This window comes from Myotis daubentonii, chromosome 8, assembly GCF_963259705.1.
Source record: "Myotis daubentonii chromosome 8, mMyoDau2.1, whole genome shotgun sequence".
Taxonomy (NCBI): domain Eukaryota; kingdom Metazoa; phylum Chordata; class Mammalia; order Chiroptera; family Vespertilionidae; genus Myotis; species Myotis daubentonii.
In genome coordinates, this window is record NC_081847.1 from 37,781,511 (window position 1) to 38,025,303 (window position 243,793).

The window sequence follows — 243,793 nt, forward strand, 5'->3', positions numbered from 1 at the left end:
GACACCCTTCTGGGGCAAGACTTGCTTCAGGGGGGCTTTGGTGCTCACTGAGTCTGCCCCCTGAGTGTGTCCCTTATGGATCTGAGGGGTTGTAATCTGGATGATCCCACTCTGACCACTGGGTACACTGGCTCTTGGATCTCTAAGGAGGTGCTAATTTAGCCTCTGCCTGAGGCTATCCAGCAGGAGCTATGGAGAGATCTGCAGATTCCTCTTCTTTGTTTGGGGTTTGGAGGTGCCCAGATGAGGCCCAGCTGTGAAGCAATGCAAGCTGCTGTGGGGCCTTGGGCCTTCTTTTGGATGTTCTGGGTCTCTCTGACTCAGCTGCAGTTTGTTAGGTAATTATCAGATTGCAAAAGGCCAGGTCTTTCATATGCAAAAGCCTCTGCGCACATCTTGGGTGGGGTGGGGTCTCAGGGGATCAACAGGGTGGAGCAAGCAGCTATGGCTGCCCCTCAGTCCTACCCTAAGAGGCCCCCTGTATCAGTGTCCTGGTAATCACTGCAAGCACCTCTGAGAGAAAGCCACTCTTGAGTTCCAACCGCTGCCAGACAGTCCAGTTTCTCCCCATATGAGTCTGGGTCCCCAGAGACTCGCCTGGAATTGGAGTTCAGAGCAGTCAGGAGCTTGAGACTCCCTCCGGATTGAAAAGACAACCGTGTCCTCAGTTGCCAGCCCTTTCCAGTTGCGTCTCCGTACCTCTGCACTTTACTTCCGCACCTCCTCTGAGTCTCAGTGTGCTTTTCTCTTTCCTTCTAGTTGTAGAATTTCCACTCAGCCAGCCTTCCTGTAGTTCTGGATGATGTCCGTTTTGTGTTTTAGTTGTATTTTTGAAGTGGTTGTTCGAGGCAGCAATTTCCGGTGTTTACCTATGCCGCCATCTTGGTTTTTTTCTAAAATGTGAATCTTCATCTCTACTTCATAGACTTGTTATGAAGTTAAGCAGATGACTATATAAAGCTCTCAGAACACTACTTGGATGCATTAGTATATAGTAGAGGTTTGTTGTCATTATCACACAGGTTACTAAGGAAGGCTGACTGAGCTCATACATGCATCTCTCTTTTCCACTACCAATCCACCAGACAAAAATTTGTATCCCATAAAATTTCCCTCCAGTTTTTTTATTGTGGTAAAATAACACATAAAAAAATTTACTATGTTAACCATTTTTAAGCATATAGTTCGGTGGTATTAAATACATTCATAATGGTGTACAACCATCACCACCATCTATACCAGTTAAACAGTAACTCTCAATTCCCCCTCTCCCTGGCAACCACCGTTCTATTTTCCATCTCTATGATTTTGACTACTCTAAGTACCTCATGTAAGTGGAATCATACAATACTTGTCTTTTTGTGACTGGCTTATTCTACTTTGTATAATATCTTTGTGTTTCATCTATGTTGTAGCACATGTCAGAATTTCCTTCCTTTTTAATGCTGAATAATATTCCATTGTATAAATATACCATATTTTGTTTATCAATTCATCTGTTGATGGACACTTGAGCTGCTTCCACATTTTAGCTTTAGTGAATAATGCTTTTGTGAACACAGGTGTACAAATATATATTTGAAACCCTTTTTTTCTTTTGAATATATACCAAGAAGTGAAATTGTTGGATCACATGGTAATTCTATTTTCTTTCTTTCTTTCTTTTTTTTTTTGAGGAATTGCTATTTGTGTTTCACAGCTGCTATACTATTTTACATTACCACTAAGAGTGCATAAGGGTTCCAATTTCTCCACATCCTCATCTTTTTTTTCTTTTTCAGTTTCAACCACACCCAGGAGTGGAATTTTATTTTATTTTAAATTTTTTATTGATTAAGGTATTACAAATGTGTCTTTATCCCCCCATTGTCCCCTCATCCCCTCAGTCTTGCCCTCACCCTCACCCCCTGTTGTCTGCGTCCATCGCTTATGCTTATATGCATGCATACAAGTCCTTTGGTTGATGTCTCCCCCTTACCCCCACACTCCCCTACCTTCCCTGTGAGGTTTGAGCATCTGATCAATGCTTCTCTGTCTCTAGATCTGTTTTTGTTCACCGGTTTATGTTGTTCGTTATAGTCCACAAATGAGTGAGATCATGTGATATTTATCTTTCTCTAACTGACTTATTTCACTTAGCATAATACTCTCCAGCTCCATCCATGCTGTTGCAAATGGAAGGAGTTCCTTCCTTTTTACTGTGACATAGTATTCCATTGTGTAGATGTGCCAAAGTTTTTTAATCCACTCATCTGATGATGGGCACTTAGGCTGATTCCAAGTCTTAGCTATTGTAAATTGTGCTGCTATGAACATAGGGGTGCATATATCCTTTCTGATTGGTGTTTCTGTTTTCTTGGGATATATTCCTAGAAGTGGGATCACAAGGTCAAATGGGAGTTCCATTTTTAGTTTTTTGAGGAAATTTCATACTGTTCTCCACAGTGGCTGCACCAGTCTGCATTCCCACCAGCAGTGCACAAGTGTTCCTTTTTCTCCACATCCTCGCCAGCATTTGTCATGTGTTGATATGTTGATGATAGCCAGTCTGACAGGTGTGAGATGCTACCTCATTGTCGTTTTGATTTGCATCTCTCAGATGATTAGTGACTTTGAGCATGTTTTCATATGTCTCTTGGCCTTCCTTATGTCTTCTTTCGAAAAGTATCTATTTAGATCCGTTGCCCATTTTTTGATTGGGTTGTTTGTCTTTCTTTTGTTAAGCTGCATGAGTTCCCTATAAATGTTGGAGATTAAACCCTTTTTGGAGATATCGTTGGCAAATATGTTCTCCCATGCAATGGGTTTTCTTGTTGTTTTGTTGCTGTCTTATGCCCGTGGTTGAAGTCATGCGTGCCCAGCGGAGACTCACAGTGGCACTGGAAGAGTGTGCAATTGTAGTGTCCAGAGTTCTGCAGCTGTGGGGTGGGCAGACTCAGTTTTTGCTGCTGCACTTGTGGTGGATAGGTGCGCACTCCCAGTGGCGGCTCACAGGGGCACCAGCAGTGCGTTTGCCAGCGTGGCTTATTGAAGCACTCTGAAGGGCCCTGGCACTGAAGCCACATAATTGAGGCGTCTGTGGGCAGGTTTCCAGGGTGAGTGAATTCAGAATTTCTACTGCTGGGGGAATGCGTCCCTGTTTGTCCAAGATCGCACCTAGCAGGGGCTTGCAGTAACTGCCACAAGTGCCCTGTGGATAGATGGGCTCTGGGTGCCTGCTCCTTGGAAATGCATGACTGTGACGGTGAGCTTGCTGGTGGGCACAGAGTTCTGACACACTCTGAGGGACCCTGGCGCTAAGGATATGTAGCTGAGTTGTCTGTGGGCAGTTATTCAGGAAGAGGGAATTCAGAATTTCTACTGCGGGGCAGCACACCCTTGTCTGTTCAAAATCACACCCAGCAGGGGTTCACAGTGGCATCCAAGAGCTGCCTATGGAGTGGTGTGCCCTGGAAGTCAGCGTGCTGGAAATGCGCAAACGTTGGAAACGCGTGAATGTTGGAAACATGTGAATGTTGGAAACGCGCGAATGTGTCATCCTTGAGTTCTGCCGCTGGGGTGGGGGGAAGTTGCACTTACTGCTGTGGGAGCAGTGCACCTTTGGAGGTGGAAGTCCCAGGGTCCGTGGGCCTTTGAGTGGGGCAGCAGGATTTTGGCTGGAGTGGCTGCTGGGTCGCGGGCAATGTCCAAGGCCTGTCTGGGTGGTGGTGCTGATGAGTTCTTAGAAGAGGCTGCTCTCCCCTTCAAAATGGTGTGGGCTTCATGCCCAAGTCCTGAGTCCAGGGAGTGCCCACAGCAGTGGTAATCTCTCCCTGTCCAAGAGAGCCTGGTCTGCCAGCCTCTGCTGCTCCTGCCAAATTTAACTGTCCCTCACTCACTCACACACACACCACACACATTCACACACTCTCCTTTCATCCCCTCACTCACCACTTCCTATCCCTCACCCCCCGTCCTGCCAGCCGCCATCTTTTTTCATCAAGAGTCCATCTTTATTTTTGTTGAAGTTTTAGAAATTCTCTATATATTCTGGACCTTAATCCCTTATCAGACATAAGATTTGCAAATATATTATACCACTTTTCAATTTGCCTTTTTACTCTATTGATTTTGTCTTTTGATGCACAAAATTAAAATTTTTTCATGAAGTCTATTTTGTCTATTTTTGTTGTTGTCACTTGTGCCTTTGGTTTATATATAAGAAATCATTGTCAAATCCAGTGTTATGAAGCTTTTGTCTTATTTTTTCTTCTAACAGTTTTATAGTTTTTTAAAATATATTTTATTGATTTTTTTACAGAGAGGAAGGGAGAGAGACAGACAGAAACATCAATGAGAGAGAAACATCGATCAGCTGCCTCCTGCACACCACCCTCTGGGGATATGCCCGCAACCAAGGTACATGCCCTTGACCCGAATCGAACCCAGGACCTTCAGTCCACAGGTCAACACTCTATCCACTGAGCCAAACCAGTCAGGGCAGTTTTATAGTTTTAGATCTTACATTTAGGTCTTTGATCCATTTTGAGTTGATTTTTGTATATGTTCGATAAGTGTCCAACTTCGTTCTTTTACATATGGATATACAGTTTTTCCCACACCATTTGTTGAAAAGATTGTCCTTTCCCTATTGAATGGTATTGGCACCCTTGTCAAAAATTATTTGACCACATTTATTTCTGGGCCTGCACCCTCTTGTAATCTGGGACCCTTTGGGGGATGTCCAACTGCCAGTTTAGGCCCAATCCTGCAGGGATCCCTGCAGAATTGGGCCTAAACTGGCAGTCAGACATCCCAGATTGCAAGAGGGATGTCCAACTGCTGGCTCCTAACCACTCACCTGCCTGCCTGCCTGATTGCCCCTAACCGCCTCTGCCTCGGCCCCCACTGCCACGGCTTTGTCAGGAAGGTCATCCAGGAGGATGTCTGGAATGCTGTCTGGAAGGTCGTTTGGCTATCTGGTCTAATTAGCATATTATGCCTTTAAAAAAATATATATATATATATATGTTGTTGTTGTTGTTAATCCTCACCCGAGGATACTTTTTCATTGATTTCTACGGAGAGTGGGAGAGGGAAAGACAAGAGAACATTGATGTGAGAGAAACATATTGATTGATTGCCTCCTGCATGAGCCCTGACCAGGGCCTGAGTCAGGAAGGAGCCTGCAACCAAGGTACTTGACCTTGACTGGAATTGAATCTGGGACCCTTTGGTCCGCAGGCTGAAACTCTATCCACTGAACCAAACTGGCTAGGGCTATGGTATATGTCTATTTTTATGCCAGTATCACACTGTTTTGATTAGTAGTTTTATAGTAAGTTTTGAAATCAGGAAGTGTGAATTCTCTAGTTTTGTTCTTTTTTAAGATTGTTTTGGCTATTTGGGGTCCCTTGAGATTTCTTCTGAATTTTAGGATAGGTTTTTCTATTTTTGCAAAAAGTCAGATAATGACTTTTGATAATAATTACATTGAATTTATAGATGGCTTTGGGTAGTATTGACATCTTAACAATATTGGCTTCTAATTCATGAACATGGGATATGTTTCCTTTTATTATGTGTTCTCTAATTTCTTTCAGCAGTGTTTTGTGGTTTGTTTAGTGTATAGAAATGCAACTGATTTTTGTGTAGACTTTGTATCCTGCTGTTTTGCTGAAATCATTTATTAGCTCTTACAGTTTTTGAGGTAGTTGCTTTACTCCTGATTAGTTTTCTCTTGGAGAGCTTGTTAAAAACTCTCATGGAGGGCCTATTATGTGCTGGGCACTGTGCTAGGTACATAGCACATACTCTTAGCTGTAATTTTTACAATTATCCTATGAGAGTTTCAAGAGATTATGTGACTTATTCAAGGTTCCATGGCTGGTCCTCCATTTATCTTTTGTTGCTGCCCCTATCCCCAATCCCAGTTTGAAAGCTCAGATAAATGTGCTTTGCCAAAAGACATGAGCTTTGAATTAGACCTGACTGAGTTCAAACAGCTTCAGCCTTTTCTTGGGTGACTTAACCTCTCTGCTGCTCGTTTTCTTCTTTAAATGAGGCCAGTGACACTTGTCTGGATGCAGTGGTATAAAGGCTCTAGTAGTCCAGGGCCTAACGTGGAGGGACAATACATGGACACCACGGTGTGTTTTAACCCCTCTCTATTTGTTTTTTTTTAATTTATTGATTAAGTTATTACATATGTATCCTTATCCCCACATTACCCTCCATCCCTCCCACTCATGCCCTCACCCCTGTTGTCTGTGTCCATCGGTTGGGCCTATATGCTTGTATATAAGTCCTTTGGTTGATCTCTCCCCCTTATCCCCACCCTCCCCTACCTTCCCTCTGAGGTTTGATGGTCTGATCAATGCTTCTCTGTCTCTGGATCTGTTTTTGTTCATCAGTTTATGTTGTTCATTATATTCCATAAATGAGTGAGATCATGTGATATTTATCTTTCTCTGACCTCTCTATTTTTTTTTTAATTTTCCCCATACACCAGACTAGCCAGGCAGTCTGTGATATATATCCAACTGCCTGCAACAACCCTCATATGTGCAAAGGCCCACTAATATGTTTCCCTGTGCTTTCTCTAACAGAAGCTTCTCCTGTGAAGAGATTTAAGGATTTCCAGATTAAATCATATCCTGTACAGGATTTTAGTGCTCTGAAACTTCTGCATTTCCAGAAAGCCTTGGAGCAACAGGGGACCACCTCCAGTAAGAAGATTAATACCCTAGAAGATAGTCTCCCAAAGACCTTTGGCCCAAAGATCAAGTAAGCTTAGCTCTTGGCAGATAGGAGGGTCCAGATTCTGGTTGAAAGGATGATATAACTTACAGGGCAGAATATCAGGGATGCTGGGGAGGGGGCGGAGGTAGCAGTCATAGCTCTACCCCAAAGGTTGGGGGTATGGAGAAGGCAGCCTGAGAGATGCTGGGTTTGATGTCCAGGAGCTGCATTCTCTGCCTTTAACTCTCAAGGGGCCACTTTAGGTGGTCGGTTTCTTCCTTTTTCAGGGAACCATTTGAAGAAGAAGGGGCAGGACAGATCTTATAGCTGTCACTCACTCTGTGTGTCACTGGGTCTTGAGCCTCTTTAAAAAATCGTAACCATCCAAGGAAGACAGTATAAGAACCTGGGCTTAGTAGTCAGTTCAACCCAGGTTCACTTCCTGGCTTGGCCACTTATTTTAGCTCTGCATCCCCAGGCAAGGAACTGGACCTCTGTAAGCCTTAGTTTCCTTGTCTATATATAATAGTGTCTAAGTCCTGGGGTTGTTGCAAACCAACAATTAAATGAGATAATGATAACTATATCTAACACTAATGGAATACTCTGTCAGGTACTGGCTTATCTAATTTAATTCTCACAAAAATCCTGTCAGGTAAGTGTAAGTACTGCTATTATCACTCCCATCTTTCAGGTGAGAACACACAAGGTACAGAGAGACTCAGTTACTTGTTCGAGGTCACACATGTAGGAAGTGGCAGAACCAGGATTCAAGCCCAAGTAGCTTGTTAGCACTCGGTCTTGTTGTCTGGTACAGTTGTCACCATGGGAACAAGGTGGGTGTACAATAAGGGCTGCACTTTTGCCTTAGCCCAGAGGGGCTGAGGAGTGGGAAAGGACACTTGGTGGGCACTGGCCTACAGGCAGCTCAACGCCAGGCCCTAGAAACACAGCAGCTTCCTCCCACCCCCATTGAAGATGGAACAAAAATGTTGCAGTGAGAGTGTGCTCTCCCCCCAGGGCATGCCAGCACCCTCCGCTCCCCTCCCTTCCCCTTCTCTTCCCTTCAGAGAATAAAAAAATAAAGAAAAAAACTGTCGCAGCGGTACTGATAATGACATCAGTATCACAGTCTCCATATTGCCATAGTGCCACTTTGCTCAAGCCTTTTGCCTGCTCACCTCCATATGAGCATCTCATGGCTTCTGAGTTTTTTCCTCCGATGGATACTCTTTCTAAGGGATCCTGTGCTTGAAATACCAATCCCAGTTCTTCTGAAGGTAGAGATAGAACAAGCCCAGTTTCTCTGCTATAAATCAATAAGGGAAAAGGGACAGGCTGGACATGTGGCACTCATCTACCAATCCTGGGGTTTGTGTGAAAATAGAAGCCTGCCTTATTTATGTGTAGGTGAGTTCAGGCATATTTTCAGCTGATAAATACTCTTTTTCCTGCCTCTAATCCAAAAAGCATAGCCTGTCTCTTCCTTCTACCTAGCCTGAGACCAAAGAAGGCACAACAGGATTGCCTGGGTAAAATTAACCCCAACATGAACAAAGTACAGAGTCTCCAGGCTACCCAGGAAAACCTGTCTTTGTAAACAAGCAAACACACACACACACACACACACACACACACACACAGCGCCACCTCTTCTCTGCCTTCCTGTCGTGTCCCTAAAGGCACAGAGCTTACTCTTCATCAAACAGTCTGGGCCATTTTCAGGCAGCTCTGACTTAGAAATTCCTTCCTCATGTTGAGCATACCTCAGCCAGTGTGGACCTCTCACCCAGCAGGCCTGGCCCACTGCATGAGGTCATCAGCCCCTTCTTGCACATAACAAACAGCTTTCAGGTGGTTAAAGGGGTCCTGTCTCCTTCTCTTCCAAGTCTCCCTCCCTATTAAACTTCTCCAATTCCTGACTCAGTCTCTCCCAGGGTTTGATTTGGAGTTTTCTTACTTCTGGGAGAGGGGAGGGAAGATTCCATGTGCAATAGAGGTGGAGCTGATTATCCATGGCCTCATGAACTAGCTGTGTTACAGAGGAGTTCTTTTTAACAAGTTGTCTAATTTCAGATCCCAGGAACCTCATCTGCTTAATTCTCCCATGATCAAAACCAAGTATGGTGATATCCCGAAGGAGGCTTTAGTGGGGGCCTACGTCAAGCTCCACACAGTGGAGGAAGGAGAAATCATTGTAAGTGTACAGAAAGCCTTGTTTATGACACTGTGTGTAACATGATGGGTTGTGAGTGTTAAGTAATGAGAGTAAAGGTTTAAAAATATCCTACTCTATATGTGGTGATATTAAGGAACATACTGATTTTTTAGATATGATAATTTTAATATTACCATACTATGCTTATGGTTCTTAAGAGTTCTTATATTTATGCAATAAATGTCAAAACATTTACAGATTAAAATATGACATCTGGGACTTGTTTTAAAATAATTTAGGAATAAGGCGAGGATGTCCCCTCTCACCACTCCTTCAGCATTGTCCTAAAAGTCCTAGCGAGGGCATTAAGACAAGAAGAGGAAGTAAAACATATACAGATTGGGGGGAGAATTAAAGCTGTGTTTGTTTGCAGATCATATGCTTGTTAATTTCAAAGAATAAAATAAAAAAAGAACCCCCCAAAATTCCTGAAGCTAATAAATGATTATAGCAAAGTTGCAGTGATAAGGCAATGAACAATTGGAATTTGAAATTAAAAATACAATGCCATGTACAATAGCACCAAAAAGTGAAATACTTAGATATAACTCTAACAAAATATGTTCAGGATCCATATGCAGAAAACTAACTATAATGAAATAATTCAAAGAAGATTTACATAAATGGAAAATATTCTATGTTTATGGATTGTATGATTCCAATTCTATGATGTTCTGGAAAAGATAAAATTACAGAGATAATAAAATGATCAGTGGTAGCCAGAGGTTTGGAGATCAGGGGAAGGGCTGAATAGGTAGAGCACACAGGATTTTTAGGACAGTAAAATTATCTGTATGATGGTGGATTCAAAACATTAAGCATTTGTCAAAACTCATAGAACTTTCCAGCACAAAGAGTGAAGCTTAATGTATGCAATTTGTCAAAACAAAAAAATTTATCTAGGTTGTTGGGAGATCCCAGGAAGGAATACAGACTATGACAAGAGAATCTAACAATTTTACAAATGCATGAAACCACCTCAATGAAGGGGGTGGGAGAAAAAAGTGCTGATGACCTAAGTATTTGGAGATGACCGGAGGCTGTAAGACTAAATGCAGAAGGAACCACATACAAGCATTAAACTCTAGTTGATAAAGTTGGTGTATGGATTAACAATTGATTCTGCTGTCATGTATACTGAAATGGATCAATTAAGTAAATGAATGGTGCATAGTAGGAGCCAGGTATCTCAGTATTGGAGTGGAAATTTACAGATAAGGGCTAGAGGCTACACATTGATATGGATGGTTATATATAGAAATATTTATAAATATCTGTATAAACATATGTATTTTGCCCTATCAGCTGATAGGGCCTAAAAGAAATGACACTCCTATAATGATGAACACACCCAGTACCCAGATCTTGGTGTCTAATACCATCTACACTAATAAAAGACAAACATGCAAATTGACTGTACCTTCACTATGCCGTAAGCCATGCCCCCTAGCCAATCAGAGCAACTATATGCAAATTAACCCAACCAAGATGGCAGCCGGCAGCCATGGAGCTGGAGCAAGCAGGAGGCTTGGTTGCCCCAGTGATGGAGGAAGCCAAGCTTCCTGCCTTCTGTGGCCGGCTCTGAGCTCCACTCAAGGCAACAAAGTTTCAATTATAGAAGATAAATAAACCCCAATACCTGCTTTCAGCTGGCCGTGGCCACGGAGCTGGAGCGAGCAGGAGGCTTGGGTTTCCCCTGGCGATGGAGGAAGCCAAGCTTCCCGTCTGCCCTGGCTGGCTCTGAGCTCCACTCAAGGCTACAAAGTTTCAATTATAGAAGGTAAATAAATCCTAGAATAAAAAAAGAAAAAGAAAAAAAGGAGAGGCTGGGAGCTTCCATCGCTGGGTGGCTTGGCCAACCTGAAAATGGCCCTCAGCCCCTCACCCAGACTTGCCAGGTACCCCAGTGGGGACCCCCCATCCTAAAGGGGGTGTGGCCAGCCTGAAAACAGCCATCAGCCCCTCACCTAGGCTGGCCAAACCTCTATGGGGTGAGGGTCCCCACTGGGGGGGGGGCTTGACCAGCCTGCAAACAGCCATCAGCCCCTCACCCAGGCTGGCCAAGCACCCCAGTGGGGACCCCCACCCTGAAGGGGGTGTGACCAGCTGCAAACAGCCATCAGTCCCTCACCCAGGCTGGCCAAGCACCCCAGCAGGACCCCCACCCTGATCTGGGACACCCTTCAGGGCAGACCAGCCGGCCCCCACCTGTGCACCAGGCCTATATCCTATATAATAAAAGGGTAATATGCAAATTGACCCTAACAGCAGAACGACTGGGAATGACTGGTCACTATGACACACACTGACCACCAGGGGACAGATGCTCAATGGAGGAGCTGTCCCCTGGTAGTCAGTGGGCTCCCACAGGGGGAGCTCTGCTCAGCCACAAGCCAGGCTGATGACTGCCAGCACAGCCGTGGTGGCAGGAGCCTCTCCCGCCTCCTCAGTAGCGCTAAGGATGTCCGACTGCAGCTTAGGTCTGCTCCCTGCTGGTAAGTGGACATCCCTCAAGGGCTGCTGGGATGCCAGAGGGATGTCTGACTGCCAGCTTGCGCCCGATCCCCCAGGGAGCGGGCCTAAGCCAGCAGGTGGACATCCTCCGAGGGGTCCCAGACTGCAAGAGGGCATAGGCTGGGCTGAGGGACCCCCCCCCCCAGTGCACAAATTTTTGTGCACCGGGCCTCTAGTTCTAAAATAAAAAGAAAGGGGCTCTTTGGGAAATGATTGATTCTAGGACTAAGGCAGAAGATATTTAAGATGAACCTGGAGTATTTTGTAGTGTCAGGAATTAAGGAAGTGTTGTGGGGAGAGGCAAATTTATGGGGTGTATCAAAGTGACATAGTGGCCAATTGAAAGAGCTCCCAATGACCAAAGCTGGAATAATTTGAACAATTTAAGCAGCAAAGTAAAGTAGTACTGAGTATAACTCAAAATGTAAAATAAACATCCATGAGTACTTACTGATGCAATGCATAATGAGTAAATTAATAAAAAGAGAAGAAAAGACAAACCTCCATGCTGAAGAATTCCAAATAATCTGTGTAGTTGCTCTGCCCTAAAGGAGAGGATGAATATAACTCGCTGCTCTTTAGATATGGGCTACACATAGCAATTTCCTTCCAAAGAATATAGTGTGGAAAGGGGGAGAAAATAAAAGAATAACTTTACCATGGTGAAACCCAAGAAACAGTACCTCAGCCAGCTGATGAAGGCCAACATCAACAGTAATAGTTCATGTGATCAGTGTGTCCCTTTGATATAATATGATAAAAATGGGATATGCGATGAGAATGGCACTTGATCTCTGTGATCCTCCTTTGGTGCCCTGTGTGTGGTCAGCCTAGTTGGGGGAGCTGCTCCCTTGCCATGCTCTTTCCACTGTTTCTTAATCACGGTGTCTCCAGGGTCCTCTTCACACTCTTCTCACACATATTCTGGTGGGCTCTTAATGCTTCTGCCCTGCTGGACTGTGTGTCTTCAGAGGTAGGAAAGAAAGTCAGCCTAGTACTGTCTGGGAACCCCATGCCCTACCGTGGCCCGTGGTCAGAAGTCTTAAGAATCTCTTCCTTTTAGTCAATAAAACTCTGCCTCCTGCAACTTTAGCTCCTTGCCCCATCACCCCACCCCCCTACCTATCCCACAAAAACAAAACAGAAGAAATCAGCTTCTTTGCCATGTGATGGCCCCTAGGTATTTAAAGAATGCTGTTTTGTTTTACATTCAATATGTATGAGCCAGGCACTGTGCCAAATGCCCTGTTACTTATTATCTTATTCAGGCAAAACACCCTCCATTCCTTCAGTTAGTCTCCATGTGTTGTTAGGTACAGAATAGAAAGCTGGGTTGGTGAGGAGAGACTTCTTAAATAGGGTAGTGGTCAAGGAAGGTTGCTCTGAGGAGGTGATATATTTTTAAAATATTTGTTATTGTTTTTTTAGAGAGAGAAGAAGGGAGAGGGATAGAGAGATAGAAACAATGATGAGAGAGAAACACTGGTCGGCTGCCTTCTACATGCCTTTCCCTCTCCCCCCCTCCCCCCTCCCGCCGACACTGGGACCTGAGCCTGAAACCCAGGCATGTGCCCTGACCAGGAATCGGACTGGTGACCTCTTGGTTCATGGTTTGATGTTCAACCACTGAGCACACTGGCTGGGCTGAGGAGGTAATATTTAAGATGATACCTGAATGATGAAAGGAATAAGCTATGGATGACCTGAGGGAAGACTGTTCCAGATAAAGGAATACCATGTCCAAAGCCTGAGGTGGGGAAGAGCTTGGCATGTTGAGGGGATTGGAAGGGAGCACAACACGGCTAGAACAGAGTAATCAAAGCAGGGGCAAGGTGAAGGTAGGCCAGAGAGCCCAGCAAGCCCAGGCCGTGATGGCCACACTGAATTCTATTCTATTCCGGGTGCCTTGGGGAAGCTATTTGAAGGTTCTAGGCAGAGAATGGACCTGAGCCACAGAGGGAGTGTTGGGGTGGATTGGAGGTGCATAGGAATGCCAGAAGACAATGCTGCCCTTGGTGAGGCCCTGAGCAGGTCATTGGGTTCAAATACTGGCTTCACCACTTTGGGTTCTTAGGCAGGTGACTTAACCCCCTTGTGGCTGTTTCTTCACAGCGCAGTGGTTAAAAGCATGGACTCTGAAGACAGACCACCTGGGTTCAAATCCTAGCTTTATTGCTTCTATGCCATTTTGTTGGACAAGTTTCTGAACCTCAGCAGAATCGTCTATAAAAGGAGGATAACAATAGAGCTCACCTCGTGGGGCTGCTGTGAGAGCTACATGAGTTAATTTATATGAAAATCACAGGAGGCACTGGGATTTAGTGAATGCTTAATAAACTTAGCTGGTGGCATCATCACCACCATCATCATTATTATGATGATTGTTTATTATGTAACCTTTGGCAAGTAAGTTTCCTTTTCTGAGTCTCATTTTCCACATTTGAAGATGATAATCCCTATCTCCTAGGATGGAGATACATAATCTCCATGCATATATATTTACCATATAGTAGGAGCTAGCTAAAGGGCAGCCATTCTGGTTTCTGTGTAAGGCCACTATAGAAGGGCCTTCATGTCCACTGTACTGAGCATAATTAATATGGAGGTGCTTGGTGTCTCCCAGAATGTCCTTATACACACCTTCTTGTTTGGATCTTCATAAGAAAAATAACTTATCTCCATTCCAGTCTTACCAAGGAGAGACAAGGCCAGGGATTAGAGCACCAAAGAGTATGTAGATGCTCATATTTCAAGGTCTAGAACCCAAATGGTGGTGGTGGTGGTGGGGAGGGGCTGTTCCAAATCCAACTTCACACTTTTCAAATTCAGAATCCTTTGGAGACACTGGGCAGGTATTCTCACCTCTGCTTCACAGATGAGCAAACAGGGGCCCAGGGAGGTGTAACTTGCCCAAAGTCACATAACAAGTAAACAACTGGATCTTCCTTCTGAAGCCAGGATTATTCCCAATCCCAGGTTGCCTTCTTAGAGCAGACCTCTTGGTTTATGGCCCTCTTTCTTCTTAAGTCCAAGAGAGCAGGACATTGTAGGATCTGGGGCCACTGACCTCCCTACCCTCCTTGCCTGAGTCTTTAAAACACAATTTTTTTTAAAAAAAATTGATTTCAGAGAGGAAGGGAGAGGGAAAGAGAGATAGAAACATCAATGATTAGACTCATCGATCAGCTGGCTCCTGCATGCCCCCTACTGGGGATCGAGCTCACAACCCAAGAATGTACCCTGAAGGGGAATCGAATTGTGACTTCCTGGTTCATAAGTCGATACTCAAGCACTGAGCCACTTTGACCAGGCTTGCTTGAGTCTTAATTGCTGAGAGGCTGAGGAGTGAGTAATGGATTGACAGCTCAGCAACAAGGGCGTTGCCCTGTCTCAGGGAATCTCCTGAGGGGGTTATACTCTCTGTAAAACAAGCAGGTATGCCTGTTGACCTCCATTTCCCTTCCAGATATAACCAAATAGGAATCCGTGCCAGGGAGCCAAAGGAGCATGATAAGCTGCAGAGAAGGAGGCCAGGGGCCTCCGCAGTCTATGTGGGAGGGAGAAAGAACTGAGGCTCAGTGGGGACATGCATTTATGAGCAAAGACCTGCAGAAAAAGATGGGGAAGAGGCTTGTAACTACAAAAGGGAAGATCTAGAAGAGGAGGACTAGCTGTTTGATATTTGTCATAGTCCTAAGCAGGGGAACTTGGCACAAAAAGTTACTTGGCACAAGGAAGAGTTGAGATTGGCTATTGGGGGAAACTTGTAAAATGCCATCCCCTGGAGAGTACCTGTGAGTACAGTTCTGGGAGAGAGCCTGCTCCTGCAGGCAGGATGTGGACAAAGTGCCTTACGGGCTCTTGTCACTTGAAGAGTCGGAAGACCCGATGTCATGTAGCAAATGGAGCTCTGGGCTTCTCCCCATCATTTGCCAAATGACCCCAGATGGAGTCACTTCCTATTTGAGCCTCGTTTTTCTATTATATACTAGAATATCTGCCAGCAGAAGTGGATGGTCCCTGAGGTCCAACTTTCTGGGACTTTTTCCCCTAGGGCCTTCACCAGATCCTCCTTCCAGACGACCAACAAGACCTGCGGCCCTTGATCCTCGTGAGCCTGGGAGTTGAGTTGATAACAGTGCAGAAAGAAAAATTTTGTGAACTGATTGACTGCAAGGTAACAGAAAAGTTGTCCAGGTTCAAGATCGGGTACCCCAGGTCAGTGCTGGCTATGGGTGTATATCCCACCAGATCAAATGAACAAATTTTCACCTATTTTAGTAAAAGAAAGAAAGAAAAAGATAATACCTAATGCTGACAAGGGTGGGATGAAACTGGTAGTTGTTGCTACACTCTAAATTGTCTCAGTTCTTTGGCTAATAATTTTAGCATTATGTTTTAAGTGCCATAAAACTGTTCCTACTTTTGGAAGCAATGGTCTACCTGTGAATTTACCTTTATATAACTAAGTTATGGGAAAGCTACATGCATTAGGATGTTCATAGCAGTCATATTCATAATAGAAAAACCATCACTACCCACATGTGTTACTAAAGGGATAGTTTAGAAAATTGTGATCCATGCTCTAGCCGGTTTGGCTCAGTGGATAGAGCATCAGCATGCGGACTAGAGGGTCCCGGTTTCGATTCTGGTCAAGGGCACATGCCCGGGTTGTAGGCTGATCCCCACTAGGGGGCGTGCAGGAGGCAGCCCATCAATGATTTTTCTCTCATCATTGATGTTTCTATCTTTCTCTCTCCATTCCTCTCTGAAATCAATAAACATATATTTGAAAAAAAAACCACACACAAAACTTTGCAGGGTTATTTCACTGCCTATAGGATACAGTGTGACTTAATGCCACATAAGTGGCTCTTCATGGTCTGACCCCTTAACTTCCTTGCAGCGCCTCCTGCCACCTCCAACCTCTCCAACAACCCAGGCAGATGGCCTCCTGGACCCTCCATATAATCGCCTTTGCCACTGTAGGCCTTTCTACCTGAAATGCCACTGCCCCCCGCCCCCAATCCTATCTCTCTTTTTCTAGTAAATTCCTGCTCATTCTTTAAGATTCATCTTCTCAAGACAACCTTTCCTGACTGGCCCTCAATTGGGGTCATAACCCCATTCTGCACACTCATCGTGCTCCCTTTGTGGCTCTATCACTTACCACACACATTGTATTATAGCTGTTGACAGCCACGTAGTTTGTATATATCTTTCCTCTACCACTTGATTCATTGCTTCACGAAGGCAGGGATTGGACTTTATCTGTCTTTCATCTCTAGCACCTGTATAGTACCTGGTAGGTAAATGTTGACTGAATGGGGCATATTCATTGTAGAAAATGCTGAACATTTTAAAAGGTGAAAAACAAAATTATGTGCATTCCTCCACCAATCCCAATTAGTGTTTTGTGTATTTCTTTTTAGTATTTATTTACAGCATGGATATATGCCAAATGTGCATTTACTATTCATACACACAAAGTTTTATAAAGGGAATCATGCTGATTATACAATTTTGCGTCTTCCCCCCTTTTTTTCTTGTGGTGATACTGTGATCAGACTTGGTTTTGCTGGCATGTGTGGGAAGCAAGTGATTCCAATGGTAGAGAAAGAGGTGTGAAGGCAGGAGATCTGTAGCTATATCCCATAAACACATGAAAGAATTTTATATGGGATCTGTATGACCTTGGATAAGTCATTTCCCCTCCTCTAGGCTTCAGACTCCAATCTGCAAAACAAGAAAATTAGATTAGAACAGTGTTTCCTAAAGTATGGAACACATTCACGGAAGGTTTACAGGATGATTTCAGGCAGCACATGGATTGACATTTTTAGTTTTAACAGCAATGTCTATTCTAGTGTGAACTAGAGAAAAAGCATGATTCATGCACTGCGCCCATGACCTGACAGATTTTGTTGCTTAGAACAAAGCCAAAGTAAGTATTTAAGTGAAAGAAACTAAGTAGATTTAAGGAAAAATCATTAGTAAATTAAAGAACAGATAACATGCAGATATGGCCCAAATTGGGGCAGTTCTGTGAGAAAAACAAGTTGGAAAACAGTGGTGATTCCTTGCAGTTCAAAGATGCCATCGTTCTCTGGTTCGCGTGCACTACCAATATAGAAAATGGCTAGTTAGAGGTAACTACCCAAGAAACGATTTAAGGAGCTTTAGCTCCTGCATAATGCCTGGCACATGATGAATATCAGTTAATGCCTGTTGAATTGAAATTCAGAAAGGCGTACATAAACTCAAGGGTGGCAGATGTTTGGGCTGCCCAGTCAGCATTTTGTTGCAATCATCTATAATGCTGACAGATTGAATTCTGGCTTATTCATTAATTGTTGAACTCATGGTTTTGCTAAAGCAGGCAGAAATAGTAGCCAGTATCTAGCTCAAACCCTCCATGTTCTCACTGAGGACCGTGAGGCCCAGGAAAGGGCCTGTGACATCCTATAGGCCACATAGTCACCGACTGAGACACCTGTCCTGTGAATGCTACAGGCTCGATATCCTGAAACCTCTCCCTACAAAACACGTGAGTGCCATGTAGACTATAATCATAGGAAAGGAGGGAAGTTTCCAAGGGCAGATGAAGAGGAGCCTAAAAGCCAAAGCACAGGGGGATCCAGTGTTGGAATTACCCAACAAGGATGGGGTTTAAGGGAATCATGGGTTGAAGTTGTACAGCCTGCAAGGACAGATGAAACTTTCAGTTCAAGTGAGGCAGGGAATGGAACTAAAGTGCCTGCATGGAGCTGAGGTCTCTAGAAGAGCTACCCTGTTTAGTGAAAAACCGATTAAAAATCAGTATGACCATCAGCATCAGGAGGTAACATGGAATCGGGTCTGTCTTAACTTGGAAAAAGAAGATCCCCTAAGAATTTGTAATTGCCTGCTTTCCCCCTCAGGGTTTGGTGAGTTTCTTAGCCTCTTTGGCCCCAGTTTCCATGTTTGTGAATTGGGATGGTTATGAGGATCAAATTCATTAACAAATGTAAAGTGCTTGGCACATGGTAAGCGCTAAGTCAGAGTTAAATAGTGTTGTCATTGTCTATTATATAAAAAATTGGAAGTTAATGGAAATTAAGTGAAGACTTTCTAGTGGTGTGCTGGTGCAGGTTTAACAGCAACCTCTCTGGGAGGTGGGAGGTAACCCTGATTTGAAGTATTTGCCCATTCCTCTGGTGGACATACTCCCACCCTGCCCAATTTCGAGCTACCAACCTGATGGAGTTGAGAAGAGATGCACACAATCATCTCCCGTGAGCTGGTGGGAGCTGACTTTGATACACCACTGAGACCAATAGGACTAGCTTGTAGCCCACTCCAACCACTGGATTTTTTATTAAGTTGCTCTCTATGGATCCTAGTGGAATCTGTTCTGGTGAAATAATGGAGCCCGGAGAATGTTCTAATCTGTTCGTGATTTATTAGGTTTGCCTCCTTAGGTGAGAGTACAGGCGAGTCAATGGAAATTGAACTTACCCTTCACTTGCTGTGGTCTCAGAAAGAAATTAGTCAATGAGTGCTGAGCCCATGCCAGCCTCCCACTTTCCCCACCCTCACATGCTATGAGGGCAGGGGGCAAAATAGAGCCAGGACACCAAGGCCAGTCCAAGGTAGCTTCAATCTGCTTTCCCTCTTTTCTTTATGTTTTTATTGATTTCAGAGAGGAGGGGAGAGGGAGAGATAGAAACATCGATGAGAGAGAATCATTAATCGGCTACCTTATGCATGCCTCCTACTGCGGATCGAGCCCACAATCCCGGTATGTGCCCTTGACCAGAATAGAAACCGGAAACCTTCAGTCCACAGGCTGATGGTCTATCCACCCGGGCCAAACCGGCTAGCGCTGCTTTCCATCTTCATAGATATGCCTGCTCTGGATATTTCTTACAAGTGGCATTCTACAATATGTGGTCTTTTGTGACTTGCTTTTTAGCATAATATTTTCAAGTTTCATCCATGTAGCAGTAGTACCAATACTTCATTCCTTGTTATTGTCAAATAATATTCCATGTGTATACCATACTTTATGTATTCATCAGATAATGGACATTTGAGTTGTTTCTACGTTTTGGCTTTTATGAATAATGCTGCTATGAACATTCTTTTTCTTTTTTTTTCTGTTTAGCCATTTCATACAGAAGTGGGACACAAATCCTCCCCCTTCAGACCATGGCGATGTTACTCTATCCCATAAGCATAGCCACTAGAATCTATTGGGAGAAAATGTGGCAGTCAAAAGGGGAAGTGCTATGAACATTCTTGTTCAAGTTTTTATGTTGGCATATGTTTCCATTTCTCTTGGGTGTATACCTAGGAGTAGACTTGCTGGGTCATAAATAACGATGTTTAACCTTTGAGGAGCTGCCAGACTGTTTTCCAAAGGGGCTGCACCAATTTACATTCGCATCAGTAATATATTGGAAACCTTGTTCCAATATTTTCATATCCTCATCAACATTTATGATCTATCTTTTGAATTGTAGCCCTTTTAGTAGACATAATTGGTATCTCATTGTGGCCTTGATTTACATTTCCCTAGTGGCTAATGGTCACATACGTAATTCAGTGGCCACATTAAAGAACTAAAAAGAAATGGGTGCAATTAACTTTAATGATATATTTTATTGAATTCAGTATATCTAAAATATCATTTCAACATATAATCAATATAAAAATTATTAATTAGATACTCTACATTCTTCTTTTGTTGTAAGTCTCTGAAAGTGGGTGTATGTTTTAGACTCACGGTATAGCTCCAATTCACATTGGCCACACTTCAGGGACTCAGCAACCACGTGCAGCTCGTGGGCATTGTGTGGAGCAGCACAGGTCTAGGGGAAGAAAGCGTGGAAAGGTAAAGGAGGCAGAGAGAAGAGTCTGGGAAGAGGCGCAGAGGTGGGAAGGAGCACACTGTGTTTAGGGATTGAGAAGAGTGATGGGAGGCAAGGCTGGAGGGGCAGGGCACAGGGAGGAGGTGGCGTGGGAACCTCAGCATCTATGCCTTACCTTCAGCGATAACGATATGTGCCAGAAGTTCCTCATGGAGAACAGCTGGAATATCTTCCGGAAGGATCTGATACATCTGCTGGAGGAGCCTCGCCGACGTCCACCACTCCCCCCAATTCAGTACAAGAAGAAAGAGATCTACAACCCCAAGTCTCTGATGCTGGATTTGTGTAACTTCAACAAGAAGACTAAACCTAATTATCCCATTTTTATGGCACCCCGGAAAAACCTCCCCCCACTGAGGATTGTCCAGGCCATCAAGGCACCCCGGTACAAAATCCAAGAACTTCTGCCTCGGTACAAGAATGCAGGAGTCCTTGTTTAGACCAAATAAAGGATGGAGGCTTGGCCACTGTGTTTCTTGAATAGACACCATGGGAGTTGTGGAGCTTGGAGTGGGGGCTACCGGGGGCTGAGCTGTGGGTCTGGACAAATGTTTAGGGGCAGCAACTGGGGCACTGTTTCCCTTGACACTTGTGGGGCTGGGTGAGTGGATGGTCAGGAGGCAGGAGGCTGGGCATGGATGGGTTAATCAATGAAGATACTCTCAGGGTGGGAGGGTTGTATCTGAAAAGATGGATAGGAGGCACAGGGGTTCAGACCAAAGTGAGCAAGACTGGGGTTGCGAACTCAAATGCCTTCCAAGGCCAGACAAGTCATCTAAAGGAGCGCAGCAGAAGGACTGGGGAAACAACAGAGGATGGTGGGGCCTGGTGCACACGTTCCCATCTCGATGGAGCAGCTGCTCCTTAGACCCAGACAATTGATGCCAGAAAATAAGTGTAGGCCTGGTACTACTGGTCTATTTTTCAAGAGAACCAAGAAACCAAATATTTAAGAAGATTCCTACTGGTTTTTAAATGTGAACAACTAATTCAAATTGTTTTTGAAATACTGTGTTAGGCAAACAAACATATGTGGGCTGTGTTGGGCCTACAAACTGCTATTTTGCCAATGCTCTTCAAGCACCTCTGTCAGACTGACAGGGTGTTGCCAGAGACTGGAGTGATCATGACTGTGGAGGGAGGGAGGAATAAAAAGCCAGAGGTGGGCAGCATGACAGGTGCGGCATCCTGGGTCAAGGATGAGGATCAAGCAGCCTGAGAGATAGGAGGCAGGCCAGAGACAAGGAGGTGGTTGACTGGACTTACAGATGGATCCTGAATCTGTAGCCACCTGTCACTGACCTAGGTTGGCACCACAGACCCAGCGCCCACTTACCTCTCTCCCTTGGGAAATCCCATAGTTTAGCTATGACAGTGCCAGGGGGCCTGGTGGAGTCCATGACAGCACAAGGGCCTGGCCTGGGGCCATCAGGAGAGATATGAACCCTCCTGCATCCTACACACTTGAACACTCACCTAGCCTACCCTGGCAAGGAGTGGAGTCTGAGGGACAGCTGAGCACTGAACTGGACATCGGAAGCCCTGGAGAAACTGGCTCTGTTTCCGTCTCACTCAACCCCCTTGAGCACCTTGAGTTCTTTATCTTCACCCCAGTTTCTCCAGTGGCAAAATGAGCAAGTTGGACAAGATCAATGGTTTTTATGAGTGAGGGGGGTGAGTACAGTTTGAAAAACATATTCAACATTATACTTTTATATGCTGAATTTAAAAGAAAAGTTGTTATGTTGCACAGCAAAGGAGAAGGAATATGGAATTTTTCTATCAGAAGGGAGTATGGGTGGGAAAGGGTAGAGAAGCAATGAATTTAATCATCTCAACTCCCCTAATAGATCCAGAAGTCAAGGAGTCTGAGACATCTGTGGTAGTCCTGGAAGGGCTGTCTGTGACCTACAAGGATGGGGTGGCACTGTTTTGGACCTAGGTAAGTGGGAATGTCTGACTTTATGTGGGATCTCTTTGCATGTAGGGCTGTGGCTCAAAGATGATGGTGTGGACATCTTGTTCATTCAGTTAAGATTCATTTTTTAAGTACTTGCTCCATAGCAGATTCAAAGGAGGATAAGAGACAGTCTCTGCTCCCTCTTATTCTCTAGGCCTGGGATCAGCAAACCCTTTCTGTAAAGAGCCAAATAATAAATATTTTGGGTTTTGCCAGCCATGCAGTCTCTATGGTAACTACTCAGCTTTGTATGGTGAAATCAACTTTAGTGTTCCGATAAAGCTTTATTTACAAAAACAAGTAGCAGGTCAGATTTGGCCTGTGGGCCGTAATTTGCTTACTCCTGCTCCAGGCAATAGGGAGCCCTTGAAGGTTCTTGAACAGATAGGATATGGGGACAGAAACTTATTACTGAGCACTTATTCCATGACAGCCATCTTGCTAAGCATCTGACTGAAATCTGATAACCTTTGGGCTAAGATCCCAGCTCTGCCACTTAATGGCTGTTGAGGACTAAAAGAGTTGGTACATGTACAGCACGGTGGAGGATTGTATTCACCAAGATTCCTGGATCCTCCTTCCTGGAAAGTGAGAGAAAAAACTTGCAGAACAGGAGGTAGATCATGTTTCCCAGGAGAGTAGTGGGTGACTAAACAGACTAGAAGGGCAACCTGGGAGGAAAGACACTGTGGGGGGTGGAGGGGGGAAGAGACTGTGGGGGCTGGTCTTCAGGAAGTGTTGAGGGGAGCAGAGAAAGAGCACAGCTTTTTTTGAAGCCGCTGTGTAATAGAAGAACCCAGAATGAGAATGTCTAAAGAGGACTTCGAGGAGTTTTTCTCTGTATTGAGAATGTGTTTCTCCTTTGGGATTTCCTTGAGAAATCAAGTAAACATTTGAATAGCTCTTAACTAGGTTTTATGCCGTACTGCTGTTTCTTTGATTTCAGTAACCAAGCTGAGAGAGGGCAACATGAGGCCCAGCTATATCTGGGTTACACAGATACAGTGCTCAATACACATTAGATGTTATTAGCACCTTTTTGACTGAGGTCAATTTGGCCATCCGGAGACTCGCTTCCCCTTTCAGTGGGATAGGAAACCGGCTTTGGAAGGCTAAGCCTTAATCATCAGTGATAAAGGCCATCCCCAAGAGATCTGGGGTGAGGCGGTCCTGGCTGGCATCTTGCCCAACCTCCTGACTCTTCACTAAAGTGAGTCGTTACTGTCAACATTAAGGGGCAGCCTTGGAGGGAAGAGCACAGAGGCAGGTCTCCAAAGCATGAATTAGCATGCACTGTGGGTGAGGGCGCTGTTGCAAGAAGGATGGGTGAAACAGTGTGGGAGGGCTTGTGGTTGCTTGTAAGTATGCGAGAGCCTCCTAGCTTCCAGGCTGTGAGCTTCAGAATGAGCAAGCAGTTGTTTTCCAGGCTCCCCCCTCCACACACACTCAGCAATATGGAGCAGGGATCAGAATCAGGCAGGGCAGGACAAGTTAGGATTTATTTGCTCATTCAGAAGGAGCAAATATGATACCACTTGGCACAATGGTTAGCAACCAACTATGTTTTTAGTGCTACAGAAGTCCTCACTGCCCATCTGGGCACAGATCCTGGGGTCAGGAAGTGCACAGTGATCTGCCATGAGGCAGAAGGGCCTGGGCTCAGGTATTGAGTGCCCAGCGTATGCCAGGCATTATGTGACATACTCAATAGAGGCCATCACTTACCCTGAAAATATTTCTTGGCAACTAAGTGGGTGGCATTATCTCCATCTGACAGATGAAGAGCCTGAAGCTCAGAGAGGCAAAGCCTATCTAAGCTCAGTGGGCAATCAGGTGGTGCACTGTTCCAGGAACTCCGTGTGCTTTCTCTGCACCCCAGAGCCCTCCTAGGCAGTCAGCATTACAGTGTACGTACTGTTACACCATGTTATTCATCTATCCCACATGCGCCACCTGTTTTCAAAAAAGAAATTCTGCACACACAACTGGGGAATGGTGCTGGAGAGAATATAATCACCCTCTGGAATTTTCCATATGTAAATAAGCCCAGTCATACTTGGAGAGGCACACCCAGGCCACGTGAGCTAAAAATATGGCTCTCAGCACTAACAGCTTCCACTGTTTGGGGAAGATGAAAAAAAAAAGAAAGAAAAAACATTTGAAAAATAAACATGGGAGATGTTGCCAGTATTTGTTATAGGAAGTGTTTAAGATCCCATTTGGGGGTTGGAAGCAAACCCATTCTTTTTAATCCTTTACTCTTTTTATATAACTCGCGGAAAAATCTTACCTTCCAGTTATGGGAAGTCTAAAGGGTGAAATGAGTAACTTTGCAACTCCCAGAGTACCACCAGAGGCCATTTTGCTGTGATGCTTTTCTGTTATTTGGGGACTTAAGGGGTTTACCACAAGGGTTCTGAGTTGCAGAATCTGTAGTCACTGGTTCAGGGACAACAATGAAGTCCAGTAGTTTCAAAGTGCTGAGAAACAGCAGAAAGCTGAAACAACAATTTTCATGGCTGCTGACGGCTGTAGGCTATAGCCCTGAGGGGAGAGCTGGTGCAGTGGGAAGGTGGCATATCGGAATATGTGCTGAACGACTTTCAGCTGGGCTCCTTCCCTTCCTGGAGCTTCACTATCATTTTGTAAAATTTGAGAGGTCCATTAGGTGTTCATCTGACCTCACTCCAAACCCAGGGCTGTGCAGAGCCCCTGACCCTCTCTCTTCTTCTTTAAAAAAAATAAATAAATGTATTTTTATTGATTTCAGAGAGGAAGGGAGAGGGGGAGAGAGAGAGAAAAATCAATGAGAGAGAATCATGGATTCTCCTGCACGACCCCTACTGGGAATCGAGCCCACAACCTGGGCATGTGCCTTCACCACGGAACCATGACCTCCTGCTTCATAGGTTGACACTAAACCACTGAGCCACGCTGGCTGGGCTCATTGTGTTTTTGATTTACATTTCCCTAATTAACAGTGAAGTAGAACATTATTTCATATGGTTGCTGGCCATTAGTATGTCATCTTTGAAAAAAATGTCTATTCAAGTCCTTTGTCCATTTTTATGTTGGGTTGGTTTTGTTGTTGTTAAGTTCTTTATGTATTCTGGATATTAACCCCTATCACATATGATTTGAAAATATTTTCTCCCAATTCATAGGTTATCTTTTCATTCTGTTTATTGTGCCTTATTGCCTTTTAATAATTATTTTGTGAGGGAGGTACTTTGAATATCCCTTCTATTTTTTTTTTAATACTCACTCAAGGATATTTTTTCCATTGATTTTTAGAGAGAGTGGAAGAGAGGGAGATAGAGAAAAACATTGATGTGAGAGAGACATCGATTGGTTGCCTCCTGCACTCCCCAGATTGGGGCTGGGGATCGAACTTGCAACCCAGGTAGTTATCCTTGACCAGGAATCAAACCTGTGACCCTTTGGTACGTGGGCTGATGCTGTAACCATTGAGTACACCAGCCATGGCTGAATATTCCCTTTCTTATAATGCTTTTCATTTATTCATTTAGTTATATCAGCATTGGACTTGTGGTCTCCTATTTTATTTAATGTTGTTATCATTCTACTAGAGACCCAGTGCACGAATTCATGCACTAGTGGGGCCCCTCAGCCTGGCCTGTGGAATTGGGCCGAAACCGGCTCTCCGACATCCCCCGAGGGGTCCTGGATTGCAAGAGGGTGCAGGCCAGGCCGAGGGACCCCACCGATGCACGATCGGGGCCGGGAAGGGACGAGGGAGGTTGGCCAGCTGGGGAGGGACCGTGGGAGGGCTCCAGGGCGTGTCTGGCCCATCTCGCTCAGTCCTGATTGGCTGGACCCCACCAGCAAGCTAACCTACCGGTTGGAGCATCTGCCCTCTGGTGGTCAGTGCACGTCATAGTGACTGGTCAACCGGTTGACTGCCCCCTGGGGGTCACTGCATGTCATAGGGAGTGGTTGAGTGGCCTTAGCATATCATTAGCATATTACACTTTGATTGGTTAAATGGACAACCAGACGACTGGACACTTAGCATATTAGGTTTTTATTACATAGGATATTTTGATGCACAAATTGTTAGATGTGGCCAATGGAAAATTGGCTTATTCCAAGCTGGCTTCTGTTGTCCTTTTCACATGTTTCTATCATTTTCTGAGCACTTTGTTTTCTGTCACATGATATTCTAGGATCATCTTTTACTTTCCCTGCTGCAGCCTTGGAATTATCCATTTCTCCAAGTGCCGGGGTCCAAACCCCAGCGGGTCCAGGGGTCCCCAAAGGTGTGGACGGAGTCGGCGAAGAAGGAATGTCACGGAGACAGCGTTCAGTTGATCAGCAGCCTAGCCAGGATCTCCAGCCCGGATCTCCAGAGAGGTTCTGCTTCGGATCTCCAGAGAGGTTCTGTAGCCATGTTCCCTCGCTAGGTTCTCCAGCCAGGTTCTGTCCAGGCTCTCCAGTCAGGTTCAGTGTCCAGGTTCCAGTCAGGTTCTCCTGCCAATCTCTGTAGTCAGGTTCAGTCCAGGATCCCTTGCCATGTTCTCCCGCTAGGCTCTGTCTCTAGGCTCCGAGGCCAGTCCCGGTCCAGGATCCTCTGGCATGCTCTCGCCAGCGAAGTTCTTCTGTCTCTAGGCTCCGTGTAGGTTCTGTCTTCTGAATTCTGTCTCCTGAGTTCTGAGTCTTTCTGTCTTGTTACAACTGTATTTATACTAGTTGATTCAATCCTATCAATCTCTATTACAAAGGTTAGGGCGTTTCTTATCTCCATTCCAGGGAGAAAAGATTATGTAGTTTAAGCATGATTGTTCGTAGTTAAAGGGATTAATTACCCGCCTGGCACTTAGTTGAGGGGTTTTATTCCCTCCCTAACTTCAGGGGAAAATCCCTACCTGGGGATTCAACCTTTCTCGGAGAGGTGACTTTGGTTAAAACACAGCGCCAAGAAGGAGAGCAAATATATTAAGAACCGTATGCCATATATGCCAGGTCCCTTGAAACAGCAAGGATGGACCGGCTCCCGGCAAATTCCCCCTTTTTTATTTTTTAAAAGCAAGCATTAAAAAGAAAAACCTGAAATGCTCTCTTGTATCCATTTTAAGAGTAGGATTGGCGCTTTCTGCTATTACCTGAGTCCTGATCTATCACCCCAGGGAGAGCTTGCCAATCCTGCACTTTCCCGGGGTGGAAAGGCTGCAGTGGGGTTAAGGATAAGGCTCCTTGGGCCTACCTTCTCCCATGCCTCTACATTTACCTTTCCGGCACCTTTCCTTCCTCAGAAAAGCATGGACGTATTTCTTGTATAAAATGTTCTGTCTGACTGGGAATAACCTTAATTCCTCTGCTAATAAGCATATATGTTAAAAGATCAATACGGAGTCTTTTTTCTTTAGACTCAGTATGGCACATCTTCTTAATCTAAAGATCAATACAGAGTCTTCTTTCTTTGGACTCAGTATGGCACATCTTCTCAATCTAAGAATCAATACAGAGTCTTCTTTCTTTGGACTCAGTATGGCACATCTTCTCAATCTAAGTTCTGTACTATCCACCTTCTTACCCTACTTATCCTCTATAGGGGGGTTTGTAGCACCCTGGTAGAGTCCTATCCGTCCCGAGTGTGGGGTTCTCAATGGGGGGGGGGCTTACCTAAGGGAATCCTGTTCCAGGGGTTCCCAAAGGTGTGGACGGAGTCGGCGAAGACTATCCACCCTCTTCCTATGGTGGAGTCCTATCCGTCCCGAGTGTGGAGGTTCTCAATGGGGCGGCTTACCTAAGGGAATCCTGTTCCAGGGGTTCCCAAAGGTGTGGACGGAGTCGGCGAAGACTATCCACCCTCTTCCTACGGTGGAGTCCGATCCGTCCCGAATGTGGGGCGCTTACCTAGGGGTCCCTGTTCGGGCGCCATATGCCGGGGTCCAACCCCAGCAGGTCCAGGGGTCCCCAAAGGTGTGGACGGAGTCGGTGAAGAAGGAATGGTCTCAATCTCCAGAGAGGTTCTGCTTAGGCTCTCCAGCGAGGTTCTGTAGCCATGTTCCCTCGCTAGGTTCTCCAGCCAGGTTCTGTCCAGGCTCTCCAGTCAGGTTCAGTGTCCAGGTTCCAGTCAGGTTCTCCTGCCAATCTCTGTAGTCAGGTTCAGTCCAGGATCCCTTGCCATGTTCTCCCGCTAGGCTCTGTCTCTAGGCTCCGAGGCCAGTCCCGGTCCAGGATCCTCTGGCATGCTCTCGCCAGCGAAGTTCTTCTGTCTCTAGGCTCCGTGTAGGTTCTGTCTTCTGAATTCTGTCTCCTGAGTTCTGAGTCTTTCTGTCTTGTTACAACTGTATTTATACTAGTTGATTCAATCCTATCAATCTCTATTACAAAGGTTAGGGCGTTTCTTATCTCCATTCCAGGGAGAAAAGATTATGTAGTTTAAGCATGATTGTTCGTAGTTAAAGGGATTAATTACCCGCCTGGCACTTAGTTGAGGGGTTTTATTCCCTCCCTAACTTCAGGGGAAAATCCCTACCTGGGGATTCAACCTTTCTCGGAGAGGTGACTTTGGTTAAAACACAGCGCCAAGAAGGAGAGCAAACATATTAAGAACCGTATGCCATATATGCCAGGTCCCTTGAAACAGCAAGGATGGACCGGCTCCCGGCATCCAAGGACCCTGTTCCTTCAATAGAGAATGGTATTTAGAAGCTTCTGGCCCTGTCTCTGACGCTGTTGAAATGTGTGGCTTTAAGAGGCCCAGCATCTGATCTGGAGAGGCAAACCCAAGTTTTATGGCCAGAACGAACTCCTCATTTATGGATGAGGAGACTGAGGCCCAAATGGGATCATTTGGCCATTTCCCAGTTAGTCAGAGAGCTTAGATGAGAGCGGCGGCCTCTGACTACCTACTTGTCCAGTGTGCTTTCCCTGTGATCCCAATGGGGCTGCACCTTCTCTGAACCTCTTTCCTCTTCTGTCCAGAGGACTAGCTTTGCCCTCGTGGTACAGGACAGCTTTTCTAAGAGCTAACCTCATCTCTTAGTTTTTATGAGCCTTATCTCCCCCTGGTGACCTTTATGGGTAAATCCACCTTAAATTGCAGAAGAGTTTCAGCTTTTATCTCCAGCTCTAGTAGATTTGGGGCTTGCAGACTGGTCCCAGCCTGGGATGAGTTGTCCGAGTTCACCTGGTTCTCCCGCTTCAGACCAGAGATTCAAGGCATGTGTGCCTTCCTGAAGCCCATTTCAGTCAGCTGACACCTGTCTCATAAGGGCATCAACAGGAGAGATGGGGCGGAGGCCTGATTCTGGGTTGAGGTGGTGGGACGGGCCTGCTCTGACTGGTTCCCAGCCCACCCAGGTTATACCAATAGCACCCAGGGAAACACTAGAAACATTATCTCCCCACATGTGGAGGTGTATCTTGAGCCTCACTTCCAAGTTGGAAGTAAGAACCCTTCTGGTATATCATTAGAGGTTTTCTGTGCCTGACTTGGGGGTGGGCGGTACTGCATCTGACCTGCACCCTCTGGTTATGTCAGCTATGGAATCAACTTCCAGCCTGGGAAGCCAACCATTCAAACAGTGCCTGTAACAGAAATGCAGAACCAGTCCATCGAAAAAACTGAGCATTTGTCTCCTTTGCATTCAAGACATTTCCTCAGCTCCTAACTCTGGCTCTGTGTCAGCATTGTGTGGCATCTTGTGGTGCAGGGAGAGGATTTAGGCCTGAGCTCAATCCAGTAGACTTTCAAGTAACGATGATACAAGTGGGTTCCATATATAAAAGGCACAAATAGCCCTGACTGGTGTGCTAAATAGTTAGCATTGACCTGTGCACCGAAAGGTCAAGGGTAAGATTCTGGTCAAGGGCACATATCTGGGTTGTAGGTTCTTTCCCCACCCCCCCATTGGGGAATAGATGTCTCTCTTATCGCTCCCTCTCTAAAAAATAAACCAGTGGAAATATCCTCAGGTGGGGATTAACAAAACAAACAAAAAAAGGCACAAATAGGGGCTGCAAGGGAAAGAGCATAACTTCTGACATTTGGTTCTGGCACTTTCTCAGGTGTCAGGTTCTCACAGATAAGACTGTATATAAATTTTGAGTTGCTAAGTGAAAAATGTAAAAAGGGCACTATAGGCAGAAGGAATAGCTTGAGCAAAGTTGGAATCACCAACCAAAGTGCAAGGTTAACTTAAAGAACAGCAGAGCTCCCAGGAGTGCTAATATCTAAGCGATGGATGAAGGTATCACAAGACGTGAAACTTCAGATACCTCAGGGTCCAAGCATGAAGGGTGTGAACACCGTGCTTCTATGGAGTATGCTAACTTTACAAGCAATGAAGACTTCATATAGGCTTTTAAAGTAACATTTATTTTTTTAAAGTTAACATGTGCATATATAGGAAACTGAAAAACACAAGCAAAGAACTTAGTCATCCATAATCACAAGCAGTTTACAATCTGACGTGTCCTTCTAAGTCCTGTGTATCTACACAACTAAGCTTTCATTTTTATGTAATTAAGATGGTACAGTTATGTATCATGCTTTCTCACACATCATGAATATTTACCATTTCAAAGTCCCAAAGCTATGAGTATTTTGATAAGAATACCCAACATCAACTCAATCTGGAAGAAAATGTAATCCTGCCTTACTTGGTGACAAAAATTTCATAAAGGACAAAAATAGCAACAAACCTCAAGATAAAAGATATTCACAAAGTTATAATTAAAATAATGTGTTCCCCTTCATGTTCCATTAAAAATGAGACCCAAAGCAAGAGTACACAAAGTATAATGCTTCTAAGAGAATTATGATTTATACTTTAAAATATTAGCAAGGTGGCAAGTTTTGACGGAAGTACTTAACAACATATTCCTATAGCAGTCTAAAGAGATGCACGCACATCAGTGGTTATCACCACAATGTGAATATGAACACATCCACACACACCCCTTGGTATGAACAAGTCCTGATGTCCATTTCTGAGATGGTTCAACAACTCCATGTCCAAGACGCCTCTTTTCAAACAATTATAACAAAAAGATATTTACAAATTGGTTAATTCACTAGCTCTACTTTTTATCAGACATTGTCACCTAAGGACATCTAAAAGGCTCCAATGTTGCAAAATAAAGAACCTTGTCCACAATAAACACAGAAACTTTACAAAAATGCACATAGACCTATAGTTATAACCTAAAACTTTCTTCTAGGTATGGAGATATTAGCAAAGAGCCCTTCCCTTCACCCTTCCTCTTCTCCCTCCTCCACCAAGTCAGTGACTAAATACAGAACACCTGGCTCCAAGAGGTGGATTAACAGACACTCCCAGACGACAGTCCTTCCTAAAAACTAACAAGAGGGCTTTTATAAAGGGATTATTTTACTGCCTCTACTTTTTATATACTTCAGGCTTTATCCTTGAATACACAGCAATATTAATATGCATATATGTAATAATGGTTAGATAATTTTAATTTCTCTAAAGACTCATGGGCACAGAACCCTTTTTTCTGTACTTCCTTCCCTCCCCCTTCCCTTGTGAACAGTCAGCATACTCTCCAAGACATCAAATTTAACAATTCCATTCCTCAAATACCACCATTCCTATAAATTAACAGAAAAAATACTTAAAGGGTGTTACTTTAACTCTTTTAACATATGTTGTGCACTTTCAAACATCTAGAAAGACTAGCCATCTCAAATAAAGATTTGATTAAACTGCACATAGAGGCTATAATCTAAAAGTGTCTTCTGAATAGGAAGGAACTTTCTGGCCTAAAACCCTTCCCCTTTTCATCTCTATCAACACAGTGGACAGTACAATAAGCATCTGTAATGCTTAGAGAGGATTTTAACAATTTTACGTCTCATGTTTTCAAAACAGTTCTTCTTAGGAATCTAACACAAACTGTACAGCATGTATTTGTTTACTAACTACTTCTGTCATACACTGGCAACCTCTGTAACATCTAGAAATGCTAGATGTTGTAAATTAGAACAGTCTGTCCTTCACATACAATATATACACAGCTAAGTAAAACACAATGCACAGGCACAGGGAAGACGGTTAATCTTGCCTGCCTATAAACATACTGGTATAAAGCCCTTTGCACTTTCTTCTCCTTCCTCCCTGAACCAGTACAAATATAATAATGTGTACTGCTCAGAGAGGTGGTTTGATCATCCCATTTCCAAAACATAGTATTTGAAATGAATTTTAACAAAAGGATATATACAGAATGTGTCATTTTACTACCTCTACTTTTAACATACTTTGTGCACTTCTAAACATCTAGAAAGACTAGATGTTTCAAATAAGGACTTAAGTTTGTCCACTATATACACAGTAGTGTTGAATAAACTACACACATGTAACAATGGTTATATCTGAAAGTGTCTTCCTTATAGGAACATTCTAGTTTGGAACCCTTCATTTCCTCCTGACCACCATCAACTCCACGGGTTGAGTAGGCACATGTGTCACTTACAGGTAGATTTCACAATTTGATTTCCAAAGTCCTTTTCAGAAGACAGCCTTTCTATGAATTTTAACACAAAGTGTACAAAATGTGTTCGTTTACAAACTCTACTTTTGTCATACATTGGCAACCTCTTTAATATCTAGAGACTAGATATTATAAAATTAGGACCTATTTGTCCAGTATATTCACAATATATACAGTAAAGGTAAATGAAATGCATGTAACATATAGAGCGGCAAAGGATAAGCTAAAGTTTTCTATTACACACCAGCAAAACATCTTTTTGCAATTTCTTCCCTCCCACCTCCTTCAACCTAGTAGTGAACAACTACATAGAGTACACTGTTCAGAGAGGTGATTTAACAATTCCATTTCTAAAGACAGTATTTTCTATCAGGTTTTAAAAGCTATTTACAAGAAGCATTCTATTATTTCTACTTTTAAGTACATCAAGCACTTCTAAGTGTCTAGAGAGACTAGATATTTCATATAAATCTTACTTGCCCACAATGTGCACAGCACTGTTAAAATTGCACATACTAACAATGGTTATAATCTGAGGTATCTACTAAATATAACCATGTTGGCCTGAACCATTCCCTCTCACTCCCTTCTCCTCACCACCAATCCAGTGGACAAGTACAGGTGTGTGTAATATTTAGAGGTGGTTGAACAAATTCATATCCAAAAGTCATTTACACAAGACAAGCTTTCCTATGAATTTCAACACAAAGTGTACAAAGTATGATAATTTTACTACTTTGTCATACACTGGCAACTTCTTTAACATCTAAAGACTAGCTATTGCAATTTTAGGACTTATTTGTCCATTATATATACAGCAAAACAAAATGCACATAACATATAAAAATGGTTTTATCTGAAAATATCCAAATATGAACACACTAGCATATTACCTTTTGCAATTCTTTTCCTCCCACCTCCTCCAAACTACTGAACAAATATCGACTATATTATATTGCTCAGAGAGGTGGTTTAACAATTCCATTCCCAAAAGACAGTATTTCCTATGAATTTTAGTAAAAAGATATTTACAAAAGTGATATTTTACTACCTCTACATTTAACATACGTTGGGCACTTCTAAACATCTAGATGGACTAGATGTTTCAAAAAAGGACTTAATTTGTCCACTATATACACAGCAGTTTTGAATAAACTGCACACATTTAACAGTTATAATCTGAAAGTGTCTTTGAAAGATGAACATTGTAGCCTAAGCCCATCTTGCCCTCCTCCACCAACCATGTAGGCTATAATGCTCAACTATTCAGAAGACAATCTTTCCTAGAAATTTTAGCACAAATGTACAAAATGCACTAGTTTACTAACTCTACTTTTGTCATACACTGGCAACCTCTTTAACATCTAGAAAGACTAGATGTTGTAAATTAGGACTCATTTGTCCATTATATACACTATATACACAGCTAAGGAAAACTAAATGCATGAACATAAAGGACAATGGGGTTAATCTGCCTTCTTTTGAAACACACTGGCATCCAGCTCTTTGCCCTTCCTTCTCCCTTGAACCAGTGCACAAATGTGTACTGTCAAAGAGGTGGTTTGGCCATTTCCCAAAATAAAAGTATTTGATATGAATTTTAACAAGGTATTTACTAAAATGTCTTTTTTTTTTACTACCTCTACTTTGATCAGGCACTTCAGAACATATAGAAAGATAGGTATATCAAAAAAGTACTTGGCATTTCAACTATTATACAGTAGTGAGGAATAAAATGCACACATAAAACAATGGTTATAATATGAAAATGTCTTCTAAATATGACCAGTCTGGCATAGAACCTTCTTTTCTTCCTCCCCAAGGTCTTCTCTCCGGGTCCTCTAACCCACGGGGCACGTGGCTGTGTCGCTCCGGGTGTCGCCTGCCGTTTCTAGAGGTAGTCTGACAATTCCATCTCAGAGTCATTTCCAGAAGACATTTCTTTTGATATATTTCTTTAAAATGGGCGTTTGCAAGACGTGTGATTTTCTAACTCTACTTTATCATACGTTGGCAACCTCTTTACATCTAGAAGGCCTAGATGTAGCAAAGTTCTCTTTTGAAAGGTTAGGGGAAAGGTTGAGAGCAGCTTTTTCATATTATATACACAGGCGCCTATAAAGGGCCAGTAAATCTTCGCAAAGGGCGGCGGGCCCTTCCTAGTAGCCAGATGTGGCATGTTCTCCTGCCATTTCTCTTCCGAAATCAAGGTTTACAGTAGAACGAAGACCAACCGCCCGAAGGCCCGCTCACCGCTCCACCCGCCACGGATGGGGCTCCGCTCACCTTCGGCCCGTGAAGGCCTTTGTCCATCGTGGTCCAGACGAGGTGAGGTCTCCTCCCACTGGGACGGAGGAGTCACCCCAGGCGCCCATCCGCGCCGCTTCCAGCCCTGAGGGTGGGCGAGCTGTGTCCACGCAGACCGCCTCTGGGCCTCCCAGGCCCTAACGGCCTCCCTCTGCGCATTCCAGCGGCCGCCATTCTTCTCGCCCCGCCACGCCCGTCGCTCAAGGCAGCGCGGCCTCGGGGGCTGGTCTCGTCCAGGGGCTGGTCGCGGTGGCTTGGCGGGGGCTCCGCTTAGGCCGCGGAGGGTCAGGCTGGAGATCCTGCGGTGCACAGGATGCGTCTGGGGGAGGCCACCGCCATCAGGTCGCGGAGATGGAGGTGGGGGTGGAGAGCGAGGTTCGCTGCCGCTTCCGAGCTTGGACCTGGGCAGTGGGCACCCGCACGGAGGGCTCCGGGTCTGCAGGACAGAGCCTGCTGCCCGTCCCCGGGCCCCCCCAGTTCACCCGCCGGCCAGGGCCGGGGGGCCCGGAGGGGCCCGGAGGAGGCCGCGCTCCGCTTCTCACTGCGCTCTCTGCCGGAACTGACTTGGCAGTTCTCTACGCAGGCTAGAGAGAAGCGGAACCGGAAGTACCCTGCACCGGGACCCGCAAGCCAAGGTTCCGAGACAGAAATGTTCCGCAGGGGGGGAGGGCGAGGGAAGAGCATCATGTGCGGTTGAGAGGCCCTACTGGCGAGTCCTTTGCAAACGTAGTTGTTAAGGCCTCATAATACCTGAACATCAGTATGTCTTCACTCAAGCTGTTGGACAAGGAGGCTCTTTGCAGGCTTTCATTCACTACCTGTTTATTGAGCACTATTCCGTGCCACATAAGCATTGGGGAATGCAACAGTGAGAGAAAAATACCCCGCCTGAAAATGTCTTTCTCCTGAAATTTGTATTCTACTAGGGAAAACAGACAATTATTAAAAAGCATAAAAGGGTAGATAGCGGAAGTGCTATAAAAATAAAAAGTAGAGGAGAATATGAAGTGAGTGTAGAATGTTTTAGATGGTGGTCAGGTGACTTTTGAGCACATATCTGAGGGAGGTGATGTTGAGTGTTAGAACTTTCTTGGCAGAGGGGAACCGCCAGTGCACAGGCTCTAAAGCTGATTGCATGGGCCTGGTCTGTCCCACGAACAGCAAAGAGGCTGGAGCAGAGTGAGCAAGCAAGAGTGTAGAGGTAAGCCCTAACCGGTTTGGTGCAGTGGATAGAGCATCAGCCTGTGGACTGAAAGGTCCCAGGTTCTATTCCAGTCAAGGGCATGTATCTTGGTTGCTGGCACATCCCCAGTAGGAGGTGTGCAGGAGGCAGCTGATTGATGTTTCTAACTCTTTATCCCTTTTCCTTCCTCTCTGTAAAAAAATCAATAAAATATATTTTTTAAAAAAATAGTGTAGAGGTAAGAACAGGCCATGGAGTGTGAAGTCAACTACGTGAAATAGGATAGTGCAGTGGTCGGCAAACTCATTAGTCAACAGAGCCAAATATCAACAGTACAATGATTGAAATTTCTTTTGAGAGCCAAATTTTTTAAACTTAAACTATATAGGTAGGTGCATTGTTATTAACTTAATTAGGGTACTCCTAAGGCTTAGGAAGAGCTACACTCAAGGGGTCAAAGAGCCGCATGTGGCTCGCGAGCTGCAGTTTGCGGACCACTGGGATAGTGGCTTGTACCAGGATGGCAGCAAAGGTGGCAAAAGTGGTTAAATTCAAGGTAAATATAAGATCTAGTCTGCAGGGTTTGCTGATAGACCAGATGTCAAGTATGAAAGAGAGGAATTGAAGATAACGTCAAGGCTTTTGGCCTGAGAAAATTAAGGAGGGAATTGGCATTAACTGAGACGGGAAAGACCATGGGATGAACAAGTTTTGGGAAGAATATCAGGAGTTCAGTTCTGGACATGGTAAATTTGAGATGCCTGTTTGATATTCAAGTGGAGATATCAAGTGGACAGTTGGATTTATGAGTGGCATTCAGGGGAGAGTCTGAGCTAGACATAGACATTTAGGAGCCATCAGCATATAGATGCCTTTCAAGCTATGAGGCTACATGAGAGAACCAAGAAAGTACATAGAGAGAGAATGATCTTAGGCCTGAGTCATGTAAAAAGGTCAGGGTGATGAGATGGAACCAGCAAAGAAGACTGAGGAATGATCAGAGTGGTAGGAGAACAACCATAAGTGTGTGGTGTCTTAGAGGTAAATGAAGAAAGTGTTTCGGAAAATTATCGATAGTGTCAAACATTACTGATAGGTCACCTAAGATACAGTTGAGAATTAGTGTACTTCAAGCTTTAAAAATTCATGCTGTGATGAACCTTCTTATGAATTTTCAAACTTTGTGGAGGCTTCTGGTTTCCTTTGGATACAAGTTGAGAAATGAAAAGAAAGATCAAAGGGTTGGTCCAGGCTCAAGACTCTTGATGCAAACTCAGACAGGATTCCCAGGAGGAAAATTCTACAATTTGAAAGACCCCTCTGCTGGAAGGCAGAAAGGAGGAGTGATGAGAAGGCCAAGAGCTCTGGGCACTGGGGTTTTAGTCCACAATGAGATGACAAAGTACTAAGCTACGGGTGGTGGCTACAGAAGTAGAAAACGGGTGAGGTTAGGGTTTCTAGTTTTGCAGAGAAAGAAGCCATGTGAGTTACCAGTATGTATATATATTGCTTTCTACTTGATATATCTCTACTTGAATGTTCCAACAGTGTCTTAAACTACTCTTGTGTAAAACAAAACTCTTTATATCTCCTCAGAGCCTGTTCTTCCCCAAATTAGTAAATAGTAGTATCATTCACCCAGTTCCCAAATAAAAAATGAGGCATGTTCCTTGATTCCGTTCTTCCTCTCCTTCCCCATCCCCCTATCATCGTAAGCCCATTTTCCTCCTCAATGTATTTAAAATACAGCCATTTTCCTGTGCTTTCCAATATAGTAGCCTTTAGCTACAAGAAGCTATTTATATTTCAATTAAAATGACATGAAATTAAAATTTTCAATCCCTCATCTACACTAAACACGTTCCAAGAAGTGCTCAAGAGCCACAGGTGGTTAGTGGCTGCCATATAAGCACAGCTATAGAATATTTCCACATTCCTATTAAATCATAGGGCAGTGCTGATCTATAACCTAGTTCAAACCAGCAACATCTCTAGTCTGAATGACTGTAATAGCCTCTTCATTGATGTTTTTACTGTTTCTACTACTCTTCCCTGCTAATCCATTCTCCTACTTTTAACCAGGAATCAGATCTTGTTGTGGCTTTTCATCACACTTTGAACAAAATCCAAACTTCTTACCATAGCCTACTGCCCTCTGTCATTACATCCCAGCCACACGGGCTTCCTTGCTGTTCCTCACACTCTAAGTTTTTCTTGACCTCAAGGCTTTACACGTGCTGTTTCCTCTATTTGGATGATTCTTTCCCTGGCTATTAGCAAGGCTAAGTTTCTTCTCATCTTAGGTCTCTGTAGAGGGCCTTTCCTGACTTCCTCTTGTAAATGAGGTTTCTTTCAGTTAATATCACATCACCCTACTTATTTCCTTCTTTCATTAATCACAATATTTCATTATTTTATTAATAATAATAATTTCTATGTACTTCTTAAGTATAAGGCACTGTGCAAAGAACTTGCTTTATATACTTTATCTTATTTATTAATTTACTAATTTCTTTTCTTTTCCCTATGTCCCTGACACCCAGTACAGTGCTTGACATACAGTAGACATTAATAATTGTTAAACAAATGAACAAATTTTTTGAGCACTTACTATGGGCCAGGCACTGTGCTAAGCACTTTACATATATTGTCTCATTTAATTTGCACAGTAATGCTATGATGTAGGTACTGTTACTCCCTTCCTTTTATAGATGAGAGGCTATGTAACTAGTCTAGTTCACAAGAAGAACTAGGATTCTAACCCAGGTCATCTGACTCTGGAACTCCCTGGGAAGGTACAATAGAGGGTGTAGAAGCCTGGGAACAGACCAGCCTGCAGCCCCCACAGCTCAGATGAAAAGCCCCAAAACAAACTTTTCTTTTTTGAAAGGCTTTCCATTTTAGATCAGGCCAGAGATTCTGGGTGTCACTGCTCAACTGGGAGGCAGACCTGGGTCAGGGATCAGGATTCTGTTGTGAGTCGAGCTAAATGCTCCAGTTCAATTCTGAGCATCCTCAGTGGGGATGGGGGGCCGGCCTAGAGATATCAGACAAGACCCTGAGTCAGAGGTGTACCCAGTCTGACCACTGACGCCACTGTGTCTTTCTGCCTATCTCAGATGAAGGATGAGACAAGGAAAAAAGTAAAAATAATGAGCCTTCTCAGGAAACATCACATGTCAGGCCTGTGACACGGAAGGCTGTTTGTTAGGTCTAAGGCTCCAAGCTCATTAGCGGGAATGGTGCTGAACTGCAAGCCACCCACACAGCTTTCTGGGGAAGCAAACAGTGCAGCATCCACCCTCCCAGGCCTGGGCCTGCATGGTTCCACCATTATCAACATCAACACACATCTGCACCCAGGTAGGTCTGGTTGGCAGCAGGGTCCTGGAAATGGATTGTATGGGTGTGAGTGGGGGTGTCCCAGAGAGGCTGTTCATAATCTTCCTCCTCCTCCTCATTGCTTGAATTTGGGACTGGTTCTGCCCTAGTCTGAGTTTCTCAAACATGAATTATTCCCAAATCAACTTAACAACCTCTTCCATATCTATGTACCACCAATACCAGGTTTTGCTTAATATCTGTGAATTGAGAGAGGTATTTAAGTAAAATTATCACTACATTAGTATTGTCCTCAGCAGTTCTGATGAAGTCACCAATTGGATGTGCTGGTTATATGTTTTCTGAATGTCTATTAAAGTAAATAATGCAATTCTTAAATAATGTTCATCTGAGTACCACTTGAAATTACCTTGGTGCAACCAAGATGTAAAACAATTGGTGTCAAAGGGACACAAGAGTTCCCTTTGACCAGAGCTGGAACAATTTGAGCAACAAAATTAATTAACATAGTATTAGATTATAGCCTCAAGTATACACTAAATATTTGTGAGCCCAAACTGATATAGATAAATAAATGGGGGAGAAGAGACTAATTTTCCTTATGGAAGAACTAGAGGCCCGGTGCACAAAAATTTGTGCACTGGGGGGGGGGAGGGGGTCCCTCAGCCCGGCCTGTGCCCTCTCGCAGTCTGGGACCCCTTGGGAGATAACGACCTGCTGGCTTAGGCCTGCTCCCGGGTGGCAGAGGGCAGGCACAATCCCTAGGTGCAGCCCCTGGTTGGGCTCAGAGCAGGGCCGATTGGGGAGTTGGGGCACCGCCCCCTGTCATGCACAGAGCAGGGCGGGTTGGGAGGTTGCGATGCCACCCTTAGTCACGCTCAGGGTAGGGCCGATTGGGGGGTTGGAGCACCGCCCCCTGTCACACTCAAGGCAGAGTCGATGGGGAGGTTGTGGTGCCACCCCCTATCACGCACAGAGCAGGGCCAATCAGGGGGTTGGGGCGCTGCCCCCTGTCATGCACAGAGCAGGGCCGATCAGGGGATTGGGGCACCTTCACCTGTCACGAACAGAGTAGGGCCGATAGGGAGGTTGTGGCCCTGCCCCCTGTCACACACAGAGCCGCAGGGCAATCAGGGGGTTTGGGCGCTGCCCCGTCACACTGATCCCAGTGCCGGGAGGCCTCTCAGTTCCGCTGATCCCAGTGCTGGGAGGCATATTACCCTTTTACTATATAGAATAGAGGCCTGGCGCATGGGTGGGGGCCGGCTGGTTTGCCCTGAAGGGTGTCCTGGATCAGGGTGGGGGTCCCCACTGGGGTGCCTGGCCAATCTGGGTGAGGGGCTGGCTGAGGGCTGTTTTCAGGGTGGGACTGAAGCTCCCAACTGCTCCTTTTTTTTCTTTTTTTTATTCTGGGCCAGCTTTAGCTCTGAGGCTCCAGCTCTTAGGCCTCCACTCCTGAAAGCAGGTATCTGGTTTGTTTCGGTTCTCAAAACTCTGTATCAACTCCAGCTCTGAGATCCCAGCCGGCTAAAAGCTGGTTTCTGGGCGTCTATATTTGTTACAATGTTTGAAACTGCAGGCTCAGAGGCCTGCAGCGGCAGGCGGGGAAGGTTGGAGTCCTCGTCACTGAAGCAAGCAAGCCTCGTTAGTTTCAAGCTGCCTGGCTGCCAGCCGCCATCTTGGCTGACAGTTAATTTGCATATTGCCCTGATTAACCAATGGGAAGGGTAGCGGTCGTACGCCAATTACCATGTTTCTCTTTTATTAGTGTAGATTCCGAATAATTTATCCCTCCAGGGTATAGAACTTAATTCCTCCCTTGAGTGTGGGCTGCACTCAGTGACTTGCTTCCGAATAGTGGAAAGGGAGGAAAAACACCTAACTTCACAGGGAGAAAACCTGGCAAACACTGTCTTGGGCAGGTCTGTTGAGAGCATGTACCCCTGGTCTGATGACATGAGAAGGGCATTACCTCTGTGGTTTCCTTCACCAAACTCCAGTCAAGAATGAAAAAAACATCAGAGAAACCCAAATTGAGAGACATTCTATAAAATACCTGACCAGTACTCCTGAAAACTGTCAAGGTCATGAAAAGCAAGGAAAGTCTGAGAAAAATGTTCCAGGCCAGAGGAAATGAAAAAGACATAATGACTAAATGTAATGTAATATCTTGGATGGGATGCTGGAACAGAAAGTAGATGTTAGTGAAATAAAAATAAAGTGTAGAGTTTAGTTAATAGGAATGTACTGAGGTTAGTTTCTTAGTCATGACAAATGCACCTTGATGTTAATAATACGGGAAACTGGGGGTGGGGTATATAGGAACTCTGTGCTCTGGGAAATCTCTGTGGTCTTTATATCAAAGATTTATATTTATTTTTTGTAAATACAAAATTCCTTTTATTTTGTTTTTAAAAATGTTTTATTGATATCAGAGAGAGGAAGGGAGAGGGAGATAGAAACATCAATGATGAGAGAGAATCATCAATCGGCTGCCTCCTGCACGCCCCACACTGGGGATCGAGCCTGCAACCTGGGCATGTGCCCTGACAGGAATCAAACCCTGACCTCCTGGTTCATGGGTCAACACTCAACCACTGAGCCACGCCAGCCAGGCCAGAATTTTCTTTCTTTCTTTATTTAATTTTTATTTTTGGTGGTGCTCACTTTATTTCCGCGGTGGCGCCCAGGTCAGGTCACCCTGCTGGCCGGTCCCACAAGCACACCCCGCCCGCCTGCAGCCACGCCCCCACCCACACAAGAGCAGCGCTCTGTGGCCACCATATCAGGACCACAGGCCACACCAGACGGCAGCACAGGCCAGCCCAAGTCCCTGGCTCCGTGCTGTGGGTTTGAGTTGCTGGCATTTTTGCGTCACATCCACACTTCGCACAAATCCCTTGTTTCCACGAGGGCGAGGAAAAGGCGGGTGGGCAGCAGGCTCTGGTGTTAGCGGAGGTATCGTTGCCACAGGAGGCAGCTGGACGCCCCCCACCGCAGCTGGGGAGCAGAGCGTTAGGCAGCGGGTGGTGCAGAGAAAGCACAGAGGCGAGGCTGGCCACACAGGAGGGCAGTGTCCACAGACGAAACTCGAGCTCGTGCCTGCTGGCGCCCGTGTGCCAGGCAGCCGTCTGCTTCCTCGAACCCTCAACTCGGAGCCCGGGCTATCGCGTGCACACACCACACAGCGCGACGCCGCGGAGGCCGGCGCTCTAGTGCTGCCCCTTGGTCTTCTTCTCCTTGGACTCGTCTCTGTGCTTCTGCTTCTTCCTCTTGCCACCTTCTTTGAGTCCTGCTGAGAAGGCGGAGGGGTCCCAGCGGCTGGCGGCCTGATGGCGGCCTGGGTCGTCCTCATGCTCCTGCTCGGGTGGTAGGGTGGGCCTGTGCAGCCTCCGAGGGCGGGCGCTGGTGCTGGCGGGCTGCTCGGGCAGCGTGTGCTGGCCTCGGAGCCGGCAGGCCTCCTCATCTGCCACACCATTTATCATCAAAGACTTTAACTGGCCGTCTTCTTCAACTTCTACTCTTTCTAGACCGTTCTCGACAATTCTCTTTGTAGTGATTTTTCTTCCGTTAACAATTTTGGTAGAAGTCGACACGGACTTGAAGTTGCCCATCCCACTACCACCCAATGACGTCGAAGAGAATGAAGGGAGACCTCCATGACCTACTGACCCGAAGGAAGTAAATCCTGCATCAAAAGACGGAAACGCTCCACCGAAAGCCGGGAGCCCTGTGAAGGCGGAGAAGAACCAGGTGGTTCCCCCGTGCCTGCTCCCACGCGGACCCCGCCGAGTCCCAAAGAAGTCGAATGAAAACGGGTCCCTTCCACCAAAAAATTCCCTGAACACAGCATCTGGGTTCCGGAATGTGAAGCCGAACTCGAACGGGTTGTGGAAGTGACTTCCACCTCCACCTCCACCTCCACCATTTAATCCTTCTTTGCCATACCTGTCATAGATGTCCCGTTTTTTAGCATCGGAGAGCACCTCGTACGCCTCGGCTACTTGTTTGAATTTCCTCTCCGCTTCTTCTTTAGTCTCAGGATTTTTATCTGGGTGCCACTTCAACGCCAGTTTCCGATACGCCTTTTTAATGTCCTCGGCGGAGGCACGTCTCTGCACGCCTAGAACTTCATAGTAACCCACCATGTTTTACAGGCGTTGGAACGAGTCCGGCAGCACGCGGAGCCGGCGGCGGGAAGGCGGCGGGGCGGGGGCCGGTCTCTTCGGCTACTGAGCGGCGCTGGTTCCGGCGGCGGCTCCTCGCGCTTTCCTTTCTCCAACAACAAACAGGAAGTGCGTCACGCGGCGGCGGCTCCTCGCCCTTTCCTTTCTCCAACAACAAACAGGAAGTGCGTCACGCGGCGGCGGCTCCTCGCGCTTTCCTTTCTCCAACAACAAACAGTAAGTGCGTCACGTGGCGGCGGCTCCTCGCCCTTTCCTTTCTCCAACAACAAACAGGAAGTGCGTCACGGGAAGGCGGCGTACCGCGTCCACCTCCGCCTGTCCCGAAGCCTCGCATCCGAAATTCTTTTTAAATGATACGTTTATTTTCTTAAAAAGAGGGGGTTGTATGCTAATGGTTCAAAGTGTGACTTTGGAAGTGATGTAGCTCTGCATATTTGTTTCCTGTGAAACAAATTACCACAAACCTGGTAGCTTAAAACAACAGAGATTTATTTTCTCATTGTTCCGAAGGCCAGAAGTTCAGCATTATTCTTAGTGGGCTGAAATCAAGAGGCTCCCTCCAGAGGCTATAAGGAAGAATCTGTCCCTGTCTCTTCCTACTTGCGGTGGCTGCCATCCTTCCCTGAATTGTGGCCACATCACTCCAGTCTTTGCCTCTGCGGTCGCATTTTCTCCTCCTCTTTTCTGTGTACCTGTCTAACCTCCCTCAAGGATATTTTTTCTGGCATTTTGTGCCCACTCAGATAATCCTAGATGATCCTATCTCAATACCCTGAACTTAAATCACATTAGCAAAAATCCTTCTCCTGAATAAGGTAACATCTATAGGTTCCAGGGATTAGGCTTCTGTATCTTTGGGTGGCCATTAAATGCAGCCTACCACAGCCTGGCTGTAAGGAACTTAGGACTGGTAGTATCAATCAGCCTCCTCTAAAATGGAAAGTAACAACAACTATATAGCTATTTTTAAAATGTTCATCAAGCCACACTTCAAAAAACAATTGCTACAAGAGACTGGTCTTAGAAGAAGTCAGACAATCCTAAATTCCAAAGCAGGCACCAGCGCACAGAAGCTTGTGGCCGTGGGTAAGTCAACAAACTCCTTGAGTGGCATTCTCTTCTGTACAGGAGGAGCCCTGCCACAGAGGGACACTGTCAGAACTCAGACCATGTAGCAGATGTTCTCCCCCCACCCCTTACAGAGTATGTTATAGCTCATGAAATATTTTCTACGCACAACATGTTTGAGCTCCATAAAATTTCACTCTGTGAGATAAAGATGAATTTCCCTTCCCATTATACAGATGGAGAAACTGAGGCTCGACGTTAATTGACTTAGTGTTACCCAACTAGAAGACTGGAGACGGGTGGGTGGTGTCTGAGAACACAATGGGCAGGAGCTGAGGGGCAAATGCCTTCCTTTCTGCAAACCCTGGGAGACTGACCCATGGTTGGCAGTTTGCCAGGTTCCTGGTTTTGAAAGCTTATTCAGAGTCATTGAAGCGGAGACGCTAACAGGACCCTCGCACTGCAGAGCCCATCTTAGACGGGGTATCCTGAAATGGACCAGGGAAGGCTGCTGAATGGGATTCATGCTCTGCCTTCAGGAGCCAGGAGGAGAGGGGGAGAGCGGATGTTAAGGGCCCACGTGCCAAAGCCAGGAGTTCAACCGCCTGAGTTCCGACCCTGGCTCTTCCACCTCACAGACCCCTGGCCCTGGGCAAGTCACCAAACCCTTTTGTGCTTCCAGATGTTTCCTTATATGTAAAAGAGAGAGAATGATAGAACCTTAAAGGAAAACTGTGAGGCGCAAGTGAATTCCTGTACATTAAGCTTTTATTACAGTGCTTGGCACAAAGGCCGTGCTCACCCTAGGCCAGTGATGGCGAACCTTTTGAGCTCGGTGTGTCAGCATTTTGAAAAACCCTAACTCTGGTGCCGTGTCACATATAGAATTTTTTTTATATTTGAACCATAGTAAAACAAAGACTTATATTTTGGATATTTATTTTATATATTTTTGATATTTATTTTATATATTTAAATGCCATTTAACAAAAATCAACCAAAAAAATGAGTTCGTGTGTCATAGGTTCGCCATCCCTGACTGCCTAGTCATTACTAAGCCGGAGAACCCTCAACACCTCACTGCAGGGGCGGTTCTTGCTTCTCCATTCGCCCCCTCGCCTAGAGAAATGCGGTTCCTCCCGCCGGGCGGGGAGCACGGTGCGGAGGTTCTGAGTCCCGGTCACTGTCCTGCGGACGTGTCATTCCTGGTCTCCCAGCCATCCCCGTTGGTACCAGGCGATGAGAGAGGTGCGACCCTGCACCGGGACGGAGCCCCGCAGGCCCCACCCACCCCCGCTCCCTCCCTCCCAGTCCAGGGATACGGGCGGGCGGGGAGCGGCGGGGCTGCCACAGCAACGCCCGGAGGCTGCCGGGACAGAGAGGCGGGGCCGCCCCGTGAGGCCCCGCCCCCAGCCCAGACTCCGCCCAGAACGGGGCCCGGGCCTCAGTCGGCCAAGCCAAGCCAGCCTGTGGCTCTGACTAACTTCCTGGGCGCTTGACGGAACCGCGGTCTCACTGGCCGCGCACGCCATGCCCGCCTGGTAACCGGGGCTCCGGCTGTGTCTGACTGAACACAGTCTTCCTGGGCGCCTGACGGACCCAGACCGGTCTGCCTGCCTGGCTACAGCTGGCTGCCCATCCCCGGCTGATGGCAGCTGGGCCTGACAGGGTGTGTCCGTCTGAGTGACTGACTGCTCTGACTGACCAGACTCCATCAGTGCTCAACAACCTGTGTCTGACTGACCATTCTGTTGACGGATTCCGCTGTGCCAGCGGCTGGACCACATCTCTGCCGCAGGCGGGAGCCGGCCGAGGCTGGCTGGCCAGCTGCTGATGGCCGCGCCCGGGCCTGAGCGCCCCGGCCTGAGTCCCCTGACCAGCTAACCTGCCCGCCTTCCTGACACTCCCCGACCACCCTGGCGGAGGTGGCCTCACCACGGCCTTCCTGCCGGCTGGGGTCCTCGTGCCTGGGCCTGGGGAAGGAGGAGCAGCCCACCTCATGTGTGCAGGGACCATATTTGCCAGATGGCGTGGCTGGATCCACGCGGCTGGCTGACTCTGGGCGACCCTTCCTCAGGGGCTGAATGGCTGAGTCGGCCTGACCGCCCCTCCATGACCGCCTCTGTCTGACTCGGCTTGACGGAGTCTGTGTCTGACTGCGCGCCTGGCTGCGGGGGTGGCCGGCCACGTCTGCATCCAGGAGCTGCTGGTTGAATCAGATGGCCGGCCTGAACTGCAGCTGACCCGCTAGACCGGACTGGCTTGTCCCTCAGATCCTCTCCCTGACTAATGGCCCCTTTCATTCCAGCTGCCCAACAAGTGGTTCTGAGGGATCGCTTGTCTAGAGGTCTGGGGCCTGGGCATTTTTAGTTACAAGTCTGAGCCTTGGCGGGCACCAACAGGGAAAGGAGCCCAGGACGGAGTCTGAGTGAAGCAGGCAGCAGGAGCAGGACTGGAGGCCAGGTGGGGAGCAGCTGGAAGAAGCTACAGGGATCCTCCAGGCTCCTGAGCTCAGGGAGCTGTCGGTAGCAGAGTCAGCACCTGGAGGAGTTAGGCTGGGATGTACCGTATTTTTCCGTGTATAAGATCCCCCTCTCCCCCACTTTTCCAACCCCAAATTAAGAAATCAATGTTTTAAGCATTTTGCTGGTTTTCCTCTTAAGGACTTCTTCTTTTTTGGCATCTTACGGAGTTGTTCTTTCTGTTTTCTCCACTGTCTGGGTACACACTCAGTGGGAGGAGGTTCAAATTGTCTCTCTGCAGCTCTATTTCCATGCTCTTTTGCATAGCTGATTACATTCAGTTTGAATTTTGCAGAGTAAGACAATTGCTTACCAGTATTTATCTTTTTATTTTTTGACATCTTTATGGGCTCAGAATGCTCCAGTCCCTGTTACATCTGTGCACTCTCCACCTCCACCTCCAATTACGGCATCAGCTGACATCAGTAACAATAAGGCTCATGATTGGAGGAAGCCTGTTTGACAAGGTATGGGCAGCTAGGCACCCACGGCTCCCTCCTCAGCTGACTTCTGTGTATAAGATGAATAAGATACCCCTTGATTTTCAGTCTAACAATTTTAGGAAAAAAAATGGTGTCTTATACACGGAAAAATACGGTAGGTGCCTCAGGGCAAGAATGCATGACCCTGAAAACTTTGTTCCTCCATGTTTGTGGGAAAGCTCTGTCTGTGCCTTGCTGCTCTGCAGAAGGGGCATTCCACAGACCTTAGATCTCCTCCTCAATTTAAATCTTTCCCATAGCTCATGTGTGTGCATATGTTCACTGGCCACATCAACCATATTGAATAATTTACCCTCTGGAAAGAGAAGCTGTGTACCAGAATAAGGGGAAGGAAATACTAGAGGGAATTAAAAAAAAAAAAAAAAAAAAGTAAGCATGTCAATTGAATGGGTGTACAATGAATTATAACTATTGTTATTAATAACTAGAGGCCTGATGCACAAAAATCGTGCAAGAGTAGGCCTTCCTTCCCTGGGCTGCCGGCACCGACTTCCCTCCAGCACCCAGGACCTGGGCTTCCCTCCGGCTTTGTCTGAAAGGATGTCCGGTTTAATTAACATATTACCCTTTTATTATTATAGATAATAAATGAGAGCATCGGAGTAACTTATCCTGATCGAGCTCGAGCATTCTGAGATGCTGTCTCTCCATTAATAACAGAGCCTGGCTGCCTCATTGATTTCATTATAAGCCAAGGGAAGGATGGGAGCAAGACACAGCTGCACTCCCAAGGGCTCTGTCTTAGTCAGTGTGGGCTGCTATAACATCCGATTGGAGGACTTAAACAACAGATTTATTTCTCAAAGTTTTGGAGGCTGGAAAGTCCAAGATCAAAGTGCAGGCCAATTCAGTTTCTGGTGAGGCCCTATTCCTGGCCTGCAAACAGTCGCACTCTCACTATGTCCTCACATGGTGGAGAGAGAAAGCTCTGGTCTCTTCTTATAAGGACACTAATCTCATCATGGGGGGCCACAACCTCACAACATCTTCTAAACTTAATTATCTCCCAAAGGCGACCACCTCCGAATACTATCACATTGGGGTTAGGGTTCAACATATAAATTTGGGGAGAGAACAAATGTTCAGTCTATAACAGGATCTTACAACATGAACTTGAGTTTCAGCCATGGTAGCTTCTTCCCCAGGGGGCTGGGAAAAGAGGCAGCACCAAGTTGCATGGGGCACTTATACCTCATTCATTCACTCATTCATTCATTCACTCAATAAGTATTTATTGTGCACACTCTCACCCTGCCCTCTTGGAGCTTAGACTTATGGGTTTCAGGAAACCTTTCCTATGCTCCTCAACTCTGGCCCTGTCAAAGCCTGCTGCTGAGTACCAACTGCTTTCTTTTCGGACAACCTGCAAAACTGAAGGTTTAAGAACCACTAGTTGAATGATTGAGTGTGTTGGCTCTGATTTTGGATTATCCATATTAGAATTTCAACTCTACTATGTAAGAGCTGTGTGACTTTGACCAAGTCAATGACTCTTTCTGTGCTTCAACTTTCTCATTTACAGAATTAGTATAATTATCATTGCTTTAAACTATTATATTAGGCTATATTAACAGCTTAGCACATACTTTCATTCTGCAATATATCCTGTAGATCTATTCCAGCATATACTGAATGGTGTATGTTGAGGATATTCATTGATGCATTGTTTACAATAGAAAAGAAACACCTTAAATATCTATCTATAGGGGACAAGTTTATTTTTTATTTTTTTTATTTAATTAAATCTTTATTGTTCAGATTATTACATTTGTTCCTCTTTTTCCCCCCCCATAACTCCCCTCCTCCCAGTTCCCGCCCCACCCTCCGCCCTCACTCCCCACCCACTGTCCTCATCCATAGGTGCACGATTTTTGTCCAGTCTCTTCCCGAATCTCCCACACCCCTTTCCCCCCCAAGAATAGTCAGTCCATTCCCTTTCTATGCCCCTGATTCTATTATAATCACCAGTTCATTCTGTTCATCAGATTATTTATTCACTTGATTCTTAGATTCACTTGTTGATAGATGCATATTTGTTGTTCATAATTTGTATCTTTACCTTTTTCTTCCTCTTCCTCTTCTTAAAGGATACCTTTCAGCATTTCATATAATCCTGGTTTGGTGGTGATGAACTCCTTTAGCTTTTCCTTATCTGTGAAGCTCTTTATCTGACCTTCAATTCTGAATGATAGCTTTGCTGGATAAAGTAATCTTGGTTGTAGGTTCTTAGTATTCATCACTTTGAATATTTCTTGCCATTCCCTTCTGGCCTGCAAAGTTTCTGTTGAGAAATCAGCTGACAGTCGTATGGGTATTCCCTTGTAGGTAACTCGGTTTCTTTCTCTTGCTGCTTTTAAGATTCTCTCTTTGTCTTTTGCTCTTGGCATTTTAATTATGATGTGTCTTGGTGTGGTCCTCTTTGGATTCCTTTTGTTTGGGGTTCTCCGCGCTTCTTGGACCTGTAAGTCCATTTCTTTCACCAGGTGGGGGAAGTTTTCTGTCATTATTTCTTCAAATAGGTTTTCGATATCTTGGTCTCTCTCATCTTCTGGCACCCCTATAATTCTGATGTTGGTACGCTTGAAGCTGTCCCAGAGGCTCCTTACACTATCCTCGCATTTTTGGATTCTTTTTTCATTTTGCTTTTCCGGTTGGGTGTTTTTTTCTTCCTCGCATTTCAAATCATTGACTTGATTCTTGCGCTCCTCTGGTCTGCTGTCGGGAGTCTGTATAATATTCGTTATTTCAGTCCGTGTATGCTTAATTTCTAGTTGGTTCCCCAATATAGCATCGAGGGTCTCATTAGTTTTCGTGTAGATCTCATTAAGTTTATCGGCGGCTTCTAAACAGTTCTTGAGAGACCTTAAAAGTGTGGTTCTGAACTCTATATCTTCCTTTGACAATTTGTCCTGTTTCTTTGTCTCCACATTTTGTTATGCTTCCTTGGTGCACCCCCTAGTGGTCTTTGTTCGCAGTCTTATAGTTAAACCTTGATTGTTGTAGCTAATACCAGGGAGGGTTTGACCTCCAGGCCAAGTGGCTATGAGAATCAGCTGTGTCAGCAGTGAGAGAACTTCTGTCCTCTAGGGAGGTGCTAATTTAGCCTTTGCCTGAGGCTATCCAGTAAATGCCTTTGTGCAGGGCTTGGGCAGGGCGGGTCGCACAGGATCAACAGGGTGGGCCGGAGAGAGCAGTTATGGCGGCTCTCAGTCCTGTCCCCAGGGGCTCTGCCTCTCTGAGTCCCAGCACCCGCTGCAAAGCTCGGAGAGAAAGCTGCACTCGCTCTGACCGAAGCCAGACAGTCCCGCTTCTCCCGTTTGAGTCTGGGTCCCTAAAGACTCGCCTGTATCTGGAGCTCAGAGTCTGCGACTCCCTCCCGATTGAAAACAACAACCGCGCCCTCCGCCGCCAGCCCGCTCCGCGCACTCCGCACCTCAGAATTTGACTTCAGCACTGCGCCTCCTCTGAGTGTCCGTATGCGTTTCTCTTTCCTCCTAGTTGTAGGACTTCCACTCAGCCAGCGTTCCTGTGGTTCTGGGTGATGTCCCTTCCGTCTTTTAGTTTTACTTTTGAAGTAGTTGTTCAAAGCAGCAAACTCCGGCGTTAACCTATGCCGCCATCTTGGTTCTCCTACACTCCCTGCCGGCCTGGTTGCCCCACGCAGCCTGCTGTTTGGTCGTTACTGTTACTATGATGGCTTCCTGGGCAATTTGCATATTCTTTTGGGGTCCAGCCCCAGCAGGTCCAGGGGTTTCCAAAGATGTGGATGGAGTCTGCGAAGAAGGAAGGACACAGAGGCAGCTTTCAGTTGATCAGCATAGCGAGGTTCTCTATAGGGGACAAGTTTAATAAGTCATGGTTTTGCAATACAAAAAAAAATAAGGCAACTCTTTATATACTCACTAGAGGCCTGGTGCACAAAAATTTGTGCACTTGGGGGGGGCGGGTCCCTCAGCCCGGCCTGTGCCCTCTTGCAGTCTGGGACCCCTTGGGGGATAATCACCTGCTGGCTTAGGCCCGCTCCCCGGGGGATTGGGCCTAAGCTGGCAGTCAGACATCCCTCTGGCAGCCCGGGAGCCCTCGGGGGATGCCCACTTGCCAGTGGGGAGCAGGCCTAAGCTGCAGTCGGACATCCTTAGCGCTGCTGAGGAAGCAGGAGAGGCTCCCGCCACCACCGCTGTACTGGCAGCCATCAGCCAGCTTGTGACTGAGCAGAGCTCCCCCTGTGGGAGCTCTCTGACCACCAGAGGGCAGCTCCTGCATTGAGTGTCTGCCCCCTGGTGGTCAGTGTGTGTCATAGTGACCAGTCATTCCAAGTCGTTCTGCTGTTAGGGTCAATTTGCATATTACCCTTTTATTATATAGAATAGAGGCCTGATGCATGGGTGGGGGCTGGCTGGTTTGCCCTAAAGGGTGTCCTGGATCAGGGTGGGGGTCCCGCTGGGGTGCCTGGCCAGCCTGGGTGAGTGGCTGATAGCTGTTTGCAGGCTGGCCACAGCCCCTTCAGGGTGGGGGTCCCTGTTGGGGTGCCTGGCCAGCCTGGGTGAGGGACTGATGGGTGTTTGCAGGCTGGCCACAGACCCTTTAGGGTTGGGGTCTCTGCTGGGGTGCCTGGCCAGTCTGGGTGAGGGGCTGATGGCTGTTTGCAGGCTGGCCACAGCTCCTTCAGGGTGGTGGTCCCCCCTGGGGTGCCTGGCCAGCCTGGGTGAGGGGCTGATGGCTGTTTGCAGGTTGGCCACGGCTCCCAGCCACCCAAGCTCCCAGTGGAGGCTGTCTGGAAGCAGGTATCTGGGATTTATTTATCTTCTATAATTGAAACTTTGTTGCCTTCAGCAGAGGCCAGAGCCGGCCAGGGCAGGCGGGAAGCTTGGCTTCCTCCATCCCCAGGGCAACCAAACCTCCTGCTTGCTCCAGCTCCTTGGTTGCCAGCTGCCATCTTGGTTGGGTTAATTTGCATATAGTCACTCTGATTGGCTGGTGGGGATGGCTTGAGCGTAGTGAAGGTATGGTCAATTTACATGTTTCTCTTTTATTAGATTAGATACGAAAAGGGCTCCAGAATTTCCAAGTTAAAAAAACAAGGTGTGGAACAGCGTGTCTAGTATACTGTCTTTTGTGTAAAGAAAAAGAATCTTTATAGAATCCTATATAATAAAATAAAAGACTAATATGCCAAGTGTCCAATTGTCCAGTCGGTTGTTCAGCCAATCAAAGCATAATATGTTAATGATATGCTAAGGCCGCTCAACCACTCGGTATGATATGCACTCACCACCAGGGGGCAGACAGTCAACTGGTCGACCAGTCGTTATGATGTGCACTGACCACCAAGGGGCAGATGCTCTGACTGGTAGGTTAGCTTGCTGCTGTGGTCTGGCTGATTGGGACTGAGTGAGATGGGCCTGACATGCCCTGGAGCCCTCCTGTGGTCCCTCCCTGGCTGGCCAACCTCCCCTGTCTGTCCCCAGCCCTGTTTGTGCACGGGTGGGGTCCCTCGGCCTGGCCTGCACCCTTTTGCAATCTGGGACCCCTTGGGGGATGTCAGCTGGTTTCAGCCTGATGGTGGAACAACCGTTTGCTATGACGCGCACTGACCACCAGGGGAAGATGCTCAATGCAGAAGCTGCCCCCTGGTGGTCAGTGCGCTCCCACAGGGGGAGCACCGCTCAGCCAGAAGCCGGGTTCATGGTTAGCGAGTGCAGCAGCAGTTGTGGGAGACTCTCCCGCCTCTGTGGCAGCACTAAGGATGTCCAACTGCCAGCTTAGGCCCACACCTTGGGGGCAGTTGGACATCCCCCAAAGGCTCCTGGACTGTGAGAAGGAGTAGGCTGGGCTGAGGGACCCCCCCCCCGCCCTGAGGGCACAAATTTTGTGCACCCGGCCTCTAGTCTTTATATGTGCATAGGTTATCTGAAAGAATACTTAGGAAACTGGTAATAGTGGGAAAAGAAATAGGGGGATGGAAATAGGGGAAGGAGGAAAGCTTACTTTTACTATACATATATATTTTAAATATATTTATATATATATATCAATTTCAGAGAGAGAGAGCGAGAGAGCGAGATAGAAACATCAATGATGAAAGAGAATCATTGATCGGCTGCCTCCTGCATGCCCCACACTGGGGATTGAGCCTGAAACCCAGGCATGTGCCCTGACCGGGGATCAACTTGGTTCATAGGTTGACACTCAACCGCTGAGCCACACTGACTGGGCCATACATATATTTTTTTATGAGTTAAATTTTGTAGTATGTACTAGTATATGTATTTCCTGTTCACAAAAATGAAGTCTTAAAAAAGGAGGGGAGTACTTAGTATAGTGCTTGGTGACAGTGGTAGTGGTGATGGCCCTTCCACAGCTCTAAGCAGATGATTCATTGCAGAAATGCAGCCCAGAGATATTTGGGGTGTGGCCACAGCCTCTTCATTCTATAGGGTCCATGTTGTCCCATCAGAGAATGCTTGCATTTTAGAGGTGCAAAGGGGCTTTCAGGATTCTCTGGTGTGCGGGCCCTACCCTGCTGAAGCTCTGAGTGCAAATGAAAGGGGACCAAGGACTTGAAGCTAAGATAACTCCCCCCCCCCCCCCGCCCATTCCTGGAGATGCAAATGTGAATTCTGAATGCATTATCCCATAGAAACATTGCTATGCTCTGTACTTAGTTTCCACAGAGCTTTTAGGACATTACTGTAGTTCAGCTACATTATGACTTAAAAAGGCCTTTGTGAGTGCTTGGGAAGGAAAATACTGTACCTAAAACACGTTTCTACAGGGGGAAAAAAATGCCTCCCACCTTCAAAAATGAACTTGTAAATCAGACTTCTTTTCTTTCTTTCTTTTTTTGTGTGCCCTTGACTGAAATCGAACCTGGGACTCTTCAGTCCGCAGGCCGACGCTCTAGCCACTGAGCAAACCGGTTAGGGCTCAAACTTCTTTTCAATATATGGGAAGGAAACTATTGTTAAAAAAAAATTCTCTGGTATAACCCCTTTATTTTAAAGATAAAGAAACCAAGTCCCAGAGATAGGCCATAACCAACCCAAGGTTATCCAGAAGTTTGGGGCTCAATCTAAGACTTCTTTCATAACATCCTAAGGCTAAGCTTTCACTCCATCACTGCTCTGCTCAGAAACTGTAATGATTCCTCAGTCTGGTGTTAAGACTAGTCATGATGCCCGGCCTGTGTAGCACAGTGGTTGAGCATCCACCTATGAACCAGGAGGTTGCGGTTCCATTCCTATCAGGGCACATGCCTGGGTTGTGGGCTCAATCCCCAGTCTGGGGTGTGCAGGAGGCAGCCGATCAATTATTCTTTGTCATTATTGATGTTTCTAATTCTCTCTCCCTCTCCCTTCCTCTCTGAAATCAATAAAAATATCTTAAAGAAAAACAAAGACTATTCATGGTTTAACTCCCAACCACTGTCCAGCCTTATTTTCCACCTTCTCCCATGAATCTCTACCCTAGCCAGAAAGGTCTCTTCATTGGCACCAAGTGCTCCTGCTTTCCAGATGCCACAACTTGTCAGTGCTGTGCTCTCTGCCTAAAATGCCTTTTTCCTTCCTGTCCATTTGTGGAAATTCTACCTAAACATGGAGGGAGATCACACTTAAATCACATTTCCCCCAGGAAGTCTTCCCTGATTACTTAAGCTCACAGAGCTCTCTTTCCTCTGAACTAATTAAAAGTTTTCATGTAAAACTTTTGCTCCTGAAGAGGGGAATAGGATGGTTCTCTGCTCTTTGAGCAATGGGATATGCACTAGGATAGAGCCAGTTACTCATCCCGATTTTCCATTTCTAGAGAAAATTGGGCAAATGACCTTGGCCCTCCTTGTTGTCTCAGGGAAGCCGGGGTGAAGATGCCACTGAGCTTTCCGGAGCTAGGAGCCTGTCTGCAAAACTGCTGGGCCTGTCCCTCCCCTGATGTTTACTTGGCCCGACGGCCCAGTGTGATGAAACCTGGCCCTGTTGCTGAGCACCTTGGGAGGCCTCCCTCCAGGGTCCCTCTGTGCTCAGACAGTGGCCCTTTGTGGAGCGGAGGAGCGGGGCTGAAAGTGGAGCTGCTGGAAACCCTTCCCTCCCCCCTGCCTCCAACCGCCTTCACCAGCAGCCACGGACCATTCTGAATCTGGGTGGCCTCTGTTTTAAGTCCATGGCTGAAGGCTGGCCCTGGCGGAGTGAGAGAAAGCCTCCAGGCAGCCAGCTAGGCTAGGAGGGTGAGGAGGGGTCCTGCCAAGATGACTTGCTGAAACAGAGCACTTCTTAACTCCATAGAGGCTGCTTATAATGGAGCTCTCTTGAAGAGGAGACTGGTCCCCCTACAGGCCAGACTGGCACTTTGACCACCCCACCACCACCAAATGTGCCCTTAGGATTTAGGGCTGGACCTTCTAATGTGGTTGGTCCCTTCTGCCTCTATTTCACTGGGTCCTATGCTCACCCAAGGTGGGGGTGGTGGGTAGGGGTATTGGGAATCCTTAGATAGAATCCCAAGCCTGGTGGGTAGGAATCAGGGGCAGGGACCAGTGACTAAAGGAAGGATGGAAGGTATTGTGGTAAGGTAAAAGGGCACTCACTGGCCTGCGGTCAGGAGGCCTAAGACTTCAGTTCCTGCTGACCCACTGACTTGCTGGGTGACATTAACTAGTTGCTTCTCTTTTCTGTGCCTCTATTTCCCTAGCTACGTCTCACTTTCTCAGATGCAAAATTATGGAGGCAGAGTAGATGAATATGAAGGATTTTTGCAGTTTTGAATTTTCATAATTCTGTGATCACAGGAAAGACAGGGAAGAGCTGGGGGTGGGTTGGAGGTAGATAGCTGACACAATGCTCTGTTGATTCACCAGCTTCTAGGCAGTCGCTAGGCAGCCTCTTCTCTGCCTCCAGCGTCCCCTCCTGCCTCCGTTCCCTTCCACCCTACTCTGAGGGCTTCTTGTGGTGAGATCTAGGAGCTGTTTCATTTGAGTTGTCTTAGCACATATTTTGCCCCCCATGGGAAGGAACTGTGCATAGAGCAGGAAGAGGGCCAGGAAATAAGAGAAGAATATTAGGAGGTGGGTAGGATGAAGCGAACTGTAGAAAGAGCTTGGGGAGAGCTAAGAGGAAATAAAATGGAAGAGAGAGATGATGAAAGAGGGGGAATAAAAGAGATAGGAGGAAAAAGTGAGGGTAAAATGAGATGGGGAAAGAGGAAGGTATGAATGAGAGAGGAAAACAAGAAGAGAGACTGTGTGGAAAGACCACAGCCTGGGCAAATACACACAGATGGGGACATCTCAGGATATTGTAGGATAAAAATCAATCCAGTTTGCCTGGAGGTAAGAGTGTGTGCAGGGGAGACAAAATTAGAACCGGATTGTGGAAGGTCTCAAATGCCAGGCTGACAACTTTGGATTTTATATCTACTATTTTCTGCTTCTCAAATCCCTGTGATAAGCTAGGTGAGGCCTGGAGGAGCATTTTCATCCTTCCATCCATTCAGCAAGGGACCACGTCTTATCCAATTCCATATCTCCAAAGCATAACACAATGTCTGCACAAAAGAGGTAGTCAGGAAACGCTTGTTAAAATCGAGTGTACTTGAAAAAAAGCAGAGCACTTGGAGAAAGCAGGAGCCGAGACAACTGCACAGAGAAGACAAGAATAACTGTAGTACAAGCTAGAAAGTGCTGGACACCATAAGAGAAGTCCAGGTCAGAGTCACGGGAGACCAGAGGAACGTGAGACAGCCCGCCCTGCTACCTTGAGCAGGAAAGTTTCAGAGAAGATTGTAATGGGGTCAGCTTAGGTCACATGCCTATCCTTAAATTAATCCGTGTGGCCAGGAAGATAAATCCCATTGGATGATACAGTATTCTGTATATTAGTGAAGAGCAAAGAGTTCTCTAAAGAAAAAAAAAGGGCGGGGAGGGACGACGATTATTACCAGAAAAGGGAAATTAGAACCAGGTGTGGCTGTCACAGTCCACTATCGTGCGAAAAGGTGAGGCATGTACAGGAGCAGTGGGTGGGATAGGGTCCTGCACAAGATTGGTAGGGCTTGGAAACAGAGATGGAGATCAGCCCCAGTACCAAGCCAAGAACTCTGGACTCCCTCTTGAGCTAGATAGGGCCCTTGTTGGAGATAGGGCTGTGCTTTAGGAGAATTAATCAGGCCACCTAGGTAGAGAATGGAGGCTAAGGACCAGGCGCTGATGGGAAATTATTCCAGCATGTTGTCTGATAAAAACCATGCGCAATATTTTTCTACCCACATCGGTGTGCTTTACGTGGTAACTTGGTTTGTATTTTGTTTTGCCCATTTTAGGTCAGAGAAGGACAGGTATAGTCAGAGATAGCCCCTCCTTCTCCCAGGGCTGTAGCCACTTCACCTGGGAAAGGGTGCTCCATTTATAAGGGCAGGGGAACACTTGGAAAGTGTTCAATATGTGAAGCTCATTGGGCAGTTCCTAGCCAAACCTCTGGATGGTGGCAGTATTACAGCCCCGACACAACAAAAGGAGAAGCAGCTCCAAGGGAGGTGGCTTCAGGCTTCTGCTGTTGAGCAGGGGGTGACCCAGGCTTATAGATGCGTCAACCCTCTCCTTGTTCCACAAAGGCAGTCTCACAGCGTGGCTTATGGGGAGCATAGCACTTTGAAGTCAAACATCCCTGGCCTTGGTACTCAGCTATGCTATCTCCTAGCTCTGGGACTTGGAGTAAGTTTTGTAAGTTATCTGAGCCCTTATTTCTTTGTCTGAAAATAAGGGTAATAATACAAACCACATGGAATCATTGTGAAGGTTGAAAAAACTACTGCTAAAAAGCACCTGGCACAGTGCCATACAAGCCAACAGCACTGGGCAAATGTGACTTATTATTCACTTTTTAGTAACAGAGCTATGTGCTGTTAGAGTTGGAGGGGTTTTAGAAATTACTGGTCCATTCTTCTCATTCTGCAGTGTGACAGGGACTCCCAATATCGAGTCTCCATGTCTCTCCTGTTGCAGTATCTGCTGATTCTGCTATATATATATATGTATTTTATTGATTTCAGAGAGAAAAGGAGAGGGAGAAAGAGATAGAGATATCGATGATAAGAGAGAATTATTGATTGGCTGCTTCCTGCATGCCCCTCGCTGGGGATTGAGCCCACAACCCGGCACGTGCCCTGACCGGGAATTGAACCAGGACCTTCTGGTTCATAGATTGATGCTCAACCACTGAGCTACACCGGCCAGGCTGTTTAATACTTTTTAGTAATACAAATTGTTATTTTTATTTTGGCAAAATATACATGACATAAAATTGACTATTTTAACCATTCTTACATGTACATTTACACAATGTTGTGTAACCATCACCACTATTTCTAGAATTTTTTCGTCATCCCAAACAGAAAATCTACACCTACTATAGCATAACTATCTCCTTTTCAGTCCCTGGTAACCTCTACTTTTTGTCTCTATTATTTTACCTAGATCTCGTATAGGTAAGTGGAATCATATAATATTATCCTTTTATATCTGACTTCTTTCACTTAGTATGTTTTCAAGATTCATCATGTAGCATGTATCAGAATTTCATTCCTTCCTATGGCTGAATACTATTTCGTTGTGTGGATATACTACATGGTGTTTATCCATTTACCTTTTAATGTATACTTGGGTTGTTTTCACCTCTTGACTATTGTAATACCACCAAGAATATGAGTACAGGTTACTGCCAGTATTTTATCCAATCTATAATGTTCCCCATCCAAGATAACAGGTCCTGATCTCTGGAATCTGTCAATTTATATGGCAAAGGTTTTGCAGATATGATTAAGGATCTTGAGGAGAGATTATCCTGGATTATGAGGGTGGGCCCTAAATGTAATTTTCCCTGATTGACCCCCATGAATTCCTTATATATTTAGATTCTCATACTTTGTTAGCCGAAAGCTTTGCAGAAATCCCCCCTTTCACCCTTGAGGGGCTTCTCTTTCTTCTTTCTTTATGGTGTCTTGATGCACAGAAGATCTGCATTTAATATAATTGACTCTTCCTTTTCACTTTTTAATTTGTGTGATGGTTAATTTTATATATTGATTTTTCCCCCCTAGAATTTAAAAAGCTTTGTTTTATTGTCAGAGCTCAAAATACAGGGATTAAAAAACACATAGTGACCAATTGTATATCTATTTACAAGTTGCCTCAATAATTATGCATCAATCTGACTGGGTCACGGAATGATCAGATATTTGGTTAAACGTTATTCTAGGTGTGCCTGTGAGAATGTTCCTGGATGCAATTAACATTTGAATTTGTAAACTAAGTAAAGTAGATTGCCCACCCCAATGTGAGAAGGCCTCATTTAATCCTTTGAAAGCCTGAATGGAACAAAAACGTGCAGTAAGGGAGAATTTGCTCTCTGCCTGACTTCCAGCTGGGACATAGGTCTTCTCCTGTCTTTGGACTCAGACTTGGACTAAATTTACACCGTCAGCTCTCCTGAGTCTACAACTTGCACATCTTAGTACTTCTCAGCCTCCATACCCACATGAGCCAATTCCTTATAATAATGCTACTTATTTATATAGATGTCCTATTGGTTCTGTTTTTTCTGGAGAACCCAGACTAATGCAGCTTGTGATTTTTGTGTCCTGTAATTTTTCTTTCCTGCCCTGAGGTCTTAAAGATGATCTTTTAAAGTTATTTCTAAAAATTTTAAAGTTTAGCTTTTTGAATTTAGGTCTTTAACCCAACTGAAAGTTATTTTTGTGTGTGCTATGAGGTAGAAATCTAATTTTATTTTTTTTCCAAATGAATAACCCGTTGTTCAGTATCATTGTTAAAGTATTTCATCTGTATGAGTTTCCTAGGGCTGTCATAACAAATTACCATGAAACGGGTGGCTTAAACAAGAGAAATTTATTCTCTCACAGCTCAGAAGCCCAGAAGCCCACAATGAAGGTGCTGGAAGAATCGGTTCCTTCGGGAGACTCTGGAGAAGAAAACATCCCCCGCCTATTTCTAAGCTTCTGGTGGTTGCCAGCAATCCTTGGAGTTCCTTGGCTTGTAGACACATCACTCTAGTCTCCGCCTCCATCTTTACATCACCTTCTTCTCTGTGTCTCTGTGTGCCTTCTCTTTTTTTTTTCTAAGGACACCAGGCATTGGATGTAGGGCTCACTCTAAATCCAGGATGAGTTATTCTTGAGATCCTTGCCTAATTATATCTGCAAAGACCTATGTCCAAATAAGGTCATACATGGAGGTTCTAGGTGGACATGAATTTTTGGGAGGACACTATTTCACCCACTACACCATCCTTTGCTACTCTTTTGAAAATGTCATTTCTGTCAGCTGTCAAATTTTCATGTATGTGTGGGCAGAATGATCATTTTATAATGCAAATCCCTGATGAAATGCTTATACATTTTTCATGAGATAGTCATCTTTAATCCTTACAACAGTTCTATGAGGTAGGTGCTACTAAAATCAGTAAGTTATGCTAAATTATGCTATGATAACAAACAGCCCCCAACTCTAGGTGGCTTACAACAACAAAGTTTTCTCCCTCCTAATACACACCCATCACTGTGGGGCAGTGATGGATTGGCTGCTGCTCTGTTCTCTGTGTCTTTTCACTCCAGGATCCAGGCTGAAGGCATAGCTCCTGTTCAGGACCTGCCATTCCACTAACCGAGATAAAAGAATATGATTTTAGACTGAAACATACAATGGTACTACAAGTATCTGCTTAGACCTGGTATATACAGGGTGTCCCCCAAAATGTATGCACACTTTAACAGCTGATAGCTCGATTGACGTTTCTTTCTTTTCTGATTTAACACATTAGAATGAATAATGGGTTAAAAGTGTGTGTACATTTTTGGGGGGGACACCCTGTATATATCTCTCTGGTCCAAATTTCATTGGCCTATATAAGTCATGTGGTTAAGTCTGACACTGGGCTGGGGAAGTGAACTCCTTCCTCTGGAGGGTATGCAGGTCACATGGCAACGGGCTAAAATGTATACTCTTACTGGGAAGGGGGAGAGCAAATAATGGGGAATAATAACATCTCTACCATGGGGGTTAAGTAACTTGCCCAAGGTCAAACAGCTGAGAGGGAACAGAGCCAGGATTCAAACTCAGTCTTTCTCCGGAGTCATAGTGCACTCTATGGCTCCCTTTTGCCTGCTAAATAGAGTCCAAATATATTTAAGCTTTAGGGCAAGTACATTCCTGTAGCCTAGAGTGCCCCTCTACTGCCTCTTCATGCTCAACTTACTCTGTAAGACTCCACTCCTTTGGGAGTGTCTCTCCTTGAAATTAATCACCATGTGCTTCCATCCCTCTTTGTAAGTATATATCACTTTGTACTCACTGTCTTATTCCCTCTGAAGGGTGAGGATGCACTTTTATATGCCATATGCCCCCTCTGCCCCAAGGCCTTACACAGTGTTCCCTAAATGTTTGCAGAATTTTGGGATGAGATGAGTAGGGGGCCATGAGGTGCAATTGGGCTGCGTGCCTGGGGATGAGGACACTTGGCCTACTTTTCCACTCCTCTGAACTAAGCCTAGCACCTGTGCTCCCGAGCCTGGCAGGTCAGCTCCCTGTGAGTCACTCTGTAAGCCTGCAGCCTCATCACCTCAAGGCGGTGGACTGGAGTGTGTGTGCTGGTAGCGATGGGGGAGGAGGTAGGAACTAGCTTTTGTCTTTCAGAAATCCTTTCTTTATTCTGTCCTAAGAAAAGGACAAGTAAAAGTCCTTCTCTTAAGGGGGTTGGGCGTTAGACTGGGACCGGGGAGGCCCTGGCCGGTGCAGGGGAAGGAGGAAAGCCCCGCTGGGGCTTGGGAGAGCAGCAGAGAACCGGAAACAGCGTTGGACTGCACATTGGAAGACTTTACTAATGTGTCCAAGTGATTTGCTTTATCCTTTCTGAGCTTTAGTTTCCCAGCTATAAATTGGATACCATACCAGTCTTGTCCTCCTCCCTAAGTTATTGCAAAAATACCTAGTAAAATGCTAGAAGCCTTGGGGAATGCAGCTTTGAAAGCACATAGATTTGTATTGGAAGCCCCCTCATAAGCTTTGTGACTATGGGAAAATTGTGCATCTCCATGAGCCAGTGTCCTAGTCTAGAAAACGGGATTATAATTATAGCTACTTCCCGGGGTGAGAAAAGTAGGTAAGTAAAGCGCTTAGCATAGAGTGCTCAATAATATTGGCTATTTTCATATGAGATGATGGTACTTATTATTTAAGGAAAGGGCAACACCAGGTATCATTTGTGAACATTAAAAGGAGGGAAGAAAGAGTCTAACTTTCCTAGAACTGGTTGCTTCCTTTAAGTATGGGGTGTGGTTCAGAGGAATGAGGAAGCAGTTCACGAGGTGACAGCACACAGAACACTTTGTCCTCACAGAACTTGGAGGAGGGGTGGAAAGGCTAGCTGACCCTCCCAAAAAATTAGAGGTCCTTGGCCCCTATCTCCACCCCTACAGATGCAGTCCATTGACTCTTCTTGTCCCCTCCTGCCAATCTAGTCACCAAGTCCAAAGGAGGTGGCCTTGGCGATAATAATGATAGTAATGAGACCAATGATATTATTAATTTGAAGCTATTGACGTCTGTCTAGCACATTATCCCAGTTATCCTTCATAATTTCTCTCCCATAAGCAGAATCCAGAGTTAGAAGAGACTTGGAGATTATTTTGCATTTCACAGATGGGGAAACTGAACTCTGGAAAAAGGAAGGGATTTATCTGAAACCATACAATAAGCTAATGGCAGAAGCGGGGCTGGAACTTGTAGCTCCTGACTCCCAGTCCAGATGCAGTGCTCCTGTTGTCACATTCCTGTCCTTGGTTTTCTATTCCCGCTGCCACCTAGCCTCTTCTCTTATCTGCTGGACCACTGCAGTGGTCCCTAACTGGTCCATCCTGCCTCTGCTCCCTCTACATCAGTTTGTTCTATACATATAGCCAGATAATTGTCTGGAAGCACAGCCTTAATCTTGTGTTTTTCCTCCTAATAGAACTTGCCCGTTTTTCAACTCAAAAGGTCATCTGGTTCCTGGTAGGGCCTCCAAATGAAGACCAATATTTCTTTTAATACATCTATTGGCAGGGAACTCATCACTCCCAAGGTGGACCATTCCATTCCCGGACAGCTTTGACTGTTAGAATTCTTCCTTTCTTTTCTTTTCTTTTCTTTTCTTTTCTTTTCTTTTCTTTTCTTTTCTTTTCTTTTCTTTTCTTTTCTTCTTTCTTTCTTTCTTTCTTTCTTTCTTTCTTTCTTTCTTTCTTTCTTTCTTTCTTTCTTTCCTTTCTTTCTTTCTTCTTATTGATTTGAGAGAGAGAAAGAAACATTGATTGGTTGCCTCCTGACCAAGGACCAAACCTACAACCTGGTCATGTGCCCTGACCAGGAATCGAACCAGGGACCTTTTGGTGCATGAGATGGTGCTCAACCAACTAAGTCACACTGGCCAGGGCTAGAGTTCTTTATTATCCTTCTGGATGTCGACCCACTGGAGCTGAGTGGAATTCTTTCACATCCATTTGTGAGCTAGCAAAATATTGACTAGAAATTTGTAGTCAATATTAATTATGGGCCAGGTCCTAGGTGGACTATGTGCTGAGGAAAACAGAGCATAGCTTAGGGAGTTGCAGATTTTTTTGTTTTATTAGACCTAAATAATAACAAACAAATCACATCTCCTTCTGTATGACAGCCCTTCAGATTTTTGGAGGCGCACAAGCTCTACTTGTCTTCTGTCTCCCTGTGTATAATCGCGCCCAGCACACAGGGCCTGGTATGCAGCCTAGGGTTAAACTATGGCATGACTGCCACATGAGCTGGAGTGACATGTGCAGGGCTCGGCTGCAGCCCTCCCTGATCTGCTGAGCACTTTTGTCAGTGGTTTTAGAGGAAGGCTAGAAACACTCATCAAATCTACAGCTGTCATGAAGTTGGGATGGACAGCAAACCCTCCGGAAACCAAAATTCATTTCCAAAAGATCTCAGCAGCCTTGGGGTTGAGCTGGAACTAACAAGATAAAGTGCTACACCGAATAAATGTAAACTCCTTGAGCCTTCCCTTCTTCAAGCCGTTCACATCATTCACCACAACATGGCATCCAGGACCTCAGCATTCTGTACTCTAGACTCTCCAGTGCGACAGTGTGCCCCTCAGAATGTGGAGCCCAGAGCTGACGCCTGTGATCCAGCTGTATCAGCCCTGGGCAGCACAGAGGCTCTAGTGAGGCTAACTGTAGAGGTCTAACCCCTGTTTTCTGTTGATACAGCATATCATGTTCACTTTTTTCCTCTTCCTTCCTTTTTTTCCTTTCCTCTTTCCCTCCCTCCCTCCCTTGCTTCTTCTTCTTCTTCTTCTTTTTTTTTTTCCAAGCCACATTGCATTGTTGAGTTTGAGGTTAACTCAAACCTTTGTTATTTTCCCTGAAACTGCTCTTAATCTAGATTCTGTCATTTATTTTGGCCACTTGATCATTTAGGACTGCGTTGTCCAATATGGCAGGTACGAGCCCCATGTAGCAATTTACATTTAAAATCCTTAAAATGAAATAGATTAACATTTTAGCTTCTCAGTTATACTAGCCACATTCCAAGTGCTCAACAGCCACAGGTGGCTTGTGGCTACTAGATCTGATCATGCAGATTCAGGACACTTTCCAGCATCACAGAAAGTTCTCCCAGACTGCTGTGGCTTGGACCAAAGGGTGGGAGTTTACATTTATTCGGTGTAGCACTTTATCTTGTTAGTTCCAGCTCAACCCCAAGGCTGCTGAGATCTTTTGGAAATGAATTTTGGTTTCTGGAGGGTTAGCTGTCCATCCCAACTTCATGACAGCTGTAGATTTGATGAGTGTTTCTAGCCTTCCTCTAAAACCACTGATAAAGTGCTCAGCAGAGCAGGGAGGGCTGCAGCCGAGCCCTGCACATGTCACTCCAGCTCATGTGGCAGTCATGCCATAGTTTAACCCGAGGCTGCACACCAGGCCCTGTGTGCTGGGCGCGATTACACACAGGGAGACAGAAGACAACAAGTAGACTCCTGCTGTGGTGGGTGTTCTAGTCATTCAAGTGTTCGCCTCGAATTCAGGGCTGCTTCTGTCTGGCCCACAGTAGCGAAATGTGCAGGCTCGGGCGTCAGCTTCCTGGGTTTGGATCTTGGCTTTGCCACTTGACAAGCTATGTAACGTCTTCATGTTTGAGTTTCCTGGTGTATGAAGTGGGGATAAGGATAACCTCTTCCCCACAGAGTTATTGTGGGATTGAATGAGTTAGTGCAAGTAAAGCTCTTACAACAGTGCCTGAAATATAGTAAGTGCTCCAAATACATTCGTTTTGATATGAATTATATCCCCTAACCCCCACCAAGCCTCGCTCAGTGCTGCTTTGGGGCTTCAGCTCCCTCAGTTCTGCCCTCTCTTAGTTTGCAGAAGCCCCTCCTTGATTTATGTTCCCGGCTGCTCACTTGGCACTTAGTCCCTATACGGGAGGGAGGGGTGCAGTGAACGACTGTCATGGTTGGACTTTATATGGGCTCTGCGCTGCCTGGTGGAGGCCCAGGACAAGCTTCTCATCTGGAAAGTGGGGATAACAGCTGCCGCATGGGACCCGGTGAGGACTAAGTGAGACAAAGCAGTTGAGAGTTTCGGAGCTTAGTAAGCCTGTGCCTACCTCCTGACTTCCAGTAAAACCCAGGGAAGTGCATGACACTGCTTCCCCCTCCTCTCTGTGCTTTATTTATTGTCCAACAAAGGAGGCCAGGCTCCTTATTCCCCACATTTCTGGAGGGCCCTGGACTTCCCAGGAGCTCTGGAGCAGGAATCCTCTCCGTTTCTTCATCTACAGAATGGGGGCACCTAATGGGTGCCCCACCTCCCTGCTGCTCTCTTGAGCCTGCTGGACTTAGGTTAGTTCCTCCCTCCCTGAAGGAGCGCTGGTAAGGGCTGTGGTGGTTATTTAGAAAAGCTCTTTGCTTCTGGCGTGCCAGCGCCTGTGGAGGGCGGGCGTCGGGGTCCAGGAGCCACGGACCAGCGCCTCGAGAGCCCCCAGAGAGTCCAGAGGTATTGCCACCTGAGAGGGGGCTGGAATGCGTGGCGTGGTTTTCTGCGAGCTCCTGCCACGGGAACAATGGGAGGGCGGCGGGGAGGCTGGTGGGCGTCGGCCAGGTCCAGGCTGGAGGTGGAGGAGGCCGGCGAGCCCGGCGCCGGGCCTCGGGGTTAGCCCGGGGCACCGGGCCGTGAGCCGAGAGCTGCGAGGCCTCCTCGCCAGGGAAAACCGAGGTCGGCGCTGGCGGGGACCGGGAGGAGGCAGGGGCGGGGCCCGAGCCCACCCGGCTGGGACCGGGAGGGCGACGAGGCCCGGGTTGGGGTCTCCACTTCCTCTCCCCGCCGCTCGCCCCCGGCCTCCGAGTTCCGCGGCTGCTCAGGTAGGCGCCGGGCGCGGGGCCCACGTGGGGAACCGGGCGGGCGGCGGGCCACGAGGGCCACGCGGGCTCGCGGGGCTCAGCCCCTTCCCCCTCCCTCCCGGGGCGGCGCGGCTCCTCCCGACGCGCGGCGGCGGCGGCTCGGGCGCTCCCTCGGCGGCTCGCCTCTCGTTGCCGCTGCTCCTCGCTCGCCCGCCAGCCCGTGGCTGCTTGGGCGGCCGGGATCGCCGCCGCCTCCTCCGGGGAGCCGGCCGGGGCAGGGCGCAGCGGGGAGACGGGTGTGGGGGGGCGGGCAGGGAGAGGGGCTGAGCGCCGTGGGAGGGGGAGAGGGAGCGAGCGAGCGAGCGGGCATTTCTGCGCAGCTCGGACGCCTCGGAGCCTGGCCGCGGGACACGGATCGAGGACCGGCAGCGCCCGGAAGCCGCGCCGCCGCCGCCAGGTTAGCGGTCCCCGCCGCCCTCCTCCAGCTCGTGCGTGCGTGCGTGTGTGTGTGTGTGCGCGCGCGTGTGCGTGTGTGTGTGTGTGTGTTGGAGGTGATCACGGAGGGCTCCGGGCACTGGGGGGCGGGCTCCGGGTTCTGGACACCCCGGGCAGAGGGCGGGCGCCCTAGGCGGAAGCCCGGCTTCGGTTCGTTCGACTAGATTCTGGCTCCGGTAATGTGTGTTGGGCTCCACGTCGCCGGGTGTGTGTTGGGTGTGAGCGCGCGCGTGTGTCCCTGGGTCAGTGCAAGTGGATGCTCGGCGTGCGCGCGCGCGCGCGCGTGCCTCGGTGTGTGCGCCCCTGGGCTGGGTGCGGGTGTGTGCGTGCGTGTGTCTGAGTGTGTCTGTGAGAGGGTGTGTCCGAATGTGAAGCTGAGCGTGTAGACATCTGGATGAGGGTGTGTGCCGGTGGCTTTGCTAGTGGCGTGTGTGTGTGTGTGTGTGTGTGTGTGTGTGTGTGTGTGTCGCCGTGTGAGCGCCAGTGTGATCCCCGAGTGTGCGCGTGCGAGGGCGGGTGTGCGCCGCGTGGCCCCGCGCAGCCCCCGTGTGCGTGTGCGCGGCTTTGTCTCCGCACCGCCAGGAGGAAGGGGCGGGGGCGGCGGCCGAGGCGCTGCGGTCGCCGGGAGCCGGGCACCTGGCCGGGGCGGTGGGCGGCGGCGGCGGGAGCGCCCTCCCCGCGGCGGAGACGCCCGGCTGGCAGGTGGGCGGCCACACCCCGGGGGACGAAGGAGCCGGGCTGACAGCCGAGCCCGCGGACCCGGTTGGGCTGGAGCGGAGGGCGTGCCCTGCCCGAAGCCCGGTGTGGGGTGTGGGTGTGGGTTGGTGGTGGCGGTGGCAGCGACAGCGAGCCCCAGGCTGCTGTCCCAGTCGGTTCAGGAATCCATTTCCTGTCGCGGCGCCCAGACTGTCGTCCAGAGCCAGGCCGGGCCTGGCCGGGTCAACCACACAACCCCCTGCTCCTGCCCCGAGAGTAGAGCCACATCTTAGGTGCCCTGGAAGGAGGAGGGGAGCCACTCTCTTAAAGGACCAGCGCACCCCCCCTTCCCCAGGAATTACCCCTCAGGAGACCTCTACTTTGAGAAGGGTGTCTGGGTGTGTAAGTACCTCTTTCCCCATTTATTGATGCAGTGCATGCATTTCTAGGTCTCTGGTCTGTGTGCATGTGTGTGTTCTATTTCATAGGCATTTGGGTGCTAGGTGTGTTTTACCAGTGAACAGTGAATAATGTATCTCTTGATGTCTATGTGTTTTTATTAAATTCTGGTATGTTTGTTTTTATGTACATATAGCTGATTGTATATTAGTGAGACTGTGCATGTAGGTTTTGCAAGAGAAGTGACATTTTGCTGCCAACTGGAAGAGGATATAAAATTTTGTCCAGAGCCACTCTATTTTAGAAAAACTGGGTGAAAAGGTGGTTTGGAAACCTGGCTGTGTGGGTTTCAGATGCTGGAACTGAAATGTAGGTAGATTGGGGTAAGACTGGATACAAGGATAGAAACCGAGACTTACAGGAGGAAGTAGTTGTTCTGGAAGAAGTATATTCAAGTGCAAGAATTCTTCCTTCACTTCCAGTTATTTTTCCCTATAACTTCACCTCCCCCTCTGCTGCCTGGTTTGCCAGGATAAAGTGCACAGGATTTGGAGTGTAAAGGGAGGGAGCTGGGAGTGTGAAAGGAAGGAGGGTGGATGGGTGATAGGATTGGAGGCCAACAGCAGATTTCTGCAATTCTTAAAATGTTTCCCTGCCCAAGGCAGCAGAGTATGGGAAAAGCTGAGCTTGCTGTCCCCTTCCCTGAATTCCTTTCTCAGGACAAGAAAGGTTTGGAGCTCAGGAGTCCTGGAGTCTGGTCCATGGGTCTCCTTTTGACTTTGGTCAAACCCTTTATGTTCACTCAACTCAGTTTCCCTGGCTGAGAAGCTAGTAGGCTAGATTCTGGGACTTTGAGACCCTTCCCTTTTTCAGAGTGCTAGAGTTTGTCTCATTGTTACCTAGATTTAGGAATCTACTATTATAGCCCCTAAGGATCTTGGCCATGGTCCCCACACTCCACGACCCCCAGCCCCATATACTTTAGTCTAGAGCAGTGGTTCTCAGAGCATGGTCACCCCACCACCAGCAGCAAGATCACCTAGGATCTTTTTAGAAATGCAAATTCTTGGGCCTCATGCCAGACCTACGGAATCAATAACTTTGGGGGTGGGGCCCAGCAGTCTGTTTTCACAAACACAGGTGATTGTGGTGTACTCTAGAGCTCAAGAAAAGTTCAGACAGGGAGCCGGAACCTCCTACAGGTTGAAACGCCTGGGAAGCCTCCCCTGCTCCCTCCCACACTACATACCAGAAGTCACCTGCAGCGCCCTAACCTGGCAGATAGCGGCTCTGGTTTCAAGTCTCAGGTCTTCCTTGCGATCTTGGACAAATCACTCCTTCACTGAATAATGCGATGACTCAATGACTTGGCCCTCTAATCTGGGCCAAGTTCTGAACAAGGGGTTTCCCGCTCTGCTCAGTTTCTCCACTTCTTACCTTAACCTACAAGACCTGCAGGATGGAGTCCCTATCCACCCTCTGGAAACCGCCACTCTGCCTTCTTTCAGTTCACCAAGGCAACAGGAAATCTTTGGCTTCGGGATTTTGCACATGCTGTTCCTCCTGCCTAGCATACTCTTCCTCTGCTTCTTATCTCGGTTAACTCCCATTCTTCAGATTTCAGCTCAAGAGTCACTTTCTCAGGGGACAGGGGGCTTCACCAATTCCCTAAGTTAAGTCAGTTTTTCCTGTAACACGTTCTTTGAACTCTCTATATTTCGTACTACTTATGAGAGTTTGTAATTATGCATGAACTTGTTAGTTGTTTGTCTCCCCTCACTGGATTGCAAATACCATCTGGGCAGGAGCTTGATTATCGGTCTTTGTAGTGCCCCCACTCAGTGGCTGGCTTATGATTGGTGTTCAATAAATTTCTTGAATGAATAACTTTATAAAATGGGAGGTGGTACTAAATGATATCCAAGTTTCCTCTCAAGCTTTGACATTGTAATGTCTAAGCAGGCCTCAGATGGTTTTGAAGTAGATTTATCTTTTTGACTGTGCATCTCCTGGCCATAGATTTGAGCCCCACTGAGCCCAGGCCCATGCTGGGTTCTGTTTTAAGGGAGACAGGAGAACTTGATTTCTGTGTCCTCCCGGATTAGGATCCTGCAAGAATGAGAAGAGGAAGAGCATGGAATAAGGAATCTAAAGATCAGAGTCCACTCCTTGTTACTGACTGTGGACAAGTCACTTTCCCTTTCTTGCTTGCTTCCTCTTTTTGTAACATGAGGGTATTGGGGTGGACGGTATACCTAGTATTGCTTACGAGCACTGGCTCTAGAGTCATTTGGGCTTTGCTGCCTACTAGTCGGGTGGGCTTGGGCAAGTGACTTCATCTCTTCATTTCCTCACCTGTAAAACAGGATCAATGATAGTATCTGTTTCATAGGGTTGTTATGAGAGCAAAATGAGGTATGATACATGAAATGCTTTGCACAGTGCTAAGCACACAGTAAACATTTGGTAAATATTAGTGATTATTACTATTATGACTACTCCAAAATTCAGTTCAATATTGTTGAATGCCTTTTGCCAACCCTAAGCCTATAGATATAGAAATGAATACAACAGTGTTCACAGGCTAGGCATGGGGGCAGACACGTAAAGATGTACAGCCTACAAGGTGCCAGGATGTAGCTGTTCATGGAGGAAAAGGCTTCATGGAGGAGAGAGATGGTGCTTGGGGCTGGATTTATCTTCCAGGTAGTTGGAGCAGCATGTGCAAAGGCACTATGGCTTGTTAGGGGAGCTCCAAATAGTTCCATGTGGCTGGGGCAGAAGGTGGGGAATGGTAGGGATGGGTGGGCTGCATGGCTGGAGATGAGGCGTGAGAGGAAGGGTGGGGCCAGATCTGGCACAGGCTGAAATCTTGACCTATAGGTGGTGGGAAACAAGGGAAGAGGATAAAGCTAGCCCGGAAGGATCAGATTTGCATTTCAAAAACACAACTCTCGCCGAAACCGGTTTGGCTCAGTGGATAGAGCGTCGGCCTGCGGACTGAAAGGTCCCAGGTTCGATTCCGGTCAAGGGCATGTACCTGGGTTGCGGGCACATCCCCAGTAGGAGATGTGCAGGAGGCGGCTGATCGATGTTTCTCTCCCATCGATGTTTCTAACTCTCTATCTCTCTCCCTTCCTCTCTGTATAAAATCAATAAAATATATTAAAAAAAAAAAAAAAAAAAAAAAAAAAAAAAAAACACAACTCTCCAGGTGGTATTAGAGGGTGGGGGTGGGGGTGGGAGGACTGTTGACTAGGAGACTGGGCTCTAAAGGTGTTTATTTACATGATGGAAGGGCCCAATGGGGTGGATAAAGATCTAGACCATAGAAGAAGCATAGTTAAAGGACATCAGGCCAGCCTGGGCCAGGGAGGTGGAGGTGAGATGAGAATGACTTCTCACTGGCCCATAGGCCTCCATTAACCTCCAAGGTTAATGAGTGGGCATCTGAAAATTGGAATTTGCATCCCACGTCTGCTACTCAATGGACTCAGTGTATTAATTTCCTAGGGCTGCTTAACTAAGTGCCAGAGTCTGAGTGGCTTAAAAAGTAGGGATTTATTCTTTCACAGTTCTGGAGCTACAAGTCAGAAATCAAGATGTCGGCAAGGTTGGTTCCTTCTGAAGGCTCTGAGCAGAGAGTCTGTTCCACACCTCTCTCCTAGCTTCGCTTCTGGTGGTTGCCAGCAATCCGGGGTGCTCCTTGGCTTGCAGCAGCAGCTGCCTCTCTTGTCACACGGCTTTCTTCCCTTTCTCCCAGACTGTCTGTGTTACCTCCTCTTCTTAAAGGGACACCAGTCACATTGGATTTAGGGCCCACCTTAATCTAGCATGACCTCATTTTGTTTAGCTCATTACATCGGCAAAGACTCTGTTTCCAAATAAGGTTACATGTTGAGGTTCTGGATAGACATGAACTTGGGAGGGGGGCACTATTCAACTCAGTATACATAGGAAGATGAAGGGTGCAGGTGTTGGAGTCCCGCAAACCCAGGTCCAAATCCAGACTTTGTAATGGAACAAACACGAGCCTATAAGTATAAATCAGTTATTTGTCTCAACCTCAGTTTCCTCTTCTATGAAATGGGGACTGTAGCACCTGCGGTGCCAGGCTGTGGTGGTGAGCCTTGGTCATGATAACAGATGGGCGCTGGCACACTGTAGACATGCAATACTTATTACCTCCTCTCAGCTCCCCCTTCTCTGCACTTAGTAGCTGGGACAAGTCACTTCGACATTGCTTCATGTCCCTCATCTGCCAAATGTGAATAATTACCATCCATCTCCACCTCTCTCACTACAGTGTGATTCCCGGGGGATGATGAGAAAGCTCTTTGTAAAGTGCTTAAGAGTTTGTTGCTGTGATTTTTAATTATAATCATCATCATCATAATAACCCTTGGCCATTGCCACATCCACTGCCTTCTTAGCAGAGCCCAGCCCAGCTCAGCCCAGCCCACTCTTCTCCTGAAGCAAATCTTCTTTGCCCCTTTGTGCTCAGAGGGGCAAAGAAGGGAAACATGCTCTGAGAGAAGCGACACCTAGGAGGTCACACAGCCGGGCCAGTGACAAGTGGAGCACTTTGTCTGAGGCTCCTGTTTATAGTCTGAGCAGTGCTTTTCCCCTGTTGCAACTTCAGCCTCAGAAGCAGGAGCTCCGGGCAGGTAGAGGCCTGGAGAGGACTCCACACAGGGCCTGGGGGTGGGGACCCAGAGGGGAAGAGTCCTGCTGAGTTAGGACCAGAATCTCAAGCAAGGGGGTCCCTGAGTCCCGAGTCAGCAGGCAGTGCCTTCACAGGTTGGATGGGTTCTCAGCCTGGGTTTGGCCCTCTCTGTCCGCCGCAGCCAGAGGAGGCCACTAGGGGTGGGCAGTGCAGCTTGGGGAGCCAGAGCTGGAGGTAACCCAAGGCTTCAATGTCCCTATTGACAGCCGTGGCAGTGCTCTCAGCAGGCAGTATCCCTCCAAGCCTTGCCTTGGTGAGCCCAGGGAAGGCTCTGGAAAGGAGAGAAGGCTTATCCTGCCTTGGCAGTTTCCCTGACGTAATCCTTTCCCCCACGCTTGAGGAGCCAGGCCCCTTCTTAACCCCTTGAGGTTCCTTTACTTGCCTTGATTCTCTTAGTTTCTCCCACTCTTTTCTTCTGCCTTCCCCTCCTTCCTCTCCCGCTCTTCTGTCCAGATTAAAGGTCTAAAGATAAAGCCTCCAGACCCAGTTCGGTGGTGGGTTTGGGGCCGTTTGGGGCCACCTATGAATTAGAAAGCCTAGTCTTCCTTGTCAGGAGCTCACTCTGGTAGCTGATAAACAACTGCTTACATTTATTGGCTTAACATGTGCCAGGCCCGTGCTGAGCGCTTTTCACGCCTATGTCTTTTAATCCTAGCACCTACCCAGTGAGGCAGAGATTAGATCCCCATTTCATTAAAGAAAGCTAAGTAACTCACCCATAGCCTACCCAGTCCTCGGCCAGCAGGCAGCACAGCTGGGATTGAAATCCAGATCCATCTCAAGCCAGTGGATGCTCTTGAGTCTTCCCTACGCTGCCCCAGTTGGGGCCTACGAGAACATTTAGGGGTCCGTAGAGGGATGTGCATTTGCTCAGATTGCTTGGTTCTGAGAGCAGGGTCTCCAATCCAGGTCTCCTGTCTCCCGGGCCTGTGCTGTCATCCCCTCAGAGACTGACACTGAGGTGTCAGCCTGGGGCTGGCCAAGGCTCTGAGCCCATCTGGTTCTAGGCAACTGCCCACCTGTGGGAGAGACACGGCATCAGGGGCAGGTGACAGAGCAGGTCTGAAGGCACTTGGATTATCTACTAAATATTGTTTCGTTACTGGCCACTTTAGGTTTCCATAGATCATCTTGCGTCTTCCAGTTAAATAACCTTATCATCTGCAGAGAGTGCTAGTTTTGCCTCAGAAGGGTGCTTGGGAGTTTGGGGGCTTGGCGATCCTTTATCAGGCTCAGTGATGGCTAGAGGGGAGGGAGGCAGAGGCTGGAGCCAGGAGTCCCAGGTTCAGGAGGATACTTGTGCTAGAAAGAAAAAGGGAAGGAAGCCAGAGCTGGACAAGGGCCAGAGTGAGACAGTGTGGAGAGAGGAAAGGAGCCTTGAGGCTGGGGTTGATTGGAAACCTCCTCGCATTCCGAGTTCAGCCCAGGAGCCCAGACCCCCTCCCAGACAGGGCTGCCGTTCTCAGAATGTCACCCCAGCATCTGGGCAGCTGCAGGTGGGTGGCTGGGCCTCCACCCACTCCTTTCATGGTCAGCTTGAGCAGGTCGCTCACCCAGAAGGGACCTTGATTAGTGAGCAGTGGCTTTACAACTTTTAGCCACAGAGCCCTCTCTTTATTGGCAATGAAGCAGGAATTTCATATGTGAAACAGCTGAAAGGAGAGTGCTGAGGACCTCCCTCTACCTCGAGGCTTCCCTAGGCAGGGCTCTCCCAAGAGCAGCCGAGAGGAGCTTGCTAAAACCCCCTCTCTTCCGGGACTTGTCCAGAGCTCCAAACTCAGCTGCTCCCGGGAGGGTGGGATCCATGGTGGGGCCCTGGAGTCAGCCCATTTTAACAGGTTCCCTGTCAGTGGGAGACAGAGGATCCTCAGATTGCCCTTGGAGAGCTGCTCTCAGATGTTTATGAACTTCTGAAACGACATACATACCTTCGAGAGTATGCTTTGATCTCGGGATAGGATGCATAGGCACCCTCTGAGCCTTTGCGTCATGACCCATGTAGTTTGGAACCACCGTCTTCAGGGTTGTTTTATAGAGTGGGAGCCTAATGCTGGGGGAAGGGTCACCTGGGAGGTCATGGTAGAGTCAGGCATTGAAGACAGACCTCTCCTACCTCTCAGCACATTGCTGGTTTTAGGTGAGAGTGCTGAGGAACTGTAGATCAGTCCCTTTCCCTGTCTGGGCCCAGGTTTTTCCAGTTGTAAAATGGGGGTTGGACAGGATAAGCTCAAGGTCCCATGTAGCTTTGATCTGTGGTTCTGGGAGCCAGGTCTCCTGTTGCCCAACTCATCTTCTTTGCCCTTCTTGCTGCTTTCCCAGCTTCACCCCCTCGTTTTAGTGTCTCCCATCTTCAGAGATTTCATACAGAGCCTGGATTCCAGCCCCTTGAGATCCTCCTGTCAAACAGCATGCCCGGAGGCTCAGCCTTTTCTCTCTCTCCCCGCCCACTCACCATGCATGAATCAGGTGCCTGTGAGTCTGGGGATACTCAAGATGGCCTCTCTTCCGAGCTGGACACCTGCGGCCAGTGCCAAGGGGAGGGGTTTGGAGCATGTCTCCTGAGGTTCCTGGGGATGTGCCCAGTCTTACCCATGTCTTTGCCGCAGGTCCCTGGGCTTTTGCAGCCAAGAATGCCACCCCCTTCCCCAGTCACTGTCTGCATTTTCTCGGCTCAGCTCAGGCACCAACCACTGTCCCACAAAGCCGTGTGAGCCCTCTTATCCCCACCCCTACAGTGAGATTTGTCTTTCCCTCCTCTGCATTCCGTTAGCACCTTATCTGTTCTTTTCTGGGGACAAGTTCTGCTTGGTCTTGGCTTTCTCCCGAGACATGGCTTGTCTCTCTTGTGAGATTGTGAACCCTAAGATGTCTCAGACATTATTTTTTGCTCCCCAGCACCTAGCACAGGGCTCTGCACAGAACAGGTGCTTAATAGAAGGTTATTAAGTTCTATTTGCAGAATCTGCCTCTGGCCCTGAACTGGGCTGGTTTCTCCAGAGCCCCTGTGGCCCCTTACTGGCAGGCCATGATTTCTCACATATCCCCTCCTTCATTTGTGGATTGGAGGAGGCCAAGCAGGGCAGTGGGTAAGAACTTAAATTCTAGTCTTGACTCTGCCATGTCCTGACTATGTGACCTTGGGCAAGTCACTTTGCCTCTTTGAGCCTCAATTTCCTCAGCTTAAAGCAAAGGGGTAGGGATGACAAGTCTGTTGGGGACTTGGGTGGATTAACTGAAATGATATGTGTAGAATGCTGAGGTCTGAGCATTGTAAAGAACAAATGGTCAATAAATGGTTATAATTCATTATTTTTCAGTTAATGGTTATTATCATTGGTGTTTTATGAGACACCGACCGTGTTTTGAGCATCGTGCTGGGGGGAGAGTGAGAGACAGAGAAAAATCATTGCAGTTCCTTGGTGTCCAGGGTCTTGAGGTCAAGTAGGGGCTGTAAGGCTCTCCTACAAGGAGTAGCATCTGGCAGAGATGTGGCTGAGTGAGTTGAGACAGGTGTTCCCTGTGGAGGTTAAGGAGGTGAGCTGCAGCCTGGAGATGGGGAAGTGAGGCACACCTTGGAGAGTTGTGGAAAGGGTGCCGGAAAGAGCAGAGTGGAAGCAGAGGCAGGTCTAGAATCTCCACATAGGAGGGGCTTAGGGGAGCTTTAAGCTTTGTCTTGCTAAGAAGAATTTGGGGGATTGATGCCTCATCATACTGCTCGTGAGAACAAGAGAGTGAGAAGACTGGAAAGACAGGGCAGAAAAGTTAGGGTTTTATGGAGGAGATAGTGGGGACCCGTGAGCATGGAGGGCCTTTGTCCCTCTGCCCAGGCTTGAGCTGAGAAGGGCTTGGGGGGGGGGGGTCGGCTCTGAAGCCCCAGACCTCTGTAGGCTCACCATGGAGTCTGTTCCATAATAACAGGGAAACCTGTTTCCCTGGCCAAGGTGGAGATCTGAACTCTGATCTGTCTAAAGTGAAAATGCACATGGATCCCAGAAATGTCAGAGTCTCTAAATTTCAGAGGTAGCCTGCAGGAGAAGCCACCTCCCGATTCCACCCTCCTCACCCCCACATTGCACAGCTGGCAAGCAGAGGCCCAGAAGGGGGAGCCTGCCTGAGTGAACTGGCCGCAGTGAGTTCAGCCCCAGCCCCAGCACCTAGGCCTGTGCTAGGGTTTGGGGGAAAAGGAGGGGGCCAGGGAACCCGAGGAGGGGTGTAAATGACAAGCAAATGTCAGCTTGGGAAAAATCTGTTGCTAGGGTATGTGTGTATGGGTGTGATCGCAGGTGAGTGGGATGTGAGTGGCATGGAGCCGTCATCATTCCGGGCTTTCCTTCCTAGAAAGGAAAAAGGCCGCATGGGTGGGAGCCAGGGGAATACTGGGATGTGGAGGCGTTCACAGGGTGGCCTGAGAAGAGGAGGCTGTTGCCGAGCAGCCAGAGATACTGCATTACAATGGCACAGAGCATCTCAGCATCTGTAAGCCTGGCCCTGTGTAGCCCTGTCCAGGGTACCACAGTGGCATCTCTCCCATTTTAGGGGAGAAGACACGAGGGCTCCAAATGTCATGGTTAGGAAGAGCAGAACCAAGATCGGGGCCTTCAAAGCCATGGTCCTGCCTTGGATGGCTGTCATCCCAGTTCTCAGCCCAGCCTGGTCTCTGTGAGGACCTGGAGTCAAAGGGGTCAGGGAGGTGCCCAGCCCAGGCCAAGCCACCTTTTGCCTTCCTGAATTTCTTCTCCATCAGTCTGCCCATCTATCTGGCCCGTTTTATGCTAATTCACCATGTCCCCTTGTTTGTTAATTAAAAATATTTATTGAGCACTTACTATGTGTCAGATCACTGCCCCTGACCTAGTGGAACTTACACCTTCGCATGTTAGAAGGCGATGCGGGGAAGAGGAGGTAAGGGGATTGATTCACTGTCCACCGCCTTCTCCCTTCACACCTTCTATCTCCTTCCAAGTCCCCCCACCCCCATGGGGCTTTTCGCTGGAACTGCTTCCTGCTGAAATGGAATGCAGAGTTAATTGTTAAACCTAATGGCTGGTAAGTGTTTCACCCTGCTGGGCTGAGTGCTAGCTTCGCTCCCCTGGGGAGGGGTGGAGCCACCCAGGTTTTTCTGGCCGGTACCTGCCACCTTTTCCCTACGCTGGAATCTGCCTCCAGAACCCGCTCCTCCCCTCGTAGCGGGAGGGCTGCCTCTTGGGGCCTTTCCCTGGACTCCAGCTGAGGTGACCCTGGGAGGTGAGTGCTGGCTCTGGCCCTAGTCCAAAAGGCTCTGGGTGAGTGTTCTTGGAGGAGGTGCGGGGAATGGCATGGCGCCTAACCCCGGGACCCACCCAGAGGGCAGACTGCCAGTGGACCTTGCTGGCTCTGCCTCCAGCCTGGTAGGGGTGGGGTTTGGGGGATGGCGTCACAGTGGCCCCCCATCCAGTGCAGGCCACCCCATGCCTTCCTCCTGCTCGCCTTCTATTTTCCCCTCTTGATCGGGTATTTGGTGCTAGGTTATTCTCTGCCACTAGCCTGGGGGAGATGGGGTGGCTGAGAACAGCGGCAAAGGCTTATTTCTTCTTTGCGAAGGCTGAGCCCCAGGTGGGGCTCCTGGCAAGCGTTTGGGACAGAATTCAGGCTTCCAAGTCAGACAGGCCTGGGGTATATTAAATTTGGTTATTTTCTCTTGCTAAAAAAAAATTGAGATGTGCTCTAAATGTAAGTGACATAACAGATTTAAAAGACTCAGTATGAAAAAAGTAATATAAAATATCTCAATAATACTTTTATATTGATTTCATGTTGAAATTTATATATTGGGTTAAATAAGTATGCTATTAAAATTAATTTCAGCCCTAGCTGGTTTGTCTCAGTGGATAGAGCATTGGCCTGTGGACTGAATGGTTCTGGGTTCAATTCCAGTCAAGGGCACATGCCTGGGTTGTGGGCTTGATCCCCAGTAGGCGGTATGCAGGAGGCAGCCAATCAGTGTTCTCTCTCATCACTGATGTTTTTCTCTCCCTCTCCCTTCCTCTCTGAAATCAATAAAAATATATTAAAAAATAAATTCATAAAATAAATTTCACCCAATCCTTTGTACTTTTTAAAATGTGGCTACTGGAAAATTTTAAGTTACATATGTGTCTAACACTATATTTCTATTGGACAATGCTATTTTAATGAGAGAGTTGTGTTGGACACATTTAAATAATAATACAATAACTATAACTAGTTATTAGGGGAGGCTCAGGGGGGTGGGGGGACAAAGATCACATATTCCCCACTCACTGCCCCTGTAGATGTTGCCCTGGAAACCCCATAGCCCCAAGGATAAGATGAAGACTTCTTATCCTATGACTGAGTGGCCATACTACTCACTTGCTGTGTGTGTGACCATGGACAAATCATTTTACTTTGCTGAACCTTAGTCTATCATCTGTAAATCTAGACTAATTGTGGGATTTACCTTGTTGATTGAGGTGATTACTTGAGATATAGTCCAAGTGCAGCACTTAGCCCAATGCCTAGCTGTGTGAGTAGTCAGGTATTAGCTGTGGTGGCGGTTGCTATTACTGTTAGTTGGGTGGGTGGGTGGGGGGGGTGGATGGTTGCTTGAATTTGTCAGCTTGGATTCTCTTGTTTTATTTGTCTGAAGGGGACACAGACAAGAGGAAAAGGAGTAGAAGTTAAAAGAGCTTGAGGGATATTTGGGATGAGGATTTCTTGTCTTCGAGGTAGCTCCTTGGATCTTCCCATAGTACTATAGGTGATCAGGCAAAGATATGTACCCATTTTACAGATGAGGAGGCTGAGACCTGTTGAGGGGAAGTGACCTGGCTATACAGCCAGAACCTGCATGCAGACTTCCCAACCCTATTGTGACAACATTGGAACCAGCGTTAAGAGGCCACCTTTTGGGGCTGTAGGATCAGGGCCTGATCAGGAGTCAGGAACTTGTGAGAAACGGTTATTCTTAGTCTCCTATAACTGGAAGGGATCTTGACACCTTTCAGTACAACCGTCTTGTTCTTGAGTTGAAGAAACAGAGAACTCCATGCGTGTGTGTGTGTGTGTGTGTGTGTGTGTGTGTTCTGCCTAGCATCACAGAGCAAGTTGATGGCCAAGCTGGAACTGTTTCTGTTTGTTTAGATTCAGCCCTCAGCTCAGCCGTGGGAGGAGGGATGGCCCTGCTTGTCAGCCCCCTCCTCTCCTGCCCAGTCCCTAGGGAGGGCTTCTGAGAAAGAGGCTTTTGTTTCACCAACTCCTTCTGGTTTCCTCTCAAGGTATCCTCCTCCACTCCACCCGCCCTCCAGTCTGTCCAGATTTGTGTTTGTCCCTGTACCAGGTTTAAAGGGCCCTGAAACCTGAAATCTCCACAAACATCTGCTTTCTGGATGCACAGGGGGAGATCATGGGCTTTTATATTCCTCTTCTGTGGAATTCTCTCTGTGGCCTTGGTCAAGTCACTTGTAACTTTTTAGTCTCAACTTCCTCATCTGAAAAGCAGGAACCATACTGTACATACAACCTAGTGGTTAAGAACCTGGGCTCTAGCCCTGACCGGTTTGGCTCAGTGGGTAGAGCGTCGGCCTGCGGACTTAAGGGTCCCAGGTTCGATTCCGGTCAAGGGCATGTACCGTGGTTGCGGGCACATCCCCAATAGGGGGTGTGCAGGAGGCAGCTGGTTGATGTTTCTCATCGATGTTTCTGACTCTCTATCCCTTTCCCTTCCTCTCTGTAAAAAATCAATAAAATATATTAAAAAAAAAAAAAAAGGAACCTGGGCTTTAGGTCTCACCCCATACTTATTTGCTGTACCTGTCTTCAGTGCAGCACTTCACCTTTCTGGGTCTGCGTTCACAGCTGTGTGGGGCACAGCTCCCTCCTGGATTGTGGATAAGGTGCTGTGCTGAGCTCTCCACAGCATCATCTCATTTAATCCTCTCATTAACCCTGGAAGCCAACTCTATTACTCCTATTTTCCAGAAGAAGGAAGCTAACTCTCAGAGACTTGAAGTGACTTGCTCCAGGCCACATAGCTAGAGAGTATTGGGGCCAGGATTCAAACCAGGTCTGTGGGACTACAGAGTCCAACCTTATAACCACTGTGCCGCACTGCCTCCCAGGATTAGCTTGGGTGCTAGGAAACAGTGGATGGGAGAGCAGGTTGCCGGGTGACTGATGCTACAGCGGGCCCAGCAGTGTCCTGAGGCCCATGCCAGCCTCCAGAGCTGGGGCAGGAAGAAGACTCTCAGGCACACAACTTCTGCTCCTGCTGTTACAGCCTCAGCCCAAGTGAGCTTCCTCTTCACCTTGTAGGTGAACAGTTGTTTTGCGTGGAAAATAATACAGAACTTAATAAATAATAATAAAGGAATAAACTCTGTGTTTTGTACACTCAGAACTGTGAAACTACCTTTGCCCCACAGTTCCAGCTTGGCCATCAACTGTATGTGAAGTGGAACCGTCTCCTCTTAGTGTGTGAGTCCAGGAGGCCTGAGGCTTCTCTCTCCAGCAACCCGCCTCACTGTGTAACAGGCTGGGCCTGTAGTTGTGGCTTAAAGATGATCGAGAAGGGGCTTAAATACTATGTGAGCAAGTTATACCAGAACAGAATATTCATGCTAAAAAGACCTTCAGGGACCACTGGGTCCAACCTTATTTGTTTTAAAGGTGCGAGCCTGAGGCAAGGGTAGGCCAGGGTGAGAGGGCAATGGGTGTGTTCTTTCCTGGGTGCCAGAGATCATGGGACTGACATGGAAGGAAGTGCCTGAGGAGTAGGCAGGCCTCTGCTTGCCCTCATCCCCCAGATCCAGTCCATCCCACGGTCTGTGGATACCACCACTTTTTTTTAGCTCTACTCAACCATCCAGTCTGGGTCCTTGTCACATGCCCCCTGGACAGCCACAACGCCTTCCTGACTCATACGCCTAAAGCTACTCGTGCCCATTTCCAATCCATTCTCTACATTACAAACCACTCCCCAGTGCTCTTGGAGTCAAGACTGAACTCCTTACCTTGGCCTCCCAGCCCGTGAAGGCTGGCCCCTGCTGGCCACTCAACATCATATTTGTTACTTTCCCTTTTGCTCTCGGCGCATAGTCACGGGGACCTTTCTGCTTAACAGGTTCAGCAACTTCCCCCAGGTTCCTCAGAGAGTCCAATGCCAGCCTCTCAATTCCCAGCTCCATGCGGGGTCCATGGTCTCAGTTCAGAGGAGCTAACACCGTTTCCTCCTTCTAGGTGCCCGACTGGCGTCCTTCCCCCAGGGAGCTGGTGTGAACAGAGGAGAGGACTGGTGAGTGTTACCCTGGCACAGCCGGTCTCTTCTTCTTCCGCGCTGGTTGGTCTTCCAGGTCCTCAGGCTCTCTGTTTTGATATATTTTACTGCTGTGGAGGCATGAGGATTCGTATAGGCCACATATTGCTGGTGGCTTGAAAAAGGGGGGCAGTGCTGCAGGTCCTCTCTGGTTTTGGCTGAATTATGGTAGGGCTAATATGCTTATTCATTAAGCCACTCCGTGGTAGACAGCATGCTTTGCCTATATGGCTTTATCCATGCCACCATGGCTGGGGGTGTGGCCTTGGACCTGGGAGCTGTGTTAGCTGACCCTGGAGCCCTTGTTTTCCTTTGCTTAACTACTTTCAGGTTGTAGAGTGGATTCAGGAGAGGGTATTTTCATTCTGGTTTTGCCACTGATGACTAAGCGACCTTAGGAAGCTACCTTTCCTTCTGTTGGCCTCAGGGATATATATATACACATGTTTTACACACACACACACACACACGCACACATTGTGTGTATGTGTAGGAGGGGTTGGGGGAGGGGTTGGGGAAGGTGGGGTCAGAGTAAATGAGTTGTTTTCAAACTTTCCAGCAGGGAAATTTCCTTTTCAAATGAACTTGAAAGACTTGCAATGTACAAATCAGCTAAAGGGGCTTCAGCAGTGGTTGAAGTTAGGGCAGGGCTGGGGACTCCAACTAGCTAATTCCTCAGCCCCCAGCAGCCCCTAGACATGGAACAGTCCTTGGCTCTGTGCTGGACAGTTTGCAAACCACTGGCCCATGACATGTCAAAGCTTCTGACTCCATGGTTCAGAGATCCTGGCAGGTGAGGGAGTGGAAAGGGAATCCAACCAATGAAGTTACCCCGATGGGGAAATTGCGAAGTAATACGCAAATGTCATTGTGGAGTTATTTGTAAGGCACAACTGCCAGGGCTGTGATGTTGTCATGCTGGAATCCTCTGGCTTTTATTTTTGATTAGATGTGAGGCATCTCTGTACGCCTAGGGGATCTCTCTCTCTCTCTCTCTCTCTCTCTCTCTCTCTCTCTCTGTATGCCTAGGGGATCTCTCTCTCTCTCTCTCTCTCTCTCTCTCTCTCTGTACGCCTAGGGGATCTCTCTCTCTCTCTCTCTCTCTCTCTCTCTCTCTCTCTCTCTCTGTGTGTGTGTGTGTGTGGTCTAAGGAGCAGGGCTATGAGGGATGGGTGGGGCTGAGCCAGGTCAGGGCAGGTAGAATAAACGCCAAACAGAGCTAGGAGCGTGTTACTCCTGGGGGTGGTGGGGGTAGGGGATGGTGTTAGCTCCAGTTAAAAGGAGTGATTTGGCTCCTTCCTGCCAGTACATGGGCCCCACGGAGATCTCTGGGCAGGAAGCACGAGGAACAAGGAATCCTCTGTCCACAGCCACAGCACAGCCAGGACAGAGGAGGTGGATTAGGAGTTCCTAGGAGGGGGCCTGCTGGTCTCTCGACATTTGAGCAAATGGGTGGGGAGAGGGGAACTAAGTGTATGTGTTCATGGACCGGGGGTGGGGGTGGGGGGGGGTGGTGATGATAAGGGGAGATAGAGGTTGGTTCATACATTTATTCTACAAGTTCCTTGAGCTTCTGGAAGCCCTCCAAGAAGCCAGGCAGCTCTGTAGGGGTCAGAGCCGAGAAAGATGAGACTCTAGGTATTAATCACCATCAGTTTACTGGAGGAGACAGGAAATGTGAGAAACGATAGATTTGCATAGGCCTCTGACCTGCAAGTCCAGAGGCCCACATTCCAGTCCTTGCTCTGACACTGACTAGCTCTGTGGTTTGGCCTCATCACTTCCACTTTCTGGGTCTCAGTTTCCTCTTCTGTAGAATGGGGATGGACACATCCGCCTTGGCTACTTCTTTTAAAAAATATATATATTTTTATTGATTTCAGAGAGGAAGGGAGAGAGAGGGGGAGAGAGATAGAAACATCAATAATGAGAGAGAATCATTGATCGGCTGCCTCCTGCACGCCCCCTACTGGAGATAGAGCCTGCAACCCGGGCATGTGCCCTTGATCAGAATTGAACCCAGGACCCTTCAGTGCGCAGGCCAATGCTCTATCCACTGAGCCAGATTGGCTAGGGCAGCCTTGGCTACTTCTTAATGCTCTTCTGAGCATCCATCAGAATAGGGTATTTCAAATGCTTAGGGGCAGCAGAATCCCTATAGGAAACATTTATAACAGAATTGCTATGGTTGAATTGGCAGCAGTTTACTCAGAATATCACTGCTCTCCTTACTGGACCAAAGACAGTCCCAGAAGCTGTCCCAATAGCCATCAGCATTGGCCAATGGCAAGAAGCTTAGACACCGGCTTCTGTCTTCTAGCTTTGCTCTGCCACTCATTAGCTGTGTGACCTTGGAAAAGTCACTTACCTTCTCTGAGCCTCAATTAATCCACTGCAAGATGGGGATAATGATACCCTCCTTGCCTTACCTCTCAGAATTGTGGGTAAAATCTAATGATATAAAAAATAGAAAAGTCCTTTGTAGGAAAAATGCAAGGGATTTAGATTCTAGTCCAGGTGTTAGCCAGGTGATAAGGCCCATGGGGATGAAGAATCTCCTAAGGCAGTGGGTCTCAACCTTCCTAATGCCGTGACCCTTTAATACAGTTCCTCATGTTGTGGTGACCCCCACTTTCATTGTTACAAATTGAACATAATTAAAGCATAGTGATTAATCACAAAAACAACATATAATTATATGTGTGTTTTCCAATGGTCTTGGGCAACCCCTGTGAAAGGGTCGTTCGACCCCCAAAGGGGTCGCGACCCACAGGTTGAGAACCACTGTCCTAAGGAAAGAATTCCCCTACCCTTCTCCACCTCTTTACGCACTATAACAATGCTGGAATCTCTCCAATCCAGCCCCAACCTACTGCTCTTGCTAATCTTAGCTGATGAACAGGCTGGCCTTTTTCTTCCAACAAAGCGGATGTGATTAGCCATTTGTTGGGGAGAATCCCTTTGTGGGACATTGGAGGTATATGCTTCAGCCTGCTACCTGCGGAGAAGATGGGGAAACTGAGGCCACGGTCAATACAATTGTTGCATTCAGGGCAGCTAGAGAGGCAAGGCTGGGAAAAGGCTTGGGCTTGGCCTGTGCTGATATGGTGAGCCTCTTCCCCAGAAAAATCTACAACTTTGTTTCACTAAGTGGAACACAGTGTCCACTGAGTGTTTACATTTTGCTCAACTTCTGCCCCGGAGAAATTCTTCCTAGGGGCACCGTGGGCTTTCCCAGAAGAGTGGCATCTGGGCCAAACCAGGGAGGAGCTCTGAGTTCCTAAGGGGCAATGGGGGCTCCAGCTCAGCACTAGCTAATAACAACTGGAATTCTGAAATTGGATAGTGGTGATGGTTGCACAACTCTGTGAATAGTGTTGGCATGTTCTTTACCTCCAGATGTCCCTGGGGTTGGAGGCAGCAGGGAGCAAAGGCGCCGAGACGGGCCTCCTGGGCCTTATGTGGGCCTGTGGAAGCGGTGTTGGCTTCTAGAGCTCATTGCTGACCAAGGTTAGTTTCCCCACTTGGTACCTGGGAAACTAAGTCTCCGACTAGGAAAGAAATCGGCGTCAGTTGCCAGCCCTAGATGCAAAGGGGAGCTAGCAGTGGAGTGGGGGCAGCATTATAAAACTAGAATGGCAAACAGGGCCTTCTTCTTATGTGTGTCTCACGTAAGTCTCAGGAAAGGTCTGAATGAATGACCTGGCCAGGTCCCTTTCCCTCTCTGGGCCCCAGTGCCCCCTCTGGATCCACTCTCTATAGTCCTTTATATTCCTGGTGCTCTCTTATCAATGAGTTAAGACACATGATTGCCAAGTTTTGCTACGGGTTCAGTTGTCTCATTTGTTAAACAGGGACAACAAAATCAGCCAGTCCTACCTTCCCGGAGGGTGACTGTTACAAGGGTCAGTAAGCGACCACAAGACTTCAGGGCCATGTCAGGTTCTAGCGAATGGGGAGTCACTTTAACAAGGCAACATGCTCCCACCTTGGCAGTGGAATGAAGTTGAAAAGATCTTGAGCTGCGGACTCAGACAGACTTGGGTGTAGACCCTTGCTCTACCTACTGTGTGAATTGGAATGAGATACTTCATTTCTCTGTGCCTCAGTTTCACCATCTGTAAAATGGAGACAATAATAGTTGTTACTTCGGAGGTTATGGAGCCCAAGCGAGAATGCAGAAAACATGCATCGCACTGCGCCTAGCACACAGCCGAGTGCTTAGTAGCTGGTTGGTGTTACTGTGTTGTTGATAACCGTGATGATGGTGATGATGGACATTTAGAGACTGGGATTCTTTGGGGGCTAGTGATGGCAATGCTATTGTTATTAATCGTCTCCTATACACATCACTGATGTGACCTTCAGAGCACTCCTTCGAGGAGGCAGGAAGTTGCCACCATCTCCATTTTACAGATGTGGTTGTGAGTCTTAAGAGAGGAGAAGTGGCTTGCCCACGATTTTAGCTCAGGTCTTTATGCTTTGGGAGCACACTTACTGGCCAAAGATGCTGCGTGGATCAGCCCCTGGGTCAGACAGCTCTGACAGGGAAGTGGCGGATGATTGTGACTCACCCCGACTTTTACTCTCTACGTTTTGGAGAGTGAGTGAGCGAATGACAAAATAAATGGCAACCTCCGGCCCTAACTGGTTTGGCTCAGTGGATAGAGCATTGGCTTGCGGACTGAAGGGTCCCAGGTTCGATTCTGGCCAAGGGCATGTATCTTGGTTGTGGGCTCAATCCCCAGTAGGGGTCGTGCAGGAGGCAGCTGATGGATGTTTCTCTCTCATTGATGTTTCTAACTCTCTAACCCTCTCCCTTCCTCTCTGTAAAATCAATAAAAACATATTTTTTAAAGGAATTAATGTGTTTCTATTTTTATTTTTTATTTTATTGATTTTTTTATAGAGAGGAAAGGAGAGGAATAGAGAGTTAGAAACATCGATGAGAGAGAAACATTGATCAGCTGCCTCTTGCACACCCCGTACTTGACCGGAATCGAACCTGAGACCCTTCAGTCCACAGGCCGACGCTCTATCCACTGAGCCAAACCGGTTAGGGCTAAAAACATATTTTAAAAAAATGACAACTCTGGCTCAGTGGCCTTGCCCAGTCACACAAACACAGGCAGGCCTTGAAGTCCATGCATTCAGTGTGATTGGGGGCAACCTGCCTCTCACTTTGGGGCCCAGGATTTCTGGAGCTGTAGGCCAGCAGTGTCCCTGCTCCTAAACACAGCCTGGCTGGATCCTGAGCCCTGGAAAGCCAGATTCATATTTCTTTTCCTTCCTTCCTTCCTTCCTTCCTTCCTTCCTTCCTTCCTTCCTTCCTTCCTTCCTTCCTTCCTTTTTAAAGAGAGAGTGGAAGGGAGGGGGAGAAACAGAAACATTGGTTGCCTCCTGCACTTGCCTCAACCAGGGCCAGAGATTGAGCCTGCAACTGAGGTATGTGCCCTTGACTGGAATCAAACCCAGAACCCTTCAGTCCGTGGGCTAACACTCTATTCACTGAGCCAGACTGGCTAGGGCCAGATTCATATTTCTTTTCTATCAGTTTCTGCTTCCCCACCCTCCATCCCAATCTAGAAATTGATTCTACCTGCAGTCATTCCTCCACTGAGTCTTGATTTAGTTGAACAAGTTTCCCTCAGTTCCTGCCGTACACCAGGCACTAGGATACAGAGATGAACACAGCAGGCAAACACATGGTTGGTGCTGAGCAGCAGAACTTTGTCCTAGTCTCTGGCAGTTCCCAAGGGGCGTTGAGGAAGGTGTCTCGGTTCCCCAGTAGCATGCATGATTTTTGAATTTGGAAAAATTCTCTGCTGTGGAAGGCGTCATGTGCTGGGAGTCCTGGGTTGGGGGTCGGGCCTGGGCGGTGGTTCCACCTCTGCCAGGGCCTTGCTGTGTGACTTGCCTCTCTCTGGGCCTCCTCTTCCCTATCTGCTAAAGGAAGGGATTGATTGAGATAGGAAAGTAGTTTGTGGGGCACTTGCCTGACACACATGTCCTATGCTCACAGGGGCCCAGGCTGATGCCAAGGTCCCCCTTCCTGCCCTGGAAGTGGTTTCTGAACTGGGCTCTGAGCACCAGGGCCAGGATGAAGCCTCCTGCTGGCCTGTGGGCCTGGCTTCCTCGGGGCACTAGAGCTGATGGAACAGGTTCCAGCAAGGCGGCCCTGCGACACGAGCCAGCCCTGTCCAGCAGGGACCCCGCACAAGGTGGCTGTATGAACCCTCTGATGCTTTCCTTTCCAGGAGGCGGTGAGAAATGGGGTGGAGATGGGGTGAGAGCAAACGTCAAGGCCCCTGAAACTGTGGAGTTGCCCCAGCCCCTCCACAGGAAGTGTGGTGGAACTGAAGACTGAGAAGGGCAGGTTTTCGCACATCTGCACAATGGCACAGGGTGTCACAGAGCTACCTGAGGACACAGGTCTCCTGGCCCCCTGGCCCCACAGTTGCATCTTGTGCTTAGCTATTCCCTGGGCTTTGATCATTGAGGTGGGGGGAGCACACAGGGCAGAGCACGTGTGTACCCAACAAGGCAGAGGATGGTGGCTGGGGTTGGGAGGGGAGATGTGTCTGTGTGTCATTTTAATTGTGTTTTCCTGCCTCTTGTCATGTTTCCCAGATAAGTTCCTTGGTCTCTTGCCCTAGTGGCACTGATAGCTGATATGTTGAGTGTCCAGAGGAGGAAAAGCAGAGGGCAGGCCCTTGTGGCTGATGGGGACAGGAGGCTGGTGAGTCCCACTTGTGCCTGATCCCAGGGGAAGGAGTGACTCAGCTGTGAGAACCCATCCTGGCCCTGGGACAATGTCTGTTTGGCTGGCAGGCCAAGGAGGAGCCTCTGTGTGTTCTCCCTGTCCCCCAGCTCTTGGTATCTGCAGCCTACCCAGGCCCCTGCGGCTCTAGGCTCTGCCACTTGGCCCTGGCACGGGGACTGGTTTGACAGGTTTTGCTACACTCATGAGCAGCTGGGAGTTGGCACAGGGCAGGCCTGAGGAGGCAGTGCTGCCCTGTCCTTGCCTCCCCACCCCCAATCCCAGACTCACTTCTGTGTCATCATCATCATCCTCCCCACTGTGCGAGCATGCTCGCGTGCCGACCCCCCCCCGCCCCGCAGCCCCCCCCCCCCCGCCCCGGCCCCCCCCCCCCTGCAACCGTCTCAAGGGAAGCTGCATGGGAAACTGGAAAGCGGAAGCCACTCAGACTCCTGTTCCTGGCTCTGTCCATTGTTCAGCATGGACCGTGGACAAGTCTCCCTTCTTGGACCTCACTGTCTTAATCTGCACAGTGGGGCTTTGGGCTCAGTCATCCTCAGGCCACCGCATACAATGATTGTAGTTAGAACTCTGCCATTTTCTCTCTATCTCTGGGCAACTCATAGCACACAGAGGGCCTCATTGAGGGCCACGACCCTTCTTAGGATGGTGATAGGATCAGCTAACAACCCAGCGAGTATCCAGGAGTATCCAGTCTCCGCTGGAAGTGTTTTTTTTTCTGTAGTCTGGCCTGCCCTTATCTGGCTCAAGCAGAAGGAGAGACTTTATCTAGAGGTGGTGCTTACCCTAGTTTCCCCTTCCCCCCCTTATCCTGAGGCCATAATTGCCTGAGAACCAGGCTTTCTGAGCTTCTCCTTAAAGTAGTTAGGGAAGAAGGAGAACCCAGGAGGAGGGCCTCAGCGCTTGCTGCCTCCTCTTCCTCCTGACTATTACATCAACCCAGGGTCCAGTTCAGGGGAAGGAGGGATAGCTAGACCACACGCTTCCTATCTAACAGTGAAGAGTATACAAAGCCTATGTCCTCAGAAACTCTAAGTTCTGACAATGTACCAGTCAGAAGGAGGGGGAGCTAGATAAAGAGGACAATCCCAGCTTGGGGACAGAGAGAGAAGAAAAAGGGAATTCACGTTTATTGAGCATCCCCTATGTGCCTGTGCTAAGCCAGTTACTTTGCATACATTCTCTATCTATGTCTATATCAATGTCTATGTCTATGTCTATATCTAATCTATATCATCTATCTCTCTCTATATATCCATTCACAGGTTGAGACGTGCTCAGATCTATGTCATCTGTCTCTATCTCTATTACCTATATTCCCAAATGGCAGCCAGAATGATCTTTGTAAAACATCAATCAGACCATGTCACTCAGTGTCTTTCCTCTGCCCTTGGAATAAACTCTAAACTCCTGACCATGGCCTACCGGGCCCTGAGTAAGCCGGCCCCTGCCTCCCCCTTGGCAGTTATGTACCTACCTCCCATTGGTCATTTACTTCAGCCACAGAAGTCTTCTGTGTATTTCACAAGTTCTTCCCCACCTCAAAACCTTCACATGTGCTGTTCTCTCTGCTCAGAATTCTCTTTTCCTGGCCTTTTGTAGCCTTGGGTCTTATTAACCTTTTTAACTCAGCTTAATTAGACAGCGCCCTCCCTGCCCCACTGCCCTGCTCTCTACCCCTGCCTCCGATTCCTCACAATGCTTATCACCATTTGTAGTCATTTGTCTTTTATTTTTAACTAGGGGCCCGGTGCACGAAATTCGTGCACTAGGTGTGTGTGTGTGGGCGGGGGGGGGAGTGTCCCTCAGCCCAGCCTGCCCCCTCTCACATACTGGGAGCCCTCAGGCATTGACCCCCATCACCCTCCAATCGCAGGATCGGCCCCTTGCGCAGGCCTGACGCCTCTAACAGAGGTGTCAGGCCTGGGCAGGGGACCCTCATTTCCCCCCATCACTGGTTCTGCCCCCACCCAGGCCTGATGCCTCTGGCCCAGGCATCAGGCCTGGGCAGGGGACCCCCAGACCCCTCCGATTGCTGGCTCTGCCCCTTGCCCAGGCCTGATGCCTCGGCCAGAGGCGTAGACCCCCATCACCCTCTGATCGCCTGATCGGCCCCTTGCCCAGGCCTGATGCCTCTGCCAGAGGTGTCAGGCTTGGACAGGGGACCCCCATCTCCCCCCGATCACTGGCTCTGGCCCCCGCCCAGGCTTGAGGCCTCTGGCCCAGGAATCATGCCTGGGCAGGGGACCCCCATCTCCCTCTGATCGCTTGCTCCACCCCCCGCCCAAGCCTGACGCCTCTGACCCAGGCTTCAGGCCTGGGCAAGGGGACCATCATATCCCCCCAATCCCCGGCTCAGCCCCCCGCCCAGGCCTGATGCCTCGGCCAGAGGAGTTGACCCTCATCACCCTTCGATCACCAATCACCGGATCGGCCCCTTGACCAGGCCTGAGGCCTCCGGCAGAGGTGTCAGGCCTGGGCAGGGGACCCCCAGCTCCCCGCGGTTGCAGGCTCTGCCCCTGCCCAGGCCTAACGCCTCTGGCTGAGGCGTCCGGCTCGGGCAGCGGGGACCGGCAGCTGCAGCAGCCCCGCGATCGTGGGCTCCGCTTTAGGCCCAGGCAAGGGACCCCTAGCTCCTGGGACTGCCAGCTTCGACCGTGCCCAGCTCCCATCGCTGGCTCCACCCCTACTTCCTGCTATCACTGGCCAGGGCGGCAAAGGCGCCTGATTCTCCGATCATGGCTGGGGGGCAGGGCAAAGGCGGCCCCAGGGCCGCCTTTGCCCTGCCCCCCAGCTCTTAGCTCCCCCCTGGGTTTCTGATCACTGTCAGTGGCAGGGGGCTTCTTCCTGCTTTCCCTTTCGCCTCCCTGCATTGTGCCTACATATGCAAATTAACCGCCATCTTGTTGGCAGTTAACTGCCAATCATAGTTGGCAGTTAATTTGCATATAGCCCTGATTAGCCAATGAAAAGGGTATCGTTGTACGCCAATTACCATTTTTCTCTTTTATTAGTGTAGATGTTGTATTCACTCCACATTGCATGGCACAGAATGGGTATTCAGGAAGCATTTTCTGGATGAATGAATGACTGAGTTGTAGGGAAACAAAGGTGCTAGGGCAAGGCTCTCAGTAGGTGTTCAGTAAATGGCAGCTTTTAGTGAGAACTAGCATAGATGGTGAATACCCACCAATTTATTGTGACTAGAGCATGCATTGGGGAAGGGGCGCAGAGGACAATTAAGGTTGAAAAGATGAGCTGGTTCCAGGTCCGGGCGGCCCCTGATGTGTGAATGTACACCTTAGAAAGACACTGCTGGGCGTCATTGCTGGGCCGTGAACTGTAACTATAGAGCTTTGCTTCCGGGTGTGGGTCCAGACACTGTCTACACGGTGAGGCCATACAGTGTGGTTGGGGGGATGCAGGGTGGGGAGCAAACTCAGAGAGGAACAGGCTGGGCCCTCTCCAGAGGCAAACTCTGAGGCCAAAGGCCCAGCGGAAGTGGCTCTGTTGGGAGCATGCTGTTTCCTAATTCCACATCGTCACTGCACTGTTCCTGGGGAGCAGAGGATTGTGGCTACCTAAGAGCCAGATGCTTGGATTTCTATTTTGGTTCCTCCTCTGATCAACCATGTGACTTCTGCCGGGTTCATTCACAGCTGCTTCTGTTTCTTCCTCTGTAAACAGGCTGCTTTTAGTACCTGCCTCATATGGTCTCAGTGAAGATGAATGAAGTACTGTAGTGCGTGCAAAGGGCTTAGCAAAGCACCTGGCACATACTGAGCACTCAGGAGAGGTGAGCTGTTATCTTCATTCAACAGTGGGAGGTTCAGAAAGGACATTCCAGGCAGAGGGAACCATAAGTACAAAGGAAAAGTGCAGAGACATGACACAGGAGGGTGCTTTGCAGTGGTGGGAGGTCGCTGTGCGGGAAAGAGGGAGGAACAGTAGGCATCCTGATCCTGCAGCACGTGCCCACTGGGCCGGAGCTGGAACTTTATCCCAGGGCAATCAGGGCCAATGCAGGGTGTGATGTGATCTGATTGCTGGCAGTAGGAGGATGGGTTGGAGGGCCATGGAGGCCCGGAGACCAATGGACAAGCTGTTGGTGTGGCCCCAGTGAGAACCTGAACTCAGGCACCTGGAAGTAGAGAGGAGGGAACCATCAGAGGGGTGAAGAGGGAGAGTGGATGGAGTGGGGGGCCTGCTGGGGAAGGGAGGTGTAGGGAGGAGATGGGAGGGGGAGGGAAAGCGGCCTTATTCAGATGACTGTGGGATTCTGTACAGGCTGGCTGAGGGATTGTAGAGCTGAAAGCATGGTGAGTGCATGTGGGTTTTGATGTCAATAGTTTGACTTTTCTGGGAACTGAGAAGCTTCCTGAGAAACCTGTCTTTTTTGTTTCGGCTCCCCATGTGGAAAATCTTTCTAAAATCTCCCGAGTGATTAACTCCTCCCCTAGTGATGAGACTGTGCATACCTCTTGCCTGCTGGGCCAAGGCCTGGACCAGGGCATGGGGCCGTGGCCTGTAGGTGGCCACAGCTAGGGATTTCATTTGGAGGCTGGTTTTAAGAGTCCTTCAGTTCTCTTGTGACTTTCTTCCTTCTCCTTAAAGGGTGTAGAAAGAGGCAGTGCCCGTTAGTGGAATGTGCTGTATATTCCAAGGCTGGGATCAGGACTAGGCAGCCTTTCAGAAGTGGTATAAGGCAAGCTCCTGCTGGGCCCCGCTGCCCTTTTTATTTTGGTGAGTGTGGACTGGGAGATGTTATTCCAAAGAACCCTAGATCTTTGCTTTTGCACTTTATAGATGAGGAAAATGAGGCCCTGAGAGAGTGGATGAGACTTGCTCAGGTCCAACTGTGAATTAATGTCAGAGCTGGGCCGGGGCCAGGCGCCTCCCTTCTAGCTCCAGGCCCTCCTGTGCTTCTGCAGCTGGCACGGCCTCTTAGAGGAGTGAGGAACTGACGAACCTCTACACAGGCCCCTGGTGTCCCCCCACTCTTCACCCCCCAGAGTCAGCTATTGTCCTAAGCCCTCACTCAGGAGCCCATCCGTACCCCTTCTCCCGATTGTGGCTGGAGGTGGGGGGCTAAAACCAGGAGAATGGGGTTGGTTCCCTCCTGATGAGGAGAGGAGCGAAGCCCGTCCTGAGGGGTGGAGTGCAGTCACGTCTCTACTGGAGCTGATTGCTGAGGAGAGGCCTTTGTCTGCGTTGCCAGGGGAACCAAAGTTTCTGCCTTCTTCCAGGGCTGTGATTGGTTCCTGGTGGAGCTGGAGCTTTGGTGAGTGGAAGTGCCTCTTTCCTGCCTACATCTTCCACAGGTTGAGAGACTAGAGAGACGCTGGGGTGCCATGGAAACATTGTGTTGGTTTCTGAGCTCTAGAGGTGATGGGTTTCCTTGTATATTTGCTCACTCATTTATCCCAGGCAGCATCTGCTCCAGGAAAGCTAGCTAAAGAGTCAGAGGACCTGTATTTGAATCCTGGCACAGTCATAGGCCTTGGGTAGGTCCCTTCCCTTCCCTGGGCCTCAGTTTCCCTACCTGTAAAAACAAAGGCATTGGGCTAAATTCTCTGGTCCTTGCAGCTCTTTCCTTCCTGACTGCACAGCCCACATCCTCTCCTTTTTGACCGCCCATATTCCCATTTGGCCCTTTGCCTGGGCTCTGACCATGTTCTCACTTCTAAGTGCCCTGTAAGACGCAAGATAGAATAGGGAGTTGCAAACAGCTCTTAGCATTCCCCACCCTCCTCGAGGAAAGTTGTGTTCTCTGAAGCCTCTCCTGGAAGCCCCAGTCCTGCAGCCCCTCTTGTCTCAGCCTTCCACCTGGACCCAGGCTCAGGGAAATAAGCCGAGGACAGTGAATGATGGCTGCCCCATCTCTGCTCAGGGTGGGCCTGGGCAGCATGCAGAACAGAGTTTGCTGGGGTGGGTGGGGCAGTTGGGAGAGCCCTGGGTTCCAGGCCTGACTCAGCCACTTGTTGGCCAGGTGACCTTGGCAGGGCTGCTCCACCTCATTTTCCACATCTGTGACCCAGGAACTCAAATCCCACCTCATTGGATTGTTGCCAAGATTGAGTGAGACGATATGTCCGCCATACGGGACGCACCAAGGCCCCTTCCTGGGTCTCTCTCCTAAAAAAGGGCCAGATTGAGAAGGGTTTGAGGTGGCAGGACCTGTGGTACCATGTGGCAGACTGTGCCTGCTGCTCATTCCTGGCAGTGCCAAAGGCAGGGGGAGAAAAATGTTGTCTTGGGTGGGTGATGTCTGAGTGGGGGAGGCGTGTGTCAGAGTTAATGTTTGAAAAACACTTTTAAGATCCTCCAGGGAACTCAAATGAAGATTTTTCAGATGAGCTGAAAATGGAGCAAAGCAATGAAGCTGAGCTCACTGGCAGGGGAGGGGGCGGCCTAATTGGTACTGACTTGGTCTTGGCCCAGCCACACTCATTATCGCAGGCTGACCGGGAGGGTGGCCCTACATTTGGGCTGTGAACTGAAGTAACTGATGTGAGCTTTCTTGGGAGGGGGGTTGTCGTGTGGGCCATCTGGTAATGACTCAGCCCTACTTCTTGTTGACTCACTAGACTGAGGGTCAGAGGTGGCTTCTTAGGTCATTGGCCTTCAGAGCCTGGGTTAGCTTTCAGTCCTGTGACCCCCTCCACCTTGGGCTATAGAAGCAGCAGTCCAGACTTGGGTGGGTGTGGTCGGAGGCAGGGATGGGACAGTGAAGTCGGAAGTGGACTTTCCCTGCTGAGCTCAGGTTTGTCTGGGGTCTGTGATGAGGAGGGTAGAGAGTGGCAAGAAGAGGGTTCTCAGGAGAAGAAAGCAGGCTGGTGGGTATGTGCAGGTGGGGGGAATAAGTGTGAACGGGATGCAAGTCTGGGTTTGCTTGTGCGGCTGCTTACACTGAGGAGGCAAAGAATCTAAGGCAGTGGTTCTCAACCTGTGGGTCGCGACCTCTTTGGCGGTCGAACGACCCTTTCACAGGGGTCGCCTAAGACCATCCTGCATATCAGATATTTACATTACAATTCATAACAGTAGCAACATTACAGTTATGAAGTAGCAACGAAAATAATTTTATGGTTGGGTCACAACATGAGGAACTGTATTTAAAGGGCCAGAAGGTTGAGAACCACTGATCTAAGGGAATCAGGTGCTGAGGAAGGATCCAAGAAGCAAGTGTGTGTGCATGTGCATTGGGGAGGGGGGGGCGGGGGGGGCAGTCCCTGTGGAAACACAGGTGGTAGAATTGGTGAGTGATTACGGACCAGGGGAGCCTTGTCCTGAAGACACGAGAAAGTCCTGCTGGAGGCCACCTATGGGTTGCTTGGGCTGGGACAGGAGTAAAGGACCACAGGTGGTGCAGCATTGCTTCTTCTGGGGACCTGGTTTGCATTGGAAATGCTGCTCCTGGGGACACTCTGAGACTCCTCAGTGGGGGAATATGTGGGGGTCAATCATTGCCTTGCGAATGCATTTGGGGGAATAGGGCCAAGTGTCAGGTCACCAGTGCCTCCTGGCACACTGACCCCATCGACCCCACCTCCTTATTTTTCCTTGGTCTCTGTGACGCCATGCCCTTCCTTCCCGCTCTCCCACTATCTCTCTGGCAGGTTCTCATTTGCCTGTTCCCCCTTCTCAGCTTGACTGCTCACTGTGTGGGTTCCTCAGGGCTCCATTGCAGTTTCTGTTCTTGTTTTGTGTGTGTGTGTGTGTGTGTGTGTGTGTGTGTGTGTGTGTGTGTGTTTTACTAATAATCTAGGGTGTTTTTTTTTTGTTTATCAACCCAATGATAATGATTCAAATACCCATTATTGCCTATCCTACTTTTTCTCATCTCTTTGCCCTTATTCTCTGTGACAGTGGTCGGCAAACTGGCCCCTTGAGTGTGGCTCTTCCACAAAATACCACATGCGGGCGCGCACATACAGTGCGATTGAAACTTTGTGGCCCATGCCACGGGGCCAAAGAGCCGCATGTGGCTCGCGAGCCGTGGTTTGCCGACCACTGCTCTATGACATTACAGACATTTTACTCAGTAAGTTCTCCAAGTTCTAAAACTAATTATTTCTAAAATAAACTCCTCATCCTTCCCTATGTACCTAATGTCTCCCCCCTTCCCCCATACCTTCCCTCCTTCTGGAATTTCTAATCTCTATTAAAAGAACCAGTATTTTCACCCATTCACTCCATGCCTCAGTTATGAAGTCCTCTCTATGCCAATCAATTATAAAGTTTTCTCATTCTCTGTAAGGCCTCTAATGGTACCTGGCCTTTTCCCTCCATTCCCATTGCTAACTTATCCTGTCACAGACTTCTTACTTTTTTCCAACCATTCCAAAATCCCATAATGTTTTCTGGACCACTCCACCTTCATTGATCCCTGCCACTCTGGAGTTTCCTCAGCATTTATTCTACCTCACAGCATTTATTCTAGTTTATGTTCTACTGGTGATGCCTCCCCAGTATTTTGTCCCACTCCACTCCCAATTATTACATTCTGATCCAGCCTGAGTACAGTTAAGATGCTCACAAAAGCCTAGCCAGTGTTGCTCAGTGGTTGAGCCTCGACCTGTGAACCAGCAGGTCACATGCCTAGGTTGATCTCCAGCAGGGGGCATGCATGAAGCAGCCAATCAATGATTGTTTCTTTTCATTGATGTTTCTGTCTCTCCCTCTCCATACCTCTCTCTGAAATCAATAAAAATATGTATTTTTAAAAGATGCTAAAAAAAAATACTTAGAAATGATTAACATTTGCGCACTGCTGTTTACTGAAAGTGGTCCTCCTCCAATTCATATGTTGAAATCTGCTGGGGTCCAACCCCAACAGGTCCAGGGGTCCCCAAAGGTGTGGACGGAGTCGGCGAAGAAGGAATGACACGGAGACAGCGTTCAGTTGATCAGCAGCCTAGCCAGGATCTCTAGCCAAGTTCTGGTTAGGATCTCCACCCAAGTTCTGTGTCTAGGTTCTCTAGCCATGTTCTCTCGCTAGGTTCTCCAGCCAGGTTCTGTGTCCAGGTTCTCCAGCCAAGTTCTGTCACCAGGTTCTCTAGCCAGGTTCTCCAGCCAGGTTCTATCCAGGATCTTTTGCCAGGTTCAGTCACCAGGTTCTAGTCAGGTTCTCTTGCCATGTTCTATCCAGGTTCTGTAGCCAGGTTCTGTCTCTAGGTTCTTCAGCCAGGCTCTCTCGCTAGGTTCTGTCTCTAGGTTCTGTGGCCAGTTTCTGTCCAGGATCTTTTGCCATGTTCTCTCGCTAGGTTCTGTCTCTAGGTTCTGTGGCCAGTTTCTGTCCAGGATCTTTTGCCATGTTCTCTCCAGCGAAGTTCTTCTGTCTCTAGGTTCTGTGTAGGTTCTGTGTCTAGGTTCTGTCGGGTTTTTTAAATTATGACAGTAATAACACAGTACAGAGATTTTGGGAAACAGGAGGAGGAAAAATGTGACTCCCGAGAATTTTTGGGAGGTTGACATGCTTCCTTCCACCTTCGTTCCTTTGCTCTTTTCTCACGGGGCTGTAGGCCTCCCCGAGATTCCCACCTAACGGTGTGTGTGGAGCCACCTTCTGTGTCATTACAGAGGATTCCATCAAATACATGGTCCACTCTCCCCGTCTCCTGCGGGTGGACATTGGGGTTGTTTCCAGTTTTTGCTGTTAGGAATAGCACTGCCGTGAACATTGCATAAAGTGCTTTTTCTGTGTTTCAGATGATGTCTCTTAGGGTGGGGTCCCAGGAGGGACTTCTGGGCCAAAGGCTATGGATGCCGTTCAGGTTCTTGCCAGACTGTTGTGCCACTTTAAGGTCAAGCCTCCAGGGTGAAGGGGCAGGAACTGTTTGCGATTCCTCTCAGGGCTGAAGAGCCTGTTCCTTGTGTGCAGGCACTGCTGGGGACCGTCCTCTGTCCCGCCCCTCATGGCTCTGAGGTGGGGGGCGCGGCAGGGCTGTGAAGTGAGGCTGCCTAGGTTCAAACCAGGGGCCCCTCTCCACCCTCTTGAGTCTATTTCCTTGGCTGTGAAGTGGGCAGGATGAGAGTGACCGCTCCACAGGGTCGTCATGGGGCTTGGTCACCCATGTAAGGCTTGGAGGCAGACAGCACGACACTTGATAGATGCTGAGCCATGATGACCGTGGTGAGGCCGGAACCTAGACTTCCCTCCTGGGCGGTCTCTTTTCCTGATGGCAGCCTACCCCTGGGGAGGTAATGGTGTATGGGGGTTGGTGCCCCTGAGTTGGAGAATGTGGGGGCAGAACTGAGCCCCTGGAGTGGAGCTGTAAGGTGGGGCCTCTTCCTTTCCCCCCAGGAACATCCCCTTTTTCTGGGGCACTGTTTCCCTCAAAGGTATCTCTCTGGGTTAGAGTTGGGCGCCTGGTGCAAGCCTGTTCCCTAGAGGTGCATTCAGGACACATTCTGGCCTTGAGGAGGGAGTGTCATTAAGGGCTTCAGTCCTGGAGGGAAAGGTGGGCTCCAAGGATCCCTCCACACGTGGCCACATTGGTTGCCTATTGCTGATGTAACAAATCACCGCACACAACCCAAGTTTATTACTTTATTGTTCTGGAGGTCAGAATTATGAAAGGGGCCTTATGGGTTGTCGACAGGCCTGTGTTCATTCTAGAGGCTCCAAGGGAGAATTTGTGCCTTGCCCTTTCCAGCGTCTAGAGGCTGCCCACATTCCTTGGCTCATGGTCCCCTTCCAGCAGTCGCATCTCTCAAACCTTTGCTTCCATCATCACACCACCTTCTGCCTCTCAGTCCCCTGCCTCCCTCTTTCACTTATAAGGTCCTTGTGACTGATTACATTAAGCCCACTGGATAATCCACAATAATCTCCCCATCTCAAAATTCTTAACCTAATCACATATGCCAAGCCCTGTATGCCACGAGGGGTAACATGTTCATAGATTCTAGGGATTAGGACAGGGACATTGGGGGGGGGGCATTATTCTGACTACCAGGGTTGCCAATACCAGGGGTCTCTCTGGGTTAGTGGACCCCCAGGTACTGCTGGAATTATACCACCAAGCTCATGATGGAGAAAGGGCCAGGGGAATCAGGTCTAGTATTCTGTGGTTGGGGAGGGACATAAGTCTGTGCCACCAGATTCTCCAGGATGCAGGGCCCGGAGGGAGGCCGTGTGCCCTGTGACAGTGTGACGAAGATGTTCCATGAGGCAGACATCAGAGAACGTAGCCCCTGGCCTTCAGCGCTAGGACTGGTAGGTGAGGCATTGCTACAGGAAACCAAGCAGCCCTGCCCATCCACCGCCTCACCGCAGCGTGTATATGTGTTTGTGTGTGTGTTCACTCATCTGCGTCTCTGCAGCAATACTCTTGGAAGGGGCCAAGGAACAACTCTTTAAAAGGCCTCTTCTGTTCTTGTTCCCGGCAAAATAATTACACAAGTGACTAATTTTATCCCTAATTCCATAATTACTTTATTATGTAGCCGGTGAGAGGGCCCCGAGCTGTGCCTATGGCGCCACTTTGGCTGCTGGCCCAGGTGGCCTGCTCTGCCAGCACAGAGCCCACCTCACTTTGGTCTTGTCCCGCCATGACGGCAAGGTTGCTCCAATTCCTTCTGGCTGAGTCCAGCGACATTTGGTATTGAGGTCTGAAAGGTCATTCCCCCCCCCCCCCCCCCAGATTTATGTGCAAACATAGCTGCCTGGAGAGTAAGGGCTCATACTTATGGAGCTGTTAGCAAAAGTCAAGAGATCTGGGTTCCAGTTCAACTCTCTCATTAACTTGTTCCTGGAGCAAGTCATTTCCCTCTGGGTCTCAGTGCTGTCCTCTGTAAAATGGGACCGTTGCCAGCTTTAACACATCCATGATCCGATAATAGGAAGTGAGAGAACTAAAACTTTGAGGCTGAGGTCACTTTTTGCTACCTGCTGGCGACATACTCCAATCAAAGCATTAAAGATAATAGTACTGACGGTAGACATCATTTATTGAGTGCTTACTCCATAGCAAGCATTGTACCAGGTCCTTTCTATTTTTCTCATTCTATATGCACATGATTCTGTGAGGCAGAAGAGGAAACGGCAGTGACTGGTAAAATAATCTGTCCACCAGGAAGTGGCAGAGCCACGTCTGAAACCTGTGCCCTTAGCTGCTGCCCAAAGTTCCTGCCTTTCCCAGAGTTAGGCTTGTAGGGATGACTAAACCCTTGGAAATTTGAAAATGTAAATTTAAACTTTAAACAACACATAGGAATGGCAAAGTAAATTGGCGACTCCAGTAGACCAGGGAGCTGAGTGGTCCAGGGTTGCTTTGTAGCTTTGCCACTGGCTCAGTGTGACCTTAAGCGGGTCTCCAGGCCTCAGTGTTCCCATCAGTATGAGGGGGTGGGACTAGACAGTCTCCCAAGGCCTTCCTGGTATTGATGCTCTGATTGTGGGTCACCTGGTCCCAGAAGGTGCTGTGCAGTGGGGGACCAGCCCATGGTGGAGGCAGTGGGTAGCTGGGTTGGCAGCCATGGTTGTTTCTGTTATGTTCACCCTCGTGAGAACGGAGATTGCTTAGACTGCGTCCCACTGAGCCTCTGCAGCATCACTTTCCCAGGCCATGGAGTTGAGAATAGGGAGCCGGGAGGTCATTTCCAGGATGTTCCTACTGCTCCTGCAAGATTACCGCACAACATGAGCTCTCTCTGGCTGGGATTGGGATCTGCCTTGCTCCAAAGACTGCACTGGACTCAGCCAGGGACAAGTAGTGGCTGTAAGTGTGTCTGTAGGGGTCTGAGGGGGCTTCTCGGGGGTGCCTACAGACCTAAGCATAATGAGTAATAAGAGCTATTTTGTTCTCTAGCATTACCACATTCAATGCACTTCCCTGGCAATATTACATTTAATTCTCTTAAACCCACATGAGGTAGGAGCTATGATCATTCCCACCTTACTAGTATAGCCGAGGAATCTGACACTCAGAAGATTAGATAATTTTCTCCAGATCACACAGCTAGCCAGGTGTAGACGGGGATTTGGGATTCTGATTCCAGAGCTCACAGTGCAGCCTGAGGTTCTGATACCTCATGGGCTGAAGGGATCAGCATGAGGTTAGGAGTCAGCTGGTTTTTGAATCCCTGCTCTCTGCTACCATCTGTGTTTCCTCTGGCAAGTTACTTTATCTGAGTTTTCATTTTTTTATCTACAAAGTGGATGTGTTGATACTTGCCCGTTAGGATTATTTTAAAGATTGCTGGGATGGTGATGTGGGACAGTGTGCGGTAGCAGGTCAATAAAGGCCTTTCACCATTTGCCCCCTCCTCACTTCTGACTTCCTTCTGCATACATGAGGCTCCTGCCACCCTGGAGTGTTCCTCACACATATTTCATAGCGCAGGACCTTTGCACATGCTGCTTGTGGCCTGCCTGGAAGTTGCCATTTCTACCTGCTATTTCTTCTTTCCCTACCTTTTTTGCTTTAATCCTTCCCTGAGGATTCCAGGAAGGGGAAGAGGAATGAGGCCAGATTCTCCCGCAGGCCTGTGCTTCAGTGATTATCAAAGCAGCCCCTCTGTGGAGGCAGAATTGTGTCTGATGGCTTGGAAAGGGTGTGCAAGTGCAGTGTGTGTCTCCCCTTTGGAGCACTCCATTTCCATCTTACTATGGTCTCACTTTTTCCCATCTCTCTAGTCTTTAACTCTCTTTTTAAATTTTCTGTCTGATACTTTTTAAAATTAAAAACATTTTTTTTGTGTGTGGTAAAACACACACACACAAAACATAAAACTTATCATCCTAACCATTTGTAAGTGTAGAGTTTGGAGTGTTCAGAATATTCACATTGTTGTGTAACCAGCACTACATCTATCTTCAGAACTTTTTTGTCTTGCAAAATTGAAACTCTATACCCATTAAATAATAACTGTCCTTTTCCTCTTTTCCTGGTCCCTGGTAACCACCATTCTGCTTTCTGTCTCTATGAGTGGCTACTCTAGATACCTCATATAAGTGGAATCATACAGTATTTGTCCTTTTGTGACTGGCTTATTTCACTTAGTGCAGTGGTTCTCAACCTTCTGGCCCTTTAAATACAGTTCCGCATGTGACTCAACCATAAAATTATTTTCGTTGCTACTTCATAGCTGTAATGTTGCTACTGTTATGAATCATAATGTAAATATCTGATATGCAGGATGGTCTTAGGCGACCCCTGTGAAAGGGTCGTTCGACTGCCAAAGGGGTCGCGACCTACAGGTTGAGAACTGCTGACTTAGTGAAATGTCGTCAAGGTCCATCCGTGCTGTAGTATGTGTCAGAATTTCCTTTCTTTTTAAGGCTGAATAATACTCTATTGTATGTTTATACCATATTTTATTTATACATTTATCATTGGACACTTGGCTATTGTGAATAATGCTTTGAACATGGGTGCACTAAAATCTCTTCAAGACCCTGCTTTCAAGTCCTTTGGGTGTATACCCAGAAGTGGGACTGTTGGGTCATATGATTAGCACTTTTTAAGCCATTATTTATGGTGTGCTTACTATGTCCCAGAAACTGGGTTAAGCACTTGGCATATATTCACTCATTCAGTCCCTTCATCCACTCTACATTGTAGGTTGAATTATCCCCAGTTTGCAGCTGAGAAAATAAAGGCTCAGAGAGCTGAAGTTATTTGCTCAAAGTCTCTCAACTAGGAAGCGGTGGAGCAGGGATTAGAGTCCTGACCTGCTGCCAAAGTCCTTGACCATCATGTTGTACTGCCTCCTGGTGGGCTCTCTTTCTTCACCCGTCTATCAAATTTTCTGCCTCTATTGTGTTGTTTCACTCTCTAATGCATGTTCACATTGTCATTCTCTTCCTGCCTTGTGTTATGTTCATTCTCTCCAGAAACCGTGTTTACCCTCTCTGGAAATTTTGAGCAACTTGTATAAAGGTCCTCTGACTGCTCGGAAGTTTTTGTGAATTGCAAACCTACAGAGGGAGGCCTGTAATTTGCTTTCTAATCATAATTATCTGGATTTATAGCTGCCTCTCTCCCAGCAGCTGACGGAATCTCATTCTGTTGTCATATGGCTTCTGGATCCACAGATGTGACTTCTAAGAGATGCAGTGTGGTCCAGTGGTGAGAGCATATACTTTGATGTCAGACACACTTGTTTAAACCTTTGTGCTGCCATTCATTAGCTAGGTGTCTTCAGCCAAGTTACATCTCAGTTTTCTCATCTGAAAACTAGGGATACTAGTTCCTGCTTCTGAGGGGTGGTTGTGAGTATTGCATAAACATAAAGTAGCTATTTTGTTGCTGGTACTTTTATTATTGCTGCTTTAATATGAATCTTCTGGTGGGAAGGTTTCATGTATTTCAAAAATGCGTAAGTAAATTGGAATTCACTAGCATTCAAGCTCTGGGATTCAGCTTCTTTTTTTGTCCCTATCAGCAGATCAGCAGATAGTCAGAAGCTCAAGAAAAGGACAGTGCAGCCAAAGCCAGTGCCCCAGATGTGGAACTGGGAACAGGCCCAGAATGGGGCTGTGCAGGCTGATTCCGTTTCCTCTCCTCCTCTCCCTCACCCCATGTGGGTGCTATAACCCGCATGAGAAGAGCCTGCTGGCTGACCCCTCCCTCCATGAGACCAGCTTCCTCTGGGAGAGTCCAGAGGTCTTGTTGCTAGGAGACCCCCAGAGGCAGTAAGGACCCGTTGCCAGATGATGATGGGCTGGTGTGGAGATGCAGAGCATGTTGCCCCAGCTAGGCTGCTGTGGGGTTCTGGGCAGGAGATACTGATAGCAACTGTGAGCTCAGCTGGGAGAAGGGGCTCTGTAAGATAGGGCTCCTGAGAACCAGGGATCAGGATAACCTGTTCCGTTCTCCCATTTAACTCCTGATATGTCAAAGTCAGCCCTGCATCTAATCCGGACTTGCTGTGTGACCTTTGGGCAAGTTTCGTGCTGCTATACTTGCTGGGCCTCAGGTTCCTCATCTGTACAATGGGTAAATAATATCCTCCTCACAAGCCATTGTGAGGGTTAAGTTAAATGTAAATATAAAGTGCACTAGAGAAGGGAAGACAAAGTATAAATTTGAAGATACTACTCTTACCATTATAATAATTATTATTATTTCCCTATTGTAAATGAGGGAATTGGACTCTCTCCGTCTGGATGAGATTCATGGACAGGGAGCCCTGGAGGAGGGGACTTCCATACTGGAGACCTGCCTTCAGGGGACTGTGGGCATTGGTTGATGGGGCTTCCAATTAGTGAAACTCCAGGGGGCAACTGAGAAGGGCAGCAAAGTTCAAAGGCAGAGGGAGACTTGATAAAAGTGGTGGCTGACAGAGGCAGTGGGGAGGCGGGGGACTCCAGTGAGACACTAGGAAGACCTTTGAATGGTTCAGACCAGAGCTGTGAGATGAACCTAATGAGTCTTTCTTGTTGCTTTTCTTATATAAATATGTTCACCACCCTCCCCCTCACCAGAAAATAAGCAGCGAAACAAAACCCAAAGAAGCACAAAAGAAATAATTCTACTATCATAAAACAACCACTAGAAACATTTTGGGAGGTATATTTCCTTCCAGTTTATTTTTTTCTGTGTATGCTAATATATATACATATTTTATAGAAATTGGATCATATGTTACATACTATTTTGTACCTGCTTTCCTCATTCTGTATTGTTATGAACATTAGTACATAGAAACATACCTATCTATGATATTTTATTTTTGCTGCTTAGTATAGCATGTCATGTATGTATCACTATTTATATAATGTAGCTATGATTTTTGGACATATTAATTCCACTTTACTCTGCTATACAAGACAAGACTCTTATATACAATATACAAATGTTCTTAATAGCTATATCTTTGTGTATGTCCATTGCTCCTGCAGGATAAATCCGTAGAAGGGGAATTTTGGGGTTAAAAGGTCTGTGCACTTTTAAAACTTACCATGCCATTTCCAAAGTAGCCTCCAGAAAGATGAAACCAGCAGATGGCTACATTGACCTGTCCAAGTTTGCCCAAGGGTGCTCATTGCCTTGATTACCAGACTGGGGGTGGGTGGGTGGGAGTTTCACTCTGATGGACTGAGAAGGTGGGAGAGGCAACAATCTCTCTATATAAAAGTCTAATATGCAAATTGTCCCCTTGGGAGTTCAACCCGGAGACCGGGTGTTCGATCGCTTGCTATGATGTGCACTGACCACTAGGGGGTGGCGCAGAATGAAGGAAGGCCCCGGCTGGCAGCCAGAAGACCCTGATCAGCCCTGATCGCCGGCCAGGCCTAGGGACCCTACCCGTGCACAAATTTCGTGCGCTGGTCCTCTAGTAGTCACTATAAAGGGACTTTTGCAGAGAGAGACCCATGGATGGCTTGGTGGAGGAGCTTACCTGGTACAGGATGTGATTTTCTGGACTGCGCTGATCTGACCTGTATTGGTCAGGAGAGGCTGAGCTGGGCTGGACTCTTGGTCTGGGTAGGCTGCACTGGCTCAGGCAGCACAGACTTGCCCTGGTGTGATCCTAGGCTCAGTCTGGTGTGACCAGCATGGCCACCAATCCAAGACGTTCATTCTTGAAGCTGGAACAGCCACATCCACGTAGTGGATAGTGATTCATCAGAGCTGGTGGTGGCAGCAGTAGCTCTGACAGGGTGGAACTGCTCTCACCCATCCTGTCACTCAGCCTCTAAAAATAACTCTTCTGTTCCAAGTGACCGCGCCGCCAAGTGTCTGGAGGCACAGTCCTTTGGCTATGGCTAAGTGGGAGAGGCTGTGTGTGTGTGTGTGTGTGTGTGTGTGTTGGGGGTGTGAGGTGGCCAGGGATTTGGGGTGGGGGAATGAGAGACAGTTTAGGCTCCTCTTCTCCCCTCTGTCAGCTGGGGATGATCTATCTGTTGGGGAAGTGGCAGCTGATAGGGGCAGGGGTGTCTTTCAGGACTATGTGATCACTCCCTGCTGAACAGGGAGAGAACAGAAAGAGGAAGGAAGCTATAGAAGCAATATGACAAGGGTGGGGCTCGCTAGGGGAGGAATTCATAGCATTTAGCTGATCAACAATTGAATCCTACAAAAGCCCATTTCAAATCTCACCTTTAGGGTTTCCTTAAATTCAAATTCGGCTGACTTTTTTTTTTTACGAGAGAGAGAGAGAGAGAGAGAGAGAGAGAGAGAGAGAGAGAGAGAGAGGAGAGAGATATGAAAGAAACATAGGCAGCCTTTTTTGTGTACAGGATGATATTCCAACCAACTGAGCCACCCAGCCAGGGCTAGCTGACTTCTTATCATGGATGATTAGAAACCATTTAGCCAAGGATTCTTAACCAAGTGTCCATGGACCAGGGGGTGATCAATGCATGGACTTCATGACATCTCATGATGCCTGAAATTACAATAAGAGTGTGTGTGTGTGTGTGTGTGTGTTTGTGTGTGTGTGCATGTGTGCCCATATGCATTTTTCTGGGGAGAAACTCTGCAGTTTTCATTGTATTTAAAAAAAAAAACAGGCACACACACAAGAAAACAATGACCCATAAAAGGTTAATAATTACACTAGTTCAACCCCTCACATTATAGGTGAGGAAATTGAATCCAGAGAGAAACGTGGCTGCCTGAGATCTCATAGCCAAGATCAAAATCCAGGTTCCTTGATACCATCCTCCCCTGACTGGTCCCCTGAATCAGGATCCAGCTACAGCTTCCCATGCCCTCCTCTTGGCTCACATGGATCTGACTGAACAGACTGGAGGCTTTCAATGGCAATGGGCCGATGAGAGCTCACTTCCAGACATGCCTGTTCCCAGGAGGTCTTGCAGGGGAAGACTCATGGGGCATCTCCTGACTCACTTCCTTAAAGGGCATGTTAGCTCCACCTGTTAAATCCACCTCTTGTACCTTGATGCTCACACCTGGCAGGAAGTGCCCCTGCCCCTTCTGACATTGGGTCTGGAGAAAACTACTGGTAAATGGTGCCCTGGGGGTGGGGGGGATCTTGGGAAAAGTATTTGGTGGATAGGCAGGAAGTCATAGCTAATGGTAAGAGGTTGATGCTGGTCCACAGTATGTGGGAGGAATTCCACTCAGGGGAGTTTAGATGAAGTGGCATGCGAGGATTAAACACGATAACCAACATTCATTGAGCACTTCCTATATGCCAGGCACTTTTCTAAGAAATGTGAATGTATTAATTCCTTTAGTCTTTACAATAACCACATAAGGTTGTTATAAGGAAACTGAGGCCCAATGAGATTAAGCACAGCTAGTAACGGCTGAGTCAGGACATGAGGCCAGATCTGCCGACTCCAGTCACTCTGGAACCAGCATGGGCTCCTTGCCTCTGTGCTGGTGGATCTCACACTTGCGTGTGCCCCAGAGTCATGAGAGGATTTATGGAAGCATAGGGTGAAGATACTACTCTGAGCCCCCCCAGTTTCTGATTCAGTAGGTCTGGGGTGGGGCCTGAGGATTTGCACAGTTGCAGGGTGCTGCTGCTGTCTTTCAGGGACCACACTTTGAGAGCCCTTGCTTTCTGCTCTCCTGCTTACTCATAGGAAGAGATGAGCAGAGGGAAGAGAAGTGGTCATTGATCTCTCTTGTGTTATTGCAATGTTCCCCCTGGGTCCAGGCCTCGGCCACCCTCCTGTCACCTACGCTTCACTGGGGACAAATTAATCTTCCTAAAGCCCAGCTCTGATATGTCACGCTTCTGCTCAGTCTTCTGGGCTCTCTGCTGTATGTACTAGTGCAGTCCAGTGGAACTGTCTGCAGTGACGGAAGTTTCTTTATCTGCACTGCCACTATCCACACGTGGCTGTGAATTTACCTTTTCTCAACTTTAGTTAATTTAACTTTAGTCACATGTAGCTCGTTGCTCGTCAGTGCAGAAAACCACTTGGTATGCCATTCGAGGCTCCCGTGTGCCTTCCCAGCCTCGGCCTCAGCCTCACCCCAGGCTTTAGGCTGAGGTGTTTCCTGAGTCACGCCTGCACTTCCCAGCTCTTGTTTCTATTAGCTCCTCCGTCTCTAAACTGTGCTTTAGTCCTGCCTTTGATGCTCAACCCAAATGCTACCTCTGCCTGGCAACCTTCTTTGACACCCGCTCCCCTATAACCTCTTTCTCCTCTGAACTCCTAAAAACACTTTATCCTTTTCTTACAATCTTTAGTCCCCTTTGCCTTCTATTGCAGCTGGCTGGTGACAGTGCTTTTAAAAATATATATATTTTCATTAATTTCAGAAAGGAAGGGAGAGGGAGAGAGAGAGAGAGAAACACCAGTGATGAGAGAGAAGCATTGATCAGCTGCCTCCTGCGCGCCCACACTGGGGGTTGAGCCCGCAACCCGGGCATCGAACGGCGATCTCCTGGTTCATGGGTTGGCACTCAACCATTGAGCCACGTCGGCTGGGCTGATGTCAGTGTTTTACTTCTTTCCCTAAGCTGTGAGTTTTCAGAGAGTGTGCCTGTCTTCCAGCTGCCCCTGTTCTCTAGCACAGGTCCTTCCAGGTGCACGGAGGAGCTCCCTAAATCCCACAAACCTTTTTCTTGGTGCATTGGGGAAACAGATGGATAACATGTTCTTCCTGCTCCCAAGCTGCCACAGGCCTCACAAGAGTCTCCTGATTCACACCCAGAGAACCATGAAAGCCAATGGTTATTTTGGGCAGGAAGATAAAAACCACAGTGGGCCCAGTTGGCGAGGGGAGTCCGGCACTAGCTGCCCAAGCAAAAGGCTGTGTTTACACACACAGGCAGCTTCTCTGCCCAGCCTGGCCTGGCACGAGGCGATGGGAACATCCAGACCTTGCTGCCTGGCCACCTTGTGAAGTTGGGGATTAACCAGTGATGCAGCAGCTGGTCCAGCCGTCTGGTCCACACAGATGGGTGGATGAGGAGAGGGCTGCAAAGACCGCAGAGCAGTGCAGGCTTCTGGAAATGGTGCTTTGGCTTAGTGGCACCTGGGCTGGGAATGCAAATACAAGAATGTGTATGTGCTCTGAGCAATGGACAGGCAGCAGGTGACATTTTGCCCTGGCTAGGAGATTTATGAGTTCTTAGAGCAGTCTCTCTTGACACGGAAAGATGATTGAAAAGAAAAATCAAACAGCTTTCTGGCTTCAGACTAATACTACGAGTATTTAATACCCCCAAAACTTCTAGCATAGACTCATCTCTGGGACAAAACATTAAAAAGAAATAAAACTTTATTGAAGTTATAATATAGATTCAGAAAGGTACACAGACCATAAGTTTACATATATTTGTATAACTACCCCTCCGCCCCCACCAGCAAGAACTAAAACAGCTAACATATCTATAGTAAATTTGTGTTACAGCAAATATATGTAGGATTAATGGTGGGAACGGGCTTTGCAGTCAGGAACACCTGGGATTGAATCCTGCTCCCCCGCCCCTACCCACTAGCAGTGTGAACTTAGACTAGTGACTTCACTGTTCTGAGCTTCAGCTTTCTCTCCTGTAAAATCAAGGTGGAATATGTAATCTCTGCCTTACAGAGCAGTAAGAAATTAAAAACGGAAAATGTATGCAAATTGCTGGGCACAGCTCCAGCACGTCATGGGGTCTCACACGCTCTCTGCGATGATGATGTTGATGGATGGTGTCGCTGCAGCCTCCCCGGCACATGGGGCCCTAGGCATACACGCAGAGCTTTGCTTCTTTGCCTCTCACTGCTCTCAGCCTTTGTATGACACTCTCTAAGGCCTCTTCTGACGGCAAGGAATCTGTAATTCTGTGATGATGCAAATCTCAGCTGACACTCCAGTCACCTGATGGGAGGATGGGTGGACGTCTGTATCCAATGGGAATGTGGCCAAATCTTTTGTATTCAGGCCCCAGGAGTATGGCTCCCAGACCTCCTAGGGGAGGGCTGATTTCCCTGTGGCAGTCAGAGTGGAGTGTAGCCAGGTGGAGTCGGATTCAGCAGAACTCAGCCCTGGGAGTGTCCTGGCACCCTGGTGAAGGAACCCCTGACTCCAGCTTGCCCCCTGGCCTCTGGCTCTGGGAGTGCAGATGTGTCCCAGGGGGCATACACTGTGCACATATTTTGAGCTGGGCACTGCACTGGGTAGGGCTAGAGGGCAGAGGGCAGGAAGGAGGGGAGAGGCTAAGCCGTTCCTCCCAGTTGGGAGGGGTAATTGCAAAGAGGAGGGGCTCCGGAAGGACTTCCTGGAGGATGGCTGGAAGAATGGCCACGGGAAAGGGAAAGAGGGTCTCCCAGGCAGAGGATGAAATGTGCAAATGCAGAGGCAGAGCCATGCTGTACCCTTGAGGCCCAGAACCATCCAGTTTAACAGTTCCCCGCACAGCCTGAGGATGTGGCTGAGGAGTCAGGTGAGACCAGGCTGTGAATGGTCTGGAGAGTCAGGCCGAGGTGTTGGGCTTGCTCTACCAGAGAATGGGGAGCCGCTGAAGGTTCTTGCTTTGAGAAAGCAGAGCAGAACCCAGATCCTCAAGTTGCTCAGTGGAGACCCACAGTGCTCTTGGCCAAAGATGGTGGCCTAACGTTCAAGCCACTGGAATGGGCTGTAGGAGCCTCTGGGATGTCCAGACATGTGCAGCATGTGGGGAAGGGAGTGTGGGGTGTGCGTGGCGGGCTGTGGGTACAGAGGAGGAGGGGGAGGGAGAGGAGGGAGAGAAAAAGGAGGGGGAAGGGTAGAGGGAAAGGCAAGGCTCCCATCTTTGAGAGGCTGCAGTCTTGTTGGAGAAGCCAAAGGGCTTCATGACAATTGAGCCCCAGATTCAGAAGTGGAGATGAGTTGTGGGGCCAGCAGGGTCAGGATGGTTGGAGCATGGGTGAAGGCGGGGGGAGGGGGAGAAAGGGGAAAGGGGATGAAACTTCTGGAAGCTTTGGAGAGACTGAGGGCACCGCATGCTAACCCCTTTGTGGGTATTATGTCCTCCTAGGAGCTCTGAGATGTGGTGCTGATGTTATCCGCGTTCTACAGAGGTGGGAACTGAGGCTCAGAGAGGTTAGTGCTTTGGCCAAGGGCGCACAGCTCCTGTACCATTAATGGACCTCCCCCATCCCTGCCTCTAGTGCCCTCCCCCGAGGTAAATGATGCACTCAGGAGCTTCAACACCACCATAGTAGATATGGAAAAGTGTAGCTTTGTCGTCATTCCACGCACAGTATGACCTAATGCAGGAGTGCGTGGTTCCCACGCTCTGGGTTGGCAGGTCCCTGGGGATTGCAGTGCTCCCTGGAGGAGTCTGAGGAGAGGATGAGGGAGAGGTCCTGACCAGATGGGTGTTACACCTGCCCACCCTGCCGGCTCCCTTCAGAGCAGCTGCCCATGGGGCCTTCCAGAGAGTGTCAAGCACTAGTGAGAGTCGCCTTGCCTGGCAGAACTTCCCAGGCTCGTGGGTCATGCTGCTCTGGAAAGTTTGGCTCTGGGAGCTTCCTCCGGAGGCTGGCCCAGCTCTCGCTGCCTGGGGCTGCAGCTCAGCCCACCCAGGCCTTACAGCCCTCTGGGGCCAAAACCAAATGCCCTGCAGCTCTCTTGCCCTGGAATACCCTCTTCTCAAGATCTTGCCTTTGTCCCAGCTCCATTTAGGCAGCCCCTCCTCCTGGAAGCCTTTTCTGAGCCCCATGGGCTGGGTTAGGACATATTGCGTGGAAGCCTGTGTGATCAAAAGAAATATAATGTGCCCTTTACATGCGAGCCACTTATGTAATTTAAAAATTTCTAGGAGCCACATGAGGAAAAGCAAAAAGATACAGATAACATTATTCTAATGATATATTTAATCTAATACATCCAAAATACAAAAAAATATTAATGAGATATATTACATTTCTTTCATTAAATATTTAAAATCTAGTGTGATTTGTACTTACAGCTCATCTCAATTTGCAAGTACCACATTTAAGTGCTCAGTAAACACTTGTTATTAGCGGCAACCATCGTGGGCAGCACAGTTCTAGAGTCAGGGAGAAGAGCTCAGGGTTTGGCATCAGGTAGACATGGCCTGCCATTTATTGGCTGGGTGAACTTTGGGATGTCGTTACACCCTCTGTTACTTCACCTGTGAAAGGAGTAAATAATTTCGATGCTGGAGAATTGTTGTAAGGATTAAACAAATGACTGTGTCTGGTGCCAGAGTAAGTACTCAGAAAATGATGGTGCTTCCTCTTACAGGAGCCTCTGGTTTATAGGCCATGCTCCCCAACTGGACTGATGGTGAATTCAAGGGTGGAGGCTACCCAAATTCTCTCTCCTTCCTCAGTGCCCATGTCCAGTGTGAACGTCACTACTTGCTGAATGAAAGATTAAATCCTTGGGTTAGGAGTGCTTGCCACCCCCCTGCCCACCCAGGAATCAAGGGGCCCCTGGTGACTGGGAGTCAAAGACCACTCAATGACTGCCTTCATTTGCTGACCTCCCCATCACAGCAACCCCCTGACAGAAGTAGGGCAGGGAGAATTTCTCCCTTTTTATAGGTGAGAAAACTGAGTCTCAGAGAGGTCAAACAATCTGCCCAAGTAACACAGAAAGAGATGAGAGAGCCAGGGCTGGAAGCAGAATTCAGAACTAACAGAACCGAAGAGACCCTCTTCATTAGGAGAGGTGAGGGGTTCCTCTTCCTTGCATCTGTCCATGGCGGCTTTCATGAGATAGGGCCCTGGACTGGGTCCTGTTTCTGTGCCTCAGTTTCCCTGCCTACGGAATGAAAGCAGCCAAGTAACTGGGGTAATGATTTTAACTGATGCACATAGGGTCGTGTGTTCTTCAGAGAGTGCCCCCAGCTCCCTCCCTCTCCCCAACCAGATTTCTCTAGAAAAAGTTATTGTAGGGTTAAGTGGAAAGTAGCTGGTCCAGAAAGCTCGTGTTCCAGTGTGGTGTAACCTTGGACAAGTCACTCACCACTCTGGGCCTCAGCCGGCCTATTTATAAAGTGAGGGGTGATCAATCTCATAAGATGTGAAGATTGCTATGAACATGCTTTACATACTAGAAAGTGCTAGAGAAATGTTAATAATACTACTACTACTAATAATATAGAAATAATGATAATAAAAGCAACCTAAATTTTCTGTGTGGTCCCTCTATCCTGAAGGGAAATGGGCTCTTTGGGTATTAATCCAGAATGATGTCTGGGAACGTCCTGCCTTGGTCTTTGGAATGTAGCCTGGATTTGTCTGGGAAAGTGAGAGGCTCTATCCAGCTGAGGAGGGTGGGAAAGTGGCCCTGCCCCAGGGGAGGAGGGGGAGGGCTCCTGCTGGGGAAGGAAGGGAAGGGGGTGGGTCCAAGGAAGGAGAGTTGATGGAGGAAGAACCAAGGGCTTTGGCCATGCCGCTCTGTCCTGCCCACAGGAGCCCAGAGTTGGGAATGCCAGCAAGCAGAGGAAGCTAAGTCAATGTGGAATAAAAATTCCTGAAGGCAGGCGGTCAAGAATCTCTTAGCAAATGTGCATATGAAACAATCAGTTCATCCGGTGTAACTCCTGAGTTTTCTGATCCTTTCACTCATTCATATGAATACATGTAGAGTGAACTGAAATATAGAGTGAATAGAGCACCCGCAGTGGCAGCGTGGCTTGCCCAAGGCCACTCCCCTGAGGGCTGGGGGAGTTCCTGGGAAGAACTGAATTTGAGAGTCTGGGGAGTGAAAAGTGCAAAGCACAGGAGGAAATCTGTAAGGAAGTTTGCCCAGCAGGACTCTGCTCTTTCTGTGAATTGGCCCGGGGCTGACTTTGCCATCTTCCTGTCTCCTGTCCGGAGGGAGGGCTTGTTCTCTGAGACTGGGGAGGAGCTGGCTTCCTTCTGCCCTGCCCACTCCTGAGCCTAGTGGGCAGCAGGGAGAGGGAAGGGACCGGAAACTGTCTTGGGAACATCTGGAGGAGTTCATTGTGTTTAAGTCGGAGAAGGGAAGGCTTGGTTCATGGGTGGGGAGAAGGGACACAGTTGCTGCCGTGGGTTCTCTGAGGGGTGCTGAGGAGAGGGCCTAGCCTGGTTTTGTGGAGGCCTTGGTGTTGGCACCAGGACCGAGGGTGGAATGTCACCATGACGGAGCAGCCGCCTTGGGAGGGAGTAGTGAGGGAGGAGTTACCTGCCCTGGAGTGTGGGAGTAGAGACGGATTCTGGTGAGGGTGACACTGAGGAAACTGCAGCATGGAGGACAGAAGGCTCAGCTCACATTTCCCCAGCGTTGGACATCTGTGGTTTCCAGGTGGTGGATTCTGTGGTGCCTAGAACTATAGCCGGCACTAATAGGTACTCAGGAATTATTTGAAGAATTCAAAGAATAAATGTATATGCCAGGGGGTGGGGATGGTTAGGGAGTAGGGGTCATGTGGGCTACAAATGTGGACCCATGGGCAGAAAGTTTTAAAGATCATGCTGTGGGTTACTACCATCTTCTCTGGCCCTCCTGTAGAGAACTGGGGCCCCTAGAGATTGGTACATCCAGCCCTTTCTTTCATTGTTTGCAAATTGAGGAGAGCAACTTGCCCAAAGGAACCCAGGCCCTCTTGCCGCCCAGGGTCCTCTGCTGTTTGAGGTCCTGGCCTGTTGATTGACAGAAGTGGGGGTGCAGTGTCTGGGACCTGCTTTTTGCGTTAGTGCTGCTGGAGGGGAGGAACAGGGCTTCACTTGGTTTTGAGCCATGACCTCGGTGCCCCAGGCCCCTTGGCCCCTACCACCTGCCTGGAGCCTGTGTGCACACCCAGCATGTGCTCACACATGTCTGTACCTGGGCCCAGTCCCCCCTTATGGTCACTGTCGCCGAAGCACATATGGATAAATGTACACGTACACACACTCAGACACACAGGATCTCAGGAGACATTTGCACATACCCCCTCCCTCAGAGGGGAGGAGCCCTGAGTCCGGGGAGACTGCCCTGCTGTGCTGCCTGGGAGGAGAGGGTATCTGGCTAGGTGGGCTGGGAGGCCCACTGAGACTGAGTCACCCCTTCTGAGTCAGGGGTCCTCCCCCCTCCCTCTAACCTTCCCCCTCCCGTCTCCTTCTCTCTCTCTGCGGAGCCCTTAAGAGGGCTTGGCCCAGCTGGGAGGGCTGAGGCCGGCCTGGGCGGGTGTGGGGACAGCGGAGACCCCAGCGTTGGCTTCTGACGCAAGGTCCCGCAGAGGTCCGACTGCTGCTCTGGCATCCGCGGAAGGAGGTGGCCTGGGAGCCTGAGCGATAGAAAGGGAGAGGGAGCGGGAGACGGCGAGAGGAGGCGGAGGCAGGGGCCGGGGCAGGGCGGCCCGAGGGAGCAGGCAGGCGCGCAGCGGCGCTCCTAGGCTGGGCTCGGAGGCCGGGCGGGGGCGGGGGTGGCCGCGCGTTGGGCGCCAGGCCCGGGGCGGCGGGCACAGTGCCCAGCCCCCGGCGCACGCCGAGCCGCCGCCACCGCTGCTGCAGTCGGCATCCATCAGCGGGCGGGGGTGTCACGGAACAGGCTGCTCCGCAGAGCCCGCCGCGGCTCCCGCGCCGCCCCGCCCCGCCCCAAGGCCTGCCACCCGCGGGAGCCGAGAGGGCGCCCCGCACCCAGCCTGCCCGAGATGGGGACTCCCAGGCTCAGGTAGGCACCTGGGGGAGATCAGGTAGAAGGGGGTGGGGGTGGCTCGGCACTTGTAGGCCCAGACTCCACTGTTGGGGGAGGACTGGGGGCCAGACGGAGAGGAACTGAGTTTTCGGCCGCTGGCCCCCTGGCCAGAGTGGGGGTGGTCCTTGCTGTTCCCGCCGCCCAGCTCTGCAGCCTCCCTGGAGAGGGAGGCGGGGAGGAGGTGAGCTGGTGCTTGCTGTAGGGATAGAAGGTTGCTGCTCCCCCACCCGCCACCCCACCTACACCCCACCTACACCCCACCTACACCCAACTCTGTTTTCAAGACTTCTGCCCCCTCTATGGAGGTCGTGGGCTCAGGCGCGCTCTCCAGCCGCTTCCGATGCTGCATGACTGTCTGGGCTTGGCTGGAGGCTGGGATGCCGGGAAGCTCCTGCCCTTGCCCTTAGCCCCTGGGTACAGACATTTCCCCACTCCAGGTTCCCTTCCCATCCCACCCCTCTTCCAAGTCCCCCAAAGCTTGGGGGTGAGCCTTAGCCCCAGAATCTCTGCGGTTCTGGCTTAGTATTGTTTTGGCAGCTGTTGCCCAACTGATTAGAGGGAGAGGACTTGCTGGTCCCGGTTGTGTCTGGCACCTTTACACTTGGGGATGACCAGGGGTTCAAGGGGCTCGGGTCTTGAGGATAGACTGGGGGTGGGGGCGATGGGGGTGGATGACTCCATCCACTGGGGTACTTACTGGAAGCTGAGGGCACTGCCTGGCAGAGCTATGGCCCAGGGTGATCCATGCGGACTTTGAGGGGCTAGACAAGGACTAGGAAGGAGTTCTGAGGGTGCAGTCTCCCTCCGCTGCCGGCATGGTCCTTGCTTTCACCCTGGAGCTCTGAGGATGCATTGGTGGGAGAGAAACACTGCCATGTGTTCCAGAAGTGAACCTGCCTTCACTTCTGGATCTGCCCAGCATCTCCTCTGCACCCAAAGGTGGGCGTATAAGAGGGCTGGATTTAGGACCTCTGTGGGGCCATGTGGGCCCTGCTGCTCCACCTCCCCTGCCCCACCTCCATTAGGAGTCTTCCAGAATCAGCCGCAGTTGGGCCAGATTGAAGGCTGGGGACTGTGATGGTGCCCTCAGGAGCTCCTGGAAGACTCAGTGCTGCCTGTCCTGGGTCAGGGTGTGGAGAATAGAGGCTGTGTACCGCCTGTCCATCCATTCCTCCAGATGGAGCCTGCAGAGGCAGAGGCAGCCCGTGCCAGCCTCCTCTCTCAACCACCGTGGCCCAGGAGGCTCTGCCAGCTCCATACAGGGATGGAGCTGGCTTCTGCTGGCCAGCCTGAGGTCATGCTGCCCAGTGACACCATGGGCGATATTTGTGGTCCCTTGAGGGGCACCTGAAGGCAGTCCTGCAGGAGATCAGTGCAAGGGGCATTGTTCCTATTGAAACCCTTCCTGGGTCACATGGCAGCTTCCTGGGCCCAGCTCTGTAAGCTTCATGGGGGATTTGCTTCCACAGAACAGTGTTGGTCCTGTAGGCCTCACTTGATAAATACTGCAAGGTTGAATGAGGCCTAGAGGAAGAGTGACTTGTCCAAGGTCATATAGCAACTGAGTGGGAAAGCCAGCACTAATGTACCAGGTCTTACTATCTCTTGGTTTGGGGTTCTTGCAGCCCAAATGCCTGCTTCCCTGTTGCTGTGGCTGTCCCATACCCAGGACATACCCAGGCGGGGCCTTTAGGTGGGATCTTACATTGGCCTCCCCCAGACCAGCCCTTGTTCACAAAATGTGAGTAGGAGAGGCCAGGCTGCCTCACAGATAATGGGCAAGGGCTGAGGCAATGGGTAGCTGGCTGCACTGGGCTCTCTTGGGAATGTACAGGGTTGAGAGGACCCTGAGTGCCCAGGGATGTTCGGGGCCTGAGCCTCTGGGAGCAGTGGAGAGGGTCTCAGGTAGGAAGTGCATCTGTGTTAGCTTCAGCATGGACATCACTGTGGGCCTCTCTGGGCTTGTGTGTCCCCATTATTAAAAGGGGATAATCATCTGTGTCGGGAATAATGACTATAAAACCAGAGTGAAGGCATTTATTGAGCATTTACCGTGTACCATACAGTGTAATAAGTGTTTTGCATCATCTCACAGCAACCTTGTCAGGTGGATGCTATTATTACCCACTTTTTACAGATGGAAACTGAGGTTCAGAGAGATTGTGTCACTTGCTTGAGGTTACACAGCTGGAAAGGGTGGGGTTGTGTGAGTCCAGAGCCCCTCTCTCTACCATGACATTACACTTGGGGCAGTATCTGGAATACCAGGTGGGTGTCCAGCAGAGCCAGATGACTGATATGCCAGAGTTGGTCCAGGTGCAGAGGTCTGCGTGTTAGGTCTGTGAGGCAGGGGTGGTTCTGTGGCCTGAGTGCTCCGGGAGTCCTGAGGGGTAGGGGCACAGAGGTACCAGCTAGAGGCCTGAGAGAGGGGTGGGCCTTGACCTTTGCTTCCTGGCGAGGATCTCCTAGAAGTAGGGATGCGCTGGATCTCCTGCTACCATTGGCCATCAGGGAAGACCTGCTGGCCCTGACACTCGCCCCTTGGTAGAGCTCCAATGACCGGGAAACAGAAAGGCGGAAACAGAAAGGGCATCAGCCAGTACTGTGTAGGGGAGGCCATGTAGGGAGGGGACCTGAGCCTGGGCGGATGGCTTGGGAGTGAGCAGGCTGGTACCACTTCCTTTGTGAGTGGGAGGCTTGTGAAGACTAGTAGCAGCCAGCATTTACTGAGCACTTACTACATGCCAGGTGCTGGTTTAAGGGCTTACCTGTGTAACTCACACATGCTTCACAAAACCCTGTGAGATAGGAATTCTTCATTTCACATTTTACAGATTGAGGGAACTGAGGCTTAGCAAGGGGAAGACAGCGGCTCAAGGTCACACAGTTAAGTCTCAGGGAAGCCAGGATCCAAATCCAGACAGTGTGGGTCAGAGCCATGTTCCTGAAGGGACTTACGGTCTAATCGGGAGGCACAGACAGGACACAGGAAAGGGAACGGGTGAGGTATGGCATATGCTAAGCAGGGGTTTCTATTTTGGTGATCAGAGAAGGCTTCTGGGCACCAAAGACCAAGTGGAATTTTGATCGTTTTGGGGGGAGGGCATCCATCCTCCCAAGTCAGAGGGGAAGGAAATCGGGATGCCTTTGAAGAAGAGCAGATGTCTGGTGTGCGTGGAGCAGATGGCGCAGGGGGCTGGGGGTGCTGGGAGGTGACTCAGAAAGTCAGCTTGTGTTTGGGTCTTTTGGCAAAGCTCTGAGATCCACCAGATCTAGTCACAGCTCCGCTGTGTGCTCGCCGCGTGGCCTTGGGCCCATCACTTAGCCGGTCTGCGCCTCAGTTTCCTCATCTGTAACATGTGGATGAACACACCTGTCTCATCGAGCCCATCTTTGGTGGTGGTTCTGTAGAGGACCTAGTGCAGTGCTGGCGCATCACAGGGACTCAGTAAACATCACTTCTCTCCGCCCTCTGCCTCTCTTAAATGTCAGGCTAAGGTGTTTCCACTTGACAGGGAGCCTGGAGGCTTTGGGAATCTGCAGGTGTTTGGTCTGCATAAGCATGTGCTGGGGCATGGCAGATCTGTGCTTGGGAAGGTCCCTTTGGCAACTGTAAGAACTTCTACGAGGGTGTGGACTGTGATCTTGCAGGAAAGAACTAGCCCTGTGGCCTTGGAGGGCTGGTGTGGGCAGAAGGTTGAAACCACAGCAAGATGTCTGTCCCCTCAGGTGGTGTGTGGCTCAGCTGCTTGGGGGAAGGGGAGGTTTGGGGGAGGGGAGGCCGCCAGTGCCATGACTTGAGTTTGAGGCTCGTGAGTTTAAGATGAAGAACTTGTCTTCCTTCAGTCATTCTAAGGTTTTGCAGCATCTTCTTTGTGTATCTGCCTCCCCCCCCCCCCCCCCCCCGCTTTGAATAATCTTCTTTGGATGAATCCCCATCAGAGCTCCCTCTATAATAGCAGCAAATTGGGACTAAGTGCCTGACAATAGGAAGATGATTGAGAATGTTTTTGGAACATCCAGTGGATCAAATAATATGCAGCCGTGAGCAGCCACAGAAGTACTTACCTTGCAGCATATGGAGCTGTGCCCTGAAGCTCCTCTGCATCATCCTTCATTCATTTCATTTCACACGTGACAGAGGTGGGAGAGGGGTTAGATCCTTCCTGTGCAGGAAGAGATTCAGGCTAGGCTCTAATCTCTCTGAGGGCAGGGGTCATATTTTACTCATTGTTGTATCCTCAGCGTGTAGCTCAGTGATTTGGTGAAAGAATTGTCTGAGTGAATGAAGCAGATGGGAAGTGACTTGTCCAAGGTAATGGGAATGGTTAGACCCAGAGCCCGAGTCTCCTCGTACTTACTTTGCCACATTCTTCTCACTCACCACTCAGTATCCGTGAGGGGAGCAGGGTGGAGAGGTTCCCAGCAAGGACTTGGGATGCACACAGACCTGGGCTCAACTCTAGTTTCTGTCCTTACTAGAGGTGAGATGTTGGCAAATCAATTCATCTTTTTTTTTTTTTAAAAAAAATATTTTTATTGATTTCAGAGAGGAAAAGAGAGGGAGAGAGAGAAAGAAACATCAATGATCAGAGAGACTCATCGATTGGCTGCCTCCTGCACACCCCACACTGGGGATCAAGCCCACAACCCAGGCATATGCCCGGAACCGGGAATCAAACCATGACCTCCTGGTTCATAGGTTGACACTTAACCACTGAGCCACACCGGCCGGGCCAATTCATCTTTTTAAGCCTCAGTTTCTCCATCTGTAATATGGATAGTCCAAGTACCTCCTTCTAGGATTATCACCAAGACTAAATGACTTTTGGCATATAAAGCTCCTAGTATGGTAACTAGCACACCGTATAACACCCATGAATGTTAGCTGTGATGATATAATAATGTGGAAATATTTCTATACAATTAATGTTAAATTAAAAAAAGCATACTATTATGAGCACTTAGATTAAAGTGGAGTAAAATTAGGTATGCCATAGATAGATTATACTTACAGGCACAAATGGAGTTAGAGCAGGTACTATGCGAAGTAAATAAGACTGACCAAAATAAATATTTTTAAATATTGTATTTATTTTTTTCTTAGTTTTAATTACAAAAGAAATATGTGAAAAATCCTAATAATTCAGAAGGGTATTCTGTCCTTGGCTCCCCAACCAAAATCCTTCCTTCTAGCAGTAGCCAATAACAGGATATTTCCTATGCCTACATAAGCATACACACCAGAATGGGACCATAAACTGCATTATTGTTTTACAACTTGCACCTTTTTCGTTTAATGATGTCTTGACATCTTTCCATGTCATTATATATAAAATCTATCTCAAAAATATTCACGATAGGTATGTGCTACTTTTGTAATTAATGGAATGGGTTAAGTCCTCATTAACTTGGGCATTTAAAGTTGCTTCCAATTTTACTGTAGTCTAAATAAAGCTGACAATGAATTTTTATAGTGTTTAAACAATTAAAGGAGGTCAAATGAGAGAAAGAGTCATAGACTGTGAGGGGTGCCCAGAGGGTCTCCCGCTTCTCCCTGCTCCTTTCCCTCCTCTCCTCTCGTCTCCACAGAGCCTGAGGGGGCAAGGACATGGAGGGCCAGTGTGTGGGAGGGGCCCTATCTGTCACCCTCCAAGGGTGGGGATATCCAAGGCAAACCCCTCTTTCACTCACCCAGTATGGAGTTCACCTATGAAATTTTCAGATTCTCTTGGGACATTATAAGTGGCTGCCTGGACCCTGCTGCTGCTTATACCCCGAGTGTCCTTTGGGCAAGTTTTTTATCTTCTCTGGACCTCACTGTGTTCATCTGAATGGTCGAGACAGGCTTACTGATGGGAGCCATCGCTGCTCTACTGCAAACATGGTGCCTGAGTGAGCTCCTTGTGCAGTCTCTCGTTTAATTCTCACTGAATGCCTTGGAGGTGTGGAAGGAGTTACCCTCAGCTTAAAAGCTCAAATTGGCTCTCAGAGAGGTTAAGCAACTTGGCCAAGGTCCTCAAGCCAGTGGAAACAGGATTCAAACTGGTCCAAAGCCCGTGTTCGTAACTGCTGCTCTATGCTTCCTCTCACTAACTGCTGATCAGTGAGGTCCACGCAAAATGGTTATTCTAAAAGGATCCTTTAAATTGTCAAGAGCCTTGCATGTGGGCGGGGTTGATACTGCTGTTATTATTTCTATATCCAGAGCAACAGTAGCTTTGGTTACATGGTTGCCAGCAAGTTGGAGGTAGCAGGATTGAGGGGAAAGAGCATGGGACCATGAGCCAGCCCACCTGGGTCCTAGTCCTGGCTTTATCTGATCTGACTAGCTGTGTGACCTTGGCCAGCCAAGCCGGCCCGAGGAGGAAGCCCACCTACCCTGTTTGGCCCTTGAGCAGCTCCAATGAGACAAAGCCTGGAAGAGAACCGGCTCTCAGAGGATGCCAGTTACAGGACGGTCTCTATCTGCTTCTGCAGTCAGTGTGGCCCAAGAGGGAGGCATTTCTTCTTGCTGATGCTGTTACTCTGCAGTTCTGGGCATGTCATATGGTGCCCGGCCCACAACTCACATCAGTTTGTGGCTCCGTGATGGCACATGAAACCTTTGGGCAGGAAGCCAGTGCTAACCGGTGGCAGCCTCTTCACATTGCTTGGTTTTATTTAATGTGGTGCCCAAGGGTACCACAAGCCTCTGACAAATTGCCGTCTCTCCTTTGTCTCCTGGGAGCTGAGCAGCAGTAAGAACCACTGTGGCCCAGCTCCCATTTCAGCCCCTCTGCATCCTTCAGGAACTCCCAAGACTGGCTGGGAGGGTGGTACAGAGCCCCAGAGGCAGCTCTCTCACCCTGCACCCCTCCTCCCTCACTGCAGGCAGTCATTTCATTCACATCCACCCGGAGATTGTCACTCCAGGAAGTGAATGTTCCATCCTGGGGAAATCCCAATGGAAGAGCATCATCTCCAGAGAGAAAGAATAAGTCTTAACAACCTCCCTCTCACTCTCCCTCTCCCTCTCCCTCTCCCTCTCCCTCTCCCTCTCCCTCTCCCTCTCCCTCTCCCTCTCCCTCTCCCTCTCCCTCTCCCTCTCCCTCTCCCTCTCCCTCTCCCCCTCCCTCTCCCCCTCCCCCTCCCCCTCCCCCTCCCCCTCCCCCTCCCCCTCCCTCTGCCTCTCCCTCTCCCTCTCCCTCTCCCTCTCCCTCTCCCTCTCCCTCTCCCTCTCCCTCTCCCTCTCCCTCTCCCTCTCCCTCTCCCTCTCCCTCTCCCTCTCCCTCTCCCTCTCCATCTCCCTTTCCTTCTCTCTCTCTCTCTTTTCTCTCATTTTTCTTTTAATTATTTTCTTTTCCTTTTCTGACTCCCAAAGTAATACATGTTCATAGAAAAATTTTAAAACACAGAGAACCCCCTAAAAAGAAAAGTTAATTCAGTAATTCCTTCTCCAAGGGAATGCTATTCTTAACATTTCATTCTTTAGACTTAGTACTGAAATGAGAATATCTAACATTTCTTGAGCACTGAGTGGGTTTTGGCATGTGCCAAGTGCTTTACAGGCATGATCTGATTCGATTTTCACAGCACACCTGTGAGGCTGGCAGATTATCATTAGGATTGTACAGATGAAGATACAGGCAGAGAGGCAAAGGGACTTGATTGAGATCTCCTTGTTTCCCATTTTATCCTTAACCAGGAGAATATATTGCTTCTTCCTGGTTTCTCTTTCCCTCCCTCTCTGTTATATTTAGTGTTAGGAGGTATATCTGTCAGATTGTGAGGGGAAAATAGAATTCCATTTTGGCATACATATCAGATGCTTCAACTGAGTTAATTGATAGTAAAGGTGTGGGCAGGGTTAAGGGAACCCACAGGGGTACCTTTAAACTAACAGTTACAGAAGCGGTTACAGTGACAGAAGCTGCTACCTCCCCTTGGCCTGAATGAGCAGAGAGAGGGGGCCGTGTTCACAGAATCCAGTGGTGGTTGGGCCTGTGCAAGGAACTGTCACAGAGGGGCTCAGCCACTGCCAGAACCACAGGGTGGGAAATTGGGACGATGTACCCCGGCCTCTCTCTCCTTCCACCCTCTGACCTCCTGCTAGCACCTCCCATTGGCCAACCAGAAGTCTGTAGACAAGGGAGCTCAGTCCTAGAGGTCAGCCTCCTGCTTCTCGGAGTGGGGCATGGATCTAGGGCTGCGAACGGAGACTAATGGCCCAGGAAGCATGGTTCTAGGGGATGGAGGAGATGTGTCCCCTGACTTCCCAAAAGACTGAACAGTTATCTCGTAACTGTGATTATCGAAACATCATTCAAAACAGAGGAATTACACTTTCTGCCTCGCATTCTCTTGGTGTTTTGGGTCTCCCACACCCGGTCCATTTCTCCCTCTCTTTACCCTCCTTCCTACCATTAGTTTCAGAAATGCCTGGGCAAATGTTGTTAGTGTCTGTGATTTAGAAGAGACAGCCTTACTGGCTAGGGAGTAATTGTTCACGACCGTGGACACATATGGCTGTATGTGCCCCAGTGTTGTTCCATTGTGATGCATATGCATGCATATGTTCTGGTACACATATTGTAAACATCTGTAACACGCTCTCCCTGTACTTAGCTTTAGCTTTCGTATTTCAAAGTGCTTTTCTGCTCTGTAACCTCCTTTATCTGCATGGCCCTTCTCTGCGGTGGGAGGACAGGGGCCCTCATCCCTGTCTGACAAATGAGGAAACATGCTCAGAAAGGGGAAGTGACCTGCCCAAGGCCTCTCAGTTGGGAAGTGGCAGAACTGAAACAAAGCTTCCCTTTCAGTCTTGGGAGTTTTTCCATAGCCAACCTCACCCCTGGCAGAGATTAGTACAGGACAGAAGCCTCTGCAGCTGCTGAAATGCCATGTCTTGAGATGGACTTGGGAGTCAGAGAGACTTGGCTCAGCCTCCTGTCCTTGGGCAGATTGGTCCGCCTCTCTGGGCCCGGGTGTCCTCATCAATAAAGTACGGGTGATGATATCAGGAGTTTGGATGGAGAAGTCAGGTGCTTAAGAACTGATAAGTCATCAGGACAGGCTGGCTGGCTGGTGCCCAGAAAGACTCCCACGGTGAATGCAGCCCCATCGCTGGTCCTCAGTTGAGAAGTCTTGGAACTTGCCTTGTTGGTATTCCACCCACCCGTTACCCCTGTGTTTGCCCATTTGTCCATCTACCCATCCATCTGACACTAGACCCCTGGGTTTACATTCTGGCACTGCCATTCACTAGCTCTAGATCTTGGGCAAGTTACTTAACTGCTCAGTTTCTTCTTTTGTGAAATGGAGATAATGAGAGCATCTATTGTAGGTTCTTATAAAAATTAAATGAGTAATTGATGTAAAAGGCTTAGATCAGTGCCTGGCAAATAGGAAACTATAGATATGTTAGCTTTGTTGTTGTTTATCGAAAACAGCACTAAGCCCCGGAGGTAATGGTGAATGAGATTAATAAAGTTTTGTCTTTATGGAGTTTATATTCCAGAGGAGGAATAGAAACAAATAAGTAAATCAATCAATAAATATAAGTTTTGTTTGTGATAGTTATTATGGGAAAAAAATTCAGCATACTTGCTAAATGGGTACAGAGTTTCTGCTTGGGGTGATGAAAATTTTGGAAATAGATAGTGGTGATTGTTGTACAACACTGTGAACGTAATTAAAAACCGAGTTATACTTAAAAATGGTTACAGTGGCAAAAAGAACCTAAAACAAAATGTCAGCATGCTGTAACCAAAAAAACTAGACAGAGTGGTCAAGGGGTAGGTACATAGACTGAGATCTGAAGGGTAAGAGCTGCCATGGCCAAGATACAGGAGACACACCCACTGTCATCTATACCAAGGTACCATTTAAGGCTAAAACCCCACAGCAGAGGTAAGCTTGGTGTGGTTAAGGAGCAGATGGGAAGCCAGTATGGCAGGCTCACAGTGATGGTATGGGCAGCAATGGAAGCTGATGCAGGGGCCATATGTAGCCTTGATAAAGAGTTTGTGTTTTCTTTTGATGGGAAGTCATGGAGGTTTTAAAGAGGGCATCCAGTTGGAGTTTTGAAAAGGTCCTTGTGGCTCCTCTGTGGAGAATAAACCCTAGGAAGGCCCAAGTGGCCACAGGAAGTCCATAGGGGGGGCTGGGGAAGCCATGCAGGATGAGTTAGCGTAGCTTGCACCTGAGCAGTGGCTGTGGGAATAAAGAAAAAGAACAAATCCAAGTTCTTGGACTCAGGGATGCTGACTCATGTTAACCCAGGTTGGAGGGCCTGATGTATAAGTCTGTCGATTCATTTTAATGAGTGGCACAACAGCAGGCCAAGTGGATATTGCCTCGGCTGGGCTAGGACGCCCTCTCCCAGAAGGCCACCCAGATGGAAAGCCGCAGTGTGGGAAGGCTGCTTAGTGCCCCTGGAGGAGGAGCCAGCAGGTGGTTGCAACGTTGAAGAGCATTAGATGCGGATAGCCTGCAAGTCTGGCCCCAGACCCACCAAGTGAGCTTCCCGGGCCTGACTGGGCTCCACTCCTCCAGACCGGGCTGGTGTAGGCACCGTCAGCATTTACTTCTCTGGCTGACCCCCGTGCCCCCTTTGCTAATCCCATGCATATTGGATTTCATGTTTAGTGTCATCAGTCAGGCCTTGCTGGCCTGTGTCTCTTAGAACGTCTTTCTGCATCCATTCTGGGTGGGCACTTCTGAACTCCTGGTTCTCAGACCACTCCCTACTGTGGCTTGTAATTATAGACCATCTCAGGGTCGTTTTATTGGGTGCAAACCGTGCTAAGCGCTCTCTCGGTGTTATTTTCCTGAATCTCTATCAGGAAGGAGAGGGAAGGAGGCATATCTCTGTTTTTTAGACAAAGCCACCTAGACTCAGAGAAGTGAAGTCACTTGCTTAAGGTCACAGATAGAGGTAGTTCTAGACCCAGGCTTTGGGTCTAGGTCTCCCCTGCCCTGCTGCCCTGTGAAGGGTCACTGAGATGACTGTGAAGTCCCTGCCCCTGGCCTGCCCTGGCCTGAAGCAGCATGCAGTGATGGGAGCCTTGCCCCTCCCAGTAGTCACACGTCTGACTCCTGCAAGGCTGCCTGCACCCTCCCCAGCTCCTTCACTTCTCCTGACTCCACCTGTTCCTCCTGCCAGGCTGCTTGAAGCTCACATTTATAGGCTTCTTGTCTGAGGAGTCCGGACGTCAAGGCCACCTGTCTGTTTCCTGCACAGCACTACCTGTTCCCATCTCCGGGCATTGGCTCACATGACGATTCAGCCAAAACACCCCCCTGGCCGTCTCCGGTCTACATTCTTCCTTTTCTCAAAACCCGACTCCTCCTCACCCTCCATCCCCTACCCTATAAGCCCTTCTTTGAGAACTCTAGGCCATGTTCCCATTCCCTATCACCAAATCTCCAGAATCTTCTGGGAGCTGAAACATACACTAGCAAATGTAAGTCACATGCCTGGTGTTTAACCGTTTCCTGGGTGAGCACCCTCCTCCCATGTAGCAGTGAGCGCCGGAGGAACCAGCACATGCTTCCCTGGGGTCCCCTGTGGTGCCCGGCCAGCCTGGCTGCCAGTGGGTGCCATCAGCCTGTGCTGGCCTGGGCCTGGGCAGAATGGTGCCCACGTGACTGGCTGTAGCAGAAGCCACGGCCAGGTTCTTGGCTCGTTTTCCATGGCCTGGTGAGAGAACCATGCCATTATCCCTGGACTTGTAAAATAAAGAAGAATCTTACTACAGGTTTTATTTTTAATTTTCATGTTATTTTTCTTTTTTAATTAGTAAATTCTTTTTAAAGTTTGAGCAGACTTTTTGTCCTTCTCATTCTGTCATACCAAGCCATGTGCTTTGAAAAAAAAATTATTTTTTAACATCTAATGCTTTTATTTATTTTATTTTTAAGACTTTTTAAAAATTGTTTTATTGCTTAAAGTCTTACAAAGGGTATTACATTATTTTTAAGACTTTTAATTCTTTTCTTAAAATATGTTTTTCTTGATTTCAGAGAGAGGAAGGGAGACAGAACAAGAGATAGAAACATCAATAATGAGAGAGAATCATTGATTGGCTGCCTCCTGCATGCTCCCTACTGGGGATTGAGTCCACAACCCCTATATGTCTCCTGACTGGGAATCCAACCATGACCTCCTGGTTCATAGGTCAATGCTCAACCATTTAGCCACACTGGCTGGGCAATCTCTAATCCTTCTAAATCAAGAAATCTCCAAGTATAGTAGAAAAATTGAGAACTCTGTTAAGCAGAAAGAAGAGAAAATAATCATCTCTACTCTCTAAAAACAACCAAAGTTAACACTTTGCTGAGTTTTCTGTTTCTGTGTATAAATATTAATCAAAATAGGGTCCATCTGTGCAAACTGTTATGTATCATGCCTTTTCATTCAGATATTCTCCGTCATCTTTTTAAACTCTCTAAGTGGATGAGCCATCATTTATCTAACCAGCCCCTGGCCACAGTGCTCATGGCTGGCTTATGCCACCTCCTTGGACCTGAGTGTTTTCTCCTTCAAGGAGCTTCTGTTGAGGTTTGCTTGAAGCAACTAGGGTTAGGGAATCAGGAGGCTGGGTGGGGAGGAGAGTGGGTGGGAGGGTTAGGAAAAACCTGATTGAGGAAATGACTGTCACTCAAGTCTCTTTCGCTCTCTGGGAATCATCTATAAAAGAAAGGAGATGGAATTATCTTGAATGACTTCCAGTGCCCCTCCTCTGTGGTTCTCCCAGCACCAGGTCTTCACTGCCAGCAGGCTCTGCTAAAGACCCGGACAGCGGAAGACTGGGGTATTTATTTAAGATTGCTCTCCCGGCTGTCCGCAAGAAGACCAGGCCAGGGAAGGTTCAGAGAGTGTGGGCTGAAGCCAGCCTGAAGCAGAGGGGAGGAGCTGATGCGCCAGGGCCGCTGGGCTGCCTGGGCCCGTGAGGGTCGTGTGGATTCTGCTCCTTACAGCAGAAACGTACAGATTAGTCTGTGGGTTCTTTTGTGTGTGTTTTTAAAGCAAAATTAAGTAGACATTTATGTTGAGGGTTCTTCCCTCTAGGCCTTATCTAGCATAATGGCCGATATCCTCCAGCGCAGGCTGAGATCTCGAGCCAGGCGGGCAGGTCTGTTTGGGCGGCGAGCTCCCTGGAGCAGCTCTTGTGGCTTTGTGTCCTGCACAGTCAGCACTTGGTGTCACCCAAGCGACAGAGAGCCTTTATTTTCCTACGACTTTAAGTGATCCCGTAAAGCCCAGGGTAATGATGTAAGTGGGAAGCATCTCTGGGCGAGGATGAGGCATTGTGGACCAAGGCCTGCTCTTCCTCCTCATCTTCCACTTTAATAGCAGCATCAGTAACAACAAACCCTCTCATTTGTGCTACGAGCTCCAGCTTACAAAGCTTTTTACTCATTACCTATTCGAGGGGGTTTGAGGATGTTTGTGATCTGTCCGGGGCCCCAGAGCTCCCGCGTGGCCTAGTGGGGCGCTCAGGGGTCCTGCCTTTCTGTCCAGGGCCCTTTGGTTTGGGCCGGGCTGGTGCCCCACAGGAACACAAGGAGAGAAACTGAAAAGCAAAAAGCAAGTGTGGGCCAGAGGTATGTGCCTCTGGAGGTAGCTGTGATGTTGAAGGGTAGATCCAGTGTCTGTCTGTCTGTCTTCCTGCTCATCAGGGGCCTCTCATAGTGGATGGGGTCAGGGTGGAACCCTAAGGTAGATTCAGCACCTGTCTGTCTGTCTGTCCATCAGAGGCCTCCCATGGTAGATGGGGTCAGGGAGGGATTTGCCAGGTGTAGTCTTGATCTTTCTCGTTTATATCCTGGCACAGAGTTGGCACTAGGTGTCACATAAGCGTCAGGTGTATTTGGAGGAAGGCTCTACATCAGGGGTGAGGGTTCCTGCCCATATCTCTGTTCCCTGGTTTTAGTTCCAAACTTTTCTTTGAGAATCGACTGATTGGAGTCAGAATAGGTACTTTCTCAAAACACCCAACTTGTGAGTTAAAAAAAAAAGTATATTTAAAATTATTAACCTCTCTTAACAGTTTGCTGATTGATCTTTCCGATCTTTTACTACAAGTACACAAACACAATGATGTGTTGTTGAGGTTGTTGTTTTGTTTTTTAAATAAAAAGTGGAACCATGCCATTCTCTCTCCTTTTCTGTCTTGGCAGTGTGCTTATTTCACAGAATACCTGGCAATAAGTCCTTGATTCTCTAAAATCTCATTTCTTGCTCCAAGAAGAAAAGGATAAGAATAGCTAATTTATATATAATTTATATAATAGATAATTTCTCTAAGTCCCTTGCTTTTTTGGGTGAGTCCTAGAGAGGTAAACTGAATGCCCCATTTGTGGCCAACCTGAGCCTGAATCCAGTTTTTCTGACTCTTACATCGGCAGGGCTATGCTTATGTTAAGAATGCCTTTCTGTCTTACCCTTTAGATCAGGGGTGGGCAAACTTTTTGACTCAAGGGCCACAATGGGTTCTTAAACTGGACCAGAGGGCCGGAACAAAAGCATGGATGGAGTGTTTGTGTGAACTAATATAAATTCAAAGTAAACATCATTACATAAAAGGGTACGGTCTTTTTTTTTTTTTTTTTAGTTTTATTCATTTCCAACGGCCCGCAGGCCGTAGTTTGCCCACGGCTGCTTTAGATCCATTCTGACAACATCCCTGTGAAGTCAGTGGGGCAGGAATAATTGACAAGGCTTGGTGCATGAAGAGCCTCGCCCACAGTCAGCGCTGGGAGGGTCTGGAGCCTAGGGCTCTTTTGATGGAGTTCGGTTTATCCAGCCTTTAGTGAGGGTTACTGAGTGCCAGTAGTCTAGTGGGGCGCTCGGCCTGCTGTTGTTGACAGACAGCCTAGCTGAGGTCCTGCCTTGTCCTCTGGGCAGAGTGGGGCTCCCTAGAGAGACTCACATCGTCCCTAGGAAGGGTCCACATTCCAGACCTGGGACAAGATAGTAGAATCCCTGAAGAGCTGTTTGTACGCAAGGTTGGGAGGGAGGAGTCTGTGACCTCGGTTGTCCCCACTAACCCCTCACTTCTCATGACTCTCTCCCCATCCCTACTTCCTGCCCCCCCCCACTCCTCCCTCTCTCTGTGGCTCTTTATCCATTTGTCTCCATCTGTCTCTCTCTGCACGTGGTTCCTGCCCCGCTCGCTCTGTTATGTCATACTATCGCTGCCCCTTTCCCCGTCGTCACATGTTCTTCTTCATGCCAATGCAGGCGTGCTGGTCACCATGACAACAGAGACAGGCCCGGATTCTGAGGTGAAGAAGGCTCAGGAAGAGGCCCCACAGCAGCCTGAGGCCGCCGCCGCCGCTGCTGTGACCACCCCAGTGACCCCTGCAGGCCACGGCCACCCAGAGGCCAACTCCAATGAAAAGCAACCGCCCCAGCAGGACACTCGGCCTGCTGAACAGGTGTGTGCCCGAGAGCATGGGCATCCCTCTTCCTGCCGGCCTGTCCTCTGGGGCAGGTGCTTAGGAAGGAGGAGAGGAGGAAATGAAGATTTATTACTGACCAGTTACATGCTGAGCACAGTGTCGTTTTTATATTTAATTCTCCCACACCTAAGAGAGTAGCTATTAATTTCCCATTTTACACTCGGGGAAATTGAGGCTCAGCAGGATAAAGTGAATTACTCAAAGTCACATTGCTATAAAGTGACAGATGTTGAAGTTGAGTCTAGATCTGGTGTCAAAAACACATGTTCTTTCAACCTCATTTCCTACCCCCTGAGCCTGTCCATCCTAGCTTCGCCAGCCCAGGGTGGCCCCAAATTTATCACCCTGAAGCTACAAGGGACTCTAGGAATCACCTAGTCATTGACGTCACTCCTTCCTTAAATCACGATGGGCCCAGAAAGGGCAGGGACTTGGCCAAGGTCAGTGAGGGTGTCAGTGGTAGAGTTAGGACAAGAGGGCAAGGCTCAGGCCTCCCTTCCCTCCATTAAATTAGTCCACAAGCCCCAAACGTCATGCTAGACCCCGTGACAGACCAGGAAGGAGGAGACCAGATGGATATTCTTATAACTCATGCACTATTCAGGGGAGACAGGACCGCTCTGGCCACCGGGGGTGGTTTTGTGGGAGGCTCCCGCCTACAGAGGCTGCCGCCACAGCAGCAGGAGCCTGCGGGAAAGCAGAGGACCCCTCAGCTGAGTCACCCTATTGCACATGGGAGCTCTGGCTCTCCTCCTGCACTACCCACCACAGACTCTGGTCACCCCGGGGGCCTTAGATGGCAGTGGCCATCACACCCCCAGCTGCCTCCTTATTGCAGCTCATTTGGGTGAAAGGCTATGATTTCAAGCTCGCTGACCAAACTCTTCTCCTGGTTGGACCTACAGAGCCTAGACATGGACGAGAAGGACAACGGGGAGGCTGATGGCCTGTCAGAGAGGACCACGCCGAGCAAGGCCCAGAAATCGCCCCAGAAGATTGCCAAGAAATACAAGAGTGCTATCTGCCGAGTCACTCTGCTCGATGCCTCTGAGTATGAGTGTGAGGTGGAGGTAGGGACCACCCGGTGCCACATGCCCCGTGCGCAGCCAGCTGGCCTCAGAGCAGAGCAGGCTTCTGTGTGCACTCAGCCTGGGCCAAGCCAGAGGGCATCCATTCGTCATGGAGTCCTGGGCTGACTGGAGTGTCCCGGAGAGATGACCTGGCCAGCCCTTTGTACAGATGGGGGCATCCAGGCCCGGAGATGCCTGTTTTGATTGCAAATAGAATTAGACGAGGCACCAGGCTGGCACCAGGAAAAGGTTTCTCAGGGTGGCTGTACCTTGGCAAGGAGCCACCATCCAAGGGCTGATCTGCAGCCCAATCTCTTCACTGTAACCCAGCAGACACTGTCTCAACTAGAATCATTTTTATTGGGTGGAGAGAGGGGTCCTCTCTTGTGAAACACCCCCTGCCCAGGATACTACCTCTAGTCTCTAGGACAAACTGATCACTTGAGGGTTCCATGGTAAGGGTGTCCCCCAGGCGTAGGGAGGTGGCCCATTGGAAAGACACACTCCCCCAGGCCGTGTAGAAACCCTGTGGCATGGTCCTGTCCTACACTGGGTGGCAGGGCAGACCCCTCTTCTCTGGGGTCAGCCCTTCTGGCCTCACATATAGCGTCTCTTTTTTCCGAAATAGACTGAGAATCCTGCCTAACTTCGGAACTGTCACTCGCCCCCTTAGAGGTTCTTCCCTAGCCTAGGCTCCATTCCTGGGCCTCTGCATGCGAACGGGGAGTCCAGAGGGTGGCCTTACTGCTGAGAGTTATAGGAGCCACCTTCCTTCCTCCTGCCCTGATCTTAAGGGGCATGACTTACTTCTGAGCCCTGGGAGGCTGGGTCCCTCTTTTTTGCAGGGTTGGGTTTTTGTTTTGTTTTTAAAATATTTATTACTTCTATAGAAGGGTTTCAGAATAAACATCTGGCCTACTTTTGGGCAAAATAAAGGGATATCTTCTACTTCTTCTCTCTTACCCACACTGGTCCCAAGAGGCCGTTTCGTCCTGCCCTAGAGGAGTGTAGAGTTTGGCTGAGGCCAGTCCACGCTCTCTGAAGCACTCCTCTAAGCTCAGGAATCTCTTGGCTTCCCGAAGCTGCTGTCCATAGTCAGGCCTGGTCTCAGCCCCTCTGACCTAGCCAGACCTCGCAGGGCCTCACCCTCTCTCTGGAGGTCCCTGCCTCTCTGAGTAGTAACTGCTTCTCACTCCCCCTGTCCTGTATTGGTGCTCATCCTCACCCCTGTGGGTTTAGGGTACCGAGCCAGGTTCTGGGATTTGTCCTTGCGCATTTTCAGGCCCAGATGGTGTTCAGAGAGGTACCAAGCCTGGTTGAATGGGGGTGGGACAGAAAGGTGGCTCCATCAGGCTGCTTCTAGCTGAGGCTGATTTAGGCCCCATGGCCCCTATAAAAACTCATTTGCTGCCCGGGTAGGATTTCACTCAGACTTAGTGTAAGGAGAAGGGCTGGGGAGGGTGAGTCACACTGTGACCCTGAGTCCCGGGCTCTCCCCTTCCCCACGGCCCATGTCCCTCATATTTCATGTGACTCTTCTCTCCTTCTCACACCCAAAGCTTAGACTTTTCACACTCAAAGCTTAGACTTTTCATTCTCTGTTCCTTGGGTCCAAGTTAGCCTCCTTCTCTTAATCCCTGTAAGGAAGGAGAAATCAGTCACCACCACCACCCCCCCTCCATCCCCCCACCCCCGCCGACTCCCAACTCCCTCCCCACCCCCTGAGCAGGTCTAAGGTCTGGGAAGGCTTGGAAGAAGGCGCTTAATGACCTGGGCGTTAGGTTCAGAGCCAGGTGGGTGGCAGGAGTGCTGACATCCCTCCAGATGCTGGAAGGCGCTCGGGGGTTTGCACGTTGTTCTGGTGGAGTCAGAGGTCTCCCCCTGCCCCGCCTGGAAGTGACTCTGGCCTCACAGAAGCTTTGCTCTCTGCTTCAGAAACATGGCCGGGGCCAGGTGCTGTTTGACCTGGTCTGTGAGCACCTCAACCTCCTGGAGAAGGACTACTTTGGCCTGACCTTCTGTGATGCTGACAGCCAGAAGGTACCTGGGCTGGGGAGCAGGGCTGGCGGGGGGGGCCTGCTGTGGGGGAGGCTTCTTCTATGGCCCCCATAGTCCTGGTGGTATCCCATGGCTTCCATCAGATCTTCATTAGGCGCTTCTGTTCTCTGTGTCCACTCCATCCCCCAGTCCTTTCTTGGGGACCTGAATGCCACCCCAGATGGGTATCTGGAGAACCAGCCATGGCTTCCTGGGGGAACTGAGGCACTTCCCCCACCCTTGGGAGGCTCCTAGTTTCTTCCTTCCACCAGTCTCACCGCAGCTGTATTACCTGTTCACTGTGCTTTCTCAGGGCAGTGCCACCCCAGGGCCCCGAGTCCCAGGCTCTGTGGTGAATCGAGGCCTTAGTCCCTTACCTCCCAGTCCCAAGGAAAAGGGCCCAGAAAGCTCAGCCAGGGAAGGGTGCTCCCGCCAGGGTCTGTCAGGGGGGCTATTCTAGGATGTTGCTCTCTCCTGGACCTATCTGGGTCCTCTTCTTTATCTTCCCTCTAATGAACTCTGTTTTCTCTTGCAGAACTGGCTGGACCCCTCCAAGGAAATCAAGAAGCAGATCCGGAGTGAGTGGCCGGCTGTGGTTGGGAATGCGGTGGAAGGGTGGGCAGGGCTCCAGGCAGTGGGGCCGCAGTTGTGCTGCTCTGTCCTACTTTGGGAAGTGTATTCAGATCCTTGAGTTCATTTGCTCCATGGAAGATCCTGGGGAAGGCAGGGCATGGTTTTATAGATGAGGAGCCTGAGGCCTAGATAAGAGAAATGACTGTGCAGTGATTTTCAATCCTTTTCATCTCATGGCACACATAAACTAATTACTAAAATTCTGTGCTACACCAAAAAATATATATTTTTACTGATCTGACAAAAAAAAAGGTATAATCTTGGTTAGTCCCCCCCCCCCACCCCCATTGATTTTTAGAGAGAGAGGAAGGGAGAGGGAGCGAGAGAGAAACATCAAGCAGCTGCCGTCTGCACACCCTCTGCAAGGGGTCAAGCCCGCAACCCCTGTATGTGCCCTGCGGGATTAAACCAGCAACCTTTAGGTGCACAGGATGATGTGCAACCAATTGAGCCACACCAGCCAGGGCTCAGTTTGGTTAAATAGGTATAATTTTGATTCATTCACACCAGATGACTATTCTTGTATTGGCTGTTGTTTTTTAAATCCTCACCTGAAGACATGTTTATTGATTTTAGAGAGAGAGGAAGGGGGAGAGAGAAAGAGAGAGAGATCAGTTGCCTCCCGTACACACCCTGACCAGGGATTGAACCTAAAACCTAGGTGTGTAACCTGATCTGGAATCGAACCTGCAATCTTTTGGTGTACGGGACAATGCTCCAACCAACTAAGCCACCCAGCGAGGCTGCTGTTGTCATTTTTAAATTTACAGTCTAAGGGAAAAGAGGTCAGTGTCCATGACTAAATAGTTAGTTACTGCATGTTTTAAAATTTTCTGTGGCACACAGTGTGCCTACTGTGGCATACCAGTTGAAAATCGCTGTTCTAGCCATGCTGTGGTGCCTCAGTGGTTGAGTGTCGAACTACAAACCAGGAGGTCATGGTTCGATTCCCGGGCTTGATCCCCAATCGTGCAGGAGGCAGCCGATATTCTCTCTCATCATTAATCAATGTTTCTGTCTCTCTCCCTCTCCCTTCCTCTCTGAAATCAATAAAGATATATTTTTTAAAAAAGAAAAAGAAAAAGAAAATCTCTGGTCTAGAGTCACACAGTAGGTTAGTATAGAGCAGCCGTGGGCAAACTACGGCCCGTGGGCCGGATCCGGGCCATTTGAAATGAATAAAACTAAAAAAAAAAAAAGACCGTACCCTTTTATGTAATGATGTTTACTTTGAATTTATATTAGTTCACACAAACACTCCATCCATGCTTTTGTTCCGGCCCTCCGGTCCAGTTTAAGAACTCATTTGTGGCCCTCGAGTGAAAAAGTTTGCCCACCCCTGGTATAGAGGGATCACAGATGCCCTCAGGATATCAGCACTAGAAAGGACTTGCAGAGTCATCTAGGACCAGGGGGCAAACTAATGACCTGAAAACAGCCCCCCTCCCCTCCAGGGCTGGTGAAGACTTCAGTGATCAGTGACCCCTGACTCAGCTCAGAATCCTTGCCCACACAGCACTCATGGCCACTGCCAGCTGACAGGAGTTAGTATGTCAGAAATCTAGGCCCTTCCCTGATTGTGGCCGTCTCCTGTATTTAACGATGGGTGACTAAGGCCCGAAGAGAGGCAGTATCTGCTCAAGGTCACAGAGCGAGGTATTGGCTGAGCCAGGTCTGCAGCCCTGGCCTCCCCACACCATCCTGCACTCTTTCAAGGTCTGGGGCAAAGACAGATGAGCAGGCTGGCAACCTGTGCTTTATGCTGGGAGGGGTGGGGCTCAGGTAGCAGGAGGAGGAGGTAGGTGGTCTCAGAGAGGGGCCATGCAATAGGCGGAGACCTAGAGCCTAGACAACCTCCCCCTTGCTTGGACTCTCTGGTCCCTGGGCTAGAAGGCTCTAGCGAAGCCTGTTGCTATGACAGCAGGCAGCTGGGCCCAGGGATGCCAGCTGACTCTGTGGGAGGGGGCTTGAGGAATTCTTCCTGTAAGCTGCTGTCAGTTGTAGACAAAGAGAGAGGCACACAGACAGAGCATGCTCCTCTGGAGCCGACGGGCCTTAGGCCTGGGCTCAGGCTGTCCCCAGGAGCCCCAGCCTGGCTGGGCGGCCTGGCTCTCCTGCGTGAAAGAGTCAGAACCAGTACAGTGAGCAGTGTCTGAGAAGGACCCAAAGCTTGGAAAAGAGAAGCGCTGGCCATTGTGGGTCCCAGCTCCCTCCCCCCGGCAGGGTCAGTGCCCTTGTGTCATCATCGGAGCAGTGCTGCCTCCTGTATAAAGCCACAGTCTCTGCCCTACCCGTGTAACTTCCACCCATTCATTCAAGTTCCGTGTTCTGGGACCCCAGGGAGCAATTTTTATGCCCTTTCTTTAAGACAGCCCTCCCCGCCCAGCCTTCTGAAGGTGGCACAAGTCCTTATTCTAGGCTTCAGAGTTGGGTATATTTCCTCTCAAATCTCTGTGCCCATCACCGAGGGCACTTCCTCCAGCCCTCTGGGCTCCTGCTTCTCCTTGGCAAGTAGATTAATGACTCCTACCTCACCTGGTGGAGGTGGCCGTTAAATAACATGTGTGGACAGTACCTGCCGCCTAGCAGGGGCTTCTCTGAGGCAGTGTGGTGTGGTGCTTAAAAGGAGAGCGAATGAGGCTAGACTGCCTGGATTTGATTTCTGACTCCATCCCTACTTCTTGTATTGTTTTTTGTCTCGGTTTCCTCTTCTGTCAAGTGGGAATGATGATAGTATGTACCTTTAGGGTTGTTGTGAGGATTAAATGAGTTATTAGGTACACAACACCTAAAATGGTACCTGCACAAGTAGCATCCAGTATGTATTAGTTATTATTATTATTATTATTATTTCTGAGGCAGAGATTATTTCCCCTTAAGGCTTCTTTATTTTTTTTTAAAATAATTTTATTGATATTTAGAGAGAGAGAAAAGAAGAGGGAGAGAGAGAGAGAAACATGATCAGCTGCTTCTTGCACCGGGGATTGTGTCTTCAACCTAAGCATGTGCCTTGAACAGGAGTTGAACTGACAACCTTCCTGTGCCTGGGATGATGCCCACCCAATTGAGCCACCCTGGCCAGGGCTCCCCTTGAGTATTCTTTTGCCAAGGAGCCAGCTGTGGTCAGGAGCCTGGATTCTGAGGTCAGATGACCCAAGGTTAGATCCCTGTTTTCTTTTTTTTAAAATGTTTTTATTGGTTTTTAGAGAGAGAGATAGAGATAGAGATAGAGATAGAGATAGAGAGAGAGAGAGAGAGAGAGAGAGAAACAGAGAGAAACATTGATGAGAGAAAAACATCAATATCGATTGGCTGCTTCCTGCATGCCCCCTGCTGGGGATCAAACCCACAACCCACAACCCAGGCATATGCCCTGACTGGGAATCAAACCTGTGACATGAGTTGACTCTCAACCAATGAGCCACACCGGCTGGGCTAGGCCTCTGTTTTCTACTGCTGACCAGCTGAGTGACCCTGGGAGAGTTACTGAACCTCTCAAAATCTTTCGTATGTGTGCTGCCGAAGTGAGCACATCTCTCAAAATCTTCACCTATAGGAAGGAAAGTCAACCTCAGGATCATTATGAAGATTAAATGCCTATACATCAGCGGTTCTCAACCTGTGGGTCGCGACCCCTTTGGCGGTCGAACGACCCTTTCACAGGGGTCGCCGAAGACCATCCTGCATATCAGATATTTACATTACGATTCATAACAGTAGCAAAATTACAGTTATGAAGTAGCAACGAAAATAATTTTATGGTTGGGTTACAACATGAGGAACTGTATTTAAAGGGCCAGAAGGTTGAGAACCACTGCTTATACAAGCCTGTAACATGTAGCAAAGCAAGTGACCAGAGCTTAGTAAGTGTTGGAGACATGACAGCTAAAAGGTGAAGAGGGTGATGAAGAGGATGGTAGTGACAGCATGGCCTCCAGTCATCATGACTACTGCCCTGTCCTGGATGGGCCTCACTTTCTCACTTTGTCGGGCCTTTTTAGAGCATGGAACCCCAAATGTCTCAGGGCTGGTCTAACCATTGTTCTGGATTGTAGCCTTTCATCAACACCTCCTCGCTATTTCAGTCCCCTCTCCCTCCTGCCCTCGCCCCTCCCACCACCAACCTCTCTTCCTTTCTTAAGTGGTCATCCCTTCTCTTGGCTTACTGAGCTAGTTTCCAGCTAAAACCTCAGCCTTTATTTCTGTCTGCCTTCTGTAGATGTACCATTAATTTTTCATATCTCAATGTGGAGGTTAACATTTATCCCTGTGAAATGACCTTTGTTACTTTTAGCCCATCGTATTTACCTTTTAGGTCTTGTTTATAATCCAATTCTGTCATTTGAGATAGAGTTAAAGTGAGATAGGGCAGAGTTTTCCAGTGTGTTTCAGGGAACATTAATCTGCCTTATAAAAAATGGATACAGCAGGTCAGATAAGTTTTGGGAAGTCTTGAATGCTTGTCTCCTCTAGAGAGGTACAATTTATAATGGCAGAGTGAGGGCTCTGCAAAGTCTAAAGTTAGAAAACCTGTTCAATGTGGTGCTTTTAGACTTCCTTTCTTCCCATTAATGCTCTGTCGCCTAGACTTTCCTGAAAAAGAAGGGGCAGGAACTCTGGAGCCAGGTGGGCCTGGTCTGAAACCCAGCATCGCCCTTTCTCGCTGGGTGACCTTGGGCTGACAACGTTACTGCCTGAGCCACAGTGTCCTCATTTGCAACATGGGGACAATCATCAGACTTACTCATAGGGTTGTTGTAAGATATAATGAAACAGTGTTTGTAAAATAATTAATGGGTGCACAACTGGTGTTCTTTCTTTCTACCTTTCTTCCCACTGCTAGTTTACAATAAGTCTCTTAACCTGGGCCTCAGTCTTCTCATCTGTCAAGTGGGAACAATGTTCCAGATTCTCTGATTAGATTGTCCTGAGATTATACATATGAGACGACTATGAAAATTGCTGATAGGATGGTTTGTCTGGGCCACCCACTGGGTAATGGCGCCTCTCTGATCTCTGCCCCATCTTCTTTCAGGCAGCCCCTGGAATTTTGCCTTCACAGTCAAGTTCTACCCCCCTGACCCTGCCCAGCTGACAGAAGATATCACAAGGTGAGGGCTGTGGAGGGAGGTGGCAGGTATGCTGGCTGGGGGAGACGCAGGGTGGTATGTGATGACAGTTGCAACCTCAGGTGCCTACCTAGACCAGGCAGACACCATCATAAAGGAAGATGACTCAGTGCAAGAGAAAGGGATGCAAACATACTGGTCAATGGCAGGTGACCCTTCCTTCAGAGGGAGAGGTGTCACAGGGAGCAGTGGGGACCAATGTGAATCCAAGAGGACAGATGCCATCTAAGACAGTTGCTGTTGAGCTTGGGCAATCACGGCCTTATGAGAATTGGGCCCAATTTGAAAGTAAAAACATCACAATTTTTAAACGTTGGAAACGAATTTAAATATTTTTTAAAATGTGGTGTGGGACGTCCTTGGGTAGGACCAGCCAAACACATCTGAAGATCTGATGTGGTGGACCACCAGCTTTCAACTTTGGGGATAAAGAGGGAGTAGAGTGCAGATCCTTCCCACGCGGGAGTCTTGTCCTGTGTGCTGTTCTGTGCACATGTCAGGCATGTGGGGGTCAAATGAAGCATGTGACAGTCCCCATGGAGGCAGCCTGGACTGCATGGGTGCACATGGATTGCATGTGTAGTCTCACTGTGGCTTGAAGATTGAAAGGGGGGGCAAAGCATCTTTCAAGATGAGAACAGTGAGAGGCCTTTCCCTTTTCTAAGCTTCTTCTAAGAGTCTCATCCATGTGCTGGGCCCTACAGACCCACCAACAATAAGATGTGGGTTTGGAGTTTTCCCTACAGCAGGGAAGGGCTATAGAATCAAGCCCCTCCCTCCCACCGGGTCCTTCTTTCATAATGTTGGCTGCCTGTTTGCCAGGCAATGGGCCAAGGTCAAGATGCTGACTTTGGCCTTGAGAGATAAGACAGTTGTCCCTGGAATAGATCTGGCCCGAGGCCTTGGGCTCATTAGCCCTGAGGTCCGGCTTGGGGCCAAGATTTAGCATCAGTGTCTGACCTCCATTCCCAGGAGGGCTGAGAGCTTTAGACCAGGCCAGGCCCCGATCCCCTGGTCTCGCCCACTGACGCCTCTCCTCTTAGTGCCAGTCCCTGCCCGAGCATCAGGCTTCCAGTGACCCCCAGGGGGGAAACTAGCTTTGTCCAGCTTGGATGATCCCAGGGAATGGGGTGATTTAGTAAAAAAAAAAAATATTCAGGCCCAAAATAAACTGGTCAAAATGACAAATGGATTGAAATGAAATATTGATCAGAGTGCTTGGCAGTGACTTCTGAAATCTTAGCTTTGACCCAAACGCCCATCTGTCCACACTTGCTGCCTGTGATGTGTGAGCTGCTGCTGGTTCTGAGCCTGAGCACACACTGAGGCTGTACGTGCTTTCTGCCAGAGCTCCAGGTCAGACTGCAAAACAACATCGTGAGCAGTAAAAACTATTTTAAGTAAAAGCCACCTAAAAGAAAACAGGCAGTTGAAAAAATGGTGAAACATAGCAACGTGGGAAAGTAGGCATTTGCTGGTGGAGACCGGACTGAAGCATTCTTTTTAATAAGCAATAATTGAAAAAGCAATAAAAAATGGCTCTAAAAATTGTAAAAGCATCCAAGTGCGCATAAAAATTATAAAAAATCATGGCCTCGTGGTTGGAAATGTTTCTTTTAAACCAATTTATTTTTAGACCATTCACTTAGCGCTAGAGGCAAAATAAAAAGTGTTGAGAAAACATTGGCAAATGGGTCTGCCCAGGCTGTGGGCGCGCTATGCAGAAGTTAAAATGAATGAGGTCAGGTCTCATATGCTGACCTGGGAAGGGCTGTAAGGCAAGTTGTAGAATCAGATGTAGCATTTGATACTATGTACATGTTAACAACACTCATGAATAAAACCACATGCCCTTCTGTATGTCCATGGAGGAAAAAAGTCAAGAACACAACAGATAACAGGGGTGACCTCTGGTGGAGGGGGGTCCTGAAAATGGACATCAAGAGGAAGTTTACACCTCTAAAGTTTACATTTTTCCACAATAAAAATATATTAATTGTATAAACAAAAAATACATTACATCTTCAGAAAGTGATCAACGTAGTCCCATTGAGCTTGAAAATGAATTAGAAATTGAAAATGCTCTCACAGTAGGGAAAATCCTTCAAATTTAGACGTGAACAGAAATGCTTAAAATATGAAATGGCACAAAACCCTCTCAATCGGATACACCCAAAATATCAACACGTGAAATGCTAGTGTCGAGGATCATTCCTTTTCTGCTGAGCTGAGGGGTGCCTAGGTTGGTTCTGATGGCTCAGTGGGCATCTCGGGTGGGAGAGGCACCGTGCCCATGCCCACTCTCCCCTATCTCCAGATATTACCTGTGCCTGCAGCTGCGGGCAGACATCATCACAGGCCGGCTGCCCTGCTCCTTCGTCACGCATGCCCTGCTGGGCTCCTACGCCGTGCAGGCGGAGCTGGGCGATCATGATGCCGAGGAGCATGTGGGCAACTATGTCAGCGAGCTCCGCTTCGCCCCCAACCAGACCCGAGAGCTGGAGGAGAGGATCATGGAGCTGCACAAGACATACAGGTGAGAGGGCCTACGCCCAGGGCCTTCCCTGGCTCATAGAACTGTCCCTGCTACACCCCAGATGCAGGGCTGTAAGCACTCTACCTGACTCTGCTGCTAATTAGAGGTGCAAATCTGAGGGCAAATCATCTCATCAAATGAGCATGATAGTAACTAGCTGCGTAACCTTAAATGACCTCTCGGGACCACAGGTTCTAAGCTCCTGTATGAGTGTGATGATTCCCTGTCCTTGGTTTCTGAGAATCAGTTTCCTTATCTGTCAACTGGAGATCATAGTAACTATTATGTGTCCCTGAGTAAGTGTCCTGATGTCTTGATTGTGGCACGAAGTTCACAAGCTTGCACTCTAAAGCCGGACTGCCTGTGTTCACCTGCTGGCTCTGCCGCTTTCACACAGGGGGATCTCAGCCCTGTCATTTTACTTCCCTCTGCTTTAATTTCCTCATCCGTTCAGTGTGGGCGCTAATGAAACCTGCTCGGAGGGTGGCTGGGAAGACTCAGTGGCACATAATAAAGATCCACCATATGCTCTCTGTGATTTGAGGGCTTGAATAGTTGTGCAGAGGAAAGCACTTTGTTGCAGAAGTTAGATGATGAGCTAGATGTGTGGTTGTGGGCTGGCTATTTAATCTATCAACCTCATTCTTTTTTTTTTAAATTATTGATTTGTTTAGAGAGAGAGGAAGGGAGAGAGAGAGAGAGAGAGAGAGAGAGAGAGAGAGAGAGAGAGAGAGAGAGAGAGAGATCCATAAGAGAGAGCCATGGATCAGTTGCCTCCTGCATGCCCCCTACTGGGGATCGAGCCCGCAACCTGGGCATGTGCCCTGACCGGAAACCGAACCTGGGACCCTTGAGTCCACAGGTCGATGCTCAACCACTGAGCCACGCCGGCCAGGCTCAACCTCATTCTTTACCTGTATTTGTACAGACCTAGATTACCAGTGTTTCTCAACTATTGGTCTTTGGAGCAGGAGAATTCATTCTGGAAGATGTTTGACATTCCTGGGCCCCAGCTATTAGGCGCTCTTATCAACCCCTCAGTCATTGTACAACCCAAATGTTCCGTTCCATTTCCAAATGCCCACTGTGAGGGTGGTACCATCCCCTGGGAGGAACCCCTGAAAATGAATGGTCTCTAGGGTCCTGTCAAGTTGGAAGAGCTTTGGGCTCCAGGCCAGGATTGTGGGGACCCAGTGTGGTAAAGAATGTGAAAGGGTGTTATAAGCTGTACAGTGCTGTGCCCGTGCGAGTAGGTATGGTGATGTTTTCTCATTGCTAATAAGGATGGAGGGAAGGAGGAGGGCTGCGTCCTGGGGCTGAATCAGGAGAGGAGGTCCAGGGCCAGACGTGGAGGGATCATGTATGTGGGGAAGAAGCCTGCTGGGGTGTGATGGAATGCTGCATCAGGGGGGCAGATGTGTCTTTCTGAGATTTGCACACGACTCTGATTGGTTAGCAATGGCTGTTGCTGTATTGGGTTGCGTAGGATACTGAAACCATATGATGGGTTAGCAGTGTCTGCCTGGCTCGGGAATAGGGAGTGATGGCCTGCCTACCATCTCTTTGTCATTCCTGTTGTAGGTATTAGGATGTGTTAGGGATCTAGAGTCAGAATACAGGCATGCCTTGTTTGATTGCACTTCACAGATACTGATTTTTTTTATAAATTGAAGGTAAGACCCTCCACCAGCTAAAGGATTACAAGTTGCTAAAGGCTCAGATAACAGCATTTTTTTTTTTAGCAATACAGTTTTTTAAAATTAAGCTATGTCTGTTTTTTTACACACAATACTATTGTACACTTAATAGACCACAGTATAGTATAAACATACTGGGAACCCGACAAATTTGTGTGGCTTGCTTTTCTGTGATATTGGTTTCATTCTGGTGGCCTGGAAGTGAACCTGCAATATCTTCAAGGTCTGTCTGTGATTCAGAGAAAGAAGTTTAGATCAATATGGGCTGGAAAAATGCTGATGGCCATCCCTTTACAGCTCTTTCGACTGAGAGCACATTGACACCTGCTGTCCAGGTATTCCACACAGTACCTCACTGAGGTGGACAGAGCAGAGGAGACAGGCCTGGAGGATATGAGACAGATATAAATCTAATAGTTAGGAACACAGACTCTGGACCCACATTGTCTGGATTCAAATCCTGACTTTGCTACTTAGTAGCTGTGTGTCCTTAGGCAAGTTATTCAACCTCTCTGTGCCACAGCTTCCTCAGCTGTAAAATGGGGAAAATGATAATACCTATTTATAGAATTGTTTTGAAGATTCAATAACTTCAGACCTGCAAAGTGCTTGGAACAGTAACCTCACGCAGTCCTCAATAAATGTTAGCTGTGACTGAGTGTAAAATGTATGGTTTCCTGGCGGTCAAAGCAAAGAAGGAACTTGTATAACTTCTTTTCAGAAAGGAAAAAGGGCACCTGTTCCTCAGGGGAGGTTAAGTGGTTTCTGATATAGTGTTCTAAGATTATATATATATATATATATATATATATATATATATATATATATATATTTAAATTTAATGAATATTTACTATATATTTAGAATTGTGAAAGATACTATGAGATGTCAGGAAGGCATAATACATGTCTCCTACTCACTAAATGCTATAATCAGGACTCATCATCAGGCCTTTTTGACTCCAAATCCTGTATATAAGATAAATGTCTTATGTGGGCAGTGATTCCGGAGTCCCTGTGTGATTATATTGAACAGCCTTCCACAATGGCTTCATGGTCATGGAGAAGCAGGACTTAGGGCTCACACTTCCCTCAGTGGCAGAATGAGACAAAAATCCTGACTCCTGGCTCAGCCCTTGAATGCTTCCTGAAGGAAACAAGATTGGACTTGAGCTTTGGCAGGAGATGGGGCTTGGGTAGACTGAAGAGGGGTCTGGGGTGCACCATCCTGCATGGAGAGCAGAGGGGAGGTCTAGCCATACACCCACTCCAGAACGTTTGCCTTCCTAGAATCACAGGCTCTGGCTGTGGCCACCTTCAGGCAGCAGGGCTCAGGCCGGGCCTTTCCCATGGCCGCCTGTGATCCCTCTCTTTCCATTAGGGGCATGACCCCAGGAGAAGCAGAAATCCACTTCCTAGAGAACGCCAAGAAGCTATCCATGTACGGAGTAGACCTGCACCATGCCAAGGTACCGCTGGGTCCCAGGGCCCCCTAGCATCTGGGGGTCCCCATTGAACTACGATGTTCTCCTGGAGGGCTTGGGGCGCCAGACCCTGCATTCCTGCCAACCTGAAGCCTCAAAGTCCCATAACCCTTTATTCTTCCATGACCCTTATCATTTTTTCCTTGTATTATATTTATTTTTGAACCTGTTTGTGCCACCACTAGTTTGGGAGCATTGAGGGAAATACAGGGCCTTAATTTATTTCTGTATCCCTAGTGCCGTGGTCAGCACACTGTGGCTCGCGAGCCACATGCGGCTCTTTGGCCCCTTGAGTGTGGCTCTTCCTAAGCCTTAGGAGTACCCTAATTAAGTTAATAACAATGTACCTACCTATATAGTTTAAGTTTAAAAATTTTGGCTCTCAAAATAAATTTCAATTGTTGTACTGTTGATATTTGGCTCTGTTGACTAATGAGTTTGCCGACCACTGCCCTAGTGTGTGTAGCCCATGGCCTGGCACCGAATATGTACCATTAAGTGTTTGCTGGATGAATAAGTGATTAACCAAGAAAATAATAGAACAAGTGAGTGGGGGGATAAATGACAAAGTGAAGGAGTGAATGGTTAAATGACTGTGTGAGGGATGGTCAGGGGACTCCAGAGCGGAGCTTCCAAGTCCACCTGCTCCTTGGGCTCATTTATAAATAGAGCTCAGGAGGGACTTGGGGTCGGGGGCAGGCTGCTCCAGGCGTGGGCACCAGGCATGCTGTTCCATGGTCCCTTCTCACGCAGGACTCTGAGGGCATTGACATTATGTTAGGAGTCTGTGCCAATGGCCTGCTCATCTACCGGGACCGACTGAGGATCAACCGCTTCGCTTGGCCCAAGATTCTCAAGATCTCCTACAAGAGGAGTAACTTCTACATCAAGATTCGGCCTGGGGAGGTGAGCCTGCTTGGGAATCCCTCCTCCTCACCGCATTGACTAGAATGGAGAGGATCTGGTAGCTGGGCCTGGATTTTTCCTACTCAGGATACATGGATGGCGGTGCTGGGGTGCTGGGTATGGAGAGATCCATCTTCTGCTGGGGCTCTTCTCAGACATTTCACACCTTAGGTATGTCCTGCACACACACACACACACACACACACACACGAGCACATATGTAAAGGTAATCACATATATTCGGTATACATAGAATACATGTCCATGTCCCTGTATTTGCTTACATCTAATACTCAAGTACGTACACATACATATAGACACACAACTGCACACATGCAAACATGTATTCATCCAGCCTCCACAGCTGACTCTAGAATAAATACGAACCTATCTGCTTCTTACCTCCCCACTGCACCAGCTACCAGCAACGATCATCTCTCATCTTCGTCTCCACCACATCCTTCTTGTTCCCCTGCCCCCACTGTCACTCCAGGCCATTTTATTCATAGCTGCTAAAGAGAGCTTGGAAGTCCCTTCCATCATAGCATGTGAAACTCACCCCTTATTCCCAGTCCTAGATTAAATGTTTCAAGAGCTTTCTTTTTAGCTTTTGGGCTAAAGCCCACACTCTGTCTGTGGCCACCTGCCTCCCCCACATTGCCCCATGCCCACTGCACTCCAGCTCCTTTGGCCTTCTCTGAAACCCTTGAATAAGCAAGCCCTTCCCGCTATGAGCCCTTTGCTTTTTCTTCCTCTACCTGAAATCCTCTTCCCCACCCTCTCAGATAGCTGGTTCCTTCCCCATCCTTCAGATCACCTTTCTAAAATAGTACCCACCCCTGTGCCTACACAGGTATTCTGTCACATCACACACCTCCGTCCAGTCCCTGCATGACTTTATCAGTATCTGAAATGATCTTGTTTACTTATTTATGATCAAAGTCCCCTCCTCCCTGAATCTTCTGTCTTGATCACTATGGTGTGTCTCTTGCTCTAGACCAGCGATGGTGAACCTTTTGAGCTCGGCGTGTCAGCATTTTGAAAAACCCTAACTTAACTCTGGTGCTGTGTCACATATATAAATTTTTTGATATTTGCAACCATAGTAAAACAAAGACTTATATTTTTGATATTTATTTTATATATTTAAATGCCATTTAACAAAGAAAAATCTACCAAAAAATGAGTTTGTATGTTACCTCTGACACGTGTGTCATAGGTTCGCTATCACTGCTCTAGACTGATTACAGAGTAAGGGCTCAGTCCACATTATTGAGTAAACAAATCCTATATAATAAAACCCTAATATACAAATCGACCGAATGGCCGAACAACCGGTTGATATGACCTGCACTGACCACCAGGGGGCAGACACTCAGTGCTGCCCCCTGGTGGTCAGTGTGCTCCCACAGGGGGAGCGTCGCTCAGCCAGAAGGCTGGCTCATGGCTGGCGAGTGCAGTGGCGGTTGCCTCTGCTGCAGGCGGGTAGTAAGGAGCGAGGGGTCCTGGACTGCGAGAGTCCCGGACTGCGAGAGGGATGTCTGACTGCTGGCTTAGGCCTGATCCCTGGGGAGATTGAGCTTAAGCCGGTAGGCGGAAATCCCCCAAGGGGTCCTGGACTGTGAGAGGGTGCAGGCTGGGCTGAGGAACACCCCCCCCCCCCAGTGCACAAATTTTGTGCACTGGCCCTCTAGTAAATAAATAAAAGAACAGGCCAGAGTCACACATGCTATAAAGAGGTTCAAAAGGATGGACTGATGGCGAGAGGGGCCCAGGTCTTGCTTCTTACCCACCCTCCTTGGTTTTGCAGTATGAGCAGTTCGAGAGCACAATTGGCTTTAAACTCCCAAACCACCGGTCAGCCAAGAGACTGTGGAAGGTCTGCATTGAGCATCACACATTCTTCCGGTGAGCCAGACCCGGGGATGGGGTAACTGGGGATGAGACAGAGGCTGTGAGTGTATGTGTGGGTGATGTCTGTGTTTTTTGAGGGCAGAGCAGGAGGAGAAGGTAGTAAGGATCATAGGAAAGACCTCCCTCCTCTTTCCCCTCCTGGACCACAGAGTGTAGCTGGTGGGACAGTGGGATGAAAGGCCAGCTGTGGTCCCGCCTTGGACCTGGAAAAGCAGGTATGATTCCCCCTCCTCACCTCCATCCCTCCACTGCAGGCTCGTGTCCCCCGAACCCCCACCCAAGGGCTTCCTGGTGATGGGCTCCAAGTTCCGGTATAGTGGGAGGACCCAGGCACAGACCCGCCAGGCCAGCGCCCTCATCGACCGGCCCGCTCCCTTCTTCGAGCGTTCTTCCAGCAAACGGTACACCATGTCCCGCAGCCTTGATGGAGGTATGCCCTAAATTGGAGGTGGGAGAAGAGTGGTGTTCAGAGGGAAGGAGATGGGCATGCCAGGTGCAGAATGAGCAGTGAGGGTGGTAGACACATCACAGGTTGACTTGCACTGGACATGGTGGCCCAAGAGCACCACTGCACCTGGACAGCTCTCAGTGGTTTAGCCCCAACCTATGGCCTCACTATTCCTGGGATGTGACATTGCCCCTCCTAGACTTCCTGGGACTTTGTTGAGCCTTTTGGGGTCCCAGGTTTAGCCATATGGGTTGTCATCATACCAGGAGAATGATGTATTATGACTGCAATGTGGAGTTGGTGATGCCTTACCTGACTGGAGGCGGAGGGGTTGTTCCCAGTCATTCTTTTGGTTCCATTAAACTGATTGACACTAACACATGGCACGCTCTGTTGGGCTGACAGGTGCCTTTAATATCAACAAGAATTGGCCCTACATTGTCCTCTGTCAAGCAGACCAGAGCTTCTCAAAATGTGGTTGTAGACCACCTGCATCAGAATCACCTGTGAGTCCGCTAAGCATGCAGATTCCCAGGCCCTGGCCCAGACATACTAAATTGGCATCCCTCAGGGCCCCGACTCCCCCCAGTATGCACACTGGAGTTTGTAGGGGAGATTCAGAAGCCACATGGGATAAAAACACTGGGGAGATTCAGAGTTTGGCAGATCTGAGTTCAAATCTCAGCCTTGACTCTCACCAGCTACTCTGTGGACACAGGATGTGGCCCATAAACATTTGAATGAACGGATGGGAGGCCTTGAGCAACTTAACTCCCTGTGCCTATTTCCTCTTCTACAAAATAAAGATTACTTACTTCGCTATGTTTGTTATAAGATAATGCCTCTACAGCACCCGAAACAATTCCTGGCACATACTAGGAACGTAATAAGTAATACCCAATAACACGTTGTTGTTTATTGTAGCAGTAATAAATTATTATTATTGCTTTTAGATTTGTAGAGGATGGTTTAAAGGTAGGAGGTGGGGTCTTGAGTGGGGGAAATAGTGGCTACTCCCAGAACACACTGGGGCAGGACTCTCGACAGATATTTTCTGAGTCTTAGAATAAGTATGGCCCGTTCCTGTGAGGAGCTCCTAGAAGAGTAGGTTTATAAGCATTCAACGTGATTCAAACAATGGAAGAAGTACAGAATACAGAGTAGCCTTGGGAGAGAGGGATTAATTCTGTCTAGGAGGAGCAGGAAGGGGTTTGCAGAGAAGGTGACAACGGGGCGGGGTTTTGAAGGACACCTGGGAGTTTTCCAGGTGATCGGAGTCTGATACTTTTCCTGCAGCATGAAGGTGAGACCTGTTCCAGAACTCCCCGGCCCTTTTTGAAGGACATGCAGTTTTGCAAAGGTCCATTTGGAACTGAGGAAGCTCCTTATTCTTGAATGGGCACAGGACGGAGAGCTAAGTTTTATGCAAAAAGAAAGGAGGGCCCATACTGTCTCTCTGTCCTCCCCTGCAGCTTTCATTACTATGCCAGGGGCAAGATTGTGCAAGGCAGCAAAGATTGGCCCAGATTTGACGATGCTCATCAAGAGGGGGCCGGAAGCCTGGACTCGAAGCCAGTAGGCCTGGGTTCTTCTCCTGATTCACTGAAAGATCTCAGAGTCTCTGTAAAATGAGGATAATAATTCCCATTCTAGTCATCAACACAGAGCACTGTGGGCTCAAATGAAATAATGTGCATGAATGGGCACTTTGCAGAGTAAATATATGTAAGTAGAAAGGATCATTCTCTCCTTTTTCATCTAGGCCCATTCTAAGGATGATCTGTGCTCCGGTCATTCACTGTTTTCCAGCCGTTTTCTTCCCCCAGGACATAATCCATGGGCATAGTCTGAGTTATGCCCAGTGTCTGGAGTAAAGGGTGTAATTCTACCCTTTTCTCTCCTGTTCAGGAAAGTACTTGGAATGCCAGCAAAGTGAGAAAGATGTTACTGCAAGGGTTCCCTTGAATTTTCCTTGAGTTATAAAGAAGCTGCATTATTTGCAAACCTCAGGACTTCAGCTTTCACTAGTAAAAGCTAATCTCACAATATCTGTGTCTTGTTAGATAATGGTCAAGTGAGCATTCTGCCACAAATGCCCCAACAAGAAAATCAACATTTGTGGGCCAGCACTGACTGAATTGGCTCACTCTGTGGCAGCCGCTCTTCGAAATACTTCTACACATGAGCTTATTTGTTCCTCCCCCAGTTGTCTGAAGTAGGTAATGTTTATAGGTGAGAAAACGGAGGCCCAGAGAGGTTGTATATCTTACCCAAGGTCACACAGCTGAAGAGAGAGAGATTTGAGATTTGAATGTGGGCTCTAGTACTATAGAAATCAGGAAGGGACTGGCAGGCAGTCCATGTGGCCTGGGGAAGGCTGCTTCAGTCCAGTTGGGCACTGGTTTCTTATTCCCAATGTGCTGGGGTGTGGAAGTGTCTGCTCCGCTCTAAGCATGGTGGGGCAAGTGGCAAGGCCGGTGCCCTGTCCGTGCACCTGGGAGATGTCTCACGTGGTTGCCCGGCTGTTTCTGCCTACTTCAGCGGAGTTCTCCCGCCCAGCCTCGGTCAGTGAGAACCACGACGCAGGACCTGATGGTGACAAGCGGGAGGAAGACGGCGAGTCTGGGGGGCGGCAGTCAGAGGCCGAGGAGGGAGAGGTCAGGACCCCCACCAAGATCAAGGAGCTGAAGGTAGGAGTCTGACTTTCTTATACCTACTGATCTGGGGATCAGGTGGCTGATCCTGTCTTTAGCCTTGGCCTTCAGGTGCCCCCAGCTGTGGCTGAGCACCCTTGCTAGGGGTACACCAAGCTCAGAGCCTTGCCCTTGGGCCATGCTCAATACCTGCACATGCCCAGGTGTGGGGGGCATGCTGCTCGCCATACACCCTCCCCTCCCTTTGCCTTGCTTTCCCAGAGGGCATTCTGTACCCTAGGGGACTCTGGCCTCCTCTTGCCCACTCTGAATTTGCCCGTTGGACTACAATTTGGATCTGCACAGGCCTCTTTTCCCCCAGAGCATGCTGGGGTGTTTCTGCAGGCCCTCACAGTGTGTCCCCCTCTTGTTGTCCACCCCCATTTCTCATATACCTGTGCACACACTCCTGCAGGAACACTTGGCCCCAGACTTGCATGCATTCACTCACAGATATATACCCCTCTCCCACAGGGTTACGTATCCAGATTTTTAAACAACATGCACATGGGCATGTATACACATGGGTATAGTGTGTTTCCAACATGCAGTCCCACTTGGGAGCACAGGTCCCTGAACACATATGCTGACTGCAAGAAGCAGGACGACCCAGAACCCTCACTTCCATCTGCTGAGTGTAACTGCTCACTTTGCCTCCAGTCCTCCCACCCCCTTCATCACCTCCCTGGGCCACCTCCCTGCTTCACACTCCCCCCTTCCGCCTACTCACTGCCCGCCCCCCTCCCGTGGGCCACCCAGCTTCCCTGGCCTCTGTTGCTTGGGTGAGAGCGCTCTGGGCTACCTGCTGGACTGGGCTGGTCGTGGTGTCTCTAATCCATCGGCTCTACTGATCCTGCTGGTTGCTTTCCCTCCTCCCCCGACTGCTAGCCGGAGCAGGAAACCACGCCGAGACACAAGCAGGAGGTACTGCATGGGACCTGTCCCTGCCTACCCAGTTCGTTTGTCACCATTCCACAGTTCATCCCGGCTGATACCCTGGTGCCATCTCAGCGTTATTAGCTTCACCTCTGCTCCCTGGCCATCCTCCTCCCCCTACGCTCCCCCTCGTCCCATCCCCCACCCAGGCCCCCTCAGCTCCCCTTGTTAAGTTCATCTCTTCAGCATCCTGCTCAGACTCCATCCCCTAGCAGTGTTTCCGTCCTTCATTCCCCTCTTCCCTGTCCAGCTTCACACTCTGCCTCCCCAGACCACCCATGCTCGCTCCCCCATCCCTGCTGACTATCCCACTTGTGTTCCTCAGCTCTTCCAGGCATTCCATGCTTTTATTGAGCTCATCTCTTCTGCTTTTTTTTTTTTTTTGTATCTATTGGCAACCAAATGTGGGTGGGAGGGTTGCGAGGGAGGAGCCTCAGAGCACATCTGCATCTTCTCAGATTCCATTGCCCCTCCCTCTGGCTGGGGTCTGCTTCTCCAGCTGTCAGGAAAACCTCCTCTCCTTTTCTCCTCCTCTCTCTCCTCACCCTCACCCTATTATCTGTGTTAACCACTTCTTCCCTTTCACACAGTCTCCATCTCTTCATTTGAACTTTCACTGCAAGAGAAGTGGATTTATTCTTGGGCCCAAGGGGAAGGACCAGAGGCTGAGATGTAAGAAGGGCCTGGCCTTGTAGTCCCATGGTCTGGATTTTAGCTCCAGTTCTGCCACTGACTTTTTGAGGTCTTGGGGACATCCCCTTAGGCCCCAGCTCCCCACCTGCACAGTAAGGCATTTAGACTAGGTTTCCCTAAGGCCTTTCAAGGATCTTGGGGTTCCACCGCTCCCTCTAGCTGTCAGGAACACGACATGCCCACTGAGCCAGAGTGGCAGATACAGGACAGAAGGTCACAGGACACATCTTGGATCTATTGCAGCCCCAATCCATCAAACTCTATCAGGTTTGATTTCTCAGACAGACACGGTCCTGAGGCAGCTCAGCTCAGGAAAAGAGTACAGACAGATGTTTGGAGGCAAAGCAGAAGCCTCAGTAGCATCGATTTCCTTTCTGAGGTCACCTAGGAGTCAATCATAGAGGATCCTCGGATGCCAGAGAGAATCCCAGGGGAAGAGTCTAGCTTGTTCAAGGGCAAGCTTACCTTCCAGGTAGTTCTAGAATCTCCTGATCTGACTTTATAATAAGCTGAGATTGTCCATTTCTTGCCCTGAATCGAGTTGACATGAACCCTCAAATAGCCTTGCAGATAAGGGTCCTTGGACCACCAGCCTGCTGCCCTGCCCCCAAAAGTACACAGACAGGCAGCTTGGGCAGGTCACTGCCATCTCATGTGCAAAGGCTGCACCTCATGTGACCTAGGGGCAGATTACTCTGTCATGATGCACTGGCCAGAGCTCAGACTTGGCAGTACAATGTGGGACTCACCTATGACTCCAGCTATACCTGGCTCAGTTCTTGTGTCCAGCCTTGGACTTACCTATCTTCTTCCTGGGCTCTAATTCTCCTGATCCTCTTGAACACCCCTCTCTGGCTGTATCTCACCCTGTCTGCTGTTGAGGAATCAATACTCACAGGTATCTGGAAGATTCCGGGTGGTTGGGAAAGGTAGAGGCTGTCAGCAGAGAATACTGAACACAATCTTTTCCTGGTCCCTGGGTCCCTGGTCCTTGGTGTGGGAACAGAGCCCATTTTAATGGATGTCCCTGGCTTTAGAAGGGCCCCACAGGGCCTGATTTACTGCATATGTTGGGCCAGGAGGGGCCTAGACCAGGGATCCTGCTAAGCACAGTGGTCCAAGTCTTGGTCAGAGGTGGGGACCAGGATCTGGGAGGCCAAGGAGCGGGTCAGAGCCGCCAAGTGAACAGGGTTGGCAAGTTCTCACTGTACCTCGGTTGTGACTTAGACTGGGCTCACAGCACCAAAGGGAACTCACCCAGACCAGTGGGATTTGCATGGGTTCAGGCTCTAAGACCAGGAGCCAGGCAGGGAAGTGGAAAAGGTTGTGCTTGACCAGAAGTCTCTCCTCTTTCTCTCTCTTCTAGATGTGAGAGAGAGAGAGAGAGAGAGAGAGAGAGAGAGAGAGAGAGAGAGAGAATGGGAGAAAGAGAAAGAGACATCAATGTGAGAGAAACATTGATCAGTTGCCTCCTGTAAGTGCCCTGACTGAGGACTGAACCCGCAATGTGAATATGTGCCATGATTGGAAATCAAACCTGTCACCTTTCAGTGTATGAGATGAAGCTCCAACCAACTGAGCCATACCAGCCAGGGCAGAATTCTCCTCTTTTTAATCTCAAGTGCTTTGTGCACCTGTTGGGGCTAACATCCCTGCCCTGCCTGGTTCATGAGGTGCTGGAGAGTGACACAGGTCATAGATGGGAATCACCTTGCTGATATAGGGCAGCGATGGTCACTGTTGCCATTTTCACCACACCCAGTATCCCATCTCGGAGCTGCTCCTCTAATGCCTGGCTGTCCTCTCCATCACCCTAGTTCTTAGACAAGCCAGAGGATGTCTTGCTGAAGCACCAGGCCAGCATCAACGAGCTCAAGAGGACCCTGAAGGAACCCAACAGCAAACTGATCCACCGGGATCGAGACTGGGAGCGGGAACGCAGGCTGCCCTCCTCGCCCGCCTCCCCCTCCCCCAAAGGCACCCCTGAGAAAGCCAGCGAGGTAAGTCTCACCCTGAACCCCTCAACGGGGGCCTGAGGTAAAGAGGGTGGGGAAGTGTGCTGACTCACTGTCACCCCCACAGCTGTATGCTCCTCCCTGTCCCTGTGTGCAGTGATGATGGGGTTGGGGTGGTGAGTTAAGCTGAGGAAGACAGAGTCACTAAATCTTGGAATCTGGGACCCCAGGGACTATCCTGGGAAACTCAAAGTGGCTTGGTGTGTTCCCCTTCCGTCAGCCAGAGTATAATGGGGAAGAAGGGGTACTTGTTAGAAATGCATACTCTGGACTCCACATCAGACCTCCTGAATGAGAATATTGGAGGCAGAGCCCTGGAATCAGCATCTGAAACAAGTGCCCCAGGCGATTCTCATGCACACTGAGCTCTAAGAATCAGGGGAGTTCTGTCTAGTAACCAGACCCTTTTGAACCTATTGTGAAAACACAGATCCGGAAGTATTCCCTCCAGGAAGGATCCTCGGAGCCCACTAGAGGGAAAACCAGCTGCCCCTGTGCCTTTCAGAGTGGAAAGCAATTGAAAAAGAGAAAGACGGATCTCGAGAATTCTTGTGTTGATAATCGCAACATTATTATTAGCGCTGCTAAATCTTGGCAGTGTTTTACCTCCGTCTATACTTGGGTTTTTATACCCTAGTGCTGCTGCTTACTGGGCTCAAACCCAACTGGGATCTAGACTTATACCGCCTGGGTTTGAACTCTGGCTCTGCTGCCTGCTAGCTGGATGACCCTGTGCTTGTGACGTAACCTCTCTGAGCCTCCATTCAGTAGAGGTAATAAAGCATCTACTTCTTAGGAATGTTGTAAGGATCAAATGAGATAAAGCATGGAGGGGCCAAGCAGAGACCCAGAGGCTCAATATGAGTTACTTATTGTTTCATTTTGAGAGACCTGGGACTCTCACACAGAAGGTTAACTTTGAGTCAGGATCCCTTTTAAAGTTGGAAGGGTCCTCAGAACCCGCTTGGTTCAAGGTCATCATGTCACAGATGGGGCCCTGAGGCCCAGAAGGGGAAGGACTTTTTTAGTGTCATAGTTGATAGAAGAGGAGCCAGAATCTGATTTTCTTGTGTCCCAGGCACTGTATTTGCTATTAAATCACAACTGCCTAGAAGCAAGACCAAATTATGTGAAGACCAGACATAGAGTCATTGTGTGTGTGATGCCCTCTAATGCTCTGACAATTGGTTGATGCAGCCATGATCTAATAAGCAGAGCATTCTATTGACTCAGCACTCCCCATGGCCTTGCCATCCCGGCTGACAGAGGGCCTCATCCAGTGAGGCCGCAGAGATGGCTCCCTGGCTGGTGATTCGCAAAGTTAGGGATAATTTGGGGGCTTTTAAGGCCAGTGCCATGGAAGGAGGGCAAATCTCTGCATCCACTGAAGGCTTCTGTGGTCACCTTTGACATAATCAAGACCCTGAAGATGCTGAACTGGGCCTGGGGCTGGTCTAGTGATCCAGTTACCTGCCCTGCTCCTGCCCTGAGACCCTTGACCAGAGTGGACTCTCTTCAGTCCTGAAGTGGGTAAGGTGGGATGCAGGGACTTCCGACACAGTCAGACTCCAGCAGAGAGAGGCAGGATGAGCCCTGGAGAGCTGGGCTCCTGGAGCATTGGGGTGGCCTCAGAGCAACCTGGCTTGGGGGTGCCCCATCTGCTGGTAACAGCTGGAACTGCTAGAATTGGATCATTGAAAGGCGGAGTCTGTTCCTCTCCTGTCTTCCCACTGCAGGAAAGAAGTCTGGTCCAGGAGCTCACCTTGGAGCATTTAGAGGCCTTTAAAGATTTGGGGGATGGGGAGGAGCCTTAGCTAAGGACCGGTCTGACTCCTTGGGCAAATAACCTCACCTCTCTGAGCCTCACTGGCTAGTCAGTCCATCTGAAGGAACTAAGATTGCTATAGGGTTGGGTTATTGAGAAAGTTGAGCAAAATAATGGATATAAACATACTTTATAAACTGGGCAGTGTGGACAGTCAACGGGCATTGCTGACAATTAGAATTCCTGATCAAACATGGACATTGCAGGGGAGATCTGCAGGGTGTTTCATCCATAGTTCCTGGTAGCTTCCTCATGTATTGTTGGGCCTCATCTGGGCCCAGGGCAAAACGGTAGGAGCTTAAACCAAAATAGGGACCCCAAACTATGAAGAAGAGTTCCGATTTGCCAAGCCTAGGTTTTCATCTCAAAGATAACGTTCTAAAAGGGGCTGAGACCCAGACTACAGGCTTGAACCATCATCTAAAGCAAAGACACCCAGAGAAGACTTGGAACCGTGTGCAAGTGATATGGCTCCAGAACCTCTTGAATGAGAATGAGCAGGCGATGAGGGAAGGCCCAAAGCCACGGTGCTGGCTGGCAGCTGACCGGGGGCCTCCCGCCCTGAATGGCTTGGAGGGGCAGTTCCTTTCTGTCCCGCCCCACAGCGGTGTGGCTCCTTCCTGACCTAATCTGTGAAACCTAAAGGTGTGGTATTTTACATAGCAGGGCTACTTATGGACTCTGTGTGTATGTCTCTCCTGCTTTCTCTCTCCCTCTCTGTCTCTCCTTCCCTTCCTCCCTCTTTCCCTTTCCTCTGGCCCTGGGCCTCCCCTGCAGTCCCAGAGGACCCAGGACACCTCTCAGCAGGACTTGGCACCTGAGCCTGGGACTGCCACCGGCTTGGAAGTGTTCACTCAGAAAAGCCTCGCAGCATCTCCTGAGGTTACTGTCATCACCTCCCCGCCCAACCAGAACCCTAATGGTCTTAAGAAAACCCTTTCTCTGGGGTGAATGGGGTGGAGCAGACTTTGCCATGCACACGGAGCAGTGGGCAGCCCACATTGTCTCCTGGCTGTGACAACTGGGCATCCCCTTTCCAGGAATCCATAAAGGGCAGGCCCCTCCCTCATCCATTGTTGCCCAGGAATCAGGACTGAAACCATTCAGGAAGTCACTTCTGGCTTCAAAGGAAGGCAGAAATGAGCTCCCTCAGGCCCTGCAGAGGCAGGTGACTCGAGAGCATCGTTTTCAACCTGTGGGTCGCGACCCCTTTGGGGGTCGAACGACCCTTTCACAGGGGTCACCTAAGGCCATCGGAAAACACATATATAATTACATATTTTTTTGTGATTAATCACTATGCTTTAATTATATTCAATTTGTAACAATGAAATTGGGGGTTACCACAACATGAGGAACTGTATTAAAGGGTCACGGCATTAGGAAGGTTGAGAACCCCTGCCCAGAGGCAGGCTCTGCCCTTTAAGCTTGGGACCAGGGGTCATGGCACCTAAATGTCTTCTGCCCTAAGGTCTTGTTACTGTTTAGAAGCCCGAGGGAGGTCTAGCTGTGGTTGGTTAGCGGATGGCATCCCATTCATCCCCCACCTCTTTCTTTTCTAAACTCCCCTTGGATCAGTCAGGATCTCCAGACAGACAAAGTGGGCAGCTGGGTCCAAGGAGTAACCTTGGGGTTACAGAGATGTTGGTACGGCAGGTGTTCTAAATGAGGAAGGCATTGCTTCTGGGCCCAGGAGAGCAGCAGGTTGAGGGCTCTTGGAACTTGCTGTGCCCCTTCATGGATGCCGGGTTGAATCCAGGCCCAGCACCTCATGGACGGTCAGGATTGGAAGGTACTAACTGACCATCTCCTTGATATATGATCCTCTCTTGTTGGCAGTGTGTCTTAGGGCATGTACCTTTCTTAATTCCCCGGGGAAAAATTTTGTAGCTGCTGAAAACATGCTGGAACTGTAAAAGAAACATGAGTCAGCTACATAAGTGGTAAAACATAAATCACAGTTATTTTTCCGCAGTTGTAAAAATAAAAACAAAACTATCAGCACTCTCTTGAGAGAAGTTGGACAGGAGTCAACAACATCTCAAGGTTAGGGAAGCAGTGATGCCTTGGAGCACAGGGATGCTCCCAGGGCTAAGGACAGGTGCCCACCCTTGAGGGGGGCAGCATGCGTCCTTTCTCGGGGTTCCTAAAATTATCGGCCCAGTCCCTTCCACAGAGGGGGCTCTCCTGTTCTTAGCGGCAGCTCGTCTTGTCTTCAGTCATCCATTGTGAAGTTTTCGTATTGAGTTGTCTGTCCTTCTGAATCACCGGCCTGTGGGTCGCCCTGTCCCCAAGCGCCTGTATGCCTGCTCTGCATCCTCCAGGGTGGCCCTTCAGAGTTGAGCACCCGCTAACCTTCTTTCTTCAACAGTTTCTCCCAGGGCATGGCTTCTAGAGAGCTCCTCATCCTGGACCCCCTCCTCTGTGCCCAGAATGTGAGCCAGAGCTCCAGCCCCGAGTCCGCGGAACTGCCGGGCTGGGGACTTGCTCCTTGTCCCTGGGAACAGAATCGGCTCCACTCCCGCTTTCAGCTTCTGTTCCAAGGCTGTCTTACCTCCGTGCCTCCCTCTGACAGCAGGGGGCACTCTGAGCAGGCACTGAGCATCTTGGCTCAGGGGGAAGAGGGGCTGAGGGCTCTCCTGACATCTTCCCCATCCTAAAATCCGGTCAAAGCGACTTCCAGGCCAGTCCCCAGGGCCAGCTGTGGCTCTGCCAGTGTTTTGGTGCCAGTGAAGCCTTGCTCTTTCCGTTCAGTCTTCCTTTCCTCTTTAGGTTCCTACACATCCCCTTTCACTTGTTAGCAGCAGAGCCCCTTCTTCCCTCAGTGCCACCCTGTCATCTGTGCCAGTCACCTTCCTCTGGGAGCCTCCGTTTCCCCTTCTGAAATAGGGTGACAGCACCTGCTTCACAAGTTACCAAATGGATCAAATTTAATAATTTAGACCAACGATTTCAAGAATCTTTAAAATATGCAATACCTGACTGTTTAGTGAGGGCCACTGGCCACTTTTCCCTTAGATTGTCAAATAAAAAGCCCGGCTGGTGTGGCTCAGTGGTTGAGCATCGACCTATGAACCAGGAGGTCTTGGTTTGATTCCCTGTCAGGGCACATGCCCGCATTTTGGGCTCGCTCCCTTGTGTGGGGTGAGCAGGAGGCAGCCAATCAGTGATTCTCTCACATCATTGATGTTTCTATCTCTCTCTCTCTCCCTTCCTCTCTGAAATCAATAAGAATATATTTTTTTAAATGACAGCAGCCAACACAACAATAGCCATCTGGTGTGAATGAATCAAAATTATACCTATTTTTTTGTCAGATCGGCAAAAAAAATTTTTTTGTGTGCTTCAGAATCTAGTAATTAGTTTATGTGTGCCATGAGATGAAAAAGTTTGAAAATCGCTGACTTAGTCAAAAGACTGGTATTGTCTGGCACAAAGTAATTAAATATAAGTACATTTCCCTTTTTCCCCCCCTATACAATCTTTCTGTTCTGTGCCAGCTTCCATCCCACTCAGCCTAGAAACTATTTTCTAGTTAGACTTGGGGCAAGAATATTCCAGATGGGACTTCGTGGACTGCCTTTGGCTATCCTTGCCAGGCTGATGATGCCAGTACACGCTGAGACGGGAGCAACTAAAGGCACTTGCTTCCCAAGTCGAAGAGAAGAGAGGCCTGGCGTCTGTAGGCTCTCAAAGCACTTCTCTCTGGAAAAGTCGGAGTGCTGTGGTCCTGAAAGCTTAACAACCTGAAGTAAAATCTCAGAACCTACCCCCCACTTTATCTGGGCCTTCCCCCTTCCTTTTATCTCTCTTTTCTGTTGGCGAGAATCTCTTTGTGTGGTTTGCTTCCCTGATAGTCATGGAGATTTTGCTGAAATGGAGTGGGGGAATGGAGGGAAGAGGGTTACAGTGTTCCCTTGATCCTGCAGAATCCTTTAGGTCTGATGGGATCTTGCCTCACCAAGTCATAACCTGAATCGGAGCTCAAGGTCAGATAAACTTCCCCAGCTTGTTGTCGAGAGCAGTTTGGGGCACATCTTACCGTGGATACATCTCACAGAACTTGGACTCAGAGAAGGTTCTAGGCCTGCCTAGGCGAGCTCACTCTCTGACGTTGGGCACGGTGCTCACCTTCCCCAGGCCTCAGTTTCCACATCTCTACCATGAGGGGCTGACTCAGAGCCGTGAGTTCAAAGGAGGAAAGTACCTCAGGGCACTAGGCCCCCAACTTCAACAGGGCAGCCCCATGTGTGTGCTACATAGACTTCCATTGAGATTTTGTGTGAAGAAAGTTTTCTGTGGCTGTAAGATTAAAACCCCAATGGCCTCCTTGCTTTTTGAATGATTCTAGAAGTCCATGGTTCCCTCCTAAGCGTTGTTCAAAAGGGAGGTGGGGGCTGTTCTGTCAGTGGTTTGACAGTGCTGCCCTCTTGTTGGTGCTTTCGACCCAAGATATGCCTGGATCTTTAGATTGTTTCCTTCGGTGATGTGTTCTGGTCGGTCCTTGTCTTTCTGTGGATTTCGTTAGAATTCTCTAAGGACAGGCCTTGGTACCTGTTTCTTTGTGAATGAACCCCACAAAGTTCAAGCTGTTCAAGCCATTGCGGTGACTGGCACTAAGCAGGAAAGCTGGCCAGGTAGTGTTTTTCATTCTAATCTCTTTCCTTCTCAGAAGCTCTTGCAGGAAGGTCAGCTTATGGAACTTATCTCAATACTTCCCATCAACTTGACATTAGATCACAGTGGGACCCACATGCCATACGTTGTGAGAGAAGTTAGCCAGGGTCTCAGTCATCAAAAATCAGACACTCTTTTCCTGACTCTACTGTCAATGAACTGTGACCTTGGCTAAGTCACCGACCTTCTCTAGGCCTGAGTTTACACATTTGCACAATGAGGAGATTGGACTGAAGGTGTCTTAGAAGTTCTTTTGGCTCCAACATTCAATGATTTCATGTAACATCAGCTACTTTCCCCTCCGACAGTGGCAGTTATATTATGAACACGGAAGAGGGAGCGTCCTGGCCCATCCATGGATCTCCATTTTCCCACGGTTAACATGAGGAGGCCCCATCCCATTTTACCAAGCTGGGGTGGCGGTGGAGGGGAGTTGGTAAATAATTTATTGGGTGCTTTGGTGGGAAGAGGAGCTTTGATGAGGCTGACTAGTGTTGTCATGCCTTCCTCTCCCCAGCCAGTTCTGGGGACAGACATGTTGACCTTTGGGTGGTAGGATGGTCCCTTCTTGTAAAGGGAAAAGGTGACCTGTTCTTCAGGTGCCTGCTATTTCATGTTAACTCTTCTTGCTCCAATTGAAACACAGGGTTCAGAGCATTGGGTATTTGTAGAAAGGAAGTACACTAGGCCAGAAGAACTCAGTCTTCTAAAAGTGGCCGTCACGCAGCAGGAAGAAAGTGAGGCAGGCCTTGCAGATATCCTTGCCGATGGCAGACTGTCCAAGGTGGATATCCTGGTGGACAAGTTCAAAGTTGAAGTGGCCACAGAGGAAATGGTGGGAGCCAGAGGAGCAAACACCCAGCAAAAAGGAAGAATGATTGCAAGCCCTGAAGACTTCGAGTCACTGTGGGAGGAGGGCCCCCGGGTCGGGAATGGCCCAGGAGGGGATCCCCTGGCTGCAGGCTGCACTCTGGCAGAAAAGCTTCCTGAGGGCGCCCAGCTCAGGATGGGCACCGGGGAGGCCACCATCAGGAAGCGCCGGGTCTCGGGTCAGTGGGAGAGCCACGTGGAGCTAAGAAAGGAGCTGGAGGAGATCCAGACTTGTGAAAGGCCCACTGCCCTGGGGGCCGGGCCAGCAGAGGTGGATGTCTCCTTTCCAACCTCTGACAAGGGAGGACTTCAGTCGTTTCTGCTGGACCCAGCCCACGAGGAAGACAGAGCTGACTCGAGTGATGAAACCGATACTTCCTGTGCAGAGAGGAGCTTCTATTTCAACTATGGAGAGAAAGATTTTGAAGACCAAATCCTCCCTCCACTGTTGGAGGAGAGAGGAGAGCGCCCGAAAGCCCCTCCTGGAGATGAGAGCAGGCGGGAGCTCCCGGGAGAGCTTGCAGAGCGCTCTGAGCTGAGGGCCTCTGCCCAGTGGGGCTCTCCGACAGCTTCCAGAAGGAACAAGGATGAAGATGGTGAAGCTCACACAGCTTCCTTGGAGAAAGGGGTGGGGCCTCCCAGGGACCACGGAGGACCCAATGACCTGGAGGCCTTTGACCAGCAGCTCGGTAATGGATCTTTTCCAGGGCAGAGATTTGCTAAGGCTTGGGAAGAAGCAGGGTGGGGGGTGAAAGGAGAGTTTACCCACCCAGCCCCTGCCATTACTGCAGAGGAAGAGGCCCCCGGGAGTCTAGATTTGATGGGAAAGGCTGAGGAAAGTCCCCCAGCAGCATGGAGGAACCACTCGCCTCACAGAGGAGCGGGTGTGTGCCCAGACTTCCCGGCCTGCGCCCTTCCATGGACACTAGCCAAACCGGACAGAGACAACTTCTTGCCCAAAGACAAGGGACCAGTTCACACCCAAACAGGACAACCCATGAGGGAGCACAGCAAGGTTCACACGGAGTTTCTTCAGATGGAGGTGATCAACCCCCTCCCAGCCTCCCGTGGTCCCTTTCAGGCTCCTCCTGAGGACGCTTCTGCGAGCCCAGCCTCTCATGGGTCAGGGGAGCCTTTGCAGCTTGGGGATCCCTTTGGAGAACAGCCCCCTGTGTTTCTCAGAGAGAGCCCAGAACCCAAGGACCAAGTAGAGCCTGTTGTGACTCTGGACAGAGGTGAGCGCAAGGCACCTCCCGTTGCCAGCAGAAAACGCAGAGTTGTCCTTGAAGAAGTTGAGGGAGTTGCAGCTCTAAGGTTGGGATTCCCTTCAGGGAAGCCAAAGATGACTCCTTTCCAAGCTGGGGGCCAAGAGGGCTCCCTGGAAGACATCAGCAAGACCTCGGTGGCCAACAAAATTTGGATCTTTGAGACCCATGGAGCTGAAAGTTGGCGAGCGAGTCAGGGCGAAACATGGGCCCTTCCAAGTGAGTTGTCTTCAGAGGCCTCCCTAGGTCAGGCAGAGCAGCAGCAGAATAAGCTTTCAGACCTGGGCTTCGTCCAACTCCCGCCCCCGGAGGACATCGCCGGCCCCAATGCCACGCACTCCTCAGTGATGTCACCCACTACCAGCCACGAGGGCGTTTCTACTACATCCCACCGGGAACTCGAGCTCATGTCTCCCGATTCGGGCTGCGAAACTACACTGGAGGAAGCTGCTAGGGGAGCTGGCCACGTGAGCCCCCACTCCCTCCGCTGCCCCCAGCTGGGCAGTGACCGCATGCTGTGTAGCTTTTTAGAAGCATGTTTAGTGCCCCTCGTCATTAGTGCAATCCAAGGCTGCTTGTCCATCCCTGTGAGTTCTTTACCCTGAGTGTAGCCCAAGCAGAATGCAGGGTCCACCTGCTTGGCCCACGTGAGCTTAGCCACAAACGCGCAGCTTTTGGTGTGATCTGGTGCCCAAAGGGCCACATTGACGCAGTGGAGAAGGTGGCACCACCGCCAGCAAACTACACACTCGCTTTGCCTTGCTGCCCCCACCTGCTGGGTTCCTACCTGTTGGCTTGGCTGATCCAGTGACCTTCCTTCATCCTTTCCCTTCCCTGGTTCTCCTGCCTTGGGGAAGCTACAGTCCAGAAGTTTTCATCCTTCACTTGTGGTTCCCTCTCGGTCCCACTGCCCAGAGCCTTTCTGCCTCCTTAAGACTAACTATCTTCTCTGATCCAGAACAAATCCGGAGATGCAGTCAGGGAAGAGAAGCGCCTCGCCAGTTTAGCAGCAAAACCCCCTGGGAAAGGGGGGCGCCTGGGATTCGTCAGCCCCTCAGGCCCTCAGGTCTCTGCAGCCCCTTGGTGCCCCAATGCCCCGGTCGCCCTCGCCTGGCCAGGGTGCATCGCCGCCTTAGACTCCCACCTGCGCTGGCAGTGCTTCTCGTGACAGCTCAACTCTGGCTTGTCTGAACGTGTCCTCACACCTCTCAACCTTCCAGAAACTGGCTAAATGGATGCTAGTTAAGCAAGCAAATCTCCAAATGCACTGAATCTCTAGAACCTGAAGCCATGTACTTTAAACATACTTGGTGGGTGTTAGATTGGTTTTAAGGAGTGTCATGAACCAGCCCCAAATGTATGAGTGGTGTTTAATCCCTGACAGGCCAGTTGAGAGGTATGTATGTCAGACAAGAGCTGCTGGTTCCCCTCCGGCACTTCCTTGGCCTGCTGTTGTCAATTACACTGATGGGACCAGAACCTCCACTCCATGGCCTGCCCGTCGGCCCACTCATGGAGCTCAGGGTTGAACTGATGCAGCACCCAGCTCCCAGGAATTACCCCATATTGGTCCTCCCTCGAGACGATGCTGACCCCTCCCATGGGGACTCAGTGGAATTGACAAACCGTGCTGGCTTCCTCTTTGTTCCTGAAAGCTCTTGGCTCCAGCCTCTGCTTCCCCTGCCTGGGTTTCCTGATCCCTGGGTCTCCCTCCTTGGTTTCTGTCTCTTGAGTCCAGCCCGCACGGATGGGCCCGGGACCTGGGCCCCCATCCCTGCCTTGTGCACAGTGCCGCTTCTGATCAGCTCCCAGATCCAAACGTTGGATGGAGCCTCCTGTCCGGGAACCAACTGGCAGGATGTTTGCTTTGTACTTGCTTTGCCATTATCAGGAGACCCCCGGAAAACAGCGTCCCCACTCTTGGGAACTTTTCGGTTATTTTAAGCTTGTTATGATGTCAAGGGACCTTTCCCGGGGTGTTTTTTGTTTCCTGACCTGCTCTTCCATTTGGGACTTCGACATGGCCCCGAGATTTCTTCTGTCATTTACCACCTTGATTTCTCTCTTTCTCTCTCTCCCTCTCGTCCCACACTCCCCTTCCTTTTATTTTATCTGGCCATAGAGAGCAGGGCTGAGGGAGGGCTCGGAGGAGAAAGTCAAACCACCACGTCCCAGGGCCCCAGAGAGTGACACGGGCGATGAGGACCAGGACCAGGAGAGGGACGCGGTGTTCCTGAAGGACAACCACCTGGCCATCGAGCGTAAGTGCTCCAGCATCACCGTCAGCTCCACGTCCAGCCTGGAGGCAGAGGTCGACTTCACCGTCATGGGTGACTACCACGGCAGCGCCTTCGAAGACTTCTCCCGCAGTCTGCCCGAGCTCGACCGAGACAAAAGCGACTCAGACACAGAGGGCCTGGTGTTCTCCCGGGATCTCAGCAAGAGGGGCCCCAGCCAGGACGACGAGTCCGGGGGCATCGAGGACAGCCCCGATCGAGGGGCCTGCTCCACCCCGGATATGCCCCAGTTTGAGGTACAGTGGAGCATCGTCGAGACCGGGCCCAGCAGGCACTGCATGTTCAGAGGGCCCTGGCCGCCTGTGAAAAGACCGAGTCGCCGGCCTGCAGCCCAGATCCCTCAGGCTGAAGCTGTGTCTCGTGTTGCATGACTGTCCCTCCACAGAACAGCATGGCTCTGTGCTCGCATGTTTGCCGTCTCGGTTCACCCCTAACATGCACACCTTGGCGTTTTAACCCTGTGAACCCATCGCTTGCCTGAGGTCAAGCAGTGACCAGCAGTCGGGTCTTACTCGACTCCTCCCCCCCGCCCCCCCCCCCCGGCCTGTGCTGCATGGCACTGCAGAGAGCACGTGCTGTGACGCCTCTCAGGGGCCCCGGCCTGGTCTGAAAGTCGGAGGGTTTGTCCTGACCCCGGCCCGGGCTCCTTTCCCTGGGGCCTGGGCTTCCTGGGGTAGCTGTTGAAACTCCTGGAGAAGCGGAAACATTGTCCCTGAGGGGGACACAGGGATACACTGTCTGGGCTTCTCTGCTTTGTGTCCTTCCTTCAGAGGCTCTCTGTTCATGTTATTTCTTTGCTCCCTCGTCTCTTCTAGCCCCAGCCTGCCTCCCACCACTCTCCCCTTCCCCATCCTACAGACCCTGAGACGTGAGCTCATCCCTCAGGCTTTCACCTGTGCTGTCGCCTCTGGGGGGAAGGTTATTCCTTCCTTTCTCGGCCCTGCAAGTGTGTCATGTTCCAGGACAGAGTTCAGATGTCACTTCCCTAGCAGATGCTTCCCTGACCACCCTGGGAAGTAATGCTCTGGCCCAGTAATGCTCTGCTCCTGGTGGTAGCCCAAGTACATCAGTGGCTGACCGGTCTGCTCTCCTACCAGGTGGCAGCTCCTGGAAGCCCGCACAGAACAGGCACTCGTAACTGATGGACTGAAGGGCTCTCTCTCCGGGGTACAACCGTCTCCTCACCCCTCACCCCTCTTTTGTTTCCTCACCCCTCACCCATCATCCCTCTCCCAAGCAGATGACCAGCTAGCTTCCATTCATTCATTCAGTTCACATATGTGGGTACCAGTTGTGTGGATAGCCATGAACTAGCCCAATGGAGGACGCAGAAGAAACTGATCACTTAACTTAATGACTTCTAGAGTATAGGTTGTAAACCAGTGGCTCGGGCCAGACCTGGCTAGCAGATGTGTTTTCTTTTTTACATATATTTTTAAAAAGATATTTGTATTGATTTCAGAGAGAAAGGGAGAGGGAGAGGGAGATAGAAACATCAATGATGAGAGGGAATCACTGATTGGCTGCCCCCTGCACGCCGCCCTACTGTGGATCGAGCCTGCAACCTGGGAAGGTGCCCTGATCAGGAATCAAATCGTGACCTGGTTCATAGGTCAATGCTCAACTACTGAGCCGTGCCAGTGGGCTGTTTTCTTTGATCTTGATTTAAAAATCAGGGCATTGGATATAAAATACAGGGATTTTTCTTATATCATTAAAAAATTACGTACATTTTTTTAAAAATCAGATGACCCAGTCACTCAGAAGCCATGGCCACAGTTGGCCAAACCTGAGTGGCACCCCATGTGCTTCAAAGTCCCCCCCCCAGGCCTCAACAAGCCCACTTCACTTGTTTACATCCCCTTCCTGGCCCCCAGGGGCCTCCAGGTGTGGGGCTTCTGCTCTAAAGAACAATTCAAATGAGGTGGTAGCATAACCATTGAAGTCGCTCAGGATTTAGTGGCATGGATGTAGGGAAAATACCTACCACGGGGCCTGGCACACAGCACAGTCACTAAATAGTAGATGTTCTCTTAATGGTGCTCTAAGAAAACAGCATATACAAGTAGCCACCGTGAGGTTCGGTGGTTGCAGGGTCACGGGCAGGCCTGTCCGGTGGCTGCTGGTGGTTCTGGCTCTCCTCCCGGGATGTTTGTCTGTAACATCACACCAGGCCTCTTTTGCCCTGACCTGTGTACCCTTCTGGAGACTTGGCCAGCTGTAGGGTGAGAGATAACCTGCTGACCCTACGCCTCAGCTGCCTGTGACAGGAGCCATGCCGGGGCTCGAGTTACGAAGTGTTCTTCCTCGTCTCCGTGCAGCCCGTGAAAACGGAAACCATGACCGTCAGCAGCCTGGCCATCAGGAAGAAGATCGAGCCAGAGGCTGTGCTGCAGACCAGAGTCACCACGGTGGACACCCAGGTACCCTGTGCCTTTCAGTGTTCCCCGAGCCACAGGTATTAGGCGTTTGGGGTGGGATCAGCACCATGACAAAGCCCCTTGGCCAACCCTGGCCACCTCGGCTCCCCCAGAGCCCCCATTTTAGCGCTGATGCTCTTGAGTCCTTTACTGTCCTTCCTGCGCTGCGGGAGTGGGCAGACTACACCACTTAGTGCTTCAACGTCCCCATCCATTACGTGGGATGCTCATGCCTCTTCTGTCCTCTTCGGGGCGTGGTAGGTCCAGTGGCCAGTGGATTAGGACTGTGGCTTTCAGATTGCTCTAAGGCAGTGATGGCGAACCTTTTGAGCTCGGTCTGTCAGCATTTTGAAAAACCCTAACTTAACTCTGGTGCCGTGTCACATATAGAAATTTTTTGATATTTGCAACCATAGTAAAACAAAGATTTATATTTTTGATATTTATTTTATATATTTAAATGCCATTTAACAAAGAAAAATCAACCAAAAAAATGAGTTCGCGTGTCACCTCTGACACGCGTGTCATAGGTTCGCCATCACTGCTCTGAGGAGTTGGAAAGGCTTCTCTTTTTTGTTGCTGTTAATCCTCACCCCAGGATACTTTTCCCCACTGATTTTTAGAGAGAGTGGGATGGAGGGAAGGAGGGGGAGAGTGAGAGAGATCTGGGGATCGAACCTGCAACCTCATACTTGCCCCTGACTTGAGAGTCGAACCCATGACCCTTTGGTCCATGGGCTGATGTTCCAACCATTGAGAAAACTGGCCAGGGCGAGAGGTTTCTTGATGTACCCCAGGGCCTGGTTGGAAAGAGAAGATGTGAGACCCCAAGCCAGCTTCAGTCACAATGGCTCATGTTGGGTCGTTTTTTTTATGCACGAGGGTTCCACATCAGATTGGCAAAATGAATAAACGGGGGGAAAAAGAGACCCCCAAATCATTGTCTTAGTGCAGTGGTTCTCAACCTCTGGCCCTTTAAATACAGTTCCTCATGTTGTGACCCAACCATAAAATTATTTTCGTTGCTACTTCATAACTGTAATGTTGCTATTGTTATGAATTGTAATGTAAATATCTGATATGCAGGATGGTCTTAGGCGACCCCTGTGAAAGGGTCGTTTGACCGCCAAAGGGGTCGTGACCCACAGGTTGAGAACCGCTGTCTTAGTGAGAGGAAACACACTGAGTACCCCAGAGAAGGCTGTCATGAATTGATACAGGTGTTTCCAAAGTTCCTTCTGTGGTTTTTAAACTTTCTAAATTGAGATTGTGGTTCTGGCTCTTTCTGGCCAGAGAGCTGCTGTGCTGAGGGCTTTCTTGCTCCGGAGACCAGTCTTTGTCTTAAGAACTGAAGAACAATGTAAACCAACACAACATGGGGAATGCTGCCATTTCCAGAATTTTCCCTCCCGCTTTTATAACACGCATGGGGCTGAAGAGGCTGCTAGTGCAGTGGTCGAGACTCCTGGGTCGGGACTCTTGAGTTCTGACGAGCTGTGACCTCAGGCAACGTGTTCCTCCTCTGGCCTGTTTTGTAACGTGGGTTTTGTTTTCATACAGAGAAATAAAAAGAAAACTAAATTGGCCCCCAATTCCACAACTCAGTAATCCTTACTGACATCAAAATGTTCACAGTTATGAAATTCAAACAGAACTAAATGAAATTTTTTCTGATTCCTCCCAGAAAAATATGTATGCATATACCAACGTGTATACTTACATCTCTAGATATTTAAAAATTCTACAGGAAAGAGATTGTTCTGTCTTACACCTTACCTTTTAACAATCTTCTTGGAGATCGACCTTTGCTGGCATATGTGGACCCACCTAGTCTTCTTAGTTCCACTCAGGAGGGGACCCTGGTTTTCCACACAGCCTCCCATCGATGGACCTGTGCTTGTTTTCCTCTTCCGCAGTTAACAATGAGTGCTGCGGTGCACTTCCTTGTCTATACTTCTTGGCAAAGTTTTCAAAGTTTATATCCCAATAGTGAATTCCTAGCAATGGGATCACCAGGTCAAAGAATACATGCATTAAAATTTGGATAGAATTGATCAAATTGTCTAGGATTATTTTTCCTTTGTCAATCAAGTAAGATGACTGAAGTGAACCGGAGGGCCTATGAGGCCCGCCTGTAATTCAGTCTGTGTGTGGACACCCACGTGCCCCCAGTGCACGTTCACTCACACATCCTGTCACTTTGTCGCTGGGACTGCCGTGAGCCCAGGGGGCAGATGCTGCAGGTGAATCTGGCTTCTCTCTGTGTCCCTCTCTGATGACTCCTTCCTCTGACCACAGGTGGATGGGACTGCCCTAGGGGGAAAGGAATTCATAACCACTGCTCCCTCCATCACCACTGAGACCATATCAACCACCATGGTAAGTAGGACCCAGGAGACTTCTCTCTCTGACCAGCCTTCCTGCCCCAGAAATAGCCAGATAACAAGCTGACACCGCCAGCTGCTTCAGGACGTCCTCATCTGCCCTCCCTGCGTCAGGTCTGGGACATACAGTGAAATTGTCTGGCACCATAGTTGCCACGGGCCATCTGGTCAGACTCAGTTTTCCAAATAGAATACTGTGGGAGGTACAATTCCTGGGCGTCGGTTATCCGGGCCATCTCAGCCCAGCAGCAGTAAAGTTAGGAGGATGGTGCTGTTTGCTTATTGGCAACGCCTGAGGGTTGTGCCTGAAAGTCCAACCAGAGGGCGCATCCTTCTAGCAGCTGCACATTTTCTTCCATCTCCGGCCACTTCCTTGCCTCGGTCAGTAGATGGCGTCCAGTGAACCTAAGTTGGAAGCTCAAGAGTTTAGATTATCTTCCGAGGGAGCCCTTGTTTCTGCTACCTTTTTGCTGTCTGGCCCATGAAGGGAGGTCCTTGGCCTCAGGTGTCCTCATCTGTAAAAATGGGAATAATCCCTATGCTAGCTGGTTCACAGATTCCTGAGAGGGTCCAGCAACATCAGATCTGTCAATGATGACACAGAACCAATAGCACTCGGCACACAGGTTTTGGTGCCAGGCAGTGATCTCCTTGGTCTTCGCAAAAACTGTGAGGAGGACACTCTTTCTTTTCTTTGCCCTTTACAGATGAGGAAACCAGAGTTCAGAGAGGTAACGTGACTTACCCAAGGTCACAGACCAGTAAGTGGTCGAGCCAGGGCAAACCCAGGCAATTCTGACTCCAGACACCCTACTGTCCACCTCAACCCCTCTGCTCTGTTCCCTCATCCCGACCATTGTGAACACTAGCCGCATGGGGCTGAGGCTGGGTCGAGACCGGGGCTGGGGCAGGGGCAGGGACAGGGGCAGGTATCATTGCCTGGGCCAGATCTGTCTTGAGCTGTTGGAAGTTGTTTTCAAGTGTTTTCTATTGCCAACCCCCTGATATACACATAGGAAGAAAATTATATTAATTTAGACTACCTGGAGGTAGGTTTTGAGTAAACAAAGACTTTAAGATAAATAAACCCAAACCAGTTCCAGCTTGCACGCTTTTCCCTGGTCACTCGGTTCCTCCTCTCCCCTCAACCCTTTGCCGCGTGGCATCAGGACGCTGACAGGGCTAAATTTAAATTCATGCTACGGCAAGCAGGCAGTTGCATCATTCATTCACTCATCATCCATCCATCCATTCATTTGTTCCAAAAACATGTATTAGCCTATATTTCCTGCCCGGTATAGGGATACAGAGTTGAAGAAAAGATACTGCCTGCTAGACTTCATTCCTCCAAAGAATAATCATGGGCGCATTGAATGTCTGTGCCCTGTGTTTAGGACCTAGGCACACAGTGGTGAACAAGGCCCAGCTCTCCCACTTCCTGGCTGGATGACCTTGGGCAAGTTACCTGAACCTCTTCACACCTCAGTTTCCACTTCTGTCAAGTGGGGTGAGGGCTGATGGCATGTCCCTCACAGGGTTGGTGTGAGGGTGGACTAAGGTTAATCTGTGCAGAGCCCTCAGAAGAGTTGGGCAATGTAGTAAGTGGTCTGTCATGTGAGCAGCTGTTATTTTTTCCTGCCTTCTTGGAACAGTGTCTCCTAGGGGGTGCAGGAAGAAGAGGTATGGGTGACGCCATAGGAGCCGGGGAAGGCTTTATCTGAGTAGTGACATCTGAGCTATGCTTGAAGGATAAATTAAGGTACAATCACAGGAGAAGCCATTCCAGGTAGTGGGAACAGCAGGTGCAAAGGCAAGGATGTGAAGGAGCATAGCATTTGGTCAGTGAAGTGAGATGTCAAGTGTTGGGGTGGGGCGGCGCTGGGAGAGGAGAGGCTGAAAAGGAAGGCTGGGCCAGGGCTTGAAGGGCCTCAAACATCATAGATGAAGTTCAAACTTCATCCTGGACACGATGGAGAATTACTTGAATTTTTTAAGTGGGGACATGATGCCATCAAAATAAGTGTTTGCGTTCTAGAATGACCACTCTAACAACCTGTGTGCAACATGACTGGAGCAAACTTCCTTCCCTTGGGGCATGGGTCCTTTTTATTTTTCTTCCTTCCCTCTTTCTCCCCCTCCCTCCTTCCTCCTTCCTCCCACTTCTTTCCTGTCCTCAGCAAATATTTACTGAACACCCACGCCGTGTGAAGTACTGCGCCAGGCGCTGAGAATCCAGCCCTGAAGGAGACAGTGTCCCTGAGTCTATGTGCCATTAAGAGACCAAAAGAGAAGGCAGGGAACTAGTTCAGGGGCTGGTGCAGGGCCAGAGCATGAGGAGGTGGATGCCAAGGAGAGGGACAGGGTTACCAGATACGTGGAGGAGGGAAGTATAGGGTTTGGTCATTGGTAGAATGTTCTGGTGACAGGAGGAGAGACGGGCTGGTGACGCTGCTCGCTAGCCCAGCTGTTCTGAAAGCTTGGTTCTGGGAACCCATTAGAAAGGCAACTTCTCGGGCCCCTCCCAGACCTATTGATTCAGAAACTCTGGGGAGAGGCCCAGCGCCGGTGCTTGCACAAGTCCTCCAGGTGACGCCCCTCCAGTCTGAGAAGATACAAATAGCACTGGAGGGAATGCTCTTTGAGGCGAGAGGAGGCAGCGATGAGTCCGTGGGACCTGTGGGGCATTTCCAAGGGAACATGTCTAGGACGCAGTTGGTTTTAAAGGCCTAGGGCTCAAGAAAGATCTGGGATGCAGATAAAGGGGCGGGGACAGTGGCCTTGATGAGGAAGCCTTGAGTGGCCGAGGTGGTCCAGAGAGAGGATGGGAGGAGGAGAGCCCTGCGTCCCTGGGAGGAAGGGTCCAGAGTAGAGATGGTGAGAGAGAAGACAGTCCGAGAACTAGGAAAGGCAGGTGGAGCGGGTGGTTTTCAATGACCTGTGTCCCTATTAGTGGCCTCTGTTTTCAGGGTAAAGGTGGAAGCGAGGCTTTGCCTGGAAAAGAGGAAGCAGTGGCACAAGAGGCAGCTTGGGGAGAATGGCCCGAAGGGGCTCAGAGTGGCTACTGGCTGCTTCCTAAGCTGGAGGAAAGGAAGCCTTGAATCTGGAAGGCTGTCCTTCTAAGGCCTGCTTCGAATGCCACCTCTGGGGACTCTATCTGACAAAGGTGGATGGAGTGCCAGGTGACCAGGTCACTGACAGCCTCACCTGGAGGCAGGCTGAGCAGTCAGGGCAAAGGCAGACAGAGGGCTCCTTCCTCACGCGCCCCCCGGCAGGCAGAGGCCTGGGTGTGTACCAGGCACAGACCAGGACCAGGTTCAGCCCCTGGGCAGCTGCAGAAGGGACACATCTCCGGCCCCTGGACAGACCAGGCTGAGCCCTGAGATGGTGCAGAAAGTACAAGGGAGAGGCAGGCAGCCAGGCCTTTGCCAGATGTGGGCCAGTAAATCTGGAGCCAGTTCCAGGAACATCTGCCCGTCAGAATCCAGTGTAGGACCCGGAGAGCCGCTCACGGGTGGGAACTCGGAGGGCAGGGGTGTGTGGAAGGAGCGTGTTGGACTGGAGCCTGGCGAACATGGGTCTGAATCCGGGCTGTGTTACTAACTTGCTGGGGAACTTGGATAAGCCACTTAACATTCTCTGGCCCTCCAGTCTCCAGCTGTAAAACAGGAATATTAAAATGACTTGTTCTGATGACTAAATGAGACAGTGCATCCTTAGGATAATATCTAGTACATATCAAGGACTCAGAACACAGTAGTTATTATGATGTTATTAGTAGCCAGCCTATACCGTGTTCATACTGTAGATTTCCATTTGCAACGCTCTTTCTCCTCTGTTAGCCTCATAATGTCTCTGTGGGAGTAGGGCAGGGGTCCCATTTTAAGAACATATTTTTTAAGACTTTACTTTCAGAGCAGTTTTAGCAGATTCACAGCAAAACTGAGCAGAAGGTAAAGAGATTTTCAGAATGCCCACTGCCCCCGCTCACACAGAGCCTCCCCCGTCATCAGCAGAGTGGGGGAGGCTAGGGTGGGACATTTGTTGCCACTGATGACCCTACATGGCAGGGCTGCCCTTTTCGAGGTGCATTCATGAGGCCCACAGAGGGGAAGTGGCTCTGCCCCAGGTCACGTGGCTAGAACATGGCAGGACCAGGACGAGAACCTGCATGTCTCAGCCCTTTTGTTAGTGCTTCCCGAGAGCAGAACCATGTCTTGTTCACCACAGTGTCCCTCATGCCAGGCACTCCGCAAATATTTGCTGAATGAATGAGTTGAGTGAGCGTGTAAGTGTGTGCATGAGTGAGTGAGTGGGTGATGAGTGAGAGGAGATTGAGCCAAATGATGCCTTCAGCTCTCTGCCTCTAATGTCAACCCTGTGGCCATGAGAGCTACATGACCACGTGCCCTGGCCATCCTGGGGGCCACCCACCTGAGACCTGGCCATCTGAGCACTATTGTTTCCCCAGGAGAACAGTCTCAAGTCCGGGAAGGGGGCAGCTGCCATGATCCCAGGCCCACAGACGGTGGCCACGGAAATCCGTTCTCTTTCTCCGGTAAGTGGGCGAGGCCAGCTCAGGCTAGGGGACTCCACGCTGAGTATGTGGACCCGGTCCGCAGGTGGCCTGCAGCAAGTGCAGCGTGGAGCCCAGAAGGCTTCCCTTTCGAATGCAGCACCAGGAAACGATATCATTTTCAGAGGCCCACAGGTTCCCTGGTGCCCACCAGAGTCTCGTCCATTGCCCTCCGTTCCTCCCCCCACCCCAAGTAGGGCATTGGCAATGTGGGGGTGAAGTGGCGCCTCCCTTTGGTGGTGCCTGTGATGTGGTAGCTCTTTTGCATCTGCTGTCCTTACTGACCAGGAGGAGCAATGGATTAGGAGTCCAGAGGCTTGACTTCTGGACCTGGCTCTGTCGGTGGCTGCCCTGTGAGCCGTGTCTGTCCCTGTGAGGCCTCCTGCAACTCCTGTATTCTCCAAATCTGTCATTCGCATCATCTAGCCCACGAGAGAACACGCTCCCGGCTCTGGAAGGGTGGGGGATTGAGAGGGGCTCTGTTTCCACCATGGATCCCTCTGGTCATTCTTCTAAGATGCCAGGATTCTTAAATTCTAGGGTCTTGTTGGAATTCTGGGCCTTAGGAATCTCAGGTTCTAGGAATCTTAGATTCCAGGCTTTGAGAATTTTGTGGGTTTAGCACTCTCAAGAGTCCAGCATTCCTGAATTCTTAGATTCAGTGGTTCGTAGCATCTTGGCTTCCCAGCCCACCTTCATGGGACCCCTCCCCAACTTGTCCCTTGGTTTACCCACCCTGCAGCGGCCGGCATCCTCACCTGATCCCGGGCGGGGGGTGGTTATATTCTGCAGATCATCGGGAAAGATGTCCTCACCAGCACCTACGGCGCCACCGCGGAAACCCTCTCCACCTCCACCACCACCCATGTTACTAAAGTGAGTAGCAGCAGGTGCCACAGGGCCCGGCCTGGCTGTGGGGCTTGGGAAGGCCACTGCCACTGTCACGTGGACAGAGAAGACCCGTGGCGTTCCCAGTTCCAGGAGAGCCGTGCGCTTGGTCTGTGTTACGGTCTGTCCTGGGCATGGACCTGCTCTTCAACACTGACAGTCAGGCGTGGGGGACGAGACCATCTCCTTGGAAGTCACTGTGGGCCATAGCATTTGCATCTTACAGACCTTGAGTGCCGGAGGGATTTAGAGAGGTGATATGAGGAAGGCTCAAAGAGTGAGAAGGATCTTCTGGGGAAAGTTGGGTTTGCGCAAGGTCTTGGAAATCCAGGGAGGACTTGTGAGGGGAGGAGGGGACAGCGGCAGGCGTACTACGCAGTGCAGAAGATGGGAGCAGACACTGCATTTGTTTATTTGTCCACCAAGCAGATTTTACTCTGAGGGGCTAGTGGAGGGGCTGTAAGCAATGCATGTTGTGGGAAACAGGAGTAGTGTTCTCTGGTAGCAAGAAGCAGCATAACCGTGGGAAATTGGGTTGGACTGGGGCCAGAGGAAGCAGAATAGAGACAAATAACACAAACTCCAGGACAACTGTGGCGATGGAGGGCCCTGGTCTGAGAGCTATTGGAAAACCATCAATGTTTCTTAACTGGGGAGTGAGCCAGTGAGAAGGGGTTGAAGGAGAGGAGATTAGATCCACCAGGATGTGCAGGGTGATGGGAGAAAGAAGGGAGTGAGGGATGGAGAGACTAGGGATGGAGGGCCTGGACCAGGGTGGGAGTCAGAGTGGGAGAAGGAGGAGGAATGGCCAAGAAGGGAGGCATTCCTGATGCGTCAGCCGTGACTCAGCCAATGAAGACACAGGGCTGAAGGCTGGCTGGCACGTTCATGACTGAGTAGCCAGAAGGAAGCAGGAGGGGTCCCAGGCCAGGGATGGAGGCCTGAAGGAGAGATGCCAGGGAGCCAGGTTGAGTTGCAGGTTCTGCTGAGCTATCTGAAGAAGTCTGATAGGTGGCACTGGCCCTTTCTACACTGCCCCAGCCCTGCCTCCTCCTCTGTAGGACTCAGCACCTCTGCACAGTCCCCATAAAGCACCCACTGTCACCAAAAGCGTTAGTAAGCAATATTTATTTCACTGAAAGCTTTATGGGAAGGTTTTCTATCACACACCCCACCGAATACAGCTCAGAAAACTCTTTTTCCCAGAGTCCCTCCTAGCCCTGCCAACCAGGAGTCCCCTCCCCTCCCCCGCTTCTTTCTGTCCACTTCTGACTCCAGCCAGAACTTCTCTCAGCCACCACCCTCCTTGAATATGCCAAGCAATTCTACTTCTAAACTTACGCACAAACTTGCCCCTTCAGAAAACAGTGGTGGTTACCAGTATTGTCAACGAAATTTCTCTTGTACTGTGGTTTGAAGTCATTTAAGGTAGAACCTTGTCACCATTCACATTTCATTCATGTGTTCATTCAACAAACTTGCATTTAGCACCTGTCCTGGTCAGGCTGAACAGAGGGGTGGGGAGGAGGGGATACAGAGATGAACAAAAGACACTCCTGTCCCCAAGAGTTCCAGCCTGGTGAGCAAGGCCAGGTCCTGCACAAAAGGTCGGCAAAGGGCAGAGGCCAGAACCATGAGAGAGATGAATCTGGTGTTCAGGGAGTACTGAGGCAGGAAGATGGAAGGATTGCCAACCAGGGTCAGGGAGAGCATTTGATCTGGGCTTGGGAGACCTAGAGGGAACAGTGTGGTGCTTGGGGGAGTGGTGGCCACCAGGCTAGATCTGCAGTCTGAAGTCCCACAACCAGAAGAGGAAAAATCTGAGGGAGCCAGGAGAGGTGACTGCTGGTTCCAGCCATGCCCTTGAGGGATACTTTGGACAGGTCTCCTGTCACAGCTGCTGGTCCAGCAGGACCCAAGGCTGACCTTGCCTCTCTCTCCCCCTGCAGACTGTGAAAGGAGGGTTTTCTGAGACGAGGATTGAGAAGCGAATCATTATTACTGGGGACGAAGATGTTGATCAAGACCAGGTATGGGAATGAGGAATGCTACTCCCAGTGGCACTGCCCAGTCCCCGATCCCTGCCATACTGGGTCACTCATGGATGGTTGCCCTTGTGGGCTAAGAAGATGTACACTTTCTGCCCATTCTATCTAGACAAGGGGCCCCGAAGGGAAGGACATGGAATGGGATTCAGGAGGAGCCAGAAGACTCAGGCTCTAGTCTCTTCCTTTAATTCTTTGACCACTGCCCCTCCCTGAGCCTCCTGTTCTGCAAGCTGTGCACTAGGCGGCTTGTTGGTCTCTATAGTCTCTCGTATTTGATATTCTGTGGTTCCTCACGTTGCTGTTCTTTCCTGCCAGGCCCTGGCTTTGGCCATCAAGGAGGCCAAACTTCAGCATCCTGACATGCTGGTGACCAAAGCTGTCGTATACAGAGAAACGGACCCATCCCCGGAGGAGAGGGACAGGAAGCCACAGGTAAGGCTCAGGAGGTTCCGTATCGGTGAGAGGGAGGAGGGACCTGCAGCAAGGTCCTCTGAGCGTGGTTTCCATCAGAGAACCCACCCTGTGGCTTGGTCCCTGTCACAGCTTTGACCCCCCACCCACCAGACATCATGAATAACAGTGGGGCAGAAGCCTGGTTCCTGGGTTCTTTGGGGTTTAAGGCCCTAGACCAGCCGTGGGCAAACTACAGCCCGGGGGCCGGATCCAGCCCATTTGAAATGAATAAAACTAAAAAAAAAAAAAAAAAAAAAAAAAAAAAGACCGTACCCTTTTATGTAATGATGTTTACTTTGAATTTATATTAGTTCACACAGACACTCCATCCATGCTTTTGTTCCGGCCCTCCGGTCCAGTTTAAGAACCCATTGTGGCCCTCGAGTCAAAAAGTTTGCCCACCCCTGCCCTAGACCCAGAAAAGTAAATCAGAAGTGGTAGGAAAGGGGAGACAGGATTGTCAGTGGGTACTGAGGTGGGACATCTGCAGTAGTTAGCACAGTGCCTGGCACATAGTAAGTGCTGGATAGAAGTTAATTATGACTATTATTACTATTAACTCAAAGTAGGCTAACAAAATGCTGCTCATTCGGACTCTGCGGCAATAATCCAAGAAGAATAAATGTAAATGGCACACTTTAGGTGTCCCCGCTACTTCTAAAGACATCCCATGGAGCCAGAATCCTGTTTACATTTTATTAGTCGGTGAGCAAACTTAAAATACAAAACCCTCAGGACACAGCAGAGTTGAGCAGAAGGAACACAGCCAGGCTTTGGCAGAAACACCTTGCCAGCAGTGTGCCCAGGGGAACCTCCCTGGGCCTCGCTTTCCTCATCTACAAATGGGAGCGCATCTCTAAAGTGGAGCTGCTCTAATAATTAAACAACATCTGTGGCTCTGAGTTCGAGCAGCTACAACAGAATACCACATACTGGGAGCTTAAACGACACACATTTATTTATCACGGTGGTAGGAGCTGGACAGTCCAAGGCCAGCGTGTTGGCCAGCTCAGTTCCTGGTGAGAGCCCACTTTCTGGTTTTCAGACAACTGTCTTCTCAAAACTATGTCACAGGTGGCATGTCATTCTTGCCTTTTTTCACTCACAGATGGTCAGGTGCTGCTAATAAAGTCATGTAAATGCGATCCTCCTCTGTTTCTTTCCCAAGATGGAAAACCTGAGGCCCAGGTTCCATGACTTAACAAGTTGATCAGAACCCAGAGCTCCTGCTTTGGAACAGGCCAATTTGGAACAGGCCGCATGGCTGAGAGCAAAGATAATCTCTCTCTCGTCTCTTCTTACAAGGGCACCAATTTCCTTCATGAGGACTTCACCCTATGACCTCCGGTCCCGCCTCCAAATGCCCCCTCCTTGAGGATTAGGGCTTCCATAAGTGAATCTGGGGGCAGCCTACCAGGGCGGTGTCTCACAGGCGGAAGGTGCGTGGCCGTGTGGACCTGCTTCCTTTTCCTTGAGGTTTTGCCATGTTTAGGGATGAGAGTCCTGAGCAAGTCAGACCGTAACCCTCCACCACCAGCCAGGTGCACAGGGCCCTGTTTCCACCTGGGTTTCCATCTTGCTGGCCTTTATCTTCTCTCCCCAAATCCTCCAGAGACATCTCTCTGCTCCATTCTACTCAGCCTCTTTCTGGAAGTTCTTCCTTCTTAAAGTTCTTGCTGCGAGTGTGGAAAGCACACCTATCCCACATAGTCTTCTCTTTTCTCTGCAACCTCGCAGGCCAGATGTGTGGCTTCTGCTCCATGACCTCCCACTGGCCTACCTCCTTCCACACGGCCTGTCTCTCAAACCCCGCCAGCCAGAGGGTGGCACTTACCCAGCGCCCTAGAGCTTTCTTACCTACAAAATTTTAAGTAAATAGGGAAAAAATAACTGGCCTGTTCCAAAGCAGGAGCTCTGGATTCTAATCAACTTGCTAAGTCATTGGACCTGGGCCTCAGATTTTCCATCTTGAGAAAGAAACTGAGAAGGATCGCATTTATATGACTTTATTAGCCCTTGACCATCTGTGAGTTAAAAAAGGCAAGAATGACATGCCACCTGTTACATAGTTTTGGGTAGCTGCTATGTTCAGGGCATTTTGCTGGGCATTGGAAAGACAGCCATAAGTAAAAGACAGTCCTGTCCTAAAGGAGATCAGAATAGCAAGTGGTTACATTAACAACAGCAACACTAATAACAAGAACAGCCTGTATTTATTTAGCGCTTACTCTATGCTGATCCTTGTTTTGAATCCTACTTATAACTAAGGCAGTTAGTTATAGGCAGAACCCATTTTACAGATGAAGCAACTGAGGCCTAAAGAGGTTAAGAAACTTGTGCAGAGCTAGTGGGCTGTAGAGTGGGATTTGAACCGGGATTCAGGATTGCAGAGCCCATGGCCTTAACCACTACGTTTTGGAGTCACACCTGAGTTGGGATCCCAGGCTCCAGTTTCTTTATTTAAACACTGCACTCTGGGGTTTAATCCCCAGGGCACAGCAGGCCCAAGGAGAACAGAAAGAAAAAAATCAAAAGAAGAACATGTCATCACGACTAAACATTTCTTAGAATGGAGAGATGATAGGAGGAAAAAGTGAACCGAGTGTGATATTAGCCTCTCAGTGTTAAAGGAAACTTGGACAGATTTTCAGGCCAAAGGAAAAGATACCACTTCCCTGGAAACAAACAAGCAAACGTACATGGGCCTTGGAGTCTGACAGATGTGGGTTCAGTTCTCAGCTGCTACTCGCAAGCTACCTGGCCTTAGACAAGTCTCTGTCTTCCTGAGCCATAATAAAGGGCCCACGGTAAAGGCTCCCTGAAAACGACCTTGCCATGTATTTGCAGGTGGGTGACAAAAAGTTACTAACTTTTCTTATCCTCCTCCTTCCTTTGTGTCCCTCCCCGCCCCACCCTCACAACAACTCTGGCTTCAGGAATCCTGACCTCTATGAAGAGATGCTGGCGTTTCTGGTCCAACTCAAGCCAGAGAACCATTAAGAAGGGGCCTTCATTCTGGATTCTCCGAGTCAACACCGACGTCCCAGCTGCGACGTACTGTCACTGATGAGAGACTGGGAGAGGAAAAGCAAATATATATATATATATAGATATATATAGATATAGATATATATACAGGAAACACTGCATCCTTGCACTGCTTCTGGGGCTGGCCGGGCAGTCGGCCAACAGCAACAACCAACATCTGAACACCTACATTTCCTTTGCAGACAAATTGAAGAATTGGTGGGATTTTTTCAGGAAAAAAAAATTATAATGCCAATAATCCCTCGCTATCCCCTTCGAAGGCCGCGGAGCGACGCGAGCAAGCAGCCCAGGATGACTGCCGGGATGCAGCACCGACTGCGCAGCACATCCGGTGGACGGACCCTCCCTTTGTTCTCCAGTGTCTGTTGCCCATGCAAGTGCAAAGGAAAACCCTTTTGCGGCAAAGCGAGACACGTTGAAGCAGCAAGACACACAACGAGAAAGAAAAGACATTTCCCACTTGGAAAGGAGGAGGAGGAACACTGGATTATTATTTTATGGGTCTTGACACTGGGCTGCAAAATCCACCTTCCTTTCTTCCGCCTCCCCTCCCCCTCACAAGTCTTGTCATTTTCTGTCTCGACTCCCTCCTCCCAACCCTGCACCCCTTGCCCTCTGTCCGGGTCCTGCTGAGGGCCACTGCAGATGACTCATTTGAAACAAGAAAAAGAGAAGAAAGCAGGGACGGAAAACCATGCCGCAGGAAGGGAAGTAGACACTGTATGTTTATGGTTCTCATTACGAAGGTGCAGCTTGTAGGAGATTTGTATGGATGTGCTTTTAAGTTATGTATATGACATATAACGGGAAACAAATATTAAAATAAACAGTGCTGGTAAGTATGAAGCTGACAGTTTAAAATTATGATTATCTGACTGTGATTGATGTATCCCAAGGTTCCTAGATCTCACTGAACCGGCCCGGCCAAGGAGGCCTGGACTCTGGCTGTGGGCTGCTCACAGTAGGAGCTGCTGGGTTCAGTGTAGTAATTCAGTGTGTGATATTTGTCATTGGTTGATTGGTGGGGAGGGGAGGGGTCCCCGAATGGAGAAGCGGGGGTTTGACAAGAAGGAAGAAACACAGCTGTGGTCCAAGATGCCTTCTCCCCTGGGCAGTAAGTAGCAACCAGGGCCTGGTCCGTGCTCAGATGTGGGGCCCAGAGTTAGGATTTTGCTGCGGATCCCCTGGCCCAGTCCCCCTACCTCCCTAAGAGGGCTTGTCTCTATTCTCAGTCCTCTGGGGTTTTTTTGCCACATGTCTTGCCTTTCCCTGACCAAATCCTGGTAGCTAACTCCCCATCCCAAGCGGGGTGATGCCCTTGGCCACTGCAGAGGATGGTAGCTTTATCCGGCTGCCTGAAAACTCCCAGCTCGGTCTCTTCCTCTACCACTCCCGTTCTCTGTTTGAGTCATTCTCTTCTTCGTGGGCTGAAGCAGCCATGGGAGCGACCCCAAACACAGGGTAGGCCTAGGTGAACGCTGAGGATGAAAGGTGGTGCTGCTCACAGTCTCCATCCACGTGTTAGACCCTGGCTTTGGAGACCTCCCCTTCGGTCAGCATCTGAGCTCTGAGCCTGTGCCCTCTGAGTCCCAGAAATTGCCTCAAACCACAGAAGCCCTTGGAGAAAACCCATCAAAAGCCTGGCATTGCCACACAGGGGCTTTCCCAGGCTCTCCTGGCACAAGCTGGCCCCCTGAGCTCAATGAGTCCCCTCCTGAGGGAGTATGTCCCTCTGCACTTTAACGTATCAGTCCCATCTCACCTCCCCAGTCCTGTTTCTGAAGCAGTTGCTAAACTCACTCAGCAAATATATATTGAGTACCTGCTTGTGCCAGGCACTGTTCTTGGGTTGAGAGAATGTGGGGCACATGGAGGCACCTGGGAAGCCCCCTGAGCCAGCCTTACATTTCTAACCAGGGCTGTCTCTCCGAGAGCATTTCTGCATTCTCTCCAATTATTGGACATTGCCCACGGATGCCCTCCAGAGAGCCCAGGCTTATCAGTTACCCCAAGGATAAATACGCTTAGCTGCTTTGGTGCTGACCTGGGGCAGAACAAGAAACCAGAATAGTGTGCCTCTGTGGACACAAATGGGATGGAGGGAGGGCAGAGAGCCCTGAGCCTGGACATCCCATGGCAGAATCAGCCACACGCCCCCCAGAGCAGGCCGGGGGGCTGCTCCAGCTCCCCCTGAGTGCGACAGCACACTTGCCGTGCACCAAGCTTCTTTTTACGTTCCTGATACAGAAGCCCCTTTCAACCTGAGAGCTCCCACTCATTCTGGGCCAAAAGCTGGTGTAGCCCCACCCTCTCTGGCTCACCCAGAATTTGACTGAGGCACCCCGTCTTTGCCGGAACCAGGCATCCTGAACACACTTCAGAGGGAGAATTATTTTTTTCTGGGTTCTCCACCTGCCTACAGACCCTGGGTGTGTGGCTTCAGGGCAGGGATGAAGTGACCAGGCTTAGCTCATGGGCCAGTGGCGTTTGTGGAGATCTCTACCCCACCAATGCGCTGACCTTCCTTCCACGACAGTCAGTCAGTGCCCCCAGGGAGCAGGGGAGCTGCAAGCTAAATCTAGGGCACTGTTTCCTCCCCATGCGCCTCTTCACAAAGAACATCGACGTTTGTCTTGTCTGTCGTCAACCTACTTTTCCTTTTTACTTTTTTCTATTTTTCATTCTTTCTGTGCTGCCTCTCCACCCCAGAGACCATGTAGCATAGTGGAGAAGGCCCAGAGGGCGGGCAGGAGTGCTCGTGGCCATCCTGGCTCGGTGCCTGGCTCGCCATGTGCCATCGAGCTCATCTGGGCTCTCCTGGGGCCTCGGTTCCCGTCGCACTTGTAAAAGGACGCGGATAAGCCAGATGCTCTCCAGGGCCTTTTTCTGCTCTGCCATCCCACAGACTTTCATTTTACTTTGCTTTCTCTGGATCTTTTCCATCTGAGAGGACAGGAAGTTCCAGGACCTGTTTCGGGTTTTGAATCCTGCAAGCACATTCCAAGACTGGCCTGAAATTGCATGAGCAACATCACTCTAATTTATTTTCCCCCCAAAAGCACCTTACCAAACAACTGCAACGCTGTCCTGTTCCTTTTTACTCACACCCCTCTCTCTTCTCTGGTCCCCACGCTCCCCCACCTCAGTGCTCCGTGCTGTATGCGTGTGCTCTCTGTTCTTGTATACTCAATAAAAGTGAAATAAATGTGTTTGATGCTCAACCACAAACTGCCTTGGTGATTCTCTCTCTCTCCTCTTCACTTTCTCTCCTCCCCTCCCCCTTGACCACCAGTACAAGTTGGCATTGTGAGAAGGGCTACAGTTGGAGGTGAGCGATCCCAACACTTTCATTTTACTAATATTTGCAGCTCTGAATGTGGCACAGGTCTTGCATTAGGCTTTGTAATAAGGCAAAGTCCCTGCCCTCCAGGAAGTCACAGGCTAGTGGAAAAAACAGGCAAGCAGTCAGAGACAGTTCCTGAGTGATCAGCACCAGGAAGGAAATGCAGAGTGGGTCACCAAAGGAGACCACCTTAAATAAGGCAGTCAATCATGCCCCCTGGGGAAGTTATTTTTGAGCTGAATGAAGAGAAATATCCAGTGAGGTGAAGACCTTGAGCGAGAGCATTCTAGGCAGAAGGAACGGTAAGGATGTGGGCCCCAGGACACAGAGGGCCTTGTGTATGGAGAGACAGCACGGTCCCACTTCCTCTTCCTGAAAAGGAGCACCTACATCTGGGTCGCCCTGCAAACCCCTCCATGGAAGCCGAGTGGATAGTGTAGACAGCAACCCCCAACCTCAGCCTCTGCCCACCACCTGCACGTCAGTTGCCATATTCCCATACATAATGCCTGTCTCAAAATTAACTCTGTAAAAAAAAAATTTATTTAAAAAGGAAACTATATTTCACAAATGGAAAGGATATCTTCATAAAAATAAATGCAGAAATATTAAAATTAACAACCCGCAATCCATGTCAAAGTTAAACTCACCCCTTAGACTACCTGACGCACAGGTACCAGCACTTTCATTTGTATTCTACTAAGTGAGTCACCTCAGAACACTTCCTTTTTTAAAAATTAAATTTATTGGCATGACATCCTATATAATAAAGCGGTAATATGCAAACTGACCATCACTCCAACACACAAGATGGCCGCCCCCAGGTGGACACAAGATGGCCTGCAGGGGAGGGCAGTTAGAGGCGACCAGGCTGGCAAGGGAGGGTAGTTAGGGGTGACCAGGCCAGCAGGAGAGGGAAGTTGGGGGCAACCAGGCCAGCAGGGGAGGGCAGTTAGGGGCAATCGGGCCAGTAGGGGAGCAGTTAGGCGTCAATCAGGCTGGCAGGGGAGTGGTTAGGGGGTGATCAGGCTGGCAGGCAGAAGTGGTTAGGGGCAATCAGGCAGGCAGGCAGGCGAGTGGTTAGGAGCCAGCAGTCCTGGATTGTGAGATAGATGTCCGACTGCCCGTTTAGGCCCAATCCCACTCGGGCCTAAATGGGCAGTCGGATATCCCTCGAGGGGTCCCAGATTAGAGAGGGTGCAGGCTGGGCTGAGGGACACACATCCCCCCTCCGCCCTGCACGAATTTCATGCACCAGGCCTCTAGTTGGTTAATAAGATCATATAGGTTTCAAGGTGTACATTCCTATGATACATGATTTGTATATTGCATTATGTGCCAGACCATCTTTCTTTTTTAATTTAAAAAATTATTGTTGAAAGTATTACAGATGTCGCTTTGTTTTCTCCCCCCCACCATTGACCCCCTCCTCCCTGCACACTCCCCTCCCAAGCCTTTTCCACACTCTTGTCTGTGTCCATGGGCTATGCATATATGCATTTAATTCCCCAGTTAATCTCTCTCCCCTACCCCCACCCCCACCTTCCCTCTAAGATTTATCGGTCTGTTCATGGTTCTATGTCTGTGGATCTATTTTGTTCATCAGTTTATTTTGTCCATTAGATTCCACATATGAGTGAGATCATGTGATATTTATCTTTCCCTGACTGGCCTATTTCACTTAGCATAATACTCTCTAGGTCCATCCATGCTGTTGCAAATTGTAAGAGTTCTTTCTTTTTTTATAGCCATGTAGTATTCCATTGTGTAGATGTACCACAGTTTTTTAATCCACTCATCTGCTGATGGGCACTTGGCCTATTTCCAAATCTTAGCTATTATAAATTGCACTGTATGAACCTAGGGTGCATATATTCTTTCTGATTGGTGTTTCAGGTTTCTTAGGATATATTCCTAGAAGTGGAATCACTGGATCAAATTGGAGTTCCATTTTTAATTTTTTGAGGAATTTCCATTCTGTTTTCCACGGTGGTTGCACGAGTCTGCCAAAATCTCACAATGAGAACCACTGCTAATAATCTGGTGCATTTTCTAACAAATTTTCCATGTACATGTATTTTTCCAGAGTTGAAGTTACCTTGCACATAACTATTCTAAATACTTTTTAAAACTTAAACCCTACGGCCCCGTGAGGTTGTAACGGCCCCGGTGAGGTCGGGATGGCCCTGGTGAGGCTGGGACGGCCCCGGTGAGGCTGAAATGGCCCCGGTGAAGTTGGAATGGCCCCAGGGAGGTTGAGACGGCCCCGGGGAGGTTGAAACAGCCTCAGTGATGCCGAGAGGGCCCCGGTGAGGACGGGACGGCCCCGGTGAGGTTGAAACAGCCCCGGTGAGGACGGGACGGCCCCGGTGAGGTTGGGACAGATAATGGGGACCAGTATAGACTGATGAACAGAGATAGATGCAGAGGCAGAGCAGCATTGAACAGACTATCAAACTATAGTGGGAAGCCTGGGGAGGGTTTGGGGGGGTGGTTAAGAAATCAATCAAAGGACTTATATGCATGCATATAAGAATAACCAATGGACACAAGACACTAGGGGGTAGGGGATAGGGGAATGTCAAGGGGGGGAATAAAGGAGACATATGTAATATTCTTTGTAATACTTCAAGAAATAAAAATTATTTTAAAAAAACTTAAACCCTAAACATTTTCCTATAATTTCAAATACTAATATTATTTCTTCTATTTTTAAAGATAAGTCATTAAATGATACAAAATGCTATTCAGTGAAAAGCAATTCTTCAACCCTCTGCAGACTCCAGAGGCAATTGCTTTCAGGAGTTTTGTGACTCCTTTCCTGAATTTTCCCAGTAGATTTCCTTTAGCTATCTGTCACTCTGGGGGTTCTGCAGTAGGACTGGTTTGCACACACCCCAGATCTGTGTCTCTTTCTCCCATAAATACAGGATCGGCCTTTGTGCTACTTGGAAATAACTTGAGGTTGTTTCATCTACATCAGTGATTCTCAACATGGGTGGAGTTATTTTGCCCCGCCCCCCTCCCGGGGAATATTTAGCAATGTCTGGAGACATTTTTGGTTGTCATAACTGAGAGTTGCTATTGACATCTAGTGGGTGGAGGCCACAGATGCTGCTAAACATCTTATAATGCACAGGACTGCCCCTGCAACAAAGAATCATCTAGCTCCAACTGGCAATATTACCAAGGTCGAGAAACCTGATCTGTATGGACATGTGACCCACAAAGTCAGATTCCCGGGCCACCGACAGCTTCAGTACCCATAATTCAGTGCCCTGCAGTCTCTGAGAAGATGAGCCCAGCTGCAACAGGAAGCTCTGAGGCCAGGGAGCTCTGCACCTGAGACTGGGAATAGGGAGGGGTGAGGAGGGAGCTGAGCTTCTTCATGCAGGAAATGAAACTGACATGACAGGCTGAAATTGATACCCATGACTGTGACTGATAGAGGCCATCTCTGGTTAATCTTGCAGCAGCTCATTGTGATTAACCATGACCACAGGGCTCGATCTAGTCTGCAACCACTAAGAGATGAATTTTGACTGAGACAGATTGGCATGTCCAGTGTCACTGAGAAAATGTGACAGACATGCTAAGGAGCAGCAGCATGGAGACAAGAACAGACAGACAGACCTTGGTTTGAATCCTAGCTCTGCCACTCTCTTGCTGTGTATCCTTTCTGAGCCTCAGTTGTTTTTCCCCCTGTAAGTTGGGGATGCTAATACCTGCTTACTAGGGTGATGTAAGGTTTAGAAATCATAAACAAATGGCCTACCCTATGGATTTTGGACTTACCTAGCCAGCCCTCACAATCACATAAGCCAATTTCTTAATACAAGCAATAAATCTCTTAATATATATCTCCTTTTAATTCTGCTTTCATGGTTGGACTTTGACTAGTGCAACCACCCAGCACAGTGCTAGGCTTTCAAATAGAAGCCATTTATTAATACCAAATTGCAGTCATTAATTAAATGCATAATATATGTACTTAGCTGAACCTTTGTGCCTGGCTTTGTGCTAGGTTCCAGGAAAACAGTCGAGAACAAAACAGGCAGGTCCCCACCCTCAGGGACCAGTTACAGCCTGACTGAGGTATTAGATTAGGCCTGTTTGGCGGGAGGACACTGGGTGATTATGGCCGGAGAGACTGAGGTGGTGACTACTGCTAAAGAGACCAGTTCTCTCTGGGCTGGGAGCTGGATTTCTGAGGCTCTCTCTTAGGCCTCAGTGTGGTTGGAAGTTAAGACTCGGTGACAGTGTCACTCAGGTAGCCGTCGGCTGACCAGGACCACGACTGAGTATCCGACAGTGGCTACTAAGCAGCCATGACCTTGCCCCCAGCTTCAGTAACCAGGACTGATTGAGACCAACGGATCTTGGCTGGTAGATGTGTTTCTGGAACGGGATATAAAATGCACAGTTTGACAAAAGTTGTTACCCACGACGGTACCCACAAATTACCTGAAAGATGGGAGAAATGTAAAAAAAAAAAAAAAAGTTGTTATCCACGGTTCTGGAGCTAAAACGAGAAACTAAAAGCAAAAGGTAATATTCTGGGGCGGAACCTGCCGGCGCGGACCGCTCGTCCTGCGACCTAGAGATCTGCCCGGGCGGTTTTTCCGTAGCTCTTGTCCGACGCCAGAGCGGACTTCCGGTGCGCTTCCGCGGTGCGTGAGCGGGGCGGCACCGAGGCTGGTGAGTGCGGCTTCCCGGTCTGTTTTAATTCCGCTCCTTTCGTTGTTTGTGTAGCGGGGCCACCCCGTTCCCGGCCTGGGGTCGCGGCGTGCCCTGGACTAGGGCACCTCGCGGGGGCCTGTGGGCTGGTGGTGGGACCCTGGTGTCCCCGAAGGCCTTTCTCCCGAGAAACCGTCACCAGGGAGGGCGCCCCAGCACTCCCCGGGCCACCGGGTAACTTCGGGCTTTCTTAACTCCAGGACTTGGGGGCCCGAGGCCTTGGCTGCGCCCGACCTGGTTCCGTCCGGCTCTCGGTAACTTCCCGGTAAGGTCTTTCCCCGAAAGGAGCCTTTGTTTCTCAACTGCGAAACGGATACCATGTTTTTATTAAATGAATGTTTATCAAGTGTCGACTCTAGGATGTGCTCGAGGTGTAAAGAGATTCAGATCTCGTGGAGGTGACAACCCTCGAGTAAACATGGGCAAACTTGCCCACTTGGTACGTGAAATGAGCGTGTAGCACCAGAGACCCGACCTCGGAGGCTGTACGGAGGAGACATTATTGGGCTGAATCAGGAAAATTATGTGACAGGAGGGAAGCGCCTCATAGGCAGAGGAGCTTCTCGTTTGAGGGTCGGGAGGAGGCCGGTGTGCCTGGAGCAGAGCTTGTGTGGGGAGCAGGGTGTGAAACGAGCTGCAGGAGTTGCCGGGGCCCAGACCATGGATTTTGGTTTCCCCAGAACCACATGGGAAACCACCCGGAGGTATTAAAAGTGGGTGTCCACATGCCTAGATTGGCATTTTGCAAAGGTCACTCCAGCTGTGGATGGAGACTGGATTGGAGGGGCCAGCGCCCTGGGTGAGTGTCATGGTCGTTTGGTTAAGGAGGTGGTGAAGAGAAGTGGATGGATGCATTTCCAGGGCATCTTCTCTGTGTCAGGCCACATGCCAGCTGCGGAAGATGCAATGAATAGAATTACAGGCTGATGGAATTAGAGTGAAAGTAATTATCAGGGAGGAGCACACAGATGCCACAAGGGAAAGTGGCTAAATGAGGAGCAATTTTCTAAATGTAATAGCTGTGCATTTAGCAAATATTCATCAAGTACCTTCTGAATTAGGGTTGGGAATAGGAAGATGATGTATAAGTTATTTAGAGCCGTGGCTTTCAGGCTTTTTCGGACCGTGACCTACGGTAACAAATACATTTTATGTTGCAACTGAGTGTGTACACAAACACAAAGCTTCAGAAAGCAGTTATTATCTTCATCACTCCTGATACACTAATTTTTTTATTCTATTCTTTTCGTTAAAAAATAATAATACTGGCTGAGACCCTAAACTGTTTCTTAACCCATAACGAGTTGTGACTTGAAGTCTGAAAAAAAAAAAGCTGATTTAAAGTGAGGGTCATTTGTAGTGTTTTGGGGTTCAGGCAGTAAAATATACCCTTAATGTTTTTGTGAAAGGGTTGGTCTTCCTTTCCTCGCTGTTTCATTTTGTTTTGATTGTGTAAAATATATAGAGTAAAAAGAACTAAGCAGGCCACTGATTCTCTCTTTGTGAAATTTTAGTGCCTTCTCATATGTCTGGCTAGATTGGAAGTGCCTAGAGGGCAGTGGCTGTCTTACTCTAGAGCAGTGGTTATCAACCTTGGCTCCACATTAGAATCACCTGGGAGCCTTTTTAAAATCCTGATTTCTGGGCTTCATCCTCCAGAAATTCTGTTTCTTTGTTACTAATGTTGTGGGCCCCCCCATAACAAAGAAATAGAATTTCTGGAGGATGAGGCCCAGAAATCAGGATTCTAAAAAGATTCCCAGGTGATTCTAATGTGCAGCCAAGGTTGAGAACCACTGCTCTAGAGGTTTTATTTAGTGCCCGGTAAAGATCCTGACACAGTGCAGGCATACAGTGGTTATTTGTTGAATTAAATAGGTAGGTGTCTTGGGACTAGAAGGGTAGACAATTGTTTGGTTTAAATGAATTCATGTTGGAACCATTCTTACAAATACCACAGAGGCAGTGTCTGCCTACAGACGTTTTACAGTATTCCCCCATAGGTGGTTCAGGGGTAGGTAAAATAAGTGCTCTGAGCTTTCTCTTCTAAATACTGATCCTAGGCCAGCCATGCCACCCAAGTCCATTCTGGACGAGTGGTCCAGCGTTGCCACTGACTGTGGGCCCTTTGGGAAATTGTCTCACTCCTTGGACTTTAGGTTTTTATGTGTAAAAGGAGAAGAGAATGTTTGAGTTGAAAAGCCTCCATTTCCCAGATTTGTTGTGAATTTTAGATGCTGAGCACCCACTTTCCACCTCTCTGTTTCTGGGCTTCCCCTGAGGCTTATGGGAAACTGGTTGTGTACTTGAGTCAAGCATCCTTCTCAATTCTTCTGGGACTTTCTAGCAATAGGTTTTAGGCAGAGTTACAGTTTAAGTGGACCATTCAGGCTTCCTTTACTTTCATCCTCCATGGTGTGAGAGAGAGATCCGAGAGCAGATCCTGAGTGGACAGTGGGAAGAACACTGGCCTGGAGGGCAGGGTACCCAGGTTCTAATTTGTGTGACTTTGTATGTCCTTATGTGACCTGAACATGTTACTTCTCTGGTGTCTTTTCAGCTGTGAAGTGAGTATTCTCTTCTCTCTGAATCTCACGTTTTCATCTGTAAATGGATGTAGGGTTGTGGTGAGGATTAAGGGAGATATTTCTATCAGGGGCATAGAGATTGCTCAGTAAATGAAGCATTCTTCCCCAAGTTCTGACAAACTCTGGTTGCTTTCCTTTTCAGCTGTTCTGAAAATAAGAAGGGTTCTCCTTTGGTCGCCTGTCACTGCAGCCATGGCTGCCATGCAGATGGATCCTGAGCTTGCCAAGAGCCTCTTCTTTGAAGGGGCCACTGTGATCATCCTGAATATGCCCAAGGGGACAGAGTTTGGCATTGACTACAACTCCTGGGAGGTGGGGCCCAAGTTCCGGGGTGTGAAGATGATTCCACCAGGCATCCACTTCCTCCACTACAGCTCTGTGGACAAGGCCAATCCCAGGGATGTAGGCCCTCGAATGGGCTTCTTCCTTTGCCTGCAGCAGCGGGAGCTGACGGTCCTGCGCTGGAACTCAGTCCAGGAAGAGGTAGACCTTTCCCCAGCCCCAGAGGCTGAGGTGGAGGCCATGAGGGCCAACCTCCAGGATCTAGACCAGTTTCTGGGACCTTACCCATATGCCACGCTCAAGAAGTGGATCTCACTCACCAACTTCATCAGCGAGGCCACAATGGAGAGGCTGCAGCCCGAGAGCCGGCAGATCTGTGCCTTCTCAGAGGTGTTGCCTGTGCTCTCCCTGAAGCACACCAAGGACCGGGTGGGGCAGAATCTACCCCGCTGTGGCACCGAGTGCAAAAGCTACCAGGAAGGCCTGGCCCGGCTGCCTGAGATGAAGCCCAAAGCCGGGACAGAGATCCGCTTCTCCGAGCTTCCCACACAGATGTTCCCAGCAGGTGCCACACCAGCAGAGATAACCAGGCACAGCATGGACCTGAGCTATGCCCTGGAGACTGTGCTCAGCAAGCAGTTCCCCAGCAGCCCCCAGGATGTACTCGGTGAGGAGGAACAAGGCTCTTTGGGAGTGGGCCAAGGAGGGGTATTGGATTAGGGAGTATACCTTGGGTTATCTAGTCTAGGGGTTCCTAAAGCTGGCTAGGAGGCAGTCATGCCCAGTACACTCAGTAAAGATACGGATGTCCAGGCCTTAACCCTGGAGATTGACTCAGGCCCCAGTGATTTGTCTGTCTGTCTGTGTAATAAACATGAACCCTAGGTGAACCTGATGCAGACAGTCCTGTGTTTAGGAACCACTGACATGGCCCAGCCCCTCATTTTACAGATTGAGGTCAGTAGAAGCAAAGGATTGCTAAGTGGTCAGAATGAGACCAGAGCCAAGGGCTCCTGGTTCCCAGGCCTCCCTCTTCCCTCCTCAACTTGCTCCTGATTCTCTCAAGGTGTTGGTCTCTCGACTGCTTAGACCAGCCGTGGGCAAACTACGGCCCGCGGGCCAGATCTGGCCTGTTTGAAATGAATAAAAATAAAAATAAAAAAGACTGTACCCTTTTATGTAATGATGTTTACTTTGAATTTATATTAGTTCACACAAACATTCCATCCATGCTTTTGTTCCGGCCCTCCGGTCCAGTTTAAGAACCCATTGTGGCCCTCGAGTCAAAAAGTTTGCCCACCCCTGGCTTAGACCATGACAGTGACTTTTTAAAAACATTATTATAGTTTTTATTTCCCCCTTATTACAAAAATGTATTCATCATAGAAAAAATAACCCACACAATAAAATTCATTCTAGTTTTCACAGCCTAGAAATAACCATTTTTTACATCTTGGTGTATTTACTTCCCGTCTTTTACATATAAATGTATATGTATACCTATAGCTATGGCTATAGATACTTTATTTCAGTCTTTTCTCTATGTTAATTTCTATGTGTTTTTAGACTTTTTAAGTTCAATTATATGTTTGTATGTATATGTGATTTTTTTTTTTTTTTTTACAAAAAACAGAATTATGGTATATCATTTTGTTATTTACTTTAATATAAACATTTTTCTATGTCACTGAAATAGTCACTCCTTTTCACTGGCTGCTTAAGTTCCATAGGTATTGAACAGCCCAATGCAGATGGACTTTTAAGATGTTCATATTTTCCCTATTGTAAGTGTTGCCTAGTGAACATCCTTGTGTGTGTTTCTGCGTGTGTTTAGGGTTGAAATTGTTGGGTCAGAGCATGTATGTTGCCATAAGAAGGTTGTGCGGCTTCACCAGCTATTGGGAGGCTGTTGCCTATTACCTTTGACATGGCAATTCAGCAAAGGCTTCTTCCATCTGGGTAGTTGGAGAATGACATCTTATTTCCATTTACAGTTGACTCTGAACAACACAAGTTTGAACTGCATGGATCCATTTATTTGCAGATTTTTTTCTTCAATAAGTACCTGTACTGTTTTTGATCCCAAATTGGAAGTCCCCAGATGCAGAGGGCCTACTATGTGTGTTGATCTATGCTTTTTATATGGGGGACTTGAGCATTTACGGATTTTGGTATGGGGGTGGGTGTCCTAACATTAATTTTCTGTGGATGCTGAGGGACAACTAAGTTTTTGTGAAGTCAAAAGTTATAAGCAGATTTTTGACTGCACAGAATGTCTGCTCCTCAGCCCCTATGTTGTTTAAGAGTCAACTGTATTTTTCTTCAGTTACTAGTGACAGCAAACATTCATCACATCTTTAACAGGTATTTATATATATACTAGGGGCCCTGCACACGGATTGCCCTGCGCATGAATCCGTGCGCCAGTAGCTCACTGCCACTTGCCTCATCTGGCCACCCAACCCACTGCCACTGGTAGCTCTCCATTGCACGTAGCTCACTTCCCCGCCCTCCTGTAGCTCTCCACTGCTTGTAGCTCGCTGCCTCGCACTCCTGCTGTTCAGTTGTTACATGATGGTGTCCCACACCAATTTGCATATTACCCTATTATAAATATAGATATTTTACAAGTTGCCTACGTATTTGCATATTTTTTTTATTGGAATATCTGAAAATTTTGAATATAGGGTCTTTTAAATCATTGGCTCAGCTGATAAGGGACATTTTAATGAATGTATTTTAATGCATTATATAGTATTTTCATTTAATAAGTAACACTTGAAATTCTGGCTTAAAAATGAACAGAAATCCTGTTTTCTACTTCTAACACATTTCAGTTCTTTAAAGTAATCTTGTGAAAAGGTCTGTTGCAGGGATAACTTTGTATCTGCATGACAGCTCTTTGAAATTATTTCTGATCTCATAATTTTAGACTAGGCCAGAAATGCACGAATTTAAATAAATGCCCTAAATTCAGAGAATAAGCTCATGTTTTCACAAGCCAACCAGGAGAGGCCAACTGAAGGAGGATATCATTAACCTCTATCACACAAAGAAAATTTGACTACATATCGGTCAGATGTCCTAGCAGGTAGCTAGCTAGTCACACGTGTTGAGTGCATATGTTGTTTTGATGACCCTTATGTAGGTCCACAGAAGCCCTCATTAAATGTGAAGACAGACAGAACATCTCTGATTGGCAACAGTATATTTTGGTAACCAGAGACCCAGTTGCTTGGCCAAGTACAATGGCATCTAAATCAGTGATCGCCAACCGGTGGTTTGTGGACCACTGGTGGTCTGTGAGGTCGGAAAGGTTGGCAACTGCTGATCTAGATCATTAGGTCTCTTTGTTTGAGACAGGCATCCGATGGAAATGTTGGAATAATAACTAATATTTATTGAGTGCTGCTTTGAGCCATACATTATTTTAAATGCTTTACATATATTGATTTATTTAATCCTCACCTTTAAATAAGGAAATTGAAGCATAAACAGATTAAGTACTGTAACTTGCCCAGCTAAGTGGTTGAGCTGAGATTTGAACACAGGCAGTTTGGCTCCAGAGCCCATGTTCTTTCCCACCAAGCTGCTCATAGAGATTAAACCACAGAGCACTGTGATTAAACAATCAAGCCTGGAACAAGTCCTCCCAAATTTTCCTCCTCGGGGAGGCTCTAGAACAGTTCCCAGCCAATAGAAAATCTATTTTATCTTTTCATTGTTCACGTTCCTAAGGGTTAGATGTGTGACCTTGTGCAAGTCCCTTGACCTCATGTATAAAATAAGGCACCTTGACCACCTTGAGGAGTTGGGCTGAGGATTACATGGTGTAATACAGCATTTCCCTGAACCTGTAGCAGACTATCTGCATCAGAATTAGAGCTACAGATCATCTATCAGCCAGGATCTCTGCGGGTGAGGCTTGGGCTGCTTTATCTTTAGCAAGCTCCTCTAGTAGTTCTGATAGGCAGCCAGGTTTGGGGTCCACTTGGCATGATATCCCTGAGCAAATTTTGTAAAATCTTTAAATGCAGGCTAAATACTAGGTGTACCTCTTCTCTTGCAGTCTGATTTTACAGAAATCCAAATTTATAGCAGTTCAGCAAACTTTTATTAAGGACCGGCTTGTTGCCAGACCCCATGCTGGTCTCTGCAGGAGTGACAAGGAGAAAAGACCCTCCCCGGCCCCCCCTTGCTGAGGTCCAGTGGAACTGTCAGGCTTGTAGAGTCAGCAGGTATCTTCTCCCTGAGGATCCTTTCTCCTCTGTGCCTTCCAGGTGAACTTCAGTTTGCCTTTGTGTGCTTCCTGCTGGGGAACGTGTATGAGGCTTTCGAGCACTGGAAGCAGCTCCTGAACCTCCTGTGCCGCTCTGAGGAAGCCATGGTGAAGCACCACACTCTCTACGTCAACCTCATCTCCATCCTGTACCACCAGCTCGGCGAGATCCCCCCCGACTTCTTTGTGGACATTGTCTCCCAGAACAACTTCCTCACCAGCACGTTACAGGTGAGCAGTCCTTTGCATCCTGAGAAGGATTACCTTTTTGTTTCTTGCTGTTCTTTCGTGACCCAAAGTTTCTTAATTTTGGTTTCCTAATCTTAGGCTGTTTCCTGGTTCCCTCTCCTACTCGATTGAAGCTCCTTGATGCCGGATACCCTTTCTCTGTACCACCCTCTCCCCACTTGCCCCCAGAGTGCCTAGCACTGGAGTACTTGGAATTTGAATCACCTCCACCCCTTTGAGTTACTCAGCTCAAAACAGTTTTTCCTTTTCTCTGTAGCCATAGCTGCAACCCAGGAGGACAGAGCTTGGAAGCTTGTTACTCCCAGGGAAACATCTGCAGCTCTTTAGATCTCATTTCAGCATTAAAGTAACTTTGATTTCCTGTGTCAAACCAAATGTGCCAGTTTCTGCAGAGATTTTCTGAGGGAAAAAGTGAAATTTGCTTTTAAGTTGGCAATTAAATTTTCATTATGAGTGGTAATTAGGGAAGAAGCTTCAAAAAACTCACAATCTTCATCCTGTGTTATTTCCTCCCTTTGCAAACAGATTAGCTTCCTTTATGTTCTTGGGACAGCCTCTGTCACTCACATTTCCTAACTTTCTCAAGTTTAGAAGAGGCAGAGCTGCAAACTGTCAGTTTCCATATTTTCTGGTCCATGAACTGCTTTTTCCTCCCTGTCTGTGAGACCCCCACAAGCCCTGCTCCTTACAAGGTGGCTGTTCACTGACCTCCCTCTCACTCCCACGCAGGATAAGGGACTGAACATTCATTAAGTGCCTGTTGGGTATCAGGCACCATGTTTATCATACTAGATGGGTTTCCTCATTTGATTTCTCTGGAGCGCTGTAAGGCAGAGAGGATTATTCCATTTCACAAATGAGAACACAGACTCAGAAAGGTTAAGTAATTTATGTAAGTTCACACAGCTGGTAAGTGGCAGAGTCAGGATTTGTACATTTATATTCAGGCCTGCATATTGAATACAATGTAGCCCCCTACCCCCAAAGGATTCCTGATGGATAGTAGTGGAGACACCATCATGCCTGTTTCTTAGAGGTGCAGAGCATTTTTCTAAAACCAACGTACTGTTGGAAGAGTCCCTGCGGGCAGGCAGCTGGCTTGAAACTCTGGCAGCTGGAGGACTTGTGCAGACCATGGGGATGAGTCAGTCAAGCTGATGGCTTGAATCTGGTGTATTCCACTTCAGATGAATTATAAAACTGCCCTTTTATTGGTTCTTAATATAAAAGAGAAATTAAATCCTTTTATCCTTCCTCTGGGGGGAAAATCCCCACCAAAGTTACTGGGTTGTGGGTTATGGAAGAGTAGGAGGCATCAGCCTGCTAACTTGCTTCTGGCAGTGGTTATGGTCCATAGGAATATGTGCAGCCCTCATGATGTGCATTAATGCTGTCGCACAAACAGGAGGGCCACACTGTTGCTGGCTGTTCTAACCATTGTCGGCACAGCCAACAGCTGAGCTCTAATTGCTGAGGCTTTGTTGCTAGCAATGATTTACGAAGTAGAAAGGGCCCAGCTGGATGCCTCGGTGGGGTATGAAAAGCTGATGGGTGGAAGAATTCTGCCTTTGGACTTTTCACCAAGAAAATTTGATGTCGTTATTTGGAAAAATCCAAAACACGTGCCTTTAAAAAAAAAATAAATCAACGCATGTTTGTGAGCATCCTTCTTTAACCCTTTGCGGTCGTATTAAATTTGGACATGGGTGTCGTACTGGTCGCAATTAATTTCCATTGAAAGAGCAGTGATATATAACATGCAAGATTATGAAGGATAAACAAGATTTATTAATTCTTTTTTGGAACTACGTCACTACTAGTAGAATCACTACAAACGTTATCACTTTCTACGTCAGAGTCAGTATTCAAGGTGCCAAAATAAAACTCTTCATCGTTACTTTCAGATTCGCAGTACACTTCTTTCAGTAACTTTCTTTTAGCCATTTTGGAGTATTATTTTGAAATATCTTAACAAGCGAGAATGCCTAATTACAGTTAAACCTAATTTGTAAAGCTTTATTTGAAATTCTGCAAAGTATCTCCGAAGCTTGTCGATTTCTTCACTCTCGAAAGGCAACTGACTCGCCACGTGTTTTGCATGGCGAGTGTGGAACGACCACGTTTGTTTATATTGAGTTTGGATATCTCCGATTTGTCAGGGCAATGTTTTGGTTCGTGACAAGGTCGCTTAGACACTTAAGAGCTTTCAGAGACATTATGAACTGATACATGAATGAATAGAGTTAAGATTTGTACGGTTCCTTGCTGTGGTGGCTGAGAGCAGACATACGACCAGAATGGTAAAAAAGCTTTGGTGGCTGAGAGTAGACAAACGACCGCAAAGGGTTAAATCCAACATTCTCCTGAAAGTGTTGCGGATTAGCCAGGGTTCCTACCCTCAGGAGATTTGTTCATTGATTTAGCAGGTATTTCCTGAGCACCTGACAAGACTAGAAATATAGCTGTGAGCAAGACAGACAGAGTCCCTGACTTTCCACTTATATTTTGGTGGAAAGTAAATAAATGAATTAACCAAATATCTCTAGAAAGCAATGTGTTTTAGAAGGCAGCCCTGCCTGGTAGCATTTCCCTAACCCACACCTTTTGGTCTCATCTAGGCTGCATCAGTCTGTCAACTTCCATGCCTACCTTGTCTCCCACTTTGCCATCTGAGTTGCTGCTCTAAAATGCACATCTGATCCTATTTCTCTGCAACTCCTCATTGTCTAGAAAGTTAAAAGCCCAAATATGGGTCACAAGGCCTGATCTCTTCTGACTCCTAACCTGTACTCTAGCTTCTCCTTCGTCTCCCTGTTTTCCTCCATCAATTCCAGTGACCTGGTCTCCTTGCAAATTCCCAGACATGCTGTCCTGTTTCATGCCTTCTTTTAAAAAAAATTTGCTGTAAAAAACTAACACATAACAAGAGGTCTACCCTCTTAACAGATTTTTAAGTGTGTAGAACATATTGTTAATTATAAGCACAGCAGATCTCTAGAACTTTCCCTCTGGCATGACTGATAAAGACATGGGTATAAAGTGTCAGGCCTTCTTAACTGAACCCGACTTTCCCTCTGCCTGGTGTGTACTTGTTTACCCTATGAGATGCCCTCAAAACAACCCACTCTATGAAGCCACACCTGATCTCTCTCCTTTCCATACTGTTAGCCTGCTTTGTACTTGTCAACATTATATTGCACAAGTTGTACTTGCTGAAATTTACATATTGTCGGCCTGACTGCCCCACTGAGCCTTGAACTTTCACCCAAAGCCTGTTTTGTTCATCCTGTTTATTTTAAACACCTGGTTAAGGCCTAGCACTTACATCTTTGTGTTATTTGTTGTTTTTAGATAAATGAGTATAATTCCTATGGCAATGTAGATGGCCCTAATGTGATAGATGTAAACAGTGAATTCTAATCAAAGGGCATTAGGAGAAATTGGTTAATTCAGACTGTGGTTGAGATTTGAGGGGACAGAGGATCAGGAATGGCTTTTGCAAAAGGTGTGTGTGTGTGGGGGGGGGGATGATGGCATTTGACTATGAGCTTGAAGGATGACTGAGATTTCAACAGGCACAATGTAGAGAAGGATATTATAAAACTTCTTTTTTTAATGGAAAGTTAAGTTGATGCCATCTTGGCAGTGAGAATTCAGTCCCCCCACACAGAGGCACTCACTCACTCACTCGGGGTGTTTGACTGAATGAATCAGCCTTTCATAAAAGCCTTCCTTAGCCGGCTAGCCGCCTGCTCTCCCCCCAGGTAGTCAAGTAAGTGGAACTGGCTTTCTTACTTAGGAGCTTAAATGGCTACTACCCGTGGAGAGGGGCTGGTGTTTGTGTGTGTGAGCACTTAAAGGCAACCATGTAATGGCCTCTGCCATTAGAGGCCCTTTTGAATAAATGTCACTGGTTTTTACAAATCCCATGGATTTAGCTTGAATAAAAATTATTTGTTTTACAAAAATAGATACAGTTTTTTCTTTTATTTAAAGCTACTTGAGTCACCACAATTTGTTTAAAACCAATGAAAAGATAATCTGAATTTAATAGTATATTAGAAAATGAGTTATGTGCAAAATAAGAATTCTTATTGCTGATTGCATAGCATTTAGGCATGTAGTCACATAACCTGTTTTTTAAAAATACTTTTAGTCACAATAGGCCATATATGCTTTCTAGCTTTATTTCTTGTGAGTATTCTAAATGCCAGTGTCCATCTTTAACTCTTGAGAAAAAATGTTGGCTCTGACAATGATGTCTATAGTATTTTTATCATCATACCATCTATGATAAATTTCACCTACCTACTCCCAAACCTCCTGCCATCAGCTGTCTATTACTTTTTTATACTTACTGTGCATTATCTCATTTAACCCTCAAAGCAATGCTCAAAATTAAGGCTATACTTCCATTTTATACATGAGGAAGTAAGATCACAAAGGTCACATAATTTTTCCCAAGACGACCAGAGCTAATAGGTGGCAGGGCTGAGCTTTGATTCTAATGCCTGCGGTGAGCTCTCATATATTAGGGCCCCAGACAAAACATCCCAAATTCTTTAAACTGATCTCAGAATTATTCCCACTGCTTTTCACTTTCCTGGCAATTATTGTGAAGTGATAGTCTTGCTTTTAACACCACTTTCTTCTTCTGCAAGTAGAAATAAAATATCCTATCTCTGGCTTGTTTTAGTCTAAGTTGAAAAACCATTTGGGAATTGAAAAAATTGGAAATTTCATCCTTTTTGTCTAGCCAAAAAAGTAGGATAAGATAGTGACTCAGCTACCTACCTTGGTATTTTAAATTTCTCAGCTGACCTGAATGAACTCTATTTAACTTGGGCCTAAAAGAAGGCTTTTAAATTTCTAACTGAAGTAATTTATGATTTTATAATATACAGACTTAGTGATAAAAGTAGTAATACCTTTTTATATTTAGAAAAAATACCCAGTGGATGTACTAATAAATGCAGTTGTTTGTGTAATGTTGTTATCCTATTTCAAAATATTTTTTAAATACCCAGTATTAATCTTCCTATATTGAGGATTCATTTCTCAGTGATGCTAAAAATGTTTACTTGATTTCACTTTGATAAAATAACCAGATCATTACAAATTAATCTAAAAATAAAAGAATCAAAGTAAATTATTGCTTGAAACTAGGTATTGTCTAAACATCTCCTTTTCTGAATTGTGAGTTTTTAAAATATCAAGTTTTTAAACTATATGAATAAAAATAAGAATAGGTCAGTGAATGTCAGAGGCGAGGGGCAAGGGAGGGTTTGATCACCAAGGTCAGCACAGGGGTGTTTGTTAGAGTGGAACTATTCAGTGTCCTAATGGTGATTATATATGGTCCTTCAAACTCATAGAACTGGAAAAAGAAAAACTAAGTATATATCAATCTTGATTATATCATATAGTGGCTGCATGGGTGTATGCATTTGTCAGAACAAATCAAACACTTAAAATGGGTGAATTTAATTGTATGTAAATTATGTCGCAATAATGCTGATTTTTTTAAAAAGTCAACCGGGCCTGTGCCCTGGATCCTGGAGGCCTGCAGAGGGGACAGTTCCAGAAGCACCTGGTCGCCAAGCCCCTGGGCTCCCCAGGGCAATGCTAAACATACTAAGGATATATCAAATCTGCATCAACACAAGAAGAAGGTCTTGGTAGGGAAAAAGGATTGAGATTTCTTTCCTTGGACTGGATCTTGCTCAATATTTATCACTTACTTGCTCAGCATTTATCACTGTTCTCATCTGTATAATGGGAATAGTCATTTCCTGTCCTTCTACCTCCCAGGTTTGTAGTAAAGATTAGATTGACAGGTTCTTTAAAAAGTTCAAAACACTTTTCAAATTAGAAGCCTTATTTTTCAGACTGAAGGCTTTTATTTACCTGCTTCTGGTTGATTTTACTACCAGGCAGTGTTGGAGAAATGGGTGGGAAGGATGAGTGATGAGTATGGGCCCAGCCTGTTCCAACCTCTCACTGCTGGCCATTGCCAAATGCAGGGCAGTCCTTACATCTCATCAATCTTTCAGTGAATATCCTATGGGCCCTAACTCTGTGCCAGGTGATATGCCATGTGGAACACATGGATAATTCGGACTCATTCCCTACTCATAAGAACACACGTTGCAAGCACTGTGAGAAATGCCAGAATGGCAGCTCAGGCACAGTGCTAAGGGGACAGGGGTTGGAGCAGTTCATTTCAGCTTGGACTTTTATAAGAGGCATGTCTCAAGTAGGTGGTTTATGAGCTTGGTGGCATGCAGGGGCCTAGTAAATAAGCTGCCTCCTCCCCAGGATGAGTCCCTAATTCTGTCCAGGACTGTCACATAATTTAAAAAAAAAAAAAGTCATTGCTTTGGAGTTGCTCCTCATCTCTTGGGAGAGTTCAGCTATAAATGGACTGTTACCTAAATGAGATTGAGGATGTGATCACGGTAACTCTGAGCACTGGGGGAGCATAGAGGAGCACCTGTTCCATCCTTGGTCTGGGAAGACACCCTAAAGGAGGTGATAGGTGAGCTGAGCCTGAGTTACTAGTAGAAATGAGCTAGACGAAGGAGAAAAAAACAGGTGGGAGGGTGTTACAAGTAGGAGAAAAGCATGTGTGTGTAGAGGCTCAGAAGAGGCAGTAGAGCATGTTTGGACCACTGTTCAGTGTGGGTGGAAGGGCTGCAGAGAGAATAGTATAATTTACTAAGTAAGGAGGGGAGCAAGAGGAGGCTTTTGATAATTCAGCTAGCAGGTTCCCCAGGACCTCTGAGGACAGACTCATGGGTGTGTGGGGCCTTTGGAGCTAGTGTTGTTTGAAACAGGCTTCTCTGCTTCCCATACCAGGCCCCTCCCCAGAGTTCAGCTGGGCTCCCTATTGAGTGCTCCATGGCATGCTCTATTAGTTGCCTACAGACAGGCCGCCAGCTTCCCCACTGCCCTCTCGCCACCAAGCTCATACAACCCCTCTAATTAGTTATTGATCTGGTACTTTGTTGTGGCTATGCTTCCCGCTCCTCTATTTAGTCGATTCCCAAGTTAATGAAACCAAATTCTGTAAACCTCCCTTTTGCTCCCTGCCCTCCCCCCACCCCCCCCACCCCCACACACACATCGCTTCTCTCCCTGCAACCACTCCAACAAAATGGCTCCGAACAAAGACCACTGCAAATGGCCTTGCTGCTCCCGCTCACAGAAAGAAGCAGGTAGAAAGGGCGTTGTCCAAGGAGTCAGACACAGAGTATACCTGTTACCTTTGTCAGGTCAAGGCCCCTGGAGCCCAGAGTCCTTCCGTGGTGGTCTGTGGATCAAAGATCTTCCACCCTCATGCTCCTGTGTCTGTGGGGTGGTCCAGTGGGGAGCTAACAGGTAGTCTTGGAAAAACTACTACTTCCTTTCTGGGTAGCTTTGATTCAATCATTTAATTTCTCTCAGCCTCCATTTCTAAAAAATAGGCATTCAAGTGTGTCTTCCCTCGGCATTTTGAGGATCTATTGGGATATTTTTTTAAACTTCTTTTAAAAGAGCAAAATAATAGGAGGAATAATGGGTTTGCTATTATTCTTAGAAGGGGTTGGGATCTAGGACAATCCAGAATAGAGTTTCAGATATAGAGAAAATTACTGTTCTGCCCCCTCCCACGTTTATATTAGATGAAACTGAATTAAAAAGAATGTCAAGCCCTGGCCAGCATTGCTCAGTGGTTAGAATGCCTGCACACTGGAGGGTCCTGAGTTCGATTCCTAGTCAAGGTCACATGCCTGGGTTGCAGGATGATCCCCCGGCCCTGTTGGGGCCCATGTGGGAGGCAACCAATTGATGTGTCTCTCTCACATTGATGTTTTCTTTCTCCCTCTCTCTCCCTCGCTCGCTCCTTCCCTCTTCCCTTCCACTCTCTCTAAAAATCAATGGAAAAAATATCCTGAGCTGAGGAATGACTAAAAAACAACAACAAAAAAGAACATTAAAACAGAAAATTATTATCCAGAATATATAAAGAATTCCTACTGATAACTCGTCAGCAACAACAAAAAAACTGATTACAAATTGGCAAAGGGCTTAAATAGACATTTCTCCAAAGAATATATACAAATGGCCAAATAAATACATGAAAAAATGTTCAGCATCACTAATCATTGGGGAAATGCAAATCAAAACCACAATGAAGTGCCACTTCACACCCATTAGGATGGCTACTATCCAGAAAAACCAGAAAATAACAGATGTTGGCAAGGATGTGGAGATATTGTAAGCCTTGTTCATTGCTGATGGGAATGTAAAATGATGTAGCCACTGTGAAAGAAAGTATAGTGTTCCTCAAAACATTAAACAGAATTTTTTAACAATCCAGGAACTCCTGGATATGTACCCCAAAGAATTGAAAGCAGAGACTCTAAGAGATATTTTTACACCCACGTTCATAGCAGTGTTATTTACAATAGCCAAAAAGTAGAAATAACCCAAATGGCCATTGACAGATGAATGGAAAACAAAATGTGGTATAGACATACAATGGGATAGCCTCAAGAAGAAGGAAATTCTGACACAGCTACAACATGAATGAACCTTGAGGACAGTATACTAAGTGAAATAAGCCAGTCACAAAAGGCTAAGTACTGTATAATTTCACATATGTGAGGTACCTAGAATATTCAGATTCCTAGAGACAGAAAGTAGAGTGGTGGCTGCCAGGGGCTGGGGGAAGGGGAAATAGGGAATTATTATTTAACTAGAGGCCCGGTGCACGAAATTCGTTCATGGGGGGAGGAGTGTCCCTCAGCCCAGCCTGCACCCTCTCCAATCTGGGACTCCTCAAGGGATCCCACAATCCAGGACTGCTGGCTCCCAACCGCTTGCCTGCCTGCCTGATTGCCCCTAACTGCTTCTGCCTGCCAGCCTGATCACCCCCTAACCCAGGGGTGGGCAAACTTTTTGACTCAAGGGCCACAATGGGTTCTTAAACTGGACCGGAGGGCCGGAACAAAAGCATGGATGGAGTGTTTGTGTGAACTAATATAAATTCAAAGTAAATATCATTACGTAAAAGGGTATGGTCTTTTTTAGTTTTATTCATTTCAAACGGGCTGGATCCGGCCCACGGGCCGTAGTTTGCCCACGGCTGCCCTAACCACTCCCCTGCCAGCCTGATCAATGCCTAACTTTTCCCCTGCTGGCCTAGTTGACCCTAACTGCCCTCCCCTGCAGGCCTGGTCACCCCCAACTGCCCTCCCCTGCAGGCCTGGTTCCCCCCAACTGCCCTCTCCTGCAGGGCTGGTCCCCCCAACTGCCCTCCTTGCAGGGCTGGTCCCCCCAACTGCCCTCCCTGCAGGGCTGGTTCCCCCCAACTGCCCTCCCCTGCAGGGCTGGTCCCCCCTAACTGCCCTCCCCTGCAGGGCTGGTCCCCCCAACTGCCCTCCCTGCAGGGCTGGTCCCCCCCAACTTCCCTCCCCTGCAGGGCTGGTCCCCCCCAGCTGCCCTTCCCTGCCAGCCCGGTCACCCCTAACTGCCCTCCCCTGCAGGCCTGATCGCCCACAACTGCCCTCCCCTGCAGGTCATCTTGTGGTGGCCATCTTTGACCACATGGGGGTGGCCATCTTGTGTGTTGGAGTGATGGTCAATTTGCATATCACTCTTTTATAGCTAGGACTAGAGGCCTGGTGCACAAAAATTTGTGCACTCGGGGTGGGGAGGAGGGTCCCTCAGCCCAGCCTGTGCCCTCTCGCAGTCTGGGACCCTCAGGGGATGACCACCTGCTGGCTCAGGCCCACTCCCCGGGGGATTGGGCCTAAGATGGCAATCAGACATCCCTCTGGCAGCCCGGCAGCCCTCGGGGGATGTTCACTTGCCAGCGGGGAGCAGACCTAAACTGCAGTCGGACATCCTTAGCGCTGCTGAGGAGGCAGGAGAGGCTCCCACCACCACTGCTGTACTGGCAGCCATCAGCCTGGCTTGTGGCTGAGCAGAGCTCCTCCCATGTGAGAGCGCCCTGACCACCAGAGGGCACCTCCTGCATTGAGCATCTGCCCCCTGGTGGTCAGTGTGTGTGATAGTGACCAGTCATTCCCAGTCCTTCTGCTGTTAGGGTCAGTTTGCATATTACCCTTTTACTATATAGGATAAAGGCTTGGTGCACGGGTGGGGGCCGGCTGGTTTGCCCTGAAGGGTGTCCCGGATCAGGGTGGGGGTCCCGCTTTGGTGCCTGGCCAGCCTGGATGAGGGGATGATGGCTGTTTGCAGCTGGTCACACCCCCTTCAGGGTGGGGGTCCGCACTGGGGTGCCTGGCCAGTCTGGGTGAGGGGCTGAGGGCCATTTTTAGGCTGGCGGGTGACTGAAGCTCCCTACCTCTGCTTTTTTTCTTTATTTTTAATTCTGGGATTTATTTACCTTCTATGGCTGTCACTGGAACTGAGAGCTGGCTTTAGCTCTGAGGCTCGGCTCCAGCTCTGAGACCTCGGCTGCTGAAAGCAGGTATCTGGGTTTGTTTAGCTTCTATAATTGAAACACTGTTGCAGCTCCAGCTCTGAGGCCCAGCTGGCTGAAAGCAGGTTTCTGGGGTTTGTTTAGCTTCTATAATTACAACACTGTTTCTTAGAGTACAAGCTCAGAGCCCAGCAGCGGCAGGCGGGGAACCTTGGCTTCCTCCATCACTGGAGCAAGCAAGCCTCCTGTTCGCCTCAGCTGCCTGGCTGCCGGCCGCCATCTTGGTTGGCAGTTAATTTGCATATCGCCCTGATTAGTCCATGGGAAGCATGTCGGAGGTACGGTTAATTACCATGTTTGTCTATTATTAGATAAGATGGGTTTAGAGTTTCATTTAGGAAAGATGGAAAAAATTCAAGAGATGGATGGTGGTGATGGTTGCATAACAATGTGAATATACTTAATGCCACTGAACTGTACACTTAAAAGTGGTTAAAATTTGTAAATATTTTGTTATGTATATTTAACACAGGTTTTTAAATGATAATGTAAAAAATTGGTTAAAATGGTAGCTTTGTGTTATCACAATTTTAGAAAAAGAACATCAAAGACAGCTTTTAAGGGGAACAGAGACCTCTAACTGGCAGCCTGTGGCACATTTAGTTTAGAGCAGCAATTCAACTTCATTGGCTTAAGGCCTGTCATTTTATGGGATCCAGGGGCTTGTGAGCCCCCCAAGTCCTTTTAATACCAGCTGGTATAGCTACTACCTCTTCCTCTGAGTTACTGCCCAGGTGCCCAGTAGATCTCCCCAGGGGCAGGGCCAGAGTAATGGGTCTTCCCTGCCCAAGATAGTAATTTTCCATTCTGGTCCTGCCTCAGCTTCTCAGCAGGGTTTGGACCTTGTTTCTTGGTTTGGGGGAGCACAGCAGGTATCCTGGGCCTGTGCCACCAGCAGCTGATTTTCCCACCCCAGAGAGCTGAGCACCATGAGGAAATTTCCACAGCTTTCTCGGCTCCCTCCATGTTCTCAGGAGTGACTTATCCTCTGTTCTCTGTAGGTTTTCTTTTCCTCTGCCTGCAGCATTGCTGTGAATGCCACCCTGAGGCAGAAAGCTGAAAAGTTCCAAGCTCACTTGACCAAGAAGTTTCGGTGGGACTTTGCAGCGGAGCCTGAGGACTGTGCCCCGGTGGTTGTGGAGCTCCCCGAAGGGGTGGAGACGGGCTAACTGGGAGTGCTCTCAGCTGGGAAGACTCCTTCCCACACAGCTGCACCTGACCTCTCTGCTCACCCCTTCACCTGGACCTGCCGGGACAGCAGCCCCATCAGGTTCTGCAGAGATGGAGCCAGAATTCCCTCCTTCACCACTGCATAACATTCCTTCAGTGCCAAAGAGGCTGTACCATCCTGAAGGCACATTCGTGGGCTCCCCATCAGCCTGGCCTTGGTGCTAACCTGACTGACTTCCGGATGGACTCTTACAGAAGCTCTTGGGAGAGACCTGCCTCTGCAGCAACCTACTTTCTTCTGAATGAGAACTGACTGCGTATTCCACAGGATGGTTGGAAAGAAAGAAACTCTGGACTGCTGAGGGGTGTGAGATGTCAGTTGGTGACTTTTAAGTTAAACAGAGGGCAGAGGAGATGAGCCAGAATTTCAACCTGCCTCTTGTTGAATGGGAATACATCGCAGAAAACTCAGGAGCCCCAGCCTGGGGAGGGTGTAACACAGAAGACAGTTGGGTTGTATCTGACAAGTCATCAGCTTTTGCTTTTCCATCTAAGTTCCTTTCTCCTGTCCAGAGGTCCCCAAGACTGTTGTGGCCCTGACTTCAGGGGCCTTGTGAGTGCCGTGCCTCTCCCACGTGTTCTACTCTGAGACCTCAGACCCAGAAGTGGGACCTGGCAACCCTCCTCTCCTGCGTGGTCCTGTTGCTCAGCAGAGCCGCCATGGCTGTTCCTGATGACCCCGAGGTTCAACAAGAGAAAGGTTCTTGCTCTGGGCAGGCTTCTCAGCCCTGCTGGAGTTCAGTGCCTTTATTCAGGCTCTAGAGATGACTGGTCAGCCCAGATTTTTCCATTCCTGCTGTGGAGCTTTCAGCCACAAGAGGAATGATGCTCACGTTGCCTGGGAGTCCTGAGGGCATGCCCTTCAGGCACGCAGGCCCCTCATCCGGACCTCGAGCTGTACTATGATCAGAGTCCCTATGCTGTTTTCCAAGGCTGCAGCTCACACCAGGTTTCTAAATGAGAATTCCTTCTGGTTCCACTTGTTTCCTTGGAGATGTTTTTCCAGGAGCATAATGTACATTAAAGTCTTTGAGTTGAGACTAAATCCCCTTGTGTGAGTCTCTTTTGCAGTTAATCTGCCCAGATCCCAGAGCGGCCAGGCCACTGTCCATAGACACACATCTCCTCCCTACTGAGCACCAGGACACACTCACCCAACCTCTGCAGCCTCAGGAGGAGGCAAGCAGCCAGCGTTGCCTCGTGTTACCATTGGGGCTTCTGAGACAGAAACACCTGGCAGGATTGAGGCCCTGTATCTGTATAATAACCAGAAGTTTCACCTTCTGTGAATTGAATTTGCTGTTCTTTTCCTCCCCAAAGGCCACTCATCAGAAGTACTTGGGGAGCTTGTTAAAAGTGTGGATTCTGAAAGAATGAAGTTCTGATCTATGCTACACCATGGATGAACTTGGAAAACGTGCTGAGTGAAAGAAGCCAGACATACAAGGACACATTATGATTCCATTCATTTGAATTGTCCAGAATAGACAAATCCATAGAGACAGATTAGTTATTGTCAGGGACTGGGAGAAGGGAATGGGGAGTGATGCAAATGAGTACAGGGTTTCTTTTTGGGGCGAAAGATTTTAGAATTAGGGGCGATGGTTGCACAACCTTATGAATAGACTAAAAACCACTGAAAGTGTGTACACTTTGAAGTGAATTTTACAGTATGTAACATATCTCAGTAATTTTTTTTATTGGTGTCAGAGAGGAAGGGGGAGGGAGAGAGAAACATCAATGATGCAAGAGAATCATTGATCCACTGCCTCCTGCACGACCCACACTGGGGATCGAGCCAGCAACCTGGGCATGTGCCCTGACTGGGGATCAAACCATGACCTCCTGGTTCATAGGTTGATGCTCAACTGCTGAGCCACAGGGGCCGGGCTCATGAATAATTTTTAAAAGTGCAGATTCACGAGGCCCACCCTGCAGGGATTGAGAGGCGGTGTATCTGGAGATAGCCTGGATACCCTCAGTGTTGAGTAACCATCTCGAAGTGACAGCATTGCAAGGTAAGTACCCAGAGCTCCAGTAGGTCAGAATTTGTCTCCCACTGGCATTGGCAGGGCAGCACCTGGAAGTGGGGTCATGCGACTTTGTTCTCCGAGCTTGATCTTCTGTCTACACAGACCGCTTCCCACCAGTGCCACATACACAAACGGGTGAAGGGAACGTCACTGCTGTTTACTAAGCGTTCTGTTCTCTCACTTCACTTACTCCTCACCACAGTATGCATAGGTATGGTTACTGTCCCATTCATTCTACTGATAGAATGGGCTCAGAGCTTCAGCCATTTTGCCAGGGTCCCACAGCAGGGAAGGGTTGAGGACAAGAGTCAAACCCAGGCCACTGCAGGCACCTCTGTGATTTACTCCTTCCCTGCCCAATCCCTGCTTCCCCAGATGTAGCCTTGGCCTAGTGACAGCAACTGTGTGACCTGCAGCAAGCCACTTACCTCCTCTGGCCTCAGTCTGCTTCTGCATAAAACAAGAGCGTTTGCTTGGAGTTGGGGTTTCTGACAGATTCTCCAGGCTCCCTCAGGTATTTAAAAGTGAACACCTTGTGTTACTTTAAATGTTTTCAAAAGGGAAACTACATGTACATGGCATAATAGGGCTGGGCTGTCAAAAACACAATAGGTCTCTTGATTGGGTCTGGAGTGACCCTGTGTCTCCTGCTTGTCCCAGCTGGCAGCCCTCGACGTGTCTTTGATGAATAAAAAATGTGAAAACAATTATTACTTAATACTTGCAGTGTGTTTGGAAGGCAGAAACCTTCCAAAGTGAGACCCAGTGGCACCGCTGATCTCAGGCTGCCTTGCCGTTCTAACACATCTGAAAGCAAAGCTATTGGCAGGACCTGGCCTGATTTTTAAGTCCCCTCAAATGCAGGCCTCCTGGGGTCTGGCTCTTATTTGCAAGGCTGCTTTATCCTATTAACAGAATCAGCAGAGGCTGTGACTTTCCAACCCCGTCCACTGTCCCCGTGACAAACCCTCGCTGACAAGCCCCACTCTGTCTGATTTCTCGCCACTTGAGCGGTGGAGGAGATCCCCGCCGCTGATTGCCTCTTACCATCGGTGATTATTTTCCCAACGTCTTCCCCTGGCAAATATTTAATCTTCGCAGGGCATCCTGACATGTTGGTCTCTCCAACTCAATCAGACATTGGCTTGACTGAAAATGCTGTCCCCACTGGGATAGGGCCTGGAAATGCAGAGCGTACATGGACGAGGCCATCCCTGAGTCACATCTGCCAGATTTAAAGCAGAACAGAGCCCAGAAGCTCCCCTGAACCACCTGCTGATCCTGAGTGTGGTCCCGTGATTTCCCCAGAACCCTCTTCTCTTCACCATGGCCCTTCCTCACCTCAGAGTCCACCACGTCTGGCTCAAGCAGGCTTTGTTTTCATTAAAACCCTTCTATGTCCACAGTATCTAAGGGCTCATTCTCTCCCCAGCTCTGGGCCCTGCTGTGGACTGGCGTCCCTGCTGAGAGGATGGGATGAGAGCTGGAATCCAGTCAGCTGTTCCCTGCTCTAGTGGGGAGGGGAGTGCCCAGCCCCTCCCCCACCTGCCAAGCCTTCTGTCCTGTGTCCCGAGCCCTGCTCACCTCTCGTGAGGGCTCCTGAGGGTTGTCAGGCGGTCAGAGTGCTTGATGGAAGGGAAGTCGGAGAAGACTGGGCTCCTCAATAGAGTGGGCTCCCCAGTGTCAGATGGCCTGCACGAAAGAAACTCCGCCAGTCTCTCTTCCCTGAGCTGTTGTCTTGCTTCTTCCCTCCCCACATGGCTGTACGTTCCTTCTGCCGCCCTCCATACATTCTTACCTGCCTCAAGTCTGGGCTCTACACTTCTAGGGAGACGCTGACAGATGGAGTTACATCTTGAGGAGAGGGCGCTGTCACGTGAGAAGCAGCGGGAGAAAAATGCAGGACCTTCACCAAAGAGCAGAGAGGCTGAGAGCTGGAGAAGGAAGAGGCCTCCGCATCCTTCAGTGCAGAGTGGGGGCCCGAGGGGTAATTTACAGGGAGGCAGAGCTCGCTTCCTTCCCTCTTCATCCAACCAATACTTACTGCGTGCCGGCCCCTGTGAGCTTACATTCTAGTCTGGCCGCGGGGGGGGGGGGCAGATAGTAGCATAGTAAGTACATTATAGAGTGTGTTAGTTATAAGAAATACTCTGGGGGAAATGGAGCAGGATACGGGAATTTGAGAGTCCTGGCAGGGCGAGGGAAGACGTTGCTGTTTAAATGGGGAGGCATTTGAGCAAAGATTTGAAGGAGGTGAGCAAGTGAGCTGTGTGGGTATCTGGGGGAACAATGTTCCAGGCAGAGTGAATGTGGCTGCGAAGGCCTACCTAAGCCTAGTCTGTGGGAGGAACACTGGGGTGAGTATGCTGAGAGAGGAGAGGAAACTTGGGAGGTTACTGAGGGACCAAATTATCCAGGGCTTAGCAGGGGTCCTCAAACTTTTTAAACAGGGGGCCAGTTCACTGTCCCTCAGACCGTCGGAGGGCCGGACTATAGTTTAAAAAAAAAACTATGAACAAATTCCGATGCACACTGCACATATTTTAAAGTAAAAAAACAAAACGGGAATAAATACAGTATTTGTATTTGCATGTGGTCCGTGGGCCGTAGTTTGAGGACCCCTGGCTTAGGGGCTGTTATAAGAACATTGCACTTTACTCAGTGAAATGGGAGCAGATCACAAGCTGCTGTGTTGGACGTAGGCTGCATGGGTCAGGTGGAGCAAGGGGGCCTGTTAGGAGACGAGTGCAGTCATCTAGGTGAGAGGTGAGTGATCACAGCGGTATCAGGTGTGCAGAGGAAGGATGGACTGGATGTCTTTCAAGAGCCCTTCTAGCCTGATAACCCCTACTTCTCTGAAGTCTCAGAATCTGAACAGAATACCAACTCGTTGGGGTCCCTCCGCCTCAGGAGTCCCCTCTCAACTGTCCCATCATGGGATGGTCGGCCCCTCCTTTTCCCAGATGTGCATTTGGGTAGGCGGGGCCATGCTGAAGGATCGGGAGGGCCGTCACAGGTTTGGGGTGTGAGGACTGGAGAGGGCTCTGTTGAGAAGTGGTGGGTGGGGCAGAGCGCTGTGATGACTGTGGTTGCACCATCAGCACCCGTGCGGGTGGGCTTGTTGCCAATGGCAGTGAGGAAGGTGGCACTGGATGTTCAGGTGTTCGTGTGACTTACGGAGTTGAGGGTATGTGAAGCCTCTGTTGTTTCTCATTTGTGCTGGTCAAGAAGCATCCCCGGCCCCCCTTCCCCGGAACGTGCATGGACTTCGAGGTGATTACTGTGAGCCGGCATGGAGCGCGGCCTCCCTCCTCGCTGCTGGGCACCAGGTCCTTCCTCAGGAGGAGCACCGGGTCTTCAGGGAAGAGGAGGAAAGCAAGGCTCAGAGAGGTGAGGCACAGGCTGGCGGGTCTCAGAGCCAGAATTCCAGCCCACCTGTCCGAGGCCAGCGCTGCCCTGCATCGCACCGCACTCCTTAATAAGGACAGTTACATGATCCGTGATAATTACCAGTTGGATCCGAGGCTGCCAGCTGACAACTGGCAATGTCAGCCACTTAGAAGGGTGCTGGGCCGCCCTGCTAGCCTCCTGGTTTGTGATAGCTTGCTGATGTGTCTTCCTAGATCCTTCGTGTTCGTATCTGCCTGTGGGCACACTGGGCCAACCAGGCTCAGGTGAGCTGGCATCTGCTCCAGAACCAGGCTCCTTCTGCTCTCCTGGGCACCACTGGGGCCACTGAGCGGCTGCCCCGTCTGGGGCACACCTCCCTGAGTGGCGTCCTCTCACCCTGTCCCACCAGAATTGCTGTGAGTTTGCAAAGGCATTTGCTTTAAGTGAAGGATGCTGCCAGGGGTGGGGCCTCTGAGGGACTGATTTAATGCACATCCTTTGCCTCGGTTACCCCTGGGGATCAGTACCCTGTTCTATCCTAAGTCTAGCAACCGAAGGTACCGAACGGGATGTGGGGTGTGGGGGTCTCCCTGGGACATTTTAAATGAGGAAGGCTACACCACTCATTGTTCATTTACCTTTTGGAAATTGTTCATTTATGTCCTCTGCCTATTTGTCTGTTGGACCTTTGTGTTTTTAAAATAATATGCATTGCCCAGCCAGCATGGTTCAGTGGTTGAGCATTGACCTGTGAACCAGGAGGTCATGGTTCAATTCCTGGTCAGGGCACATGCCCAGGTTTCAGGCTCAATCCCCAATGTGGGGCATGCGGGAGGCAGCCAATTGGCGATTCTCTCTCATCATTGATGTCTCTCTCTCTCTCCCTCCTCTCTCTCTCCCCCTCTCCCTCTCTCTCTATCTTCCCTTCTCTCTGAAATCAATAAAAATAGATTTAAAACAATAAAATAAATATGCATTTATCTTATCATAATACATCTTAATATTAGAAATATTTCCTCCAATTTGCCATTTAATTTTATGCTGTTTTGGGAAATGTATGCTTTCCCTTTTGTGTCAAATATGTTGAGCTTGGTTCTTAATTTGATTTATTTTCATTGCTTTAATGCTTAAAAGTCCATTCCTGTATCAAGATGAAATCTATATTAACTTCTGTTTTCTGCTGGTTTTTCACAGTGTGTTATGTTTTTTTATTTCATATTTTGCCACTGTCAAAACCGTGTTTTCCTCAGCCCCACTTAATTCATCCCCACTCCTACCTTTCACATCTGTCCTCAATCTTTCCAGATTTTAAGTCCTAACACACCATCTCGTGCCTCCATCCTTTCCTTCCCTCAGCCACCCAAGGCTTCTCACAGCCTCCTGATCCCCTTGGCATTGCCGGCCAGAACCACACACAGCGCTGGCCCTTCGTGCCCACAGGCTGGTGGTGTGCAGAGCTTTTCTTGTTGCCTCTCAGGGGCTGGAATCATTTGCGCATGACTCTGCACCGCCTTGCTCCAAGCACGGGGCTAAGTGCATACATACTTTCGTGACTGGAAGACTCCTCTTGCTCTCCGAGAAGGCCCTGCCACTCGTTGCTGTTGCTGTAAACTGCACAACTCGTTGCCATCCGTGTCTCTCTCCTGCTGTCAGGCCTCCTTGCTTCAAGGAAGACTTTCTACTCCTTGTCATTTCCGGTAGGAGTGCCAATCATAGGACCCCACCCAATCCTCCATCCACAGGAGTAGACACACAACTCCAGCAGGCTACTTGGCATCTTCCCTGGGATGCTTCTTCTTTTTTTTCTTTTTAAAAAAATATATTTTATTGATTTTTTTACAGAGAGGAAGGGACAGGGATAGAGAGTTAGAAACATTGATGAGAGAGAAACATCGATCAGCTGCCTCCTGCACAACCCCTACTGGGGGATGTGCCTGCAACCAAGGTACATGCCCTTGACTGGAATCGAAGCTGGGACCTTTCAGTCCGCAGGCCGACGCTCTATCCACTGAGCCAAACCGGTTAGGGCCTGGGACGCTTCTTCTAAAAGAGGCAGAAGGATGCCACCTGCTTTTGGAGTTATGGCGCTAGAGGACTCTCAGTTGGACCTAATAAGGCTCATTATCACCATTAAAAAACAATTCTTTATACCAGAGAGGAGGATGAAACCAACACAGGAGGAAGCTGAGCTGAGAGCTAGGGAGAGCCATCATCACTGGAGCCCCTGGACCCAGCCCTACCTGCACCCCATAATCCCCAGGCTTCCTCCTACATGAGCCAATATAATATTTTTAGATTTTACTTTATTGTGTTAAGAACATTTAACATGAGATCTACCCTCTCAGCAGACTTTAAATGTACAACACAGTAGTGTTGACTGTAGGCACAATGCTATACATCAGATCTCTTAGAACTTACTCATCTTGCTTAACTGAAACTTTGTGTCCATTGATTAGTAACTCCTCGCTTTCTTCTTCCCCAGCCACTGGAAACTATCATTCCATTCTTTCATTATATGAATCTGACTAGTTTAGATACCTCATACTATTCACAGGAGTCAAGATGGGAAACAACCGAAATGTCTACTGACAGAGGAGTAGATAAAGACAATGTGGTCGATCCATACAGTGGAATATTACTCAGCTTTAAAAAAGAGGAAATCCTGCAACATGTGACAACATGGGTGCACCATGAGGGCATTGTGCTGAGTGAAATGAGCCAGTCACAGGAAGAAAAATGCTGCGCCTTTTCCTTTAAAACCCTTGCCACAGGTTTCTGCCCTTGTAGCCAAAAGACTCCTGATTAATTCATTCCCGCAGAGCGAGGCTTTGGCCTTCATTGCCTGCCCATCTACAAAACTAAGCTGTCAGAGTTCAGAGGCGCCTTAGAGACCACAGACTCATGGTTGGTGAAACCGAGATCCCAGGAGACAAAAGGAACTCACCCACAGTCACATGGTGAGTTGTGGAATGCCCGAAGGAAAACCAGCTTGAACTCACGGGCCAGCAGCCTGGACGGGGCTGCAGGCCTCAGTGATGGCACTGGAGCACCGAGGGGCTACTGATCTGCTGTTTTACATGCATCATTCAGACAAGACTGCTGCGCCCCGAGTGAGTGTGCAGCCAGGGAGAGCTCCAGGATGGGCCAGAGGGGTGGGGAGGGCATCGATCCAGCGCTGCTGTTGCTGCTGCCCCTGACGTCTTGGCCTCTATCAGGAGAGGGCGTGGTGGTCATGACCATGGCCGCCATTTCCGGAGTGCCACGTGCCGGGCAGCGGGTTGAGCTGTGACAGTAGCTCTACATACATTCGCTCTGTGAAGCCTTGCAGCGTCCTTATGAAGGAGATCCTAGCCCAGTGGTCTGCAAACTCATTAGTCAACAGAGCCAAAGATCAACAGTACAGCGATTGAAATTTCTTTTGAGAGCCAAATTTTTTAAACTTAAACTATATAGGTAGGTACATTGTTATTAACTTAATTAGGGTACTCCTAAGCTGGCCTTTGCTAAAAACGTCCTCAATCTGATTGAGGTACGTTCGCTGAGGTCTACCCCTTCCAACTCTCCCATCCACACTCGTCTTGTAGGCTTGTTTCATCCGTCTCCTTTCATTCATCCTCTCTATATGTCCACCCCCCCACTTCTTCTAACGCCACTTCTTCAAAATAGACTCGCCCAGGCCGAAAACCGACTTCTGTGCATGGGCCACGAAGTTTCAACCGCTCTGTACCTGCGTGCCTGCACGTGGTATTTTGTGGGAGAGCCACAGTCAAGGGGTCAAAGAGCCGCATGTGGCTCGAGAGCCGCGGTTTGCCGACCACTGTCCTAGGGGAATCCCCACTTTTCCAGTGAGGAAGCAGGCCCAGAGGGGTTAGGGCAGCTGTGGGCAAACTACGGCCTGAGGGCCAGATCTGGCCCGTTTGAAATGAATAAAACTATTGAAAAAAAAGACCGTACCCTTTTATGTAATGATGTTTACTTTGAATTTATATTAGTTCACACAAACACTCCATCCATGCTTTTGTTCCGGCCCTCCCGTCCAGTTTAAGAACCCATTGTGGCCCTCGAGTCAAAAAGTTTGCCCACCCCTGGGTTAGGGGCTTCCCAATGTCACACTGTGGTTGAGCCAAGTGCTTCGACTAACCCGGGAGGCCTGGCTCCCAAGCGTAAGGCCTTACCCCTGGCTCCAGGTGAGGCAAACTCAGACGCCGATGGGGTCAGGCAGCCATGTGCTCAGTGGGCAGAGAGCATGTCTGCATTCCCAACGCCTGCCCAGAGCGGCCAATTCAAAGCAGACTTGTCAGAGCTTACATGTTTTCTAGAGAAGCTGGAAATCTGGATTTTTATGTAGAGCTTCTCTATATTTAAGTGTTGGCAACGAATTCAGAATTTTTAAAAACAACACTGCAAGCCAACCGAGAGCACATTGACAAGCCAGTGGATTGCACCTTCCCTGCTTTACTGTGTTCTCCTGTTGCTGAGCCCGGGTTCTCGTCCACGGGGGGCCCGGTTCACCGCCTGCAGGAGAGCTGACCTGCCTGGGTGAGAGGTGGACGCTGTTAGGCCCCGAGCCGGCTCCTGTCATTCTTTCTTGAGTGTGTCTCAAAGGGGAGGCGCCAGAAGCGGGGTCAAGGTAGGGGTTAATGTGAGAGCCCCCAAGAGAGCAGATGGAGACATATCCAATTTTACGTGAGACCAGTGAGGCGTTGCGAACGGTCGGTATCCCACGAAACTCGGGGAAGGAGCTGCGGGCCGGTCAGAGGTCTTTCTGAGCCACAGGTGCGGTGCTCTTATCACCATATTACGCAGCTCGGTGGGTGGCCATTTGCTGGGAAGAAGAAACACCTGGGCTCTGGAACGCGCCAGAGTCCCAGCCTTGCCCCTGCTATGAGGGAAGTCACTGAGCGTCTCCAAGGCTGTTTCCTTGTTTGCTAAATGGGGGCCGCAGCCACCTCTCAGATAAGCGTGAAGAGCAAATGGAGTAAGAACGTGAAAGTGCCTGGCGCACCGCAGGTCAGTGATGCCTCCTTTCTCTCCGTCCTCGATCCGGACACGGTGGGGTGAGGTGGGTGGGGAGGAGAGGCCCCTCGCACGCTCATCACTCACAGTGCGTCCTCCGTGCCTCACTCGCTCTTTACTCTTGTTCGGTCCACACTGAGCACAAGCTTGGGCATCTGTCAGATCCATTAGAGGGGAGAGTGATGGGGAGCTGGCCTGGCAACGGCTGTGCCCGGTGGCCACGGGCCTCTGGGGGCTGTGCTGGGCCACAGCGCACAGTGCCCGGGGGCTCCTCCCACAGAGGCTCGGCTTGTTTCCCGCCTCCGTGGGGCAAGTGGGGACCCTGAGGGGTACTGGAGGAGGCTTTCAGGCTCATGGGCTCACAGAACTAGGAGGCGAGTGGCAGGGGCAGGGGGGGGGGATGGGGAGATGTAGTGGCTGTTCTCTATCCAGGCTGGGTGTGTCCCAGCACAGCTGCCCCTCCTGTCCCTCACCCTGGAGAGACATGACGGATTGATCATGACCCCTTTCCTTCTCAGTGTGATGCACAGGCGCCTCTGCAGGCCGGGGAGCTGGCATGGGAGAGAAAGCCTGTTTGTCTTTACTGATCCAGTTCAAAGGCCCTCTTTCTAGGGTAGCAGGGGCCCTCCCCCTAGGGTGGTGGATGCCCTCCCCCTAGGGTAGTGGGGCCCTCCTCCTAGGGTAGCAGGTGCCTCCTCCTAGGGTTGTGGGGAGACAGGCTCAGAGAGGGCAAAGGCTTCATCCAAGGTCACCTCACATGTGTGTCAGGACATGTCCAGGCTGTCCTGTGTGTTAGGTCTGATCAAATCATTGAATCAACCCCCTCCCCAGGGAACTGACCTTCAGACCACTCCAAGCTGACATTCCCTTTTGCTCAGACCACATTCCACTTGCTAAGACCAGTATCTTTCCCCTCAGGACCCGCCCAGAGAATTCTCCACCCAGAAAAAGCCCCCCTAGAGTCCTTTAACATCTCCGACTCCCCATCCCTGGTGCTGGCGCCATTTTGGGGCTCCACCCATCTGCTTTTCCAGATGGCCTGTTCATCCACAATTCCTTACCACTTTTGGCCTCCTCCTTCCGTTCTCCTCCTGCGAGCAGCTCTCACTCTGCCCCAGGCTCCTGTGGAACCCCAGCCCTGTCCCCGAAGGGCGGGGCTGTGTGCTCCTCACCTCCAGGGCAGGGACTGAGCTGAAGACGTTCCCGGCCCCTCCTGTGTGCAGCTTCTGGAGCCAGGACCTGTGTGCTGGGCACCACTGAGTTACGAGGACATGCCAGAGCTGCCTGTCCCCCTTCGCCTGGTCACCTGGGCACCATACTCGTGAGCTGTCACTCTCCTATCTAATTCAGGAGGCTACCTGAGGTCCGAACCCCTGTGTCTTGCTTACAGGACCCAACACTGTGAGACTCTGTGCCCAGGTGATGGCCAGGCTCAGACTGGAGAGGGAGGGCCGTCGATATTGAAAAGTGGCCAGCCCCTTGACTAGAACCTAGACTAGAATCTTAGCATGTTAATACCATTGCATCCTAGAACTGTGGCTGCAAAACCCAAAGGCCATTGCCAGCGTATTTCAGTTCCTCAAGGATCTCAAAGCACAAATCTCCTCTCAGGCCTGCAAAGAGGCCTTGGGCACACCTGGTCCAGATGGCTGCCAGGGCCCTGAGACGGGATCCCAGGAGCATGAGGCTTCGAGTGGGAAGAGAATGTTGAGTCCATTCCAGACCAATGTGACAGAAGAGAAAACTAAAGCCCAGAGAGGGTGAGCGAGTGGTTTAAGGCTGCACAGCAAATTAGTGGTATTGGTGAGACCAGAATCCTGGTCCTGGCCTCACAGGCTTAGACCTGGCCCCTCTCTGGGGTAATGGAGGGGATGAGGAAAGCCAGAGGGGGAAGCATTGGGCCAAAGCAAGCATTTTTCATTTTTCAGAGAACTGTGTTTTGTTGTGTGTTTTTTTAATCAAACCAAAAGTTAATATTGGAAAAGGGTACTGGTTCCCTTTTATTTTCTGCCTTGTCTTCCTCTGGGCACTCACTCTCAGCAGCTCTCAGCCGGCCTCCAGCTCTGCTCACAAGCTGTTTCCAACCGCCCACGGGCTTCCTAAAACCGTCTCTGCAAGCTAATTCCAGAGGGTGAATGGCAGAGAGCAGGCCTGGGGTGGGGTGGGGGTGCTTCCTTAGCTCCTTCAGGCGCTGGGAGTCTCCTCCAGCTCAGAGCTGGCTCCCCCAGCCCAGCCCAGCCCTCTCCCCAGTGCTTCAGCCCCCCCTGCCCTGGAGGGGAGCGTGGGGTGCAGCTCCCTGCCTCCTCACTTTCTGACTTCTCAGAATAGACTATTTTTCCTACTGAAAAAAATAATTTTGAGAATTATGTAATAATGCATATTTGTTGTAAAATAATCAGGAAATACGTGTAAGGAAGAAAATTAAGATCACTTGTAATCAAGTCCTTTAAATGAAACCATCATTAGCATCTAAACATACATACATCCTTCCAGATTTTGGACCAAGCACATGTTATAGAAAGAGCGGCTGACTCAGTACGTAATGTTCTAAACCCTGTCTTTTTCTTCCAATCATATATTCACAAACATCTGTCCTAGACAACAATTGCACTTCTACAACATGATTTTTAGTGGCTGTGTAGCATCCATATCTCTCCACCATACTTTATTCAACCAATCTCTTATTCTAAACATTTTACCATGAGTCTGTTTTTCCCCTGTGAGGAACAGGGCATTGTTAATTTTTCTAAATCTTCATGTTTATCCTAATTATTTCCTTGGGACAACTTCCTAAAGTTGGAGTTACTGGTCAAAGTGTTTTTACACTTAAGAAGAGATAAATGCAAAATTATAGCTCTATTCTCTCTTACTACAATGAGCATGTAATAAAGAAAATTAGAAAATACAGATAGGGAAAAAACTTCGTAAGTTTTCCTAATTCTTATTACCATGATATGGTTAAGAATTTCGCTATAAAACACCTGGTTTTTTTTTTTTTCCATATATGTGTGTGTGAACGTACACACACATAATGGGATTCCATCATACATGTTGTTTGGTAACATCTTGACCCGTGGTTTGTGTCAGTGAATTTATATCCACAGCATTACTTTTGTCAGCCACACAGTATGTCCTTCGGGGTATGATCTGGGCCTAACCACTCCTACTGTTGGGGAGAAGATTTCTGATTTTGCTCGAGTATGAACAGTTCTGTAATGAGCATGTTTGGAGACCTTTGCTTCTTATCCACATCCATCCTTGGGCTGAAGGTAGAGGAATTCCTGGGCCAAGGGGCTTTCTGTTGTTGATCCTGGATCATTTCTGACCTAAGTCTGAATACCAAGCTGGCACAGAGGCTCAACCATGCTCTGTTGGTGTCTCCTGGATGGACCCGCCTTCTGTAGAACCAGGCAGGGAGCTTGCGCTGCGTCTCCTGCTCTCCGGGCTAATTGCTTAGAAAAAGGCCTTGGCCTTGAATAGAGCCTTTGCCCAGAAAGGCTCATCTGTGCTCCCAGCTCCCCCCAGGAAGCCAGGCTCAAAACAAGGCTCACAGAGGCCCTGAGCTCACAAGCCAGTTGCTGGGGCTGTCCCAGCCCTCCTCATGAATATCCTGGGCAGGTCATACACCCTCTTTGTGCCCACAAATTCCCACTCCCCTGAGACCAGGGCAGCTGGAGAATAACGACATGTTCCCAGTCTTCATAGTTCTGAGAAGAGAAAAACTGCCGCCAAGATATTGTCGGGCAGTTGGTGCTTCAAAACTGGAGAGCAGGTGTGAGCCGCTGGCCTTGCAGGTGCAGTGCACCCTGGCTGCCGGCCCGGAGGTGCAGGGAGTGGGTCGAGCTCCACACTGGCGGAAGGTCAGCCTGGGCAGAGGAGAGAATGGGGTGGCCAGTGTGGGAGCAGGTGGCATCATATAACCAAGGTGCTGGGGTGGGAGACAGCCCTGGCCAACGGGGAAGAAGAAGCCCAGAGAGGGAGGAGGAGGGCCGCAGTCCGACTGCGACTGACTGTCCTCGTTCGGTGCCTCTCCATCTGCTCTGTTCTCCGGGGTCTCCTTCTGTTCAGACTTGGGAGAGGAAGCCACCTGAGAAAAAGGCAAGCTCGGAGTTAGCCAGACACAGAGGGAGAAAGTGGGGAGGGGGAGAGGGGGAAGGAGGAGAGGGGGAGCCAGGGGAGGCAGCCACCCCAGAGCAGAGGCCATGCTGTCCAGGCCTCTCGATTGACCAGCACCAGGGTCTGAACGAAGGCCTCCCCAGGGGCCAGACCTTCCAGCCGGGAGGACATTCTCAGGCAGCCCCAAAGCACCCCTTGAGATGATGCAGCCGTTGCAGCTAAGAGCCCGCACATCCCTGAGCGCAAGCGGGGGCCCTGGCTGGCTGAGGTCAAGGACCCTGGAAGGCGTGGCAAGTGCATCTGACAGCGAGGAGGCCAAGCAGGTCTGGACGGAAGCTGACGGGAGGACCTCCTCAGGCCCAGCATTTCTGTGTCTTTTCACTCGTGCTGCTCACCGAGTGCCTGTTTACTCATTCCCTCTCGAGTACGACGGAGCCAAGCATGCTGTGGTGAGTTAGAATGCCAGGCTTATATGTGGAATCTAAAAAACAAAACAGAAGCACATTCATAGATACGGAGAACACACTGATAGTTGCCAGATGGGAGGGGGGTTGGGGGATGGGTGGGAAAGGTGATTGAGAAATACAAGTCGACAGTTACAGAGCAGTCCTGGGGATGGAAGGTACAGCATAGGGAGTGTAACCCATAATATTGCAGTGACTGTGTTGGTGCCAGGTGGGTATAACTTATTAGGGGGATGGGTTCATGAGTTACATGAATGTCTAACCACTCTTTTGTTCGCCTGAAACTAATATCATATTGAATGTCAACTGCCATTGAAAAATGAAAAGAAGGACGTTGGAGCTGCTCAGTGAGACCTCGAAGTGCGGCAGCCCAGGCCGCGTGCTTCAGGGAGGCAGGTCTTTGGTCCGGATTAAAGTTCTCCTGCCCCAACTGGGTCCCTTTTGGTCACTGGGTTCAGGTGGGGTTCACCGCTCCGTAGCTTCTTTCCTCTTTCCTTCTCCCGCTCTGTGTTGGGAGCAGCGGGTGGGCAATGGTATGCTTCCCTCAGAAATACCCACCTGCCCCGGATGGTGTGGCTCGGTTGGTTGGAACGTCGTCCCCTAAACCCAAAAGTTGCACATTTGAATCCCGATCAGGGCACATACCTAGGTTTCGGGTTCCATCCCCAGTCAAGGCACGTATGGCAGGTGGCCAGTCGATGTTCTCTCTCACATCAATGTGTTTTCCTCCCGCCCTCCCTTCCTTCTATCTAAAAATCAATAAGCATATGCTCAGGCGAGGATTAAAAGGAACACCCACCGTGCCCACGCCTGATTATGGAAGGCAGGGTGGGCGGCGAACCCGGGAGTCTGTCGGCCACCCTCCCCCGCCCTTTCACCCGGGAGGTCGGTTTCTGGAATACTGAGGTCAGAGGGGCTCGGAGAAAGGACATAGGCCCTCCCTTGGCCCCTTGAGCTTGGGATGGTAGCGTGGGGAGAGCGGGCCTCTCACCTGAGTGGTCTAATAAAAATATCAATAGCTGGCATGCCTGGCACCATCCCAAGTATTTAAATGTAGGGCCTCACTCTTCAGAAGAAGTAGGTCTGCTATCATCCCCATGCCATACATGGAGAGTGAGGCACAGAGATGAAGTAACTCTCTTACCCCAAGATCTGATAGCCAGCAGGTGGCAGAGCTGGATTTAGAGCTCACATTGTCACACAGGCTCCACATCCTCTGAGCTCTGAGAAGCCTTCAGGTCTGTCTCTGGCTTCCCATAATCGATTGTTCTTTCTCTGGCCTGGGCCCTGGAGCCCACCGCCTGTCTGGGCCACCCAGCTCCATCCAACAGCAATGTGCTCCCTGAAGGCAGCAACCCTGTCCTGCTCCTGGCTGTGCCCCCAGGGCCTAGAATAAGTGCTCACAACATAGTAGCTGCTCAGTCAAACTTTGCTGAATGACGAGGAAGATCTGCCCGTGAAGAAGGCATTATACGGTGGCGTGGTGCCACCGCAGGCATTAGGGCAGTGGGAGACCTGGCACCAGGATGCCAGGCCAGTCTCACCTGTGTGGAGCTGGAGACGTCACTTCACACCTCTGCGTTTCACTTCCCCTGTAACATGTCACAGTGCCTTCCTCCATTGTGGGGCTCTGAACAAATGCTCCCTGGGTGTTTAGCTGCTGTCAGTATTCTGTTATTACCCAAGGACACCCCCAGCATTCGACCCTGGGTCCGGCCACACCTGGTTCTGTCTCCACACCCTCTCTGATGCTGCCAGGGGCCTGAGGGGGTGCTGGTCGGGACCAGGCCCTCCCCTTCACCTCCAGTCAGGAAAGACTCCCTGTGGACACCTGTCTCCTGCAGCCCCAGCTGCTATTCTTAGTCCCTCCCCGTATTGCTCATCACCAGGCATTTTCCCTCCTAAACTGGCTCCTCGTTGCCATAGGAACTGGGGGAGGGTGGAGATGGGGGGAAGATCCTCCCCCACGGAAGGGAACTTCATTTCGGCTGTTTGGGAGCGGCTGGCAGCGCCTGGAGGAGCTTCTCCCACTGCTTCTCCCCCTTCCCAGACCCCTCCCTGAACAGCATGTATCCTGCCGCTTAATTTATCCAGCATTGTGATCAGATTTAGCAGAGTGCTCAGTGTGTGGGGCCGGCCTGCATATTCATGAGCCGTTCATTCATGCCAGGCGCCAGGCGCCATGGGCAGCGACCTGGGTCCACGGACCCCACCTGAGACGAGGGTGACCTAGGGTCAGGGGTCACGGGCGCTAGCCGGAGCTAGGGGACAGTGTGTGTGGGCATCACTGGGCGGAGGCTCTGGAACCAAATGGGGTTCAAATCCTCCTCTGCCATTGCTAACGAAGTCTTTTCACCTCTCAGTTTGCTCATCTGCAAAAGGGAACAGTACCGTGCCGCCCTGGCTGACTCAAAGGATTGAATGAGAATAAGGGAATGCTCACGGGGTGAGGTTCAGCCCATTTCACTGTCATTCTTGCTGCTGCTGAGCAGTGGTTCGTCTGGTCTGGTTCACGGGGTTCTCAGGAAATAAGGCAGCAAGGTGGTGTATAGTTCTGTCCTGGTGGGTGTGAGGACCCATGTAGGGGTACTTCTCTCCGCTCTGTGCCTGCCCGCTGATCCAAGCCCCCCGAGTGAGCACTGAGAGGTCATCTCCAGGAAGGCAGGAGAAGCACCAGGAGCTGCCCGGCCTCCAGGGAAGGGCCGCAGGGACCACTCGGATGGGTGAGCCCTCCCAGGGGCCGGCATGTCTGTCAGGAGGCCCAAGCTCTGGAAGGAAGCGGGGCTCTTGGCTCCAGGTTCTTCCGGGCCATGGGGATTTCTGTATAGATTCCCTCCATTCACGTCTTCATTCGGTCAGTTTCCTGAACCCAGTCCCATGATGGGCACGGGGGCCATGCCTGTCGGGAAGGAGAGCCCCGTCATGAAGGAGGTGCCGCCGGTGCGGACGTGTCAGGGTCTCCGGATGAGCCAGATCAGCTTCTGTGGAAGGGCAGAGGGGGAGGCTTCCCACCGGAGGTGGCTTTAGGTTGAACCTGGAAAACATGGCTGCGTACAGATAGGATGAATGAGAAGGGCGTGTGGGGCCGCGAAGGCAAAGGCCTGGTCATGGAACTCTACTTGGGAGGTGCTGGCCAGATGGAGGCTGGGGGAACCGTGAGCCCTGGGCAGAGCGGTCCTGGCTTACCTCCGCCATCCCCTGAAGGAGGGGCCCGGAGCGCTCCCCGCTGTCTTTCACATGCAGGTGTGTGCAGGTGTGCTCGCCGGGGCCACAGTCGGCCTGACGGGGAAGGGGAGAGAGCGGCTCTGGGTCTCTTGATGAGTCTACAGTTAAATCAGAACAGATGCCATGGAGCCGTGTTGTCATTAGCGAGCTGGTGAGGCTACCAGTGATTCCCCTGCAAACCAAGAGCCCTTCCCGGTGGCCGTGGCCCGGCCCTGCACAGGCAGCCATCAGGGGCAGAGACAGACTAAGAGGCCAGAGCTTCAGCCAGAAATAGGAAACCAGCAGCTCACACTCAGTCATTGGCAGAGTGTTCCCATCACTGTCTTAGTTAATCATGACAATGGGGTACTGTTATTTGCTCCTATTTTACAGATGGAGAAACTGAGGTACAGAGAACAAAGGGGTAAGAAGCTGGTTAAGTATATGGATTGAAAATTTTTTTAATATCTTTTTATTGACTTCAGAGAGGAAGGGAGTGGGAGAGAGAGAAACATCAATGATGAGAGAGAATCACTGATCAGCTGCCTCCTGCACACCCCCCACTGGGGATTGAGCCCGCAACCCAGGCATGTGCCCTGACCGGGAATTGAACCGTGATCTCCTGGTTCATAGGTCCTGTGGGCAGTGGTTTCCAACCTCCAACAGGATCTGAGGTTTATTGCACCAATAACTGTTAAAGTCCTCGATTCTTCAAGTGATTTGCTTTAAATATGATCAAATTGAGTGAATTCAAAGCTCTTCATGTAACGGTATTGCCCCACTTACCTGCGTTCTTGAGTGGAAGGTAAAGGAACAGTTACCTGGAGCTCCCAGAAGCTCTCTCTCTCACCTGTGCCTCAAGCCCGGAGTCACTGCTGTGTTAACGGCCACTCACCTGGGACACAAGTGCTTGTCTGAATGCTGCTGTACGGCAGAGGCTGGTGTGCCCTGCCCTCGTGCCGAGGTGCCCGCTGATGGCTTCTCTGACCCTGCCCAGAGGTGCCCTGTCCCCCAGTAACCCACACAGTCACCCTCCCCTGCTCCAGGAGCCACCTCAACCCAAGAGATGTGAGGTTGGGGTGGAGAAAGACGTCCTCACCCCTCACGGACAGTCGCCCATGATGGTAACTCAGGCATGAGCACCGCGCTTGGCCTGCCTGCCTTTCCCAGCTCATTCCTTCATCCCAGCTAAAGTCTTACGCCCTGATCCTCAGCCAGGTTCTGCATTTGGGAGAACAAAGCCTACGACACCCGCCAGCAGTATGTGTGCCGTCCTGACCTACAACAGCTTTTTTTTCTTTTTTTAAAAATATATTTTATTGATTTTTTACAGAGAGGAAGGGAGAGGGATAGTTAGAAACATCGACGAGAGAGAAACATCGATCAGCTGCCTCCTGCACACCCCTTAATGAGGATGTACCTGCAACCAAGGTACATGCCCTTGACTGGAATCCAACCGGGGACCCTTGAGTCCGCAGGCTGACGCTCTATCCACTGAGCCAAACCGGTTAGGGCCTTACAACAGCTTTTAAGAGGTGACAAAGCCCGTGGATGCCCTCGGAGTGTGTCCATCCGGGGACTGAGGACCAAAATGTGGGGGCCGGAGGCTCTAGGTGGGGAGGTGTTGTCAGCAGGCGGTTCTGGTGAATGGAAGCTGGTGGCGCATGGAAAGGCCAGGGACGGAGGGCTTTACTGTGGCGGCCTCAGCTCAGACCCTCAGGAGTCCCTGCAGACCTTGAACGAGGCTCTGTGCTCCACCAGGGAGGCCCTGATTTGTCCAGCGGTCACTGGGGGCACCTGCTGTATGCTGAGGGATCAAAAGGCGGATAATAAGAGCGCGTGTCCTTGCCCCTGGGGAGGTCAGTGTCTGTTGGTTAGTTTATGTCACTAAGTTTCAGAGTGGGGGTTTTTCTGTAAGAGAAACAGAACTTTAACATTTACTATTTATAACAGATAACCATTACCCCTCCCCAGTAGGAAAATCGGTGCTGAATTGGGGTCTCAGAGTTGAGCCAGGGGACCCCAGAAAGGCTGCAGTGTCCTCCTTCCATCATGTGGGAGCTGGCCCAGTGCACCCGAGGGTTGCCGCTGTGTCCCCACGTGCGATGGTTCTGCAGTGGTGACTGGAGCATCCTCCTCCGCCTGCCAGGCCTGCCAGGCTGCTGGGGGAGGTCATGGGAGCGTCTGAGCCTTGGGCTGCACTGAACCCGGTGTCAGTCCACATAGACCGAGCATGGGCTGTGGCCTGCACACGCTCTCCTTCCCTGACTCTTCAGGGTGGAATGAGGTCACTGCCAGGTGTCCTGGATTCCCTACAGACAGGGGTCAGACCCAAGTTGGGGCCCCTGTGGATGAGGCAGGGCCTCAGAGCAGGAGAGCGACCCCAGGCAAAGCGCGTTCTGCTCCATCTGAGACTGGCCTGGTTTGCTTCCAGGTTTTGTTCTTTTTAAAACTGGTTCACTCAGTGGGTATTTAAGACAAAAACCACAGACCTCGGTCTGATTCAAGCGGAAAAAATAGTATTGGAGGCTGGGAATCCGACAGATCTAGGTTGAATCCCAGCTCTGCCACTTACCAGCCGTGTGGTCTTGTAGTGGGGATAAGAATAGCTTTCACCTCGTGGGTTTGTTGTGAGAAGAAATGAGATGAACTATGGAGAGCACCCTACTGGGTGCCTGGCACACAGTAGGTGCTCAATAAGTGTCAGTTACCTTTCCTTATTTCTGAGCAGAGTATGGCTGTAGCCAGTCTCTCTCCCATCCTCAGGGCCTAACAGTGAAATACTGGTTATAGCCTAAGTGCTCAGTCAGTGTGTCTTAAATGAATGGTGAATTTCTCGAAGTCCTTTCAAGTCTTCTCAGCTCATTTCTTTCTTCTTCTTCTTTTTTAATCTCCACCCGAGGACATGCATTGATTTGAGAGAGAGAGACATTGATGTGAAAAAGAAACATCAATCGGTTGCCTCCTGTATTCACCCTGACCAGGGGTCAAACCCGCAACGGAGGTACGTGCTCTGACCAGGAATCGAACCCGCAACCCTTAGGTGTACAGGATATTGCTCCAACCAGCTGAGCCACCCGGCCAGAGCCCAGCTCATTTCTAACCTCTATCCGCAGGTTGACTCATGTCTTTCATCAGGTCTGGGAAATTCCTCGAGTGCTGCCTCTCCCCCTTCTCTCTGTTCTCTCCTTGGGATTCCAAGTAGACATTGTGATACCTTCCCAGTCTATCCTGTGTCTCATCTCTCCCTTTTTCTCTCTCCCTCGCCCTCTCCTCCCCTCTCTGCTGTGTTCTGGATCGTGTCTCCCGATTCCAGTTCACATTTTCCTCTACATCCGGGGTTAAGCTGCTGCTTAACCTTTCTAAGAGTTTTAAACTTCCAGTTAATATATTTTTTATTTCTGGACGTGTGACCTGGTTCTCTTTCAAATCTGCTTGTTCTCTTTGGAGAGCCTCTTGCTCCTTATTGGTGTTTTTGACTTTTCCTATTATTTCTCTAGACACATGATGGGTGTTTATTTTATATTTCCAACCCGAAAATACACACATCGAAAGTCCTTGGGGATCGGCTCTCTTGTTTGCTGTTTCTTCTGTCTTGCTAAGGGTGACGTGTTTCTTAAAGGCTTTGAATTTTTGAAAATTGTCTGTGGGAATTCACTGAGGACTGGGTTGAGGGGTTTTCTTCCAGGAGAATTTGACTTTGCTTCTGTTGTGCATCTGGGAGCACCACAGACTTAATTTTGTATTTTTTTTATACTTTTAAAAATTGAGCACTTTTCTTAAAAAATTAAAGTCCACAAGACATGAGAGGGACCACTATTGTAACAGCAGTCATCACTGATTAGCAGTGAAACTTTATACACATGGAATAATGCAGGGTTCTTTACCTTGATGTAACATTTGTGAGAGTCATCCACATCGTTGTATGTAGTGATAATTGGTGGAATATTTCATTGGGTAAATATGCCACAATTCATTTATCCAGTTCCCCGTGATGGACATTTGGATTGTTTTCAGTTTGGTGCTATTGTGAATGAAACAGCTATAAACATTGTTGTCCATTACTTTTGGTGAAGATAATCACTTGTTTTTTATTGAGTAAATACTCAGGAGAGAAATTATTGGGCGATTCGGTATATGGACATTTGGCTTTCATAGATTCTGCCAGACAGTTTTCTAAAACGGTGGTGCCAATATCCACTCCCATGAGCCACGTATGAGTTCCAAGTGTTCTCCATCCTCACCAGCACTTGGCATTGTGGTTACTGGTTGCTGCTGTGGTGAGGGTGCAGTGATGTTGTCCTCTGGCTTTCATTTGCATTTTCCTGATGATGAATGGCATGGAACTCCTTGTATATGTATTGGTTATTTTGATACCCCGTGTGATGTGTGTTCAAACCTGTTTCCCTCTGTGTTGAATTTACTGGAATTAATTGGAATTCACTGGGAAAGTAAAGTGGTACGTACTCCACACATGTAACCCCTCGGGTGGTGTGTAGGGCAGGGTGCACTGGTCAGTGGGCTCTTGGAAATTTTTTTCCAAAGAACCTGATTTGTAGCATATTCTTATTTCATGTAAACACGCCAAGCCTGGCCAATTTCAAGATACCAACTGAGTGGGTCACAAAATTCCTGAATATTTAACAAACTAGTAGCCCATTGCACGAAATTCGTGCACATCAAAGGGGAATTAATTAGAGGAAATATTTTAATATTGCTATTTGTCCTTTCTCTATAATAGAAGTGTCAGAGATGAAAGAAAATTAGTAAAATGTATATGAAAATCTTCTTCCTGTCAGAGTCTGGGGCATGCCGCGGGACCCAGAGTCAAGTCCCTGTACACCCATGTGCACCTCGAAATCGGGTGAGACCCAAACCCGGCCAGCCCCACCCCCATCAAGCCCTGCCGGGTGTGTGGGGGGGGTGCAGCTTCAGGGCCCCCATCAAGCCCTGCCATGTGGGGGGCACAGCCTCAGGTCCCCCGTCAAGCCCTGCTGGATGGGGGGTACACCCTCAGGTTGCCCAGGACGAGGGGTACAGCCTGAGGTCCCCCGGCCTGGCGCTGGGGCAGGGGGCGCGGCCTGAGGTCCCCCAGCCTGGCACCAGGGCAGGGGGCGCAGGTCCCCTGCCCAGGCCCAGCGCCACTCAGCCTCAGGTCCCTGCTGATTGCTTGTTTCGGCTCATTACAGGAACCCCGCCTCCTCTGTGGGTGCAGCCATCTTGTGACGATGTGACAGAGTGAGTGTCAATTTGCATATTACCTCTTTATTATATAGGATGGCTCCCCTGAACCAGTATGGATCATCTCTGTGACACCAGAGTGTGGAAGTAGCGCCTGGAATGAAAGGAATTGATATCTCTGCAGCAAAATATGCAAATTCTCACACTGACTGGTATAAAACAGACTCATAGCAGTTGAGGTCAGATTTTTGCCTGCAATGAGTCAACCGCCAATTAACAGTAAAAGAAGAGCTTTCAATTTACAGAGCTCTTTGGGTTTTCACAGTGCACATAAAAGGTTGTAGATCCGTTTCTGCTTCTCGTCCACTGATTGCAGACTTGCTGACGCTGTTGGGGCATTTCAGGAAATCCTCTTGAACTTTTGTGCAAAGCAGCAAACCATGATTTTGAGCTAACTGACCTCCACGGTCCCTTCTAGTTCTGGAAGTCTACAGCTAAATAGTCAAGAAGTATTCCACTAATTGTCCACTTTGCTTTATTTCTGTGTTAGCATTGCTGAGGAATGGAGTCTTCCACACACAACTTCTGGAACTAGTGACCCCAAAGTTCACTACACAGCTCTTCCCACAGAAGGTTCTGGAGGCAGGCTGCCTGGATCCGAATCTTGGCCCCACCACTGATTTCCCCTTTCATTGGGGACAAGTCACAGGCCCCTCTGTGCCTCCGTTTCCTCATCTGGTCATGAAAACTGAGGTTACGAAAAACGGAGTTCCTAGAGACCATCTCTGAACTGCCTTACACCTGAGACCCCAAGTAGCATCAAGTATCTCAAGTCAGAGTGGGAGGGTATCGGGCAGATGGTTGTAGTGGCCACAAGAGGACCTGACCTTGCCCACACTGGTTGCAGGGTTGTTTTTCCATCTTTGCACTTCGAATGCCCACAGTGGTGGTCAGGCCAGCCGCTTGGTCAGTGGCATGCGGGCCCGAGGCCACTCCCGTCCCTCAGAAAACCCTATGCCTGCAGAGAAATACCCTGCCCAGGCTTCCCAGACCTGACAAACATTGGAAGTTCACCACTGTGAGCTATCTCAGACACGATTTCTTAAGTCTTTTTCTTCCCCCTGGAGCTGCCATTTAGATCTGTCTCCTCCCTCTGAAGGGTAGTGGCAGCTGTGACAGACCTCACGTCCTGTGCTGTCCAGCCCAAAGGACGAAGGATGCTCACCTGCCCCGTGTGGAGGCCGTGTCTGAGCCTGTGAGGCATGAGCATGCCCAGTGGCCCCTCCACAGGCCTTCATCATCAGACTACTTGATGCATATTTTTCAAATTGGGTTGTCTGTCTTTTTCTGATAGATTTGTTGTTGTTGTTGTTAATCCTCACCCCAGGATATTTTTTTATTGATTTTTAAAGAGAGTGGAAGGGAGGGAGAGAGACATAGAGAGAGACACATTGATGTGAGAGAGACACATCGATCAATTGCCTCCCGAACACCCAGATCAGGGGTCAGGGATCAAGCCTGCAGCCGAGGTACATACCCTTGACTGGAATCGAACCCAGGACCCTTCAGTCCACAGGCTGATGCTCTAACCACTGACCCAGACCAGCTAGGGCTTTTTCTTATAGATTTGTAGGAGCATTTTATATGTTCTGGATATGAGCTTTAGGCAGATACATGTATTGAAAACATACCTTCTCCCAGTCTGAGACTTGTCTTTGACCTCTCCTTAATGAAGAGTTCAATTTTAATGAAGTCTTCTTTATCATTCTTTCATCATTAGTCTTTGTTATATCTTCTAGGAGATCTTTCAGAAATGAAGATATTTATCCATGTTTTCTTCTAGAACTTTCCTTTTAATTTTTGTGTATGATGGAAGGTAAGGGTCAATTATTTTTTTCATATGCGTATCTAGTTTTGACAGCAATATTTTTTGAAAGAACCATCTTTTCCCCACCAAATTGTATAAATTGTTACATAAATGGAATCACACAGTATGTAACCTTTTAGGATTGGCTTCTTTCACTCACCTTTAATTCACTTGAAATATACCCATGTTGTTATGTATATCAATAGTTTGCTTCTTTTTATTGTCACCCACTATTCCATGGGTGGATATACCAGTTTGTTTAATCTTTCATGCAGTAAAGGCTATCTGTCTGAGTTGTTTCCAGTTTGGGGTTATTATTGTTATTTTTTAAAAATTAAATCTTTATTATTGAAAGTATTATATATGCTCCCCTTTGTCCCCCATTGACCCCTTCTGGCCTGCCCCCGCCCCAACCCCAGGCCTTTACCACCCTACTGTCTGTGTCCATGGGTTATGCATATATGCATACAAGGTCTTTGGTTGGTCATTTCCCACCCACCCACCCTCCCGCCTTCCCTCTGAGATTCCACGGTCTGTTCCATGCTTCCATGTCTCTGGATCTTTTTTGTTCATCAGTTTATTTTATTCATTAGATTCCACATGAGTGAGATCTTGTGATACTTGTCTTTCTCTGACTGGCTATTTCCCTTAGCATAATACTCTCCAGGTCCCTCCATGCCGTCTCAAAGGATAAGAAATCTTTCTTTTTTACTGCTTCATAGTATTCCATTATGTAAATACTCTGGCTTTGTCCAGAAGGTCATCCAGAAGGTCATTTGGCTATCTGGTCTAATTAGCATATTATGCTTTTATTATTATAGATACCACACCTTTTTTACCCACTCATCTTATTATTAATAAAGTTGTTGTGAGCATTCATGTACAGGTTTTTGTGTGAACATAAATTTCTATTTCTCTTAATTTATATATTATTTATTCATTTATTTATAAATTGCCCAAGAGTGCAATTTCTCAGCCGTATGGTAATTGCATGTTATACATATGTGTGTGTTGCGTGATATCTACATATATGAAAGGCTAAGCGACCAGCCAACTGGCTGGTAGGTATGACGTGCACTGACCACCAGGGGGAAAACGCTCAACGCAGGAACTGCCGAGCGACAGCAACTTTGCAGAGTGCCCTCTCGCACTCTGGGACCCCTCGGGGGATGTTGGACTGCCAGTTTCTCTGCCGAGGGACCTCACCTGCCAGAGGGACCCCACTCACTCCACAGATGCCCTTCGAGCCCCGGTGCCACCCCGGGTGCAGCCGGCTGGGGAGGGACCACAGGAGGTTGGCTCCAGGGCATGTCTGGCTCATCTCACCCAGTCTCACCCCACCGGCCACCTTCTAATTAATTTCCTCTCAATGTGCATGAATCCGTGCACCAGGCCTCTAGCATTTATATATTTGAGCAGTTTAGGTTCACAGCAAAATTGAGTGGAAGTTATAGAGGTTTCCCACATATTCCCTGCCCCCACTGTTGTTCAGACTCTCCCATTACCAATATCCCCCACCAGAGTGGTATACCTGTTATAATCTATTTGTCGTGTATCTACAGTGATACATCATTGTCACCCAAAGTCCATAGTTTACATTGGGGTTCACGTTGGTGTTTTACACTGGGTCCGGACCGTGCATAATCCACCATTGTGGAATCGTGCAGAGTGGTTTCACTGCCCTAAGAATTCTCTGCCTATTCATCCTCCCCTCTCCCCAAACCTCTGGTCATTACTGATCCTTTTACTGTATCCATAGTTTTACCTTTTCCAGAATGTCATACAGTTGGAACCATACAGTCTGGATCCTTTTCACACTGGCTTCTTTCACTTAGCAATATGCATTAAAGTTCCTCCATGTCTTTTCATGGCCTGATAGCTCATTTCTTTTTTGTGCTAAATAAGATTTTATTGTCTGGATGTACCACAGTTTACCTATTCTTCTACTGAAGGACATTTTGGTTACTTTCAAATCTTGGCAATCTAGGTATATAAAAGCCTAAGCGACCATTACGACCCGTCAACCAAACGACTGGCCAAACGGTTGCTTTGACGATGCACTGACCACCAGAGGGCAGATGCTCAATGCAGGAGCTGCCCCCTGGTGGTCAGTGCACTCCCACAGCCAACCTCCTGTGGCTGGCCAACCTCCCATGGTTCCTTCCCCTGGCTGGCCAGCCCTGATTGGCCCCAATCGCCAGCCAGGCCAAGGGACCCCATCTGTGCACGAATTCGTGCATTGGGCCTCTAGTTATGAATAAAGTGCTATAAACATTCATATGCAGGTTTCTGTGTGGACCTAAGTTTTAACTCATTTGGGTAAATGTCAAGGAGCATAATTGCTGGAACATGTGGTAAGAATATGTTTAGTTTAGTAAGAAACCAACTTCCAAGGGGGTGGTTTTATTTTGCATTCCAACTTGCAATGAAATAAGAGTTCCTATTGCTCCACAGCCAGGTGTTTTTAATGTTTTGGATTTTGGCCATTCTAATAAATATGTCATGGTATCTCATTGTTGTTTTAATTAGGAATTCCCTAGTGACGTGATGTTGAACATCTTTTCATATGCTTACTTGCCATCTGTGTATCTTCTTTGGTGAGGTGTATGTTTGTTTGTTTTTGCCAATTAAAAAAATATATTTTTTAAATTGATTTCAGAGAGAAAGGGAGAGGGAGAGAGAAACATCAATGATGAGAGAGAATCATTGATCGGCTACCTCCTGCACGCTTCCTACTGGGGATCAAGCCCACAACCTGGCCATGTACCCCAACCAGGAATTGAACCATGAGCTCCTGGTTCATAGGTCGACACTCAACCACTGAGCAACATTGTCTGGGCCCATTTTTTTAAATTGGGTTGTTTGTTTTGTTACTGTTGAGTTTTAAGAGTTCTTTGCATATTTCCTTTAACAGTCCTTTATCAGATATGTCTTTTGCAAATATTTCCTCCCAGTCTATGACTTGTCTTCTCATTCTCTTGACATTGTCTTTTACAGAGAAAAAGTTTTTAATTTTAATGAAATTCAGTTTATCAATTATTTCTTTCACATATCATGCCTCTGTGTTGTATTTAAAAAGTTATCATCATACCCAAGGTCATCTAGGTTTTCTCTTATGTTATCTTCCAGAAGTTTTATAATTTTGCATTTTAATTTAGGTCAATGATCATTTTTAAGTTAATTTTTGTAAGTAGTGTTAAGTTCTGTGTCTAAATTCATTTCTTTTGTATATAAATGTCCAATTGTTCCAGCATCATTTGTTGAAAAGACTATCTTTGCTCCATTGTATTGCCTTTGCTCTTTTGTCAAAGATAAGTTGACTATAGCCCTAGCCGGTTTTGCTTAGTGGTTAGAGTGTTGACCCTTGGACTGAGGGGTTGTGGTTTGATTCCTGTCAAGGGCACGTACCTGGGTGGGACTTGTGCGGGAGGCAACCAATCAATGTGTCTTTCTCGCATTGATGTTTCTCTCTCTCTGTTTCTCCCCCTTCTTCCACTCTCTCTAAAAATCAATGGAAAAAATATTCGCGGGTGAGGATTAACAACAACAGCAACAACAAAAAAGATAAGTTGACTATATTAATGCAGGTCTACTAGGCTCTCAATTCTGTTCCATGGATGTATTCTTTCTCCAGCACCCCACTCTCGGTTACTGTCGCTTTATAGCAAGCCTTGAAGTTGGGTATTATCAGTCCCCTGACTTTGTTTCACTCCTTCAATATTGTGTTGGCTATTCTGGGCCTTTTCCTTACCCATGTAAACTTTAGAATCAGTTTGTTAATATCCACAAAGTAACTTGCTGAGGTTTTGATTGAGATTGCATTGAATCTATAGATCAAGTTGGGAAGAACTGTCATCTTAACAATATTGAGTGTTTTTATCAATAAATGTGGACTATCACTCCATTTATTTAGTTCTTTGATTTCTTTCATCAGAGTTGTTATAGTTCTTGTACATGTTTTGTTAGATTTATAGCTATGTATTTCATTTTGAGAGGTGCCAATGTAAATGATACTGTGTTTTTGTCGTTGTTTGTTAATCCATTGATTTTTGTAGAGAGTGAAAGAGAGGGGAGGGAGGGAGGGAGGGAGGGGAGGAGGAAGGGAGAGAGAGGAAGGGAGGGAGGGAGGGAGAGAGAGAGAGAGAGAGAGAGAGAGAGAGAGAGAGAGAGAGAGAGAGAAGAGAGAAACATTGATATGAGAGAGACACATCGGTTGGTTGCCTCCCACATGTGTTCTACCCGGGGCTGGGATCAAACCTGCAAACCTTCAGTGTGAGGACTGGTGCTCCAACCACTGAGCACATCCACCAGGGCAATGATATTATGATTTTTAATTTTTTTTTAATATATTTTATTGATTTTTTACAGAGAGGAAGGGAGAGAGATAGAGAGTTAGAAACATCGATGAGAGAGAAACATCGACCAGCTGCCTCCTGCACATCTCCTACTGGGAATGTGCCCGCAACCAAGGTATGTGCCCTTGACCGGAATCGAACCTGGGACCCCTCAGTCCGCAGGCCGACGCTCCATCCACTGAGCCAAACCGGTTTCGGCTGATTTTTAATTTTTAATTCCATGTGTTCATTGCTGGTATATAGGAATTGACTTTTGTATTTTAACCTTGTATCCTGCAACCTTACTATAATTGTTTATTAGTTCCAGAAGGTCATGTTTAGTTTTATAAAAAACTGTCAAACTATTTTTCCATAGGGCTACATCATCTGACATTCCCACCAGCAATGTATGAGTGATAGGTCTCTGCATCCCTGACAGCATCTGATGCTGTCACTGCTTTTTACTTAGCTGTTCTGATAGGCATGTATTCACATCTCATTGTAGTTTTTCTTTGCATTTCCTACTGGCTAATGATGCTGACCATCTTCTCAGTGCTTATTTGCCATCTGCATGCCTTCTTTGGTAAAATGCCTATTCATGCCTTTTGTCCATTTTCTAGTTGGGTTATTTTTTTACTGTTGAGTTTTGTGGAGTTTTTCTTTCTTATATTCTAGATAATAGTCCTTTGTTGCAAGCATTTTCTCCAAACTATAGTTTTCAGTATACCCTGAGATCTAGTAATCTTATTTATTCTTTACAGCTTTATGCTTCATCAATGTACTCTCTACAATTTTTAAAATTTTTATTGAGTTTATTGGGGTGACATTGGTTAATACAATTATATGTTTCAGGTGTACAATTCTGTAATGCATCATCTGTGTATTCTAGTGTGTGCTCACCACCCAAAGTCAAGTCTCCTTCCGTCACCATTTATCCCTCGTTTACCCTCTTTTACCTTCCCCTCTGGTAGTCACCATACTGTTGTCTGTGTCTATGAAGGGTTTTGGTTTTGGGTTGTGGTTGTTTTGGTAGGAAATTATAAGGGTCTGTTTTATACATGAGGAAATGGACACTTAGAGAGGTAGGCAAAGTCACATAGGCAGGAAGTGGTAGATCTGGGATTCCAGTGCAGATCGTGAGACAGGAGAGCTGTGGGTCGTGGACACACAGGAACTGAGAAGTGATGCCTCAGGAAGGTGGTTAGTCCAGGGCTTGGCTGCCTGTGTTCACTAGAGGAGGGCTATTCATGCCTATCTAGGACAAATCCATTTCTTTTTATTAAATTCAAAATGAATAACCCATTGTGCTTTTGGCCAGCCGCTGGAGCTATCTCAATCCCACCACAAACAGCTAATCCTCTAGCTGGAGAGAAGCTCGCAGCTACCTTCATCCAGGCAGGGTCATTCTGGACGGATACCCTTTCCCTTTCTCGTGGTAACTGGCCCAAATGGCCCTGGGGATTTTAGCCTATGCATTTCCTCTCCAAAAAATTAAATTGTCTGTCCCATACAAAGAATTATTTGGATAAGAAGATGGCTGTGATTGTGGAGTTTCTCTTTTTAAAATTGAATTTATCGCGTATGTCAGAGGGAAGAGTTGGGGGCGGGAAGAGATTAACCAAAGAATGTATATGCATATATGCATAACCCATGGACACAGACAATATTGGGGAGGGAGCGGGAGCTGGGTGCAGGGCGTCAGTGAAGGGGAGAGGGGGACATTTGTAATACTTTCAACAATAAAGATATTTTTTTCAAAAATAAAAACAGCAGGTTAAAAAAATTGAATTTATTGGGGTGACATTGGTTAATATAATTGTATAGGTTCCAGGTACACAATTCTATAATATATCATCTGTATTCACCACCCCAATTTATAGTCTCTACAATTGAAAGCCGTTGGAATTTCACATAAATTTTAGAATGAGTTTATCAAGACCTTGAAAGGATTTTGGTTGGGGTTGGGACCTAGAGATTAATGTGGGGAGAAGTGGCATCTTTCGCATAGTGAGTCTCCCAGTCCATGAACACAGCATCTCTCTCCATTTGTTCAGGTCTTTAACTCTCCCTGTAGGGTGTGTAATTTTCACTGTGGAAGTCTTGCACACCTTTCATTAGAGTTATTATTCCTCAGTATTTGATGGATTTTGGTGCCATTGTAAATTGTATTATTTATTTAAATCTTATTTTTGTTTGTTGCTTATATATGTAAATACAATTGATTTTTGCAAATTGACTTAGGTTGCTGTTTCTTGAGATTCTACTCAGGTGATTTTCTTATTTCTCTGGATGACCTCTCTTTGAAAGACCTTATCCACTCTGTGCCTTCAGTCACTCTGTCTCCAACCCCAGCCTCTCCCCTTACTGTCCGTTTTCCTGGACATCTTCTTGAAGCCTCTGGACAACTGGGATGCTCCTTGGCACCCAAGCCGTGGTCGGGAAGGCAGAACACCTAGCTCCATCACCCACTCAGTGGAACCCTTGGATCAGTCATCACCACTCTTGAAGCCTGGAATTTTCTCTTTGAGAAAAATAGTGTTGACCTCACAGAATTGTTGGAAGGTTCCAGGATTGGAACCTTCTTGGTTGCAATCCAACCAAAGAGTTGGATCGACAGCTCTTTGTAAAATGTGAGCCGTGGAGCCCACAGGAGGAGCAGCACTCACTATGTTTCCCACAAACACCACACAGGACACGTCCCGGTGGCCTTTCCTCCTCCTTCCCTCTTTTCCCTTTGCCCAGACCTCCCTTCTTAAGGGCAGCCCTACCAGCCACCCACACGAGAAACCCGAGCCTCATTCTTGCCTCCTCCCCTTCCCTCACCCACATCAGAATCATTAGCAACAACTATTGATTCAGCCTCTTTGACTTGTCTCTTAACTGTCTCCTTCCTCTCCCTTCTCACAGCTCCAGCCTAGTCCAGGCCCATCATCTCTCCTCTGCACAGTTGTGGTGGCCTCCTGCCTCTTACCCCTCTTGACAGCCATCATCCACACTGACCACCAGGGGAATCTTCGTTAAACACATCTTCCCTGTGCTCTGAGCCCCATCATAGCATCCCGTGTCCTCCCAGAGGAAGCCCAAGCTGTTCACCTGGCTCTCAAGGTCTTTCCTCTCAAGCCCCTTCTCTGGCCTGAGCTTTGCTGCTCTCCCCACGTTTGCTTCTCTCTGAATCCCCTGTGCCTCCTCCCTGTTGTTCGTGCCAGCCCTCTGCCGAGAACTCCTGCCTCCTTTCTCTGCCTGCAGTGGGGTTGCCACAGCCACTGTAGTGAGGCCCACACTGCAGGGTGGGAGAGTGAAAGGCAGAGTGTAATCCCTGCACACACA

General features: G+C 48.7%; 4 protein-coding genes and 1 non-coding gene across 21 annotated transcripts in view; 3 read left to right on the top strand and 2 right to left on the bottom strand.

The window, feature by feature from the left end:
• CNBD2 (cyclic nucleotide binding domain containing 2) overlaps positions 1 to 20,831 on the top strand; it is a 65,705-nt gene extending 44,874 nt beyond the window's left edge. For both annotated transcript variants that reach the window (XM_059706036.1, XM_059706037.1), the window contains exons 9-12: positions 6,588 to 6,765; positions 8,797 to 8,917; positions 15,507 to 15,670; positions 20,486 to 20,831. In XM_059706036.1, coding sequence (XP_059562019.1) covers positions 6,588 to 6,765; positions 8,797 to 8,917; positions 15,507 to 15,670; positions 20,486 to 20,804 — 782 coding nt within the window. In that variant the 3' untranslated portion in view covers positions 20,805 to 20,831. The remainder of the gene's footprint in view (positions 1 to 6,587; positions 6,766 to 8,796; positions 8,918 to 15,506; positions 15,671 to 20,485) is intronic.
• LOC132240378 (small nucleolar RNA SNORA29) lies at positions 19,585 to 19,717 on the bottom strand. The gene has a single exon (XR_009454296.1). It is a non-coding gene; the product is annotated as a small nucleolar RNA SNORA29 (small nucleolar RNA).
• Positions 20,832 to 42,447: 21,616 nt separating the features above from the next.
• LOC132239569 (dnaJ homolog subfamily B member 6-like) lies at positions 42,448 to 43,858 on the bottom strand. Its single transcript, XM_059706018.1, has one exon. The coding sequence runs from the start codon at positions 43,790 to 43,792 to the stop codon at positions 42,857 to 42,859; it is 936 nt and encodes a 311-aa protein (XP_059562001.1). The 5' UTR covers positions 43,793 to 43,858; the 3' UTR covers positions 42,448 to 42,856.
• A 23,054-nt stretch (positions 43,859 to 66,912) lies between these two features.
• On the top strand, positions 66,913 to 186,889 carry EPB41L1 (erythrocyte membrane protein band 4.1 like 1). 11 transcript variants are annotated; one of them, XM_059706021.1, is made up of 26 exons: positions 66,913 to 66,998; positions 82,893 to 82,947; positions 132,503 to 132,699; positions 133,629 to 133,793; positions 135,729 to 135,833; positions 136,366 to 136,408; positions 141,499 to 141,574; positions 143,910 to 144,128; positions 147,206 to 147,293; positions 148,062 to 148,214; positions 150,025 to 150,122; positions 150,383 to 150,558; positions 153,118 to 153,266; positions 154,158 to 154,193; positions 156,716 to 156,898; positions 159,516 to 159,620; positions 164,062 to 166,017; positions 166,509 to 166,616; positions 167,673 to 168,083; positions 170,169 to 170,270; positions 172,566 to 172,646; positions 177,120 to 177,206; positions 178,017 to 178,100; positions 180,062 to 180,142; positions 180,476 to 180,592; positions 183,550 to 186,889. In XM_059706021.1, exons 3-26 carry the CDS (start codon positions 132,517 to 132,519, stop codon positions 183,556 to 183,558), a joined length of 4,815 nt encoding a protein of 1,604 aa, XP_059562004.1. In that variant the 5' UTR covers positions 66,913 to 66,998; positions 82,893 to 82,947; positions 132,503 to 132,516; the 3' UTR covers positions 183,559 to 186,889. The 11 variants fall into 11 exon arrangements, with proteins under 11 accessions (XP_059562004.1, XP_059562003.1, XP_059562008.1 ...); XM_059706020.1 differs by lacking the exon at positions 66,913 to 66,998 and adding an exon at positions 67,154 to 67,363; XM_059706019.1 differs by lacking the exon at positions 66,913 to 66,998 and adding an exon at positions 67,457 to 67,799.
• A 4,745-nt stretch (positions 186,890 to 191,634) lies between these two features.
• On the top strand, positions 191,635 to 243,502 carry AAR2 (AAR2 splicing factor). 6 transcript variants are annotated; one of them, XM_059706041.1, is made up of 4 exons: positions 191,635 to 191,702; positions 194,472 to 195,278; positions 198,892 to 199,121; positions 210,633 to 211,906. In XM_059706041.1, the coding sequence occupies exons 2-4, from the start codon at positions 194,522 to 194,524 to the stop codon at positions 210,798 to 210,800; spliced, it is 1,155 nt and encodes a 384-aa protein (XP_059562024.1). In that variant the 5' UTR covers positions 191,635 to 191,702; positions 194,472 to 194,521; the 3' UTR covers positions 210,801 to 211,906. The 6 variants fall into 6 exon arrangements, with proteins under 6 accessions (XP_059562024.1, XP_059562027.1, XP_059562023.1 ...); XM_059706044.1 differs by lacking the exons at positions 191,635 to 191,702; positions 210,633 to 211,906 and adding exons at positions 191,709 to 192,006; positions 243,374 to 243,502; XM_059706040.1 differs by lacking the exon at positions 191,635 to 191,702 and adding an exon at positions 191,709 to 192,006.
• Positions 243,503 to 243,793: the final 291 nt, after the last annotated feature.

What these genes read in the sequence shown, in the direction of transcription:
- LOC132239569 (XM_059706018.1), bottom strand. Translation starts at nt 43,792, where the DNA reads ATGGTGGGTTACTATGAAGTTCTAGGCGTGCAGAGACGTGCCTCCGCC.
- EPB41L1 (XM_059706021.1), top strand. Translation starts at nt 132,517, where the DNA reads ATGACAACAGAGACAGGCCCGGATTCTGAGGTGAAGAAGGCTCAGGAA. An exon ending in CCAAGATCAAGGAGCTGAAG is followed by an intron (nt 153,267 to 154,157) that starts GTAGGAGTCTGA and finishes CCCGACTGCTAG; the next exon opens with CCGGAGCAGGAAACCACGCC. An exon ending in TCACCACGGTGGACACCCAG is followed by an intron (nt 170,271 to 172,565) that starts GTACCCTGTGCC and finishes CTCTGACCACAG; the next exon opens with GTGGATGGGACTGCCCTAGG.
- AAR2 (XM_059706041.1), top strand. Translation starts at nt 194,522, where the DNA reads ATGGCTGCCATGCAGATGGATCCTGAGCTTGCCAAGAGCCTCTTCTTT. An exon ending in CAGCCCCCAGGATGTACTCG is followed by an intron (nt 195,279 to 198,891) that starts GTGAGGAGGAAC and finishes TGTGCCTTCCAG; the next exon opens with GTGAACTTCAGTTTGCCTTT. An exon ending in TCCTCACCAGCACGTTACAG is followed by an intron (nt 199,122 to 210,632) that starts GTGAGCAGTCCT and finishes TGTTCTCTGTAG; the next exon opens with GTTTTCTTTTCCTCTGCCTG.